Below are 288,358 nucleotides of genomic sequence, written 5' to 3' on the forward strand. Positions count from 1 at the left end.
CTGCTCTGAAATAAAATTGTGGACCAGGGAAATGTGCCAGTGAGAATGGGTAGATGAGAATGATTCCATTAAATGGCTGGAATTTATCTAGAGATCTGATTCTCCCCCCCCCCCTCCCCCCCCCGCCCCGGAAAAGAAGGCCAGAGTCTAATTTCTTGGGCTGGTAGAATCCTGTTTATGGTGCTATTTCTTGGTAATTTCTCTTTCTGTGATTAAAGAGGTTGTAAGTTATCAAACAAACCAACCAAACAAAAACACTCAACAAACTAAAAGGACCACTGAAAGTCATAAAGTAGAGAAGGCTTTACTCTTTCATTTTGCATTAATGGAATCAGAATCCTTTTAGTTATTGTTGTCATTATTGTCATCGGAAGAAGGCAAAGAAATCATTCTATTATACTTTTTAGAAAAATTACAACAGTAAGCACTTCATTGCTTGATATATGATTTGACTCTTAAAATTATTGTTTATACAGATTCAAGGCATCCAGAGTGGGAGAACCACATAGACACTGTAGAACAAAACTAAAACTGAGTCCCTAATGTTGGGCACAAAATGGAAATGATCAACACAGGTGCCTAAAAGAACCTTAACCTGAGATTATAGGAGTTACAGCTCTTTTCAGAAATCAGCAGAAGATAGCAGCTAAAACCACAAGACCAAGTCTGTTCATAACATCTCTGGACATCTTTATTCCCTGACTCACAATGGAGTTTAGCCACTTCCAAATAGGCCATTTTGGCTTATTTATTATTTTGGATTAAAGTTACTTAAAAAATAGCTGGTGCAAGAAGGACAGTCTGACCCACCTTTGTCTCTCTAAAAGCAGGAAATAAATCCTCCTGTGAAGGATGCCATTCTTGCACTGGGAGGATGGAAGATGTTCTTACTGCCAGAGGTAGGGAATGCAGGGCTGAGAGGGCTGTATAAACAAGCTTTGTTACTTCTTCATTAATTTTCTACCCCAAGCCCCAACCCTTTGGTCAGTTTTCCACAAATAGTTGTTTTATTGTTTGAAAAGTGTAAAAGCTGACTGTGTTGGTCACTTCTTTGAGTCTTGAACTCCTGTACATATGAAGTTAAATTTGTTTTTTTCCTCTTAATCTGTCGGTATCAGTTTAATTATTAGGCCAGCCAAAGAACCTAAAAGGGAAAATTTTCCTTCCCCTACACTCGGCTACTTCAAATAAGAAAGAAGACCACTAGGCAGCCAATTAGCTGAAAAAGCCAAATAACTCTTATATTTCCCATAAAAATTCCTTAATGTGTGAGCAACTCAGGAAGTATTACCTCCCTTCTCCCTATGCATAGCCTAGAGTTTCCCAGCTTGCAGGTCAAAGGCCTTGCAATAAACTCATCTTTCTACTTTGTTTTATTCAGTATGCAGAGCTTGGTTCTTGACCACCAAATAGCCCCATTTCACAAAGTTACATTTTAATAGAAGATTGTCACTTTGTTCAGGTAGAGCTTATCATTTAAAAAATAATTATTTCTTCCCTATTGCTTATAATAACTACTTTAAAGCTCAAAAGTGAAATCTATTTCCTCACCTCAATTTTCTCTCTTCCATCAGGCTTGCACACACTGTGGGACTGCTGATGCCTGCTGGGCTGCTGGCATTGATCTTTCCTTCCCCTGAGGGGGAAAAAAGGAGCCTTGAAATTTTTCCTTTGGGGAAAAATATCACATCACACCTTTTATAAGATAACCAGGTTTTCTCTTCTTCTGATTTGGGTTATTTGTGTTATTAAGTAATCTTGTGCTGGCTTAAAAGTCATTTATATCTCCATCCATACATTTATACACTTAAATATTTATCTATTCGTTCATGGAATATTTTGAGACCTCCTATGTTCCAGGCATTGTGCAAGGTATTTGAGACTATACAATGACTGCAGTAGATGCACTTACCTTCATGGATTTTAGCTTTATCAGGTTCCATTAAATTGAGGAGAAAATCATATTTACTACTTATTGTGTGGTTGGTTGTTCTCATTTCCACATAAAGTGATAAGAATATTTTCACCAAGGAAGATAGTGTGATGAGGAACTTACCTTCAGATTCACTAATTTTGACAATAATCTACTAATTCTTTTTTTTTTTTTTCAGTTCTCCCACTATGTAATAGGTTTTTAGAGATATTAGAAAAGTTTGGAAAGATAAAAAAAAGTCAGTCATGGTATACTCAGATTTTCAAAAATTATGTGGAAAACTAGGAATTAACGTAGTATATTAATATAGTATGCTCGTTTCTCAGTCAAATCTTGTTATTATGTCTGTTCTCTTAGCCCTGGATAGGATATTGATGATTTTTAAACATTGGCAAAAAGTTAAGTTTTGTTAACTTAAATATATACCTCAAACACTTTTGAATTTTGTGTACCAGGTCAGAGCTAAGTGGGGTCCTCTGGTCTTGGTGACAGCCTCAGCTTGCCATATGTAAGATTTGTTGAGCAGCATGTGACTTGGGGTATGTTTTTACCGAATCCAGGTTTTCTCTGGGATTCTGAACAATGGGCCAGAGGGAGGTTTCACTGCCAAGAGAGAAAAGGGCAAAAGGAGACCAATACTTTTTTGACTTGTCATGTTAGACTGCTCACCCCTGTTTTATTGCTTTTTCAACACTGCATCAAAGCAGGAAACTTTAAAGTCTCAGTGAAGCAAGAGGATTCTTCTTTTTCAGGGACCAGGGAGCTTTAATTAAATTTGAGTTTTATTTTGGTAGGCTTTGCTTTGCATTTTAACCAAAAAGAAATGAAGAAGTCAGAAATGTAGAGAAGTTGATCATCTCTCTAGTGGCAAAAAAAAAATCAAAAAAAAATCAATTAATTTAGAATGAAAAACAAAACATTACAGATTTACAAAATGTTCATTACCTATGGACTTTGGATATGTACCATCAACAGCCTAATATCTAAGGCAGAGATCTGACACTTCAACCCTGAATTCAAGGACCACTTGATAAATTGAAAATCATTTTAAAATTTAATATTAAAATTGATAATTGCTCTGTGGGAAATAGATTTTTCTGAACTTATACCCTTTTCCTGTAGTGCTGAGCAAATGTGAAGCGATAAACTGTCCATTTGTCACAATGATAGATAGACAGATCCTACTTTTACTCTTGTTCCACAGAACTCATACATTTCAATTAAGGAGAGTAAGTGCTACCATTTGTGACATGTATTCATATTGTCTTGTATAGTTCTTTAGGGTTTAAAGAACTCTTGTTAGGAATAGAAAAAAAGTCTTTCATGCAACTTTTTGGGTTTATTGCCCATCTCTTCAAGGAGCATAGCAAGGGGCTAGAGAAGGTTAGTTATCATTAGTCTCTTAGAAACATGGCATTAAGAGTAGTGTTTAGGAATAACCGCTAATCTTCTAAATTGAAGGAACAACTAACTCATGTTAGTACTAAGGAATACTCCTCTGCCTGGCTAAAGTTGGTTTATACTTGAAGTTTTAATATAATTATCACTTGAGATACATTGGATAATTCTTCTCTCTCCCCCCCCCCCCTCATTTATTTCTGCTGCCATGTGACTTTGCAGAAGATTAAAGAAAAATCATTCATGACCCTTGTAAGGAATGGAAAGTCAGACTTTGTTCAGAGGAACTATTGTGGTAAGTATAGGGACCACCACAGGAGGTTTTGCCGTAGGGGAGAGAGATTGGGCTTGACTCCAACTATTTATAATAAGAAGTGGAAATAAGGAGCAGAGTGGGGGTGAGCGGATAGAAAATTACCAGGAGGAAATCTCAGTGGTAAGGGAAGATTCTGGCTAAATCAACCTAACAGAATTCTTGATGAAGGCAGGTCCAGGTAATCAAACATCACTGAAGGATAGTAGAGGATGAGGGACCCAATTCAATACTAAGGTTCAGATATTGAAAATAAGGAACTCTTAACTAAGCTGATATACTGTAGTATCATTATTATTAAACTTGGACAATGCAGAGATGACTTCAGGAGTACCAAAGTCAAGACCTTTTTGAGAACAGAATTCAGAGGAGTTTGGCATAAGTTTGGTCAAGGAGAGAATCATTATCATGAGAACTAGGGTAGATGGAGTATAGTTACCATCCCATTGATGCTAGGCTTGGTCATGTGACTTGCTGTAAGCTATTGAAATATTAGGGGATATGACACTAGCAAACACCTTAAGCATGCATGCTTATGGGATTGGGCTTGCTCACTTGGGCTCCTCTGCACATCCTGAGGAGAGCAAGTCCTAGAAGTTGTTGCTTTCTCTCTCTGAGCTCCAGAATTAGACACACAGAACAGAGATGCATCTGGCAGGAAGCTTGTAGCCAACCCTAGCAACCCAGAGTCAGAAGCAGATTGACCTAGGTAACTTTCAGACTTGTGAGTGAGTATAGAAAGTTTGTTATTGTTAGCCAGGTTTGGGGTGTAATTTATTAAGCAGCATTAATTGCAGTCATAGTTGCCTACATCATTCCCTGAGGAAAGCATTCCATAAACTCATGACATTTATCACAACTTTAAATGAATCTATATTTTGTTTTCCATTCTTCTTTAGTGCATGGTATATAGCATGTTCTTAATAAGTATTTATTGAGGAGTAAATGAAAGTCTCCAGGTCAAGTTCTTTTTTCTATTTCATATCATACCCAACTTCCTTCTCATAAATAACATTATCAGTAAGCCATCTTGAAAATATGTGACTTTGTTTCTAGCTGTGTTTGTCATCAAGTGATTACAGTTTTGAACAGGAGCTAACACAGATGAATAAGTACTGTGAGAAAGAAGCATTTGGAGAGTATAAACTTTGACCTCAGACTGACAATGAAGTCATTAGTGAATGTAGAATATAGACTGTCCCAGTACACTTTCTGGGGAAGAAATGATTGCCCACTTTTAGAGATGTTCAAGCTAAAGTTTAAATAATAGTAATAGTCAGGCATTTGTATTAGGTGCTTTACCTGTATTATCTCACTAGAGACAGGTATTCTGATCGTCCCTATTTTGTAAATGCAAAAAGTAAAGTCTCAGAGACATCATAACTTTTTTGATTTCATAGACCTGGTAAGTGGATGAGGTGGGGTTTATATTCTGGGCTGCTTGACTACATTATTGACTTGTAAGATAAACCAAAAAATGCCATCAATATAACCAATGAGTCTCAGGCCCCTGATATTTCCCTAGATCCACTATTTTAATTTTCTTTTCTTTTCTAGTTGACAATTTCCTTATCTTCTTTCTTCCCTTTCCCTGAAACAAATTCATTCATAATGTTAGTTGTGGGTTGGGAGAGAGGTGATCTTGCTCTGTGCTAGAGAGATAAGATACTATGCAAGGAGGGGGCCACTAATTAGCTGGCTCCAGTCCTTCACTCGACTAGCATGGTTTCTTTATGTTTAAGGCTTCAAGGCAGGGGCAAGGCTGGGCAAAGAACAATGAGTAAGTCTTGGAGTTGATCCTTTTAATGACACATTCGCTAATGAAATGGCACTCCATGGGTTCACTTATTAGTAACTTAGCTCAAACAGCCATGTCCCACTGTCAGCTTGCCATTGACGACCCAAGGTGACCTCAGAATTGTCAGCTCTACCAGAAAAAGAGCAAATGCAGCAGAAAATACAGAAGCAGCAGCATAATTTGGAGTGGAAAGATGAACAACAACAGGGAAATCTCCTGAATCTTGTAGTTCTACTTTGCTGTGAAATTATGCCAGAAGTGCAACTATTTGAAGAACAGGCTAACCTTGCAGCATTTGGGTTTGCGTCTGATTTGTAAACAATAGGATGACTTGATTGAATGTTTTCAGAGGCTGGATGACAGTGTTTGTACTGGAGGAGTGACTAGCACAACTCTATTCTCAGCTAATTATATAGTGTGGATCTTCCTTGTGTTTTCCAGGGCACTGGGGTTTTTAACTTCATGTTCAGAAAATGATTTATGAAGAAAATACTTCTTGTACAGACCTTGCTGGACAATGGGGGGGGGGGCATGAATGATATATGGATGTGAAAGTTTATGATACTTCCCATTTATATAATCTCATTTTCTCAAATAACTCAATGTTCTTTATGTTAATTATTGAATTAAACCTTTTAATATTCTTACGTCAAATGGGAAGTGTGTATTTACTCTTCATTTTATAGTTGGGCAGAGAGGGCCTTGATGATTTGAATTGTCTTTCTTGGGGGAAGAGCCAGATCTTACATTCATGCTCCACATCCCTGGTTAAAGGTTACTCTCTAAATGGGACACTCATAAATGAAATGTCCCCTTTTTATGCCTCTGTACACTTTCATTAACAATTCATGCCTAAGCATTTGGTAGTTTCTTTGTGCAAAGCTAAACAAACACAGGTTTTGTTTTTTGTGTTGTTGTTTTTTTGTTTGTTTCTGAGCTCTGATTGTAAAACTGGATTTTCCAAGGTGAAACAAATTCTTAGGAATCTTATAGCATGGAATATAATGACTTTCATTCTCACTGGTGAATAAGTCATGTTTGTTAGTGAGGAAATTATGGAAAGGGCAATGCATCTGAATCTTAACCAGCAGCTCAAACCAGAAAAGCATTCCAGATGTTGGAAGACGTATGGTTGACACATGTTGGAGTTGATGCCTTTCTCGTGTTGGTCTCAGAGTCCCTCTTTACAACTTTTAGGGTCCCTTTGTCCTTCCACTTCACACCACCAGTTTTTCACTGTTTCCCATGACTTCAGAGAGATCAGCTCATTTCTCTCAGACTCTGAAACAGCTCCATTCACCACTAGCTTCTGCACCCTTCCTGCCCTTGGCTATCCAGTCACGAAGCCAAGCAGTAATGAAAATGGGTTTCATTAAACAGGAATCCTACTAATTTTCTCAAATCACTATGCTAATAATCTCCCTTCTCAATATAAAGGCTTAAACATATACCAATATAACTAGTTTTTATTTTCAGCTATATTTTTAAAGAGGATTATTTCCTGGGGATAAAAATATCCCTCTTCAAAATCCAGGACTTTGTTTTCAGAAATGAAGATCTAATGTATATAGGACTTTTTTTACTTCCAGAAGCGAATGGGGCCCAAAACTTCCACTTTTTAGTCATTTAGTGTTGAAAATGACCACAAAAGAAATATGAAAGCTAAAACATTTCCTCACTAAAGCATGAATTTTGCAGGCCCTTATGAATAAATCAAGATGAGTATTAGAATACAGATAGAGTTTATGGTCACATGAATATGGATAATAGAAATATAGCTTGTTTTTTCCTGGAACAACATGTACCGGTACATATGTAATACAAAACTACATGAATAGCAAGTCCACAGAAACTCAGTGAGCATTGCGTCTGTCTTAGAAAAAGCCTTCCACATAGTAGATGTCACACTTTTTCTTGTCAGGCTGCTGCTGCAGACCCCATTTTGATTGGGGTTGAAGTTCTCCAACCTCTGCACCTTCTATCAAATGCCTGTATTTTTTTGTTGAGTAGCTAACTTCCTATTTATCCAGAGTCCTGTTTCGCAGTCATCTTCCTTGGTAGTTATCCTGACATTCTGCATCACAGCCTCAATCTCCCTTTTTTCCCTCCCCTCCTTTTTCCCTGTCACGAAGTCTGTGATCATCAGCAAGAAGTCAATTTTGACTCTTTTCTCTCTCTCTGGAGCTTTTAGAGCTCTTTGCAAGTACAAGGAGCACGACCCTGGAAATTTCTTTTCTCCCAGAAAAGGAAAAAGCTCCACTTGTCAATCAGTTATCCTGAGCATAAGTTCTCACAAAGGAACCCAGAGCAGCCTCTGTCTAAATCCATCAAGGGGGAGAGAGAGGGGGAGGAGAGCTGGGGGAAGGGGGCTCACATTGCTAAATAACTGTGATCAGCTTTAAAGTCTAGCTCCAGGGTTATTACTTATGTTGCCTCTCATACTACTCAAACACAGCACAGATGCACACAAAAATGAAAGAACACCGAACCCTTTGTTCCTGGACAAGCTTGAGGAGCAAAGCATTCTGAGTAAGGGACTTTCTGGTTAATTGAATGTTAACCTATTTACCTAGGGCAGGGGTTTGGCTGAAGGGCTCAGAAAAGTGAATGCCTCTTTTCAGATGTGCACAATTTAAAGATTCACCTCATACTACTTTGTGTAATTCTTCTGGTTCTTCTACTTGTTTTATTTTATAGTGAGTTGTCCATATGTTTCCCTTACCTAGAGGTTATAAGCAATTTTGGAGCAGAAGTGCTTTTTGCTTCTTTGTAAAAGCTGTAAAATATTTCACAATATAAGAAGTTCATTAATTATTTGCTCAGTTGAATTGATTTTGCCTCCCTAATATGTTTTTAGATATATTGTTTTACCAATAATAAATGCTCACTATGTATGTCAATGCCTTAAGTAAAAACAAAACAAAACAAAAAACCCTGAAAAACATGAAGCTAGAGGATATTTTGATGACTTTTCTAAAACTTAAGAAGAAAACTTTTCCTTAAACTTAACATGTTCATATATACTAGAGGCCCGGTGCACGAATTCGTACACCCGTGGGGTCTCTTGGCCTGGCCTGTTGGACTGGGCTGAAAGTGGCTCTCCAATATCCCCCTGGACTGCAAGAGGGTGTGGGCCAGGCTGAGAGACAACACTGGTACACAATCAGGGCAAGGGAGGGACATGGGAGTTGGTCAGCTGAGGAGGGCTCCAGGGCATGCCCAGGCCCTCCTGCTCATTCCCAATCAGCCAGACCCCAGCAGCAAGCTAATCTACTGGTAGGAGCATCTGCTTCCTGGTGGTCAGTGCACATTATAGCAAGCGGTTGAGAAGCCTTATCATATCATTAGCATATTACACTTTGTTTGGTTGAATGGTTGACTGGTCAACCAGACACTTAGCATATTAGGCTTTCATTATATAATAATAACACACACAATATTTGCTTAAAATATATTCTACCAGAAATGTGAAAAGATAGAAGTGGATCATAGAACAATGAAGCACCTTGAAAATATTAGATATATGATTTAAAAGACTAAAAGTGATTTAATAATAAACTTTTACTCGATACCTCCTAGATGTACAGTGCTGTATTAGGTTCTCTGAGGGTACAGAAATTAGAAAGGCAAATATTGAGCCGCTACTTTATTTTACACACTGTTCTATCCTATGTCCATAGGATACAACAAAATATGTCCCTGCTCCTTGGTCACACAGAGCTAGAACGGAAAGCCCACCAATTAGCAATTAACATAATAAGTAAATTATATGGTAGCCACAGGGGATAACATAATAGCACCTACCATTTATTGAGGATCTACTACATTCCATGCTGTGTGTTAAATCCACTGCATGTCTCAGCAACGGCAAGGACCAGCAGAGAGAATCCCCGGCATTAAACATAAAGAAACAAAGCTCAGGAAGTGTCTAGTCATTTTGCTTTGTTGAAAATCTGATGCAGAATATGCATTGGGGAAATAAAGTTGGAAAGATAGGTTAAGGCTGCTGACACCTTCCATTCATACACCATATACGTATTTTGGATATTATTCAAGTTTTGAAGCTTATTTGTTTATTCACCAGGGAAGTGGTAGGTTTAAAACTGGGTTTGGGAAGATTAACATAACTCTTAGATTACCTTTGGGTCATTTGGCTAGAAAGGAAAACCAAATGAGCCATTGTTTCTCAGGTCAGAATTACAGTTTTATCATTTGGAAGCACTGATGTGAAAAAGAGGAAAATGACGCACCCTGATATTTGTATCAGCCTGTGCAGTTTACAGAGCCCTCTCCTGTGTATTATTCTGCTTGATGATCACAGCAACCCTGCTAGGTGGCATTGTTACCACATTTTACCAATTGAGATGATTTATGCAAAAGCACAGTCTGGCCTGGAGTGGATACTCAAGGAATGTTAGCTGAAGTGGAAAAATAAGGAGGCACAGGCCTAAGAAAGCCTAAGCATGTTGCCCAAGGTCATATAGCTGAAAATACATGACAGAGACCCAACTTAAAGCCAGTTTGAGTCTATTTCTCTTTGTTCATACTCTACCTTCTTTCCTGTCATCCACCAGAAATCTTCAGAAGTTTATGGAAAATGATAGTTGAAGAAATCAAGCACAGTACCTAGATAGCTAACTTAATGCAAACTCAAACATGAAACATATTCTTTAGTATTTAGTATAAACTTTTATTTTATTTTAAGGGTTTATGACATATACACATATATATTTATTTTGTATATATGCTTTTATAGGTTATCATATACAGGGTATTCCCCAAAATGTATGTACAGTTTAACAGCTGAAAGCTCAATTAATATTTCTTCCCCTTCTCCCTCCTGAACTTTATTGATGGTACACAACAAGGTAGGGCTCCCTACATCCCTCCCCTTCTTCAGGGGTTCTGGAATAGAAGCTGTGGAGGTCAAGAGATTCTCAGTGTGTTGGGGGATTAAAAGGTCATTAATCCCAAATCCTTTGCCAGTTCTCACCTGTGTGGCCATGAGGTCATCATTTAACTTTAGTTTCTTCCTCTGTAAATTAAAGTCATCAGGGCTTTCTTGGCAGGTTAGGGTGTAGAGAAAAATAATCTTCTAGTAAAATAAACCACTAGTATGTGCATGGTGCAGCACAGAGCCTGCCTCTTCTTAGGAGCTCCTTAAAATGTTGGCACCCTTTTCCCTCACTGTCCGGAGGGAGTTCACGGGGCCATGCTCTCTCAGACAGAGGCAGACATGCATACAGATAATTCCACTAGAATTATCTAGCACCATGCGAGTTCTGTGTCATCATACACAACAAAGACTGTGTTTGCTTGAATGTTTTTGGTATGAACTTTACCAGGATATTTCTGTAATAAATAGGCACCCAAATCACAATTCTATAGAAAATCATTAGCTCAGTTAAAATTTAAAAAAAAAAAACATTAAAAAATGGTATGTTATGTCCAAAATATCAATGTAAAGAAAAACTGAGGAATGACAAGCCTAGATATTTTATCTCACTGCAGTAAGCAACCTCTACCCTCAATGATCCCTGCCTCCTGGTGTTCACGCTCTTATTTAATCTCTGCCCTCTTGAACGTGGGCTCACTTAGTGATTCCTTCCCAACAAACAGAATATGGCAAAATTGGTGGATGACACTTCTGAGACTGAGTTACAAACAGACTGTGGCTTTTGTCTCCAGCGCTCTCTGGAATATCCCTCATAGCCTCCCCTTCCCCACTCCTCTCTCTCTTTCTCTGTTTCTTCATCTCTTTCTCATTACCAGATGCTGTGTCCAAAGAAAACCCAGGCAGTCTGTGGAGAAGCCCACTTGATGAGAAACCTTGTGAGCGAATTGATGTGGAAGCAGATCATCCAAGAGCTGCCACAGCCACATGGGCAGGCTTGGAAGAGATTCTCCAGCCCCAGCTGAATCTTGACATGATTGCAGCCCAGCCAACATCTTGACTAAAACCTGAGCCAGAGGCACTCAGTTAAGCTGCACCTAGATTCCTGACCCACAAAAAAATCTGAGATCATACATGTTTGTTGTTTTAAACTGCTAAGCTTTGGGGTAATTTGTCACACAGCAATACATCAGTAGTATGCCCATCTTGGGACAAATGTGTGTTTTCTAAGCATAGGAATATTTGCACTTCATTAAACTTGAGTATTTTAATAATATCATGGAAATGTATGCTTTATTTATTTATTAAGGTCTTTGCACTCATGTATTACATATATACCATTAAAAAAGAAGAGAAAATATAATCAGAAGATAACTTTAATTTAAAAATATATTGTCGTTTTTTTTATTGATTAAGGGGAGGAAGGGAGGAGATAGAAATATCAATGATGAGAATCATTGATTGGCTGCCTCCTGCATGCCCCCTACTGGGGATTGAGCCCACAACCTATGCATACCCTCTGAGTGGGAATCAAACCATGAACTCCTGTTTCATAAGCTGATGCTCAATCACTGAGCCACATCAGCTTGGCAAATATATATATTTCTTAGTAGAATTATTGGGTGAAATGCTCTTAGACTTAATAAAATAAAAAATAAGTAGGGGTATCTTATTTTTACCCACTAGGAAAACAGTCAGGCATGGCATGGAGTGACATTGCAGAAAAACATTGAGTGCCACAGTAATAAATCACAACACAATGTAGGATAAAACTGAGGCCCAACACAGCACAATGTAGGATCCAGGCTCACAAATGAGGTCTGTGCACAGAACACTGGCTGCTCAGAGGGGGGTTAGAAGAAAGCATAATGAAAGGATCTCAAGAAAAAAAGGATCTGTTTAACTGAAAACAGACATTTAACTTTTTATGCTGCTAGGTACAACTGCAAATGGATTCATCATTTGCAGTTTTTAAAGATAGGGCACAAATATATATAATGGCATTAATACACTGAATATATATGGTGCTTTCATTTCTGCTTTTTCACAGCTATTCCATGCTGCTTCATAGTTGTGAAATAGTAGAGATTACATTTTTTTTTGCCCCATTTTACAGATGTTCTACCATCTTGGGAATGCAAATAAACTAAACCATATCTCATTGCAATAATTGGATAATGTTAGTTTATATCTTATAATATAAACCCCTTTTTCCCCCACCCCCCCTTCCCTCTCCTCTCCCAGCTCATATACCTTTCCATCCACCAGGTTTCTGCACTTATCTAAAGGTCAGCTATCTGATCATTTCAACTCTCTAACTCTCTCTAAGGCAGTCATGGCCCAGGAGTTAAGGCAAAAGATTCTCAGTGGTGGTTATAATAGCTGCCAAAGACACTAAAACATAGACTCTGAAGTGGAAATGCTGAATTCTTTAAGGGGATTTCAGACTTTCTATACAGAACCTATGGACCCTTATTTTAAACACAATGCTAACAAGTTTGGTTTGGTTCATTTTTTTCTTTTCTTTAATTTATAACAGCAGAGTGGACAGAGGAGAGACTGAACAATAGTGGTGAGAAGCTGACACACAGGGAACTGACAGCAAGAAGGGATGACAAAGAATTCGAAAGGCAACCATAGAACCAGAGAAAACAGTTTTTGGACACTTTTAAGATGGTAATAAACATTATAACCTGTTTCATAGTACTCTGCAATAAATAATGCTCATAATTATTACCACCAAATCATTAAAATGTCAAAATAAGTTCAGTACAGTTAAGGAGCAGGCATATCACGAGTACTTTTTAGCAAGAACTGTTCTGGGTACTTTATCTCTAATCCTGAGGTTTTGGAGAGAGAAAAATGAGACTTCCAGAGTTTAAGCCACTATCTTAAGGTCATAGTGATGTTAATTAATGAATATAAGCTAGGATCCAAACTTGGATTTCTCTGATTGAAAACCACTCTGTCCACTATTTTATACTACCTGAAAGATACAATGGATGCTAAGTCTGATAAACAACAACAACAAACACCCAAAAAACAAACTATACTTTAGTGCTTAAGGGTATAATTTGCTAATGCGGAAACCCAATCAATCCTTTGTTACCTCTTATAACCGTTAATCTCTCTGGACTTTTTGGTGAGGAAAGGAGTATATTTTCTGCTTGACATGAGCGGAATTTTTAAAAAGTGAAAATTATACAGCAGCAGAACAGACTGTTTTGTTAGAAAGTGAGGTTCCTATCTTAATAGTTAAACTAGTGGCTCAGTGCATGAAATTCATGCTTGGAGTAGGGCAGGCGTCTTCAAACTATGGCCCGAGGACCACATGCGGCCCGCAGAAGAGTCTGATCCGGCCTGCCAGGTTTTTTGGGCAGTGAGCACAGCCAAGGTGTTACAGTAGGAATTAGTAGTTCATATAGTCCGGCCCTCCAGCTCTCTGAGGGACCGTGATCTGGCCCCCACTTTAAAAAGTTTGAGGACGCCTGGAGTAGGGGTTGCCTAAGTCCAGCCTGCACCCTCTCCAATCAGACATCCCTCTTGCCATCTGGGACCACTGGCTCCTAACTGCTCACCTGCCTGCCTTCCTGATCACCCCTAATTTCAGTTTACTCCTAACTGCCCTCCCCTACTGGCCTGATCTCAGCCCCAACTGCTTCTGCCTGCCTGATCACCCCGTCAACCTGATCTCACCCACAACTACCTTCCTTTGCTCGCAAATTTGGTTCTGATTGGTTAGTTTCTATACCAATCAGCATCAAAAGCTCTGCCTCGTAGGCAGCCATTGGCTCCTCACAGTTCACTCAGATTTGGTTCTGATTGGTCAGTTTCTATGCCAGTCAGCATCTCTGGGCCTATCTCCAGCCCTAATCAGAGAGTAAAGGCTGCACCCTCTCCAATCAGACATCCCTCTTGCCTGGAGGGATGTCTGATTGGAGAGGGTGCAGCCTTTTTCTCTCCAGAGGGCCTGGAGAGAAAAAGAGGTGCAGCTGCTAGCAAAGCCTGGGCGGAAAGAGAGAGGCAACAGATGATCCATAGCTGCCACAGAGGCTGCAGATCAGATCCTGTCTCTCTCTTCAGGCCTCTCTACGGACCTGATCCGCAGCCCCCTTGGCAGTCAGTGCTGGGTTGCCGTGCCTGCACCAGCGGCAGCCCAGCACTGACTTCAGGTCTGACTTCCAGTGTTTGGTTGAGCTTTCAGTCGATTGTTAGGGACCCTGGGTTTTTATATATATTAGGATAGTAACAGCTACAATACTGCTGGAGACCTTATTTCTTCTATACAGGCAAGGAAATGGGTTGCTAAGGATCTGCCTCATTTCTAAGAATCTGTATCTCAAAATTCCTTTTCTTCCTAATATGCAGTGTTTCTAACAACTCTTAAGTGGTGGAGAAAGACTTGCTATTAGATGAATTATCACTCTTTAGAGCACAAAAATAGTGAATTCATCCCTCTTGGCAGTTGCATTTAGCTGAGCAATTTTTTGTGTCTTTAATTCTTTGGTGTCAAATGGATCATTTCATGTTTAATGCTTAATTACCAAATCTTTATCATCCTCAAATACTTTGTGTTTAACATTTATTAAAAGCCTTATTTTCAGTGAGACAAACCTCATTTGCCATCTGAAATCTAATTTTTGTAACATTTTGTAGATAGTAGTTATGAAACTAATAATATACACTGCTGTTTGAAATCATCATTCCTTATGATATACTTTGAAATTAATTTTTCCTTTTGATTTTTAATGCCTTTCTCTTGTTCTATTCAAAGAACGGTAGGGTGCCCTCATAGTGGTAATTTTGACCAGTCATTTTAAATTGCTATTCAAAATGAACTGAGCAGTGCTTCATATGAACATTTCTATTAAATTTCCCATGATGTTACTTATGATTAATAAGTAACTACAGTGGTAAAAAAAAAAAAAAGCTGAAGGAATATATAATCAAATATTTTATATCTTACTTAAAACAGATGAAATAAAACTAAAGCATCTATGTGAGTAAAGATAAATACTTGTAAGAGGAGTTTCATTGATTAATACATTTAGCTATTCATTCCAAGGCTGATTTATCTACTAGGCTCAATAGGCACAATGTGAGGGATTCACAATGCTTTTAGGTACACATGAACATGTTTTATTTATTTTTTATTATTTTTTAAAATATATTTTAATGATTTTTTTTTACAAAGAGGAAGGGAGAGGGATAGAGAGCTAGAAACATAGATGAGAGAGAAACATCAATCATCTGCCTCCCACCACTCCCCCCACCACGCACGGGGGGGGGGGGGGGGGGACGTGCCTGCAACCAAGGTACATGCTGTTGACGGGAAGCGAACCTGGGACCCTTGAGTCCTCAGGCCAATGCTCTATCCACTGAGCCAAATCAGTTTCGGTGAACATGTTTTATTTTAAAATCAGAAAAGAAAAAAAAAACACTTTAGGTCAAAGTTCATTATATGTTTTTAACATATAGTATTATATATTTTATCATATAATATTATATATTCTTTATATCAATACATTTATAAAATATAATTTAAAAATTAATGAAGAAAATTGCCTACAAAAGCAAGAGTGCCCAGGTCCCATGCACTCATTCTAACAAGATTTACTGAGCTCCCTACTATTTGTCAGGGACTGTACTAGAGCTGGTACATGTGTGGGGTAGAGGGGAAAGTGGAGTAAAGTGGTAGACTGGATAAAATAAAAAGGACCCAACTTTTGTCCTCAAGGAACTCATGAATTCATAATGAGTGGAAAAAAGATGTGAATCGATTGTTACAATGCAATGTAGTAAGTGGTATTCTAGATACAGACAAGATGCATAGGAAGTACCGAGGAGGCAGTGACCAGCTCTGCTGGTGGCTCTGCTGGAAGGAAGGATTCATATAGCACATAATAGTTACATGGGGTCTTGAGAAATTAGATTGATTAATAAGGAACTAATGAGGGAGGCTATGTTCTTGGCAAATAGATGGTATTTGCAAAGGCCTTAGCATGTGATAGGTCTTGGTATTTTCCAGAAACTACAGATAGTTTACTGTGATTTTGTAGAGTATATGCAGGTACCCGGAGCGTTATAGAAAAGGTAGGTAGGATCCAGAACAAGAAAGGACTTGAGTTCCATCACTGCCATACCAATGAGGTTGCAGTTCATTCTATAAGATAAAGGTTACATTTCTTAGCTTTGCCCTCAAGCACTTTTACCATCTGACTCCCACCTATCATACCATGTCCCAAGATGCTCTACCAATATGATCCACTGCCAACCATCCTCATGGATTTACTTTCCCACTTCTGCTCTCATGCACATGGTCTTCGTTTATCTGAATTTCATGCCATCCTTCTTGCAAAACAGCCATCTCAACAGGGACTTCCTCCCTGAAGTTACCTCAGCCCCAGGCAGCACACTCACACGTTCAAGGCAATTCAGAGCTGAGAAAAACCTTTGGGATTATCTAGTCTTTAACCTTTATTTTACTGATAAAACCTAGGCCCAGATGGATCAAGTTACAGTGCCCATTTCCATAGTCAGTGAGAAGTTGGAGTAAAATGAAACCCAATTTTTCTGACTTTTGGTGGGAACAGTTCTGTAGCAATTGTCTTCACAATACATTTAGTGATTAACCATGTACTGTCTTGACATAGCTGATGTCATCTTCAGCTATTTAAATTTTACTGTTTGATTTGTTTATACCAAGATGTATTTTCTCATCCAAATACTACTGCTCTGTGGGCTGGAACTGCCTCTTACAGTGATTTTCTACCGGACCCAAAGCAATGATTTGGCATATCAAGAAGCTCTTGCATAGTTAATAATCTGATTTACTTTTTTCATCATCACAAAACAATTTACCTACATTATAGAGATTATTAAACCTTTGGCAAGATAGAAAACAGCACTCGTCTCATTTTGAGTTTCCAAGAAGCAGGGACTGTGACATAGATCCTGTGCTCTTGACTTGAGTGTGCTCTCAAAAAAATCCTGGGAGAAAGTGAAGGTAAGAGAAAGGGGAAAGCAAGTCTGGTCTTGGCCACCTGATCTTATGGGATTCTGGAGCACAAATCACTGCAGAGCTGTTCAGCCTTGAGCAAGGAGACCAGTTTCTCCACCCCATAAACCTGTCCTTATCTGTGTGCTGTTCCATGGTGATGGTGGTGGAGGTGGTGATGGGAGTATAATCTCCTTATCCGCTAAAGTGACTTCTCTAAAAGGGGGATAGCTGTGAATCATGGGTAGGCAACCAGCACAGCAACTTGGGATAGATGTACGAACTCAGTAAAAGAAATCTGGGCAGCACACCCAAATCATCTATTACCACTTTCATCTGGGAGGCCACCCCCCCCCAAATCCCCCCACCCCCCCCAAAAAAAAACCAAAAAAAAAACAAGCCAGGAATACAAAACAAAACAAAACAAAACAAAAAACAGATGACAGAACCAAAGATTGATTTTTTTCCATCTACATGTCGGCCTCTCCTATTAGATCATACATTTTCTGAAGTTATTCTCATAGAGCCTTAACCTAACCTAATGTCCATATTGGCCCTTACTCTAATAAAAAGAAATTTAATGTATCAATACAAAGAAATATTCAGTTCTTCTAATGGCATGGTTTGCTATCTCAGAGGAATGTGGTCACTGCTGAGAAAAGGAAAAATACCCTAGATCTCAGAGATGAGGTCATTTCCAAGATTCTGAAGAACAAATACTGCAATTTGCTATTATGCATCTAAATAACAACAACTGAGAAAAACAGCAAGCCCCCAAATTGATCCCCATTCCCAGCCCTCCGTAAATACCAAAAATAAAATAAACTAAAAATAATAACCTACAGATAATACTAAAATAAATTAAATATACCAGGGCCCCTATCAATGGAGATTTGTTTTAAAGAAATGTCTGTTGGGTGCACAGGCACAGCTCTGGGATTAAACCACAATCTGCCAACAGTGTGGGGTCTGGCTGTGTATGACAGGTCCTCAAGACACCTTCCCTTTGGACCTCAAAAGTAATCCTGCCAGTTCTGATCTTAGTCTGAGCTCAGCTATTAGGAGTCCACCAGGTCTCTGCTAATTCAAATGATCTCACTCCGATCATTCTCACAAAAGCAAGTTCACATGTTACTCAAGCCTTGGAAACCTCACTTTACTCCAGCAACTCTGCATTGCCTCCCACGGGGGGCATGTATCTGCATCGGAATTTGGGCTGAGCAACCAAAAGAGGCTTTGCCCTTCCAAAAGCTTTCCCCAGTGACTCCTGGCAGAGACGAGTGATTTCTTTTCTGCTGTCCTCTTTACCTGCCATGCCTGGGTTGACTTTTATCTTCTTTATTGTGAGTATCTCTCCTAGTGTGAGGTTTAAAATTCAGCCTTCCATTGGAAAGCCATAGCAGGAGGCTCTGGCAGATGCACTTGAGCACCTTGAAGGTTGGCTGGCATGCTGGCCCTGTGCTGTATGTATCCTTTAGTAGCCCCCAGACCAGATGCCAGGCAGTGCCTCTGGTTTGGCACAGAATGCTAGGAATATAAACTTAGAGAAACTAATTAGTGATAACATTTATAAGAAATGGGGTCAAAATTTTCATATTGTCTACTGTTCTCTTGAATCTACACCTGCCTACATTATATTTAAAATAAAGCCAACTCAATGCATTTAGCACAGAAAGGAAAACCAATTAACAAATGGGCACTCAAACATGCATCTCTGAGAAAGCATTTTATTATGAAATCTCTGTAATTACAATTCTTGAACCCTCAAATTGCATTGGAACTCATGAGAAATTAAATAAGCTGTCAAAATAACCTTCCTTTCACTCCACTTTGCACATTTTTAATATTAAGATTAATTAAGGAATCATTTAGAGTGAGTTGATTCTCTTCCCTCCACCCCCATAACCGAGTACTAAATAAATGACTTTTAACTAGAAGGTAATGGATGAGAGGAAGGCCTTAGGTGATTTCAAATTTTCTAGAATGGGAGGTTGGAAGAAAAAGAGTGATTTAAATGGGAGTTTGGGAAAGTGAACTATTTTTGGTGGAAAGAAAATATTGATTTTGTATGTGGTATAATTGAAATGACACGGGACATCCAAATGGAAATTCCATTTGGAACTCTGAGGAGGTGATGAGAAATAAGACATGAAGAAAACTTTGGGAGTCATTACTCCTGTGGATCTCTCCTAAATGTCCTCATCCATTTATATTTAATAGAAAAAAAAAATGCTTGGCAGAGTAAGGATTACATAAGAGGCTCTTTAAAAAGGAGATCATCCTGTTTGAGGACCTCACAGGACAATTTCCTCAGCATGTCTGTGAGGGCAAGGGGACAGCAGCTGAGTGACTCCTCCAAGCCCCACTCTATATGCTCTTGCTTTTCATGGGTTTGTCCTGATGAGAATTCAGGGAATAGAAATTGTCCAATTTTCATTCCCATGAAACCGATAAGGGTTGGTCACTGAGACACTTGAAGCCCCAAGAGATTATGGGCTTTTACTTTGCTGACTATGTGACTAAAGAGGGAAAAGTTTTTGATAATTTATTATTTTAGAAGGTAGAGAGAGGGAATGAGGAAACTGTTAGTTTGGACCTAATTCTGAACCTCAAGAGGAAATTGACTGCTGAAGTGGAAGTGATTGTATTTAGGGGTACAAGTATCCAGGCCTATTCACCTCAAACTGATAAGCACGAGTGAGGTGGTTGGGCCCCGACAGATCGGTTCCCTGCACATCAGGAGAACTGGTCTTTTGAAAGGAAAGGAGAACAGAGAAGCATAATTACACAGCAACATTTTGAAAGGAAAGAAAGTTTAAGAGAGCTGAAAAAAAAATTCAATAATGGGATTTTAGTTAGTGAGATTCTCCATCCCTTCTCTTTATTGAGGTTGAATGGACAAAAAAAAATAATATATTTAAGATATATAACATGATAATTTGATATCATATACATTAGGAAATGATTCCCTCTACCCAGTTCATTAACACATCCATCACATCATATATTTATCTTTATTTTTAATCAGAACATTTAAGTCCTACTGTCTAAGCAAATTTCAATTACACAGTACAGTGTTATCAAATATAGACACTGTGTTATACATTAGATCCTCAGACCTTATTTATGTTAATAATGTGAATATTTGTACCCTTTTACCAGCCTCTCCCTATTTTTTTTCTCCTTAGCCCCTTGTAACCTTGTAACTACATTCATATATGAGTTTAACTTTTATATATTCAGGTATTTATTTTAGATTTTACATATAAGAGATACCATATGATATTTGTCTTTATCTGGCTTATTTCACTGAGCATAATGCCTTCAAGGTTGACAGCATTTTCTTCTTGGTTATGGCTGAATAATATCTAATATATTATATATATTTATATATTATATATTTTTTTATTTATTCATTTGTGCATTGATGGATACCCAGGCTGTTTCCATAAGTTAGCTATTATGAATAAAACTATGCAGTTTCAATTGATCTTAGAGAATAAAGAGACTTTATTAATGAAACTAAGAATAAAGCAGAGAATAGAATATTTCTGACATGCCCAAATTTTCATGTATAACTTTTTAATAAAAGAGGCATAATTTATCTCAGTGAATAAATAAATTCAGTTCTCAGAATTGTTTAGTGGAATGGAGACTTCCAAACAGTGCACTCAACTTTTGTTATATCACATAGTGAAGGCTGAGACTAAGAGTTGCTAATGAACAGGTTAAGGTCAGTTTCTTAGTGATAGAACAATGGCTATAACCAAGTTTTTCTAAATCTTAGTTTACTCCTCTCTCTGCAACATTGGGGCTTCTAAACATTAATCCAAGGATTCTGAGGAACCCAAAAGCTTTTCTGGAGGAAAAGGGGACCCTGAGTGAACTCATTCTTATCATACCCCATTTCCTCACTACCTTGAGCCCCACTTTCAACTGAGAAATTTGCTTTCTGCTTTATAATTTGGTAAAATAGGAGAATATAATTTTTAAAGATAGTTGTGCTAAAATGTATGAAAATCTACACCATCCCATGGCATTTCTTTGGTTTAGATAAGAATATTGAAACATATATGTTAGTATATGAACATGATTAGAATGGAGGTTCAGATAAATAAACAAACAAATAAATAAATAAATACAATCTACACTAATAAAAGAGAAATATGCAAATTGACCATCCCTCTGCTATGCCACCATCCAATCAGGAGTGAGTATGCAAATTAACCCAACAAAGATGGCAGCGGCCACGGAACTGGAGCAAGCAGGATGCGTGGGTTGCCCACAGCAACAGAGGAAGCCAAACTTCCTGCCTGCCCTGGCCTCTGCTCAAGGAGTGGCTGGGGGCCTGGGTCACGAGGGAGTGTGGCTAGCCTGAAAATGGTCCTCAGCTTCTTATCTAGGTAGCCATAATGCCATAGGGTGAAGGTTCCCACTGGGGGCTAGACCAGCCTGCAAACAGCCATCAACCCCTCACCCAAGCTGGCCAGGCACCTCAGTGGGGACTCCCACCCTGAAAGGGGTATGGCCAGCCTGAAATTAGCCCTCAGCCTCTCAACCAGGCTGGCCATGTCCCCATGGGATGAGGGTCCCTACAGGGGGGCTTGGCCAGCCTGCAAACAGCCATCAGCCCCTCACCCAGGCTGGCCAGGCACCTCAGTGGGACCCCCTACTCTGAAGGGGCTGTGGCCAGCCTGAAAATGGCCCTTAGCCCCTCGCCCAGGCTGGCCAGCCACCTAAGCGAGTACCCCCACACTGAAGGAGGTGTGGCTACCTTAAAAACATCCCTCAGCCCCTTACCCAGGCTGTCCACACCCCCCAGTGGGGTACCCTCACCCCATGGGGCTGTGGGCAGCCTGAAAACCACCACAGACCCCTCACCTAGGCTGCCTCACACCTCCCGGGAACCCCCATCCTGATGCGGGACACTCTTCAGGGCAAACCAGCTGGCCCCCACCCATACATTCTATCTATACTAATAAAAGGGTAATATGCTAAGTAGACAGGGACACCTTCCAGGAGACCTTCTGGACATTCTTCTGAACAAAGCCATGGTTGTGGGGCTGAGATAGAGGCAGTTAGAGGCCAAGAGAGGAGGGCAGCTGTGGGTTATCAGGCTGGTGGGGAGGGCTGCTTGGGATGATCAGGCTGGGAGGGAGGACAGTTGGGGGTGAGCTGAACAGCAGGGGGGGAAGTTGAGGGCAAGCAGGCTGTCAGTGGGGGTCAGTTGGAGGTGATCAGGACAGCAGGGGGGTGCAATTTGGAGTGAGGAGGCCAACAGGGGAGGCAGTTGGGGGCAAGCAGGCCAGCTGGCAGAATGGTTAGGGGAAATCAGGTAGGCAGGTAGGTGATTGGTTAGGAGTCAGTAGTCCCAAATTGCAAGAGTGATGTTCAACTGCAGGTTTAGGCCTGATCCCTGTAAACCAGCAGTAGGACATCCTTTGAGGGGTCCTAGATTGGAGAGGGTGCAGGCTGGGCTGAGGGAAACCCCCTCCCCTATACACGAATTTTGTGTACTGGGCCACTAGTATATATTACATATTATATAATATATATTATATATTATACATTAAACATTATATATTATATATTATACATTAAACATTATATATTATATATTATACATTAAACATTATATATTATATATTATATTATACATTAATATATTATACATTAAACATCATATATTATATATTATATACTATATTTTATATTTTATATATCACATATGACATATGACATATCACATATCACATATTATATATCAAACATTAAACATTAAACATTATATATCATACATCATACATCATACATCATACATCATATATCATATATCATATATCAAATATTATATATAAAATTAAATACAAGTGGAAACAGTGAACCTAAATATATAAGAACCCCCAAAAGTGTGGAGCTGAGAATAAATTAGAGTTTCTAAAATTGGAGTTCCTGAAAATGTGGTTTTTAGAAATTATATTTGGAGAAGGAGCACAGCTTTGCTAAGTGTTGTTTCATTTTGTTTTGATTCAGTTCTGATAACTAGACTTAATTTTCTCTGGATCTCTACCATATATACAATTATCTAATTATGACCTTAAATTTTAAATATTTTAAGCATATTTACCCTAAACTCAATGAATTCTAATCTAGTAGTCATTTAGCTAAATGCTTTTGAAAAATAAGATTCAACTTCCCTGATCAACCATTTGGCTAGAAAATTTAGGAAGTTTGGCACATTCTTTCAGGTGTTCCAGTTTCTTTCCTTTGCCTTTTTCAACTTTGTTCTCAGTTAACAGAGCTAATGATGGTCCCTCAGATCATGGGCTGCTGCACCATGTTAACAGTGAGCCGAAACCCATCTGATTTTCCTTTGGTTCCTTCTGCAGAGAATTTTTCCAGGGTTCTCTCTCTGTGACCAGCCAGCTTCCTGCTGAATCTGCTGGTGCAGAAGTTGGATCATGTCAAGGCCTCACATTACCGGGAACCTCCAAAAACTTAATGCTCAGCACCTCTTGACTTTGCTCATGTTTATTTAGAAAACTATTTAGGTGCAACCAAAGAAGAATATTTTCTGTGATAATATGCAAGAGGATGATTCTGGGATTCCCATCTGGGAAGAAAGCTGCTTGGACTCGGATAACCCAGGGCATTAGAGCCAGGGTATTCCATTTTGTTCTTTTGAAGATCGTCATGCCCTTTGTTCTGAATTGGTGCCTAATCTACTCAGAGGCTCCTCTTGTGTGAAATGCAGGCTGCAGTGTCAGTGGATGTACCCTGTGCTTTCCCCACTTTTGTATATTTCACTGTTCTGGCTCAGACTATGCCCATGGTTTCACTCATTTGACTTCAAGGCAGGCTCCCCCCCCCTCCCCCCACGCACCCTTTCATAACATCTGATAACTAGGTGGAGGAATAAAAACCCCCAGCCCTTTACCCCAGCTCTGAATGCCAGAGTTTCTCTTATAGTTGGCTGAGTCCTTTAGACCTAATATACTTGGTTGACTGCCTAGATTTTCCCTCTGCCCTAACCTGCTTCCTCTCTCCCTCCACCAATGATATCCCAACAAATTCCTTAATAAACATCTTGGTCACTAATCTCTGTCTCAGAGTCAGCTTCCTGGAGTAACTAATAGGCAATGGAGTTCGAGGGAGTCTTCTTCCTTGCATGGATTCTGAGCATTTCCAAAAACAAGACAAAAGATATTGGGAACCTAAATATCAGCAATTCCTGGAAAGGCTGATATTGAAAAAAATGTGACATATAACCATGGGCTCTGTTGCCTCCTCATGAATAATAGATTTGAACTCATTTATCTCCATAACAGCACTAAGCTAGACAAGACTGACCCCACTGATACAAAACCTGCTCTTATAAATGCATAGTAAGAAGGAGTAGGGAGGGCAGGGCTACTCTTGCCCAGGTCTTGCACCTTGCACTTTGCTTGTAAGCACCTTTTATGGGGAGGAGTGAGGCATGCAGAGAGTGCAGAGGAGAGACCTGTGCAGAGAGAGACCAGGGCGCTTACCATAGTGGTCTTCCCTCCCCATGAGGGGAATACCAGGCAGCAGCTCCCCACTCTTTTCTGCTCACAGCACAACCATTGAATCCAGCTTCTGGTTTCAGGAGCTTGGGAGGCCAGAGTTCTGGCGTGGCTGAGAGACTCTCACTCCCGGGTAGCTGATGCGCTTTGGCATTCACCTCTGTCATAGAGATACTCAAAAGAGATAGTGGAACAACCTACTGCACTCTTTGGTATGGAAAGCATGAAAGCAAAAAGAATTTTCAGTGCCCAAGTTCAAAACTCCAGGATGAATTCCTTTGCTACTCCTCCTGAGCTGGACTGCTCCTGTGTCCATTTCGAAGGGAACACTTTTCAACAAAGGAGAACCTCTATCCCTATACACATATTCACTAAAGTAAAGAAAAATGTATATTTATGTATATATTGATAATAGTAGAAAAATATGGGGAAAAGAAATAAATAAGAAAAAGACTGATTTCTACTTTTTCTCCTAGATTTATTATAAAAGCAATAATATTAAGATAAAATAATTGTATTTTACCAAAATTTTATCACTTCAGCATGTTTTGCATATTCATTATGTTTTGTCCATAAATCTTTGTATTTTGCAAACACAATTTGGAACACTTTTCTGTTTTGTTACTTGGTCTTTTTAATGATCACTTTTAGTGTTATATTAGCAATATTCCATCTCATTAACTTACTGTAATTTATTTAATTATTCAGTTCCTACTGGATATTTAAAGTGTTTCTAAATTTTGCACTGCTAGATACATCTGCTTTTAAAATTAACAGACATTAATATGATGCAACAAGTAATTTAAAAGTTACTCACTTATGCCGAAACCGGTTTGGCTCAGTGGTAGAGCGTCAGTCTGTGGACTGAAAGGTCCCAGGTTCGATTCCGGTCAGGGGCATGTACTTCGGTTGTGGGCACATCCCTGATAGGGGGTGTGTAAGAGGCAGCTGGTCGATGTTTCTCTCTCATCGATGTTTCTAGCTCTCTATCTCTCTCCCTTCCTCTCTGTGGAAAATCAATAAAATATATTAAAAAAAATAAAAAAATAAAAAAATAAGTTACTCACTTATATTATTTTTACAAAGGTACAAGCCATAAATCCATCTAAATTCCTAGAATAATGGAATTTTGAGTTGTACACTGAATGATGGGAGAAGCCTGGTGACACTTGCTTATCACCACACTTACATCTCTCTGTACTGTGCTTGGTGGTGAGAATGTGAACTTCTTCATGGCGGTTGCCATATTGTGTAACTTTATCTGGAAGGCTTGGTGGAGTGTCAATTGCATAGAAAGCACTCAAGAAATGTTGGTGCAACAACACAACTTAATAAAAAATAATGGGCTTGGATGGACAAATCTGGATGGCCCTGGACACATTTTCTTCCTTCTTTGGGCATCTTAGCAGAGAGCTGGCTCAGCTTGCTGAGAGAAAAGGCCTTTGGTTGATGCCAATGGTCCTGCAGAGCAAAGCTCTTTGTTCACAGGGACCTTGGAATGAAGATTGTGATCTTTGGTCCATAGACTCCTTAGCAATATTTCTGAGACTAGAGTTCCTTTACTACCTTTTTTAGAGGAACTAGGTGCTGTCTAGCTAACCTGTAAACATGTGCCACAGTACAGGGCAGGGAAGCGTGTTCTCTTTTGCTGTGCTGCTAGGCACAAGTCCAGCTTGCTCACTGAGGCTGTCCTTTCTTTGCTGAAACTATGGCCATAGTATTTTACAATACCTATACCCAGCCTATGTTATGAGATAATACAATTCAGGGAGCAGTGTGCATTCTGCTACTTATCTGTTTCTGAGCTTTTCTTAAATCAACCCCATGTTATATCTGTACTCTATAGTATGAGGGACCCCCTTAGATGGCAATAAGAGAGTAATAAAGCCATCTATACTAATAAAATAGTAATATGCTAATTTGACTGGGTGACCTGCCATCTTCTGGATGTCTGACTTCCTTCTAGGCAAAGCCATGGTGGTGGGAGCCAAGGCAAAGGTGGTTAGGGGAAATCAGGCTGGCAGGGGAGGGCAGATGGGGGCCATTAGGCCAGCAGGGGAGTGTTTAGGTGGTGATCAGGCTGGCAGAGGCAGTTAGGGGTTATCAGGCAGGCAGGCGAGTGGTTAGAAGCCAGTGATCTCTGATTGTGAGAGGGATGTCAGACTGCCGCAAGGATCAGGCTTTAACCAGCAGTTGGACATCCCCTGAAGGATCCCAAATTGGAGAGGGTGCAGGCCAGGCTGAGGGACACTAACCCCCATGCACAAATTTTGTGCACTGGGCCTCTAGTAGAAGATAGTTAAACCTTAGAAATAGATTTAAGCAAGACTCAGATCCAGAGACAAAAAGAGAAACTAACCGAAGGACAAAAAACAGGAGAAAGATAATCATAAATAGATTTTAAATTAGTGGAGCTCAAGTTATACTAACAACAGCAATGCTTAGAATGTGATGTTCATGCAAAGGTGGACAAATAGATCTATGATATTGAGTCAAGAATCCTAAAACACTTACAAACATATAGTGTTATAGATATCTATCACAAAGATATCACTACAATTCAGTAGAGGAAGGGTAGTCTTTTCAGTAAAGGTATAATGGGATATATAAATGGACACACACAAATTTTTTCATGTGTGAGATGGATAAACCTAAATGTAACAGGTAAAGTAATAAAGTTTCCAGAAGAAAACACAGTAGAATCTCACAACCTTGGGATAGGTAATTATTTCTTAAAGCAGACACAAAAATATACTCATTATAAAAATAAAAGATTGATAAATTGGACTTCAATAATCTTGTAAACTTCTTTAATAAAACACACACCATTAAGCCCAACCAGCATGTCTCAATGGTTGAATGTATCTTGTATCTCTGATACAAGTAAAATCTTACATATTCAATTTTTTTTAATGGTACAGATGACCTAAAGAAGGGCTGTGTGAAAACACAAAATAAGCATTTCACAAATGAGAACAACAAAAAGGAAATAGGGCTATAGAAAGTTGGGCAATATCATCTGCACAGTACAAATCAAAACCACAATGAAATGCCACTGCATACCACAATTGCTACAGTTAAAAAAAAACTGACAATAACAAATGATAATGATATGGGGCAACTGGAACATTCATTTTTGTAAATATGTGTGTTTTTTTATTGACTTCAGAAAAGTAGGGAGAGGGAAAGAGTGATAGGAAGATCAATAATGAGAGAGAATCATTGATTGACTGCCTTTGCATGCCCTCAACTGGGGATGGATCCCTCAACATGGACATATGCCTTGAACAAAATTGAACCATGATCTACCAGTTCATAGGTGGACACTCAACCACTGAATCACACAGGCTGGGCTATATTTTAATGGAACTTTAAATTGGTCATTTACAATGTGAGAAAAAAGTTTGACAATATATATTGAAGCTAACTATATACCCATCTATGACTCAATAATTCTATTTTTAAATGCCCCCAAATTAAACTGTATTATAGAGCTGCTATGAACAGCATATATGTAATATACTATATATGCTGTTCATAGCAGCTCTATAAGTCATCATCATCAAAATAAGAAACCACCCCAAAAATCTATTGACAATTGAATGAGTAAAGAAATTATAGTGTCTATAATAATAAAAGAGTAACATGCAAACCGACCAAATGACTGAACAGCAGAACAACCATCTGGATGACCCTTGGCACGGTCTTTTAGATGAACACGCTATGATACCCATTGGTGCTAGACCAGCCAAGGTGTGTGTGATGCCATTGGTCAGGGGCCTGACCATTGCCCCATGATTATCTTGCAGAGGAAGGCCCAGGCCACCAGCCAGTTGGGAGATCAATCACTTGGGGTGGTGCTCCACTATCGCCCTAAAGAGGGAGGCCTATGCTACCAGGCCAGTGGTGCTGCGGCTGGTAGCCTGAGCCTCCCTCTGTGGGGGCAATCCATTAAGGAGACCCAGTCGGGTGGGTGGGGCTTGCTTCTTTGGGGCAATGGATTGTAGGGTTCCCAGACTGTGAGAGGGAACAGGCTGGGCTGAGGAAACCATCCCCTGTGCACCAATTTTGTGCACTGGCCATCTAATCTATACTAATAAAAGAAAATATTCAAATTGACTATACCTCTGCGATGACCACCATCTGATCAGGAGTGAGTATGCAAATTAACCCAACAAAGATTGTGGGTTAATTTGCATACTCAGGAATGGAGCAGCCAGCCGGGGCAGGACACCTGCTATGAGGAGGGCAAGGGGTAGAGGGAGCTACAGGAGTGGCGCTCTGGCTGGAATGGATAAGACTGAAGGTTCTGGCCAGAGTGAAGATGGAAGGTGGCATCCAGAGCAAAGGTCTGGGTCCCGGGTGCCAGAGCAAAACTGGTGCTTGCAGCCAGGGGAAGGAAGGCCTATTGCATGAATCTTTGTGCCATGGGCCTCTAATATTGATATAATAGAACACTACATAGCAATGAAAATATGTACTATTGCTACCTTAAACAATGTGAATAAGTAAAACAAATATAATGTTGAGTAAAAGAAGTTATATACAAAAAAATACATACTGGGTATGATTTATGTGAAGTTTAAGAATGAGTAAGACTTCCTTATGGTGACAAAAATCAGAATAGTAGTTGTCTCTAGGAGTGGTACATTGATTGAGAAAGGGCATGAGGGAGGTTTTGATTGGTGCTGGAAATGTTCTTATGTTTTCATTTTGGTGTTGATTACATGAGATATAAGTAAAAATTTATTGACCCATAACTTATAAAACATATTCAACAACAATAACAAAAGTTGGATTTTTCTTAATCTCATATTACAAACTTTCACTAATACACACTAGCAAAGATCAAAATTATCTGTCTTATTCTATTCGTTATTTTAAGATATCACTCTAGTGTAGGGGTGTCGAACTCAATCAGAGAAGGGGCCAAAATCTAAAATCCAGCCTAAATCGCGGGCCGAATGGTTTACTGAACAGTCATAAATTGTCATTGTGATGGAAACGCAGCGGAGTGCAGTGATGACAGCGCGGTGCGGGCCACATTGCAAGGCCTGGCGGGACGGATTTGGCCCGCGGGCCTTGTGTTTGACACATGTGCTCTAGTGTAATGCAGCTACAGGGGTGTTCAGGTGCAGTAGCTTGTGATTAAGGAAAGCCAACTTGTGGCTTAGTAAAAAACTTGACTGTATCTATAGTGACATAATAATGCAGACCAGATTACTTACTTTGGCCAGATTCCCCTTAAGTGCAGATGATGGAGTGTTACTATGTACATTGTTTTACTTAATGTCTGATTCTTACACAGGCATTCTCAGCCTCTTCTCCCTTCATCAATAGAACTGTGGGATCAGCTCACTTCTGATAGATTACTGCTATACCCAACTCCAGCCCCAAGTTCACCAATTTAACCTATAGTTCTACTGGTGAATTATGCAATGGATTTCACACACTGTCTTTCTTTCATTCTCCGTCTATAGTATTAATGTTGTATTCTCTTTTCTTAACATTGTTTAACCATCTGTTAACCCAGCCTTCTGCCCAAGGGAGTTAGTGAGGAGAAATGATTTGAAGGTTCTGCTGAAGTGCTTTACAGTTGGGGACAGTCCATTAATTGTTGATTTTGTTTGTATTCAGCATTCTGTTTCTATCTGTGGTTTTAATTGATGTGAGCATGCCCAGGGGCTTGAGCTGGACCCAGCTGTATAAATCAAACAAATAAATAAATAAACAAGCAAATAAATGAAATAAATCTGCCCTGGAATAAATAGATAACAGCTTTCTCAATCTTTTGTTTGTTTGTTTGTTTGTTTCCAACAGTGCTTGTAAATGTATCCTGAGGCTTTTATGTGAAGAAAGTATCTAAAGTTTAAAGAAAGAAATAATAAGCTTCCATGGCTAAAGGTGCAATCACATAACGTCTACACCCTTTCATCACAGCATGGAAGCTATGGGAAGATTTGGAGTATTTCCATTGACCTCATTCCACTCACCCCTTTATTTTGGATTGATCTGGGGTTGCCAGTGCCTCTGATAGTTTCTTTCAAAGGTAAAGCAAAAGCAAAACAAAATGAACAAGCAAAATGTAGGCTAGTGAGCAGGCACAGAACCTGCTGGAGCAGAGAGCAGAATGTGAGCAAGAAGAAGATGTTCACATCTGGACAAAAGCTTCACACGTGCTTGTGAACTTCTGCCCTTGTGTGTGAATAACATACCCCACTCGTGGCTGCTGCCTAACCTGTGTCCCAGAGTGAACAGCAAAGTGAGGCTGACTGGACTCTGACTTGACACCCAGCACAAATGCTCATGAGTTAAAAGGAAAGTGTGCTGTTGTGAGGCACTAAGATTTGAAATTGTATTTTATTATGGGAAAAACCATCTACTACAGGGACCATGCTTCCTCCAGTTTCCAGAAATGGAACTGTAAAAACTTAGAATTAAGAAAGAGTCTTGCTGATGGCATTTGATTTCTTGTATCTCCCCATTCCACCCTGGAGTTGGCCACATTCTGTCTACAATATTAGGAGAGAAGCTAAATATCAGAGGAAGATTCTGAATGCTAGAACCTTGTGTTGATTGCCATATGTTGGGGAGGCAGTTTAACATCTTTAGACAGACATGACTTTGATCAGTGGTTCTGTCACTTACCATTTGTGTGGCCTTGAGCTTTGGACCCCAATTTCTTTATCTGATTGAATAGAAATACACTTCATAGGATTAAATAAACTGGCATATATGCCTGACACATAGTAAGGACTCAAGAATGGTTACTACTCTTTTCCTTTGGACTTCATAATCTAATACACCTTCTATAGAGTATAAAGTTAAAATATTTTGACACTATTCAGCCAGTGTTTTTATACAATTACTTCTCTTTGCTTTAGTTTAATTAATTTTATCCAGATTGTATCTGTTCTGGCTAGACATGTCTTACTGGGCCAGCCAGTGGCTAGCTTTGCAGATCCTAATTCTGCCGCCTAATGCATTCACTATAATTCTCAGCTTTGCATCAAGCACAAATTTGATCAGTATGTTGTCCATTTCCTCATCCTGATTGTTAATAAATATACTGCAGGTGTTTCATTAGCTAGGCTCTTGGAGTCCTTTGGAGTTGTAAGTGCACGTGTATTCGCACAACACTCAGATGTTCAAAAGAAATGTAGGTTATTTCTAATAGCTGATCTAATCTTCCTTACGAGCCTCGCACCCTAGTGTGTGGCAGGTAAAAATAGCTTTATTTAAAGTTTCCAGTCCAACAGATCTCAAAGTTTATGGATTTAAATAGTTTTGTTTTGAACTCAGTCTAGAGGGGGTAAACTTTTTGAATCTGATTTCCTCCCTGGTTTTTCTTCCAGGTGGCACCTGTGTAGCTTATGTGACCTTGTGGACATGGGCTGCCAGTGGGTGGGGGGTTGGCTGGGCATGTGGATCCTGCAACCTTATGCTAGTCCTTGGGCTGGTCTCCACTGTGGTGGTGGTGGCAGGTGCCCGATTCATTAAGTGTGCCCTGGTGCTGTCGGTTGTGGTGTAGTAGTTCTAGTCCCACCCTCTGCTGTTGTCCATGCTGATGTTTATGGCTGATGCACCTCAATGTCCATTCTCCTTCAGAGTTGAGTCTTCCTGAGAGCTCAGCTACTTCCTTTGTCAACTTGGACCCACTTTGTTCCATCCTGGTTCTGTGGACCATGTAAGATTTAGCTCTGACTCCCATTGGGTCTCAGTTTTAGAGGTCCCCTCTATACCCTTTGACCACAGGGCCACTGTATACCACTGAGATTTTCTGCTAATTTTAGATTCCCTTTTGGGGAAACTGAAGAAACTTCTGATTAAGAGCATAGATTCTGGATCTGATGTCCAACATGACCACGTACCAAACCATATGACCTCAGATAAGCTACTTCATTTGCTCATCTATAAAATGGGGTTTAAAATAATGCCTATCTTCTAGGTGGGGTCCTGCGAGGGTTGTGTGAGATGGTATATGTAAAGTGCTTATAATTGTGCTTGGTAAGCACAGGGTGCATGGTTGGTAAATTATTGGCTAGTAGAAAAACTAGAAAATAGGATGTGGCAAGTTATTTAACCACTCTCTGCTTAAGTATTCCCATATGTGAAACAGAGTGGAATAACTCCATCATAGGTTTCTTGTAAAAATGGAATGATTTAATATGTAAAGGAATGAGAATACAGTTTAGCAAAAAATAAGTCCTTATCAGAGTCATTATTTGTTTTGTTGTTCCCAGGCCACAGGACAGTTCAGGCAGCCAGGAGTGTCCACTCAGATTCACTCCCTGTCTACCACGTGGCGATTGTCCTAGTGGGTGGCTGGGGCAGTTTTTGAGAATGGGACAAATGTCCCTCCTCTGCCTGAATTTAGCTTCCCCCACAATCTAGTGTAATGCCACTCCCATCTCAAATGTCAGCCTGCACTCAGGCGTTTCCCAGGGCTAGCTTCTACTTCCTGTCTCCTATTCCCTTCAACCCTGACTGAAGGGGATGAGCTCCCCTCTTCACTCTCTTTCTGGAAGGTACTTCCCTTGAAGCAAATTGCTTATGTCTGACTGTTTGTTAATGAAAACTTAACACAATCAGGATTCTTTTTTCTCTCCATATAAATCTGATTCTCAAGTCTACTTCCAGCCTATTGACTCAAAACATAAAACAGTTTTGAAATGACATTCAAATGGGTAAGTATTAATTTAATAAGGGAATTCACAAAATAATGGGATATATGGGAGATGAAAATATTATATGAAAGTAGTTTTTAAATATCTTGGTACAATTAACAATGATGTCATTTAAGAATTCCTCTGACACCTTTTAGCTTCTAGATCACCACTGGGTAAATGTGCCCTAGAGTGGCTGACCAAGGAGAATGATGAGTTTTATAATCACAAAACAACTGGGTTCAGGATTTATTTCCTGTGTCTGCAATAAAGAACTGGGAAATAATATTAAGTGAGCACCTCATCAATGTCATGCACTACACTTGACATTTACATATATTCAATCAGTCAGCATCACTCATTGAGCCTCTTATAGATATCATGTGGTACCACGGATATAATGGTGAAGAAACCATTCTCATATAACTCACAATAGCTCTATGTGGTGGTATTATTGTTATCTTTATTTATAGAAGGAAAGAATGAGGTGTTGGAAGATTTAAGCAACTTAATTTCATGGAGTCAATAAGCTGTAGATATGGGACTCTAACTTCAAGGTCCATGCTCTTTCCACCTAGTGTAGTTGTAGCTTAACTATCGCAGCAGGTAAACAGGGATTCCAGTGATGTGTGTTCTGGAATCTATGGGAGGAAGAGTGAAAAGAACACTCTGCAATTTAATGCAAAATGATGCTTGTGTGTGGATATGTGCATTTTTTTTCCTGGAGAGGATCTATAGCTTTCATCAGATCCTCATAAAAGTCCTGTCAGTGAAGAGCTGTTTTTTCCCTTGAGTGTTTGCAGATAACTTCATCTTGCAGATAACTTACCATTGCTCCAAATATGTATTTCCCAGGTCCACTGAAGGGCACAATTCTAAGCAAATGAGGTTGCTGAGCCGTAATGGAGAAACACAAAAGATGGGGAGAAAGTGGCTGTAAAACTTGATGCTCAAATAACTAGAGTCATTTGTATAGACCAACTCTAACCACCCAAAGGGTAGGATCACCATCTGTCTCCCATATGCCACCTGCTTGAATGCCACCCTCGATGCTCATTGTGGCCTGGTCTTCCGACATAAAAAAGTGTGGATGTGTGTCTTAATTTGCAATGATGGTGAAAAGAACAACAGTATGATTCATGTCCTGTTCAGGCTGCCTTGGGCCTACATCCTAGCAATTTAATGATATGCATGAATGAGACTCATTGGAAAAAGAAAAAGGGTATGCCTGGGCCAAAAGACCAGGCACTACTGGTCCTCCTTATGTTGCCAATAGCTGCATAGTCAGCATCTGAAAGTGATTGACCACACTGAGTGTTCTGTCTGTAGACTGGGCATCAGGGGCTAATCAGAGACATGAAGGGAGTGATAATTTCAACTTGGAAGTGCAGAGGCCATATCTGTAAACTTCCAAATGAAAAGAGAAAACCAGAACTGATTGTTTATCCCGAGGTCTCCTGAAGGGTACCTCGACGTGACTTGTTTATTATTATTGATATCCTTTATATCTGCCTATTCTTTCCTTCCCCAGCATAGGGCTAAATACTTATGGATAATTCTCACATATCACCAATTCATTTGTGACATTATCTATCACATCCTTTAACCAAAAATATATCACTTGAGGGTTGAATATTATTAGTTTGGATGGGTAACTTTTAAAAACAATATTATTATAATATTCTCTAAGCACTTCTAAATATAGAGAATAGCAACAACAAAACCTTGAGTTCTTTTATTCTTGGAAATATGATTTAACCAAGCCAGTGTTTATTGTAGCATAAGATCTAGAAACAATTAGAGATGTCACATGTATTTGCATTTTTGATGACATTTGCAATGTAAATGACAGGATAATGGAAGACTGTGGGAGAGGCATTTGTTCCCCTCTATGCCTCATGCACTTCTTCCCACTGAGGACACTGATTTAAGAAAAGCAGCTCCAAAAGCATAATAGATGGTAGAGGTGGGAATGTTATTTTTCGCACTTTTCTTTTATTGGATGAGGTAATACATGGCACCAAATTATAGGTTTTGAGTTGTTTGTGCATCTGTCTAAACATGTCAGTAGTGGAAGAGTGTGTCCTTGGAGGTGTGTTCGTGTCTTGGGGTATCTGTTGCTGTTTTGAATGTGTCTTTGGATGCATGTCTGTGTCTGTCCAGTAATAGGAGGCTGGCTGTGGGTGAGGTCCAGAATAATTATTTTCTAGAATATCAGTGTGTATCTGTGGTGGTGGCAGTTTATGTATTTGTTTTCCATGGGTCTATGAGTGGGTGTTAATCAGGAACAAAGACTTAATATCATAATCTGTTATAACTAGAGAGGGCTTTACAGGTCACTGAATGTAATATCCTAAAATAGAAATCTCTTGTTTGTTGGGAGAGTGAAAGACTAAGCTGGAATAAATAACCAAAAAGTGAGCACGAGCCAGTGAGTGGATATTTAGTAAGTACCAACAATTTGTCAGACACAATTCTTTGCAAGGAGCATATGTGATAAAGAATGAAGCAGTCCCCGTCCTCAGGGAGGTTTATAGTATAGGGAAGAACATGGTCATTCAACAGCAACATAAAAGAAGTTTTTTAAATTATGTGTATAAAGTACTATGGAGAAATATTATACAACAGTATTCTAAGGAAGCATATAACAAGAGACACAACTTGAACAGTGGGGTTAGGAAATGCTAACAACAACAACAACAAAAGGTGGCATTTAAGTTCTGGCTGAGTAGCTCAGTTGATTAGAGTGTTATTCTGATAAGTCAAGGCTGCAGATTTGATCCCTAGTCAGGGCACATGTAAGAATCAACAATTGAAGGCATAAATAAGTGGAACAACAAATCAATGTTTCTCCTCTTTCTCTCTCTCTCTCTCTGCCTTCTTCTCTTTCTCTATAATAGCCCAATAAAAAAGTGACATTTAAACTGAGAAAGCTCTAGTTATCCTCCATAAGAGTGGTGATCTATGCCACACTACTCCCAATAGATGATAGTGGGAATTAATGAATTAATGTCACCAACCCCAGCCTCCCATCTGCATTATGGTAAAAGTGTTCCTTGCAAAGTTCTTAGAAATCTACCCTACAAGCACTCATAGCCTATTTATTTTTCTAATTCCAGTGAAGAGGTTATGTGTCTTAGGGCAAGCCAACTGCCAAAGCAAACAGCAAGTTAAAATTTCACAATAGAAAGTGAGTTCTCATTTATGTAAGCACAACCCCTGGACACAGACATTAGTATAGTGAAAGCCTGAGGAGGGGGCAGGAGGAGGGTGTAGGGGTCAACAGAGGAAAAAGGGGGACATACGTAATACTTTCATCAATAAAAAAAAATTAAGTAAATAAATAAAAATTTAAAGAAAATAGGTGCTCTTGGTTTGGTGCTCTCCTGAACTTTAGTTTTTTCAGTGACTGGGGCCCAGGCTCCTTCCATATTGAGCCTCTGCTTTAATCTAGGCAGAAGACAAGGAAATGAAATGGAGCATGCCCTGTGGGAGGTTTTATGGCAGTGGTTCTCAACCTTTCTAATGCTTCGACCCTTTAATACAGCTCCTCATGTTGTGGTGACCCCAACCATAAAGTTATTTTCGTTGTTACTTCATAACTGTAGTTTTGCTACTGTTATGAATCATAATGTAAATATCTGTGTTTTCCAATGGTCTTAGGCGACCCTGCTAGCAGTTTTCAACCTGTGGGTCACAACATTAGAAAGGGTATTAAAGGGTCGCAGCATTAGAAAGGTTGAGAACCACTGTTTTATGGGCTGGGCCTTGCAGGCAGCACATCGGGTTGCTCACATCTCTTTGGTTAGGATTTAGTCACATGCCCTAAGGAACTTCAGGGAAGGCTGAGAGTATCTTCTCTCTTTCTGACCAGGAGCAAGCATTTTTTTAGTGACTGCTTGGCAGTCTTCACCAAACTATGGCTGTCTCTTAACAATGCCCCAGGGGAGATTGTAGCAGGGACTGCAGTCTGAAATGGAGAACCGAGTGCACACCTTGTAGCTGGGGAAGTGAGTGACACAAGAAATCACAGAGGGATAAAATGACTTTGACTAACTAAGACATGAACTAACTGTTATAATGGTATAGATGTTATCTCAAAAGTCCTTCCAGAGGACTTTAATCTGTCTTGCATCTTGTAGACAATAAAATTTTAATTTGTATTTAAAAAATGTGAGATATTTCTGAATCTACAGGGGGGAAATCACCATGCATAAAGGTCTTACACAAATATTCTACTAGTTATGTTGTAAATCCTATTGCCAATCCACATTCTACACATATTATTTGTGTAGTATTTGTCAGTATTATTGGCATACAGACTAACTGTTCCTGTATGCTTCTTATTTAAAAGCATTTCAAAGGGATATTGAAATGCTGATAGATAGCCATGATCCTCAGAAGAAAGGTGCCTTGTTATAATAAGAAACTGAATTTCCATGCATTCAACTATTAGTTGGCATAGTATTTTTAACCTATTTTTTTTAATGATAATAATACTATTACTAAGAGGGGGAAAAAGTTTTTCCAGTCTAGCATTCATTCTGCAAGAATTCACTCATTGTCTCTTTGTCAGACCTCTGTCTCATGTGAGCCAAGCTGAGCATTCTCTCCTTGTGACCACATTGTTCCTTCCCAGGACACATCTATCTAATAAAAGTCTAATTATGACGGAATGACCAGAATAACCATTGGCTATGATGCATTCTGACCACCAGGGGGCAGACACTCAATGCAGGAACTGCCTCCTGGTGGTCAGCGTACTCCCACAGGGGGAGTGCTACTTAGCCAGAAGCAGAGCTCAGGGCTGGCAAGCACAGAGGCAGTGATGGGAGCCTCTCTTGCCTCTGAGCTAAGGAGCGGCGAACAGGTGGGCGGTAAGGAGCGAGGGGTCCTGAACATCCCCCAAGGGATCCCAGATTGTGAGAGGGTGCAGGCTGGGCTGAGGGACCACCCGCCCCCCCCCCCCCCCACACACACAGTATAAGAATTCATGCACCAGGCTTCTAGTTGAATAAAAATTATTTTTGTGTCCATTTTCTGCAATAAGCATGTGAGCTCTCTAATAATGACCTTATTTTCCCTTTACTATATCAAACTCATCTTTGGAGAAATGTTCCCCTTTCAAATGTCTGGTGTAGTAGGGGTTTGGGAAATATTTAATGAATGAGTGAGTGGGCTGATGAATAAAATAGAATAGTTTATAGCCAGCTTTAACTGGAGAAAATAAACATGCCTCAAATGTGCAGGCTTGTGTCTGCCATTTCTTGATTCCCTCCTTCCTGAGATAAGAGAATCCACAGTTTCCTGAGCAGCAGCCAGGAATGCATCCCTGGCCTGCCTCACCTGTGCAAACACACACACTTACAGTGGCTCCACATGCGTTTACACTGCCCCATCTGGCAAAGTGAGTTCAAGAGGTTTGATTTCACAAAGTAGGATGCAACAGATAAAAAAATTAAAAAAATAAATAAATAAAACAAAATTAAAATGCATGGCCTCTGTTCTGGAGATTTTTCTTTTAAGATGGTGGGAGGTCTTGCCAGATTTGAATGACCTCCACCATAAAAATAGTAACCCCAACATACAGTTGTTACCAGAATTAATACATATATAATAAAAGGCTTAGCATAAAACTTGGCCTTCAATCAATGCTGGCCATGCTTCTTCGGAGGCTCTCACCACTGCTTGTTTTATTATTTTAACACAGGCCTATACCAGGGCCCTTTCTAATCAGCATACTCTGATCCTGGAGAATGGGGGGAATGAAGTCAGGACCCTCTGTTGTGTTAAATCAAATTCTGTGATCTTTAATGGTTAATCACAATGATGTTTATTATCTACTGCAGTGACATTCTCTCAATCACAGGCTGGAAAATCTCAACTTTCTGAGATCCACTGGTTGGTTGTCCCAATTTAACATTCTGAAACAAGAAGTTGGACATTCAAAATTCCACCAAACAGTTTTCCCTGGGTAATCTGCCATTGTGTTGAAATATAGAAATTTTAGCTAGTCCCAAAGTTAATAAAATTGTGTGACCCATAAAGCTCGATGATGAATGGCAACCAATAGTCCGATACTGTTTTATTCTCTCTAATATACTGTTTCTCTGCAAAGGCCAAGAAATTAAAGAAAAGTTTTATTCTTCCCTTCCAGCCTGTGCAGGGTAATTATGTATTATTAATAATGCAGCAGCACAAATGATATTAAATGAACTACATTTGTTAATGCAGATCTTATCTAACTGCTTTTTCCATCAGTGGACTGTTTCTCATCAGGGGGTACTAATTAGCTGTAATATGTAGAAAGATGGGACAGAAATCCAATCAGATAAATGGGATCTATTTGGAGAGATCCAGGAAGGAGGAAGAAAGGCGTTCATGATTCTGCGAAAATGACTACAAGTAAAAAAGAGGAAAATTTCTGCTGCTTCAACTTCATTTCCATTTTGTGGCCACAGAAGTGAAAATGCAGTACCACTGGAGTGCCTGGGCTGGGAAGGCCTGCAAATAATTCTGTTTATCATGACCGTAGCAGTGTTGTCTTTTGCAGTAATAAAAGTGCATATGGCTCAATAAAAACATTGAATGGTTTATATGGCCTTAGCAAGCATTAAACATAATGCATGAGTAAAAACGGGTGTTCTCCAGCTTTCCCCAACTTATGTGGACTTGCAGGAAACATTTGGGCTCTAAACTTTATTTTTAGAGAAGAAATCACCTGAAGCCCTCAGATGTTATAATCTTGATAAAACCCAGGTTACCTATAAACATAACTGCCAGATTCTCACCCTTCATAAATCTCCTGAGAAAGTCCCCATGATGAAGAATTGATCAGGTAGACTATTTGTTTACTTATTGTTAATCCTTACCCAAGGATATTTTCCCATTGCTTTTTAGACAGAGTGAAAGGGAAAGGGAGAGAGAGAGAGAGAGAGAGAGAGAGAGAGAGAGAGAGAGAGAGAGAGAGAGAGAGAGAGAAACGTTGATGTGAGAGAGAAACATTGATTGGTTGCCTTCTGCATGCAGCAATCGAACAGGGCCGCCTTGGATTGAGCCTGCAACCAAGGTGCATGCCCTTGACTGGAATTGAACTCAGGGCCCTTCAGTCCTTGCGCTGATGCTCTAGTCACTGTACCAAACTGGCTAGGGTTAGATCCTTTTTAAATTTCCCATCAACTAAGTTAGGTGGATATGTGGCTCAACTCCAAATAGTAGAGCCATACTGTCCACCCTGCCTGCTTACCTAAGCAAGGCCACACTCACCAATATCAGGGACCCAATGATGATCCACTCACAAATGAGATGCCTTACTAACCCAACAGGCAACATTGTTACCATGGCTTTTGTGGGATTGTGGTCTCTTTAGGCCACCCCGAGTGAGGCTGAGTGATCCAGGGATCCCAAGGGGAAGGGCTAAGATTCTCATGGTGAAAACAGATATGAAAATCAATGATTACATGCTGGCTAGCTCAATGCCTCATATTAGAGGAGGGCTTGTTATTCATTACTCAAAATCTTGCTAAGAGCGAGGCTGATCACTGAAGTTAATTTTAGATTAAACCCCCCCCCCCCTTTTTTTTGGCCCTGCCTCTTTAGATCCCCCTTTGACGCCATTTATTCTTTTCTGAATCTTAACCTAATAGGCGCCCAAACATCTGACTTTCATCTACATGTTAGAAAAACATATTTCTGGGAACTACTATCTCATCATGGGAGCATGCTGATCAAAGCCATAGCATGCATGATCAATGCTTAAGATTCCCAGACAGCAGTGTTATTTCAAACCTTAGAGTATTTGTATTTGCTTTATGAATCCTAATGATTATCAATTGAAAACATTTATTTTTTTTTTCTGTTCTCCATGGCTCTGCAAAATGGCACTCCAACTTACTACTGGCAAAGTCAGTCTCATATTTTAACTGCATTTAAAAGGTGACATCATCATTAATTGGAACAAATTTTGGAGGGACACAAAGGATTTTACTAGCCGAGAACCCACAGAACATTGGAAACGAATGAAATGTGACCTGGTCAGATAGAATGAGACCTGATGCCTCAGCAATCTGCAAATATTCAACACCTTTTCAGCAAAGTAATCATACAAATTCAAGAGACATCATTATAATGTAAAATCATCCAGGCATCCAGGGAAATATATTTGTATACCTCATGGAAAAAGTTGAGTGGAAACTCAGGAGTACTATTTACATTTATATATACTTATATCATGTAATTAAAGCCAACAGATAAACACATCAATATGTTAAAACAGATGTAAAAATATATAGACAGTCATATTGCACTGAAACCTTGATATTGCATCCAAATGAAATCCTGTATTCCAAATATGCCCCGTAGGAGTTTTGCTCAAGGCTATGCTTAGGTATACTCAAAAATTCCCGATAGCAAGTCACCGGGGAAAACATGTTCTCTTACAGATAATTGCTACTGGCAGCCAGAGACCTAGAGAATTTGATGTGCAGTAATGTGACCTGACTATGTATTAAACTTTTTTGAAGGACATGTGTAAAGTAATTTTTATGTCTCTCACATACCGTGGATTCCCCCCCCCCCACTTGCTAGCCCGTTTTAAAACAACTTTCCTATGTTAATATATCTGTTATGTTTTTTTAAAAAATTTTACCATAAAAGATATTAGTATTGTTTTCTTTAAAAAGAAAGAAAGAAATCTGCAGACAAAGAAAAATTCCTTTTCAGTTGTAAGGAATATATAAATAAAGCAAAGTTATATTGTTGGAAATGAACTTCAGGAAAAATGTGAGAAATAGTAGTTGCTTGTTCATAGACAAGAGAAATCAGAGATTAACTGAATTCTCCAAGGTTGGGAGGCATCTCTGCTGCTATTTGAGGCAATAATCACAAGCTTTTTATTAAACCTAAGGACGGTTAGGAGATGGTTCCTGAGGTATTTTAAAGATACTACTTCAGAAGCTATAATTAATAACTTGAAAAAATTATAAATTGGCAAGGATACATATGTGCAATGATACAATTCAGTGAACAAGTATCATCATTGCTAATTACCTTGGTTCTATCTTTTAAGTGTGTTATTATGCCATCCTCACTGTATTGTTCAATGTTAACATGTAAACCTTAATTAAGCATAATGTCTGAAGGTTCTAGGAATACTATTAAAGCTTTCGAAAGGTAGTTCAGAGACTTGTTTGGAAAGAATCCCTGAATCAACTAGGGAGTTTAATCTATAAATAATGTGCTTTTGTGTTGAGAGTTACATGAATCATTACGAACTGACATTGGAAATTGGCTTTTAAGAACAAAAAACCAGAGGGGAAAATTGAACTCCAAACAGCGTGTAGTACAAAAATCAGGTGTGGGAACAGCCTGCAAAACCCAGGAATGTCACATCAGTTTCTTGAACGACAGGCAGTAGTTCATAGATTTACATGCTCATATTCTGGTGCCAGAAAGATGAAAATCCAAAATGACAACTTATCAGGAAAATGATATATTTCTAGTTTCCATTAAGATCATTAAAAGCCACATTCTCATTTCATATATGCTAACGGCTTTTCTATAGAAACCACGAACGAGCCTAAGATTTGGCCTGTGTTCACTGAAGAACTGCTAGGAAAGTACCAATGGAAAAATTGTAGATGCTTGATGAACCATCCAGGCCACATCTTTGTACTAATACAAAGGAAAACAGGGTGAAACAAAGGTGAATAATTTTGTTACGCAGTAATTTTTGGTAAGAGATGTAATGGGATAAAACAAAGGGAAGAAAGCAACATTTGGAGAGATAGTTCCTCAAATTTCAGGTGGACTTCAAAGGTGAGCAGACAAAACCAGGATGGAGCTGTTATTGCGAATTGTCTGTTTCATGGCAATGACAGTGCGGTACAGGGTTAAAAACTAGCCTTTGCAGCCAGGATGCTTGATGAGGGCTCTTTACACAGTCATAAGCTGTGTGACCTTGGGCAATTTAGTCAACCTCTCTATGCCTCAATTTCCCCATCTGTAACATAAGCATAAATGCTATTCCTGCATCCTATGATTTATTTGGGTATTATATGAACTCTCATATTCAAAGCATTTAGTAGTACAAAGTAAGTACTATATAAATACTCACTATTGGTCTTTTTCAAATCCTGGGAAATATCTTTTGGAGCTTCACACATCTGTGATTTGTGTCAGTGGGGTGTAATCCTTAGCAGGGAAGCCAAAGTATTCCTTTTGGTTAAGTTTTGTTATGAAAATCACTCCCCCAAATATACACAAAACATGGTAAAAATATAATCTATACCACACTCCTTTCTTCTTTCTAATATGTAAAAGTTGGCCTATTAAAATTCTATAAACGGAGGAAGTTTGACTTTGCCAGTTTGTGTTCATTAGAGGTATGTTCTCCTTGAGGGCAGAGAGTATATTATTTTATATGTTCTTATACAAACTAGGAGCACTTCATAAATGTTAAACTATCTCAAAATAGATTGAGCTTGTTGGATGGAAAGGCAGTGTATAAAGGTAAGAAACCAGACTTTATAAAGAAAAAAAAATCAGACTATGAAAATGGAAAGCAACCTTTAAAAAAAATGATGAACTGAGTTCATTAAAAATAGCATGTCTAAATTTTATATAAACTGCTTCTAGTGGTCGAAAGTGGCATCAAATATGTTGAAAAGAAACTAAATAATAATATATTCCTCAATTTCAGTGTATCAGGGTGGTAGAAAAGCAAAAATATCATGTCATTCTTTAATCAAGTTCTAGAACAGCTATGTTCAATAGAATTGTAGTAGGAGACATGTAATTTTAAATTCTCTGTTATCCATGCTCTAAAAAGTAAAAAGAAAGTGGTGAAATTAATTTTAGGTAACATATTCTATTTAACTCAATATATCCAAAATGTTTTCATTTCACATATAATCAACGTACAAAATGATCAATTAGATAGTTCACACTCATTTTTTCCAGAGCAAGTCTACAAAATCTGGGCTGTTTTTTCACAATTAGGGCACATCTAAATTTGGACTGTCCACATTTCATTTATAACCTCACGTAGGGCTACCAGATTACAGGACACATGTTAAAACAAGCTGTGCTTTTAGAAGGCGGCGACATGGCATCTGCTGGCCTCAATAAGAGACGGGCTTCAAGTCTCTACTTAAAAAGAGATGCTACTACAGCTTTTGGCACTCGGTGTCATTGGTGTTGGACACATCACCATTTCTGTTTGTTAATTTTTCTTTTATGCGGATAGAGAGTGCTCATGTGCCTGTCGGCCGTCTTGTAATGGGGTCTGTTCTCTTAGAACAAATGGAAACCGACTTTGGCATTCATGTGCCTGAAGAAAGCACGACTCAACAAGCTGCTGGGGCAGATTTGAGCTCACACACGAGGTGAAAGAGGGCCATCTGGAACTTTTATCAATGCTAGGGCTGGAATGCCTTCTGACTGTGCCAGAGGTGACAGACAGGTGGCACTTGGAAGGAACAAATAACGGATGAAGTGAAGATCAGCGGGTTAAAGCCTCAGGCAGAGCACATACAAGCTTCAGCTGCTGCAGGTTCAAGCCTGAGGCAGGATAACAGAGCTGACTGTGGCAGAGAGAAAATCAGACCCTGTCAACGGTGCGGTGCACCCACGAGTGTGTGCGGGGCAGGATACTGCAGAAAGGAACGGGGCCTTCACCTCACGTGCAGCCTCAGCACCCAGGAAAGCCACACCACCTCAGGAAGAAGCTTGGCCCCCTCCATTATCATTCGGCTGAGTCCTTTGAACATGACCTTGTGATAGGGAACCCGGAAGCTTCCTATTGTTTAAATATTTCCTGTCTAACTTTGCATACCAAAGGGATACGGACAGGCAGCCGGCCTCCAAAGTGAGCAAATAAATTATAACTGGGAAAAATATGAAGAGAAGTAAAAAATGTTTCTAAAAATATTTTTCTGTGAGGGGCCCTACATATAAATGAGGAAAAACCAATAACCTCCCTCTTCCACACACATAAATCATCACAGAGCCAACCCCAACGCCTTCTGAAATGAAGCCTGACACTAAAAATTACAAGTCCCTAAGACACAGAAAATGTGTGCAGAGCCTCTCATAGATCAGGGAGGAGAACAGGCTTTTCTTTTTCTTCCGGAACTTACTTCCTCAGCATCCACAAACACTCAGGGCTCTGGGAACGTAATCTGCAGATACAGATACTGTGGTGCTTTCCATGGGCCAGAAAGCCCTGCTGGAAGGCCTGTGAGAGCTTCAGGCCTTGCCCCCCTTCCCCTCCCCCCCTGCCCCGTGAGATCCAACAATGTGCAGTTACACCGATGCTTGATGCTTGTGAATTGCCCTCACCAAATCTCATGGCAAAGCACTTCTTCAAAAGGCCCAAAGATGAAAGTATGCTTGGAATAAAACTTAGAGAAATCACCTGGTTTCAAAGCAAAGAAAGGGTAGTACTGAGTTTTGGAATGAATCCAAAAGGCCTGCATGGAATTAGTTATGTTCTCATCGCTATTTCTTTTAAACAAAAATGGAGAGAGAGAGAGAGAGAGAGAGAGAGAAAGAGAGAGAGAGAGAGAGGCTAACTAACTGACCCCCCCCTACACTCTATTCTGTCTTCTTTTCTCTGAGTTATTCCCTTGTAAGAAGGGTCTGTGAAGAGGTCCTTTAATTTCACTCATGTGCCCCATCGAATAGGATTTCACTCTTAGAAGTCTTCTCATAGCCACAGGAAACTGCAAACAACCCTGCAGGAGGAGGGTTCTCTTTATCTACCTACACTGCAGGAGTGGGTGAGTGGAGGTCGAGCCACTCAGAGCAGGATGGAGAAAACTGGAGCACAAAGCTCTCAGTCTGTACCTAGGCTGAGGGAGCCTCGCAGGGGAGGGGGGGGGGCAATTCATTGCTGCCTTCCATCTGCCAAAGTCAATGTGCAGCAATCGCCAGCTGGCTTCCCTCGCTAAGTCTCCTCCTTTAGGGTAATTACGGTGCCTCTCACACTCTCTTCCTAGAATCCTCATAGTTAGAGCAAGTCTGGTGCTTCAGAATAAAGATTTCCATTTTAGAGGTAAGAAAACTGAGGCCTGAGGGATGTGCATGGCCTGGAGTAAAGTCCCCATAAGGCTAGTTTCACAACCAGGAACCAGATTACGGGACTTCAGTGTTCCCAATGCCCCTTCAAAGCACATAAAGAGGCTTCCGAGTTCCTGAGCCCAGCACTCAGCTGTGGGTAAAGGGGGGGGGTGGTGTGTGTGTGTGAGGTATGTTAACTATGAAAGAAGAAAGATTAGGTGGAGGCTAAAAAGACTCTAGGTGGACAGAAGAACAGCCTGCAAAGATGTGTACACTCTAATCCTAGGAACATATGAGTACGTTGTCTTACTTGGCAAAGGGTTTTGCAGATGTGATTACGGTTAAGTACCCCTGAGCTGAGATTACCTTGGATTACAGAGGGGGGGTTCCATGGGATCCTGTAAATCTTTACAGAGAACCTTTTTGGGCTGCAGGGAACCAGAGAAATGGCAGCATGATGAAGGGGGTCCCACTTCACTGGCTTTGAAAATGGAAGGAAGGAAGGAAGCAGCTTCTAGAAGATGGAATGAGCAAGGAAATAATCCTCCCCTAAATGCCCCAGAGGAACACAGGCTGTCTGGTTCTTGATTTTAGCCCAGGGAGTCCTAGGCCCAAGTCCTAAGTTCCAAGACCCAGAAACATCACAAGAATACGAGACAAGAGGACATCTCTTTCCAAGAGAGTTACTGGCGTTCTCAGATGAGTGATTCATTCCTCTGAGAGGCCGGATGTGATACTGGAAGGCAGGTTGGGGCTGAATGCAAGTCCATTTGGGGAAACGGCACTATCGTGTTATTGTCTTGAAAATGGGATGAGCAAAATGCTTTGAGAAAAGTAATTAAAACAACATGAAAGAACCAACTTCTCTTTCTTAATTTATTCCAAGCAAAGAGAAAAATCTTGAGGCTAAATTTAGTGCTGGAACATTTTAAGTCGGTTTGCCTTTCCTGAACTGGAGCTAATTTGTAGTTTGGATTGTCCTGAAAGTTCTCTTTGTCATCAGTGACTTAAAAATACTGCTACTGGGCAAAAGAAATCAATGATCTCTACATTACAGGCTGAGTAATTACATAATAATGATCTGCATTAATGAAAAGACAAGTTGGTCTGGATCCAGATGTGACAGTGACCACAGTTCCCTGCGACGTCTGAGCGGAATGCTGAGGCCAGGGAAATGCCAGCTTCCGTGGTGAGACCAACCGACTGGCGAGAAAGTCTTTCCTAATCAACATCACTTAATGGCTCTTTAATGACTGACTCATCGTTTTTCTCCAAGTAAAAGTACCTTGAAATTTCAAAATAAAGCAAATTTTACTTATATCCATGGTGCAGAAGCAGATGTTTCCCTGACATGTGCACACAAGCTGTTGACTGTGACCTTGCAGGATGAAGCAGTTTTGAAAATGAGCTTTTGTCTCCCAATCTGGGGAAAACAATGCTGCAGTGAAGATTTAATAAAAAGTCATAGCGCCTCACAGAAGCTTATTTCAGCAGAGTAAACTATTAATTAAAATAACAAATGTCAGCTGTTTCCGAGGCTGACAGTTAACACAGCGCAGCATTTGCTTACCTTGACGTGCAGGATGCACGGGACACGGGATGGATCCATAATTCATTCTGGGGATTGGCTCTCTCCTGCTCTAATACAGTGATAACAGAGTGATAAATTAGCTCCCGTTCAGCAGTTTTGTTAGCACAAGTACGCGGGGACTTGGGGAGAAGCCACCTAGAGAGGGCCGTTTGGCAGACGGAAGGAATACACACTTGAACAGCTTGAGTGGAAGTTTCATGGAATTCTTGGAAAACTTGAGTACCAAGAGAAACAGGTGGCGAAAATGTAAAACTAGGTGAGAGAGAGGAGAGAGACAGCCTGCCAGTGCGCCACAATCTGCTTTTCGCCACGGAGGGGGGCATTATTAAACAGGGGAAGGACCATATCACTCCCCAGAGAGCAGGAAACAGTGAGGTTAGGGGAACGAGAAAGGATCGGATGTCAGAGACTGATCTGGAGTTAGGCAGCAGAAAAATCACAAACATCTTCCATGGTCTCTGAAGTCAGCGATTTAAAGGGGGTTCGGGGCCCATCCGGGAGTACATCACTAGGGAGATGGGTTGTGAGCAGTTTCCTAATGACACGTAGGTGAGAAAAATACTTGTAAAAAGTGACACCAGCTCCATGAGGCATGCTGGTGGGGACCTCCATTTTAGAGCTTTTCTATTCAGACAGAGCTCAGTCAAACATGTATTTGATAACTAAGAGGGGGCGGGGAAGCCCTTTGAGTCAGGGCTCACTGTAAAATTGTGAATGGAAAGCCTGATGAGGTGGGAGGTGGAGATGGGAAGGCGACCTGGAGGAAATGCCTGGGCAGAGCAGATGGGGAGGCGGAGGGGGTGGTTGAGGACCTGCTGGGTGCTGTCTAGGGACAAGCAGTTTACTGTGGAGATGGGGTCTGCTACTCCCATCAGTGCTACAGAAGGCAGAACCAAAGCATGCGTTCCACACAGTTCAGGTATTCCGTGTTGCTCTTTAGAAGAAAAAAAGAGAGGAAGCTTTGCAAAAAGAGAGGAGCTGGATGCATGAGGTACCAGCTATTCATTTTCTCTTTTATAAAACTCAGGATGGGCCAATGAGGCTTTTTTGTTTGCTTGCTTTTTTTTTTTCTTTTCTTTTCTCATTTCTAGGACTGTTTTAATATGTTGTTACGGCGGAGGCATCTACATTTATTAACTCACTTATTACCATTTCTACGGGAGTCAAACTTAGTGCATCACTGAGCCTGATCCAGTTCACTAGTCCAAAATGAACCAATAACAATTAGAGTCCCAAGCAACCCCCGTGCTTTGTTCCTGTTCCTCGTTATTCTCTCTTTCCTCATTGGCTGGGAGACTTCAGCGAAGGCATAGTTGTAGATGAAAGTATTTGGCGTTCATAAAAATGAACATCAGAGGCACATAAAAAAGTCTTTTGGTCATGGACATGGGCTTCAATCAAGCTAAAAGCCTACTCCAAATTAATGACAAAAATCAACGTGCAAGGCAGAAAGGAAGGCGAGCCCGTTTGGTTGAAATTCTTTTTGACCGTTTATTAAAAATACAAAACAAGCAGAATCTTTTTAAATGATCAGAGAGAGTTAGCAACCTTCAACCCAGAAATTTATTGGGAGCCAGAATGCTTACGAGTCGGTCCTGGGTCTTTGTACGTATGGGAGAGCAGGGTGCTGAGTGGAAGGAATAGAGACTTGTCCCCTCGGTGGAGACCTACTCCAGGTACCAATTGCCTGCAGGGCCACCTGCTAGGCTTGAGTCCCTCTCACAGGGAGATACACTATTGGATGCAGTGTGAATCTGGCCTGGGCCTCACGCACATCTTCATATCCCATGTAAGCACCTCCTTCCCTACACAGTCCTCAATTTCTCACTTGCATACTGCTGAGGCACCATGGCTGTTTTCAGGCAAGTTGGGTCCACACCATAGATTTAAGTAAAACTATAAGCTCTCCGAGTATCAGAGAGAATCCTCATTCTCATAGGAATCCACCTAAATCAAGGTGTTCAATGATTTCTGCTTCTCTCTCTCTCTCCTCACCTCCCACCTGTCAAATTCTTCTGGGACACTAAGTTCTGGGACACTAAGTTGTCCCGTTTGATGGGCCATTTGCTTGTGTGCTGTGCTTCCATTAGCACTTGTCTCCAATGGGCTTCTTCTCCCTCAAGGGGCTTTTCCACCAGAGTTCAAATCTATGGCAAAGGGCTGGCTGAAACTCTGTGTTTAATGCTCCTGTAAGATATGCAAAATAAATAAATATATAAATAAAAATAAAAAAAATACAAAAGGTGAAATGCCATTGAGAAAGTAGGACATGGCTATCTTTGCATGGAATTTATTTAGGGAGGAAAACTGAATTCTGTCACTGTGGCAGTTTGTGGATGCTTTACTTCTGTGTAATCGCCTAGGAATTTGTGTGATTTAATAGTCACAACAATAAATATAGCCTTGACAGGGTGATTATCCTATAAGACTAAAATCATGATATAGCATAAATCAATACCGGCTCTAAGTATGTCTCTGAAAGGTGTGGTATATATTTCTACTTTCACTGCTAGATGTTGAACTAATTTTGGAATTAGAAGCTGAATGAAATGCAAAAGCTATTTTTCTAAGTGAAAAATTACAGAATATGTATGATGATCACTCAGAATATATATTGCTCATAAAATGAGTAGAAGGAGTGAGAGTAGTCAAACTTTTGAAGCTAGTTCAAGTCTCTCTGCTCCTGGGAGCATGCTTCTTCCCACTCCAAACCAGTCCAGCCCAGCCAAGCACCCCTGATGGTCCTGCTTCTGCCACAGATGGGTCTCTCCTTTTAGAGACCATTCTTATAGGGATGAGCCCTCTCGGCTCCTCGCATAACGTAAGCCAATTGATTCCCCTGCTTGAGAGAGCTCTGCCTAGTGCAAAGCCCTTGTGGAGTCTCTGTGGCTGGAGTTGAGTCATACAGAAAAGGGGAGGTATCGATCTGGAGCAATCCAGTCTGGGTCTGTGGAGGTTTCCCTATGGACACAGGGCTTTCTTCATTGTGAAGGTCAATATTAGTGACTCTCCTGGCTGTTCTCTAAGGTAATCCCATTCGAGCTGTATTTTTCTGGAAGCCTGTTTCTGTGCATTTCAACCACCTCCATTTTTCAGGGAAGCAGGTGGGAGCTTATTTGGAAGCAAACTGCTTCTCAGTCCTAACGGTCAGTCCTGTTCGTCAGACGCTTGAGACTGTCTGACTGCCACTGCTCTGCCTCTGCCTGAATAACACTGGTGGATACCAGACCCCTTCCCAACCCCAGAGCCGCTCTTGCTCACCGAAGAGGGCCCTGAAAAACTATTTAAAGTCTTGATATATGAAGTGCTTTCTCTCAGAGCTGAGTTCCCCACTGCCAGATAAGTGCCTCCTTAACTACATTTTTGTGAAGTAGCTGCAGAGGCACTTAATAGCTGATTATGCTAATCCTTCAGGAATATGCAAGAAAATATCAGCAGTTTCTTCCCATAGGAGAGGAATCAGGATCTAATTCAGGTATCCACCACCCGACAGGTCTTCTCCCTTACACGTTCTCAGTGTGTCACACATCGTATTTTTGCTTTTCAATATTGTACATCTTCCCTTTCTGCTTCCCCCTTTCTCGCTGCCACAGATTCCCTGTGTCACAAAGGATTAAATACTTCACCTAGGAAGGATCCTTTTAAAATATCTTTGCCTGTCTTGAAAATTGCTTCCCCTCCATTTTTTTTTAATTTTTATTTTAACGGAACAAAGAAGTGTGTTAATCTTTTCATAGTAGACTCTGTTTTTTACTGGAGTTTTTCTTGTAATTATTTAGTGCATCTCCAGTCAATTTCAAACAGTATCAGTTTTCAGCATCCATCTCCAACCAGAGACACATTGTCCAAGCAGAGGGGCCAGGGAGGGCTGGTTTGGCTGAGACAAAACCCGAAGGCAATCATGAATGCAATCCAAGGGTACTGTTTGAAAATGAAATTGACATTACTTATTTAGACAGAGAGACAAATGTACTTGCAAATTCATTTACCACACAGAGCTCTCACAGAGAGTCTGCAAAGGGACAGAGAACTTCCTCCTCTGACGGGCATGTCAGCAGGGATTTCATTTGTGTCTTCCTGTAAATGCGGGAGCGCTCCGCTATTGATGGCTTTAATTCCACGGGCACCAGTGGTTTGTATTTAGCCTGAGAAATAACATTAAGCAAGCTTATGTGATGGGCCCAGAAAGGGTTAGCGTGCTTTCGGATGGATGGGGGTGCAACGAGGCTACATGGTCTTTTTGGAATCTCTCCCACTGCTCCCCCACGCACACACACCTCTGCTTTTTTTTTTTTTCCTTTCCACAAATGCAGAGAATTTAAGAACACGCTACTTCCTTCATTACTCATGCTAATGCTATGGATTTGATCAGTGCCGTGGAGGTTGTGAAAATCTGTATTAACACGTGGGTTAAATGGGAAAATACTTATCGAATGCTTTTGTTAACTCACTTCCTGCTCCTGACCCTGGGAAACACACAGGAGCAGAAGGGGGGCCCCAGCCAGGCTCTGTCTGGCTCCTTCTCCCGTTAATCACATTTCACACATCCCCACTTCTGTCAGCTGCAGCACCTGACCTCCCCTTTGTCCCTTCCGGATGAAAGTGTGAGGCGCCGCGATTTCCCTCAGGCACAAGGACAGTTTGCTTTACTGCTGGAGGTGAAACTGACACTGAGACATCACAGCTGGGCTTTTATCTGCCCCTCAGCCTGTAGGAAGGCCGCGCTGATCTCTTTCGCTTTGCAGGAACACAAGGCTGAGGTTCCAGCAGCTTCATTGGGCTGTTTGCAGAGTCCGGGGCGGGGGTGGGGGTGGAAAGAACCTGGGGGCTTGATCCCGATATAGGAGTCAAGCTGGGAGTACCCAGGCTCCTAGGGAAGGAGGTGGCAGGTGCTCCCACAGGGGCCATGCTGTGCTGCGCAGCAAGGGCAGCAAATGAAAGGTGCTTTGTGGGAGCGAAAGTGTTGGCACAGCTGGGAGAGCTTCACAAAGGGCCTGAAGGGTAAGAGGTGGAAGGGACAGGTCTGTGACAGGAGCACACACGGTCAGGAGCTCAAGTCCAAGAGCACCGCACGCCTGGATCCCGGGGGGGAGCATTTCTCTCCCTCCTTCTTCTGACTTTTGAAAAAAGACTCCCTAGCTGGCCCGCCCGCCCTTGCTCTCCGTGGCTTGTACTGCTGTGAAGTCAGTAGCCTGTTCTCCGTGGGACCGAAGTCAGCAGATCCATTAGGCTGACAAATGGGGATGAAGGATCTGTGGCCTTTGGGTGAAGGTGACTTTTATGTTTGGACACCCTGTGATTCTGGGCGGGACTCTTCGTTGTTTGGCAAATGTTCTGGGAGCAGGAGCTGCGAAGTGCCTCCCCGGGAGGGGTGGGAGGGGTGAGGGGTCAACCAGGGCAGGGAAGGAGCCCAGTGGCAGCTCTGCATGAGAGGGAGGCAGTGCGGAGTGGCAGCCGCTGGCAGGCTCCTGGCAGTGGAGAGCCATGTCCTAAGGTATTCTGCAGACATCCACCAGAGCAGCTGGCGCCTGGTGGAAGGCAGATGGTGCTGGATCCCCCAAGTGTTGCTGTCTAGCAAGATGCCATGTCCACTGATTAAAAATAATTAAACATTCCTTCCTCCGGTGGAGAGAATGGCACGCGCGCCAGGCAGGGAGGTTGACAATGGTATTACTCAGCAAGACATGGCAGCAGCAGTGAGCGCCCAGGGTAGCAGGTGTGCCTGGCTGGGGAAGGTGGAGTGGGAGTGGGGCACTTGGTTCAGCAGAAACAGCAGGAAGAGTTTAGCGGGGATGCATATGTATGAGGGATGCATGAATGGAATCGTAGTGGATGACTTTCTGTTGCTCCGTGTAGTTTATAGAGAACATTCTCTGGTTTCTGAATAGAAATAACAAATTTTATGTTCAGGAAGTAATCATTATGCACTGATCACCTGGTATGTATATGTCTCTAGAGTAGGGGCTATGGGCAGAGTATATTAATAGATGATAGACTCAATTTGCTCATTGTCCTTACCTCAGTTGAATTCACCCACTTTTACTTCCCTATATGCATGTTGCTTCCTTTGCACTAAGAGAGGCCTGGAAAGTTTGACAAAGGGTTGAACATACTGATATTTCTCAGTTGTATTGTCATGTTTAATGATTCAGTTGTGTTGTCCTAAATGAGACTGCTTTCCAAACCTACCCAGGCTCTCGTATTCCTATCCTCCGCCTGCCCCACATCTCATTCTCATCTCCATAAAAAGCCCTATCCCTTTCACAAAAGAGTTCCTAAGTGTTCTCATGAACCTACTGAAAAGGCAGGCCAATTTACTGTATATTTGTAGAGTGTTTCAGTTTGTAAATAGCTAAACTGTTACCCCAAATTTCTAAAACATAGTAAAGATTTCCATTTGGACTGAATAAACTCCGAAAGGCACTTTCTTCCTCTTCCTTGCATTTGAAATCATTATTATTTATTTGATAAATATCTATTGTATGAGAACTACACATCATTTCATTGTGAGAGTGAGGCTACAAGAACAATGTAACATGCATATGAAAAAAAGAACAAATTCTTGTAAATCCAATATCACTTACTAAGGGGGAAGATTGAGGGATTTTGGATTAAAGGAATGATCGCAATATAATATTACTTGAAATCTGGGGTTGCACACATATTTGTGGTAAAGATAGTCATTTTCCAAGAATGGAAGAAATATTTCAGCAAAGGCATGAAGAAAGAAGTGATTGAACCAGAAGTTTAACTTGGCTAATGAAGAGAACCCACATTTGTTAGAAGGAGACCAGAAAAAGAGTACTTTTCTGAATGTTACCCAAATAAGGACAACCTTTTACCTAATAAGGCATATCACAGTGCTTTCTAAAGAATGAATGAGAGATCCTGGAATGTTGAAATCTCAGAACTCCTTTGTGGGGTGGACTCTGCATTGGCTCTTTGAGTGCCCATTTGAAATTGTTTCCTAATTTGATTCTTAAATCACAGAGACTTGGAAAACTAAAAGTTACATGTCCCCAAATCCTTGGTAGCTAAGGTTTTACTAACTTACTGCTAAATAAAGTTCAACTCCACTTCTTGTAAGACTTGGAAGTGGAGTTGAGCTCCATGAAGTAGCAGATGCCAGAGTTGAGACCCAATCACCAGGAAAGATCAATGACAGAAGCATCTGGTCTTTTAGGGAAGCCAGGGTAGAATTTCTAGTTATTATCAAGTGGTACCAAGCAGCAGATTTGGCAACAGTGGTGATTTTCCAGAATAGTTCTCAGTGATTGGATTTTTTCATTGAATATTTTTCCATGCTGTTCTGATCCTGAAGATAAATCATCTATCTGAGCATAGTTTTTTGTTCTACCCTAGAATTTTTAAAAATAGTTTATTGATTTATTTTTAGAGATAGAGGGGAAGGGAGAAAAGAGAAACATTGAGTGAGAGCATAACATCAAATGGCTGTCTCTTGCATGCCCCCTGGTGGGATCCAATCTGCATCCTGGGCATGTGCCCTGACTGAGAATCAAGCCAGCAACCTTTCTATGCACTTGGTGATGTCCAATCAACTGAACCACACTGGCCACAGCTCTACTAAAACATTTTTTAAAACCTTAATTAGATAGATCCTGTTACCTATGAATAATAACTATTATTTTAGTTCCTTTATGAGTATTCCTTCCAGGATTCCAGTCAAAGGAAAACATCTTAAGGTATAAACATGTAATGATGTAACATCTCACCCCACGTTGGGCACAACTGATTGCACCAGCAAAGGGCACCTGATCCAAAGGGAAAATTGATTGGAATGGCCGTAAAAGAGACATTTATGAAATAGGGCCAGTAATTGCAAATTAGGCCAAAAATATCCTCTTTGTCAAGAGTTTGATATGGAAAAAGTTGGGTGAGAGAGAGGAAAGATTGAAGAAAGACTTTCAGAAAAGTAAACAGACAATAAGACCAGCAAGACAGTAGTAGCCATGTGCAACAAGAATCTGAAGACATATACAGGATACAATGATCTTTGGTCAATAGTAGCAGCATTAGCCAAAACATGTTAATGGATTTAAGGGGATTCAACATGTGCCTTCTATACCCAACTTCCCCTTCTAGATGACTCTATCTCATCCATTAGTAGAATCATGCTTCAGAAAGCAGGATTGGTCCATTCTTTGTTCAGAGAAAGTCACAGAATTGGACCAAGGACTCCATCTGCAGGGCAGCAGGTAATTCATGGATTATGGTATGAAGATCTCACCACAATAACCAATAATAACATTCACCAAACCAATCAGGCCAGTTTATTTTAGGTTGTGTTGGCAGGTTAGCAATGAGAGAATAGAACAGACATGAAGAAAAAGCAGAGATTCATGAGAAAGTGAACAAGCAAAGCTGAGTCCTGAGCAGCCTGACTCTGGCATGGCTTTTCCATCTAGTTCATATGCATCTCTTGGCTAGACAGTCCCTTCTGTGCCCATTTGCTTAAAGTGGTATGAGGGAGCCTGCTTTTCCAGCCTGAGGAATTTTCTTAGCACCTGAACATCACCAGGAGGAGGTCTGAAGAGATGACCGATCTGTAGAGTGGCACTGGATCCCGAGGAACCATCCAATCTCCAGACTTGCCTGGCTCAGCAAGAACAGCACCATATACTTTCTCTTCTGGCAACCTGCTTGTTCAACTTTCTTTGAGATATATATATATTTTTTTTTTTTCGAGACCTGACTACCCACTGAGACGCTTACCCTATTATCATGAAAACACCTATGGTTTCATTCCCACCTCACCAACAGCACTTAAGATACCTTGAGCTTTTGCTACTAGCATCCTAATGAGTCCAGGTGGAACAGTACATACAACTTATAAAAGAAATTGACCATCAATCCTCTGCCTTGCTCTCCTGGAAATTTCAGAAGTACCAAGAAGAAAAAGGGCAAACATCCTTGATTTGAATTTAGAAAAATCTGAAATGGTTTGACTTTAGTTCTTTAGTATTTAAATTCAGGCAAATGGTCCTTGTAAACAAAATGTTGCTGATATGAGAATCACTATTAAAATACCCCTTTAAATGTAGTATTTGATTACCACACCTACTGAATAAGATCTCATAACTTATATTGTTATCAATAGAAACCACATAGCAGATCTTGACACAAGAGTGGTAATGTACCCTTAAATTAAGCTATTTTGGCCTTTTTAAAAGTCAACCATTATTAGTAAGTGCTTTCTGAAGCCTCATTTTTATTTTGACGTACTAATTTATACATACATAATGCATTCTGACTTACTGTACTCTGAAATTTATATTTCAAATGATTGTACCCACCTGGAGAGAAGCATAGCTGCTATTTTGCAGAACTCAGCAATGCCTTGAGCCTGGCAATGAACAGAGAAAATGGCTGTACATGTCACTCACAAGAGAGAGGTGGAACATTCTTTCAAAAGGGAGTTTTACTTTACAGGTGGGCCCAGCTAGTTGGGAGAATTGTACTTCTTTGTCCCCACCTGTCATTCATCCTGACCTAGTTGGATGCAGAAAGACACCCATCAGTGATTTTCAGCTTTGGCTGAACATTAGAATCTCCTGGGGGAACTTTCAAAAACACCAGGTCTCACCCTGACCAATGGACAATATCTCTGCAGGTGATGCCTGGGCAGAAGTGTTTCAATGGACCACTGATTTTGAGAACCACTTACTTCCAACACTGACTTTCAAATTTGGGTTTCCATCATAATCACTGAAGAAAATTCTAGCCTTACCTACTGGGTCAGGTGGTTCTGATGTATTATAAAACAATATTTGCAAACACCAGATTTACACTGAAAGAACTTGGTTATTTCTGTTTCTCCCCTTCTCCTCCAATATCCTCCTCCTGTCTTGGCAATAGCTATCATTATATATTCTAATTAAAATGCAATGATGTTAATTGGAGTAATAACATATCAAAGTAATCAGCCATTATGTAAGTATCTCAACTGAGAGCAGAGCCCTGAAGGAATGAACATAGACTGGGTAACTTTTGTAGATAATAAGAGAATCCTAATGCTCTCTGTCTTCATTAGATCCATAACATGTTCAGCAATCACTGTCTGCCACAAACATTGTATCATGGCTCTTATTCTCCTGGCAAAATTAGAAAAGTATTTGTTATTCCTTAAGGACCTACTCCAACACTGGAACAGTACTGGTATTAACTCATTCTACTCTTCTTATAACCTCATGAACCATATGTAATTATTTTTTGTATCCAGATGAGGGTCTATAACAGGTGATCTTATTGAAGATCAGACCTCAAGCCCCTAGACTAAGGCTGTTCTCTTGACTTCCATATTATGGAACAGTCTATAAACAAAAGGACATCTTGGTTTAAATCTTTAAAGGGCTACTATGCAGAGGAAGAAGACCTAGTCTATGTTTCTACAGAGAGTAGAATATGGCTCAGTAGATAGAAGCCCAAGAGAGGCATATTTTACTTCAAAATTAATGATAATTAAAATACTGATGGTAGCTATTTCTTAAACACTTTGTGTTCAGCACTGAACTTTGAGTGTTTAAATTAGTACATCTCATCTGCTTATCACAACAACCTCCTGGTGACTGAGTTACTCTTATTAACTCTGTTTTGTAGGTCAAGAAACTGCATCTCAGAGAAATTAAAAAACTTGTCAATGTTCATGGTACCTATGCTGATGACTATAGCAGTGGAACCAGATGAAGTGTGAAAGAGAAAAAGTGTTCAATCTAAGCTCCTCAGATCATTCAAGATAGGAGTTCAGAATTGCTTCTAAAGCTCTCGTTCCTGACCACTAAGCTGGAAATTTCTGACAAGAGGATTGTCGAATAGTGGGTTGAACTACTTTGTGAAATCATGAGCTCCCTGTCAGTCGCTGAACATACCTGAGAGAAGATGAATGGCTATTAGGCATTCGGCTTTACTTCCTTGCTGACTTCTTCAGGCTATTAACCTTGTAGGTAACTGGACTGAGAGTGGGTTTCTTCTCTAGGAATTCAGAATTCATATTGAGAGTGAGTTAATCTCTGTGAAACATGTGAATTTAGTTGCTGTATTTTCTTCAATTCCCAGCTAAGTTGAGTATTCCTGTAGTAGATTCTCTTTTTAGATCTAACTAGCTGAAAGGGATTTCTGTTTGACCTATCCATAGGAGTATGGATATCATGAAATACAGAACTTAAGACTAAATGTAAAAATATGCTTATATTGGAATGGTTGCTAGCTCATAATAGTGTCACTGTCATCTAACACTGATAGGCCCCACTTCCCTAAACATTGAGATCAGTCATAGTAATTTAACCCTCCTGACCTTGAGGATCAGTCCAAAGTTGGATATTTTGTCTAAGTTGAGCAATCTTTGATCTAGTAATTTTAAACAGCATTCTTAGCTAAAGTTATGACACTGAAAGATTATAGTTCCTGGATTATTTCCCAGCATATTCTCTACCTCATGGAGAGAAGTTGTGGACAGTAAGCTGAACATATAGGGAAGCAGAAGTGAGAGATGGTTGGAAATGGATCAAAGGTCAGAAAGGACCACAGAGAGCGATAAGAAGCTGAGAACTACCCAGATCGGGAGGAAGGCCCTAGCAGGACTGCCCCCTATAATCTGGTGGCTCCTGGTTCTCCTGGGTGCCCTCCCTACTTTCCAACATGACACCCAGGGGCCTTCTTCCTAGGATGCTAAATCCTTTTTACACTAAACTGTTAGGTCTTAATTTTCTTGACACTTGTACAAATAAAAATTTTCTTTATGATTCAGGTTCTCCACATACTGGCCAAAAGAAATTCTGTTGCTTCTATAGTAACTTGTGGACTGATGGAGTCATTTCATTCATAGAGGGTCCAGCAGCATTTGGGAAATTCAGCAAGTGGAGGGTTACCTTCATTCATGCTCACATTGGGATGGACAGCACAATTTTGTGAACTGAGGAGCAAGCATAACAGGAAAGCTAATGGTGGTATCTAAGAGGCATAAAATGTTTAGCCACCCTCTTTTTTTGTCTTATAATTTGTTTCTGCCATTTTGGCAGAGATACTTCTAATCTGTTCACTCAGGGCTTTCCAAACTTTCCCATGAGAGTATATCTAAAAGCACAAGAGAAAGTGCTTACCTTCAGTAGTTGCTTCAGAGTTTCCCCCCAAAACCAGTGATGTATTTTAAAAAGTATGAATTTACATATGAATATGTATATGTATATGTACACTGAGTGGCCAGATTATTATGATCTCTGGCCACTCAATATATATATATTAGAGGCCCGGTGCATAAATTCATGCATGGGTGGGGTCCAGCCAGTCTGGCCAGGGGGAGAGGACATGGGCGGTTGGCTGGCCTTCTTGCTGGTTGAACTCCTGTTCAAGGGGACAATTTGCATATTAGCCTTTTATTATATAGGATATATTGTATATATATTTCACTATGAAAAGAATGTTTTATGCTATTTTTTTAGTAAATGTATCTGTCAGTATCTGTGTTTACTTTGTGATGAGTGTACCTCTCACAGGCCAAGCTTAACTTGGAGACAGCAAGGCTACTGTTTAAGATCCCGTGTCTTATTGAATATCCTATTAAAATGTCATGCTTCTGGGAGAGATGCTGTAGTAACCCTTGACAGCTTAGCCTAAACCCTAAACCTGCTTCTGGTTTCTAAAGTACTTTGTGTATTTATTGAAATAAATCATATATATATATATATATATATATATATATATATATATATATATAGTCATTAAAAATATCAAATACTAAGAAAATTCCCAGCCCCTCTATGCTATGTGTTCACAATCCTGTTAGGATTCTACTCAATAATGAGTTCTTGAAAATATTTCCCTCTAACGAGGAGACCTGATTTATATCTTATCCCCTGAGCAGACCTGATTTATATCTTATCCCCTGTATAAAATATTATTATTTCACTCCAAAGTATCTTGATTTAAATGTCAAATTACATGATCCCTGTACCAACCTAGGAGCTGAAACTTCTGTGTTTGTTTTCCGACAATCATTTCTATGTGTTTAAATTTATGGTTATGCCCATGTTTCTGATACTAGACATTTCCATTGTCTTCCTGCTCACATCTATCCCCATTTATTTTCCTCACTTTCTGTGAATAAATATATTGCTCTTTAGTTCTGCTGATTACTTTTTCAGCTCGATTTCTTGCTCCATTAATTATAATTTATCAACTTTCTAGTTTTTAAAGGAAAGATATTAGTGTCCCCACACTTTCCTTTACCTATATTCTACCTTTCACCCAAATCTTGCTTTTTTACTTTTACATTGTAAAAGTTGATAACATGTATGTTCTGTCCTATAACCAAAAAATAATCTTCCATTTATAGAATAACTCTGTGTATTGAAGACCAATTGGTAGCAAGTGCTATCATAGTCATGCATCACAAAACCACATGTACAATGGTTCCATAAGATTATAATGAGCTGAACAATTCCTATTGCCTAGTGATGTAGCCATCATAATGTTTTAGCATAATGCATTCCTCACATGTTTGTGGTGATGCTGATGTAACAGACTTACTGTACTGCTAGTCCTATAGCACACACAATTACAGTAGGCTATACCATCTAGGTTTGTGGAAGTACACATCATAGAGTTTGCACAGTGACCAAGTTGCCTAATAACACATTTCTCAGAATATATCCTTGTCAGTAAGTGGAGCATGACTGTAAGTCCATGTGTTTATTTACTGCTAAATAATGCAACAGAGATCATATTTCAGTCTTTCTTAATAGATTTTTTTGTCCCCTTCAGAATATCCCCTCTTGCATTCTCTGCCTTTATCATACTTCTAAGGTCTTCCAATGTCTCTGAGGTATTACATCATCCATTTCCTCAGTGTCCTCCCTTCTAGAACCATCCCTTCCTGAGCTCCAGTCTGGGCATCATGCTTGACAAGTCTGTCTCCATGATCATTTCAGAACACCAGGTGTGGAGAGACTTTATCTTACTCAAAGAGGTCTGGCCTTTGCCTTCAGCTATGGAGGTTGATCTCTAGGCTGCTGAAATGCTCTGCCTGACAGGAGTGTCTTTGTTGGTCCAGGGCCTTTGGCCACCAGGTAGTCTAACAGTGTGATTTGTTATTTATGATGAGGGCTTTGGATCATGTGGCATTAGTTTCAACCTATGAAGGAATGGGACATCTACCTGACCCCTGGTAGGCAGAATTCTAACAGTAAAGCAACCCATGAGATAGGAATGGAGATCTAAAATAGAGATATAAAACGCATTGGTATATGTTCTTCAAACAGCACGGAGCATATATTTACTTAACTTGCATTTTTTATTAGGAGACATTAGGACTTCTGCTTTCTCTCAGCTTGATCTCCAGGTCTGTTTGAGGTCATCCTGTGCTCATTTATCATTCTGCATATGTCTAGGACAATGGGTTTCATTTCTAGTTGCAGTGACTTAAATGAGATCAGACTGTATTGACTCTAGGGCGATGTTGCTGCCATTTTCAACCTTATATGTGATGTGGATTATATCACAAGGGGGAATTGTGATGAGATTGTTGAAGAAGCTATATGTGTCATTTGTGGCAGCATCGAGTTCCACTGCCATAAACCACACTAAACACAATTTCTATGTGATTGACCTTTAATCTGAGTATGGAGATGAAGCCATGTTGACACTATGCTTTGTCAGCCTTCCTCCCAAAGGACATTCTGGCCTATTGATACAATTTTCTTTGATGCAACACATAATCTGTCATTGTTTTCTCAAGGAAGTGGGAGCAGTAACAATTTCAATTCTCTATTCCTAACAGTGATATTGGGTTTCCTTTGTTTTTAAATGGTACATGATGTTAGTTTCTTAAATAATTAGGCCCCAGTTCTTCACAGGGTTTTCAAGCTGGTTTAGAATTTACCAGTTTGGCTATAGCACTTATGGCTTCAGAACATTGCAGAGCAGTGTAATAAACTAAGTTCATCTACATTTGGATTCCTTTATTCACCAAACATTGATCAGGAATCATCTCTGTCAGGTAAAATATGCACTTCTGATCTTCTGAGATTTAACTTTAGATGTGATGTTCTTGTGCTATGAAGCTGAAAAAATATTACAGCATGTGACTAATTATAACATTAGCTTTTTGGTAGTTTGGTGTATAATAATACTAATATATTGTATGTAAGTATATATCCATTTGTAAGTGTGTACACACATATATGTATGTATGTACTGTTAATACCAGTATCTCAAGAAAATATATGGTATTTTTTATTAGTAAAGTACTTTAGCATATTTTAAAAACTAAACTTCAATAAATGGTGTTGGGAAAATTGGACAGACACATGCAAAAGAATGAAACTAGATCACCAACTTACACCATACACAAAAATAAACTCAAAATGGATACAGGACTTAAACATCAGACGGGAAACCATAAAAATACTAGAAGCATCCACAGGCAGCAAAATCTCAGACGTATGCCAAAAGAACTTCTTCACTGATACTGCCCCGAGGGCAATGGAAGCTAAAGAGAAAATAAACAAATGGGACTACATCAAAATAAAAAGCTTTTTTACAGCAAAAGAAACCATCAACAAAACAAGAAGAAAGCCCATGGTGTGGGAGAACATATTTGCAAATAATACCACTGATAAAGGTTTAATCTCCAACATCTACAGACAGCTGATACAACTAAATAAAAGGAAGATGAATGATCCAATTAAGAAATGGGCAATGGACTTAAATAGAATATTTTCAAAAGAAGACAGAAGGAAGGCCAAAAGGCACATGAAAACATGCTCAAAGTCACTAATTATCCGAGAAATGCAAATCAAAACAACAATGCGGTATCATCTCACACCTGTCAGAATGGCCAACATCAACAAATCAACAAACGACAAGTGTTGGCGAGGTTGTGGAGAAAAAGGAACCCTCGTGCACTGCTGGTGGGAATGCAGACTAGTGCAACCACTGTGGAGAACAGTGTGGAGTTTCCTCAAAAAACTGAAAATGGAACTCCCATTTGACCCAGTAATCCCACTCCTAGGAATATATCCCAAGAAACTAGAAACACCAATCAGAAAGGATATATGCACCCCTATGTTCATAGCAGCACAATCTATGATAGCCAGAATTTGGAAACAGCCTAGGTGCCTGTTAGCAAATGATTGGATCAAAAAACTGTGGTACATCTACACAATGGAATACTATGCTGCCATAAAAAAGAAGGAATTCTCATCATTTGCAGCAACCTGGATGGAATTGGAGAGTATCATGCTGAGTGAAATAAGCCAATCAATGAAAGAGAAACACCACATGACCTCACTCATTTATGGATAATAAAGAACATTATAAAATGATGAACCAAAAGATAGATATAGAGATAGTAAAGCAACAAGCAGATTGTCAAATTACAGTGGGGAGGGGAGGGAGATCTGGGGGAGATAATAGATCAACCGAAGGACTTGCATACATGCATATAAGTATAACCAATGGACACAAAACTCTGGGGAGGGAGGGTATGTATGGGAGGGAAGGAGGGGGGCAAAAAAAAATCAATAAAATATATTAAAACAAACAAACAAACAAACAAAAAACTAAACTGATCATCAGTAACTCAGGGATGTTGAGATATGCATGATATTGAAATATGAAACCTAAAATAGGTTTCAGAGCAGGTAAGTAAATTGCCTAAGGGTACAACACTGTAAGTGACAGAAATGGGCTAGGTTGGTTCTTAACATGGTCTTCTTTTCAGTTGAGGCCTTTACCTTCAGAGTTTATGACTTAGATGTTATTTAAGATCTGCATGCATACACTAATCTCTTCCACATTGTTTCACAATGTGCAATTATATGCCTGTTGTAAAATGAATGTGACATTTTCAAAAATAAGATAAAATAGCATTGGCTGGAATGTTGGAAGAGCTTCATGGAAAAGTGGTAGATCTTGAAGAAGAGATATATTCTGGGATAAGGAGATAAAATTGGATAAATCTGGTGAGAAGAGAAAGTACACAGTCTTGAAAATCAGACTGAGAACTATGAAACTTTATTTTGTAATCAGCAGTGATAGGTTAAAGATAACTAGCTTGTCACAGGAGACAGTTTTTCTGTGGCAATTATAGGAAGGATTAGGGTAAGAAAACTCTAGAGATTTTAAGTTTTATTGTATTGGAGAGGAGTGACAATATTTTGCTGGCTGATTCCTAACCTTTTCTGTCTTATCTTTAACCCCAATTGCGGCCATTTGGGTCCTGCACAGTCTGCTGAGCCCTGCCTGGCTCCAGTGAAAGGCTGTGTTTTGAGTCTCCACCCTTTGAGTGTATCCATTCCCAGACAGTGAACCTGTCTCTACTTGAAGTATGACTGTGGCTTGGACTTTGTCTATAAATGCCAAGACAGCATCAAATCTCAGGGTCTTGATGAGCTGCTCCGAGCTTCCAGGCTAATTTACTAGCTAATAGATTCTAAACTTATCAGTACTGACAAATAGGACAAATGCACAAGCTTGAACACATTTTTGATAAATCTTGATTAAAATGAATCTTAAAAATGAATCTTAGCAGGATCTTTTTAAAATTTAACTCTATGGGATTTTCTCCCATATTACTTCCGTCTCAGCTTAATTTTCTTTGTTCTTCTTAAGGATAACAATCTAATATTGTCAAACACTGGTGGCATTTGTGCTGTACTCATTGGCTAAAGAACAATCTTTGTACATATTTAAGTCAACCCACTCACTTTTTCTTGTAAGGCTCAGTTGGCAGAGATTATTCAAACCACATGGACATGTGCCAAGGAGAGAGGCACTCAAGTAAACAATATTACAATCTCAGGTGATGAGTGTTGAACTTGATTCATGTGGGGCCTGTTTAGGGGCTTCAGAAAATGGAATGATGTTTAATGTGCCTGTGGAGGTGATAGAGGACCACTGGTGGGTACTTTATGAACAATGGTGCTAACAGATTGGGTTTTAGAAATCACTCTGGATTGTATGGATAATAGAATAGATAGAAGAAGTGGGGAAGGAGGCCTGAAGGTAGAACAGTTAGCAGCTATATTACTCAGGGTTCTGCAGAGAAACAGGGTTATGATGACACGTGTGTGTGTGTGTGTGTGTGTGTGCGTGTGTGTGTGTGTGTTTGTGTGTGTGTGTGTGTGTGAAAGGTAGGCTGGCAAACTGGAGACCCAAGTAAGAATGGATGTTGTAGCTAAAGTCCAAATGCAGTCTGGAGGCAGAATTCTATTTTCCTTGGGAGACCTCAGTCTTTTTTTCTCTTGAGGCCTTCAACTGATCAGATGAGGTCTATTCACATTACTGAGATTAATCTGCTTTACTCAAAGTCTAATATTTTAAATTCAAATTTCATTTAAAAAATATCTTCACAATACTTGGATTGGTATTTAAACAAATGACTGGGTATGACAGCCTTGCCATGGTGGCACAAAAATGTTAAGTATCACAGAATCCAATGAAATTGTATCATCTAGGTAGAAGAAGAAGAAGGAGGAGGAGGAGGAGGAGGAGGAGGAGGAGGAGGAGGAGGAGGAGGAGGAGGAGGAGGAGGAGGAGGAGGAGAAGGAGAAGGAGAAGAAGGAAGAAGGAAGAAGGAAGAAGGAAGAAGGAAGAAGAAGAAGAAGAAGAAGAAGAAGAAGAAGAAGAAGAAGAAGAAGAAGAATTATACCAGAATTTAATTGTGTGGACCTGTCGAGAAGTTGGATGAAAGTTGTGAGAGGATACAATATCAACATCTGGACATGGATCCTTAAAACAGACATTTTCCTGTCAATTTACCCATAGAGATAATATAGCATCCTCTCCTCCTTCCTCCTTAGTTCAATTATTCTCTCCATCTATTGAGTCAAAACTTTTTGATGCTCTCCTAGAAAAAGAAGATGCAGAAGGTGCAAGAACAAATGGTTTACCTTTTAGGGTCCCACAGTCTATTCATAGCGCTGCATTACAGCTTCACAAATGAGTCTAATGGTCACTTCATACATCTAATCTCTTCACTATGTTACTCAGGACTTTCCTAGAAGTGAGGGAGGGTAAGTTTTCATGGCAAAAACAAAACAAACAAAAACAAGCAACTTTAAGGAAAGCTCCTCGACCTTGCTTACAATACTTCTAGTACCTGTCCGTATTTCTGGTGAGGTGGGGCCAGTTTTGCTCTGCTCTAGCACTGTGCTTGCAAGATGCTCACAAACTCATTCATCCTGCACAGAAGCCTAGGGTGATGTCTGTCCCACCATTGCCTCTCCACTTCCGAGGAACAAATAGGCTTGCTCACTTAAACAAGAGTCTCAGTGCTGGATTCTACACATTTCTGTAAAAATAGAATCTCCATGAACTCTTTTGTCCTGGTCTCTAAGAGGTTCACATAATTTGCAATGAGAATGACAGGAATAGGAGCTGGGGAAGAAAGCTTCTTTGGGGAAAAATATACTTTCAAACATTTAGTATAATGTTATATGGGAATCCACATCTGGTTTTTCTGCATTTATCATGCCAATAAAACATGCACCTGTTAGTTTTTCATCACAAGCCATATTTCTCATCTGTCTAGTTTGCCCTTGTCACAAGACATTTCTCTTTTGGCACTCACTTGTATTTTTGTAACTGAGTGGAAGTTGGAAGTGATTGCAAAGGAAGGTGATTCCTTTTGACATTTTATGTATGACCCACCTATCTCCTTATGGACTATAAGGAAAAAATTGGAGGGAGCCCTAGACAATGAAAAATTTTCTAGAAGTGCATAGGACTCCAGTTTTATCTTAGGTTTTTCTTGGGATTTTAACCAAATAACTTGGTATAGTTATGTGTGTATTTGGATCTGGAGATTTGGTTTGCCTTTGGGAGGGACAGAATGAGATGTAAGTCATTTTCTAGATTCCCAAGTACTGGCTTTTATCCTTATTATGGAAATTTTCAAAATATTGGAAAGTAGAGAAAACAGTATAATAGACCCACATGTACCCATCACCCAGCTTCAACAATCACCAACAAAGGGACAAACTGGTTTCATCTATATCGTTATTACTCCCAAACTCTATTGGATTTAGAAGGAAATCCTGGATATCGTTTCATCTGAAAATTCATGTATATGTATAGCCCTAAAAGATAAGTGCTCTTTTTATAATTTAGCTAACCACCATTATTACACCTAAGCACAATTTCTTAATACCATTAATAGCCAAACAATACTCAGATTTCCTTGATCATATCATTTGATCAAATCAGAATCCTAAAAAGGTCCAAACATTAATATATCTGATATTTCTTAAGTTTTCTTAACCCCTTGCTTTTTTGACCTTGCAATTTATATGTTAAAGGAACTACATAATTTCTCATGCAGAGCTTCTCATGTTCTTGATGTTCTGATTGAATCCTATAATATAACATAACTAGGGGCCCAGTGTGCAAATTTGTGCACCTTGAAAGGAACTGTGGGCTGTGAGGCTGCAGTGGGCACAGGAGTAGGTCTTGGCCTGTCCTCCATGCCCCCAGTTCCCTGTCTGCCTGCAGCTAAGCTCCCACTGCTGCCACTCCCACACTCTAACAGTATAAGCCACTCTCGCACCTGCTGACAGTGTGGAGTGATTGAGGCTGGCACCAGCAGTGGCTGCAAGTGGGGCTGGCACTATCAGTGGTTGTGAGTGGTGGCTGCTGCCCTGATTGCCCCTTAGGAGCAAGGGAAGGGGGAGAAGCCCTCATGGGTGATTGGACTGGCAGCCGCTGCTCACACCCACAAATGGCACATACCAAGCGATTGTGGCCTGCAATGGGCACCAGTAGTGGGTGCAAGCAGCAGCTCCTGTGCTGGCATTGGGTGTGGGTGGGGATGGTGCTGGCAGCAAGTGTGAGCACCTGGTGGGATCATGGCATGTGGGAGCAAAGAATTTTCAGTAACCACCAGGGGCTTGCTCTGATGACAGCAACTCGTGGCCCACCTTGGTCTGGTGCCCCACCTTGTTCTGGCATCCCCGCAGCCAATGCCCTCCGTGTTCTGCGCTCTGCTGCCATGCCTGCCATGTTCCAGGCACGCCCCCTGGTGGTCAGTGCACTTCATAGTGACTGGTTGTTCTGTTGTTCCGCCGTTCAGTCTATTTGCATATTAGGGTTTTATAGATATGTATCTCTGCCTTCCCTATTTATAACCTATAGTTCCTGTAAACTATTGATCTAGAAGCTTCATCAGATTCAGGTTTGATTTTTTTTTGGCAGAAATATTTCATAGGAGCTGTAGAAAATCATATTTATTATATTACATCAGGAGGCACATACTGTCTCCTGCCTCTCTTTGGGTGATGGTAAATTTGATGAATGGGTTTACTTGTTGTCAAGCTAATCCATTATTATTATTAAATTCCCTATTTAACTCCCATTGATGACTATGATCTTGTTGTATTATTATTGTTTTATTATTACTAGAGATTCCAAATCTAAATCTAAAATCTCTATGTCTATCATTCCTTCTTTGGTCAGTAGGAGACTCTGGGTTAATTCAAAGTTTTATTGACATAGCTAGAGTTTTTAACTTAAAAACAAAGAATTAAATTTTTGTAAAAGATGTGGGCATTTAAAAAATATATATTTTTATTGAGTTCAGAGAGGAAGGGAGAGAGAAATAGAGAAATCAGTAATGAGAGAGAGTCACTGATTGGCTGCCTCCTGCACGCCCCACACTGGGGACAGTGTCCACAACCCAGGCAAGTGCCCTCACCTGGAATCGAACTGTGACCTTCTGGTTCATAGGTCACCACTCAACCATTGAGCCACACTGGCCTGGCAAAGATGTGGGCATTTTTAATCTTGCCACACTGAAAGAAAAATCCAAAAGCATTGATAGTTTCTTAAAGCAATGGTTTGACTTGCCAGGACTTGAGGGGAAATTCTAATAGATGAATGTTTAACTCCACAAATAACACAAAGAACAAAAGAAAGGGCAGGGGGAATTACATGGACATTGATAGGAGTAACACCTGAACAGTAATACTACAGCAAGATGCCAAGGAAAGTGCCACTGATTAAAGAAGAAAAAAAAAATAAATAAAAAAGATAACTCTGAATGTCTAATTCTGATAACTTGATTTCAAGGTGTGAAGCAAAATTAGAAAGATGAACATAAAACTGTTTTAGCTGGTTTTCTTTTGACTCACTAGAATTTATGAGTGGATTAAAGGCCTAGTTCATGGAATTTGTGCATGGGGGAGGGGAGATCCCTCAGTCTGGCTGTGCCATCTCGCATTCTCAGACCCCTTGGGTGATGTTTGGCCTAAACCAGCAGTTGGACATCCCTCTCAAAATCCAGGACACTGAATTCACCAGTGACCATGCTTTTCATACAGGTGAAAGGCATCTTGCTGTTGTATGGGCAGCTACATTTTTTTTTTTTTTTTTTTTTTTGCCCTGATTCTAAAAAGTAGTACATAACACGATCCTTCTGAGGCAGTAGTACCATTTTCCCCATCTTATGGGTGGAAAAACTGAAGTAGAGATATGTTAAGTAATTGGGTTTGCCACACAATTATAAGTGTCAGAATCAGGGCTGACCACAAAATGTGCAAGCCTGAGTCCATGCATGTCATTGCTGCATCATCCTGATTTTTCAGTGTTAGAGTAGCATAGCCAGGTTTTAATTCTTAAATCTAAGAGACTCTTCCCAATATATAGGGCAGGGTCCTTAGGCCTGGCCAGTGATCAGGGCCATCTGTGGGATGACCAATGGGCAGGGAGATAAGGGGCCCCTGCTGGTTGACTCTGCCTCCTGATTGTCACCACCAATTGCCTCCCTTGTGGGGGGCAGAAGCTCTCAATGCAGGTTGGGAGCAGCTCCTGCATTGAGCATCTGCCCCCTGGTTGTTAGTGCATGTCATAGCGACCAGTCATTCTGCTGGTCCTTCCACCATTTGGTCGATCTGCAAATTAGGGTTTTATTGTATAAGTCTAAAGGCCTGATGTACAAAGATTCATGCTAGAATGGGGCTTCCTTCCCCTGGCTACTAGCACCGCCTTTGCTCCAGCCAGAGCTGCTTTTCTACCTTCGCACACTACCCAGAGGCCCGGAGCCACTGGGGTGGTGCAGAATGCCTGCATCATCAACATGGCAATGACTCTAGCATCCCATCCTGCCCCCAGCCTCTCAATGCCTATGTATGCAAATTAACCCACCATCTTTGTTGGGTTAATTTGCATACTCACTCCTGATTGGCTGGTTGGCATCTTGAAGATTTGGTCAATTTGCATCTTTATCTTTTATTAGTGTAGATAATTTAAACAAAGACAAAATTTATCCTAGTTTAAAAAAATTTGAGGGCTGGTATGTATATATTGAAGTGGTGAAATGTACAATACATATAGTTAACTTTTTGTCTTTCTGAGTAATTTTAATAATTGAATATCATAAACATTTAATACTTTAGAGTGATTTCCTACAGTTTATTTTCCTGATCTTATAAACATTTTTTTTTTTTACTATGGCAGTTATTTATAAGTTCTGTCTATGTCAACTTCTGCTAACGTTGAGCCAAACCTTACATGAATACTCTTTTTATCACCTGCAATTTATCAGATATGGGGCAGCATTTTAAATTTCTGTTCAATATATTGGGCACTGGTGGTTCCCTATAGTGTTAAGGAACTTGACTTGCTCACTCAAATACTGCATAAGTTATGAAAAATGTGTTCGGAGGTGGGGAAGAAAGTGAAGGGCAGAAAAATCATTCAGCATCTTTAAGATCCATGTATGTGGCACATTTTAATTCATTTAATTTTCCTATATTTGAGTTGTTGGGGGGACACACATGGGTAGCTTTTTATAAATACCATCAGGTTCCCCCTCTTGCTAGATACTTTTATCTAGGCTAGGTTTTTAAGATTATCCATGGGAAATATTTTTATAGTTATTTTGGAGTCAAGGAAATAAACTCAGAGCATAAACTGTAAATTCAAGTAGCTAACAAGGAACAGTGACAGAATTTGAACCCATACCTCTATCCAACTAACAAGCTGGCTTCTCCCCCTACCTTCTCCTGCCTGCTAGCCATGTCAAACAAGCTCATCTTTCAGAAAATGTGGTCCATCGTTCATTTAACATACATTTTACAATGACTGGATGTCAACATATGCTATTTTTCTTCTTGATCAATTCACTGTTTAGGAGACAGGGTATTGCAAGAAGGTGCACATCGCTTGGGTTGTCCCTTCATTGGAAATATTATGGAATGTATAATTGTATAATGTAGGGTAACCTGGTATGGTGCTAAGTGAAATGGAATTCTATAAGCCCTGGCCCAAGCAGAAAGTCAATACATTAAGAACCAGAAATCACTAAGGAGCAATGTGCTTGGAAACTCAATACAGCAATAAGTAATCCAGTACTGTGTCCATGAAAGGTCCCTTATTGTCCACAAAAAATATTAATGCACTCCCCCTGGTGTCAGTTAGTCCTGCATTTTAAAATAAACACATAAAAGAAATCAATGAGAGGATTTTTTCCTTCCTTGAAGTTTGCTACACGGTCTCAATGATATTATCAAGGCAAAACTCTATGGGACTATTTAACAACCCTGGACGCTTTTGTTATAAAATTAAAATTAAATTGAGTACATTCAGAAAATGCATTTTTGTGTGAGGCTTATAATCACATACATATAATTAAAAATTACATTGAAAAAAAAACCACTGCTCTTTCTATACAGAATACTTTGTCTCTGTTACCAAGCATATGTGGCAATTATGAACACAGCCAATAATAGATGATCTGCATTTCATAACTTTGTATAGACAGGCACCAGCCTAACTTAATTAAGACTGTAGATAACAGCTTGTGTTTATGGAGTGCCTACTATGTGCTAAGCTTTTGCTAGGCTGTGAAGAACCAATGAAGAATAAGACAAATTGCTTCCTTGCCTTATATCACACATTATAGGTGAAGACAGACCAATGGACAATGAATGATAATACTGTGTAATAAGTGTTTTGACACTTTCAGAAACATATAACAAACCCATCCAATATAACCTGTGGCTTGTGTGAGATAAGGGTGTAGGAGAAAGTGACATTAAGCTGAGAGAAGGATAGCTTGGAGTTAGTCAGACCATGGGTTGCAAATTGGAAGGAGTAGGGTGAGGGGAGGAGGCATGCATGTTCCAGACGAAGTGAATAGCATCTGGAAAGACCTAGAGACTAGAGAGAGCTTGGGATGTGTGACAAACTCAAGGATGAGAATTGTGGCAAATATGAAAAGACCCTAGAATGGTAAGTGATGGATAGGGAAATAGAAAAATCATAAAGAGCTTGTAGACTACATTCAGATGACTGGACTCTTAGGATTATTGAAGGGAAATAAAGAGGAAAGTGACATGGTCCAATTTCTCTTTTAGAAGGACCTACTGGCTGCTGAGGAGAATGGGTGGGATCAAATAGAACCAGCTGGCAGGCTTTGCAGCAATCAAGGTGAAAGATGATAGTGGCCTCACCTGGAGGACAAGTAAAGGCAAAGAGGATAGACAGCAATGGCCAAGTCTGATAGTTGACAAGGCATGGTGATATTTTGGATGAGGGTAGTGAAAGGGAGAGTAGAATACAGGATGATGTCTGATTCTGGCTTGGGCAGCTAACTGAGTCAGTTGCTGATAAAGACTATAGAAGGAGGATCTGGTTTGGGGTGAGGGAGGGCACAGGGAATGATGAGTTCATTTCTGGACATGTTGGATTTGAAGTACTAGGAATAAACTTTCTTCATTTATTAGTGTTTTCCAAAGTGCATTGTCCCTGTGAAATAACTAACAGACAAACTCGCCTAAGTGTCTACCTGGATACAATGGGATTAAAAAGTCATAGAAATCTGACTTTCTGATGGTACTTTTTTTATACGAATAACAGACGTGCATGTGGACTCTCGGCATTTATGAGGGATACATTCAGATGGTTCCCGTGAGAATATATATGGCTAAGAATAATAAAAATAGACAAGCTGGGATGGCAGTGACAGGTAAAGGCATCATTCCCCAAACCTCTTATATCCCTTTCTCTCTCATATATATCAACCCTCATCAGATAATTATTTTTATTAAAGGGGTTAGAGGGGAGAGAAACATAAATCAGTTGCACCCAGACCTGGAATCAAACCCTTGACTTCTCAGTGTATGGGATGAAGCTCCAACCAACTGAGCCACACTGACTGGCCCCCCTTTCTTTTCTTTCCCGGGAAGATCAGGACTTCCTTGGGAAAGACCTGGAGCCACACTCAGAGGGTTGTGACCCACTCTGTAGTATAGGGGAGGCTGTGGGAGCTCCCTGAAGGCAGTGACTGTTGGTTTTATCTTTTAAAGGTAGCTTTATTAAGATTTAATTTGTATTCCATTCAACTCATACATTTAAAGTATACAATTCAACGGTGTTTACTTTATACAAAGACTTGTGCAATAATCACTGCAGTTAGTTTTAGAATGTTTTCATTACCTTAAGAAGAAACCCCTTATTATTTAGCTATCACCTCTGTGTCCCCACCCCCCTCCAACTCTAAGCAACCACTCATTTATCTTCTGTCTCTATAGATTCCCTTTTCTGAAATTCATATGAATGGAATCTGTGCAGTCTTTTGTAGCTGGCTTCTTTCACTGAGCATAATGTTTTCAAGGTTTATACGAATTGAAGTACATATCAATACTTTGGTCCTTTTTTATGATTAAATAATACTTCCTTGTGTGAATATGCCACATTTGTTTATCCATTTGTTTGTTGATAGACATTTCAATTGTTTTCACCCTTTGGCTATTATAAATCATGCTGCTATAAATACCTGTGTATACAGTAATGGCTTTTTATTAATCTGTGTGCCCCCAAGGCTAGCACAAGTTAGGATTAACTCTTCTGCAACTGCTACCAACTCAGAGCTCCATGGCTCCCAGGCATCCGCTAGGGCCCTAGGCATAATTGTGAAGCAGGGACATTTATTCTTGTTTTTCCATTCCTTCATGCAGGTACCCCTTTCTTGTTTCCTCCTTGTTTCAGTATCTGAAAAATCAGAGGGAGTCTTATCCCTTTCATGGAATGCTCTGCAGGCTGCAGTGTGGGTGTCTGATCCCTTTCTGTCTTACTCTTACAAGGATACATGTGATTGCATTCAGGGCCTACCTGGATAATCTGGGATAAACTCTGTCAAGATACTTTCCTTAACCACATCTGCTGAGACCCTTTCTCCAAATGAGGTATTTACTGGTTCCATGAATCAGGAGCTGATCTCTTGGGGACCATTACCAGCTGACCGCAATGTTTAGTAAATCTTTGGGATGGTGAGAACAGACATGTATCATCAGCCAACAGCCAAGGAAGATAAAGTTTTGAGAAGTTAAGTGACCTGTACAAGGTGCTGAGCCATCCAGTGTCAGAGAAGGGCCTAGAAATACTGTGCAATTCCCTTGAAGCTGCACGGGGACAGAGGACAGGCGGCACCTGGACCATCTCCTTGCCTTCCTGTGCACCACTGGAGAGTATGCTTCAAAAGTATAGCATAAAAAAAAAAAAAAATTGCTCCTGGGACTGACATGCTGGTGGGAATCTTAGCCTTTGTAGGAATTCTTGGTACCATTAGGAACCAGGGAAATCCTGATGTAGAAATATGGATCCAGCTGTGCTGTTAATGGGTTATGTGAGGTTAGGTAATTTTCTATGACTTTCTGCTCCTCAGATTTCTCTTGTTTATGATGAGGGTCTTGGGCCAGAAAATAATATGATGAAATTCACATACCATTTGTGGAATACCCACAGTGTGCTAAGAATCTCTATACTAGACTAAGTACTTGAATCACGTTATTTTATGCACTCCCAAAAAGAGAGCTATAGTTATTATACCTATTTTACTGACAATACTTTTTAGAGAGATTGAACAATTTGATCAAAACTGCACTGTAGCCGAAACCGGTTTGGCTCAGTGGATAGAGCATCGGCCTGTGGACTGAAAGGTTCCAGGCTTGATTCCGGTCAAGGACCTGTACCTTGGTTGCGGGCACATTCTCAGTAGGAGGTGTGCAAGAGGCAGCTGATTGATGTTTCTAGCTTTCTATCCCTCTCTCTTCCTCTCTGTAAAAACTCAATAAAATGTATTTTAAAAAAATAAAACTGCACTGTAAGTAAGTAGTGGACCCAAATATAATTCATCTGTTTGACCTCAAAGTCCTTCTCTGACCTTTAACCCCATATTCTCTTTATACTCTCAATCCCTACAGCTGTGATGCCATGATTGGGTCATGGTCTAGGGACATGAGTCATATAATGGTCACATACCTACCAAGCAAAATTTCACATGACATGGCCCACTTGTTCGACTATTTTCAAAGGAGTTAGCTGATGTAAGATAGTTTTTGATTCAGGATATTGTGTGAGAAAGATGTGGTCTTAAGAGCAGCTGGGAAACGCTAGGGAATATTCTCTCATGGGAATGTCACAGTAAGTAGAACTGTGTGAAATATAAACTAAAGTTGTTTGCCTTTATTTCTTTCTTTCTTTTTTTTTTTTATAAAACAGCTTTACTCAGTAAGCATTTATTTTTGCTTTGGTCTAAAACCCTAAGTTCTTTGTCTCTGTGGCTTTTGAGGCAGCGTTGTGGAATCATTGCCTATTGGGGCTGAGAGAAGCCTAGAGACAGGGTAGTCTCACTTCTACATTTTGTATTTGAAGAAATGGAGGCATAATTAGTGAATTTTATTTATCCAGCAAACATATCATAAGAGCCTATGTTTAAGATATAGTGCTAAGCACCAGGATACAGAAATGAAACAACATGATCACTGTTCTAGGATCTCTGTGCTTAGTGGGCAAGGCAAGCTCATAAACATATAATTTCAATAAATATGGTAAACATAGTGATTGTGCTTAGAATTCTATGGGAGCCTAAGGGAATCCACAGAAGCTGGTGTTGAACTGAGGAAGAAAGAGAAAAGACAAACCAGGGAGAGGAAACAGGATCTTGGATGGGTCAAGTATGTTCAGAGAAGAGCAGTTTGTGGTGGCTGGAACCTGAGATGGTGTGAGCGGAGATCACTGAGACTGGTGTGAGACTTACCCAAAACGAAATAACTTCTGGCTTGTTGAAATTCAAGTGTTTCAATCTGTACCCTCAGGTAGGTTTGAATGCCATTTGTCTTCACTGGTCCTGTTTTGTAAACTTGGTTTTACTGTGCTAGACTTGGCATCCTTCACCCAGGGCAAGGGATCACTTTCACATGCTGCAGAATATCTTAGGACAGCCAGCATGTCTGCTGACGGCCTGGAATAATTTTGTGATGTGTGTGAACCAACTCAGGCTCTTGTACATTATTTCATTTCTGTTTCTAGGCTGCAGCAAAGTCACAGCCTCACCCAGCATGGAGGCCTCAGGTTACATTGTGATTCTGAGTATACCTGGTCCATCACTAGTGTGTGCACATTACTGGAAATTCCTTCTGAGTAAAGTCATTGTTTTTCAATCACCAGAGAAGAATAAGTAGAAATGCAGAGATTTGGGGATATTTTGTCTTCTATGAAAAAGAGAAGAAGAAAGATGTGTTGCTTCCTTTCTTGATTTTAAAATTAATCTACTGGTCTTTTATGCAGGTTCCAGGTTTTCCTCCAGAATTCTTTAACCACAAGTGGTGTCCTCATCCCCATATATTTGATGTATTTTTACTGGCTGGCTGAATAGTATGATGGAAACAAAGGTGAAGATTCATGCTACTAGTGGTCCCATGACATTCCTATGTCCCTTAAAATTGGCAGATCCTGCCAAATTCCTTTCCATTAATTATAATAATAATAACAAAAAACTTCTTAGGGGTGTTCTCTCTACCTTTATAATACAGTGTTTTTTTTTCTCTTTTTTATTCCCCCTGGGATATTTTCTACTTAATGAGATGCAGGGATACATATCTTTCCTTGCTGTTTTTCTTGGGATGAGTGTGCTTTTTGTGTCTACAAAAGGTTTTGGTTCTGAGTGCCAAAAAAGAATCCTAAAAGAAGAAGGAAAGTCAGTTCTGAGGTTGAAATTGGGAACTTGAAAAATCTTATTTTCTTCTGTTAGCACTTTTTGATGACTTACTGTGTGCTATGCTATATTTTGAGGGTATAGAGATAAATTAATTCTATGTGCACAAGGAAATGAGATGAGTGCAGAGGACTAATGAATAAACCAAGCACACAGAGACAGAAAGGATGGGCATCTCTAAAGGGCTGAGGGAATGCAGAAGGGCCATTTAGCCTGTTTGGAGGGTGGGGGAACAAATGGGATATACTTCTAGAGATGTACTGAATTGATTCTTTTTTTAAAAAATATATATATTTTATTGATTTTATACAGAGAGGAAGGGAGAGAGATAGAGAGTTAGAAACATCGATGAGAGAGAGTCATCGATCAGCTGCCTCTTGCACACCCCCTACTGGGGATGTGCCCGCAACCAAGGTACATGCCCTTGACCGGAATCGAACCCGGGACCCTTCAGTCCCCAAGCTGACGCTCTATCCACTGAGCCAAACCGGTCCCGGCGTGAGTTGATTCTTAAAGATAAAATTAAATAAGTATTGGGTGAAATTTTTGAATGAAAGGGAGGAGAAAAAATGGAGGAGTAAGAGATGACACAAAGGATAGTGGGCTTGTTGCCAATGGAAATGGGGTCCTTTCTCTGAGTCGAGAGAAAAGCAATCCTGGGGACCCATGCGTGGGAGGATAAGGTGTAATGGTAAGATTTATTGGGGTTAAAGGAAATGGCTGCCCCCAGGTTTCTGGTGTCTCGTTTCTGTGGGCACCGCTGTGGAAAGAGTCCAGCTTGTCTTCATCAAACACATAAGGCAGACCAGTATCCACAAATTCTGTGCCAAAGCTTAGTCTAATTAAGCCCCTGTCCCTGTCTGGCTAGAGTAATCTGTGTTCCAGGCTCATGCTGCATTGTCCTATCCAGGCTCATGGTTGGAGCCTGCATTTGGGTCCATGCAGCTGCCAACCCCCAGGCAGTTGCTAGGTCCTCATGGCTGCTATGGAGAGAGAACTTGTGAGTGCACCAACAAATATGTGATGGAGTGTGTGTTACCCAGTGAGAGGCCTTTGTTAGGCTTGGATTACATTATCTCAGACTTAGGAAGGACCAGTAGCTCTTTCAAACTAACCAATCAATTTCTCAGTCTTTTGTGGGCTGGTGTTGGACCCTCTCCCTAACCAATCTATGTCCAAGATATTCTGGGATTCTGTGTCCTTTATCCAAACTGATTTTCCCCCCAGGCTAAGTACTTCCCCTTTATGGTCACCTTCTTAGTTCCTACTGCATATACCTCATAAAAGGACCTCCCCATGCACCATCTTGGCTTCTACTGGGCATGAGCCCAGCAGATAAATTTCCCCTTTATTATTTACTATAGGCCAAGTGCACAAAATTCATGCACATGGGGGCGGGGGGGGGGGGGGGGGGGGGGGGGGCGGAGGTTGTCCCTCAACCCAGCCTGCGCCCTAGTCAGACATCACTGTCACAATCCAGGACTGCTGGCTCCCAACTGCTCACCTGCCTGCCTTCCTGATTGCCCCTAACCACTTCTGCCTGCCAGCTTGATCACCTTCTAACCACTCCCATGCCAGCCTGATTGATGTCTAACTGCTCCCCTGCTAGCCTGTGTGCCCCCAACTTTTCTCCTCTGCTGGCCTGGTCACCCCTAACTGTCCTCTTCTTCAGGGTTGATTGCCCCCAACTGCCCTCCCTTGCAGGCCTGGTGCCTCACAACTTCTCTCCCCTGCTGGCTTGATCACCCCCAACTGCCCTCCCTTGCAGGCCTGGTGCCTTCCAACTGTCCTCCTCTGCTGGCCATCTTGTGGTAGCCATCTTGTTTCCACATGGAGGCAGGATCTTTGACCACATAGGGGCAGCCATCTTGTATGTTGGAGTGATAGTCAATCTGCATATTACTTTTATTAAATAGGACAGAGGCCTGGTGCATGGGTGGGTGCCAGCTGGTTTGCCCTGGATGGTGTTCCAGATCAGGGTGGGAGTTCCCTTGGGGAGTGGGGTAGTCTGGGTGAGGGGCCTGTGGTGATTTTTAGACCAGCCACGCCCCCCTGGCGACCCAAGAAGAGACACTGGTATCTGGAATTTATTTATCTTTTACATTGAAACTTTGTAACCTGGAGTGAAGGCCTGAGCTGGCCAGTGCTGCAGAAGCTTGGCTTCCTACATTGCCTGGGGAAACTCTAGCTCCTGCTCTTCCAGCTCAATGGCTACTGCCATTTCTGTTGGAATTTATTTACCTTCTATAATTGAAACTTTGTACCCTTGAGTGGAGGTCTGGGCCCATCAGGGTGTGTGGAAAACTTGGCTTCTTCCATTGCTAGGGAAACCCAAGCCTCCCTCCTATTCTTTGTGGCTGCAACCATCTGGGTTGGGGTTAATTTGCATACTTGCTCTGATTGGCTGATGGGCGTACCTGGTGGGTGTGGCTTTTGGGTGTAGCAGAGTGATGGTTAATTTGCATATCACTCTTTTATTATATAGGATTCCTTCATCCCGTAGTCTGGGCAAGTAAATTGGTTGTACTTTGGGAAATTGGAAAGCCAGTCTTTTCTCCCTACACAGGGGAGAAAAGGGTGTTAATCCTCTTGGCAGGGCAATGCTGTTATTCCTTGGGAAACTATAGATGTTGTAACTTCCTTGTGAAGCAAGCTTAGTGTCTAATTCAGCTCCCTACTTTATTAGGCTTGATATCTGATTCCCTTTTCTCTCTTCTTTTATTAATACTAACTAGCTACCTACACTAACAGACTAGATTGAACATTATTTACAAAGAAATGAGGTCAGATATTGGCATAGAAGAGCACATGCAAAATAATGTGATAAAGAGAGGATAAAAGTTTTAACTAATATCCTTTGTATACCATTATCTCACAAATGTTGTTTGATAAATGACTATTATTACTGTGTCTAGATGGCTAGCAATTTTCAACTTTTTTTTTTATCTCATGGTACATATAAACTAATTATTAAAATTCTGTGGCACACCAAAAATATATATTTTTGGTTGATCTGACAAAAAAAAGAGGTGTAATTTCAATTCGTTCATACCAGATGACTTTTGTTGTGTTGACCGTTGTCATTTTTTTTTTTTTAAATTTGACAATCCAAAGGAAAAGAGGTCAGTACCCCTGATTAAATAGTCAGGTATTACATGTTTCAAAAATTCTTGTGGCACATTGGTTGAAAATAGCTGCTCTAGGCCAAGGACATTAAGTCATTTTTCTAAGTCCTTGCAGCCGCCTAACAAGCGATAGAGCTGGGATTTGATCCCACAGGTTTGTACAGTTCACAGCTGACTTAGATGTTAGGCATCCTTTCTCAAAAGGAAGGTCCAGTAGCATTACATGAATTAGCAGCCACATTCTCCAGGACTTTTGAAAACAACAACAACAACAACAACAAAAAAACAACCTTATAATGTGTGTCAGTATAAGTAAAAAGTCAAGGAAAAAGAAAAAAGAAAAAAAAAAGCAGTTCTTTAAAGAGGGCACTGTATAAGCTCAAAAGAGAAACCCAGGATGACGGTTAAGCAACGATGAAGAAAAGGAGAAAAGTAATTAGAGTTCAGTGAACTAAAGGTAGAATTTAAAGACTTTTCAGGATCCACTGTGGGACTAGAAGAGATTCGATTGCAAGGTTTCTAAGGGCTGATGAAAGCTGTAGAGTAAATCAAATGACTGTTGCCAATTCAATAGAATTTTATATTGTGCTAGGAAATCGAGTAACAGTCCATTAGCTATAAAGTTCAGGATCAAGAAGAAAGCTAAAAGACAGGGCAAGTTCTGGAAGCCTGCTAGAAGTGTCTCAGAGATCATCTCCCGTGACCTCCTCACTTGGCAGCCGAGAAAGCTGAGGCCAGAGATATGGTGTTAATTCCACATGTGATTGAGCCTATTGCTAAGCAGAAGCTTGACACTAAGCTTCCAACCTACAATTCAGTGCTCATTGAAAAATGTGAATTTCATATCAGGGTATGGACTTCCAAAAGTTGTTAGAATATCATTCTCTACCCATAGGCCAACCAGAGAACATGGGTTATGAAATCAGGAATATGAATTGCAAAGAACAATGGGAAGAGAAAGAATAGTATGACTCAAAAAGCAAGCACTAGGAGGAACTATAAAAATATAAGATTGGGACATGAAAAAAGATCAAGTGGTGGTTAGGAAGAGGATGGAGAAACAGAGGCAGGAAGAAGGTCTTGAATATTTCAATCAATATGTTAGAAAAACTTAGTTTTATGGAGAGTATATCCTCACTTGTATTTCTGTTAAAATATTTTTTAAATATTAAAGTGGGGACAGGCAGCTTAGTATAGCTAGGAGGGTGTGAGCTTTGACCTCTGTGCATCCTGACTAAATCTTGTCTCTGACTGTGTCAGAGTTCAGTCAAGAAAACTTGAACCACTAAGTTATTTTGATAGAGATAATTTACTTTATGAAAGCTGTTAAATATTTTAAAAAATATATATTTTATTGATTTTTGTACAGAGAGGAAGGGAGAGAGATAGAGTTAGAAACATCAATGAGAGTCATCGATCAGCTGCCTCTTGCACACTCCCTACTGGGGATATGCCCGCAACCAAGGTACATGCCCTTGACCGGAATCAAACCCGGGGCCCTTCAGTCCCCAAGCCGACGCTCTATCCATTGAGCCAAACCGGTCCTGGCGGAAAGCTGTTAAATATTATTGAAATGTAGAAAAGCCCAACATGGAACACTGAGGCTCCAGGGAACAGCCATAGCCCCCTGGGGTAGGGGAACAAAGGCAATAGACTAGGGTTTTAGAACTTAGAAGCTTGAAGGAAAAGGCCCTCACAGAGAATTCCCAAGAGGTTCCTGGTCAGGTGGTGCCCATCCTGGTGCCCAACAGAGCCAGGACTCAGATCACAGAAGAGGGAGTGCCACATGCATGGTCCTGATATTGATGAGGGGTGCAATGATGCTGATTTTAGGAGTGAAAGGAAAACATACACATTCAAACCAATTACTGCTATTGGCAGCCATTAGTGCCATAATAAGGAAGCATTGATGGGGAGGAGCTGATGGAAAGAGTAGGAAATAGAAAGGAGTATGAACCCGTTCTTCTCCTCCACTCTTCCAGACTCATTCTAGAGACCCCTAAAGGCAGAATTGAACACAAAGAGCTGTCAGAAATGGAAAATTATGGTCTGCAGAGTCTCAGTCCCCAAATTTTAAAATGCAGAGAATAGAAGCGTGGGTTGGGGACTAAAAGGCAAAGCTTAAAACCCACAAAGACTCTCCTTAGCTCTGTAAAACCCCTCTACATCGATCTCTGATCTTAGAAACAAATCAACCTTTGCTCGGGATGCTATAAACCCTCCCAGGTTCTGATCTGTTTACCCTGTTCCACTTTATGGCAAAACTCCTAATATGATTGTCTGGCTTCAGTGTCCCTACTTTCTCATCTCATGTTTCCTTTTGAACATTTCTCAGCCAGGTTCTAACCCCCAACACTCGCAGGAACCAACCTGTTTTCCATCCAAGAAAGCCGTTCTCTGGTTGTGCTCTAAGTTTTACAGGTGGGTGGTTTTAGCGGGACATTCTTCTAAAAGCTCTTCACTCTCTAAAGGAAAGCTGTTGCGGTCAGAAGTTTGACCTGACCAGAATACCTTATGGAGGAACAATGGAAAGATAAGCACACTCTCTTCTTATTTCATATCATGTGTTTAGGTTGGCAAAAAGTAATTGTATTGTATAGATAGAAAGTCTTCAGTTATTCAGAATATTATTTTGAGGAGAATGTTAGTGCTAACTCTGCCTTTTCAAATGACTCATTTTAGGAACTCAGAGAAGTGGATAAAAAATCTGACTTGTTTTTTGTAGGGAAAGTCTTGATGATGAAACCGCTTCTTTATTCTCTTCACAGCATGTGAAAACACTCAGCATCTATCCTAGCTCTCCAAGTAATCAATGCAACTGAGGAGCCATTCTGACCTCATGAATAACTGCTGTTAGGGACAAATCCTATAGTTTCAGTCTCTGGTCCAGAAAATCCTTTTGATCTGAGCAGCTTTGAAGCTACTTTTAACGCACAAATTATGCTAATCTGAGCTTTGTCTTCACGGGAAAAATACTCAGGCACCTTAGAATTGTATATTCTGTGAAACAGTTTGAATATGAGCATTGAGGAGATGGAAATTTTTTCTTTTGAAAGAAGCCTTACAAACATCTTGTCTACTAGAACAAACCTCACTCACTTGCATCATCTTAAATCTTTTTTTTTAAATATCTCTTTAATATTCTGTTCCTATGCTCTGGATTTACTACTATAGCTCAGATATTTGTCACAGATCTTAGGTATCTTGATCATCACCATCTGTAAAATGGGATAACAAATGAGATTTAATATGACATAATCATATTGTGAACATGGAAGTTTCCTAAGTGTCTATCAATGGATGAATGGATAAAGAAAATAATGGTATATGAAAAATGGAATACTATTCTCTCATAAAAGAAGGAAATCTTGCCATTTGCAAAAACATGGATGGACCTTGAGGGCATTATGCTATTAGTAAAATAAACCAGGCAGAGAAAGACAAATACCATCTGTGGAATGTAAAAATAAACCAACCTTCCCCCCTAAAAAAACAAAAACTCTACCCAGTAAATATTTAATTCATAGGTACAGAAAACAGATTAGTGATTGCCAGGATTGGGGGTTATGTATGGGCAAAATAGGTGAAAGCAGTCAAAGGCTAAAAACTTTTAATTATAAAATAAATTAGTCATGGAATGTAATATATAGCATGGTAACTATAGATAATAATACAGTATTGCATATATGAAAGTTTGAGAGAGTAGATCTTAAAAGTTGTCACCATAAAACTAATTGTAATTATGTGTGGGGATGATGCTAACTAGACTTACTGTGAAAATCATTTCTCAATACATATATATTGAATAATTATGTTGTACACCTGAAACTAATATAATCTTATATTTGCCAATTAAATCTCAATATAATTTTGTGGAAAAAAAAACACCTGGCTTATTGGAAACACTTAGTAAATATTTGCTTATCTTAGCTATGAAGACACCAAAAATGCATCCCAGAAGTCTGTGCATTTCTTTGCTCTCCAATAATCTTTAAGAAGGTTATTGGGCTTGCAAGATGGCCTCATATAACTGTCTGAGGGCAGCCTGGCTTGTTCTGCATATCTAGGAAGTTCTAGCCTCTTTAGGAAAATATGCTATTAAACGAGGGCATTACCCAGTCCTTTCTATTTCTATTCAAGACATTAAGTAACGTACCCAAAGGCTCTTCAGACTTCTAAACAAACAGGCCCACAATTGATTAGGAAAATGGGGACATTTGCCGAAGTTCTGATGTCCTCTTGGAGATAGTTGTGGTAAGATGAGACAATGGTGCAGAAAAAGAGAACTCATTTATTTCTTGATATGACTATGGATCATAGACTTTTAAAATAAAGCTAAATTCTGGCTTGTGAACAATACATAGAGCAATGCCAATCAGTTAGTATTAAGAAATACTAGTATGTAATGGCCAGTGACTTTAAAGTACTCCAGTTTAAAGTACTCCAGTTCAAAAATCACCCTAGCCGAAACTGGTTTGGCTCAGTGGATAGAGCGTTGGCTTGGGGACTGAAGGGTCCCCGGTTCGATTCCAATCAAGGGCATGTACCTTGGTTGCAGGCACGTCCCCAGTGGGAGGTGTGCAAGAGGCAGCTGATCAATGACTTTTTCTCATCGATGTTTCTGACTTGCTATCTCTCTCCCTTCCTCTCTGTACAAAATCAATAAAATATATTAAAAAAATAAAAATCACCCTAAACCGTAGAGTCATCAATTCCATCTCTCAATAATTTTGTGTCTCAAACACTTCTATTGTACTGTGCAGGCAAAGAATAGGAGAAACAATTTAATTGATATTTTAATTATCACTCTCATTTGAGTAGATGAAAATGTAACTTTTACAAGTCTTTTGAAGTAAAAGTCTAAGATTAACTATAGTTATTCTGAAAGCCCTCTTGGGTAATTTCTTCGATTGCATCCCACAGATATTTTAATCTTGTCATCCTTGTTCAAGGCCCAGTAGTGTCTCCCAATTGGTCCTTAAATTCAGTAATAGTGTCTTCACCTTCTGCTAACTGCTCAGCCCATCTTTTCAATATAATTTTTATTATAACTTAATATTAACACTCTGGATTGTCAAATTAATTTGCTTCTTACTTCTGAAAGACAATTACAGAGTGTTTTTGAAAAGATCATCTAATTCACTTCCTTTGTTAAAGATAATTAGAGGCTGAGATGGGCTGAAAGATGACTAGTTACTCACAGAACTGGACTTAGGCCCAGGTCAACTTATTCTCAACTTAGTTATCTTTCTCCATGAATGTGTGCTTCCTAACTTTCATTTTCATCTTTGCGAACAATCAAAAATGTTGCTGCTTCAAAACTCAGCTCCTCTAGAACCTTTGCCCTTTAACTCCAGGTGACTCTCACCTGCCTTCATCTCATGACAAAATCTCTCCTCAGACCCCAGCAACCCTTCCTCCTGTTTGCACACATGAACTAATTCAAGTCAAATTAACATCACTTTGGGTTTATTTCACTTCCTAATAATATTATGTGCATTTTAGTTCTCTAATCATGAACTCCTTGAGTTTTTCTCATCATTACCCCTCCCACCCCAACACCTTCTATCCTTATGCTAAACATAGATGATTTTCACCCAGCGAGTAGTTCACTATCTATTGACAGAACAGAAGAAGGGGAGGGAGCAGACTGCCTGAACATGTTTATATCCTACTAGAGGCCCAGTGCACAGATTTGTGCACCTGTTGGGTCCCTCTGCCTGTCTGTGGAGATGAGGCCATAACAGTTGGACTGTTGCTTAAGATATATATATCTTAAAACACACAGAATTCTCTCTGTTGTTGTTGTGCCTTTAAAACTACTTGTGGATTCTCAGCTGGCCTGCCCTAGACCCCCTGAGCGTCAGCCCTAGTCCCCAGCACAGCCCCGTTTCCTCTCCAACAAGATGAAAGAAACTATTGTGAACCAAGAGAAACTCGCCAAACTGCAGGCACAAGTATGCATTGGTGGGAAAGGAACTGCTCGTAGAAAGAAGAAGGTTCACAGAACAGCTACAGCACATGATAAAAAACTTCAGTTCTCCTTAAAAAAGTTGGGGGTAAACAATATCTCTGGTATTGAAGAAGTAAATATGTTTACAAACCAAGGAACAGTGATCCACTTTAACAACCCTAAAGTTCAGGCATCTCTGGCAGCGAACACTTTCACCATTACCGGCCATGCTGAGACAAAGCAGCTGACAGAAATGCTACCCAGCATCTTAAACCAGCTTGGTGCAGACAGTCTGACTAGTTTAAGGAGACTGGCTGAAGCTCTGCCCAAACAATCTGTGGATGGAAAAGCACCACTTGCTACTGGAGAGGATGATGATGATGATGAAGTTCCAGATCTTGTGGAGAATTTTGATGAGGCTTCCAAGAATGAAGCAAACTGAATTAAGTCAACTTCTGAAGAAGATAAACTTGAAGAAGTTTCTGGGAGCTGCTATTTTATATTATGACTGCTTTTTCAAATTTTGTTTATGAATCTGATAAAATCTAGATCTCTAATATTTTTTAGCCCAATGCCCCTGGACATTGCAGCTCTTTTCAGTTTTTGCTTATACATAAATAATTTTTTTGCAGCTAATTAAGCTGAAGAAGCTTGGGAATAAAGTTTAAAACAGGTTAAGAAAGAAAAAAATAAAGTAAAATAAAACTACCTGTGGTAGGCCAAATATATTCTATGTCAACTTTTCTTGACCATGGAGAGGTGACCTGGTTGAAAAGTATATTGCAAGTAAATTGTTACTAAGGTAGTAGTAATTATAGTATTGCCTTTTGGAAAAAATTTACATTTTTTTAAAGTGGAGAAAGTTCAAAGTTATTCCTGTAATACCACTCTTACCACTTATGTTCTTGTACTATTGGAAAGGGTAGAGTTACAGCTTGAGAATAGCCACTGTCTTTTAAGTAACCTTGCATAACTCTGCTCTGCTATATCGTACATTAATTTCTAGTCCATCTCACTTCCCATATTTCTTCCTTCTCAGGGAGATGTAGTATGTCAAGAACAGTTCAGATCCTGAGATTCTACCATGTTTGCAAGCTACCAACTTAGCCTGCCTCAATTTCATAGAGGCTAGTAGAAAACACAAGACCCTTGGGTCAGAGACAAAGAACAGTTTATTGCTTATACCAATAGCAGTAGCCAAAGTATTAGCATGTATCTCACTTCCCAAAGTCCAGTTTCCACAGTGTGACGCAACAAGAGCTAACTGACACCTGTAGGTTATATTTGTTGCTAGCATAGCCCAAGAAACCTACCCTGCCCAAACTTTGCCTCAAGGAAGACATTATCAGACAAAAACATCCTTGCAAAAATAGTCCAAACAAAAGACCATTAATACCTCTACTCATAAGACACTAGACATGAAGAAGCAGGACAGAGCCATCGAGCATCATCTGTTAACAGAGCTCATTGTGACATTTGTACCAAATACATGGCTCCTATTCAGGTCAGTGCCATGAAAATGGCTCTGATAATCTACAAAGGCCACAAGGAAGGTGGTATGGCCATATAAAGAACAGGACTCTGGGTAAGTCTTTGCAAATATAGAAAAGGAGGCAAGTGGTATCTTGTTCAGCTAAAAGGCAAAAGAAAGATATTGGTATGTATAGAGTCTTTTTTTTTTTACCATTCAGATTAACATCATTCATCTGATGATGAACAGAACTGTGTTCCATAGGGAATAAGTGTTAGTACTGAGAACAAATGATGTACTAACTAGATAGAAATCAAAAGAACTGTGAAGAGAAATGAGGAAACGTGGAAAGTGAAGGAGTGAAGAGGCAAAATAGGTGATAGTAAAGGATAAAATGTTGATAGTTGACAGTGGGAAAGCAAAATCCATTAGTTCTTATTTTGCTTCTATCTCTCTCAATGAGAACAATATTTATAGTGGAATTGAATATATAAGAGGTCAGTCAACTGAGGTCTGTTTTCCAAATCTTTTCTGTTGTCTATTATATTATTATAAACAAAGTTTTATTGGAACACAGCCAATACCCCTGCCCCTTTTACATATTGTATCTGGCTGCTTTTATATTATAAGGGCAGAACTGAGTTGTTGCTACAGAGACAGTATGACCTCAAAGCCTAAAATATTTACTATCTATCTTATTACATTACATTTGATGACTTTTGGTCAGTTATAATATTGGTGATTGAATCAAAGTTGGGGTGAACAGTAAATGGTAAAATTTACAACTATCTTTGTGGTTTTATAATAAATAAAATTTAATAGATGAATGTAAAGTTCTGTACATGAATTTCAAGGGCCAATGTTATTAAGTAGCAAGACAGATTTAAAATTAACAAAGGAAAGAATTTTCTAGTAATCAAAGCCATTATCCAGAAATGAAACTGAGTATTCTGGAAGATAATGTGTTGTCCTCACTGAAGCTTTCAAGGCAAGGATGAGAACTCCATGGATGCAGGCTAGAAGAGGGGACCTGCCAGCCCAGGTGGTCCATGACTCAAGGGTGATGGACGAGGACGATGAGAGTGGCATGGACATGCTCAGGCCAAGGGTAAGAGAAGAGCTGGATTCCCAATAAGCAGAAGAGCAGGCTCTGAGTACCAGCAAGGTAGAGCAATCTCATGACAGGAGAAAATATTTCTGGAGGCATTTGATAGAAGATAGTTCCCCAAAGAAATTCCTGATTAATCCTCATGGGAAAAATTAAAACATCACAGCACCTCATTAGTCTTGGCTTACTGATTTATTTTGAATGACATATGTGGCTGTCACTACAATCATTTTAGAGTTTATTAGACTCTATGATGACCTTAATCTGGCCCTGATTAGGACATATAGATTCTGATCCAGGTTTTGTCCTTGATTCACTATGTGCTTTAGGCTGCAGTTTCTTTTTCTAAAAAATTCTGAGCTTGAATAGATAACCACTCAGATGCTGTGATGGCCTAAGTTGTTTCCTTTCTCCATCACCCAGCTGAAGAGCAGGCATGTCCTCCCAAGCCCTTCATCCCCACTGAGTGCCAGCAGCTTTTAGGCCTGGGCCAGATGCCTCCAGCCTGTGGTAAGAAGGAGCAGGCTTGCCTGGTTCTGCCAAACCTTTAGGCCACATTAAACATTTTAGTTTAGATTAAAAAATAAATCTGGAGCTGTTTAACATTCCCAAGCTAGTTGTGTGTGCTTGCATGTGTGCATGTGTTTATGTGTGTGTGCAAACATGCAAAACTTAAAAAGCAGAGAGTTTCAGCTGGCCCAGAACCTGCCATTTGCATCCAGCTGTTGGCCTTCTGCCTCACAACAGACTAACAGCCCATACTAATAGCTCCCATGAAATATGTCCTATTCTTTTACCCGGGCAACAGGATTCCCTGCAGCTGTGGGGGATGTCTTTGGACCCAGCAACAGACAAATAAGAATCTTCATCTGGTAGAGAGTGGGGCCAGAGTGTGTGAAACAGCACTGAGCTCTTCTCAGAAAATCCATGTCACTTGGTTAAGTACCAGGAAAAAAAAAAATAAGATTCTGCCACGATTCTATGGGAAATACAAAACTTATCTTGTATGTTTCATCCCTCAGCCATGACATTCCTTTCTTGTGAAAGTCACAGATTTATTCAAATCACGACTGAAAGGAAAGGACGGCTGGGTGATAACACAGCGCTTCTCAGTTTCCAGGGTGTCATCTTAGGGAAACAAGCAATATTTTAGGCAGGGCTGCTGCTACCGAGCTTTCAGTCCAAGATGATTAATAAGAGGACAAGGGAGGCAGGAGAGAGAGGTGTAGTTTTTGTCTCTGCGATTGTTCTGCCGTTGTCTCCACGATGTCAGGAAAGACACTTAATCAGTCGGGCCCTTGTTTATCTGCTCGCCCAAGACAGACCCTGGGATTTATTTTGTCGGTGAGCCTTGTTCTCTTTCAGCAGCCTCCTTTCCAAAGAGGGACATTTGCTGCTTGGCTCTTTGAACAAAGTCCGATAACTAAATAGCAGTTTGTAGCTTTGTATCCATATCCACATTTTCTATCTCGCCCACCTATTTGAAGATTGAGCTGAGTGAAATGTTTGCACTTGCTGAAGCTCTGAACTCAAACAAGGCATCAGGATTTTCTGACTGGGACCAGAGACTGTCAAGCTAATTTGATCCGGTGCTATTTGAAAAATCGAAATACATCTGTACAGGTATTTTTAGATCTTCATAAAAGACCTCTCTCCTCTCTCATCAAGGATCTTCATTCAATTAAAAAACAAAACAAAACAAGACTCCACCTGGCTCCTCCTCTGTCAAAACCAGACTTATTGTTCTTCTAAAATGTTATAGAACTAACCAGTTGTTCTTTGGTTTTCAAGCTGTTCAGCATCTGAGCATAAAAATCCATTCATTGTTCTGACCCAAATAACCCCTTTATATTTTGAAGACTCAAAGGCAACCTAATTAGCTTATATACTTTTACTCTTAACTTAATTGTATATCAATTTTTCTCACTTTCAAAACAATGTCACAGTGAATCTGAAATGATATTATCAGAAGTTTTTATTTGGATTGCCATGCTATAATTCAGTAATTATGCAAATTAGTGAAGTAAGACAATCTTATTTAGAAGCAATTCACATGATAAATGGAAAATAAAACAAGAACATAGTTAAACTCAATTATCATTTTTATAAATGGTGTCTTATATTACTGGACTGAAACACAGTTGGACTTTCAGTGTGAAATGCTGTATTTGTAACAAGTAAGATCATTATTAAAGTTAAACATTAAAGGGCATATTATTTGCTCTTTCTTTATGCAGCTTGAGAGTATAATGTGTTCCTGAAATTGCTACCATATTGTTTTGAAATGCTTATCAATGTGAAGTGTCATTCAATTTCATGGGGTCCTCTGTTCCCATTCCCTCAATTGTAAACCAAACAAGAAAACAGATGTGTGATTGCAGCTCTTTGGAATATTAACATTCAAGATGTGCATTTTCCTCAAATTCCAACTATATTTTTTAAGTTACCCTCTTTGTTTTTAGCTACTTTCGATGACTAAGAGAGGCAGTAGGCAAAATGGTGCCACAAAAATTTATCTTTAGCAGTACCAGTCTTCCTTGGCCTTTTGGAGACTTGGCTCCATCATTCTGTCTCCTGCGCTCTGCCACCCGGGAAAGCCCAGGCCTAGGAAAGAAGCTGGCATCACCCATTCCCTAGTGCAATTCACACCCATGATTCCAGGGGCATTTGCATTTACTGTGTAGGAATTAGAAACTCTACCTTGGAAGGAATCCTAGCAGCCTGATTATGCCATTTTGTTTTTGTAACTTCAAAGATAGGCAATCCACTCTTTCCCCACTATGGTTGATCTGGTCTATATATATATATAGTCTTTCTTTAGTTGAGCTAAAATCTACTTTTTAATTATTGCCCTTAATTTCCTCTGGGGTGACATTGAACAAATCTAACTACTTTCTATTTGACAGCTATTTAAATATCTAAAGAGAATAACCAGGTCTTTCTTTCATCTTCTTTTAGTCAAGTTAATCATTCCCAGTTCTTTCATTTGTTCCTCATTTGCCATGGTTTTCAGATTTGCCAATCATTTTCTATCTCAACTGCCCATCTTGCTCGCCAGCAGTGACTAATTCTAATTCCAAAATGCTCTAAATATGCTAAAACTGAGCATGACACTCCAGGTTCTCTGATAGAGGAACAGACCATGACCTATAGTTCGGTATATACACTTCCCCTAATAAAGTCTCCTGGCCATCCCAACTTTCTTTCACTTAACGTTGTTTAGATCTACTATGCACGAGGCATGGCACTGGAAAGACAATAATGACCCAGACCAGTCCTTGCCCTTGAAGAACCTAGAATAGAGATCCAGTTTGTAAACAAACAAGTGAAATATGGAGTGAACACTCAGGTCGATGTTTAAGGTACGGGGGTGAGAGGTAAGAGTGATGGACTATGGAGTTGCAGATGAAGTAGTACCAAGCAGAAATTTGATTGCTGCCAACCCAGGTATTTCCTACTGGTAGTACATTTTCAAACATGCAATTTCTCTGTCAGCTGTCAAAAGACAGGCTTTGCTCATTGTCAAAGGAATTTCAGGGCTTCCTCTTCAGTGAATTCTGAGATTTCAACTCCACCCTCTCTGTGGCGAGATCAGCACAGCCAGTGTGCTTGGAATTCTCCAGGCAACAGACATGATCTCATAGTAGGTATTATTTGTTACTTAAAATATTCATACTTACACTTGAAATTATCTTACAGTTGAAATTATCTTTTTGGCCAATCCCAGTAGTCTTATTTCTCCACAAGGTGATAGCCAGTATTTAAATCCACAAATTCAATCATGTTCTTAAGAGAGATACACATTCAGGTGACACTTTGGGAAACAAATTCACACATGGGTTTATTGTTAAGACTTTGCCACCAAATGTTGGCCTGGTTTCTTATCCTATGAATTAGGTGGCTGTTAACAACTCTCTGCTTTCTTATCTAATGCTAAGAGTAGAGATCAACAGATAATCCTAACCTTCCTTTATTATGGATCCTTCTTGGAAAATTGGCATCAGTTCCTTAAGTATCTTATCACTTCTTTATTTTTTCCCATTACATTTCCAGCCCCTTACAACTGATTCATTTTGTTCTCGGCCTGTATCATAGTGTGGGTGCAGAGAGAGGGTTGATGAGAGATACAGTGAAAACGGAGTGGGTGGTGGAAACATGGGGAGGTGTTGAGAGGACTTAAAATATTCTTGAGGGTAAATATTGCATCTAAAAATACTTTTGAGAGATTGCAGCTCAGCTGATTTGCCAGGGAACAGGAAAAAAAAAAACTTCCTATTCTGCTTGGCAAGATCTAGCCTATGTGAGGTACCATGGGAGAAAACACTGATTGCCTGGCTGGCTCTCCCATGTATGGTTTTCTTTCCCTTTTGTGTTTACTACTGTTGATAAAGTGCAGATGACCATATGGATCAAACAGGGGGATAAACAAAAACACCCAGGAAAATGTTTTATTTATGTTGCCATTATCTCTGTAATTATGGGCATAGATCTTTTCTTGCATAGGTTGAAATACAACTTTATCTTCTGTTGTTAATCTCTGAGAGACTGAAATTTTATGACTCTGAGCTTTAAATCTTTAGTTTCAGAGGTGACCTCAAGAGGGCCAACTTCTTTTTGAGATAATGCCTTAAATTTGTGCAATACTTAACAGTTCAATAAAATCTCAATGCACATTATGCTACTTTGAGTTAAATAGAAAGTTATCATTTCTATTTTATGGGAGAGGAAACTGAGACTCAAAAAGGATCCGAGTTGTCTGAAGGTTCATAAGTAGATTATGAAGTTGGTGGAATATGCAAGTCTTTTGATCTGGCTTCAGAATTTTCTTCTTTGAGCAGCACTGCCTCCAATTGTGTTGGAGGTTAGAGTTTAGCAGGTCTTAGTGCAGGTCTTATTGCAAGTGATCTTCACGATGGCCTCTGGGGGAGGTTAGGGAGGCATTATAAGTAACGCATATTGTTTTCTTGGCTCAGCCAATTAATAGGCTAAAGTCCAGTGGTCAGCAAACTCATCAGTCAACAGAGCCAAATATCAACAGTACAACAAATGAAATTTCTTTTGAGAGCCAAATTAAAAAAATATATTTTTGTAAATATATTTTATTGATTTTTTTTTACAGAGAGGGAGAAGGGTCAGAGAGTTAGAAACATCGATGAGAGAGAATCATCGATTAGCTGCCTCTTGCACACACCCTATTGGGGATGTGCCCACAACCAAGGCATATGCCCTTGACCAGAATCGAACCTGGGACCTTTCAGTCCGCAGACCTATGCACTATCCACTGAGCCAAACTCGTTTCGGTGAGAGCAAAATTTTTTAAACTTAAACTTTTTCTAATGCCACTTCTTCAAAATAGACTCGCCTAGGCTGTGGTATTTTATGGAAGAGCCACACTCAAGGGGACAAAAAGCTGCATGTAGCTCACGAGCCACAGTTTGCTGACCACTGAGCTAAACTATAAGAGACTCATGCTTCATTGAAAGCCAAATAAACCTTTGCTATCCACATTTTCTGTTGCTTTTGAATTTCTAAGGCCCTCTCACACCATCTTTCATACTGCATGCCTACTAATATTTAAGAAAGTTCTTGTTGCTAAATGTAGGTCAGCAACTGTGGCTATTAAAAAGAAAGAGATGCTACTAAATTAGAATTGACATTCTGTGGTCTCTGGGTCTGACTCCTGGCTGAATGTTGCTGGCAAAGTGTAAAGTCACATTGTTAATCTTCTTTCTTTTCTTCATCCTTCATGTCTATACTCTTTTATCTCTAATAACATTTAGACTCAGTCACCACTGGCAGCTTGTGACTTGTCTACACTTTGAGACAGTCACTCATCAGAAGAGCACACTGGCTACCCCTGCATTTTTCCATTGTGACAGCCAGTGGCCCCGACCAGATAAAGCTTTCCACAGATAGGCTTCACGAGTGTCATATGTGTAGTCGTACAGGACAAAGTCCTTAGAAGGAGCTCATGTTTAGTTGAATGCTCTGCTGTCACCAACTTGAAGTTTTTATTAATTTTTGAACCACGAGCCCTGCATTTGCATTTTGTCTTCCTTGCCACAAATTATGTAGGTGGTCTTGGCCCTCCAACTGAACACACTGCAACACCCAGAGGCTCACATTCTTGTTCCTTTCACTTATCTCAGAGGGGTAGACCCCTACCCAAGAGACCAGAGCTAGTCTCTGACTACCCTTTATTTAAAGCTGAAAACATTTTCTAAACTACAGAAACTTCTGGTATATTTTATTTTTTTAAATTCGTGCATAGGGTGGGGAGAGGGAGGATGTCCCTCAGCCCAGCCTGCACCCTCTTCAGTCTGGGACCCCTCAAGGGAAGGGGTCCTAAACAGGCCAATCCAGTGTGATCGGGCCTAAACGGGCAGTCGGACATCCCTCTCACAATGCAGGACTGCTGGGTCCCAATGCTTGCCTGCCTGCTTTCCTGATTGCCCCTAACCACTTCTTCCTGACAGCCTGATCACCCCCTAACCACTGCCATGCCAGCCTGATTGATGTCTAAATGATCCATTGCCAGCCTGTTTGCCCCCAACTTCCCTCCTTTGTTGGCCTGGTCACCCCTAACTGCCTCCCCTACAGGGTTGATTGCCTCCAACTGTCCTTCCTTGCAGGCTTGGTCCCTCTCAACTGCCCTCCCTTGTAGGTCTGGTGCCTCCCAACTGTCCTTCCCTGCTGGCCATCTTGTGGTGGCCATCTTGTGTCCACATGGGGGCAGCCATCTTTGACTACATGGGGGCAGCTATTGTGTGTTGGAGTGATGGTCAATCTGCATATTACTCTTTTATTAAATAGGATAGAGGCCTGGTGCATGGGTGGGGGCCAGCTGGTTTGCCCTGAAGGATGTCCCGGATCAGGGTGGGGGTTCCCTTGAAGTGTGGGACAGCATGAGTGAGAGGCCTGTGTCGGTTTGCAGGCTGGCCACGCCTCTGGTGAACCAAGTGGAAGCTCTGGTATCTGGAATTTATTTACCTTCTACAATTGAAACTTTATAGCCTGGAGCGGGCACAAGCCTCCTGCTCGCTCCATGATGGCAGCTGTTCCTGTTTGGATTTGTTTACCTTCTATAATTAAAACTTTGTAGCCTTGAGTGGAGGCCTAGGCTGGCAAGGGCAGGCAGAAAGCTTGGCTTCAGCCATTTCCTGGGAAACCCAAGTCTCCCTCCTGCTCTCTGTGGCTATAGCTATCTCATTTGGGGTTATTAGCATACTCACTCTGATTGGCTGGTGGGCATGGCTTGCGGGTGTAGCAGAGTGACGGTTAATTTACATATCACTCTTTTATTAGGTAGGATGGAGTTATGTAGCTATTTTTAAAAAAGTTCTCACAATACAACTAGAGTTCCTGTTTTATAAGAAAATATATTAAATAGATGTCCTCATGACAGAACATGAAAGAAAAATGTAGAAGGAGAGAGAAATAGAGGGGTATAGTGAGAGAGGGAGAGAGAGAGATAATGGAGTTAAGGGCTAAAGAGCTCAGAAACCTGAAAAAAAAAAATAGGGTCTATTCTTATATGATGAGAAGGAAATGTTCATCTAGTAGTTGAAATTGTGTGTATTTCTAAATTTCAAATACTTTTAGAGGGTTTCTTAGAATGGGGGTTATTATGAGGTTAGAAAATGTGGAGTTTTCTCTCATTGCTCCCTCCCCTTGTTTTGGTACTGCTTTTCAGTAATTCCTATGCATTGCATTTTCTCTTTCTATTTTCCATTACTTTCTCAATTATCCTTTTTCTTCTTTCCTAGCTTTTTTTCTCTCTCTTCTTTTCTTTACCATTATGCATATTATTTTACTGACTATAAAAGCATATCTTTGGTTCTTAATTTAAAAAGCAACTGAAATTTTTATACATTCCCATACTGTTTGCTTTTATAAAAGCGTTGGCTGGAGAATAAAATAAAATAAAAAAACACCCTAAACTTAAATTAACATTGAAAAGAAACACTTAAAACTTTGATTAGTGGAAAAATCCATGATTTTCTTTGTTTCCTCTCTAGATAATTATTAAAAAGCTGAAATCATTAGTAGAATATATTTTTGGTACAATTCTTAACTTTTTTCTTGCTTGTCATTTGCCCTTGATAAGTTATCAAGTTCTTCAACCCAAATTTATTTAATGATTGCATGAGTATATTTTTATTACATTAGACCATCTTGACATTAAAGGAATTTGATTATAGAATTATTTTTTTTAATTTCTTTATTGATCAAGGTATCACATATTTGTCCTCAACCCCCCATTCTAATCCATATAGAATTAGTTTTAAAGCCTTAACCTGAGGTCATTGTTGTTGAGGTTCTCTATCCACCTTTTGCTCTGGAAGTTAATTGTTTCCTATCTTTGTAAGTGTACAAAGAGAGGCATTGGAGTAAGAAGATTAAAAGGCATGATCTCTCTCTCAAGAGGTTCATAGGGTTGTGCCAACTCTTCCAGTACATATGACACCTGATAGCTCGGAAGTGGAGCCATGGTGCAAGTTTTCAAAGCATGAGAGTCGCTGAAGGCCTGAGTGAGATCAGAGAAGGCTCTCAACCAGCATGACTTGTACACACAGGGAAGGGGATTGGCATGGCTCTCATCATTTTCGAAGTTATGAAAAATAAAAAAGAAACACCCATGCATTTGAATTCTGATAACAATGCACTGTTCCTTTTGCTAGGAGTTTAAGAGATTGGATAAGTACCAGTTACAAGACACTGTTGGGAAAGAGAAGGAAAGTCTCATGGCTGACTAGCTTTCTCTTTGAGTCAGTGACAAATGTTAGTAACTGAAGTGACTTAGGGTAAGATACCTAACTTCTCTATGCTGTTATTTTCCTACCTACAAAAGGATATCAGAAGAATGTCTATCTTATGCAGTGTTATGGTGAGGATTGATAAAACTTACATCTTTAGCAGAGTAAAAGAGTAGCAAATAATAACATTGTCATTGTCTTGAAGGTTTCAAATAAATGTCCGTATTTAAAGGGATTTCTTTCATAAGCAGTCAAGCCAGATACAGATTTTTCACCAGTGCATCTTTGAAAGCTGAGTGTCAGATAGGCGAATTAGAGGACAGTTTCTTAATCAGTGGCATTGATTTTCACTTTCTTAACATGTCACTGCTCATTTGTATCGGGGCATAACAGCGAATGCTAAACAAACAAACAAATAAATAAAAAATAAAAGTCAACCACTAGCCATGGTTACAGAGAGAGCCATGGAAAGAGGGCCAATAATCGAAGAGATGCTGGGGATCACTGGTATGGTGACTTGGGCCATGAAAAGAGTATTTCCTATGGTTGGCACATGACTGAGTAGGAGCACTCCACTGCTGTCTAGCTGTGTGGACTCCACTGCTGTCTAGCTCTCTAGCTGTGTGGCAAGTCCTTAAGTACAATAGTTCTGAGCCTCTATGACTGCTCTGTAAATGGGAAATACAATTAAAAATTACAAGAAAGGAAAGAAAGAAAAACCTATTCTGTTTTCTTCACAGGGTTATTTTGAGTTTTCAGTGGAAAGATGTACATAAAAGCAGTGTATAATTTGGCATTCAAATTGTAGCTTTTCTTTCTTTCTTCCATCGTGACTGAGCCTGTGTTTGAATAGTGAAATTATGTTTACCATTTTAATGTTAAGTGTTTGATTCTTCCTGCTTATTTCTTAGTAATGAATAATTTAGGTCAGTGTTCTGTCCCCTGTAGCACATTAGAATCGCCTCAGGAGCTTTTCAAAAATATAGATGTGTGGGCACTACCCCCAGGCATCCTGATTTACCTGTTCTGAGTTCAGTTTAATCATTGGCAATTACAGTACAGGACAAGGAATGAAACATATATTTGCAAACCATTTATGAGAGAGTCAGAGTTAGAAAATGGCTGTAAGATTTGACTACACAAAAATTAACAGTCCTGTTCTGCTTTAACTTTCTAAAGCACCTTTATGGAAGCATGATGTATAGATTAAATTGGTTGGTGTGGACAGTTACACAATTATAGTATTGCCTGGGTTTCCCTAGTTTTGCCTTTACAGCTGTACTGAGCAAGAGATTTGTTTTTTCCTATGTACTTAGTTTCCAAAGATGAATTGAAGGAATCTTATATTATCTGTTTGTTTTGCATGAAGTCTTTTTTATTTCTTATTACCTATTATTTGTTTTGACTTAAAATCTCTCCATCCCCTCCTTTACTACAGAAACTTTTGCCTTTCCTGGATGCCTTGATGAGCTTTTGTTAACCTGCCTGAGGCAAAACCCTTAGGTATGCTCCACATTCTCTCTTTATTGCATTTTGCCCTCTTCTTCCTTCCCACTATTCAGAGAGTGCAGACAATGACATTTCTTCAGGGCCTAGGGTTTGGCCAAGGTCAAGTATAAGAGAGAACAAATGAGAATTTTTACAGTCTCAATTCTGGCATCAGATGCCATCTGCCATTACAAGTATTTAGGGGCCATTTTCCTGTGCGGGTCAGGGTTTCCTCAGGGTGTAGACAGACCCTCAGAAAGTGAGTAGTCAGAGATATATTTCTGGACTTGAATGCCTAGGAAATCTGAGATTTGTCATCTAGAGTTAGGGTACTTTTTATGGCCCTTGGTTCACTATGCTGAGAGGATGGCTAAAACTTTAAGGAAGAGTTAGTTTGTGGCCAAAAGCAGGTTATTTTTGAGTTAGGAGAAAGAGGGACTGAGGCGAGAAAACAAACTACATTTGGAAAGGGGATAAGATGCTTATAGTTATAAAAGTGGTCAATGTTAATTTAAAAAATTTTGGGAAATAAAGGATAATATATAGAAATAATTCTCTGACTATCCACCAGCAAAAAAAAAAAAAAAAAAAAAAAAAAAATTTGTCAGCACTTTGCTGCATTTAATAACCTGTCTTTTCTATGCATGTTGAATATTTTACAAAAGTAGGAAAATACTAAATATGCAGTTCTATATCCTATTTTCAACCTAACATTATCTTATTAGCATTTTCCACATAAATAAGTATGGACTCAAAATTTCTGTTAATGGCTGTATAATGTTTCACTGCATACATATTCCATAATCTATTCAATTAAACTTTACTTTTTGAATATTTTAGGATGTTTTTGATTCAGTATAAATGAAGTCTAAAACACATCTGTATACACAAACTTTCTATGATTTTTCTAATTTAATGACACTCCTGCAAAGAAGGATTCAAGCTTTATGAACTCATCGTACATATTCCCAGATTCCATTGAAGTAAGATTGACCAGTGGCACACCAGAGCACATGTTTTTACTTACTTTTGCTGAGGAAGCAAACTTCACTAAACCCTGTTTTTGGCTCCTTCACCTATAACAAGTTACCGAAAACTGTACAAAAACTACTATAGTTTTGAAAATTGAAGACTTTATTAATTTTAAGATGCACTGTTATGTACACCAAGAAAAAAAATACTGCCAATTAAAATAGAATGCATCATCAATTGTAAGACACGTCCCAATTTCAGTGTGAAAAATTTTTTGCAACTTTGAATAAAAGACAGATGTATTTCACTTGATTCTCTTTCAGAGTACTTCCTTGGCCCTTTTATAAACAGGTCAAGATGGACATAACACCAAATACAGGGAGATATCTGGCTTTCATCTGATGCACTGACAGCCCCTCCACCTTCTGTCTATCTCTCCTCACTGTTGGTCCCTCTCCAGCATTCCCCTACTATGTCCATCATTACAGCTCCTCTGATGGCACACCTAACTTTTTTGTGTCCCCATTATGCTTCAGAAGCATCTTGCTGTATTTAGTAGAGTCATCTAGTTGTGGTGGTGGGAGAGGTATAAAATTTACATATTGAATTCTCTTAAAATGTAACTGATCCATCTCTTACAACAGGCTTTTACTAACCAATTATTTTAGATGACCATCCATGTTAATTAGGCCTTCCATTTTCAGCTTTAACCTATTTTTCTAAAAACATACTCCCCAATTTTGTAACCATCCTTCCCTATTTACTTTGAGCGAGAAATGCATATACACACATAATTTAGGATACCCTCCCTCCTTTTTCTATGAGTATAGTGTATGTATCTACCGTATTTTTTGGACCATAAGACGCACTTTTTCCCCCCCAGAAGTGGGGGGAAAAAGTCCCTGCGTCTTATGGTCCAAATATAGCCTACACATATACTTTAAAAAAAAAGTTTTTTTACTGGCCCGGCTCTGTGTGGTCTCTGTGTGCTTGCTCGGCTCTAAAATGGTTCTAAATGCTGCCGTTTACTTTACAGGGTTGATTACATGTGTTTATGACTGTGATGTTGGGTTTTAATGCACATAAAATATTTTAGGACACTATTTGTTTCAGAATCTTTTTTCTTCATTTTCCTTCTCTAAAAACTGGTGTGTCTTATGGTCCGGAGCGTCTTATGGTCCGAAAAATATGGTAATTTATCTCTATCTCTATCTCTATCTCTATCTCTATATATCTATTTATAACACACTTTATACTTCTTGGGAAAATGGGGAACTCATAATATGTCCACATTGAAAAACATATGCCCATATTTATTAATATATACATTTCATTAAAAAACATAATATAGATATTTATTTATATCTAGTGCTATGGAGGAAATACATTCTTTTTTGTTTTGTTTTATAAGTGAGTCAATATATAATACCCTTCTTTTTCCTACTAGAGTTCTGAACCAGTTGAGATCAATAAAACATAGGCAGACGGATATAAAAATATTTATTTCTGATAAAAGGTGGGTTGGAGAATGCTGTATAGGAGGAAAGCATAATAAGTCTGCCAACACTGAGCCCAGGATTAGACTGACTCAGCCTTCAGCCACAGGCAGCACTGAACCACTACAACCCTTCCTCTCCCCAGAGAGGGGCATGTATTTAATCACAAAGGTTACTACTGCATGGCCCAGAGCAGACAAGAACATGTACTTTCTGCAAGCCTGCCAATTCCAAAACATAGTGAAGAGAAGGGGCTGAGCTATTCACGTCTAGTTTCTCTGCCTATCTCATCAATCACCCAAGTCATGCCATCACCTCGAGGGGTGGTGCAGGATATCAAGAGCATTTGGGGAAGAAAAAAAATCCTCATGGAAACCCACTGAGTGAAAACTCCACATCACTGGCATTTATTTTACAAAAAACCTGAGACCAAGAAAGTTTTGCTCACTTTGCCAGAAACACACAGCTAGTTAATGCAGAATTAGTCTTATACTTTCCTTCTTCTGACTCTTACTGTGACTTTTTTGTTTGTTTGTTTTTGTAGAGGAAAGAGCACCAATGGGCAAATTCAAACTAAAAAGTCTATGGATTCATTTATTTATTCATTCAACAAATATTTATTAAACGCTCACCATGTGTCAGCCACTATCTGGTCTCTGAAAATAGTGTGGAAAATTATTTAAAAAAAAGAGGATGTGCCTTACTGAAATTTACCTCTTAGATGGGGAGACAGATAACAGCTAACTGGTTAGGAAGACAAAGACAAGTACAACAGAGTAAGGGGACAGAGGCAACCCTTTCAAGGTTGTACCCAGAGAATGAATGAGCGAGACTGGGAGACAGAAGGAGCCAACCCTGAGATTTTTGGAGGAAAAGCACTTCAGGCTAAGAGACTGGCCAGTATGAAAGCCCACCGAGTCCCAGAGTGTTCGGTTTTGAATATGTACTCTTGCTAATTCAAAGACAGGAGCTAGGTCAGGGAGGCTAATAAGCAAAGGAGTAGATATTTGGGACTCCACACCAATGATGACTCCTTTCCTTTTTTCCTAAGGCTACACTTGCCGGTTATCAGCGATTAAAATCTTGGGCAAAACAGTCCTTGAAGACCTTGCCAACTCTCTGTGTTAATTCTCAGCTGAGCAGTGCTATTCTGGGTTACTCATCTGGAAGAATGCCTTAGAATGATCTTTATTCTCCTTTGGTCTGCCATGCTAGCATGCAGCACCCTCTCCAAGCAGGGAATGCCATACACATTAGAGGTGAAAAATGTCTAAAAGTCCTGGAGCCTGTTTTATCGCTTGTTCACTGTCATCCCTTATTAGTGAAGGTGTCACAGACCTGACTTCTATCCTGTTGGGCATTTGTACTGTTTCTCGTGACTGCTTGTATTACATTGATTTTTGAATCACCAATGATATTAAGGGAGTAAACAGCTTTAGAAGAAATCCTCTGAGCTTTTGGATATTAAGATATTTTTAACTTCTACTCTGTTTTTGTTACAGCAGAGTCTCTGGTAAGTTCCACAGGATTGTGTAGCCTGGCTTATCCTTAGATTCAGGATCCATAAAACTTGTGTTTCTAGCTAGTTACTACCATCAATACAGTGTGCCAAGATAGGGACTGTACTGGAGGGTATGAGATTTCAGAGAAACTGCATATCAAGAGATAATTCATTAAATTCACCTGGAAGAAAAGTATTCGGGCAAAAAGTGGGAGAATAGCAATGCCCAGGAACATTAACTTGCTCAGCATGGTGCTGAGCTAGTAGTGTCTGCCAGGGGAGCTCCATAATTAAGGTTCACAGACTTTCCTAAGTTGGGGAGGGGAGGAGAAGAAAGGGAGGCTAGAGTAGATATGGAATAAATCTAGCTTTGTGTGTGCATCTATGTCTTTAAAAGGCACAGGTGAGGGAAATGCCTCTCAAAAGTAAGGAAAGGGAATTGAGGTGACTAATCACATTTCTCTCTACTTTCTATGTCTCTTGGAAAACCCAGGGGTAGAAAAAATTGTGGTAGTCAAGGGAATAAAAGTATTCTGTGAACTAAATGGGTACAGGATGTATGTGTTATGTCCCCATTGAATTCTCTCCTTCTCCCCACCCAACCATCCCTAAGAGTGCCCAACACATAATAGGGGTTTCATTATCATTTGTTAAAAAGCCAACCTATCAAGTAAAATGTGACTTTGAATGGAGGTTACTTGAATAATCTCTTTCTTACAGTTCTCTTATAAATAAATGCCAATTCATCACGTTGGTTCTGAAAAAAAGCACTGGGCTTTTTGACTCAAGGTACCCCACCCAAAACTCATTCATTTATTTGATCACTTATTAACTTTTTTTCAACAAATGATAAACATTACAAAGACATAGTAACTTGTCCAAGTAGTTTATAGTCATTTTAGTGACTAGCTACATTTTGAGCTGACACATCACCCTGTTGACAATCCTATTGTTGATACACTGGTCTATTTTTACCACTATGAAATAACAACCTCTTAATTGTACAGATGAGAAATCTATACATAAAAGAGGGAGTGTGATTTATCCAAGTTCTCCCAACTCTTGGTGAGTAGAAACTAAGTCATTGATGTTCTCTCACAAACCATGGTTCTTTCTAATACACATGTGAATTCTCTTTCTTCTTGTCCTCTCAGGTGGTTTATCTGGGATAAAGCTGTAGTGGGTGTCAATTTCCTGAACAGAATGGAGAGTCTGTGGATAGTCTAAGTCCTGGACCTACCTATTATTCAGGAAGGCCCTGTAAGTCTTGAGAACCTAGTGACTGAAGAGTCTTCATGGAGCTAAAAGGAGATCAGTGTTATTCTGTTAATTTCTCAAAGAATATTTATGATATGCCATTAGAGGCCTTCAAGCCTCCACAAAACACTACGTTTACAGATGACACCCACTTCAGTAAGAGCCTAAGGGGGGACTCATTAGCAGACAGTTATTCAACTTGTTAAAAATTAATTCCTTTTATGCCTCTGGTCTGCTTAGTGCAAGCATAAGAAGGGGGAAATAGAGCAAACTAGGGTTTGAGCAAGTTACCCCATCTTGCCAGCAGTTCAACTTTTCCAGTATATGTCTAAATATTCCTTTGTTATATTTTTTACTACCCTGGTGGCTCATGGAGGAGGAAAGCTACTAAAGAGTGGGACCAGTATTTTCTCTAATTTTTAAAAAAGTTATGAATGGATGTTCTTTTGCATGCAAGTAACATGGCAGTCTCGTGCTCCCACCACAGAAGGTAAGGCTCAGCTGACTTGGATACTAAAGTTGCCATGGCAGTAGACTTTGTCACATGAGGCTGTGAGTGCCCACTGCCATGATGATCACACTATGGGAAAAGAGGACCCTCTCTTGAGGAGTTGTTAAAAGAAGCATGGGACAGAGAAAGGGAACAAACAGTGAGCATAGATTCTACAATAAATTTCCAGAATCTTGGAATCTTTGGGCAGAAGGAAAGTGAGAAACGTAGGGAAGAAGAGAGAGGCAGAAAACTGGAATGGAAAGCCGTGGAACCACATCTTGGCCTCTCAGTGAGCAACAACACAGCTCCTCTGAAGTATGGTTCAAGGTTGAGCTGACATAAATCAGGTAAAGTATTAGAGCTTGGGTTACAGGGGACAGGTTTAGGGCAAGACTTCATAATCAGCAGTTCCATGACATCCAGAACATGGCTAAAGAGAAAGTCAGGAAGGAGGTAGGTAAAGAAAGACCACAACTTGTAGGACCTGTGCAAGTCCACATTCATCAATGGGCCCATAACAGAGTAAAGATGTACTGGTCAGAAATGGTGTGTGTGCTGGGTGGTAAGGACAATGAAAACCAGGGGATCTTGTCACCTTATCCCATAATCATATGAAAGAAGCCAATTGTTTTGGGACTGAAAGATATTGACAAATAAAGAGAAGCAGAGCTAAGAATTGAGGAAAGGGAGACAGACTTCAAGGTATCATTCAGATCATCCACCTGAAGTCTGCTGTACCCCTAGATTTCCTAATAAATGAATCAATGCATTATTTCTCATTCTGATTAAGTGACTTTGGTTGATGTAGTATTTGCATCAGCAAGTGTCATGTACTAACTAGTCTGGTTGTAGGTTAGGGCTCACCTTAATCTAAATTTCAAGAAATAATTGCTGTCATTCTCTAGACACCTCCCACCCGTGAGTCCAGGTCATACTCACAACTCATGGTAGAGATCCATGTTTTCATCTTAAAAATGGGAATACCTAGACCCAAGAGGTGGAGGCTTTGTCAAAAGCTACAAACCTGGGAAAGCTGAAAACCTGATTTGACTGACTCTGAAGTTCAGATATTTCCTCTCTGCCATGTTGCCTCTAATTGGTGAGGTTTGCCCTCACATTCTCCTTGACCTTTCTTTAAGATAGTTTTTGTTGTCCTCTTCACCCCTAGACTTCCTTTCCACCTGTACCTTGCAACTCTACAAGCTTTCTTCCTTCCCCTTTCTCTATACCCATCAACATGTATGGGTCCCAGAATAGGCCCAGAACCTTGCTCATGGCTGGAGATGGCTAACTAATAATTTGTTTATAGCATGCTAATGAGCAAAGACACACATATGTAGAAGCTGCTGCTCACGAGTGTTCATCACAAGAGGGGAACAGATTTTCTCTGCAGACATTTACTTAATCCAAAGAAGCAATGCAATGCAGGCCAGGCCAATAAAGTTTGAAGAAGAGCCCTCCCCCTGCCCCCCACCCCAGCCTCTTCTTAGGTAGTTTTGCTGTGCTCTGCATGCCTGTCCACCAGCCTGCCAGGTGATCTTCCCTGTTAGTGCCAGCCTGCTGCTTTATGTGGCACTGTGTGGCTGATTTGATGACCTGTGACCTGACTGTCCATCTGGCCACTCAAGAGTTCACCCGGTTGTTTATCTTATTTTTGCTGTGACCGAATTTCTACTGCTTATCTCAGCATCTGACTTGCAAACCATTCTGCTCTGTCTGTTAAATGTATGAAAAGAGAGAGAGACCTCCTGCTGCCAGTTCCACCCTGTGCCCTTCTTCAATCAGAATGCACCTGTGCCTCAGAGGCTCTGCTTTCTCCTGAACTTGCTGTTGCTGCCACGGTTGCCACCCAGCCTGCCATGTGTGCAGTGCTCTGTATTTCATTTTGTACTTGGCAGGCGCTGAGCTCAACTGGACAGTGAGACCCAGGAAATATGACACCATCTGTTTCCTGCCATGTTCTAGCTTCTGAGCTTGGTGCCAGGGCATCAGCTGTTACCTGAGTGTGCTGGGTCCTTGAAGTGAGCCATTCAGGAACCACCTTAGCTAACACTTTCCTCATAGCACAATTGATACTAGTCAGACTGTAGTGATATGCATACTTTTTCCCCCTTCTTCTTGACTTCCAAAGTAAAAATGCCTTTCTTTCTGCTTTCTAAGTATTCCAAAAGGATATATATATATATATCCTTTTGTCCCTTCTTTTCTGTATGTGGACTTTTTCCTGTCAAAAAGTTAGCCTTGAGCTGTATCAAGAGCTCTATGCTTTGTTTGCTGCCATATTTCAGGTGGGAGCAAGGTCCTTAACTAGTGGTTAATTGATGATTATTCATTCCTCCAAAGGGAGGATTAAGAAACAACAGTCATAGAAACTAGGAAATACCAGTTGGGCTGCATGCTGAGAGTGCCTAATCCAGCAGGCAGCAGTTCTGGCCATAGGAGGAAACAGGAGTGATTTCCCTCTTGCCCTGGCCCCTGAAATCTCAAATATCCCTCACACTCTGACCTGCTGCTCTCTGGTCCTGGAAGCTGCCAGGCAGATGGCGTGGAGGATACATTGAAGGCTGAGTCCTTTTCTGACTCTGAAGTTATAATCCCTTTGTGGACAGACAAATCAAGCCACCTGTGTCGAGTATTAAAAAGAATGAAACAGAACTCAAAAACAACTCCACCAATCTATTAATGGATTTTCAGACTCAAAGCATGCCATCTGGACCAGAAATAATGGCTTCTGCAATCTGTGTTGCTTCTTTCCTCATTCTTATGATTTTGACATGGTTAGTCATTCCTATTTTTGATGCTTAAAGAGTGATATTAAACAAAACCCAAATCTTAATGGAAAATGTATGCTTTTCTCATTGAAATTTGTTGGCTCTTTGAAGAATGATGGCATTGTAGGGTTTTGCTGATGTGGGTCCTAAGAAAACTCCTTTAGTCACCAGATTGTTTCCTAAATTAGTTGAAGCCTGTAAGTCCTGGCTCATAAAGAAAGTGAAACAATTTGTCACAGTGTCGGAGTATGACGTTAGAGCAAAGGCTATGTTTGAATTGTAAGAGTGGCTTTGGTTTTGATGAAAGATTGAGATAATGGGTGGGCTGCTCATGAATGCATGCTCCTGGCATTATGGCCCAAACCATCACCATGACTTTAATAAGAGCCATGGCTCTACTCAGCCAGCCCTACAATAGACGCAGTACACTGGTCTTTGGTCTGGAAAGACTAGTGAAATGCACATGTGAATACATGTACACAGGTATACACACACACACAACACACACACACACACACACACCCCACTATGGTCCATGCTATTGTTGTTACACCAGCTAGCACCTATGGACAGAATTGCTGTCCTCCCTCTGAGGTCAACTCAGATCCTCTTCTCCCTTGCTCTTGCTGCCAGGCTAAGCTCTCCCCTGTGGGGAGTGGTGAACACTATAACCTAGACTGTGGACCTAAAAACTTGCTTATGTTTTAAACTCAGTGCTTATGCCACCAGAAGCAAAGGTTTTATAGACAGGACCCTGTGCAGCTGTGGCCATTTTGTTGGCATTGAATGGTAACATCACCTTAGGGGATGCCTTTTTCTTTTCAAAGGGCCTACCACACACAGAGAGTCAAGGACCAGAAGTCCCATAATGGAAAGCCACTAAAAGTTGTAGTGCTAGTGATAAGTAGTGTTTTATGACATCACCAGCAGGCTATTCAAGTGAATAATTATTTCCGGGGTTTGTTCTCTCTCTTCATAGGTAAAGGATTTGGATGGATTTATGACATTGGCTGAAACAAATCAGCGGATGAGTGATTATAGGATTTGAGTGTGGTTAAGCCAAGATTAATGCCACTAACTCCTGAGAATAAGGGCCATGACTGTCACCCAAGTAAGTGAACTTACTGTTCAAGATGTGTAGACATCTAGCCAGCAGTTAAAATTCCCTGGGCACACATGCATGCATACACTACCCCAACCCAGCATTCTCATGTCACTCTGGAGGATGGTAAGCAAACAATAATGCTAGGGGGCTTGAGATATGGTGCATAAAATACTCCATGTGAGTAAGCTGCTGCTTGCTAACATCCTCAGGTCATCAGGGTACCGTTTAGGCTGAGCCCTTAACGAGGTCATTTACCTCTACCTACACCGGAACCATTACCTTAATTGCTACTCAGCCTTCATGAAAGAGTTTATGGGTAAACAGTTTCACCAAGGGAGTTATTAGCTACCCCCTGGATTACCATAGGATCAAGGATCATAAAAATAGTAACAATTGTAATCATAATAACCTATGTTGTGTAAGTTTCTGTTATAAATGTCTTAACGCCCTCCCCTCCCACCACCACCATCCAGAACAGCTTTAGGGTGAAGCACAACATAAGAATCAGAGCACTGGTGATTGAAATTCATGAATAGGTAAGAGAGTCCTTCTCATTCATTAAGTCTGGAAAGCATAAAATAGCATACCTTAATCCGGCGTTTTTCAACCGCTGGTCCGGCGCGAGATGTTGCCCGGTGTGCCGTAGGTGCAGACAAGACAAGAATTTTATAATTTTTCACTATTTTGTTTACTTAATATTTCATAATAAAGTAATTATAAAATACTTTCTTTGTGTTTATTTGATTCCTATTCAAGAGAATTACTTTATATATAGTCAATATAGGCACAGAGTTAAATTTTTTTAACATTTTCTAATGGTGGTGTGCCTCGTGATTTTTTTCATGAAACAAGTGTGCCTTTGCCCAAAAAAGGTTGAAAAACACTGCCTTAATCCACCTATCATTGATTTGGTTTTGCACTTGCATTGGGAAACTAGTGGTAGATATGTGAATTGCTCCCACCTTCATAGAGGGAGAAAATATGCTAAGTGAATACATTTTGCACGCATGATAGAGCCAAAGTTTTAGAAATACTGTCAGTTCCACTCTCATTGATGTATTCTATGGCTACATGCTGTCAAAATAACAGGTCAAAAGCAGATAAATACAAGCCCAAGAAATTTAACAAAACAAATAGATTTAGGGGCTATTTAGCCACCTCATTTTGTGGACTGCTTCTTCAGTCCATACCCATGTATCCATCCACCTAACAGATTAGTTGCAGACCGAGAGTCTTGGTTGAGTGACCTAGAAATGACCCCCACATCAGTGGTTGGGTGTCCTAAGTTGATATTTTCTACCCATAAGGTCTAATAAAGTCCTTTCTGCTTCTGGACTATCGTGACATACCTTTTGTTTGTCCTTAGTTCTTTGCATTACCTATAAAATAAAATTCAATCTGAGAGAGTTGTATTTTAGGAACTCTGCCTTCAGACCCTTAACTGACTGTCTAGCTTTCTCTTATAACTTCTCTGCACATGTTGCACTCTGGGTCAGTTATGTTCCATTCTTTATGTCTGCCCTGCAGGCCCTGACAGCAGAAAGCAAGATAGCGTAGGTGCAGTATTTCTTGAATTGAACAATGAAGATATGATCTTTATTTTAAAAAAATATATATATTTTATTGATTTTGTACAGAGAGGAAGAGAGAGAGATAGAGAGTTAGAAACATCAATGAGAGAGAGTCATCGATCAGCTGCCTCTTGCACACCCCTTACTGGGGATATGCCTGCAACCAAGGTACATGCTCTTGACCGGAATCGAACCCGGGACCCTTCAGTTCCCAAGCCGGCGCTCTATCCATTGAGCCAAACCGATCTCGGCAAGATATGATCTTTAAATGAAACAAATTATTATGGATTTCCATACTGACTTGTTAGTTAAAGAAGTACAAATAGGAAACTAGGTATACTCTTTTACAAAGATCCTATTAGACAGTCTAATTCTCTTTCTAGGTCAGGAGAGAACAAAATGGTTCTTCTTCTATAGGGGAGCCTTTGAAATATTTGAGAAAAGTAATCCTAGATTCTTCAAATCTTTTCTTCGTCAGGGTAATATTTCATGTTTCTTCAGCTGTTACTTACAGGAAATGGTTTTAAAGTCTCTTGTATTCAGCTGACTTCTCTGATGAGATCCAGTTGGTTCATGTCTTTCTTAAAGTATAAACAGTGCAACACGGAGACACATCAGTCCCTTGATCTGGATCCTACACTTCCAGAGTTGTCCCCTCAAATTGTCAAAAAAAAAACAAAACAAAAAAACCCCTCCTTTGCAGCTACATCTTATACGATTGATTCATGTTGATCTTGCTGTCAAGTAAAAATCCTACATCTTTTTAAACACATGCATAATTATTATGAAACCAGCCCTCCTTCATTCTGTGTTTATGCAGCTGGTCTAGTGAGTATAAGTGAAGAACTTCATGTTTATCCCCGTTAAAAACCATCTTGTTAATAAGCCCAACAATCCAGCTTCTCAAAGTCTTAATGATCCTGTTTCAGTATTTCTACATACTAACTAGTCCTCTCAGATGATTTGAACTACATACTCTTTTTGAAAATTTATTTCAGAGAGAAAGGGAGAGGGAGAGAGAAATAGAAACATCAATGATGAGAAAGAATCATTGATCAGCTGCCTCCTGCATGCCTCACACTGGAGATCGAACACACAGTCCAGGCATTTGCCCTGATCAGGGAATTGAACCTTGACCTCCTGATTCATAGGTAGACACTCAATCACTGAGCACACTGGCCAGGCTACATGCCTTTTTTGTACTGGCTAAAATGCTCTGTCAACATCCTTAAACTCTAACCAAAAGAGACCTCCCTCAGTCTAGGTTAGAGGAAGTGGTGGGGCCTCTGGTCAACTGGAGTGTGTCAACCTGTTCTAGTTTACATTAACTAAGAATATAAATAACTATAACAGCATGCTGACCCATAACACCAGTGCACCTTGGTAAGTGGTGGGTAGAGGCAGCTGTGTTTCCTGGTGTTACACTTGGTGGTGTTTAAAGTGTGTGTAAGCTAAGACTAAATAGCCTCTGCTGCTTTTGACAACTCAAGCTGTAACAATGTACAGTCTATTTTTTGTCTTAAGATAGTGCTCAATATACAAACTAATCAAAATAGGACACAACAAAACCATCCAAAAAATCTCTCCCACAGGACACATTTCTGGTTCCTGCCCTCATGAAAGTCTACCTGCAACAACCAGGAGATGACAAAGGAGACCTCCCACCCACCCCTTGCAGCCACAGCCAAAACTTCCTAGACTGCTGGATGTAAGTGCAGCCCAGATAAGGGGCAGAGCAATTTACTTATGCATCACCAACTTTGTCCAGACACATGAACAAAAGAATGATTTCTCCGGAAAACAATAGATGACCCACACTTTTTAAGACACTTCTCTCAACACACACACACACACACACACACACACACACACACACACACATCTTTTGCAAATATGGAAACTAAATTTTTGAATGAATGGATGTGGAAAGAGCCCATCCAAAGTAATCTGGGGTAGCTCACTGCTCTTTTCCCAGGTAGTGAGGACAGATTTCTTGGTCCAGAACAGATGCTATGAGATCATGTCTCCAAGAGATGTACCGAGAATGAATTCACTTAAATTATGGTGCTCACAGAGAGGTTTTCAGTTTGAACATTTGTTCAGATGATTTATGGCACCCTCCATCCGGTGGAGTCAATGCAAAAAAATGAAACTTAATTACAGCATACAGTTTGCTTAAAAGAGAGCTAAAAGTTTCTGGAGATAAAAGCAAAAAGAAAGACAAGAAACTTACCTTAAAAGAAAAAAAAAAGCTTTATAAAATATTTGCAACTCCTTAGAAGCAGTATGAGTTTAACCCTTAGTGTGAGGGAGCGGAGGGGCTGGTGGTGAGCCCACTTGTTCTCAAGCTACTTACCCCCAATCTCAGGTCCCTGCCGGACTCCTACCTCCTTCAATGCTAGTGTCACCAGGATTCCCTTTTATCTCAGCCTTGCCTCTCCCTTTAGGGAAGAGAGTAGCATTATTGTCCTTTCTTCTTGGGAACTCCAGCCTGGAATTTGAAATTTATAGTCTAAGAACCATTCTGGTGTTTATAAGGCTCAGAGGGTGTTATTATCAAATCCAATTAAAAACATTCCTTCTGCTAATAAAAAAGTCAGCACCTTCCCATTAAACTAGGACCCACCCTTAAGTTAATTAATGGCTATTAACACCTTCTTTACTTTCAAGGGTCTCCAGGGCACTGGGCTTCTGAGACAAAGCAGAGACTAGTTGGTAGGTCAGCGGCTTTGTTTGATGCACATCCTTGACCCTCCACATATTCTACATCTGCAGCTGAGTCTCTTAATCTCCTTATGCCTTAAGCTCTCCTCTGGAGATCTCATCCAGAGGGGCCTGGTTAATGGTACTTATTTGGCAAATGTTTTTAGGATCTGCAGATGAACCTGGCTGATGAATAATACTAATGCTTAGGACACTTATTGAATGATAATTGGGCCTCTTTGGACCGTTTAGGATTCAAATGCCTCCACCCAAATCATTAAGTGAAAGGCAACCCACCTCTGAGGGTTAGATTTAGCTTTCCCCCTTAACTTTGCAAATCGGAACTACTTCCATCAAGAAAGGAAATGTAACAATAAAATGATACACTCTAACACTTGGATAGGATTATGTATTTTCAGCATGCTTTCAGATAATACATTATGAAACGCACAAGCAACAAGCATTTTATCTTTATCAGGCATGCGGAAACAGCAGGATTCCCGAATTCTCAAAAACTCATCATGAGCACCTGTGAGACCGACTGTAGGGTCTATTTTCGATAGATTTTGCAGTTAAAAGGGTGATCGATGATCCTGTTTCCTCTCCAAGAGTCAAGTGAATTTATCAGCTTCTGATTCCTGCATTCACTTAAAATAAGGTGCTAGTCTGGGCACTCAAGCTCAGATTCAGGAGGTGCCCACCCAATTCATCCTCCTTTTTCCTTATTTCTCACCTACCAGGCCGTTTCCACCTCTGCTATTGCCTTAGCTTTAATGGTGGGCATCAGCACTGAACAACAGCTCAGCAAATTAAACTGTCTTCTGCTTTCAGAGGAGAGAGGAACCTCTGTCAATGCAGCCATTTATCTAACAGATTCCACGTCCTGCTTGCCATTTGCCAGTATTTATCTTGTGTGTGGGCTTCCATGGAGAGTTACCATAAAGGATTGTTCTGAAAGAACGTAGAGTCCTATTCGTCCATCTAAATAATGAAGAGGCTTCAGTTCCTATTCTCTTTTGTTTCCTACTGCCTGGAGTAAATGCATGTACTCAGAATGCTTCCTTAATATGAAGGTTGACACCTGTGTTGTTGTTTTTTTTTTGCCTAGAAAGAGATCATCTCCATATTTTCTTTGCTTAAAAATGCAGTCTGTTAAATTTGACTTTCTTTCCTCCCTCCCTCCCTCTCTTTCTCTCTCTCTTCCTCCCTCTCTTGTTTTCTCATCCTCCCCCCTCTTCTTTCTTAAATATAAATTGCCAGCTTTTTTTTTTCTACGTCAAATTGTCTTACTTTAGACATTAAAAAATATAATAATAAAATGTCATTCATATAATCACTGGACAGGTAAACTGTACTTTGTCTGGCCATGTTTTAAAATAACAGCAACCTAAATAGCATAGAGGACTCTTTCTCAGGAAAGTTTCTTTTCTTTCTTTCTTTCTTTCTTTCTTTCTTTCTTTCTTTCTTTCTTTCTTTCTTTCTTTCTTTCTTTCTTTCTTTCTTTCTTTCTTTCTTTCTTTCTTTCTTTCTTTCTCCTCCAATTGCAAGCCATTCATTTTTACATTTCCATGTTAAAGATACCACACTAAAAGTGCATTACCTTAATAATCAATAACTCAGCGGGAGGTCCTAATGGGGAGAATTCACTGGAAGCTACATTCCAGTTGAAGTAGCAAAGGACCTCCACGGGCCTGGGGCTATAATTAGACAACCATAAAACTAGGAGGTAAAGGGTGGCAGACTACATTAGCAGTAAAATGCTAACTTGCAAGTAATAAGTCTCAAATCTTTCATGTCTACTGGAGTGTCACTTATACTTGAACAAGGAAAATGTTATGTTAAAGAACAAATTTACATTTAGGGTCCCTAAAGCTTAAGGACCAGTGAAGGTTAGTGTGGCAATGAGCAAACAAATGAATACAAATCTGCATACTACACAATTTTCTCTTGGCAGCGTTCCCCTTCCCTCTCTCTCCATTTCTGTCCCACCCCATCCCTTTTTAGCCCCCTCCAGAGTTTGAGAAACATCACAGAATTTAAACACAGGAAACCAATACAAAAACCCTCTCATGCAAAGACACTGGGAGGCTGACTACATTGTTTCTATTCATGGCTCGCCAGTTTTACATTTTCTGATCAGTGACTGCCACTGAGACCAGGAAAGCGGTTTCTCTAGGAGCATCCGTGAACTGTCTGAAGGCCTTGCATTATTGATTTTTTGCTCGTAGATTCTAGTTGCTGTCAAGTCATGGGCCAGAAGTACAAGATGGCAGTCAGTAAGCAAAAGGACTAGGATCCCTTGAAGACAACAACATGATTCAGGAGATCGGACCAAAACAGAAAATGCCCAAATCCCCAAGAGAAAGAAACAAGATAAATCTCTAAGGAAAGTCCATAGTGCTCCCTAAAGACACATTATCTTTGCAAACCAGTGTATTCTTGCCAAGTGAGTCTGCAATTTGTTCACCCAATTAATCCATTTGTGAAAATTTGTAATAAGTGTCTGTTAGGCAACATTGATGACACAATGAAGATCAGTAGTCTGCTCCTATTGCATGGACATGTAGCAGGGAAACATGCACCCAGCAAGAAAATGTGCCTCGTTCAGTAGCAGAGGTGACCACAAATGGCTTTCTGAGTCCTGATTGGAGGAGAAAGATATAGCAGCTGGGGAGTCTGTGAGGATTCCAGGAGTGACAATTGGTTGTATCTTGAGGAATGCTTACGAGCTCCAGAAACAAAGGGGAGCAGGACACTCCTGGCCAGGGACCTAGCATATGGCAGTCACCCTACATATACTTGCTTACTCTTATTCATACAAATGTAACGGACTTATACTTTATCGAAGCAGGCATTCTTTAAATTAGACATAGTAACTGAACACTCTGTTATGTTGTTTTTCAACGGTTTAATGATACCCCCCCATCCTCTATCAGATGTAATCTCACAGTGTCTAACTCATACCTTGTGCAAAGAAGCTGCTTAATAAATATTCGATTGTGGATTGATTAAAGAGAGGAAGGCTGAGCATGTATTGAAGGAAGTAGTAAAACATCTTTAAGGCCCCTTCATATGATCTACAAAATATTAAAGTTATTAAATAGTAAACAACAACCATGAATTCGGTAGTAAAATATTCATTACAAATTTAATGTTTGGATAATGGGGTTTTCTGGGTGATATGGTTTTCTGATTAAAGGAAAGCAATCCTAAATATTTTAAAGACTTTCACCAATCTTTTACTGATGTTCAAGTTACTACCATAGCTACTAGACAGAGTGCTGAAGATTTCCATTACTCCCTGAATAATATGACTCCACTGGCCAGTCTCCTCTCTATTCCTCTCTCTGTACTCATTGTGCTTCCTTTACAGTGTTTCTTCCCAAAATGGCCAAGTGTCTTCCTGCTTTGGGATTCTTTCTTTCTGAAATACATTTCCTCCTCTACCAAAGTCTTAGGAGTTTATATGCCATTGGGAGGACTGAGCCTCAGTCTCACCAAGCTTAGGCTTTGGCACTAATCTCTGGGAAGCTGCCATTAATCCTTGCATCTGCCTATAGCACTAAACCAAATGATTTATAGGGACTCACCCCAAATCCACTTCAAACTTCCTCTCTATAGTCTGGCCTGGAATCTTTGCTATTGCCTCATCTCCGCTTCTTTTCTGCCTTTCTAAGTGGTCTCAGACTTAACTAGAACTGCCTAGGGAGGTAGGTTCTAGGAAATGTAGTTCCAAGTTCTTCTAATATACTAGGGAGATTGCCATAGAAGAGGGGGAGGTAGTGATTAGGTTGACTATAGATAATCCAGCACTTTGGCCAGCTTCTACACTTTTATTGCTGGGGTTCTTGTTCTGGCATTAAGAAGGGTTCAGCAATCTGGAGAAAGCCTATATGTAACTTAAGTAAGAGTCCAGAGATGAAAGATAATTTTGAAAGGCATTGGGGGTCAGAGGAGCCTAGCTAAAGAAACTAAGTTCTCCTTGTCTCAGGACCCCTTGCTTTTTATTAACACAATTTGTCCTAAGGCAAAGTGGAGATTTACACTTCAGAGTGTAGGGTTTTATACAGAAGCATTGTGAGAATGGGGAATTGCATTCCGCTACTCAGGAGTTTGGCCAACAGGAGGCAATACCCTGTAGATTAAGATGCCCTGAGCTGTCTGGCAGCAAGCAATCAATTTAACATATCCTTTTCAAGTTTGGGGAAATGCTTTTAGCCATTCCCAACAGGTGATAACATATGTGACTCAGCCCTTGTTGAATCTCCAAGTTCCATCAACCTTTTGATGAAACTCTTGCAATTATGACATGCTGGAATTGGCTTCTGGCATTTCCTTTTCACTGACTGTTTTCTGACCCTTAGACAAGATTTTACTCCTTTGTTGTAGTATTTTTCTTACTAATGCTTAACATTTGTAATATTATAGTTATATATGTAATTATGGAGAATTATTTTTCTTACTTACTTGAAGCATTACTTCTTTGTTTTATTGAAATATCTCATCTTCTACAACCTATTAGATTCTCAATAAATATTTGCTGAAGAAATGAAGTCTCAACATTTTTTTCAATTACTTATGCTCTTGCAATGCCTGAAAGTCATCCTTTTTGAATGATATTTTGATACAGATGTAAAAAGTGGAGATTGAATCGAATCAATGATTTCATGTTTAACTTGGAAATTGTTTTAAAAGTTAATACCAGGGAGGACAATTTGGTATTTTCTATCAAAAGTTTTAAAAATATGTCTATCCTTTGATCAACAAATTATAAGGCTATAGTCTAATGTCATTTTGAGCTGTGAAAGAGATTGATAGATAAGGATCATTCATTGCAAATTCTGGAAAGTGTTGTCCTTACACTGTGTTTATATCAATATTTCTACCCATTCCACTTTCTACTTTAACTGTTATTATGTGGCTTCAGTTCCCATAAACCCACTGAAACTCTGCCTGAGGCCATTAATAATCCTCTTGTCATCAATAAACCCAATAAATATTTGTAGTTTGCATCTTACTTGACCTTTCATAGCATTTAGCCAGTGGATAGATTTCTCTCTTTTTAAATAACCTGCTCCACCTGACTTCTAGTACCTATTCTCTAGCCCGAAATTCTCAGTTCCTCTTGTGAGTCTCCTTTGTAAGTCCTTCTTCCTCCACTTTGTGGTTCTGCTCTCGGTTCTCTTCCCTTTCTGCTCTTTTTGGACACATTTATCATTTCCACCATTTTAATTACTCTTATATACAGAAAAATCTCAAGTCTATTTATAGACTGGAAGGAATGCCAGATATGCAACTGGCTTACTGGACTTCTCAACTCAGCATATTAAACTCAACTTACCTAAAACTTGAACATGCCATTATTCTCAGCAAATGTGCTTTATTCAATTACTTATTCAGCCCAAAGTGTGAAGGTATATGCGTCTCTGCATATGTTACAGAAATGAGATGAGGATCTTTTAATTTACTTTCAGGCAAGCTAACCAGCACCCAAACACAAGCAGTCAATGATAAACCCTTAAATCTAGTTATAGTTTCTTCTCAGTTAGTAAATTTATTCCAGATTTTGGTAATAGAGTCACCATCAACTTCTAATATATAGTGTTCTGAGTTTTAGACTCCCCCTATTTTTTTCTGAATCTCTCTAATTTAGATAAGACCAATAGAACTGAGTATGATTGCAAACCAGAAACCATAAGCATCATATTATTAAATTATTACATAATCATATTATATAAAAATAGTAGAGTTTGTTTTTAATGTTTCTCCTATTGCTACTTAATATATGTTGAATTCAGAAGCATTCTAGTGCATTGAGCATCCAGGTTAGTTAAGATGCAGTGAGCAAAGGTGTGGAGTTTGTGAAAATGTGTGGAGTTTGATTTGAAAAAGAAATTCCTAGCAAGAATATATTTACCCTTATTTCTACAATATACAATATGTTCCTTTAAAAAGATTTGCTTCCACATTCTGGAAAATTCTGTCAGAAATAAAATAGAACATCGTCTTTCAGAGATTGGGGGATTATTGTATGCTCTATGAAGGAGGGCTCCATGCTTTACATTTTGAAGGGAGTGTTTTGCTCTGCCTTGGTTAGCGATTACAGAAGAACAGCTTTCAAAATGCTTCTGCCTTATTGACCTTTCATAAGTCAGGTCAAATAAGAATAAATCTCTGCAAATTTGAGGAGAAAAGGAAGATGGAAACTTATTTTCCAGAAGAATATGACTTCAATTTGATTCATTGAATGGTAAGTGATGGTTTTTAGAGTGCAAAGGGTTGTACATCCTATTCATGGTTTGCCATATAGACTGCGAAAACACCAAAATAGCCACATAAAGTTTAGTGGACAGTTAGGTCTACTTACCCCACCCCACCCCAGCCAACTCTTCCTAATTCTCTTACATCTTTCCCCTTAGCAACCTTTTTCTGGTTGCTATACTGCCTTAATCAAGTAGTACATACATAATAATAGTTTATTCCCTCACCCAGGCTAGGCATTTGCTATAAGGTACACAGACATACAAAATATGGGACACCTTTTTTTAAAATATATTTTTTATTGATTTCAGAAAGGAAAAGAGATGGAGAGAGACATAGAATCCTCAATGATGGGAGATCATTAATTGGCTGTTTCCTGCACACCCCAAACTGGGGACCGAGCCCTAACCCAAGCATGTGCCCTGACAGGGGATTGAAATGTGACCTTCTGGAACATAGGGCAACACTCAATCACTGAGCCATGTCAGCCAGGATGTGGGACATCTTTAAAGAAAAAATAATGTTATTGAAAAGAAATAGTGTAAATAAATAGAATATAACTTAAATAAATTGGAAATATTGAGCCTGGAAGAAGAAAGAACTAAGTGATGTGAAGATGGGAGGGTGTGGCAAAGTAATGATGGCCGTGTGAAAAGATTGATACAAGCTGTTCTGTTGAACACCAGAGGGTGGGACTGGAAAAGGGATAGAATCTAGTGCAAGAAGTTTTGAAATTTTATCATAATTGACCTGAGAGTAAAATGGCCTGTGCTAAAAGTGAGTGATGTTTCCTGTTTCTGAGAGTTAAGTATTGATAGCAGGAAAAAAAGTAAATAACAGAAGTTGTGAGACTTAGGAGTGTCAGGAGGTAGGGTGGAGTTGTGGAGACCCGGTGACACTATAATTTTTTTGCATTGGCTCAAAACTGGAATTATCTCCCTCAGAGCAGCTCCCTTACCCTCACCATAGATACACCACTGGGATGCCAGTGCTCTCTAAAGAAACAGAATAAAAAAGATATGTATATGTGTATCCATATATACATATATGTGTATGTATCTCTATGTAAGTAAAATAAATTTCTTAATATTAAGGGATTCATGTGAAGGAATTGGCTCACATTATTTTGTGGGTTGTTAGGTTGAAAATGTATAGGTAAAGTTGGCAGGTAAGAAACCCTGATGGAGGTGACACTGCTGTCGTCAAGCAGTTACTTCTCTTCTGGGAAACCTCAGGTTTTTTGTTTTATATATATGCTAGGGGCCCAGTGCACAAATTTGTGCACCTTGAAAGGAACTGTGGCCACAAGGCAGTGGTGGGCATAGGAGTGGGTCTTGGCCTATCCTTCTCACCACTGCCTGGCCCCTCCAACCATGACCCCTGGTCCCTTGTCTGCCTGCAGCCCCACTCCTAACACTGCTGCTCACACCTGCTGATGGCGCCATCACTTGCACCCACTGACAGTGCCGAGCAATTGGGACTGGCACTAGGCCCAGCAGCAGGTATCAGTGGGGCCGGCACCAGCAGCAGGTGTGAGTGCCCAGTGGGATTATGGCACCTGGGAGCAAAGAATTTAATCACCAGAGGCTTGCCTCGATGACAGTGACTGGAGCTCCTCATTGGTCTGGCATCCCAGCTCACCTGTTCCGCCATCCTGCTGTGGCTGATGCCTACATGCTCTGCGACCTGCTGCTGATGCCAGCCATGTTCTGCAAGCACCCCCCCTGGTGGTCAGTGCACATCATAGCAACCAGTTGTTCAGTTGTTTGGTTGTTTAGTTGTTCCACCTTGTAGGTTTCACACACACACACACACACACACACACACACACACACACACACTCTAGAGGTGTGGTGCACAAAATTCTTGCATGGATAGTGTCCTTATGCTGACTGGCAATCAGGGCTGATCAGGTTCCCTGCCTCCCTGCCTCCCCATTTCTCTGCCTCCCTGCTTTCCTGCCTCCTCCTTCCTTCACCACCAGTGCTCCACCACTGCTCAGTCCCCATGACCACCTCCCCGCCTCCCCACCTCCTCCTTCTCTCACTTCCTCAGTGCCCCATGTCCATGCTGGTTGCCTGCCACATTCCTTACCACCCCCTGGTGGTCAACGCACATCATAGCTAGCGATTGAACTCCAGTTCTCTGGTTGAACTCCTGAGGGGACACTTATGTTGTAGGGTTAGATAACTTATTACTACTTTTTCTTGTTCTTTTTGAGGTAGGCCTATAGAATTATGAACTTCCCTCTCAGGACTGCTTTCACTGTGTCCCGTAGATTTTTGGTTGTGTTTTCATTGTCATTTGTTACCAGGATGCTTTTATTTCTTCTTTGATCTCTTTGCTAACTCAATCATTGTTTAATAGCATGCTATTTAGCCTCCAAATGTTGGATTCCCCCCCCCTCCATTTTTATTGTAGTTGAGTTTTAATTTTAAACCATTGTTATCTAAGAAGATTCTTGACCTGATTTCTATCTTGTTGAATTTGAAGAGACTTTGCCTGTATCCCAACATGTGGTCTATCTTTGAAAATTGAAATTGGGATGCAAAAGAACTGTTGGCCCAGAAAGGAACTTACTACAGACTGATTCATTTGCCTCTCAGCATAACCATTATGGCTTGTTGCAGTTTAGGTTCTTACAAGGGTATTTCTTGGATCACATGATCTCACACATCTAGAGGAAATAATGAACAACACAAACAGACCCAGAGAAAGAGAACCAGCGATCAGACTCTCAAACCTCAGAGGGAAAATAAGGGGGGATGGGGGTAAGGGGAAGAGATCAACCAAAGGACTTGTATGCATACATATGGGCCTAGCCAGTGGCCATGGACAATGGGAGAGGGGGAAGGGGAGGAGGAGGGCATATCTAGGGAGGGGTTTGGGATGGGAATGGGGGAATAAGGACAATTATGTGAGACCACAATCAATAAAAAAATGTTGCAAATATTGAAAATAAAAAACAAAAATAAAAAAATTAAAAAAAGAAAAAAAGAAAATGTCATGTGTGCACTTGAGAAGAATGTATATTCTGTAGCTTTGGGGTGAAATGTTCTGAATATATTAATTCCATCTGATCTAGTGAGTCATTTAGGATTGCTACTTCTTTGCTAAGTTTTTGTTTAGAGGATTTATCCAATGATGCCAATGAGGTATTAAAGTCCCCTACTATGATTGTATTGCTGTCGATCTCTCCCTGGATATCTTCCAGACGTTTATTTACTTGGGTGTTGCTGTATTGGTTGCATATAGGTTTACCAGAGTTATATCCTGTTATTGAAATTGCTCCTTTTAGTATTATGAAGAGGCCTTCTTTATCTCTTGTAATGGCCTTCATTTTGAGGTCTATTTTGTCAAGTATAAGTATTGCTGCCCCAACTTTTTTTTTTTTCTCTTTCCATTTCTATTCACCTGAAACATTTCCCCCCATCCCTTCACTATCAGTCCGTGTGAGTTCTTTGTTTTGAGGTAGGTCTCTTGTAGACAGCAGATATATGGGTCATTTTTTTTTCTTCTTTTTTTAAAAATATATTTTATTGATTTTTTACAAAGAGGAGGAGAGAGGAGAGAGAGTTAAAAACATCAATGAGAGAGAATCATTGATCAGATGCCTCTTGCACATCCCCTACTAGGGATGTGCCCACAACCAAGGTGTATGCCCTTGACTGGAATCAAACCTGGGACATTTCAGTCTGCAGGCTGACGCTCTATCCACTGAGCCAAACCAGTTTCAGCTGGGTCATGTTTTCTTATCCATTCAGCTATTCTATGTCTTTTAATTGAAGCATTTAATCCATTCATGTTTAGGGTTATTATTGATAGGTACTTATTTGTCATCATTTTTATTCTTTATGCCTGTGTTTCTTTTCCTCTTCCTATTTCTTTTTTACAGCAGTCCCTTTAGCATTCTTGCATTGCTGACTTGGTGGCAATAAACTTCCTTAGCCCTTTTTGAAAACTCAGCTTTTGTTTTCAAGTCTTTAACTGACTGAGGCTCATGTATAGTAGTAAAATTTAAAGTCAACTGATTGTAGATGTTGAACACATTTACAAAATACTGTCACAGCGACACTTAGATGAGTGTTTGGTTAAACACCTGGGTACTGTTTTCTAGCTAAGTTGACACATAAAATTAACCACCACAACCACTATGCTAATACCTTACAGGCCAGAAAAATTAAAGGTATCATTCTATTTCTCATGAAATCTCATTTGGCTTTCATACTAGAGAGAAACATAGGAAAGTCAGTGTGTAATGGAGGTAGAATGAAGGTGAATCAAGAAAACATACAAAAAAAAAAAAAAAAAAGAAAACATACAGAGCCTCCTTCACAATTGTGTCTAAGGTCAGCTTTGGTAAATGAAGTTGGTCATTGCTAAATTGTTTGCACCATTTTCAGGTAGTAACAATGGATTTGGTCTTATTTGCCCTATTTTGTTTTTTGTGAGATGCCTGGCTTTAGATCACACATCAAATTTTGGATGAGTTATGTAATTTGTCTAGGAGAATGGAAGATATTAGCAAAAACCTAGTAATTTTGTGGCTTTAATTTATCACATCAAAATCACAATTTTACCTGCAGCATACCAAAAATATTGCAAAGTCGTGTATTTTCACTTGTGTGTCTGATCTTGTTGCATTTGGCTATAGATCCTGGGTTCACTTCCTATCTGCTCTACTGTAGTGGACTCAGTAAAATATGTCCATTTCTCATTGACAACAGAAGAGCAGTGGAGGAAAGTGCAAATATGGGATGCCTCTGAAAGCCTGGGCTTAGAACAGACATACTTTCACCACTTTCTACATTTTATTGGCAAACATTTGCATCATTGGTGTGGGGAAGTACATTTTGCCTCTAGTTGGAAAAGCTACAAAGTTAAAAGGCAAAAGGTGATGGGTACAGAACAAAGTTAGGCCAATAATTTGATCTATTAATTTTATGGTAATATATCCATTTTGTATGGTTGCTTTAACAAATTCCTACAAATATGTTGGCTTAAAACAACAAAAGTGAATTCTCTAATAGTTCTTGAGGCCAGAGTCTGAAATTAATATTACTGGGCCACCATCAAGATGCCACAGGGTTGTTCTCCTTTGGAGGCTCCAGGGGAGGGTCCATTGCTCTCCTCTCCCAGGTTTTGGTGGTTGCCAGCATTCTTTAAATTGTGACTGCTCCACTTCAGTCTCTGCTTCATAGTAACATTGGCTTGTCATCCTCTAGCTTCCCTTCTTCTATGTATGTGAAATCTGTGTGCCTCTCTTTTTAAAAGACACATGTGATTGTATTTTGGGTCTAACTGGATAATCTAAGAGATTCTATTCACCTCAAGATCCTGAACTTAATCAAATCATTTACATAAAAGATAATATTCAAATTTCTAGGAATTAAGGCCTAATATCTTTAGGGCATTTTTTTTTTTTTCAGCCTACCACAGATAGCACCAGCATTCACAGAAAACTTACCCTATGTTAGACACTAATTTAAGCCTTTATATACACTTCGTGGCCAGATTATTATGATCTTTGAATGCATAATAATCTGGCCACTCAAGTGTATATCCTATATAATAAAAGGCTAATGTGCAAATTGTTCCCTCAAACAGGAGTTCAACCAGCAGGCAGGCCAGGGCCAACCTCCCATGTCCCCTCCCACTGACTCCTGGCCAGGCAGTCCAGACCCCACCATGCACAAATTCATGCACCAGGCCTCATATATAAAAGCACGCACAGTGAGTGGCCAGATTATTATGCATTCAGGGATCATAATAATCTGGCCACTCAGTGTATATTCACTCATAAATTAATTCTCAAAACAACCCTTGATACTTTTTTCAGTTATTGTCCCCTCTTTTTATTTAAGGAAACTAAGGGAAAGAGAAATTAAATAACAACTTGCCAAGGTAGGAGAGGCAGAACTTGAGCCCTCTAGCTTCAGAGTCTCGATTACTACACTCTACTGCTTCTCAGCTTTACTTGCAAACCAACAGAAACACAGATGGGAACCATAGTCTCTAACACTGAGACTTTAAATGATGGGTGTTTAGTATCATTAAGCAGATTGGCTTCTTATATTGGAAAATATGGTCTGAGTAGTTCAAGGAGTAGGAAAAAAAAAAGAATATCTTGGATGCTGTCAACCGTTGTTCTAAAACTATTGGACTGGGATAAAGGACCAGATTCCTGGGAAATATTCCAGTGGCTGAGTTATAAGCAGAGTGTCTCAGTTTAAAACATTTCTGTTTTGCAAATTCTGTTGCTTCTTCTCTCCAAAATTACTAAAAAGTTATGATTGGTGCTTGACAGAGTTTGTGTTCTGATGTCCAGCAGAAAGCAGCAGTCAAGGAGTCTTACTTAATATGTACAATTTAATGGAAAAACAACCTGGGTGATGACGATGGTTAGGTTATTTTGAACCAGTTATTCAACAGCGTGATGTGATACTTTAAACACACAAGCATTTTTTTATGATTCAGATGCTAAGCTTTCTTTCTTAGCTTCTGATCTACCCTTCAAAAAGGAAACACAGCTATGTGCATCCTTGGGTTTGAAATTTTGGTTTAAAGTTTACTAAACACTGACAAAATCTTATTTATTAGGTAATGGCAAACTCTAACATTGTACAAGAGGGGATGCATCCAGCCACATATGGTGAGAACTAAATGTCCCCAGAGATGTTCTACTTTTTAATGCTTTCCTCCCATACTTTTTAATGCTTTGCCAGGGCTTTCCTCCCATACTTTTTAGTTCACATTTTTTCTTGAAGGTTACTCATTGTCACATACCTTATATATAGGTAAGATATTTATTTCCCAATGGCTTTGTTACTCTTTAGGTGTGCTAAAGATTTTCCTATTACATGGTAAAAGACACTATTATTATTTTCTCCAAGAATAAAAACATTTAAATCCATGAACTTTAAAATAGATTCCTAACATATCAAAAGTACATCTTTTAAGTCTGCCAAAATGACTGAACAGTAAAAAAACAAACATTCTCACTTAGGCTTCTGAAAGTTGGGACAAAAAATCAGTTTCCAAAGTACAAAAGGTAACTCAAAGCAAGACATTTTCCTTCAATTTTTTGCTCTCTATCACTTTATAGAGAACTATCATTTGGATTAATTCTAAATTAAATTAAGAATGAATTTATTTTATGATTAATAGTCACATTTCTGCCATAGACAGAATTGCAAAAAATTAAACATGGTATACGAATCAGGGAATTTTCTGTCTATATCTTCTCTGAATATTATTGCAGACACTAAAAGAAAAAAAACACTGAAATATTGGGAGGTGTAGGATGTTTGTGCATAGTGAAAGATAATAAGGGAGTTTCAGGAGAAACACAAATCCTCAAGAAGATAATAACGTATCAACACTAAGCTTATTCCCATGTCAGATGTTAGTACTCATTTTCTGTTCCTGGTTTGGAATGATCTTATGCCAGATAGTCATATGGCTTGCCTGTACCTAAATCCCATCTCTGGTCAAACCCTTTCTCCTCCAGTTCTTTCCTGACCATTCTATCAAAAGTAGAATCCCCTGCTACTCTATCCTTCTCTCTGTTAATATTTTTCTTATTGATATTTATCACTAAGATTATATGATGTGTACATTTGTTATTTGTTAGGAAGGTTTTGTTTCTGTTCCCTTCCTTTCCTCCAGACCACACTCACCTAGAATAGTGCCTGATACAAAGTATGTGCCCAATACATATTCACTATTCCTTTTCAACCTTCCCTTATCCCAAACTTTAATTACAAACACACTGTTTGTTTTCAATTAAATGCTTATGCATAAAACTTTAGAATAAAGAAAAATTCATTTGAAATATTTCCCAAACTTTAAGAACAAAAAACCAGGGAGCACAGGATGTGAAGAGGACATTTTATAAGATAAAGAAAATGACCAGTAAGCAAACCTGACTCCATTCCAGAAGAATCACTATTCCCATCATTCAATGTTGTACAATATGCTCAAAAAGATAAAGGTAGGTCATGCTACTGCTCACAAAACATGAAGAAATGTTAGAGATCCATGGAGAATTATCTCCCAACATTGGCCAGTTAATAAAAAAAAACAATTGGGAACAATACCCTAACTCTTCATTTAATTATTACTTTATTAAATTACATAAAACTTATCCAGCTCTTGGGACGCTGTCTGGCACATAGTAAATAGTCAAGAGAAATTAATTCTTTACTCTCATTCCATATATTGCCTTTCACTTTTGGGTTACATATAAGGTTTCTGCTTTATTTCTAATTATTTAGGTCATAGATATTGAATAGGCTTGACTTGGTGAAGAGATGTACTAGGGGAAAAATAAAATCAATGCTGAACTCTATTCTGAGCACATCAATAGAGGAAGCCCATTACAACAAATCATTAAGTAAATATAGATACCTCATGGGTGTTTCAGACCTTGTAAAACATAATAAATCCACAGAATCTTAGAGTAGGAACCTAAGGATTATCTCACCCAACTTGCCCTCCTTCCTTACATTTGCCAACTTCCTAGTGAGAAACAAGCTTACGGATTGAGTATTTTGTCCACAAGTCATATTGACTTAATAGTAGAGTGGAGGATGTGGCAGTCTTAATGTAATGGTATGCCTGTAATAATAACTTATGTCTTATCTTCTCACACTGCTTTCTAAAGGACTTCCAAGGTATGAGTGGTTTGAATTAATTGCCTCTTTTAGTACTTATCCAGGAGAGTGAGGGACTACCCAGACCTGAAGGTGATGACTTGGAATGTATCTTGCAAGTGGCTGCACAAAGGTAAAAGTACAGATTAAATGCTGTGAAGAATCTTAACAGCATCAACTAACTGGTACTTATCCATCGAGTGAGAGATGATACATCACAACAGGTAAAAATTCTGAATTCAGATATGAGAGTAAATTTCTATCTTATTTAACTTTTTAAAGTTATTTAACATTACTTTGCCTCTGAGATACTACATACATAGGCTGAAGATAATAATTGTATCTTTCTTATATAATTAAACAATCAAATGCATGTATACATTTAGTACTATCTATCTATAGGAAGGACTCCATAGTATTAGGATTGCTTATACTATAATATACCCTAGATTTTACAAATCATTTGGGCTAGATATTATCTGTTACCCTAGATTTTCTTCAGCCTTCTTTACTTTGCTCTGTGCACTTGTAGAATGAGTCATATGTGCCACCTCAATGGACAACTTTGGGTTAAGCCATTCAGGAGTCCTAACAGGAAATTGGAAGAAGGGAGAAGAGAATCCCCTGTGAGCTCCCCCAAGAACCATCACTCTGATAGGCTACCTTTTCCACGCTGCCCTGTAACTTCAGCGTCTGACAACTGCCTCATCTCCTTGGCCATATCCCACTAGTACTAGACATGGGGTACTTCTGCATTATCTCTTATGGGCTGTGAATACATTGCTCCCACTTTTAGTAAGGGCCCCTTTATTCCATTCTTATCAAATTATTCTAATCTAAATGTGCTCTCTCCTTCTTGCCAATTCATTATATTCCCGTTTGATCTTTATAGCAACTCCATGAATTAAGTATTACTTTCATCGAATGTTTAAAGCAACTGAGGTTTAGGCAAGTTAAACTAATTTCTTAAAGTCAATTGACTAGTAAATGATGATGTCAAGGCCAGAATCCAGTTGTTCTGGCTTTCAAACCCATTGTGATTCTAATATGCCATGTTGATGTGTTTCACTGTGTTACCTAGATCATATCCCTCAAGGGCAGGACCAGGGTTTATTAATCTTAGTGTCTAGCCCTATTTTATTGAGTGGAAGGCATATACTCAATACATGTTTTTAAAATTTCTATCAAATGTAATTTAAATTTGAAACTTATTTTAGGGAGGCAAATACCACTTAATCCATGCGTTTCATATTATAATTTGAACATATTGTCTCATGATAGAATAATAATCTTACTCCTCATTAACTGCCAAAAATAGCACGCAGCTGATGAGGGAATGCTGTTGGTGGGTGGTAAGGGAAAGCAGAGGATGACTTCATGAACAAGCCTAGGGAGTTGTTCTGGTTGAATTCTTCAGTTTTCTTCTGGGCCTCTCTCTGAAATATAGAGCTCTGGGACTCTGGCTACAGATGAAAGAGGCTTGTTTTTGTTTTGAGACAAGCTGAGGGATGTGGGTATGTTTTGCTGTGTTTTGAATTTAGTTCTTTTCCTGCATGAAAGAATCTGGTTTCCTACAGAAAAGTTTAGCATCTGTTTTGTGATTTGATGAATGGCTTTGAGCTGTTAATTTAATTGCTTCCTAGTAAGACACTAATGACCTTTTTTGTTCCACTAAATACTAGTGTGCTTGGTTATAAATTAACTATAACTAAACACTTGGAGCTGCAATACTTGCAATTCATATTGCTTAGGTCAGGTTGTAGCAACCAGAGTTAGTGTTACAGATGACCTGTGGATTTTGCTTTCAAAACCTTTAGTAGGTGGGAGGGCCATTGACTTTCTCACAACAGCAAATTCAGAGAAAAAGCCTACTGCAATATGACAGACAAAGGACAGGAAATGAGAAAACTGCCTCAAAACATTTCTGAGTCTGATAAATCCCATTTGATATGTTTAGCCTAGGAGCTAGAGTCTGGTGTTTGGATCTCTCCAGTCCCAATTATTGGAGAATTATTTGTTTTTTTGGTGGCCACAAACATGGGATTAGGGTAGGAGAGTTAAGCTATAAATCTGGACTCCCATATTTGTCTATTGACCACCAGGTTTCAAATGCTCCTTTAAGAGTGAGAACATTTTTATGTATTTTATAGGAAATAAATATTAATTCACCATTTCTCCAGCCCTCTGGAGTGGCCACTGAGTGTTGATTTGTTTGGTAATTGAAATTATTAGGGCATTGCATCCCCCCACTGGATTTACCGGCTTCCTCTTGGAATACTGCCAAGTAAAATCTTTTCCTGAAGGGCCCTAACTAAACAGGGAGGCCACGGAAAGTCCAGGCCTGCCTTTGGCAACTGGAGTAATGCAATGGCTTGGGGCGTCTGTATCTTCAGGAGATTTATTCCCTGCCTTCTTTGAAATGGCACTTTCTCACCAAGTAGGAATTCTCCCAAAGCTCCAAGATAAATATTTTTTGAAACCTAATTATATTTGACTTTCTCAAAACTTAGACAAAGATAAGGTGCATGTTCAGGAAGGAAGAAGGCAGAAATCTCACTCCCCACTTCTAGCGGAGGCGTATTTGGTTTCCAAACTGCCTACAAATGGAACAGTGGAAAGAAATTTCGAGTGAACTGAAGCTATAGTGAAAAAAGTGGTCTTGCTCCTGTATATCCAGGACCCAGGAGGACTGTTGCTACAGTGGCTTCCCACACATGGCCTTGATTTTATGTCAAGGCCAGTATGAGGAGCAGAGAGACACTTCCACCAGAAACATTAAGAATTATTTAAAATTGAAAATTTGTATGGTTATGTTAAAGTGAATGAAGGAATAAGTGTGCAGTATATAAGCCAAATCTTGATTTTATATATATATATATATATATATATATATATATATATATATATATATATACACACACACACACACACACACACACATATATGTGTGTGTGTGTGTGTGTGTGTGTGTGTGTGTGTATTATTAATAACCCCTAAATTCAAACTAAAAATATTTTTATTCAGCATTTTAATGACCACATTATGCTTTAGGTGAAGTGACACCTTATTATTAAGATTACATTTGAACCCTTTCAAAGGAAGCTCTTAGAAATTGATGTTGTTAAACCTCAGGCTCCCTATCTCTTTAGCTATTAGAAAAGAATATATAACCATATTTTAAAGAGTTCCTTACATTTTTTATTTGTCTGGAAAAAATGTGTTTCTAAGGTTATAATTTACTCATAGCTCTTCATGTTAAGCACAGCCATGAAGCTCATATTAAGAATGGACTTTAGAGTCTCTCAAGGTGAAACTATGTTGAACATGCAAATCACCAGCATCACATCTATCAGTAAATTGATAGTTCAACCTTCAGAATAAATCCAGAATTAGACCATTTCTCCCCACCCCACTGCTGCCATTTGGGTCTGAGCCACCATAACCTCTTACAACTATTGCCTGATTTCTCTGATTCTATTGTAACTCTGATTCTCTTACGTTTTTTCTCAATCCAGACCTGAATTATCAAACAAGTTTACTTTTTTGTTCAAAACTTTCTTCTTCAGTCTTCACCGAGAATACTTTTCCAATGATCTTTTAGAGAGAGGGAAAGAGAGAGGGAAAGACAAGAGAGAAACATTAATGTGAGAGAAGCACATCAATTGGTTGCCTCTTGCATGTGCCCCGACCAGGACCTGGGCTGGGGAGGAGCCTACAACCAAGGTATGTACCCTTGACTAGAATTGAACCTGGGATTCTTTGGTCCACAGGCCTACACTCTATCCACTAAGCCAAATTGGCTAGGGCTTGCTCAAAATTTTCCAAGGGCTTCCCATACTACTCAGAATAAAAGTCAAAGTCCTACAATAGCTTCCAAAGTCCTATATGATCTGCTTTCTATCCTACCCTGTTCTCTTCCATCTCTTACCACTCACTTTCTGTCCACCGAGTCTGACCTCCTTGCTATTCATCCAATGTCTTTGCATGTATCACTAGTTTTTGTTTTGTGTGTAGTATTTCATTGTATGGATATACGAAAATGTGTCTGTCTCTTTACTATTGATGAACATTTGAATTGTTTCCTGATTTTGTCAATAACAGAAAAGTTTCTATAAATTTCTAAGAGGTTAATAGGTAAATGTATGTTTAAACTTCTAAGCAACTGTCAAACTTTTTGAAAGTGTCTGTGCAAAGACATGGATGAATCTCAAACTAATTGTGTTGACGGAAAGAAATCAGAAGAAATTACATATTGTATGATTGAATTTATATGAAACTCGTGAAAATGCAATCTTCAGTAGTGACTTTCTGCAAACTTTCTGCAGTGACAGAAAACAGATCAGTGATTTTCTGATAAAAGTGGTATGAGAAAGTGGTGAGAGTGAGGAAGGAGGGATTACAAATTGTAGACAATAGATAGGTTCACTATTTTGACTGTGATAATGGTTTCACATCTATACACACACACACACACACACACACATATATATATATCTATATCTACATATATATCTATATATATATATGTCAAAACATGCAATTGTACAATTTAAATTTGTTCAGATTATTATATATCACATCTTAATAAAGAAAAATGAAAAAACAAAAACAAAACCTTTGGCTTATTAGAGGAAGGGAGTTGGCATCTACTGGGATGGGGATATCTATGAGTAGAGCCGTATGGGGTGAACATGGAGTTCAGTTTTGGACATGTTATATTTGAAAGATTTGTTAGATATCCAAGTGAAATATTGAGTGGGTACCATAAAATAAAGTCTGGAGTTCAAGAGAGGGGTCTGGTGGGGGAACAAATGTAGGAAACAAACATACAAATAAATAGTACTTAAAGCCTTAGTAGGCACTCAATGGGTATTTGTGATTGCCTTGGGAACCACATTCCAGAATTATTTAATATTTACTGACCATCAACTATACTTTACTAGATACATTTGAGAAGACAGTGATATGTTTGGCTATATTATGAAAAAAAAATACATCATGCATTTGTGCATGGTACTTCATTTTTCAGTGAGTTATTATTTTGTTAATGTAGCTTTGTCTGTGTTGAATATCTACCACTGCTCCCTAGGATTGTACTTGGTAAAGGAGCTGAGGGTCTGTCAAAGACCTTGAAAACTAGTGCTTAAAAGTCCATGCTAATGATCTGGTAATTGTTTTAATGGTTTTTCAATGAAGTGTGAAGTTCTCTGCTGACTTCTCAACAAAGTGTAAAGTATGGTAAAGTATGTGAGAGTTATTCTTTTTTTCTGTGAATTTGTCTCTATGTGTTTAAGGTCAAGAAACATTGCCAAGTAAAGCTTTGGTTGCTTTGTGAATACAAGTCTGCTTTGGGTATGTAAGCAGCCTTTCTTAGTTTTGTGTAGCTGGTGGGATGGGGTGAAGCAGGCTACCTTGAGAAGTACCTTCAGCCCTTTTGAACAAAGGAAAAGACTTGAGCACCTGATAGATGAGTTCAAGGGTTTTGAAGAAACCAGCTTGGATCCCAGACACTATCTTGTTCAACTCTTTCTCTTTCCTCTCACCTGAAAGGGAATTGATACCTCTCTGGGTGATTATATTTACATTTCTAGTATATTTTTTTTCAAAAGTTTCAAATGTGGCTTCCTGATTCCTGTGGAAAAACGTTTTTTGTGGAATTGACTTTAGTGCCTTCATTTAGGATTACTGCATGTTAAGTTATTTTTGCATGTGTGTGTAGAAGAGAATGCATAGTTTAGTGTGTTTTGAAATGCCTTTGGCTGGTGGCATCTAATAGATTTGGAGGTGTGGGGATTCTTGTCCCACTTTAGGAAGGGTTCAGCATTCTGGAGAAAGGGGCTGATGCATAGATTCAAGAAGGAGTCCAAAGACAAAAGATAATTTTGAAAGACTTTGCAGGTCAGAGAATCTTCAGCTAAAGCTGTGGTCTGCAAACTTGTCACTCATGAGCCACATGTGGCTCTTTGGCCCCTTGAGTGTGGCTCTTCCAGAAAATACCACTGCCTGGGGAATCTATTTTGAAGAAGTGGCATTAGAAGAAGTTTAAGTTTAAAAAATTTGCCTCTCAAAATAAATTTCAATCATTGTACTGTTGATATTTCACTAGGTTGACTAATGAGTTTGCTGACCACTGAGCTAAAGGAACTGAAGACTTCTTCTTGTCTAAGGACCCTGTGCTATTTATTTAACATAATTTGTCCTAAGGCAAGATACACTTCAAAGGGTAGGGTATCAAAAGTTATACAGAAGCATTGTCAGTTTGGGAATAGCCTACAGCTAGCTGTTCAGGTGTTTGGCCAACAGGAGGCAATAAAATGCCCTGAGCTGTCTGGCAGTTAACAATCCTATTCAGGTTTGGGAGAAGAGCCATTCAGCCTTTTCCAACAGGTATACTACATATGTGGCTCACCCTTGTTGAGCCATCCAAGCTTCACCAACTTTTTGGTGAAACTTGTAATTATTACATGCTGGAATTGGTTCCTTGCAGGAGGGAAGGGAATGATCAAATGTTTCTTGTTTGAGTCTCTAAGGCTTAGAGTCTGTGCCTTCTATGTTAGTTCTTTAGTAAAAATACTAGTAAGAGTACACAGAGGCCACTGATAATTTTACTTGAGGGTGAAATTCAGCCCAGGGCAAAACAGTTGTGTCTTAGGCCCTCATCAATACATTTTAAGGTAATATTTGAATGAATCATTCTTATACCTGAACTCCATTGAGGTTCTTAGTATTGTAGTGAATTAAGAGTGAGACTGCCTTAGATTGGGTTCTTTGGAAATAGACCTTGAGATGGAAATTTGTATACATGAGGCTTATTGAGAAGCGTTCTGTAGAACAGTGCCAATTGGAAAGTTGCGGGAATAAGATTAGATGGAGTGAGAAGTTGAACTGAGGTGCAATTGCAGCAGAGACTTTAGCACATCCCATGAGAAGTCCTGGGTCTGAATTGGTCCTGCAGACCTGCTCCAAGCTGAAACATGACAGCTCCAAGTTGAAACATACAAAAACAGGGATTTGTATCTTTACACAAACCAGTCATTGAATGCATACTGCTCTTGGGGAGAGCGTATAACCTTGACAAAGGGCAATTCTTTGGTAGGGAATGCAGAAGTCAACCATCAATAGCCAATGCACCTAGCAGTTTGGGAAAGAAGAACTTCAATCCTATAGGGGAAATTTGAGTTAAGTAGCACATTTTTACACAGTTAAAAATGTAGGGCAACATTAGACTGCAGCTATATTAGTGACAACTAATAGAGAGTTTCATTTTGCTTTGAAATTATGTCAGCAATTGATACCAATATCAACAAAAATAAACTTATTGAGAACTTATTCTGTACTGTCTGTTTTCATCTACTGCAGTTTCTTTTTTCTTTTCTTTTAATAGTCAGAGCCACTCTGTAAAATAGATATTATATTACCATTTTTCTTGGAAAGTATTTTTCAGGGAGATGAATTGCCCAATGTCACACAGTTAATATCCGTTTCACATCACATGCTGTTTTCTTCAGGTTATACCCTTTCTCTGTCCAGCCATATTGAACTTTTCTATTTACCAAATTAATCTTGCTTTTCCTTGCTTCTTTGAATTTGAATGATGTTGATCACTCTACCTGAGATGTCTTGCCTTGCTTGTCTGCACATCAAACATCCATTCATCCTTCAAGGCTCATCCTAAAGATCAATTTTCCTGTGAGGTTTTCCTGGATCCCCTCATAGTAGTTCCTCTCCTGGTTTATGATCCCAGAACACTGTACATTATACCCGATAAGTGATTAAGACATGGTCCTGAAATGAAGACATAGGTTTATATTTTTCAGCCATGTTGTGTTACTTTGGGATTTACTTCATGCATTTCTTCCAAGAAGATGCTCAGTCTTGGAACCTCTCTGTTTCTGTTTTCCTGCAGTTCCAAGTGAAGCCTGGAACATTCACTCAGAGCATTTCTCTTGGCTGATCAAGCTGAGCATCCTCATAGCACACAGTGGAAACTGCAATCAGATTTTCCACTTTAAGATGTTTCTGTTGTTGAATTTGTCTGAAACTCTAAATGATACATCCATATTTTATTCACAGATAATTATTTGTCCACACTTATAGTAGGCTGAGTCAGTTTGTATCCAGAAAGTCTAAAGGCTACTTGGTTCCTTTTCGTACTTTCCATTTTTCTTTTTGAGGAGCTTCTTACACAATGACAGGATTTCCTTATGGAGGATAACACTATAATGGCAGTTCTCAGCTCTACCTAAGCTAAAGAACAGTCTAAAGTTGTAAGTGAAGATGCTGACTTTTAAAGGCTCTTAGTGGTCTACACATTTGCTCTAAGTTCTAGAGCCTTGAGGGTGGACCCATGCCTCAGACTTCTTTCCGTGAATTCTTTTGTGTTCATTCTTACATAGAATTAGCCTGGATGCTAAAGCTCCATGGTGACTGCAGAATATGTAATATTGTTCCCAAATTACTAAATTAAAAAGAAATCTTTTGGATTAAAAGAAGGGATACATACAAGCTCATAAGTTATCTGTAGAACTTAGAACAAGAGTAGAAATAATGGACTCCCTTATTAAATAGAACTCCTTGCATTGCCTTACCTCATTTTGTTGACAATTTTATCATGGACAAAAGCCAGTTCTGTTATCATGGAGCAAAATTTGACCTTTAATGAATGCTTCGGGACTGACAAACTGGTCAGTATCTGGAAGATTTCTTTCATCAGATAAAGGATGAATTTGAAGCAAAGATATATATTGAAAGGTGGACTTTTGTTCCAATTGGCCTGCTTTTGGCCTGTGCTTTGCTGGGATTGTTACAGGTTTCTTACCACTGATTTTACAGAATGAACAGAACTAAGTCGTTGTTAATGTTGAACCTCAAAATTTTCCTCTACTCATCTCTCTCTTTTCAACTCTCTTAAGTACACTGTACTTAAATATTAACCCAGCTTTGTTATTTAATCAAAAAGCTTCTCTGTTCTTTTCTTACTTTACATTAGCCTTTTGTGAAGCATAATATCAAAAGCACCAGAAGACTACATAATTTATATCTGTAGCTCATTTTTTCTTTCTCTTCAAGCCCCCATTTTCATGGCCAAGTGATACTTTTGTGACTCCTTAGAGACTCTTTGTCATGAAATCATTCCCCCAGGTCAGTTTTCCCTTTACTAATCAATAATACAATAAATAGACATTCTGGGGCAGCTGTCTTTCAGAAACCCAAAGTTTTTTTTTTTTTTTTTTTTTTTAGAATTCAAATTTTCTTTATTTTCCTGTTTGTATTAGCCATTAACATTATCTTACCTGAACCCCAGCATTTGTTTATGTTTTTTGTCTTTTTTTATTTATTGCCTGCCAATGTTTGGCAAATGTACTCATATTTATTTATTCATTCAAGAAATATTGCCAAAACCGGTTTGGCTCAGTGGATAGAGCATCGGCCTGCAGACTGAAATGTCCCAGGTTTGATTCTGGTCAAGGACATGTACCTCGGTTGTGGGCACATACTTGGTAGGGGGTGTGCAAGAGGCAGCTGATCGATAACTCTCTCTCATCGAAGTTCCTAGCTCTCTCTCTCTCTCTCTCTCTCTCTCTCTCTCTCTCTCTCTCTCTCTCTCTCTCTCTCTCTCTCTCTCCCCCTTACTCTCTGTACAAAGTCAATAAAATATATTAAAAAAAGAAATATTTATTCAGGGGCTACTAGCATGCCTACTACCTTATAATGATGTGATTTTTAGAGGATTTTATTTAGGGCTGCTTACAGTCATGAGGATCTGCTCTACCTTAAGCAAGTCAGGGACTGATGCAAAATGTGGCATAAGAACTACCTGTGAACAGGTGAAAACAAGCATGGAAACAGGGGAGTGTTCAGGCAGAGCTGGTACAGGGTAGTAAAGAGGCACAGAGAAACGGGTGACTAACCAAGCCCAATGAACATCAATGGACTTTTTCATAAGAATCTGATATCTAAGCTTAATCAAAGAAGAAACAAAAGGAGTTCTCCAAGCAAAGCAGGACTGGAAAAGTGTAGCAGGCAGTATGGTGGTTGCAAAATTTGAGGTGTGGTTGGAATTACAAATAATTCAATTCTGCTAGAGTGTAAAGGAGAAGGCAGCATTTGGGTGGGGAGTGGGAGGAGAGAGATGGGCAGAAGCCAGTTCATAGAAAACTTTTTATGCCATAAGTAGCTTTTTTCCTTCTGGCAACAGGGAACTGTTGAAAGGCTTTTAGCGGAGGGAAAAATAAATTTGAGTTACAGGTCACTTTCTGGGGTGTGAGGAGAACACATTTGAGGGGAGTGAGTCCCAGGGCAGGGAAACCAGTTCGGAAGTGGCTGCTGCTGTCCAAACGAGGTGTGAGGACAGCTGAGGCTCCAGGAGAGGTAATAGAGTTGGAAAAAGGGAGACCAGTTTCAACAATCTTTAGGAAACACTCTTGTTTGTGCAAGTGAGTGGACTGGCCATCCTGCCATCCGTCCATGAGTGAGTGTGAGTGTAGGCACAGCCTCTGTGGAGGTTCTTAGAATGAGAAAGGAATCTTCCTTTCTTGAAATGATGCCTAACACCTTTGTACACTGACACTACATTAGGCATCTGATTCTGCAGGAGTAAAGCTCATGAGGCACCAAATTTCCTGCAGTGGGTCCAATGCGTTCCTCAGAAGTTTCTTCTTTTGCCTCTTAAATATCTGAAGCTTAATCCCAGTGAGGAGAGCTGTCATTTTCTTTCCAGACAGGAAGCTGAACTGTCATTTTGAATACCCTGGGGCTTTCTGAACTCACAAACCTTTCATTATAAGTACTTGTCTAACTTACAGGGAAGTTCCACAGAGCTCTCACCATGCGCTATGTCTAAGTTGCTGCTCATGTGTCTATAGTTCCTGCCCTCAGTGCATGGGCCCCTCAAAGTAAGCTGCTTCAGCAGAGGTCAAAGGAATGGCTCTTTGATTTAGGAGATGGGTCTCTGTAAGAGGGTGGGGCTGTTATTTATGCCCCAATATTGCTGATAGATATGCATTGTATCTCCAATCTATAGAAATCTACAGAGCTTTCAGAAGCAAACAAAACAAAATAAAAATTGCCAAAGATTTAAAAAATGAATTAATGTGTTATTCAAAATATTTATTGCAAATTTACTCAATGGCCTGGTTCTATATGAGGTACAGCCTGATTTTCTCTGGGATTCCATAGTTGGCAGATCAAAGCAGGGAGATGGGTCCTGTGAGGCTGGAAGGCACATGGGGATAACTACCCAGTGCAGCCTTAAGCCCAGGTAACAAGTGAAGGCATCTTCACTGGAGTCCTGGGGCAGAAGCCAGAAGTCAGGAAGGAGCTAGAGGGCCCGCACATAAGTAGGAACTCCCAGGGGGGAGAAAAACATGGAGAGGCAAGAGAGAGCTAGCAGATGGCACCAGACGGGGTTGGCTTTAAGTGGCAGCAGGTTAAGAATGAGAGCAGAGGGCCCAGAGATATTGCTGTAAAGACAGATGAGAGTGAGAGCCTCACTCTATGGGATGCTGAGTGTTATGTGTGGGTGCTTCCCACTGGCTTCAAAAGCACTGGTTTGTGGCAGACATGATTTTAGAAGTGCAAGGGGAGGGTTCTCACAAAAATTACTGTCTGCTTGCAGGAGATAAGACTAAAACAAGTGGGGAAAAAGCAGCGGCAGAAGGAAGACAGCACCTAATCAAGTATACTATTGTGTGATGCGAGGGCCTAGAGGAAGAGTTTGATGTACGGTAGACCAAATTTCTAGGACTTTGGTGAGTGAAGTAGAGGTTAGGTTGACATTGTCCTGCTCAAAATCCTTAATTATTTTTAAGCCTTATTTCTAAACTTTAACTTTATTTTTAAAAACTCACTACTTCTTTCCAACTCCCTATTATCCACACTCTGTCAACCTTTTCCTGTGACATCATGCTTCGAATTCCTGCTCAGGAGCCACCTCTTTCATGAATGCCCACCTGGATGCCACCAAGTTGGCATCAGTTGTCTTCTTTAGAGCTTTATCCACCTCTTTCTGGCCGGTAAGTTACTCGAGCAATTGCCTCTGCTAGGTCCTGGGGTCCATAACATATAACATATTCATTATTTACTATTGATCTCCCTGCACATCCAATCCATCAAACAACAGAGAACACTTCACTTGGGCATTTACAGATCTCCATTAATTATCCTTTCACCATCCTCCTTCCTATTCCTACAATTAAAAACTTGTCATCGTTCATTATTGCTGAATCTTCCCTGCACCAGGTAAGTCTGTCCATCTCCCATCTCCAGCTCACCTTTTATTACTTCCAAACTCCCTTTGCTCTATTTTTCATCTGTACTTCCCTGTCTTCTTTCCTCCTGTCAATGCCTTCTTCATTTTTATTATTATTTTTTATTTTTTTCTTCCGGAGCTACCTTCAAGATCTTGCCTTCATGACTCTTGACATATATTTGTCATGCGTATTATTATTTTTTCTAGTAAATACATTTATTTGTACTATTCTCATACCATTCATTCATGAATACATTCATTTATCTATTTTTCTCATCACATAGTTTACTATATGTGCCAGAAATGGACACACACTAGAGACACAAAGGTAACATGACATAATCTTTGTACTCTGAATGTTCACAGCCCGGCACATTTGCGTTATCTCTCTACTTGGGTTTAAAAATATTAGATATAGACATTCATGTCTATTTCACAGTTTACAATGCACTTTCAAATTTTACTTTTTGTATAGTTTGATCTTGTCACACATTTCAAATGTAATTGCTAATTTATTTGCAAATGTAATTGTTCTTGTGGAGTTCAGCATTGGTGAAGATGAACATTAGAGTTCAATACGGCCCAGATGTACAAGATTTTCCTCAAACAAGTTATATTTCAACAATGACATGGCCATATATACCTGCTTCGTGTTCCAACCTATATCATTCAATCCAATTTAATTCAATTCAATGAAGCTAACATTTACCGATCATTGGCAACAGGTACACACTCAGGGTTCCAGCAAGAATAATGTTCAGACTCTGACCTCCAGCAAACTCAAGTCTTTTTTCTTACTATAATATTTTTGGGGTCTTATTTCTCTATGCTACCTAAGGGATATGGGGAAGACATCAATTATTATATCTCTTCTTTTTATAAAGAGAAGCTGGTTGACATGTTTTTCTCCTTTGTCAACAGAATCCTTTCAGTCTTAAACATATCCTTTCTCTGCACCTGGTGTATTTGATCACCTTGTAGCTGTCCCAGTTCCCCACAGAGAACCAGAAAGGACCACACAAGCCATTTCATTTGTTTCAACTCAGCTGAGTTCTCATAGCTTACCTTCCAGTTGGACAAGCATTATAACACACTGAAAAGAAAACAACAACAACCACCTTTTGTACAGCTTCTCAGAATAGCACACTCTGCCTGATTTGCTCTACCTCTTGATTCTCTGCTTGATGGAAACAAGTGCCTAATTGATACAGCATTAACATTATTTCTCTTAAAGTGCACAGATAGCCACTTCCACAGCCTCTGTCATTCTTCTGAATCCTGGCTCCACCTCAGGGGTGAACTCACACAGGGATGTTTGCTCCACAGGAAGACTTCTAATCGGATGTCAAAGAATTGGCAGCAAGCGCAGAGGTGTGCCCACGTGTGTGGCATGGATCTGTGGATGCCACAGCAAGGGGAATAGAGAATCAGTAGCTCTCTCAGCTTCTAATAGTAAGGAAAACTATGTTTGGTGCTAGAAACGAGAACAAGGGGAAAAACAGCTTAAGGAAATAAAGTCATGAGGAAACAAGCTGTTTCCATCTAATGTCTCGGAAAACTCCCATATTTTACATGTATTCTGGCAACAGTACAGATATTTTTAACCCTCCAGATAGTTCAACTATAATGATGTGTTTCAAGATCTTTCCCAGCCATGAAATGACGAACTGGGGGGGAGAGGGGCCCGGAGCAAGACGCAGGACTATGGAGAGCCTAAGACGTTTTTATTAAATGACTCATAAATACCAGGGAGAAAATTATAGTCGTTCTTATAATATCTATTATATAGCTCATTTTAATTAAAGTGAAAGTTGTATTTTTTCCTGATGTGGGACTGTATTCTGAATCCATCACGACAGGGTCTGGATAAATTGAAACACTTAAGAACCAAGCCCTGGTAGGAGCAAATGTGCTTTGGGATGTTACAAATGGGGCCACTGATGGTTTGGATTAATTTTCCCGCTGAACCATGGAAGTGCTGTGACTTCCGGTGAGCTTTTAAACTTCTCAAAGCATTATTTTTTCCATCTGCAAAATGAAAATGGATGTTGCACGTGCCTTGTGGGCAACGCTTAAACAGCAAAAGTTAGAGGAGAGGGCTTTAGGACTAACAATGTAAGTCTATGCACTCTTCCACCCCCTTTTCCACTCTGACACCAGACTTCTGTCTTCTCGAACTCTCTTGAGCTGACTCTGGGGATCCTGCTCTCCTTTTCACAATTGTTAAGCATTGTGGAACCTGTTTGGTGGAAGAGACCTGAGACAAATAAGGCCACATCAGAGATTCTTGAATGAACACACTGAGGATGTGTATCTATTATTCACATCCTGTGGTTAAGTAGAATACACCAACTCCCTCCCCCATATCCACATCCTAATTACTGGAACCCGTGAATAGTCTTACCTTATATGGCCAAAGAGACTTTGTAGATATAATTAGGTTGAAGTTCTTGAGATTATCCTGGGTTTTCTGGGTGGGCCCAGCCTACCCACAGGGTCCTTACAAATGACACAGGAAGGTAGGAGAGTGGGTGTCAGAATCAGAGAGAGTTCAAGATACTATGCTGTTGGCTTTGAACATGGAAGAAGGAGCTACGATGCCGAGGGATGCAGATGGCCAATAGAAACTGGGCAAGGCCAGGATGGATTCTCTCCCAGAGCTCGCAGACCTGCAAACACCTTAATTTTAGCCCAGTGAAACCCATCCCACACTTCTGACCTCACAAACTATAAGACAATAACACATTTGCGTGGACTTAAGTCACTTACTTTGAGGTACTTTGTTACGATATGATGGAAAACCAATACACATCCCAAACCTATCATTCCATCATTTGATAGACACTGGACTTAAAACAAAAATCCTATTCTATCAGCTTTCTTCTTTAGACGCAGTCTACCAACTGCGGGAGGAATAAAGCTGGTGAAAAAGGACTTAACTTTGTATCCTTATTCAAATATCTTCTTTATGGATAGCATTTTCTTTATTTTTTATTCCTCATGATATTTTACCCCTTCTAGTCATCACTTCACACCTTCCAGAATAATCTTCTGAAACCAGAAATGTGATCACGTCATTTTCCTGCTAAAAATTTCAATACTTTTATATTGCCTTCAAGAAAAGGGGTAAATTCCTTAGCACACTCTATGAGACCCTCTGTGACTTGTCCCTGAGGGAGCTGCTGGCAATATCACCAACCACATCTTATCCTGCGCACTCCTCTTAATCCCTAAGCTCCATAGCAAGGTACTGACAGGCTTTCACATGCTGTGGTTCTTCGTTTTCACTAGAATGTCTTTCTATTTTAGTTGATATTTGTTGAGCACTTATTATTGCACTTGTCACTTATAAATGCTTCATTAAACTCCATATAGTAGGTACTAATATTATCCCCATTTTACAGATGAGAAAAACTGAAATATAGAGAATGTAAGGAACTTGATAAAAGCCACAGGCCTAAAAAGTAGAAGAACAAAGATACTGATGTGAAAACAGGAGTTAGGTTCAGGGAAGAGCAAAACAGGGAGGGGGAAAAGCCCATGTAAGGGCATGTGATTAATTGGTTACATCTTTGGACACCTGGACCTGATCCTGCTAGATCCTTCTGAGTTGAAGATAGACTGTCTAGAAGTTGTCCACCTGAGAATTGATAGGTAAAGCATGTATTATTGTTTTTCATTCCCCATTGGTTGAAGCTTACCTGATAGGGATGTTAAGTGCCCTCTACTATCTGGAAGCATATAGGCTACACCAGACACCTGGGCTATCCCACTGTTCTATGCAGCAACATGGAAAATTCCTGGAACTGGAAAACCCAGAGCAGAAAGCTGAAGGCCCTCATCATGCATGTGATGTAACACATTGCCACAGAAGCCCTCACAAAACTCTACCACAACTAAAGTGGGAATTGGAAGTAAGGCAGAAAGACATGAAGCACATTTTGATGGGTTTCAAATACTCTGCTCCGATGTTCCTGATAAGGTTATTATTTCAGGGATTTAGATGATGTGGAATAAAGCTCCTACTATAAATATGCATAGACCCTCAAATCTAAACTAGGCACTTGTGATTCTTGTCTATATGAGTCACATAGGTGATGTGGGTCTCATATCTCACATGTGTTTTATAAATAGGTACCCACTGAAAAGAATCCACAAAATCTGAGATTGGTATGAACCACACTAGAAGTTTTGCTTAATGTCTTCCTTGAGACCTAAGCTTGTTAAAAGGATCCATTGAAGGAAAGTGAGGATTGGAGGTCAAAGACTAATAGTATTTTTTAATTTGGTTAATCTAATAGAATCAGGTGGTTCACCCTTCAGTCATTCCCTGAATGTAGAAAGAGATGAATTTGGATCAGGCAAAGGAAAGTACCTTCTTAAACACCTACCTACCAGGTTAGAGTCAGAAGTGGCAAATTTGATCAGAATTGTCTCAGGCCTGGAAAATTCCAGGACTGTTGCTAAAAACTGCAGGTGACAGAGGAAAGTGGCCTGGTGAGGGGGTCTCTGGAGATGAGTTTCTCACTTTGCTGCAGAGTCTGGCTTTGTTGACTGAGCAAATCCTGTGTTTGAGGCCAAGGGTATGAAGTATAGATGGACAACAGGGCACTGAGGTCTCCACAAAAAAAGAAGAAGAAAAGAAAAATTATTTAGAGGTCTGACTCTGCCAGCATTCTGTGGTTCCATAGCCTCTTAAAAAAAGATTATTTTCAGGATCTATTTGTTTCACTGCTGGAGATCAGAGGAGCAAAATGTAAGAACTGTTTGTCAACTCGCAGGCACAAAAATCACTAATTCATTTCTTTTGGGGGTCAGGGAACCTGGTCTCCTTTTATCAAAAGGAAATTACTTCACAGAGAAAGTGCTGTCATTATAAGGAAGAAAGAAATTAAATTGCATCAAATTTGCAAACCATTCATTTGTTTCTGTTCTTTAATTGATTTTTGCACTAGAGCTCACTTGCTAACTTTCTGCCTAGAAGTTTCGAACTAGCTTCCCATTTGATCACAGGAAGTCATTTTGCTACATTTTGTTTGTAATGAAAACACACACTCATAGAGACATACACACACTCATACAGACATACACATGCTCACACACTCACCTCTATTCTCTCTGGCCACCTTTGCCTTGAAGACTGAACCTAAACTTAATCCAGCAAATATGTGTTGAATATATACTATGTGTTGAATATACACTATGTGCCAGTGATGGATGTTAGGGCAAAAGAAAGTCATGGTTCATACCTTCAATGAGTCAACAATCTCTACCTAAGACAAGAACTTGGAATAAGGAATCATTTCTTCATTTAAGCATTCACTCAACAAAAATGTACTGAAGGCCTTTTAAGGGCTGACTTGTTTTCCCCAAATCCATATGTTGAAACCCTAACCTCTAATGTGATGATATTAGGAGACAGAGTCTTTAGGAAGGTAATTCAAATTAAATTATGTCATAAGAGTAGGGACCCTAATTCAATAGAACTAGGAAAGGAAGAGAGAGCAGAGGAAAGGCTATGCGAGGACACAGTGAGAAGCAAGGAAGAGATGTCTTACCAGAAACCAACTCTGACAGCACCTTGATCTTGGACTTCTAGCCTCCAGAACGATGAGTAATAAATGTCTGTTGTTTAAGTCAACCAGCTAGTGGTATTTCTTCCTTCCTTCCTTCCTTCCTTCCTTCCTTCCTTCCTTCCTTCCTTCCTTCCTTCCTTCCTTCCTTCCTTTCTTTTTTTCTTTCTTGCTTTCTTTCTTTTTAAAATATTTTTTAATTGATTTTTTTACAGAGAGGAAGGGAGAGGGATACAGAGCTAGAAACATTGATGAGAGAGAAACATCGACCTGCCGCCTCTTGCACACCCCCCCACCAGGGATGTGCCCGCAACCAATGTACATGCCCTTGACCGGAATCAAACCTGGGACCTTTCAGTCCGTAGACCAACGCTCTACCACTGAGCCAAACCGGTTATGGCAGCTAGTGGTATTTCTTTATGGCCAACTGAACAGACCAATACAGGACCTATTATGTACCAGGCACTGGGTTAGGTGCTAAGGGTACAGAATTGAACATTACATGCTCAGTTCCTGTCCTCAAAGGATTTCTTTCTAGTAGAAGAAGGTTAAGTGGCATGCATGTTTTGGGAACAGAAAATAGTTATCTGTGGAGAATTTATAGAAGGAATATGGCTTACTTTAGAAGTCAGAAAAAGTCAGCACTAATTTTTTTTATTTTTATATATCATGTGTAGGTTTAAAGTTGCTAGAAATTGGAATTAAGGAAGGTCAGTCAAGGAAGTGGCAATAGTCTATGTGAGGGCCTGATGACAGGAGAGGCCATGACTAGTTTGATATCTTCGAATGAGGCCAGCAGGCAGAACCCAGCCTGCAATGGAGAGAGTTAAGCACTGACTTGTGAGGCCACATTTAGAAATGTCTGCTTGATTCTTAAAGCTTGGGAAGGATTCTAAACAAGAGGAAGGAATGAAATTGGAGTATTATGGGGGAACTCTAGGGATAGGTGAACAAATCAGGAAGAATAAGGGCCTCAGATCCTAATGATTATGACAGCCTGTAGTATTTTTTCCTAAGATTGAATGGAATGTATGGAAAAGGTGATTTTTGTGGAGAAATAGTCATTTTTATATGCCTAGAAGGATCTATTCCTTAGGCATGATTTGCAACTGTACTTTCTGCAGCCAGCTAGGAAGAAAGTGTCTAAATAATTTCAAAGAAAGGTACTTCAGGTGTTTGTGGTTTTAGGGCCGTCAAATGTCACATCAAGTCTACCAAAACTGACTACATATTCAAAATATAAAGTGTTGAAAGACATATATAACTGAATCATTCACTTAGAAATGTCTTTCTTTACTTGTCGGCTGCAGAAAAGGTTGGAACTGACGAATGGTGTGCTAGAGATTGTGGTTTGTTGGGGTACATCCATCCAGTAGGTGTTAGCAATTACACTCCTCTGACAGGGCTCAGGCCCACACCTCTGAGCAAGCTTCACTACAACTTCAAGTGTTGATGGGAAGACAATCAGTTATGGTGAAGCCTGGGTGTTATTGCCAAGTAGTCACACACTCAGCATGAATGTCATTCTGCACTCCAGAGCAGAGCTCAAAGGAGATTATAAAAGGCTTGGGCTTGAAATAGTGGCTATAAAAAGGGGTGAGTGTGGGAAGAACAGAGGAAAAAACACATCAGGCTGCCAGACACTTGGTAGAGTTTATACAATTATTTCCTCATTCCCCCATGTAGCTAAGCCAACCCAAGCTAAGCACTCAAAACATTCCTCTTAATGCCCTATGAGTTGCACAAGAGTGACTTTCTGGAACCAAATCAGATGTTTCTATGATTTCCTTGATTTGGTTTTCTTTTGCTGGTGGACCCTGTTCCTTTAGTTGCTAGTTGGCCTTGCTTCATCCTCCACATTGCAGATCGGAGAGTATTGTATACAATTCCTGTTAGATTTGAAAAACCCCAAACTTGCAGAGCCATAGCATTTCTACCAATTGTTGATATTATGTTTGTTGATTTCTTCTGCCCTCTTTGGAATGCCCAGCTGGGCTTGAACTGAATTCTCCTCTCTGATTGGAAGCATAGAGTCTTCTGTACATGCATTTCACCGAAGGCTCTTCCTGGTGATCAGTGGGAACTCTGCCCAGAGAATAAGTACAGAGCAAGTTCCTGAGGGCTACTGTAAATATAGGAGAGTAAAGGCAGGAGACAAGCTTGGCCTTTGACTCTAGAGAACAGTAAATTACCTTGGACCATTTTAATCCCGTTTGTAATATTTGGCACGCTAACACAGAGAATGGCTAGAAAACCTAGTATCTAGGAAACTGAACATTCTTTACATACAAAAACCGAGGACATTGCTAAATAAAGAGAGAGATGGTAGATTAATTGTTTCAAGGTGGATTTGTCATTCATCAGTGTAATATTTGGACAACCTCTCTGTCTCTCATTCCTTTCTCTCATTGACCTAGTTTTAATTATGCCATGTGAAAAATGTACTTGGTCTTTACAGCCATTAATTAAGTTGCTTCTTGTAACTGCTTCTAAATTTGGGGGGTAAAAGGCTTGGGCTGGTCTTTGATCATGCAGTGCAGAAATGTCAAAAGACCACAAGAAAAATAGACGAGGTGAAAGCCTGTCAAACAAAGGTTCAATTTAGAGAGTTTCATTTTTCATGCGTTCGTGGCTTCTTCAGTTACAACTTGATTAAGTATTTAAAATTATATTAAGATGAACACAGAACTCTTCTGACTCTCTTATTAGCTTGCAAGGCTTCCTTTTGGTTTTCTACATTTATGGTTATAGCACTATATTATTGAGCTTATTCAGGCTAAATTCCTGAGGCTGAAAGTTCAGAACTCTGGGTCATTGGTACTTTGATTCTGGAAAAAGCATTGTTTTATTTGTAAAATATGAATGAAAGTGTTTGCTCTTTCCTTAATGATGTATGTAATTTTCTTTGTTCCTTATACTTTTAGGAGACTCCTGTCTCCCACCCTAAACTCCAACATTCCTAAAATTTCTTTGTTTCAAATATGCATGGGACATTTTCTTTGAAGCAAAGCTCATAGGTAGCCAGACTGGTGTATTACAAGAGTATTAAGGCTGGGCTTAAAATAAAACAAAACACCAAGAAATAGAAATTATAACTAATTAACTTTCTTTCCCAAGTCAAAAAGCTAGTAAGGCTAGAGTCATACTCCTAAGTGCTTCATATTGACATCCTACAATAGCTTTGTATACATTCAATTATTTGTCCTCACAATAATTCTAGGAGGTGATAGGTAGGAACTGTTTATGCATATTTTATAATTAAGGAAACTAAGCATTAGCGATGTTAAAAAAACAAACACACACAACAACACACAGGCACACACCAACAAAAACAAAACAAAAAGAAAACTTGCACAAGGAAGTTTTAGTGAGATTAGAGTTGAGATACAAATCCATGCTTGCTTTCTTTGCTCTTCTCACCCTACCTCCCTGCCACCCACATCACTGTAAGAGACCTCTCCTTGAGTCTGTGTTGGCTGCAGTAGGAGAGAAGAAGAGTTGTGTTTGAGACCAGAGGAGGCAAATTTGTGAATTTTTATGAATTTCAAGGTTAGGTTGATATTAGAAGAATCATCTAACCTCTTCTGTGCCTGCAGTTTATTTTATATTTGTTTGTTTTGTTTTGCTTTATTGGTAAGATGGGGATAATGATAGTATCCACTCATATTGTTGGGATTGAATTATTCATGTAAGCTATTTAGCAACTGGCACAAAGAAAATGTTTTTAGCAATTCTTATTTTCTTTCTCAGCTTCCCTCCCTTCCTTCTTTCCAACATCAATTCACTTAATATTTTGTAATTGTCTGTTCTGAACTGTTTCAGATATGGAGTTAGTAAGATGTGAATGCAAGGGAATCCTTGAAATGAAAAAATCTTAAACTCTTAAGCTTGGTGGGGACAATAAATTATATAACAACAAGGATACACAATATTATAAAAATATCAGAGAGAAACAGTTGTTGAACAGAGTTTTCCCAGATAGAGAATTAGATGAGGAGGATATTTGGAGTAGAAGGTACAGTGTATACAAAAATATGTGGCAAGTGGCATGATGTGGGGAAGAGTGCAGTCAGCAGTGATGGGAGGTGAGGCAGGAAACAGAAAAGCAGACAATGAAGGGCCTCAGTGCCTTCTGGGGAGGTTATTTCACTTATATAGCAAAAGGTATGTAATCCTCACTATAAATCACTGTTCTATTCAGTTCACTAGTATTACCTCACTTGATCCTCACAATAACCCTATGATGTAAATACTGCCATTACTCTATTTTACAAATGGAGAAACTGGGGTGTAGCTCAAGTCACCCAGTTAGTATTGGCACAGTTGTGATTTGACAGTTTAGTTCTGGAGTTCTTGCTTAACCACCTTGCTCAGCTGGTTTGCAAACATAGACCTAATCTTGAGAAAATGAGAATCAACTCATGGAATGTGATATTTTTGACCTTTAGAAATATTGTTTTGGGGTCATGGCAAGGTGATCTGGATGGGGAGTGGGGAGAGACTAAAGGCAGAAAGAATCATGAGCAGGATTTAATTACTCAAGAGGAAAATGATAAGGGCCAAGCCTGAGCCTGTCAAGGTGGGTAGAAAACTTGAGGGTGGTTTTGGAGCTAAATGGTAGGGTGACAAGGAGGGAGAGGTGGAAAGAGAAGGTAAAGGTCACTTTGATTTCCAACTTAAGTATCTGAATAGATGGTAAAACCATTAAAGTTCAAGAATCAGTCATGTGGAAAGAGGGGGATTAGGCAAGATAAAGCAAAATCTTCTAAATCCAGGAAATATAAAATGCATCATTAGATAAGAATAATTATATGGTTTCTCATATGCCTATTTGAATTTCCAACTCAAACATCCACAGAGTTGATAGGAATGAATGAAAGAGAATGTATATTTAACACTAAAATAAAAAACAAAGGTCAACAGAAAGAGAGAAACTTGTTTGGAGATATTTATCTTACCATGAAAATGAAACCATTGGTAGCATTTCAATGTAGCAAGGGGGCCAGGGTGGCCCGACAAAATGGGCAAAGGGTGGGAGGGTTGGCAAGGTTAACGTGGGGCTGAGAGACTATAAAGCCATTGCCTTCTTGCAGGATAGCCCTCCTTACCTACAGCTACCAGCCTGTAGGACCAGCAAGGAGTAGAAAATGCACCCAAAGAAACTACACACAGAAAAAGCTGCTTTTATTGGTCTCCTTAATACAATCTCTCCCTGTCTTCCTGAATCTCATATGTATCTTTCACTCTCCAATCATGCAAACATATTTTCTTCAATTAAAATGAATCAAAATGTTGGGGCTGATCCCTTAATTGTTACATTAGTGGGGTGGTAAGACCTTATAAGGATGCATCTGGAACTTGGGGGAAAGAGGAATTAGGGCTATCAGAGAATGGGGGCATCATGACTCAAGAAGGGCTCTTGTCACAGGAGCCCCAAAGCTCACTGCTTTTTGCCTTCCTACTCAGCATGCTCAACAAGCTGTCTTAGACAATCATTAATAAGCTTTGAAACTTTGCAGACCATTTGGACTACAGATTGGAATATAGTTGCAAAGAAGTAGATTTACTGTGTCTGAATGCAAAACTAATCAACTCAGAATGACAATTTCATATGGTTAAACCCATTACAACTTTGCTTGACTTCTTTCATCTCTGGTGAGTATGTGGGATGTCATTAATATTACCAGCTGCATGGTTTTCTCTGAATACCAACAGCAGAGTGGGGAGAAAAAAAAAGCCACCCTCAACGCCATTGGCTCTCCTGTTTTCCACTCAGACAGCTATTGTACTGCCAAGGCAAATGCGAAACAGGCTCCCACAATAACAGCAATTTCCCAAATGCCCTGTTAATTTCCAGTAAACCAAAATAAAATGTGTTATTATTTATTAAGAATATTCACTACACACGGTTTCCAGATGATAAGTATTTCAGTAAAGCACCACATGGAGAACAATTTGAGTTGGCCTGCAAGCTGTATGTAACCTTAGAGTAATGGGTATAGCCCAGGGTCAGAATTGTCACTTTTATTGGGTTAATTCAATGTTCATGGTTTATAGACTATGATATGGGGCTAGAGAAAAGTTTTTCCTATCCCCAGTATCAGCTACATTATACATATAATTTTATGTAAAAGAGGAGCGTCTCATATGTCATTATTTATTCATAATGAGATTCATGAAACAACTGTATGGCACCGTATGATAGTGTAGTCTGGGGTACAGGATATGGAGCACAGATTCCAAACAACTGGGTCTCAGACAACTCCTTCAATTATGTTAACTTTCGAAACACAATGTAGGGAAATATAATGTCACACTTGTGGGAAAGAATGCCATTCTTTCACAAAGAGAAAACACACATTTGGAGGATCCCAGGTTTAGGGAATGATTTGAGCTCCCTTAAAGGTAGTTGAATATATTAGGAACCTTTTTTATAACACTGGCCCATGGGTCTCCACCTGGGCTAGGGGGAGCCTTGATCAACCTCTGGTTTGTGGAACCTTCCAGTTCTGAGGAGAGGATGACTGTATCGGAAAAGGACTCTGTGGTCACAGGACATGGTCTAAACCTGACCCATGCCAGACTTCCTGTGGGGGCTGCCTGCTTGGGCTTCCTTTTGTCTCTCTGTGCTTCCAGGTCCTCACAGCTGGGTCTGTGATTTGCTGACCTGATGCTGCCTGAGCTGGGAGGCCTGAGCCTCAGATTCTGCTCTCCCTGCTGGCCTTGCTGTGAGGTGTGCTCCCAGGCCACACGGAGGCCTGGCTCCCTGGGAAGGGTCTGCACTGTGTCACTGCCTTCTGTCCCAGGGTCAAGCCCTCCTTGTTCTCACGGCTGTAGGTCTCTAAATTAGAATTCCGGTTTGGTTCTGGCTATTTGCCTTAAAGAAAAGGATCTCACACTGCTTTTAAAGAATTAAACATCTCATACATATTCATTTACGAAAATAAGGAAGTCCCCTCCAAATTATGCAAACTCTACTGCCTTGTGATATAACCACCTCTAACATTTTGAGATTTTACAACCCTTTTTTTTCTCTGCACATATATACAAAAACATACTTTCTTACAAAATGAAATTATATATATATATGTATATATACACATATATATGTAGTTTTACAATCTAAATATGTGGTTTTTTTTCTTTTCTTGTATGAAAGTAGGTTATATATAAAAATATAGTCCTCAATGTTATTTTTAATGCTGCTTACTATTCTAATTTACTTTTAGCTTTTAAAATCCAAGAAGAATGTATTGTTACACATTCCTTACCTTTAGTACCTCATCCTTTTTTACAGTTCCTCTGTCTAAAGCCTTATGATGGGCCTCTGTGACCCCAACATAGTAAAGTGGGCCTCTGGATTTTTGAAAATACCTGAAATGATTTTCTTTCAGCATTCTTCTTACACCACACTGTCAGCAACACTGCCTAAGTGGGAGGAGTCAGATTCCCTGGAGCCTCTGGGTCTCTGCACCTTGTAGCCTCTGCCCCAAAGACCCCTCCCCGCACAGGAGCCTGGAGAGCCCCCTCTCAGTCACTCACAGCTCAATTCTTGATTCCTCATTACTAGTGAGCTTCTCCTGGGTTGATAAGGCCATTATAACCTCCTTCTTTGTGCATGTTTGACACTCATAAGTACCTCTGGTTCTGCACCTGCCATTGCCCAATTAGTCTGTTCTTCCTGGGGGACATAGCCTCATCTCTCCTGTGTATGTGCCCAAGATTGACTGGCATCTGCCATGAAAGAGCTGCTCCATGGATGCCTATTGCATCAAAGGAGGGAAAGAAGGAAGGAAGGAATGTAAAAGGACTGTCTTACCAGGTATAGTGAAACAAGAGTATATGCTTCCTATCATGGATTCCATTTGAGCTAAGCCTTAAATATAGGTGCTGTTTGATGAGTGGTGGCTTCTTTTGTTATAGCAGCTCTTCAAAACATCCCAATAGCCCCTTAAAGCAATGCATTATACAATTTTCAGTTTCTCCTAAATTCGATAGATTATTTTGTTTAAGGCCATGGAGCTTAAAAAAGCAAAGCATGTGAACCAACATTGTCTGCTGGCCAGACTTCAGAGATAGAAAGAAAAAAAAGTACAACGTAGATGTGTGGTGTGCAAGGAGAAACATGGAGTGAGGATGGCTTGTATCACATGGGAATGACATCACAGAGTAGCTCAGTTTAACTCCAATGGTGGTGGATATAGAGAATAGTAGGATTGAGGGCTGGAAAGGTAGTTCTGAGCTGAAGTATTGAGTTTATTTATTTCACCAGACTTTAGGGAGTTGTTACATTATTTTTAATAAGAGAGTGTTTGCTCAAAACTGGAGGCAGTGTGCATGTGAGTTTGGAAGGGAAAGAGATAGGTGTGGGGAGACCAGTCAAGAGCTTATTGCCAAAGCCGGATGAGAGGTTTAAGTAGCTAATGTAGGGATAGCAGGGTAAGGACACTGAGGCATATTTTAGATCTAGAACCCAAAGCCCATATTGACCTACTGAATACAAAGGAGGTTGAAAGCTAATTCCAGGTTTTTGGTCTGTGAGATGTGCTGTGCCTCTAACAGAAATAGGCTAAAGGATTGCAGAGGGAAGAGGAGTTCCAAGTGGGAGGGGGCAAGGTGAACAGCTTAATATTGAACACAGTAAATTTGATATGTCAGAGGGATTGTTGCAGACAGAGATATAGAGCAGGTAGTGGGGGACAGTGGATCAGAGAAATTAAGTCAAACTGGACAAGTGTTCTGAGAAAAAGGTTGACATGCCGGTGAAGTGGCAGAAAATGCCAGCTTCCCCTGACCTTGGACACAGGAAGGTAGATTGGGAACTAGGGTCACCGGGGAACAACACAAATCCTGTAAGACCAGCAATGAAGCAGGAAAAGGCAAAAGATGAACAGGGGTGATTTAAAGGAATCTTGCTCTTGGGTGTGACGGTAAAAGAAATAAGAGCTATTTCATAAATATGAGATTCATAGATGTTTTTCCACATTATAAGAAATGTTTGCCTTTTAATAAGGCTAGGGCCTCTTGTGTACCCTAAATTATCTATGCAAGGAATCATTTTTCAAAGGTAGAATTTCAGGTACATAACGAGTTGGCGGGAAAGTTTATTTGGAGTCCAGGGGCCTTATTAGCACATATAATGCTAGTTAACATTTATTGAGCTCCTGTTAAATGAATTATTCCATTAATCTGATAAAATGACTCTATGAGGTAAATATTATCAGTTGTTCCATTTTAGAGTTGAGGAAACAGAGGCAAAGAGAGTTTAAGTGACTTGCCTAAAGTCACACAGCTAGTAAGTGCTCGCTAGTCTAAACTGCCTGGCCCCACCGCCCATGTGCTTCCCTCCTGCTCTAGGCCTCTTCTCATCCTAATAGCATGGAGTCCTTCCTGCCTCAGGGTTGGTGTCACTCAGACATGGTTTCCCACAGACAGATATTCTCTTGTCCACCAAGGGAGGTGAGCAGGCAAATGCTCCCTGGCCCCTCCTCTAGGACAGTGTTTCCCAAAGTGTGGTATGCGTACCCCCAGGGGTACAGGAAGAGTTTGGTGAGGATATGCACTGCACCGTGCTTAGCTGCACCTAATTCTATGTTCTCATGAGTAGGAGGGGTACTCAGCGTTACGAAAATTATAGAAGGGGTACACATATGTCAAAAGTTTGGGAAACACTGCTCTAGGATATCACTGGGAGTCAGGCTACACCCATGCCTTCCCTTCCTCTCTTTATCTACCATTCCTCTGGGGTGGTGAAGGGGTAGGGCAGTGAGAATTCTAATCTCACGTAAGTGGGGTGTGTGTGTGTGTGTGTGTGTGTGTGTGTGTGTGTGTATGAGTATTGGCTTTGCCTCCGAGTGGTATGAAAATACAGAAAGTATGGAAACGGTATTCACCAAAATATTTTTTACTTCAAGTGTTCCCTTCAGAAGTGATGCTTATTTTACACAAGCACTGATAACGTCTTATCTGCATGCAGAATGCATATACTTAAAGAACTCTTGAACTGTGTCTCAGTGAAAGGAAGGAAGCAACAGCCTCAGTGTGTAGTTGAAACTTCTGAATCCATGTACAACTGGAGGCCAACTTACAATTTTCTGACATCCTCTATTACAAGTAAACAGCACTCTGACATGTGACTATCCCATTTCAGAGTGGCAAGAATCTGTGGATACCCCAACAGGTAACTGACAGGTCACAGATGAAAAAGGCACCGGAAACCTCCTCAGTGGCAGGAGGAGGTGGTGGGGGTGCTTTCATCTCTCCTTGTCACACGCCTACTTTGTTGGAATGCTGAGCATGCTCTCACCTGCCTGCCCCAGCACATAGTCACTTTCCAGAGGCCCACTTTAATGCAGCTAGGTGGCTGCTCTCTTCTTTAGCATGTCCTTGGTGCTCTTCTTGAAATTAAACGGTGACCTTTCTCTTATCTTCAGGTCTAACGCTGGGGCTGGCTGTGATCCTGCCCCAAAGCTTGTCTCTTGATTCATCTAACCAGCAATTGGGGGCTCATCAATAGTGGGAAGGAGGCCTTTGCTCTTCTGTACTTGTCATCAAAGCCAAAGGAGCTTACTTTCCTCGGGGCAACATCTGGCTAGAATTCATATGGCGGGCATGGAAATATTATTTTCTAGGTATTATGATTTCTTTGCTTTGGCATTGCAGAAAAATGGCATGCCGCCACCACCAGAAACTAATTAGGTCATTTTCCTCATGTCAAAAATCTTCTTGCCAATAACGATTTCCTGTCATTCCTTCCCTGTTTCTGAAGGGGTGGCTGCTCTATTGGCAGCTTACTTCAGGAAAGAAATCGAATCAATTGGGCAGCTCTTGAGATAGAGAGCTCCTATGCCAGAGGAAATGACTTCTTTAGGATTCATTGCTACACTGACGGTTATGGTCTGTATTTGCTCCATCTCATAGCTCACCAACAGCTCCTTCCGTAATCCTCTACAACCACTCTGCTCCCCAGTCACTACTAAAAGCCACTTGGGGTCAGTTGCTATTTTCATTGTCTTTCTCCTCTTTCCCTTATTATTAATGGCTTCCTCCTTCCCAGTGTTCTCTCCTCTTTTGATTTCTAGGTCAATGAACTTCTTTGAACCCTTTGCCTTTTCTCTTTAATTTGTCCAGTAATTTCTCTGTTTCCCCTTGTTCCATTGGCCTCCTATGATGGGCTGTAGACCTTCTAGCATTCTGTCCTTGGGACCTTCCATGTCTACTCACACTGAGAAGTGACCTGTATTCATGGGTTTAAATATCAACTCAGGGATACTTACCCCTGTATCAGTAGTTTTGAAAAAACATCAAAGTTATATAAACTCATGGTTTTAAAGAGTAAAATATTTCCACAAAGCTTGATAAAATTAGTTCCTTGACAGAATCTCCTGCACGCTACTTTTTTCTACTTATGGCAACAATATTCAATTCTTGTAAACTGGTTTTTTTTTTTGGGGGGGGTACTTATCTCTAAATTTTTAAAAATGATGCTCATATTGCTATTTCTTGCTTTTTATTCTTTTAAAGGAAGGTCTTATTTATTGATTGGTAGCTTCCTTTCACACATGCTACATTAAACCCACACTCTTTTCTTCCTAGCCTTCCAAAGACACCATTTTATAATTGGGGGGTATATGAAAAACCAGTTGATCCATTAAAATGTTACACAATGGCGATATGTAATAGCCTACGTTTATTTTGAGAAGCAGCAGGGAGTGAGACCACCTAAAGTCCAGCTGCCTGGATTCAAATCCCAGGCAAGGTCTTAGTTCATAGTGCGCATGAGTAACCTTAATATCTGCACTTCAATTTCTTCAACTCTAGAATGAGGTTATGATAGTACCTATACATTGTTTTGTGATTAATAGTTAATAACTTAATAAATAGAAAAAGAGTCACGGTAATGCATCTCATATAATAAGTATTAAAGAAATGCTAGGAATTTTTGTCTTATTATTATCTTTGTGTAAATTTAAATTTTTCCTGGGATTAATAACAACAATAACAACAACCATACATAACTTCTATTTTTATTTGAATAGTTTTCCATGTACTTATGGCTAATTTATCTCTAATCCCTCTCCAGTAAATTTATTCTCAATCATATTCAAAGGCATTTGGTGATATAATCACCCATCCCATGTTTATGAAGTCTTCTTCCAGAGTCTTTGCATCTGTTTTCACTTGTGCTGGGAAACCTTCTGGCTGCAGCAGAGTTGTCATCTCTCTCTTTCTCTTTCCCATCATCTGAGAAATCCTTTTACTTAGGTTTTGTGTTTGATCACTTGTCTCCTAGATCTTCTATAGCCCTCCCCTCCCACTCCCCGGCCCCACCTCTTACTTGGTTTATCTCCTCATTTTAGCAGAATATATCTTATTGAGAAAAGATGAAAGTAATATTCTTTTGGAGATCTGCATGCCTGAAAAGATCCCTATTCTATCTTCACTCTTCTGGTTAGCTGAAGAGTTCTAGAATTCTCAGAATTCTGAAGACATTACTTCACTGTCTTTAGCTTCTATGTTGCTGCTGAAAAGTTCTATTGAATAGTTGTGATTTCGATTCTTTGTATGCATACAATAGAAGCATTTAGAATCTTCCTACCATTCTCAGTGTTCTGGAATTCCATTTTAATGTGGTTTCACGAAGACCAGTGTCCATCTATTAAGTGGAGTACTTGATGGGAAATTATCTAGAATTATTTATCTGATGGTTTCTTCCCCATTATCTGGGTGGTGTTTACGGGAATTTCATTATTTGGAACGGGAAAGGGGGAGATAAGGGAAGACATGGGAGAGGGGCTGGACGGGGGCGGTTATGGAGTGTGGTCGGGGGGTAGTCGGCCTGTGTCGTGCGGGGCTTGTGGGATGTGAGGAGTGGTAGGCGGCGGGGTCTTGGTTGATGTCTGTTCGCGGCTAGTTTAGTCGGATGCTCGTTTGCTCTTCCCGCGGCCTTTGAACTTCCCTCTTCCTCCTCTACTCCTCCCTCCTCCTCCTCCCCCCTATCTTCTTTCTTTCTCTTGTTTCTCCTTCTCCTCCTCCTCCTCCTCCTTCTTCTTCTTCTTCTTCTTCTTCTTCTTCTTCTTCTTCTTCTTCTTCTTCTTCTTCTTCTCTTTTTAGGTCCTTTTGCTCAACTCTCTGTAAGCATCAGTGAAATTGTATCCGAATCATTCTACGGAGGTTCTTATTTCTGATTTACAAGTTTTTAAAAATAGATTTCCAAATGTCCTTTTCCCTCCAGTAAAGTGTCTTGTTTTCTTTTTATTAACACAATGTCTTTTTCTTTGAGGATCTAAACAATAATTACATTAAAATTTTTCTTGTCTCTTCAAGTTTTAAAAATTTATATCATGTGTGACATCTATCTTTTATTTTGGAGGACTTCTCCAAAGGCTTACTGACCCATAGATATTGACTTTTGTTTAAGAGGGAAACAGTGAGGATTCAATAGGAGAATCTATGTCTGTGGGTGGCACTTTGCCAAGGAGTGATTTAAGCTGGGCCATTAAGTTAGACAAGTCCTAAGGTCACCCTTTGTAGGTCTTTTGTCTGGTCTGTTCAAATTCCCCAGAGAAGGATTGCATTTTCTACTTGTGGATGATAGTCCCTCCTTCTGAGATGGAGAAAGGAGTCTATGCAAACATTTAATTTTAAAACTTGCATTCATTCACCCGCTATAAGTCCTGCCCCTGCCCCTCAACTATTCCTGGTGTCTTCTAGGCCAGAGAATTTTTGCTTTACCCTAATCAGAGGAATTTCATCCCTCTGTTGGGTGATGGAGGATCAGCCACCCAGTTGGGGTGAGGGTAGGGATGGTTTCTGAATAGCTAATTTTTTCTTAAATAGATATGGTTTTAACTCTATCTCCTACATTCACAAAATCAGACACTAAAAGTTCTTGAGTCTTTTAGAACTTCATGGTATAAAATATGCTGCTTCTCAGCCTTTCCTTGGGTTAGAAGTCAGTTTTCTTGGGTCTGCTAGGTAAATTGCTACTCATACATCTGCTTTGTAACTTCCAATGTTTTGTTGCATTTTCTTTAATTTGTATTTATGTCTTAAAAATTCATTACTATCATTCTAGTGGGACATTAGCAGGGCACAGAGAGTAATATGTGGGTAATATTAAAGAAGATAGACCTTTAACACATATCAATATATCAGCACAAATTATAGAAAAAACTATATAGGAAAATAATAAAGTAATTTAAGAGAACAGTAAAGGGACCTAAGTCAGATTGGTACTTTATGACATGGCTCTGTGAGAAGGTAATATTTCAGTTGAGTCCCAAAGACAAGTGGAAGCTAGTGAGGCAAAGGATATAGGGAAAAAAACAACAACCAAAAACAAACAAACAAAACAAAATAAAACATTCCATGCTCATGAGCAGCCTGTGGTAATAGAAGAGTTAAAACTCTGGCTGAATGTGACAGAGCCTAAGTTTAAGCTGAAAATAGGAGTTGAATAGTATGTATAACTGGGAAGTCTAAGATATGGAGCTAGTAAGGTTTGGCTGCATCCAGGGATTGACATGAGGTCTCAGGTTCCTGCCTCTCCATCTGTAGTTCTGCTTTTCTCTATTTGGCCTCATTCTCAGAGACTTCCTTCATTTGGTGGAAAGATGGTTACTAGCAATTACAAGGCTACCTCATCCTCACAGCCCCTGTCCCAGAGAGAGGCTTTCCTATATCTATTTTAAGTATCATCCATATAGGATATCCCACATCACTTGGGATAATGGAGTTCTATGTTTGGACAGACATGAATGCAATTCTACAGGCAGAAAACAATATTCATGAACAATATTGAAAGATATTTACTAATAGAACAATTGCGAGTGGTAAAAATATAAAGATTTAAAGCAGAATCTTGTGGGCAATGCTAAGCATTTGGAATTTATATTAACTGCAATGAGGAACTATTTTAATCAAGGGGTAACATAAATGCTGTTAATTATTGTCAGCTCAATCCACACTTCCACACTAAATTCCCTTTCCAGTTCCTTTACCTGTGTCAGAAGCACTACAATTTTCCTCCTGCTTTAGCTTTACTTTTTGAGTCATCTTTGAGGTCTCGCTCAAATTTATCACCAGAAAATTAGTCACTAAACCCAATGGGTCCCTGAAGTCTCTTGGATTTATCCTTGCCATTGTGACATGCCATTGTGGGCTCTTATCAACTTGGACCTGGTTTTTGTGATAATATCCTAGCAGACTTCTCTTCTATTTCTCTCTGCTTCTAAGTCAATGCACATGGCACTGTCAGGTTGTTCTATTGAAATTACCGCTATCTTTATGTCACTTCTCTACACAGGAGTCCATGATGTCTCTCTATCATTTAATGAATCAAGCCCAAATGCCTCAGCCCAACATTCAGAGCCTTCCATCATCTGACCCTGCTCCACCAATTGAGCCTTGTCTTCCAGTTACTCCTCCACCATAATAAGACTACGTGGGACCTGACTCCACTTCTCCCCTCCAGGACTAGAGGGAAGATGGATCACTATCGAATCACTGTGGAGACTGAAGGGGACAGAAGCCAGGGTAGGAGAAAAGAGGATGTGAGACAGACTACTGAGTAACAGCTCCATTAGGCAAGGAAGGGCTGTGGATATACTGTGTGGCAACCCTGAACTTCGTGGCGTGGTAGAGCTAGCCTTTCTGAGCAGCATGTGCAGATGGCAGGGCCAAGAAGAACTCTCAGTGTGCACTTTCAAGGTGAGGCATTGGCTGGAAGGAGGATATTTGCTCAGGCAATCCTTTCCAGGTTGTAATACCCACTCCCTCTGACAAAATGTGTGGGCCTGGCTCACAGGTTTCTGGGCACTTGCCCAGACTTTTCAGGGTCAATTGGTGCCTCAGAGAAATGATGGATTATCCAGAGAGGTGTGAATAGTGTCAGGAAACATGACCAACCCTGGTGGGATCTCATTACTAATGTTTGCTCAAGTAGCTTTTTGCTGGGGGTTTGGGGTCGGGTTTGGAAGCTGCAGAAATAAGTGCTACTTATTACAATGGGACGGGATCTGGCAACTTTTAAAAACCGACTAAAGTTTTCAGGAAAATTGGGTACACGTTTTGTATCTAAAGCCTAAGAGAAAACAAAAGAAACGTTTAAAAAGTCAGCACAGAGACACTATTACCTCTACTGGAGGCAAAAGGAATGTTTGAGATGTGACTGAGGCTACTGACCTTGAGATGGAGAAATTAGCCTACACTACCCAGGTAGGCCCAAACTAATCCCATGAGTCTTTAAAATTAGAAAATGTTGCTCGGCCAGAGTTGCTCAGTGGTTAAGCATCAACCTATGAACCAGGAAGTCAGGATTTGATTCCTAAACAAGGCACATGCCTAGATTGTGGGTTTGATCCCCAGTACGGGGTGTGCAAGAGGCAGCTGATCAATGATTCTCTCTCTTCAATAATGTTTCTGTCTCCCCGTCTCCATTCCTCTCTGAAATAAATAAAAATACATTTTAAAAAAGCAAACAAAAATCTTGGGTTTCAGCTGGGGTTGGTCAGCAGGAAGTGTGAGCATGGAAAAGGAGTTAGGGAGATGCAGTGTTGACTGGCTGTGAAGATGGATGAGGGGGGGTGGTGATTAACTAAGAGGGATTGGAGGCCTCTGCAATGTGAAAAAAACAGGGAACCTCCAGAAACACAGCCTCGATGACATCTTAGTTTTAGCCCAGTGAGACCATTATTGGACTTCAGACCTACAAACCATAAGAAGAAATTTGTGCTCTTTGAAACTATTAAGCCTGTGGTAATTTGCTGTGGCAACCATCGAAGAGTAGTGCAAATTGTTTCATAAATATGTTTAGAAAGAATGAAGCTAGTCTAAGAATGTATATTAAAACTTGAGGCCTGGTGCCTGAAAATTCAAGCACTGGTGGGGGGTAGGGGGAAGGAGGGACACATACCTCAGCCAGGCCTGCTGCCTCCACGGCAGTGCTAAGGATGTCCAACTAAGGGCTTAGGCCTGCCCCCTGTGGCCTAAGCCCTTAGCTGGACATTCCCCGAGGGCTCCTGGGCTGCCAGAGGGACATCTGACTGCCAGCTTAGGCCTGGGGGATCAGGCTCCCACCACTGCAGCTATGCTGGCAAGACATGAGCTGGCTTCTGGCTGAGTGGTGCTCCCCCTGTGGAAGTGCCCTGACCACCAGGGGGCAGCTCCTGCATTGATTGTCTGCCCACCTGGTGGTCAGGGTCATTGCAATTGGTTGTTCCTGGTCATTCTGCCCTTAGGGTCATTTTGCATATTAACCTTTTATTATGTAGGATCATGTAAACAGGCTCCTTTTGCCTGGAAGGGGACATGCATATGCCTTTCAGAAGTGATTCACTTGTAAATGAACTTTTATTGAGCACTTACTAAATACTGGGCACTTTTCTTTGTTCTTGTGTTAAATCTTCATAATAATTGCGATCATGTCTAAGAGTTGCAGATGTTATATTTCCAGAGTAAATGAAGAAGATGTTTTGACCCTGAGAAGCTGTAGGACTGTTTAATCATGACAATTGTGATTCCCACATTTAGCTGAACATTAAAATTATTTGTGGAGTGTTTACCAGTCCCAATGTCCAGATCACATCTCTTGTCAATTGAACTTGAATGTTCTAGTTTAAAGCCACACTGAAATATTTTTAAGGATCTACTGTGATTCCAATGTGCAGGAAAAGTTTGGGAACCACTGCATTTGGTGTAGTCTCTCAAACTATGTGATAAATGTGGTTATTTATTCCATCTAATAGGAATAATTGAAAGTCAGTTTGTTTAAAAGTACAATCTAGATTACTTCCAACACTACATTGGTAGTTTGTCATCATTGGTATAGCAATTGTTATTTGTATACAAGAACAGTTGTTAGTTAATCCAAAGACTACAGTAAAACTGATTTTTCATGAAGACACAGTTTGAATTGTCAGTCAAAATAAGGAGGGCCAGCAGTAGAGAAACCTTTCCCAAAATCAGACAAAGAGGAGGGAAAAACACAGCTCTTTATCAGGTCTCTGAAGCCAGAAGGGAATGGAGAGCTGCCAGGTGAGATCGGTGATCAAAAATGCCTTCCTGGTCATTTTATCACCGCTTTTGTTAGAAGTCTGTGCCTTTATGTGTCTTCAGCACTAGTCAGAAACAGCCTGAAGCTTGCTCCCCCTTCTCCCCGCTCCCCCCCTCCATTAGATGGGCACTGTTTCTGAGAGCCTGTGTGCCCTCTGTTTCACGGAACCTTGGCTTTGTGCAGTCCTGGACAGCGTCTCCAGGGGGGCCCATCTCATCAGTGCGGTTTCATTCCCCTTCTGGGCTGGGAACTGACCAAAAGTTTGGGCACTGATGGAATTTTGGCTGCAATCTTCTGGCTGCCACGGAGGCAAATGACTATTTTTTTTCTTTTAAACGGCATTTTCATAAGCACAGTACCCAACCTTCCCCCAGGCAGGACAGGCGCTCTGTTTCTTAATCTGCTGCAGAACTTCTTAACTTTTTCAATTAGTTTTGCAAAGAGAAATTGGTTCAGCGGGTTTCAACTGGAAACAGGTGCTGATGGTCGTGTCCAAATCTTCGACTGAGGTTCTTCTCTCCCCTTTGCCAGCCTTTCCGAGGGAGTAATGAGCAGGCCTGTGTTGGACGTAGCAGATGCACATCTCCACATGGGCCGGAGCTCTCGGTTCAAATTACACAGATGAAAGTCATGAATTAAAATGCACGTTTGTCTTACTGGCAATAATCACAGATCCCGGAACATCATCTTTTTGTATATGCTAAGCCATAAACTTGCTTTAGCCAGGATTATCTCAGGATTCCTAGCTGAACACAAGACAGTCCTTTTGGCCAGAGTTCTCCCAACTGGCTACACACTCTCTGCACCATTTGCCAACATTCTAACCCTAACTTGTGCTGTGTAGCCGTGGAAGTAAATTTGCTAAAGCAGAAAAATGAAGGAAGTCACTTTACAAATTCTGCATGATGAGCATTACTGGTTTCCTCTGGATTTACTCATTATTATTACCAGTTATAATTTCATTTTGCTTTTATTCATCCTTATTTACTTTCTGAGTTTTTAAATTGATCAAGACAGAAATTTGGATGTAAGAGAGATTACTCCTAATGAGATTACAGCCTAAATTTAGTGGAGACCGTCTGGTTAATCTAATGGGTTCATATAGCATAAACAGGTAGAAATACCCTCCAAAAAGTTATGTTGAGGTAATTGCATAAACTCTCTTTTCTCATCACATCCATTTTCCTAGAATAAAGACTCCAGGCTTTTTGAGGTTTAAAGATGGCTGCAAAATTCTTTAAAAATCACTGAGAATCAAAATCCTTCCCAAGTAGTAACCTCTGTAATCCTCCACAAAGTTAAACTAGTGAAAACCAGCACTGTTTCCTAAGAATTCCCTTTCTTTACATTTTCCTTGTGGTTAATATAAAATTTCCCTTTTCTCAAAACTAATTTATATTTTATGTAGTTGCTAGGTGCTATTCTAAGCTTTGGATTTTTCAAGAAGTTATATGATTTCCCTCTTCCTTAGAGATAATTTTGATACAGTTTACAGACACACACAAATTTATCAGTTAATATCAGTAAATGACCAACACCCTGAAAAAAAATGATTGAAAATTAAATTTGGTTATATATATTGGTATCTGCAATGTGTTGGCTAATTATCCATGTTTATAAATAGGACAGAAGAGCTTAGTTTTGTGTCCTATTTATATCACATAATTAAGGGGGAATTTTGAGAAAGTTCTGTAATTTAATGGTTTAACTGTCTTTTATTGCTATATGTAAATTGACTTACAGCAGTAAAGGTTAAAAACAATCTAACCCAATGCAATTTCTTTGGAACACAATTTGAATTTCAAATTATGTTTAATGCTGCTGTACGTATTACAGGTCTCTTTTTTAAAGCTTATCACATGTATTTGATTTATTTGAGGAAACTAGAATTTGGGGAAAACAGAAAAGAAGTAGAGTGGGACCTTTGGAAATCTGACCAAATTTGTTTTTTTAAAAGTGCGTCATTTACTTTGAAATGCTCTTTTCCTTCCATTATTTTGAGCTTTATCAGTATCTTCCTGTGTTATACATTTAGATGATCTCTCAATCAGATAATTTTTTTCCAGCTGCATTGTATTATAATACTTGGCCTCAAACATTTCCTCTGTCTTTTGTATGATTAGGCCTCCAGGTACTAAGACACAATGTGCATGTTTTGAAGCCACTTCTTCCCGTCAAAATGATTCACTCACTGACGTCCTTTGATTCTGCCCTTGGTCCTGTCTTCAGGGCCATCATATCCTTCCACCTGAAATAATGTTCAGTGAAGGAAAGAAAATTCTGTTTTCTTGGATCCTATCTGATTTTAAAATGTTAACAATTAAGATATAAACATGAAGGCCAGATAAGGAAAATGGAAAAAAAGTTCTTTTGAGAGGCAGAATTAGAAGGCTCTGATGAGGTTTCAAGTAGGGATGTTAGAAATAAGCCAGGGCATGTAATCTGCATTCTCCTAGACTGCAGTCAGCAATTGGGGAGGGGGGCATGTTACTTGAAAGCAAACTCATTCATGAAATTTATAAATCTTACAAGGAGAGCACTCAAAGTATATTGTGCATACAACAAGGCACTTTGATCTTATGGATTTTATTTTTCAAAAAGTTCAATTTTGTAAGCACAGGAGGACTTCAAAGAGAATTGAGAAGATGTGGAAACAAAGTTGTTTTTAGGTTAAAAAGAAATCTATATATCTACCATAATAAAATTATTACAAAATTTACCAGCACATAATTATTAATAATCCACTGGGCAAATTCTTGTTTATCCTTAAACGCTTGCCTTCTTAGGGTGAATCCTTTTCTGACCTCCCCAAAACTTCTCCAACTCTCAGGTAGTTTGGTTAAAGAAATAGGTGTCACTCATTTATTTCTGAATTTATCCTTACTGTGTGCCAGACCTAAAGATGTGAAGGTGGACCACACAGCAATGAAACTGAAAGGCTAATGAAGAGGACACATGGTAAACAAATAATTATAATATTGCCATGCATTTCCAGATGGAGGCTAGGAGGCTGGAATAAGAACGGGCTTGCTCATTTTTGTTGGTTCCTGTTCCTGTTCAGATAAACCCAGCTTCTTGAGGGTAGATACAATGCTGCAGTTTTCCTATGTAATGGAACAAAGTCAACTCAAGTGTGAGGTGTTAAAGCTAATTGCAAGACATGCAGTGTTGGACAAATATAGTCAGGTTTTCTTTCTGACTGACTATATTGTTAATTTCCCATCTTCTGTTTCTTGATTATAGTTTTTCAGAAGGTAGTATAATTTTCTACACCATCTCTCTTGTTTATTTGCACCTTCTAGTCACTGCCAGGGTTGATCTTGGTGATACACAGGGCTGTGTTTTACAGATAATAGAATTATAGATTTGTTCATTGGTTGATTTATGGTGCAGGTTTTGTATGTTCCTCCTATCCTCTACTAATAATTGGATCTGGGTGTGATTTCTAGAAAAAAGTTGACAAACCTATCCACATCAAGGGATAAAGGGAAATGTCAACATTAACATAAGGGTTTGGACTTCACCAGCCTTTCCTGGATGGACAATTGTTCAACCTGTTCTTATGTTTCCTGACTGCTACGTCATCTGAAAGTTATTACACTATTCAGGCTGCTATGTAGCCATGCTATCTCGGTTGCAATTTGGCAAGATGACAAAAACCCACAAAGCAGCCACGTGTTTTTGTCTGTTTGTGATTGGGGATAGTGATTAAAGACATGTAGTTCCAAGTGTTGTATAGTGTCAGAAAACTGACCTTTCTCCTAGGAAAGAGATCTCCACAGAGTTTGCTTGTCCTTTGTGAGGAAGAGTTAAATATCTCCTGTCTTGGAAGAGATGTGATCCCATTGCAGGTATATTTGCTATGTCAATGTTCAACAGGACACTGAGGGTGGGGGCAGTGAGTGTGAGTTGCCCTAACTACAGAGAACTTTAAATCCATCATAAAACTCACTAAAAGCAGTTGGTTTTCATTATAACCAGGTGCTGGCATTGCTAGACAATGTCAGTAACACAAGATGTCTTTCTAAAACAAAAAAAAATGTTTGTTGGTCTGCTTTCTAAATAATCATAATGGTGAATCTTAATAATATGTATGTAGTTCAAATTAGCACTTTTTTATTGTTTGTCCTTTCATAAACATTGTTTTCTATTTGGATGTTAACTTGGCGAACTTCTAGCTCTGCCGTTTGTTCCCCAACACATAAGGACTCAGCTGAAGTGCTTGTTTTAGAAGTTTGTTGAGGATTTAAAATGTTTCAGCACCATTTGAGTTTTCAACTCTTGTGGCACTGTGTGTTCCTGTGTTTTAACCAATAGAGTTGAAATAAACCATAATAAAGTATAAAAATAGCCGAAACTGGTTTGGCTCAGTGGATAGAGCATCAGTCTGCAGACTGAAAGGTCCTGGGTTCGATTCCGGTCAAGGGCATGTACCTTGGTTGCGGGCATATCCCAGTAGGGGGCGTGCAAGAGGCAGCTGATCGATGATTCTCTCATCGATGTTTCTAACTCTCTATCCCTCTCTCTTCCTCTCTGTAAAAAATCAATAAAATATATATTTAAAAAATAAAGTATAAAAATAAAGAAATAAAACTTGAGTACCTTCAATCCTATGATCATATGTGACCACTCAGAGTTTTAAATCTGTATTTAAAATGTAAAATGCAAAGTACAAAGTATTCATTGGAAGTGTATATTATAGTTCAGAAGTAAAAATATTTTCTGCATTTGAATAGTATGCTTAAAAATTAATTTAATTTATTTTAAATTGTTGTTTTAAATCTAAAGACCAAATAAAAAAAATACAGTACTACATCAAAAGTACAATTTAGTGCTTAACCTAAATTGTACTTTTTGCACATAATTCAGTTTTATTAAATTATACTTATTAGTTATTGGACAATTAACTCTATATGACTTTTGAACTAGATTTTCAATACAAGAAAACCTTTGTCTACAAATATTTTCTTTCTGTTATTATTTTTTGTGCATCTCTTGGTTATTTCTGTAAATAATTCTGTCACAGAGCAGAAGAGGTGTTAACAATGATCCCCTGTGGGTGGAGGTTTGTCACCAGTGGAGCATTTCCATTAATAAAATGGAAACGCATGTTTTTGTCATTAAGGAGTGTGCTCCCATGGAAAACTTAGAATCACTTCACATTTTCAGTGAAGAGAGGATCTTGAAGAGCAAAACACTTGTATTTGGGAAGCTAGATGGTGGAGATTCAATGGCAGCACAGATTTTTAGTTCGTTGGCAGCATATAGCTGTGAGTTTTATGTCTTCAACTTGCACTCAGAGGCTGAAGGCTGTGATAGAGATAAGCTTCAGAATAATAGAGATTTTTGTTTGATTTTAAGCCCTATTTCTTCCAAGCTGTGTAGTTTTTTGTTTTTAAGAAAACCTGTCAAGGCACATTTTTTTAAAGTTACAATAATATGTGTGCGTCAAAAATACACATATAGTTCCATAGTGTGTATATACTACATGTACATATCCTATGCATTTGAACATACTGTTATATAGTCCATATAATAATAATTCCAGCCATTTAAATGTTATACAGAGTAACATATTTTTTAAAAAAATGAACTTATTCTGATTTTGGATTGCCTTTTTAAATGCCACAGCTTTAGCAGTGACAGTCAGAATACCCAAGTTGAGTAGTCTTGATTCACTTAATTTTTTAAGTCTCAGTATCCTCACCTGTCAACATGGTAAAAACAAAACAAAAAAACCAACTACCTATATTTCATGAGAATTGTACTTCCATTGCCATATAAATGGAAGTAGTTAGCTGATACCCAACCCAATTCATAGGATGGGCCCAGTGAATGTGAGTTTCTTTCCCTCTACTTCTTTTAAATGCTCAATTCAGTTGTTACTTCTTTCTTTGCATAGTTTTAATTAGATGGACCTTTTTCATGTATTCTGTGCTGATTTTCAAGAACTGAGAAGATCCAATGATCATTTGCTAGTAAGTTGTGGTATGTGACATTGGTTTCTTGATGTTTTTGTTAAAATTTCCACAAATTATATATTGATTGATTCAAAGATAAGATATTGAGAAGCATCAATTTTTACCTTGTTAAATATGTATCATTCAATCATAAAAGGGATCTTTTAGCCCCTCGAATGGAGGCCCGGGGAAGGTGTGGAGAGTGTGCAGAGTAAGGATGGAGAGTGTGAAGTGTAAAGGTGGACAGTGAATGAGGATTACACAAAAGTTGATCCACTGTAACACTTTTATAGCATTCTCTTCCCAAGGAAGATTTGTATTGGTGGCCCCAAAGCAGAGAGCTCTGTATCCCATTACTATCCAATGAGTCATTCAGTCTCCCACAGATCCAAATAAAGTTTTACAGAATACCCTATGGCAGGCCTTTCAAAATATATGAATGCCATAAAATATAACATTTATTTTACCATATGAACTGACTCTGTCCCTTTTTCACCATTTGGGATAGCAATCTCACCATGTGTTTTTGGCTGTTAGGTTATCATCAAATATATTGGAGTTCTCTGAGCTTTTCCATTCTTAGTCCCCATGGTATTTTCAGGAGTTTTATAACTTGGTTGTAAAAATTCACTCTAAACTGAAAGTTGGCAAACAATATATTAATCTGGGAAGTTAATTTCTTTTATAAAGTCCAGAATCTGTTTAGCCCCTCTTTTGAATTTTCAGAGACCTTAGAAAAATAAGGTGAGCAATTAAAGTTTTTGTGTTTTAAAAGAATGTAATTGCATTTTTCCCCCAAATCCCCTCAACCCTATTTTTACAGGTGAATAGCTTATATTTTGGTATGAGTTCTGATATATTTTGAAAGAGATTTTAAAAATGTTTTGGCACAGTGAAATAGAGTAATTAAAAAAAGGAACTAGACTGAGCTTACCCGTTACATCACTGGAATAATAAAGTATGTTTAGAGAGTGAAGCCTATCTGAATGTACAGAAAGGACCAAGATGTTAATGTGACTGGATGTTTGCAAACCTACAAATAAATCAGTCAGAAGTATCACTTAAAATATACGATTAACTCTCAATCTTACAAGAATTACTAACTGCAGTTAAAACTTGTATTTGGAGTTGAATAATTGGATTTTTGGAATGACTTGGCCATCAGGCAGTGACAGAAAATATGAATTAGACTTGCACGTCCTTTCAGTGCCAGAAATGCACTACCTTTTCTAACTGGGACAAAGCTTCAGGGTAAACTGCCCCTGCAAGTTGATTGACTAGATGGAACCTATAGCAACTACTATTTCACCATAGGAATAGGCCCAGGGACAAAGGAAGTTTAACACTTACTGAGGACAAAACACTGACATTGAAATGAGGCTTTTCCAACTTTAAAATACTTTTATTTATATTTTTCAGAAGGAATTCAGAGAATAAAACCGTGGTTTCTGGAGTTGGACAGACCTGATGGTTATTTGCTGTGTGGCCCTGGGGGAAGCTAATTAATCTGTGCAAGTTTCACATTCTTTATTCCTTAAAGTAGAGATAATAATAGTACATACTTGTGTGGGTCATGGTAAGGCTTACTATAAGAAAATGTATGTAATGCAATTAGCAGAATGATTAATAAGTATAATTAATCAATTTACTATTGTTCACTTTTCTGGTTAGCTTTATGAAATAGATTTCATTATTATTGTCATGATCATTTTATAGATGAGAGAACTGTTTAGGTTCAAAATGGGCTTTAACCTGTGCAAGATTACACAGCTAGTAAGTATGCTTAGCTTGGTTTGAAATCTAGGTTTTCTAACAATAAACCTGGTACATTTTTTCTTGATAACTGGATATTTGAGTACATATTAGATAATGCAAAATTGGATAAGTAGTTGTTCATTGAAAACACAAACATAAAAGTTAATATTTAAAAAAATCTAAAAGTTAATTTATAATAGTTTGATTAAACATATTTGATGCACAGGAACAACTTGTTTAATGGATAGCATTTCAGAGCCCTGTATATGGCCATACCACCTTGAATGCACCCAGTCTCGTCAGTCAACTGAAGTTCTTTTTTTTTTTATTCAAGTATATTACCCATGTACTAAAATTATATGTAATGCATCTAATGTATCAGTTACAGTGTATTATATCAAGAGCACCTGTAGGCATCAGTGGACTAGAATAGTTTAGAATGAAGTGGTAATATTAGTTTAATAGCTTATTGATTTCCATATCTATGGAATTTGGTTGGTATATTGTAGGTGTTGTTCCTGTACACAATAACCTTGAGGGCTCTAATATACAGCTGGTTACATGTACACATTTGTGTGGGGCAAAAACTTGAGGAGGAAGAATTAGAGAAGGTTTTAATTTTATATAAAGCTAATCTGGATTTATGTAAAACAAAGGAGGAATGGGGATGGGTTCCTTAGATTAGTAATAGATATGCTGGATATAGTTTTGCACCTACATCTTCCTTCAAGACCTTGCACTGATTTCCCAGGATACCATTACCTCTCTCAGGCAACTGAGAACTTTTCCCCCCTCCAATGGCTCTGGGCTGAAAAGAGCCCAAGTGGCTTCTCCCCTTCCTGAAGTGACCTCTGTCTATGACTGGTTAATATGGGTCTTAAAAGGCCTGACTCTTTTGCCCCAATTTGAGATAACGTTGAAATCCATCTGGCTTCAGAGCTCCTGTAGGATTGGCTGAGGCCCCTGGTACAAAAGCATCACAATTCAGCTTCTCCCTCTGCTCAGTCAATCCTGCTTTCTTCACTTCCTTACAAGTGCTGAATCAATAGAGTGCTTCCAATAAACTTCCTGCATGCAGATTTCCCTCTGAGAGCCTGTTTCCTGGGAATTTCAACCTAAAATTGGAGCTATGCACAAAAGAGCTAAGAAGGCTTATCAGAGCCCCAAGGAGAAGATATAGCTTTACAATTACACAGGATGGGGGAAGCAGAGATAGAGAAAAAGCAATGAGAATGGATGAATTTGAATAGGGGCTACAGAGTGTCATATCAGGTGGCATAAATAATCCTTAATAACTTATTTACACAATGAGAATAATAGTACATGCCTCTTAGAGTTGTTGTGAAGGCTATACAGTTTTGTAAAGTATTTATAAAACAGACTGGTTGAGATGAATCAGAGAGGATGAACCTATATTACTATAGTGTATTTATTATATGACTGTCATAGCTGGGTGGGATACTGTGGGTTAAGTCTTTAAGAGTTAGTTAAAACATTTCCTGTGTGGCATCTTGGTGAACATAGAATTGTAGGACAGAGAGTATAGGGATGGACCTAAGGGGTGGTCTCACTAGTGGCTCAGCAGTGATGCTCAGATGGTCAGTGGGACTACTGTGTGACATGTTCAAGTGAATGACTCTCATTTAAAGCAGCAAGGACCACACAACACCCCCCTGTTGTGATGGACAGCTATATCAGGCACAGGGCAGAATCAAGGAACAATTAGTAAGGTATAAAAAACACACACATTCCAAGACAAGAAAAGGTATATCCTAGTCTTAGACTAAGTGTGGTAAAGAACTAAAAGAGGAATAAGACACTAAATACAAGCAGGGACCCAGATGCAAGAATTGGAGCATAATAAGGTCTAGTGTCTGGTGAATTTGTCAAGATTGATTGGATTCTGGGTCTGAGAGAGTGGTACTAGAGTGATTTTATTTACAATTTAAAAAAATTACTTACATGCTGATAATTTCAAAGTCTCTATGTTCACCTCAAGCAACATGTTTCATCTCTAGACCCATGTTCCCACTGATCATCTTCATGTGAATGCTTAAACTGAAGTTGATATCATTATGTGTGAAATTAATTTTTGTCTTCAAATTTCATCATCTAACTCCCACTCTTGCATTCTAACTTTCTAGTTATGCTATTTGTCCTTGTTAGGAGGGGAACATAGTTACCTTCATGAAAAAGAGACTGGGTGAGCAGCTCTTAAATTCTGGTGTAGAGGGACTTAGGGGCTGAGGAAGATATAGGTGTTCCTAGTTTGTCTCCAGTCTATTTTCAAATTTTGTTGCTCTGGTTCCTGGTCCCACAGTCATGACCCACTGTCAATATAGTCTCCAAATCAATTCAAACTGTATATCTGTGCCTCCTGGTATCTGGACTTGACCCTCAAAACCTTGGGACTGTGGTGGGTGAGAGCCTTGATCCAGCCAGCTGGTCTGTGTCTTCCGCTTTCTGTTTAATAAGTTCCACATTCATTTTATTTTGGCATATTTGATCATAAAAACTAAGGACAAATTGCTGGAGGAAAATTCTGTTTCACTTTATTGAACCTCAAACTACTAAAAAATAGTTTGATAATCTCTTTGAACAGCACAATGTTCAACTTAGTGGAATCAAAGATGATGCAAGCAGTGGATCACCTGGCAATTACTTCTTTAGCTTTCATACCGGATGAGAATCACCATTCATCAGTGTTTCCCAATTCATTAAGTTGAAGGGCAATGCTGATGGCAGGGAGACTCCTTAGCTTGCCACTCTGCCAGAAATAAATGTTGATCATAAGAAAAAGCAGAGTTCCAAGTGGGCTAAACTTGAGGAGTGGCTCAAGGTTATATTTTATTTATTCATTTATTCACTAACTACATATCAAACGCTCTGTCTTTGGTGACTTTAGTCTCCCTATTTTTCATCTTTTCTCTTACATCTTTATTTTCTAAAGTATTCACTGTTCTTGTGTTTCTTTTTCTCCAACTCATCAAGACTCTAAGGTTTTTTTTTTATCATACTAACTTTTTAAGCAATTAAGATGCTAGCTTTCTTTGGCAACCTTGCAATTAACCTTCTAATACAAAATATCAAGTTAAAGGATGAAGCACACATCGATCATTGTGATTTTAGGATATCTGTGCCTTCCCTGTCGCTCAGAAATCACATTACCTAATTGGTCTATTACAGTAGGTAAGGCAAAGCAGAAGTAAATTACTAAAAATGGAATGTTTGAGAGGAGACTAGTAAGGAAATCTCACTGAACAGGTGATAGTGTAAAGTAACAAGGCAGCGGCTTTGCTGTTTGATATAATAGACTTTGAGACTCAGTTGTGAAACCAGTCGGGAAGGTCAACTATGACCTTCATCAAGTTGTAATCCTTAATAACTTATTTATACAATGAGAATAGTAGTACGTACCTTTTTTAATTTTTGTGAAGGCTATATAACTATACAAAATATATAACAGCGCTGATTTGCCATAATTTTTTAATAAATATCTGTGGTGATGATGATGATAAGAAAGAGAGAAGAAGGAGAGGAAAGACTTAAATTTGATTGGTCTGTGAGAGAGTTATATTAATGTTACTAAAATGAAGCATGATTGGTAGCCATGTGCATTGTCCTGTTTTGGCTGCTTAACATTGCTAATACTAATGCTTATCTCCAGGTTAGACAGGAACATTTGGTATGGCAGCCATGACCATATTCTGGCTCCAAGGTTCCATTCTTGTCCCTCGCTTTACCTTGAAGCAACATATGCTTGTAATTTAGTCAATTCTTTGTTTCCTGTGTTTTTATTTTGTTCAGCTTTGGTGGAGGTTTAGTTAGCAATACCTTAAATAAAGACGAGCTTCCATAACTTCTTGAACATAAGGTTTCTGCTATTATTTCATATAACAAATATTTATTTAAATTTATTATGTCAGGCACTTAGTGCTGAGGATTCAATGGTTAATTCTCTGCTAATAGAGCTTAAAATTCAATGGAAGTTCACTTGAAAAAAAACAAAATATCATTAGTCATTAGGGAAATGCAAATTAAATGACAATGACTTATTATTACACAACTACTAGAATGACTAAAATACTTTTTTTAAAAAGCATGCTAAAGGTACATAATATTGGAGCAATGGGAACTCATATATCATGGGTGAGAATGCAGAATAATATAACCACTTTGGAAAATAGTATAGCCATTTGTTTTAAAGTTAAATATACATTTGATATATGACCTATCAAACCCAATTTTAGATATTTGTCCAATGAAATTAAAGTTAAAATTCACACAACAACCTATATTAAAATGTATAATATATTTATTAATAATTGCCCAAATGTGTACACTAAAATATATTTAAACTAATAAATGAATAAGCAAGTTGTGGTATATCCATATATTGAAATATTGCTAATCAATAGAAAAGAACACATTATAATAAATATGTGCTATGGATGAATCTTTAAGGCATTATATTGCATGAAAAAAAGACAGAACTAAAAGGATTACATACTGTATGAATTCATTTATGTGACATGTCAGAACAGAAAATGGATCAATGATTTCCAGGTACTGGAAATCCCTGGGGTTGAGAGGAAGGTATGGCTACAAAGGGATAATATGAGGTAACTTTTTAGGTAATGGAACTTTAAGAGTTAAGTAAAGCCTATGTGAAAGGTATGGACATTAAAGTATTATTAATACATAACTAAAATTTATTTATAAAAGCAAACTTAATTTGATTGTTAGTAACTCAAGTTTGATTTTTGAAAACAGAAAGTTGAATCCAGCCCTGGCCAAGAATCAATCTATAACCAAAGTACTTTAACTCAACTTATCAAAGGTGATTCTTCTTTATTTTTAGAGCTCCAACCCTGGAAAGAAGTTAAAATAATTATAGTGGTTACATACAAAGGTATAAAAATAAAATAAAATAAATAATGAGGAATTAGATCCATGATGTTAACATTTAAAATAATTAATTAGCTTTGTAACTGTTTTATTTGTTATTTCAAGTGTTTGTAATATTCAAAACCATCAACCATGACACATATAAAATAGCAGTTAAAATCAAGATAATTTAATACATTTGTAATTGTTTAAATGCCAAAAAAAGGATGACTTTCAAAATTTTGTTCTTTAGATAAATGAGTTTGTTAAATTGAGCATGAAATAAACATGCATAAAATCCATTGGGGGACAAATATGGTTGAGAGAGATCAGTGGGTGGGTTGAAGCAATGGCATTGACGTTGGCAAAGTAGACTTTGGATATCTGGGATATAAATTTAAAATAAACTTATTTTCCTGAGGAGTAAAGAAGAGCCAGTAGTTTCAAGATAGGAACACAGTTTCTTGAGTATAAAAAGTCTCTGAAATGTTGGAGAACCAAAAATTGTCCTTGTGATTTTGCCTAAGGCTCTGGTGGTAACAAACTACTCTTTAGAGACAGAAAATAATCGCTCTGCCTTTTTTGTTACATTGCTTTTTGTTTGTTTTTAAAACAGATCTTAAAGTGTCCTGAAAGTGTGAGAATGGGGTGGTGGGTGGGCACTATCTGAAGAATGCCCATGTAATTCAGTGTTGTATGAACATAATTGTCATCGACTTCATATCAGACTGTCCGATATGGAGTTTGTTATTTCTTTCTTATAGGTAACAAATGAACTCATTCTCCTATCTTAAAGTTGTAGTTCTTGTTTTCAGACCTTTAGGCCCCCATCTCTTTTACACACACACACACACACACACACACACACACACACACACGTTACTTCATTGACATCCATCGTATTTAGATATACCATCCTTTTCCCAGGCTCATTGCTTTCATCTACTGATCTGTTCACTTCATTTATCAAATAACTTAAACATTTTTTTTCTCTTCTCTAGATCCTGTGATTATTCTTAGCAAGTTGAATACCCATATAGAAAAATTGCTTAATATCCTCTATTCCTTGATCTGTTCCCATGTTGTTTCACCTCAGTTTCCCAGGGCCATACCTGAAAATATTCCACTTTTGAAAGATTTTTTTGAAATACCCCACTTATTCATAAGCTTTTAAAATTTTTCCTACCATCTATTTAACTCCGCCCAATGCCAGTATTCTTTGGAAGCATTAAAATATAGAATCTGCTGACTCCCATCAGTTTCTTTTTATCCATCCTCCTCCTAATTGCCCTACTTCTCTTTTGGTCTTCTCAGTTTCCAAATCTCATCACTATGATTGCTCATGAAAAATACCCTCAAGACACCCACAGTATTTTCCTCTGCCATTCTCCTGACCACATTCTATCACTGGATGAACTCTTCCATAATACCAATATATGAAAAGGTTAACTTTGTTGGAAAACTTTCACCACTGAGTGGAATAATTTTAGATTAAATTTATAACTTACTTTTTTCAATAATTATTTATTTAGCCACTGTTTTATTTATGCCAGGTAATATTTTAGACCTTGGAGAACCAAAAGAAGTACTAAGTATTAGATTCCAGCCATCATGAAGCTGAAATGTTTGTGTCAATCTTCTCTTTCCTTCATATCCAATTTACTCATTGCCTCAGTGCAGTTGGATTTACTGCTCCATCAGAATTGCTCTTATCAGTGATTCCCATGTTGCAAAATCCAAGGGACAATTCTTCGGCTTCATCCTTGTCATGCACAGGACAACATTTTTCCAGCAAGCCATCTCCTTTGTTTGTTTCTTTTGGTTTCTGTTGTCACATCTTCCACTTTTTTATCTACTCTACAGGCCACTCCATCTCAGCCTCCTTTGTGATTTCTACCTCCTCTGGTACCGGTCTCTCTATCTATGCATTTTCTCAAAAGGTGACCTCATCAATTTCTCTGCATTTAAATGCTATTGTTACAGTGATTATTTCTAAATATATGTATTTAATCTAAACTATTTCCCTGATCTCCAGATTTTCACAACCTACTTAACATTTCTAGTTGGGTTGTTCACATACACCTCAAACTTGATACGTCCTTTTCCCAAAATATCTCCTTTCCCCCTTAAGTCTATGCTTTATCTATTTCACAGCCATTTCTATCTTAGAAAAATCATACCATAGTTCACTTATGCAAGCCAGAAAAACATATTAATGATATTTTAATTATGGCTCTGTCTTATCCCCTCTCCATCACTCTCCCCTTTCTCTTTATAATCCAACCATCCATGCTACTTCCACTTCCTCAAACTCACAAAGTCTTTACTGACTCAGGGACTTTGCTTGCACTATTTCCTCTATTTGGAGCATTATTTCCCCCCCACTCAAAATGCCTGTAGAATAGCCATGACGATGATCGATTTCAGGCTTATAATGCTCCACAAGAACTACATAATTCCTTTCTACCTCAAGTATTATGAGTGTACGTATTTGCATTTATTGATTTTGATACCATATGTGGGTGGTTTTGATAGTGGCTGCTGTCTCCTTCTAACACCTGGTTACGGTTACATGTGAATTGAATACAGCCATTTGGACCCTTATTGGGCAAACAACTAGCTAGATCTCTTTAACTGAGTGGTGATAAGTTAGGGTTTTAGCAGTGTTTATAGGATACCCTCACTTAGCACAGGCATACAATGGAGATCCAAAAATGATAGAGTTTAGTTTTTATATCATGAATTAATCTTAAACACAGCTGATGAATAAAAAGGATGACCTCTTTTTATTGATTATTTACATTGATTATTTACAACAGTTAAGCTCTTTAAAATGCCCTGGCTGAGGACTCCATGTCCCATATTGTGTTCTTTCTTCAGGGAACACCACTGGTTTTTGACAATGCTGCTCTGTAGTAACGCTTAGTACAAAAATAAATTTCTTCCAGTGTGTGACTAAAAGCTGCCTGAAAGGCTTTGTAGTCATTCGTCCCATCAGTCTTCATAAACTTCCGCATTGCAATTCCATTTGTTTCTTGGTTATTTTTGCAGTTTCCCTTTAGTGGATGTCTGTCAATTTCTTCACATCTGGATGCAATTAGAGACCACTCTTTGTATGAATCTAATTATCTGTCTCTACATGTGCTCAGCAGAGTCATGATTATTAATAAGAGTTTGAATGTAGCTTTCCATTTTTAAATTGCTTTGTCCTTTTATGCAATCCTCAATAACTTGAATTCCATCCTTAATCCCAACTCTGGCTTTTAGAGAGACATAGAGAAAACCGGGACACCAGAAATGTGCTCTTATAAGTGGATCAAATCAGGAGCAATCAGACAAGACTAACTGCTATGTGGTATAATTTAAGGGGTGCAAGGGAGGACCTTTGTTCAAATATGTTCTTTGCTTGATGGTTTAATGAGTCCTTGCTGCTTTGCCACCACTGTCAAAAGGAGAGGTGGATTTAAGCTTATAAGGTTTGGGTTTTTGTTAAATCTTGACAGCCATGTTTCTACCCTCCCTCCTTTTGTTAAAAAAAACCAACAACCCACAAACCTTTCATTTCTTTTTAGAGCAAATTTTAACCCTTAATTTGTATGTATTCAGAAGTGGGCGAAGGGGGTCCATACTCATATCCTGGGTGACACATGTGATGCAAATCTGGCCATTTACCATTTCATGTCTCCTTCATCCTAGGGGTTGGTTTAGAAATGAGGATGTGTTGTGAGCTATTCTAGTAAAAGCAATTCTTAAGACTTGGGAACAGATACCAGGCAGCAACACTGAACTTGAAAAGACATATGCTAAGGTATTGGAGCCACTTTTCTTTTACATATGAGTCATTTCAGAGAAGGCTGCCAAGCCAGAGAAAGCAAAGCTGTGAGAAGGAAAGAGAGAAACCAGGTTCTGTTGCTTTTATTTGAATTCCTGGATTGATCCAAATCTAATGTTCCACTATTATTTATATGTTTAAATTATATGAATAAAAAACGTGCCTTGTGCTTAAGATATTTTAGTCCAGATTGCTGTTGGTTGCAACTGAAATGATTCTTAATCAAAACATTGATTATTTACATTTTTATTTTTAGCTTCTTTCCTGCAAGTAAGACTTGATACTGAGAACTGAAGGGAAAACGTGATAGGAATGGATGTTGAGCAAACATAGAAGTAATTCCAGTGAAGAGGAAAGTGGAAAAAATGGAACCCTAGAAGTTCAGATTTGAAATTCAAAGTCAAAGGCTTTTGATTTTGTGCTGGCATCCATTAAATCTAATTTCTCTACTAGTGACTTTTTACAAGTGCAACTATGTGGAAATGTGGCAGAAGACACAATAGTGTATGTTATGGGCTGAATGTTGTCCTCATAATTCATATATTGAAGCCCTTATATTTAGTACCTCAGAACGTGACAGTATTTGGAGGTAGGACCTTTGGAAGGCTAATTAAATTAAACTGTGGCCATTAGGGTAGTCTTAATTCAATCTGACTAGTGTCCTTATAAGAAGAGAAAATGTGAACATACAGAGACTCCAGACATGGGAGGTACAGAGAAAAGACCATGTGAAAATACAGCAAAGATGTGGCCATTTGCATGCCAAGGAGAGAGACCTCAGAAGACACCAAACCTGCCAACACATGGGTTTTAGAATTCTAACTTCCAGACTGTGAGAAAATAAATATCTGTTGTTTAAACCATCCAATCTGTGCTATTTGTTATGGCAGCCCTAACAAATTAATACAATATACAGTTCACTTTTATTATTTTTCTCAGAAGTGGACTTCAATTTTCAGAGTAAATAATATATATTTAGATTTGTCAATTACTTAAAAATGTGTGTCTATTATGTGAAAGACTGTGGTATATTTGTGGGAGACTGGACATACCACAATATAAGACAAAATTCTGGAATACATAATATTTATAGTCAATGTAGGTAGTAGGCCATTTGCATGTAAAACAGACAAATCAAGAAATGATAAGTAAGTAATACAAACTTGAGTATTCTGAGGATGCTCAGAAAAGGGCATTAAATTGGAATGGTTGGAATTTTTTTTTCCAGAGAGATGCCATATGAGTTGGGTCTCAAAATTAGAAGAGATTTTAGTTAAGAGCAAAGGGAAGGCACTCTGGGTGAGGCAAATTTTGCCACTAAAATGAGAAAGTAAAAAAGACATTAGGGGAATAAGAATAAACCATTTAGGAAGTTGTAATAAAATAAGACCAGTAAAATAGTGTGGAGGCAGATTATGGAGAATTTGACTGTCAGATACATTAACCTGGATTTTTTTCTTAAAGGCAAAAAAAAAAAAAAAAAAAAAAAAAAAAAAGAAAAGGGAAACAATGAATGGTTTTTCAGCAAGGAAGTGATGTGAAAAAGTGCTCTTTGGCACCCCAGAGGAGTGTGTTGGAAGGATTTGAAGGTGAGACACTGGAGTCAGGATAGGCAGGGTTGCCCACTGTCTACCAAGGTAGAGACTGGGGTTGATAAAAGTTCCCCTCATCTCTCACCTGGAAATATGTGCCTAAGTGTAACTTTTAGTTTGACTTGCCTCAAGCAATGTTAACATTATATTAACTCTTTCTAAACATGTTCTAAATTCTCTTTTAAATGTTAAGTAAGTCCTTGTTCAGCTTACTTGTACATGAGAATTGGCAAATCCTAATAATAATATACATTCTTGAAATAAGATCTTTATATTCTTCAGTTACTAATTCCCCCTGGTGCTGTTGCATAAAATGCATGAAATCTCCTCATTATTGCTTAAATGCCCTTGCTGTTATGAAACTATTTGTTTCATTGTGAGAATTTTCCTTCAAACACCTGTTCCTTTTTTTTTTTTTAATTTGCAAACTCTCTCTAGTTCAAGGTTACCTCTCTCTTTCCCTGTGTGTGTGGTAACAAGTATTCAGCCCACTGAATCAGTTTTCTTATAGAGTCCACTGAGGAATGTACTGATCTGCTTTATCTTTCCAGATGTGGTTTAATTGTTTAACATAAAGACATATGCTGAGATTTAGGAAGAACTCCCTCCAGAACTCAGTATTATCATTATGTGCCAATTTAAAACCATCAATGATCAACCAGAGATCTTTTCTGCCCTTCAATTAAAACATACTAGACGGGCAGGATATGGTAAACCAGATGCAATAATTAAGAGAATGGTTTAACTGTTCATACTGCACATTGCTGTTTGCTACAGCATGACCATTAAACAAAACGTAAAGCCAAGAAGGGTTGTATGGCCTCATAAAAATTCCATTTGGCTTGGAAATACAGTAGCATTTTACATTAATGTTAAACACGCCAAGAGATAATTACACAGTCATGAGTCAACTGTATCGAATAATTAAATATAGGCAATAGATCAATAAAAAAAAGTCCCTCTCCTTAACTTTGACCCTTTCCAAACAGATTCAAGAAAAAAAATTTCACAACCTGCATAAAAGGATTTTCTTTGGAAGCCTAAGCCCTTGGGAACTGCAGGTGGCAGTCAGGAAGAGATTTTAATATTATGTTCCATATACACCAGAAAGCATTCCCCCGGCAGGTCCAAGATTTTGCATCAAGAGCATTTATCTAGGAAGAGTAACAGATTTGGCAAATCTGTTAAATTATTTCAAAGGGTTGCATAGGATAAGTTTCATGGTGACATAAGCTATGAGTGATTACGGGAAGGTATTCCATGAAAATCTAATAGAAAGATTTAGATTATACAATATGTAACAGTATAAATTATTCAGTTAATTACTTCTGCTGAAGATAATCATATTGGAAAATATTTTATCTCAAGCATTTATAAGGTAAACATTTATTATTCTATTTTGAACCTTCTCTCCTTTTTTTCTTTTCTCCATCTCTTTCTCCCTCTGCAAAATAAAGACATCTTTCTGCTATCTTGTTTGTTAATGACAAACTACTCTTTTGGAATGGTTGGGCAGAAGTTTAAACACTTTTGTGATGTTTTTCTTATGAGGGACAGAGGTGTCTAACTTCTCTTTGATAGCAGATAGTAAGCCCATTAAAGTCTCCTTTTCTTCTGGGTTTTTAAAGATCCCTGAAATGAGAGTAGCTCTGAATTCCCTTGTCTCCAATTAAGTTGTTGAGAGAAAAGGTAACCAGGGTTCTCCTAAGAGCCTGGCGTTTAGGGCAACAACTAGTGGTTAACTTAATGAACCACTCAAAGGAATTTATAAAAAGGTGACAGGCATGGGGGTTCCAGAGAAGCAACTTAAAAGGAAATTATTCAGTTACATGAAAATCAAGAAAGTGAATTAAAGCAAATCTACTGAACTTCTAAGAAGTGATCATTTCATTTTAATTGAACCTGACCTTAGTTTTGAAGAATTTTATATGTAATAAAGAATTATGCACTCAGCTCCTGCTGGCTTTAAACCAGGGAATTAAATCCCTAACCTTAAGGGTTAGAAAAGTCCTTTTTATCTCAATTGTGTGCAATTCATACTTTAATACTTGTGTTGTAAACTTATATTGTTATCTTTTATAGAAGAAACAGTTTAATCTAGATCAGTAACTCAACCATGTTAATGAACCAACGGGAGGAGAGTCCAGAATTATGCAAGATGAAGGGACACTCTTTTTTTTCTTAAATATATTTTATTGATTTTTTACAGAGAGGAAGAGAGAGGGATAGAGAGTTAGAAACATCGATGAGAGAGAATCATCGATCAGCTGCCTCCCGCACACCCCCTACTGGGAATGTGCCCAAAACTAGGGTACATACCCTTGACCGGAATCAAACCTGTGACCTTTCAGCCCGCAGGCTGACACTCTATCCACTGAGCCAAACTGGTTTCAGCTGAAGGGACACTCTTATTAGGACTTTCCAAGTTAAGGTAATGGGTAGTACAATCCAGTGATGAGTTACTCTTAAACTACAGTCACATTTTTATAATATAAATACATAGTAGCCAACTGCATTATGTTCACAGAATGTGGATTTTTCCAATGTTTTGTGATAACTTCTGGCAGAGATTATAAATTTATAGCATGACACCATAGCTGGGCTTAGATGTTAATAGGTATTATCATGAAAAGACCTTCTTGTTGGAGAATGAAATAGAAAATGACCGTGATTTACTTCCTTTCTTTTGTTCAGTTTATCATCCTCTGTAGTGGGCATATGGTTCTCCAGTCATCCTTCCATAATGTTCTGCAACATTATGGCCAAAATGGTACTGGCACCCTCCATGCCTGTGTCTCCAGGGGTGGGCATGTCACCCAAGTTAGGACAATCAGGATCTTCCTATTCTCTGAGCTCTTGGTAGAACAATGCTCACTGTTTTTTAGAACTTAAGCTGTAAGAGTGCTCTGCTTGTTTTGCTGCTAAGAGAGTCATTTGGGGAAGGGGTTCACACATTATGAAACAAACAAAAGAGGAATAAAATATAGGACCCTGATGACAGGAAACTCTTGGAATCATGCTTGAATCTAGTTACATCTTTTGAACTTTCTAGTGTTTTGAGCCTATTATTATTATTATTATTATTATTATTATTATTATTTGGGTTAGGTTTTTGTCATATACATTCTAAAGGAGCATAATGCAATTTTTAACTAAGAAACATGTGAGACAGGTTTATCTATTTCTAGCTTTCAAGAATAAATATTGCTTCATAAAATTTCTAAGGCTCCCAGTGAGTACTAGATGCTTATAGGTAGACAGATTGGGATTGTGGGTCATTCCAAAATATGTATTGCTAATAGCTTCATGGGCATCTTCCTAAAGGTTTTGGTTAAGTATAACTAGAGTAGAACCAGCTCAGGAAGTTATATTCATAATGATCTCCTTACTCTACACAATGGTATTGGTAGTCTGAAAAAAATAATTGTGTCACACTATTATATTTATTATAAAAAAGGGAGTGACCAATTCAAAGTATCTTCAAAATATAGATAGAATGATGGTGATTAATGCCATGGTAGAGGGTTTTCTTGAATTACTGACCCATTATTTAATTAGAATGATAGTATGTAGAGTTTATGAGTTCAGGATCTTTTGGTCCTAACTTCTATGAGATGCTTTGATTTATCTGATCATATCCCTGTTAAGATGTCATTTAGTTTTCGTCTGAATATCTACTTCTATCAATGTTGATTGTCTTCAAATATATCTCATTTCATTTTGGGGAGATTTTAATAGAAATTTTTCTTTCATTCTGAAAATATTTTTATTGTTGCTTAACTTTAACCTAGTATACTAACTTAAAGATTTATAGGGTAAGTAAGTCATCACTCTCTTTTACATGGTAGATGTTTATGTATTTGAGGACATCTATTAATAGCAGAATTTGACAGCCTTCTCTCCTTTATGTACTGTTTAATTCTTTCAACCATACCACTTATGCCATAGCTTCACAAAATGTTTCCAGCATGGTTTCTGTTTTCTGAATTGCTTCAATTTATTAATCCTTCTCAAGAAGCATGCTTCCAATCATACACTACAATTGAGATGCCATCTGAAAGCACAGAAAGAAATACCATTATTTTCATTGGCTCTAGTTATTAGACTTCAATTTATATAACTTAAGGCAACTTGTTTGGACAGCCTTATAACAGAGTAAATTTGTACTTGACAATACCCAATTGCAAGTGATTCTTCTCTCTGATTGTCCCTTTAAGAAGTTTTTTTGAGCCCTAGCTGGTTTGGCTTTGGGGATAGAGCATTGGCCAGTGGAATAAAGGGTCCCAGGTTTGATTCCAACCAAGGGCACATGCCTATGTTGCTGGCTCAATCCCCAGTGGGGGACATGTAGTATGGTTCCCTTAACTGTGGAATGATTGGAACTAATAGTTATATAAGCTTCAGTCTAAATAAGAATAAATTCATCTCATCAGCTTGAAAACATTTGTTAACCATTGAGTCACTTGACTGTGGTTCATTAATTTAGTAGAACCATTTTATTATTATTTTTTTCTATTTTGACCTTTTACTATGTGCTTTTAAAGGATACCTTCTTTGACCCAGAATTTCAGGTCGACTTTGGAGAAATAGATGTGCCAAGCAAGCTTCCCTGGTTTCAGATGCCCGTCTTCCCCTGCTCAGTTATTTCATGGGTTAGGTTTCCTATCCTGTGAAATGTACAGTCAGTTGAGGTCACTAGACAAACATTTAAGTAGCAACCATCAGCTGAATGCTGTATGTTTGAGCTCCACCCATAGTCTCCAAGGATTTAAAGAATTCCACATCCCTCTAAAATTCCCTTTGGGTGTAACAAGGAAGAGCGGGCAGGCTGGGAGCCAACTTGTCCTCACCTAAACTTAGTGCTCATGGTCCACTTGGGAACAGGCAGTTTTAAAACAAAACAAACAAAAAATGCAATCCAACCGTTTCTTCAAATAAACTTTGTGAAGTACCAGGGTGTTTTTTTTTTTTTTTTTTTTTTTTAATCTTTTGTACTTATTTTGTTTTTTTTTACTCTTCTTTTCTGGATATTGCATAGGGGCTGTTTCCTGACTTCTAGTCAGAGCCAGACTCCAGGCTTGCATAAAATTGTGGAGGTTAAAAAGAGACAGGCTTTTGGGTGGAGCTGGGGTTTGGGAGGGGAAGTAGAGAATAGAGACGGCTTTGAAGTCTGAGATTTCTGTCTTCCCCATTCTGCTTGGTATTTTGCAGCAGTGCCTTACTAATTGTAAATATCTTCTGAAAACTTGTTTATGAGAAGTAAGCTAGGTTTGCAGGGTCATTTTTAAATTAAAATTTATAAAAACATTACATAAAAATGTAATTTATTCCACACTGTGAAAAGAAATATACGGTTTCTGTTTCTCTTCTTTGGTTCTCAAAAGTATCAAGGAAAGAACATGATCTCCATAATCTTCTCAAATCCAATTTCTGAAACTATGGAGATGCATATTACAAAAGACGTACACTTGAACACTAATGCTTTTAGTTTAAAGACCATCAACTTCCTATTGAAAAAACTAAGTAACAGGAAGATGATTTCAAATTATTTACTTGTTGTTTGATTTATTTTAAGTGCACCAAATACTTAAGGGCTTCTAAGCTCATGTACCAAGTATAAATGGCACAGTAAACCTCACACCAGAAGACTGTCCACCCTGCGTGGAGCAGAGCCCAAGAGATTTAATCTTATCTACATTTCCCAAAAAGTGAACACACTGGAACTAAATCTGGGTTTTCGGGAAGTCACCAAAATAAATAAATAAATAAATAAATAAATAAAAAGGAGATGCAAAGATCATAGCAACACATTCAGCATGCTAACATTGTGTCTCTGGCTCAATCCCAGGTCACGTTTTCCTGGATACCAAGTTGGCAGAAGGGATCCTACTGTATATGCTACATCACTCACATATGCCTCTTTTGATACAATCAAGGCCAAATTGCTCTCACCCCCTTCAAAGAGAGTGATACCATTATTCCATCATAAGCAAAGCTATCTGTAAGACATGCATTTTCTTAAAACTGAACGTATTTTTTTTTTCTGATTCTAAACATTGACCGTCTTTGATGATCAGGAAATAGGCAAGAAATGTTCCATGTCTCAGCGAAGGAAGCTACTGTCTCAATTGCCTCAAGTTTAAAACATTAATGGAATGAGGTAAGCAGAGACTTATTATGATCATCATTGCCACTCCCTGTAATCCACCCCTCCACAGCTCTATAAATAAGTATAGGGAATCTGTATAACCTTGAAAAATGCCTGGATGCTATTGGATCCATTCTATGATTTCTGTCATGATTCAACTAGATTTTAAGCAATCCACATCCCATGGATAGTCATTAATACACGTTCCCAAGTAGAACACTTGAGCCCTCTGAGTGATGAGTATAGACTTAGTGAAGTTTAAAATACATTTTAGTTTCTTGATTTTGGCACTTTCTTCATTTTTTTTCATTACCATCCTCTAATCTTAAAGTGATATAGTCAATTGGTATACAAAAATTCTTATTCCAGAATATGTAAAACTAGATAATTACAAAAAAAATAAAAATAAATATACATTTTCATTCTATTTGCTTAAATAAATTTTAGGGTGTTCATCTGCTCATTTGTTCTATTAATTCCAAGGAAAAGAGTGTGGGATTTAGTGTACAAGTATTTGCAAATAAAAAATAAGGAAAGCAATTTCATCTGTTGTTTGGAGTTATTGTGATTATCAGCTAGATTAGTGGATATGAAAGTATTCTATAAACAATAAGCATTACATTGTTAACATTTATTATTTCTTTCATTCATCAAACTATTATTTATTTAATATTATAATACTAGAGGCCCAGTGCATGAATTTGTGTACCTTTTGGGTCCCTCTGTGTGGCCTGCAGGGATCAGGCCAAAACACACAGTCCAACATCACCTGCAGCTCCTGTGGTTTCCACTCATCCCAGACTCACTGTGCCTGTGTGGGCTCACACCCAATCAGTTGCTACAGAAGCACTTGCTAGCCATGAGTCCTGAGTCTGCCACCCTCCCAAGTGGTGTGGCCTGCAGGATCAGGCTGAAACCACCTCTCCAACATTCCCCAAGGGGGCCTGGATTGTGAGAGGGAGCAGGCCAGGCTGAGAGGCCCCACTAGTGCATGATTGTTCCAGGAAGGGAGTACAGGAGGGATCCAGGGCATGTCTGGTCCATCTTGCTAAGTCCTGATAGGCCTTACCCCAGCAACAAGATAACCTACCTGTCAGAGCATCTACTCCCTGGCTGTCAGTTCAGGTCAGAACAAGTGGTTGAACACCCTTAGCATATCATTAGCATATTGCATTTTGATTGGTTTTTTGGTTGTTCTGCTGTTCAGTCTATTTGCATATTACCCTTTTGTTATATAGGATACCTCAGGTATAGTGTTCAATGCTGTGTATAAAAATATGAGCCAGGCACAGTTTTGCTATGAAGAAGCTTACTTCCTGGTGAAGGAAATGTGTTCTAGCATCATGTCTATCATCCCGTTATTTATTGCATATCCACTATGAATCAGGCTCTTGTTCTTGGCCCAAGGAAAAAGTGATGAGGACACCAAAGTCTCTGTCCTCCTTGGACTTAGAAAGACAGTGGTAAGTAAGGAAATACTTTAAAGATAGTAAAGAAAATAAAGCAGGCTAAGGGTATATCAGGTAATAGGTGAATATTTTTGATAGGGTGGTTAGAGAAAAATTCTCCAAAGAGGTGATGCATGAGTTAGGATGTGAGTGATTTCGAAGAAACGATGCAAAGATTTAGGATCAGTTAAATGACCTCTCAGGCAGTAGCAAAACCATGTGGTCAATTGGAAAGCAAGTGAAGAAAGGAGAGGTCAACTCTTTTTTTTTTTTTTTTTTATTAAGTGGTACTGACAGGCTGATTAAAACTAGGATTGAGAATTGAACTGTATGTGGGTAAAATGAAGGTCATTGGTGGCCTTGTAAGAGTGGTTTTGATAATTTTTTTTGAGAAAAGACATTTGATTGAAGTAAGATAAAGAAAACCAGAGGTGGAGCCACAGAATATAGAAAAATATTTAAAAATTTTGTTTGAAAAATGAGAAGTAGGAAACAGTGTAGTACTTATTAAGAAACATAGAACTGATCCAGAGTTTTTAAAAATTGGAAGTCAGTGGTTCTTAAACATTTTTTGTTTTAGAATGTCTTTATAAATAGTTATTGATATATACTGTATTAGAAATTTAAATGTAGAAATAGTTAACATACACATTGATTAAAATAACATGAATAGTTATTGCATGTTAATTTAAATAACATATTTTAAATGTGAATAACTATATTTTCCAAAGCAAAAAAAGAATTCTGAGTCAAGTTTTTACATAATTTTACAAATTCCTTTAATGTTTGGCTTAATAGAAAAAATGTGGATTCTCATATATGCTTCTGCATTCAATCGATATGTTGTTTTAGTTAAGTATATGAAAAAGATCAGGCCTCACAGAGATATGCATTTTAATAAGCTTTTCTGATCATTGTGAGTATATCATCCTTAGATACTGAGAGTGAAGTATTCCAATAATTTTCTTGTGTCTTTATAAAAATAATTTTGACCTTATGGACAACCTGAAAGTGTTTTGGGTCCCTGAGTGGTTGATAGACCTCACTTAGAGAACCACTGACCCTATTTTTTATACCCATCAACATCTGAGTTTAGTTTTGCATGAAATATTAGGGTAACAAAAAGTGAAATAACCATAGCATCAGAGAGCTTATGGAAAGCTGAAATTCCTTTTCTTCCAAAAGAGCAATAGCTACATTATTTTTAAAAGTCTTATAAAGTATACTAGCTATGAGGGTTTGCTGTTTGGCAATACCTCCAACTTGACAAACAACTTGGTGTTTTGATATACTTATACATTGCAAAACAATCACCACACACTGGTTAAGATATTTATTACCTCACATCATTATCTTTTTTTTCTTTTTCTTTTTGTGGTAAGAGCACTTCAGTTCCATCCTCTTAGGAAATTTCAAGTATACAATACAGTATTGTTAATTACAGTCACTGCAGGTGGTGACTGTTCTGAAAAGAGAATTTCCGATGACTAGTGCTTTCCTATGATTAGTAATGGATTTTAGAAATTGTTATTTGTCCTTTTCTTTTAGCTATGAATTATTTTGGGGGTGATAGATGGGTATGTGCTGAACTGCATTAATTTTAATGTGTTTCTTTATTTTTCATGTCATAAAATTAGAGATGGAAGAGACCTCATGAGTTGTGCAGTCTATCACTGTGGCATAATATCATGGTTCTTTCCAGAAAGGCTTTGTCTGGCTCAGTTTTAAATGAGAAAGGCAATTATACTCCCATTAGTTCCCATGGGAGACCATTCTACTTACTGATAGATCTCCATTTTGAAATGTTGCCCAACATCAAGCCCATGTTGGCTGAATGCTATTAATCCTTGACTGGATAAGCCCCATGTGGTAACCTCTACAGGAGATCTTTACCCATATTACTCCTATAGTAAATGTTCTACTAGCATGCAAGCAATCTATGGTCTATGTACTATGCAACCCAATGGGTTATGAGTGCATTCTGCACACTGGCTTGTAAATTCTCTCCTGTTGAATCATCTGATAAAGAATTTATTACATAATTTAAGATTTCTGCAAGGACATTCACTAAAAGGCATTAAGAATGATCATTTGTAGAAGATAGGTGAAAAGGTGATCTTGTTTGGTAAGAAAAAAATTATGCACCAAAAAAGAATGAAGTGTTACTGAGATATTCAACATGCTAGTCCAACAATAGTGCAAGTGCTCTTTTTAGAATCACCCTAGGAAAATGACTGCCTCTGAATAGGTAACTAAGTATCTCGGGTATTTGTAGTAATAATGATGGCATTGTTTTATACATTTTTAGAAGATAGAGCACACACTTTTTATTTTTAAATCATAAAGTCAATATATAAATTTCTAGGGGCATGCTTCTAAAATGGATAAATTTTTATGCTTTGAGGATATTCACATGACTTATTTTAACTTTTTTTCCTAGAAGCATTATTTTGAATTACCAGTCTCTTCATGCTTAGCCAATTGGGTGATGTCTGGGAGACATACTTCCGCCTTTCTGTTCATTTAAGCATTTATTTCTATTTACTCATAAATCTAGATTACTTTGCCTCCACTTTGAAAGCAATTTCAACAAATCTCTTGATGTAGTCCAGTAAACAATCTCATGTAAAATGATCTCTAAGTTATTTCTTAAGAGGCAGGTTTTCCCCTATACTGACATAATTTCATGATTTGTTCAAGTTAAGAATAGGAAAAAGAAACAAACAAGAAATGAAAGTATGTTTGTTTTATTCTTCTAGTGCTAAGAACTGGGACAGAATGTGGTTTTTTTTTTTTATTAATATAGAAGTCTCTCATGGCTTTAGTTGTTTTTGTTGTTGTTTGTCTCTAAAGGAGACTGTTTGGGTGAGTCAGTGCAGCAATAATGAAAAACAAGAGGTTGGAAGTTCCCTCTGTCCTCTCCCAGACATCATGAGCCAAAGCAAGTGCTCCATATGGTGTTTTGAAAAGAAATATAACTTTAAAAGTGTATGTGCATACACACACACACACACACACACACACACCACATACCACACACACACACACACACACACACACACACACACATGCTAAGGCTCATTGTCTATTAAAGAGAATCTTTTGCCCTGTCCAGTTTGGCTCAGTGAATAGAGCATCAGCCTGCGGAGTACTGGGTTCGATTCCAGTCAACGACATGTATGTTGGTTGCGGGCACATCCTCAGTAGGAGTTGTACAGGAGGCAGGTGATTGATGTTTCTGACTCTCTATCCTCCTCTTTTCCTCTCTGTAAAAAATCGAAATCAATAAAATATGTTTTAAGAAAAGAAAATCTTTTTTTAGTCAATCTGGAAAGGCAAATCGTCCATTATTCTTTTAGAAACAGTGTTTTCTCAACTTTAGAATTTGTACCACAAAATATATGGCAAAGCCAATGTCAATACTCAATCACTCTTATATATCCACAAACTTTTATGTTATTCATCTGAAATTAATTAAAAAACAAAACAAAACAGATTTGCTAAAACCTCCATGTAGGTTAACTCTCTGGTGAATCTCACCTCCCTTTACCTGACCTATTGGCAGCATAAGCATCATCAGCAGTGTTTTCCCTCCTTTTAGCTTCCATTTCCTCACAAATTTTGTTTGATTTTTTTTCCTATTTCTCTAATTTTTCCTCCTCAATCTCCTTACCAATTCCTCCTTACCTTCCCAACATTTAAAATCTGGAATGCTGGAGGATCCAGTCCCCAGAATGCTTCTCTAGTTGAACTCATTTAAGTGCAAACTCATCTGGTCTCATGGCTTTAAGTATTGCTTATATCTTCAATGTTTTCAAGTTCATGTTCTGGTCCTGGACTTCTCTCTTAAATCTTAGACTTATTTCTCTAGCTGCCAACTAAATTTTTCCATTTGCTTATCTAATAACAATCTCATGCCCTGGACCAAACTCCTGCACTTCCTTGCAAAAATGGATCTCCCACTGTGTTTCTACTTAGTTCATTGCAAATCCCCATGTTTGGGTTCTTAGGCCAAAAACTTTACATTTATCCTTGAACCTATTTTGCTCATACTGCCATCTAATCCATCAAATTCTATTGTCTTTACCTTTAAAAATATATCAGAATAAGCCATGTATTATCACTTCTACCACTAACACCCTGGTCCAAGCCACTATCCCTGCTCTGGATTAGTGCAGTTCCTCGTAGCTGCTCTAAGATGACACAGCTGCCTTCTGTGATTCTCTGCCAGCAGTGATGTTGATCTTTACTCACTGGTACCTCACCTTCCTTTAAGTAAAAACCAATGTCCTTCAAGTACCTAGTCCAGACTCAAAATATTGATGGCACATAACAGAGAGCAAAACAGAAGGTCCTATTACACAACAGTTCCTCCTCTTCTGTTCTTATGCCATGTCACTTTACTTAACCACAAAAGAGATGTTTTATGGCTGTAACAGACTTCTATGCTGCATCTCAACCTTCGGCACTGGTAGTGGGATGAGCATGAAAGGAAATGGTAAATAGTTGAGACTGGAATAACTTTAGGCAATGGGAAAATGTAAGGAACGGTTAATGAGCAAACAGCCTGTGCTTTTGCTCTCAGGGCGTAGCCTAAGATATGCTCACTGCTGCCTAAAGTCCAGTTAGGTTAACCTTTTTTCAGGCTCTCTTGCATAGCCTTGACAGTTAACACACTAGCCCTTAAAAAGATAATTTGGTAAACATAATTATTTTTTAAGCATAATCAAATAGTATTAAGTTTACACCAACAAATTTGATTTATAAGTACCTTTTCAAACAGGAATTTCTGAGCCTTTTTTTTTTTTTTTTTTCCTAATGGAAGAAAGACAGGAGGCAGATGGCTGAGAACACACAAACCAATGTAGGGCTTTTCAGGGCGCACAAACTCGAAACAGAAACAGACTATTTGCTAACATCCCATAAGAGTGCTGGGAAATGATTGTGATTGTTTTCTGTAAATACAGAAGACCCTTTCTCCCATTTATCTCCCTAAAATAATTTCATAAAAACCATTTTCTTCTTCAATCTGGCATACACTAAGCTTACTCTGGGAGTAATTCAACAAAGATTTAAAAAAATGGTTGCTGGGTTACTGTGCCTGAAAATTTGTGTAATGTCAGTGATGACAACAACTTTTGTAGAAGGATTTCAGATGACAGAAGGGACAGTAAAAACTGTCTTTATGGGGCATGTATGCTGTGCCAAGCTTGAGACTAGAAGATTTGAAAATATTATCTAATTCTGTCCCTGTTTGGTAGATGTTCATACCTGCTAGCAATACTAAGTTTCTTCTGGTCATCTCTTCCATTCTCAGTAGTGACTTCAGATCTTTTCTGCATTGCTCAGAATTCTGACCTTGTCATTTTCCCCCCTACTCTTAAGAAATGACTGTGCCTTTTATACCATAAAAAAGCAGAAATAATAAAAGGAAATTGTCTCAGTTCCCTTACACCAAACTAACTTGGACACCCCAACTCTCCTTTTCTTAATTCTATTTTTATTGACAGGAATGCTCTCCTATCTTTACTGATTCTAAAAACAGTATTAAAACAAGCTTGTAGGACCTTCCACTTTATTTTATTTTTAAAATATATTTTATTGTTGTTTTTTTTTTTACAGAGAGGAAGGAAGAGGGATAGAGAGTTAGAAATATCAATGAGAGAGAAACATCCATGAGCTGCCTCCTGCATACCTCCTACTGGGGATGTGCCCGCAACCAAGGTACATGCCCTTGACTAGAATCGAATGTGGGACCCTTCGGTCGGCAGGCTGATGCTCTATCCACTGAGGCAAACCGGTTAGGGCAGTGGACTTTCCACTTTAAAACAACAAATGGGTAAATAAATAATCAAACCCTCTTATTTCTCATGTGTCTCTTTTATTTCCCTGGAGAGCCAAACTTTTCTACTCATCATCTCTAATTCTCCACCTCTCTTCTGTGGTCATAATGCTGCTTTCCCCAAGGTCTCACTCCTTTGACCACTCAATTGCTAACTCCTGAGGGTTCTTTCTTGTCCTTATCGCCCTGTCCTCTTAGTACTATTTGGTCCTTGTACTTCTTTTTTAAAAATATCTATATTTAAATAATATTTAAATAATAATGTTTCTTAGATTCCACACATAAGTGAGTTCATGTGTGGAATTGTATTTCTCTGATGAACTTATTTTATATAGCATTATATATATTAATGTTGACAGTATTACAGATTTCCCCCATTCCTTCTCACTTTGTCCACCCCCTCCCTTGCTGCCCCTACTCCTCACACCAGTCCTTTACCACACTACTGTCTGTGTCCATGGGCTATGCATATAAATATATGTCTTTGGTTTATCTCTTCCTGTTCCCCACCTCACCTATGAGATATATCCGTCTGTCTCCTGCCTCCATGCCTCTGGACTTACTGTGTTGGTCAATTTATCTTGTGTATTAGATTCCACATGTAAGTGAGATCATATGATATTTGTCTTTCTCTGACTGGCCTAATTCACTAAGCATGGAGAGTTCTCTTATGTTGACTTCTATAACTATATGTTCTCCTGATTTTCCTATGGTTAGCCCTTCTTATTTATTCTCTTAGTGGAACTCTTTTTCTCTGCCCAATTTGATGCTGTATTAATATTTCTTTGGGTTCTGGCCTACAGCTTCTCTTTTCACTGTATGTATTCCCTGGTAGTCTCACTTCAGCAATTGAATTTATAATATTGTTTTTAACCTTTTGCCTTTGTTACGCTACAAATTTATATTCAGGGAGCTTGACTCTCCTATACATTTTGCAAATGTTTTTGGATGCCTTTTTTTTTTGTAATATGTAGGATTAACATTCCTTTCTGATTATGAGAACAAAAGTAGCATTTTTTTAAAGATGAGTTCTGGTTTGGAAGACTCTCCTCAATTTAAATCATCTTTCTTTAGCCTAATTTCAGCTTCAGGATTCACATCTCTTTCCTTGGGGCAGGTTCAGCAACAATGATTTAGCACTTTATCTCTCTCTTACACTCTGTGTTGAATACTACAGCAACAAGTAGGTCTCTAGCCACAGATCTACCATGTAGCATAGCAGACAACTTGTACTGATGAATTTTTAGAAGCATGAAATCAATTTCTCTTTGAGGAAGATGTACTTACATGTTCAACACAATAGACACGAAGATCTTGTTTGGTCAGAGGAGATGGGATGGGGACTATTGAGAGCTGGTCTATAGTTTGAAAAGAGTTATAACTTAATCTATAGACACAAATGCATTAACAGGTGAAAATCTTAAAAGATGAGTGAACTTTCTGATGCAATCTCACTGTGGACAATAGCTTTGTAATGCAAATACTAAATTAGCAAAATTTATTAGTGGATCTCAATATGTCTACCTATGTCTGAAAACTTTCAATAGGTTCCACTCAGTATAGAACTCACCCAAGAATGAGTTTCCTTTTTGCAAAACCTTGTCACAAGGGGCACCTTGATATGGATTTAAAAGCTATTGAGATAGAAATAAATGACCTTTTGAGCACCTCATAAACAGGTGGGTCAGGTCTTCCATATATAGGCTTGCATTTTCACACATTACCATATGTTTTTCACACATCATACACCTCTTATTTAGAATCTTGGCCACCACTCAGTTCCTTTCACACCTGCCTTAAGCTACGCAAATATATGTTTTATGTTTTTTGGGTACAGTGTATATGTTAAGCAAGCCAACAGTCCCCTTTTTCAAAAGATTTCTTCACATGGGGGAGATCTACCTTGCATTCACCTTGCATGTATAACTCAAATGCAAGCTAAGGTAGGCTATGTTTTCCTGTCTTGGGAGGAATAAACTTCTTAAATGCTTTACAAGGCTTTTATTCTGGCACTGGGACAGGACCACCTTGTGTGTTCCAAGTCTCTAAAATATGAAGTCGTTGATTCATTTTGCTTTCTGAGAGCAATTTTTTTTAAACAGCAGACAGAGGTAATCTCAGAATTCTGATAAACTACATGCCATAGTGTACTCCATGTAATGAGCATATTGGAAACAGAGGCCACTAGCAATAAGGAGACTCTTAAATTGGAGAAAAATATGTCTAGTTTAGAGCCAAAAGCTGTCTACTTGTTAGGAACCAACACCATCTATTGTTTCAAAAAATATGTTCACAATGGTAATCTGCGATGGAAGTAGCTGATTTTTGTAAAAGATGAGGTTTAAAGTGCCTCTCCTGTGCAGCAAGTGAACCTTAGATGAAAAGGCCCACTGGGCTGGAGAGAAAAGTACCTTTTCCACATGGCTGTACATATTTTTAACAAATAAACTAAGATCATTTATTCTTCCTGTGTCCCAGTAGTCACCTCTCTGTCACCTCACAGTTCAATTTACAGAGGCTCTGCATCATGTTATTTTTATCTCTGTAGTGCAAACATATAGGAGCAAGAGGCAGCAACAGAAATGCAAAATCACAGCTGTTCTAATCCAGATACCTGAAGTGAAATCGTGTCTGGGGCTTGCTATTGCCAGAGCCACACTGTATTTTCTGGCCAGCAAGCAGAAGGCATTACTGCGTCAGAGCCAGGAGAGACTGGGAGTCTGACTGAGGAGTCCCTTTCATCTGAGCCAGATAGTTTCTCCCCTCCCCTCCTCTCCCTCCGGCAGGCATCATATTTGTCTGCACAGAGAGAGTCGTATGAGACTCACATTAGAGGTACATTAACTCCCCCTCTTAAAACACCTGCACTGAGACTAAACAGGCTCCAGGTTCTTTGTTAGTTTGAAATGGATATAAACTGGGTTTATAACATCAGTATAACCTTTAAACTTGGTAGATCAGATCGATAGAGTAGAAGAATAAAAAGCAAAACAGACAGATAAAAAAAGGGGGGGGGGTGAGTTTACCATCAATTCTTTATTTTCAACAACCAGAAGAATCAAATCTCAGCATCCGGTAATCTATGTAAACAAGTCCACTGCCCCTTCAGTATTGACCTGGAATCTGCCACTCTCAGAAGAAAGGGCTTATGTGACATTCTTATACGTTAGCATGATCCAACTCTATGTCACTCAGAGATAGCCCTGTGTGGGCTGCATCATTCATGTCATCCTGCACAGATATCAAATAGCATTTTTCAGTGCACAAATTTCACTACAAACCCAATTAAATTAATCTTGTAAATGACACCATCTATGGCTATGAAACCTGCTTCTTACAGACTGCAGGAAGTGGGTGCCCAGGGAAAATGAGGAGAAATTAGTTTATTTACTTACTGCAAAAGACTGGAAAATACTTTTTTTGTTTTTCTATGATCTAAGTGTGTGTGTGTGTCATGATTCCTGGCTACATGAACATTACATTCCTTTATTATTATGCTTTCTATGTAATCACATTAGGGCATAGCTCAAAATATTTGGATTCATACATCATGTACAAAGAAGAACTTTCCATGTTTTAAAAGAATATTCTAATTACATATGTCTCAGATAGGGGTCATGAATAGTGGCAGAAAGAAGCTATTGCTTGCTTTCTCAAGATTTATTATACCCATTGGTCTATTTTGTCATGAAACTTCATTGTGCCCAAATCATTAGGGTATAGAAAAATGTCACATATTTCAGAGCGTGTATACCAGCTAGTAGAAGGACATCCTCCACCAGATAAATCTTAGATCAAAACCATCCTGCAGTCCCTGTGAAGGCTGGACTCCTAGAACTGTGCTTTTCATTTGGGATGAAGGGTTTCTATGCCTCTAAAATAACTTCTGATCCAAATGCGAGGACCAATGAGGATGGATTCAGACTGCCAGGTTCTCATCTAGCACTTGGTTGTATCATTTTGTCTTCCTTTGGTTGACTTTGACCTCATGCTCAGCAGAGTCCTGTGGATTCAGACTTGCTCCTGCAAGGATTGGAAGGCACATTTTGCTACTCATGTCTTCCTTTGGCCACGCTCTGAAATACTTTCTTTTATTGTTGCAGAAACTTGCCATTATAATTTCTGATTTTTTTGTCTGATATTTTGATTACATAACAAATATTTACTAAGTACCTATTATAAGCCAGGCATTAACTACTGAGAGTGTAATTATGGACAAGATACATTCTCTACCTTTCTCTCTCTTAATAAAAAATGATTGTTCTACTGAGAATATGAATATGTAAATATATATTTTTTCTGTACATCTACTAATTTTTACTTAATACATTTTGTGGATAATTTATCAATCAACTATAATTTATGGTTATAATACCTTTCTAGTGAATTTAAGCTTTCAATGCATGTTGTCATCTTTTTCCCCCATAAAATGCTATTGTCTAAAATCTATTTGTCTGACATTACTATAGCTATCCCAGCTTTCTTTTGTTCTTCATATACCTGGTATATTTATATTTTTCTAATTTTTAACTATGTCTCTTTGTGTCCTTACATATTAGTATGTCTCTTGTTTATAGTTAATGGGTCAATTATTTTTTTAACTAGAAATTCAAACTAATAATCTCTGTCCTTTAATTGTTATTTATTTTGAATTATTTATACCAATTTAGTTCACACTTTTAATCTTCCCTTTTTGTGTATTTTTTATTTTCTTGTTTTTTTTCTTTATAGATAATATTTTTGTTTTTATTCTGTTTTCTATCTACTGATTTTGAAGTTGTCAATTCTATTTCTATTACTTGATAGCTAAACTTTGAAGTTTTAACATGCATACTTAAAACATGACAAGATCTAAAGTTATTTGAACATACAGAATTTATAATACTTTCATTTCAATCAACTCTCTCCTCATTTATATACTAAAATTTCTCAATATTGTAAACATCTAATTTTTCAATCCTGCACACTAGACATTATTATAATGATGTATAGATATGGATTTTTTAAAAAAGATTTCTTACATGTTTACCAATTTTTTTGCTTACATCCTTCCTTATCTTTCTGGAGTCATATTATTTTCACTTGAAGTATTATTAAAGCTTAAAGTTTCTCTTAATGATTTTACTTTTTATAAACTCAATTTCTGTTAATCAAAAATGTCATTTTCATCATTATTCTTGAAAGATAATTTTGTTGCACACAATTCTAAGTTGACAGTTATTTCTCTGCACCTTGGAAATGTTATTATGCTGACTTTTGCTTTCTATTATGAATTTTGAGATATTAGTTTCCCAATCACATTTTTCCTTTTGTATAAGTTTGTCTTTTTCACTTTGCAAGCTTTTAGGATCTTTTGGTTTTTAGGAGTGGTTTCACTAAGCTATGTTTAGCAGTATGTGTTTCTTTTTATGCATCTGGCTGCATCAGTAGGGAAATACAGATCTGGGTCTATTTCATCTTCCCTTACTAGTAATTGTCTGGGCTCAATGGAAGAGTTTCAGGTACACTTTCCATTTTGAGGTGGTTGGCATCGTGTTAAGAATAATCCCAGGTTTCTCATTATTAATCACAGGCTGATTTCAGTTCTCTGTTCTTGAGGTTTTGGAAAAGATCCTTAATTTATTAAGTTTGTTTTAGAAATGTCCCTTTCAGAATTCTAGCAATGCATTAAGAAGCATGTTTGTTTTCATAGATCCATGATATATTTTCCTGTATCAGGCAAGTCTTCAAAGCACAGAGGTCACTGTGATTTGAAGGAAAGGTCCTTATTAATTTTCTTTACAGATTCTCTTTTTAGTTTTTTTTTCAGAATCATTCAATCCTTTTTTCTGAATCCACATACTGACTATAAAGTAATCATAATTCTCTCACTCTGTCATGTCAATGTTTCCTTCCTTTATGTCTAGCCATTTCCATGGTTTTCATAGTTTCAGCTTATAAAGAAATAAAATATATCTATATCTGTGTGTGTGAGTATATGCTGTCACAAGATTCTGTGCCATGGTTATAATCAACTTTATCTAAGAGGAAGATAACCTAACATTCTATGCCCCTAATAAGATGAAATATGTAGCAAAGTATTCTGCCTACCATCGCACTTCCCCAAATATTCTGAATTTAATAAATCCTTTAATATAATTTTGATAGAAATTCAAGGAACACAGAAAAAACTTTATATCACCATAAAAAATCAGCCTTATGGAAAATTTGTGATATTCTGCAGGTGAATTAATTTTTTTAAATAAGATAATGGAATAGGGAAATAAAAACAGAACTGAGAAAGTGGGTGGTTTTGGATTAAAAGAAAGTTTAAAAAATTAAGGGGCATAACAATCAAGTATATTAAATAGAGACTTGGCTAATGTGGCTCAGTTGGTTGGAGCATCATCCTATGCACCAGAAAGTCATAAGTTTGATACCTATCAGGGTTGCAAGTTCTATCCCTGGTTGGGTGTTTATGGGAGGCAACTGATGGATGTGTCTCTCTCACATCTTTTTTTTCATTCTTTTTCTCTCTATTTCTCTCTCTGAATCAATAAAAATGAATAATAAGTAATATATATAATATATAAAATAGAATTGTTTGTATCCTTATTTAAATGAACTAAAGTAAAAAGATATTTTGAGATAATGGGGGAAAATTGTATATGGGTTGGACATTATATATTAAGAAATATTAAATATTAAGAAACGATTGCTAATTGGTTAGGTATAATAATGACATTGGGGTTATAAGAGAAACTACCCTTTGTTTAAAAATAATTTTACTGAAGTATATCATGGCAAAATGATATTATGTCTGAGATTTATTACAAAATATTTTCAAAATAAAAAAAGATTGGTAAATGGGACAAGTATGGCAAAATGACACTGGGTTTTGATGCTGAAGTACATAGTGTGTTATTGTGTACTTACTTGCAAGTTTTCACTGAAAGTTATAATTAAAGATGTTAATTCCACTGGAAAACATATATTTCAAGTTATTTTGTGACAACAGTTAGGCATAAATAATGCCCTACAATATGCTGTGTTTAATAGCCTACTTTGAGTCACCATTAGGAAATGCAAGATTAAAAGGAGTTTTTATGCAGCTACAGCTTTGAGAGTCCAGGGCTTTAACTGGTCATATTGTAGGTTGTCTGCCCCTATTTTTTGTTGTTGTAGTTAGAAAGATATAAAAAATATTGTGCTTGTCTGGTACAAGCTCTGACACTGGTTACTGGTTCTTGGTTGCTTTAGTCACTGATTTTTTACTTTGACTTTTCTTTTGAATTGCTTGTCCCTCTATATTTGGGAATGCCTTTGCTTTAGATTTTTGCCACTAGTGAGTCACCCCTTTATCAGAGGTAGACTAATAATAGTCAAGAGCTCCAGCTTCTAGTACTTCTATTGCTCAGCATTATGGTCTTAGATCTAGATATGATTTTTTTGTTTGTTTTGTTTTTATTACAGTTGTGTAATAAAACTTAGCAGCCCAAAACAACAAACTTAGCAGCCCAAAACAACACCAAGTACCACTTTATAGTAGGGTAAGTCGGAAGTCTGCCATGGGTCTGACTGAACTAATATCGAGGTATGAACAGAGACACATTTGTTTCAGGAGGCTCTAGTGGAGGACCCAACTCCGTGATCACTGGGCTGTTGGAAGAATTCAGTTTCTTCTGGTTGTAGAACTAAGAGTCCTTGCTGCTGGCTGTTAGCTATGGGCTGCCTCACCTTCTAGAGGTCATGTGCATTCCTTGGCCCCCGGCCCTCTTTCCTCCATCTTCAGTACCAACAGCAATGGGTCCAGTCCTTCCCATGTTTCCAATTTCCCCTCTTTTTTTCTTCTGTTTTAGCTCTCAAAAACCCTCCTTATCTAAAAGAATCACTCTCCACGTTTAAGGGTTCACATGATTAAATTGGGCCCACTTGGAAAATCCAGACTAAATTGTCTATTCTTACAGTCTGTAACCTTGATCACATCTGCATAATCCCTTTTACCATGTAAAGTTTTGGGGCTTAAAGACTGGACGTAATAAGGGTCATTATTCTGCCATTCACACACATTTCTACATCTCTGTCTCAGTTTCTTCATCCGTGCGGTAGGACTAATAGCTCTCAGTTATATTGTTGAGAAGATCCACTCACTGACTTGTAGTGAGGATCAAATGACAAGGTATATGTACTTTGTGTACTTGAAAATAATATACAAATATGAGATATAAATAAAATTATTAATAAGTAATATGCTTGCTAGACTCTCTTAACTTTGAGTCTCCAGTGATTAGCAAAGGACTTAACACTCAATACATGTTTATATAGTGACAGAATGAATAGCTTACTATTAGTATCTTTTAACTAGAGGACCAGGGCACAAAATCCATGCACAGGAGGGCGTCCCCTCAGCCCAGCCTGCATCCACTCCAATCTGGGACCCCTTGGGGGATGTCAGACTGTCTGATTCCCTGGATCGGACCTAAACCAGCAGTTGGACATCTCTCTCACAATCCTGGACTGCTGGCTCCTAATCACTCACCTACCTGCTGGACTAGTCACCCTCACTGCCCCCCCTCCTGCCAACCTGGTTGCCCCCAACTGCCCCCTGCCAGCCTGGTTGCCCTCAACTACCCCCCCCCCCGCCAGCCTGGTCACCCCACACAGCCTGCTGTTCAGTCATTTGGTTGTCCCTCACTAACGCTTCTGCTGGCCTGGTTGACTCACGCAGCCTGCTTGCTCAGTTGTTTCATTGTCCTTCACTACCCTCCCCCTCCTGCCAGCCTGATCTCCCCAAACAGCCTGCTGTTCAATCATTTGGCCATCTCTCAGGCTCTGGGCAGGTGGGAAGCTGAGGGGGACTGGGTGCCACCATCTTGTGGCAGTAGGTGCTTCCATCTTTGAGGGCGTGTCTGTCAATTAACATATTCCCTTATTGGCTGTGGGCACTGTCATATTTGTGAGGGCATGATGGTCAATGATCATATTCCATCTTTATTAAATAGGATATGGGAGACCATATTTTTGTGAGGCTTTGTAATGTTATACAACATGTAGGATCCTCTCTAAGAAACAGATCTAAAATTATATCTGTACAATTAGGTACAGGGCTTAGAAGGAGGGGCTTTAATTTCAGTTTCATTAGTTATCTCAAAAATCTACCTCTGCCTCTATCTTTACTGTTTTTATCTTTTTCCATTCTTGCTCCACACTGTCCCCCTTGCCTTATAACTATACTTAATTCCTGTCCTTTTGTTTGTTTGTTTGGTGTTGCTTATCCTAGCTTGAAACCCCATTTCATTGAATTACTATTGTCTTTTGTTCCGCGTGATAGTACCTATGTACTAGAGGAATACAAAAACAATGTAATATATATGCCAGACATTGGGCACAGAGCTATGGACACTATGATGACATCATAGGTTACATTTCACAGGTTGCCTGCTCTGACTGAGCAAAAGATAAATTCTGAGGACAGAAGTTCCCATGCAGAGGATTTACTCAGCACAGCCTAAGGAAAACTAGCTGAAACAGAATTATCTCTGCAATATGAAGATATATCTCAAAAACCACTGGCAGATGAATAAACAAAAATAGGAAAGAGAAGTATATTCAACAACCAAGATAATTGGAAGCAAGAGAGGCCTTGTGCATGTGAGGAGAGGGAAGAGGAGCCCAAGTCAGAATTCCACTGCTGACTCCCCTGGGATCCAAGGTAAATCGAGGCCACCTAGCATATCGGGTGTGGTGCTTAAAAAGAACTTTACAGGGCAACACACTAGTTCTGAAGTTGCTCGTTATCAGTGCACCTTGAAATCCTAATTTGGCATCAAATTCTCTTCCCAGAGTTTTTCTTTTTTCATCAATCTTTTCTTTTCTCATGTCAAGACAAACTTAGGTTATTAATCTCTCATAGACATTGTGATGTTTGACACATATTGTATTACTGGGATAAATGGGATTATTAATAGAAATTCCAGGGAAACTGAAGACTCCTGGGAAACATTTAAAATAAAAGAGACAAGATATTTTATTTTATTTTTTAACAACCTTTAACAAAGTCACAGAGAGCACACACAATATAACCTTGGTTATGTCTAATAGTGCCTAGTTTGTGCTTAGTATATATTGGCACACAATATATACTGTCTAGTTAAATAATTACTTGTGGTATTTTGCATATTTGTGGCACTTATAGGACTCTCAGAGTTAGGGAAGGTGGCTGACCTTATTTTCTTGGAGTTTGTGCTTACCCATAAATGCCTTAGTCTCTAAACTCCTGATACTATATTGTTCCAGAAACTGTGCCCTGGATGCTGAGACAAGACATTATCTAGCTCAGTGTGGGAAAAGACCAAATAGAGCAGTGATTTTCAGCCTTCTTCATCTCATGGCACACATAAACTAATTACTAAAAAACTATATTTTTTTGCCAATATGACAAAAAATAGATATAATTGTGATTCATTCACACCAGTCAGCTTATTGTTGTGTCTGTTGTTATTTTTTTTTAAATTTTATAATCTAAGGAAAAAGAAGTAATCAGGGATTACATGTTTTTAAAACTCTTGCAGCACACAAGTTGAAAATCACTGAAATAGACAAATATTACATGATTGGTGAAACAGACCATTGAAAAGAAAAAAAGACATCCTGCTTAGAAAAATGAAGAAAAAAATTCCCAAAGGCTGATGTTTTTGATTTTTGTCCTAAAAGATGAGTGGTAATTTATTGAGCAGCTATAAATCAAGAAAGGAAATAGTTATTAAGATGAGGCAGAAATGGGTTTGGGGAATGTGAAAGGGCATAGAGATGAGGATTTTTAAGTTCGGGTGTTTGGAAGAACAAGAAAGAAGGGCCATTTAACAGGTGAGGTGAAAGGTTACAGAACCTGAGACCTTGATATTTTGTCAGACCTACTGACACTGGATTCAAGTCCTTTCTCTCCTGCCACTAGTCTGCTTCCCTCCTGGCTTCTTTTAGGCCTATGCACCTTGAGCCTCAGGGTCTAGCATATAATGGGCACTTACATATTACAGGGGAAGGACAAGGAAGTAAGTGGATGATTACCACACTGCATTTTAACTTACCTGTAGTTTCTTTTTTTTTTTTTTTTATACTTTTGGGCACTGTAGACAGATCCAATCTACTACTCTGTCTAATTTTCTTTTTTATTGTATTCTCTCTTTTCTACTCACTTTCATGCTCTCTCTTACACACACACACACACACACACACACACACACACACACACACACACACCACACATACACATGAGTTATCCAATAGTGTCCACTATTCTGATTGATAAATCATTTACACTTCTCAGATATAAGCACAGTCAGGAACTCAGAAACTGGGAAGTCAACACTCTTATTATGAGCTTTGGATATGTGGAAACATTTGGACAGAAAATTCCAGTTAAAACTTCTAACAATTTCAAGCCATACATAAAAAAAAAAATTGACTTCACTTCAACATTTCTTGTCTGATTCTTCTCAAAAGTAGAAATGGTGAGGAAGAAGCATCATACCTTCTCTTTGGATTTCACTTTTTAGAACTGTTTTTCACGTAACTAAAGAAAGAAAGAAATTCTATGAATTAGATATTATAATAGTCCCTTTGACTGCATTAACTTTGGTTAAAGGCAGAAAATTTTCTACTGTTTTTAAGAAAACATGAAATTACACTCTCTTTCTTTGTAATTTTTTTCTGGCTGCGACTCATTTAATGAAATTTTTAATTGGCCAACTGTTTTTTTCAGTAAGTTGTTTTAGCTGCCATGAAGAACAGCCAAGGATTCAAGTCTATGCATCCTTTATATAGAAAGAAGACACTCTACCCACCATTTGAGAAAATATTTTGAGTGTAGATTTGAATAAGTTGTAGGGCTCTTTTCACTTGTCACTCTATTTTTTCTACTCTACTTTTTGATCTGCCTTCACCAGATAGTGCCCCACACACACTTTTTTAGATTTTTCTCTGCCTTATTGCAGTCACACTTTATTGTATTATATTCAACTCCCTCATATTTTTGCTTTCAGTGAAGTGATGAAATTTGATCTGTAAACCAAATCATGTTATTGACTGGTAGCATGTGTGCGTGTTGGCTATCTTTCTGAAAACCCAGAGTCATGGCTTTCCCAGTGGGGATGTTATGTACTGCTTGGACAAAAAGGAGCACATTTTCTGTTTATCTGCAGAGGAAGTTCTTGATTCCACTAATGCAGGAATGAAAAGAGGAGAAGTTGAATATGGCTTCTGGTTTTAGGAACAGATGAGGATGCATGGACCACTTTCAGATTATGGAGCTCAAAATGAAATGTTCTTTTTACTCTACTGACTGCACATTTCTTTTCCTTTCTCTGGGAGATTCTTTAGATCTTAGAAACTACTCGTGACTCTGAGACATTGCCACATCTCTAATGATATTTTAGCTTATACAGACAATCTGCAAAGAATACTTAAGGATGATCTTTCCAGCTGCTTCATAAACATAGATAAATCACTTTATTAACAAAGGTATTTCCTTAACAGCTTGGATTGAGTGGGAAGGGTGGTGGCAATGAAAAAAAGAAACTTGATTGCTTCTGTTTGAAATAGATATCTGATTAAAACCACAGCAACAATAACAACACCAACAAAGAGGAAAATACCACCAAAACAAACAAACAAACAAAAAATTGTGACAATTTTCACTTTGGATAGGCAATTTCCTTTGAAATAAAAAGAGAAGAAATAAAGCAGTTACACCATGGGAGTCCCTAGCACAAGATGAATCCAACCTATAACTTCTGATTATTCAGAAATTCACTGAAAGTAAATCCAGATTAGATTAAGAAATCCCCCAGGGACTAACAAGTGGGAGAATATTCACCTGTTTGTACCAAATAATTGACTGAATAATGAATAACTATTAGCTTATATTGTAATAAACACAGTTATTTAATTGAGATCTAACAGTTTGCATTTTTTTCCTTTTTCTCCCGAGCAGCCTCTGAGCATCTTAACATCTTCAGAGTATCTCACAGAGGATAACTATGACCTCTATATAACTGAATAACAGCATTGTTTTTCAGCAATTTTCTGATTTTTCCTTTTGTTGTCCAAAGTGATGCTTATTAGACTATAAGAACAGATACTCACAGAAATATTTTCTTGTTTGAACAAGAGTAAAGGTTTGCTTTTTCTAGAAATATTTAAGTCTTTATAACAAGGTGATATTTTTAGAAGCAGAAGACTAGATTCTAACACAGAATTATGGTTCTCAATCACTGGTTATCTTTACCCTCCTCTCTAACCACGTCCTTTGGGAATGAATATATCAATATCAAGTTATAGCAATTGAACACATTTTAATTTTTTCTTAATTGATATATTTTGTGGATATTTCACATTTGTAACCAGAAAACCTTTTGGACATTTGAGGATCAGAAACCCTTTAAAAGGGGGACACAGTCTGGCTAGTGCTGATCATTGGTTCAGCATCAACCTATGAACCAGGAAGTCACAGTTTGATTCCTGGTCAGGGTATGTGCTTGGTTGTGGGCTCAATCCCCAGTGTGGGGTGTGCAGAGGGTAGCCAATCAATGATTCTCTCTCATCATTCACGTTTCTATTTCTTTCTCCTTCTTCCTTCCTCTCTGAAATTAATAAACATATATTTTTAAAGAGGGAGGATAGACAGAGCTTTCTAGTATCATTAAAATATTTTATATATATAGTACAAGATAGGAGTATGACAAGAGGAACTATTTCAAAGGTGAAAAAAATAGAATATGAAGGGGCTATTTGTGCATAAAGTCTTAGGTTATTAGCTTTATTTAGAATAAGGACAATCCTTGTAGTTCTAATGTGATGAAGAGGTTGTAATTGTATCTTTACTAGAGGCCCCGTGCATGAAATTTGTGCACAGGGGGTGGGAGGATTCTTCAGCCAAGCCTGCACCCTCTCCAATCTGGAACATTCCTCTCACAATCTAGGACTACTGGCTCCCAACTGCTCATCTGCCTGATTGTCTCTAACCACTTCTGCTTGCCAGCCTGATGACCTCCTAACCACTCCCTTGACAGTCTGATCAACATCTAACTGCTCCCTTGCCAGCTTGATTGCCCCTAACTGCCCTCCTATTCTGGGCTAGTCAGCCCCAAATGCCCTCCCCTGCAGGCCTGGTCACTCTTAACTGCCCTCCTATGCTGGCCTGGTCATCCCTAAATGCCCTCACTTGCCAGCCTAGTCAACCCCAAAATGCCCTCCCCTGTAGGCCTGCCCCTCAACTGCCCTCTCCTGTAGGACTGGTCCCCCCAACTGCCCTCCCCTACAGGCCTGAGTCCCCCCCAACTGCCCTCATCTGCAGACTAGGTCACCCCTAATTGCCTTGCAGGCCTAGTCCCTCCCAACTTTCCTCTCCTGCCTGCCGTCTTGTGCTGGCCATCTTGTGACCATCTTGTGAAATAGTTCCTCTTGTCATACTCCTATCTTGTACTATATATATAAAATATTTTAATGATACTAGAAAGCTCTGTCTATCCTCCCTCTTGTGTGTTGGATCGATGGTCAATTTGCATATTAACTCTGTATTATATAGGATGTCTCCAGATATATCTACAGTAATAATTTGCAATATTTATCTGTATTTATTCTCTCTCTAAATCATTTCTTCTATCCCTGAAATCCAAATCAGGGAAGAGGTGTGAAAAGACAGAAAGTAGAAATACCTTGTTAATCTTTGGGGCTTTTTATTTGTTAGATTATTTTTTTGTTATTTATAAAATCCCAGAGATAATTGGTTAGTTGGCTTGAAGTAGCAGGTAGAGCTGGACTCAATCTCTTACTATTAGAGAGATGTGTGTTAGCCTGGAAGGTGAAAACAAGATAGCATGTACAAGCCTCTGTGTGGTTTGGACTGAGGCCTGGGCCATCAATAGCAATAGTGAGCAGTGGAAAAACTCTGAGAAGAAATGACTGTGTGGGGTGTTGGATAAATGGGATCTATGGGTAAACTCAGAAAAGAGTTCTCTGTACCACATGTTTGTGAAAGCATGAGTGAGCCAGCAAGCTAGAATGGGTCATACAGATGGAAGCTGAGGGTGTCTCAGTTGCTCTCTGTATGGATGAATGCTTGAAAACCAGTGTTTCCACTACTGAATCCCAGATAACTCTCCAAGGCCCCACAAGGAGACAAATTATGAATGGGTTTGAGTTCAAGTCGCCTACTGCCTCTGTGGGAGAGGTGAATCTTAAAAACTGAGTTTAAAAAAAGTAAAGGACTGTATATTTCTTGCTGATTTAATTTGTAGTCTGAGTTTTACACCTGTTAATAGCATTAAAAAGAACAAGCACTCTAATATTAAACTGATGATACAGGAGGTAGTATTGAGAAGGGAAAACAGAAAAAAAGATCCTTATTCATCTTAGGTAGCCGGTGTCTGAATCATCCTGTCCTGGTGTTCTGGGGTCAGCAAACACCCTGAATTTACTGTTTGAAGACTGTAAGGATAGAGCACCAATTGCTTCAATTAATACTGGAAGCCCAAGAGTAGCCCTGAGGGCACAAGATCAGTGGAAATTCTTGAAAGTCAGCTGGTTAGCATTTAGACCAGTGAGATCATCACAGAAGGAGACTATCTTGACTAGTGAACTGGGTAGGGCCTCTTTCCGTTGTCTACTGTGCTGCTGCAGGATACAATGAAGGCAATTATTTGAGACACTGAGTCTCTGCAGGCGTGAGTGTGGAAGTTTGTAATCCTCATTTTCGTTTGTGTAAGCCACCATGAAAAATGAAGAGCACCTGGAAGAAGAAACTTGACTTCTTCTTCTTCTTCTTCTTCTTCTTCTTCTTCTTCTTCTTCTTCTTCTTCTTCTTCTTCTTCTTCTTCTTCTTCTTCTTCTCTTTTTTATAAGGGAGATAATCTTTGAGCTATTGTTTGAAAATATAGATGTGCTCATACCTGGACTCAGATTTTGTGCAGCAATTCATATAGGAGTAATCCATATAAAGTGTGTTTCCCCTTCCTCCCTGCCCCCCACCCCCCCAATGAACCTGTTCCATACTGCACTACTGATTCTCTCAATGCCAGATGATTTATGTCAGCCAGTTGGTGTTCAATTATTCAATATAGCGGGTACAAATTCAGTTTATGTGAAGACTTTCTAAGCCAGGTAGAAAATTCTGGATTAAGGGTACCAGCTTGGAGTCTGGGCTCTAACTTTAGGAGTCAGACTGTCTTGTGCATGCCTTGTCTGCTTCCTCATTACTGAAATAGAGATGACAGCACTGTATGGTTATGCAGAGAACAGGCTGAATTTCTGCTCTCCAATGAAGTATAATGGAAGTACAAGGAAGAAATCATTAATTATTCCTCAGGGATGGAATCAGAGTAAGTGACAATTAACCTCGAGATTAAAGGTCCAGTAGAATTTCCCTACACAAGTAACAGTTTAAGCACAGCTATAGAGGTAAAAGTGAGAATGTGTGCCATGCGCACTACATTGTTGCACACCCATTATGTCTTTGGCATTCACCATTCTGATAACTTGCATTCTACTGGATGCACCTGTAACTTCTGCTGGAGACTTTCTATTGTCCATGCATAGGGCAGGCTAGAAGTTGGAGGAGTGAATGCTCTCAGAGCAATTCTTATCCCAGGGGCAAATAGATTGGAGAATAAATATCCCTTGGAGGCAAGTGGGATTGGGTTTGGATAACAGAGGGGGGACTTACTTGCTGTTCCCCAGGATTTTCCAGTGATAATGAACCTAAATTTCTCTAGTTCTAAAACCTGCTTAATGATAAGCACTTCATTGGTCTCTTTTCTTCTCTGTCTCCCTTTCCCAAATGTTTAAGGTACTTTTGGGGGACATCTCCCAAATTATAAAACAATTATATTGAAAGCCTTGCCACTGCATCTGCTTCTGGGGAAACTAACTCGATATAGAGACATAAAATATAGGGACTCTGAAGAGGGTAGGCAGGTGTTGATGGGGGAACTGTTGTTTGGAGGCAGGTAGTGAAACCTAATAGGACATGCTTAGTATTTGGATAATATAGGAAATAGGAAGACATTAAGTCTAAACAGAGGGAAAGCAGGGAAGGAAGCAGAAGCAGAGCTACTTTTTTTAAAAGATGATTTTTCAAGAGCTGTTTTAATTTACAAAAACATTAATAGGAATGTATAGAGATTCCTAATATATACTTTGTGACCTCCCAGGCAAAGCCTCCCCATTATCAATATCACTCAGCAGAATGGTTCATTTATTATATAATACTAAGGATGAAACTACATTGACATATCATAATCATGCAAAGTACATAGATTACATAGAGTTCATTCTTGGTCTGTATACTGTATACATTTGGACAAATGTGAAATAACATATATTAATCATTACAATATCATACAGAATACTAAGCATGTCCTAAAGTTCTCTGTGCTCTGCATATTCATCCCTCCTCTCAACTCTTAGCCACCACTGATCTTTTTATTGTCTCCATATTTTTGCATTTTCTAGAACATTCTATAGTTAGAATCATGTAGCATGTAGCCTTTTCAGATTGACATCATTCATTTAACAATATACATTTACATTTATATTTATCCTGTGTCTGTTCCATTTATGTTGAAGTCACCAATTATAATAGTGCAGTCATACATATCTCCATGAAGTTCTATCAGTTTTTGTGTTATGCAGTTTGATACTCTGTTATTAGATGCTCTTGTATTAAGGGTTATATTATGTTCTTGAAGAATAGACCCATTAATCATTGTGCAATGCCCTTCATCCTTGAAAACTTCCCTTACATAATGTCTGCTCAATCTAAAATTAATATAGCTACTAATTTCTTTTGATTATTGTTAGGGTGGTATACTTTCTCCATCTATTTACTTTTAAATAATATGTGTCTTTAGAATAAAGTAATTTCAAATAGGTAATAATTTTGGCTCTTTTTTTCTTTTTGGTCCATTCTGACAATTTCTGTATTTTAATTGGTACATTTCAACCATTGATGTTCAAAGTGATTATTGATTATAATTTGATTAATGTCTAAGATATTTATAGTTTCTGTTTTTTGACCTTCCTCTTTGTTCATATTTTTGTCTTCTTCTCTTTTTCTGCCTTTTGTGGTTTTAACTGAGTATTTTCTCTCCTTTCTTTGCATATCAAATATACTTATTTTTTAAAAAACAAATATTACCAACTTTATAACAAAATAGGTTGGAGAAAGCATTATAATAGGCAAAATAGATATTAATTTGATAAATAATGATACCAAAATTTGTGTGTTGTGCCAAAACTTGTTTGACTCAGTGGCATGTACCTTCGTTGTGGGCACATCCCCAGTGGGGGTGTGCAGGAGGCAGCTGATGGATGTTTCTCTCTCATTGATGTTTCTGACTCTCTATCTCTCTCTCTTCCTCTCTGTAAAGAATCAATAAAATATTTTTTTAAAAAAAATTGTGTGTTGTATAATAGAGAATTTGAAGAGAGTTTGTAGAACTTGGTAATTATTTGAGTATGAAGTTTAAAAGAGGAAAAAATGCATGGGCTAATTTCTTTGAGTAGACAATAAGGCTTTGTATCCAGTACACATGTGTTGGGATTGGCTCTAGAAAGACTGCAGGAAATTCATCTTTCAAAACAGCCAGGACTGCAGAATGAGTACAGATGCCAGTGGGTAGGTGAGAAGATGTAGCTGTTGGAATGTGAGCAAATCCTCTTCTAATTGTTTTACTTTCCCTGGTGAAGGAGGAAGAGAGAGATGATCATGAGCTGGGAGTGAAGATGGGCAAGCAGGCATTGGAGGTTTAAAGGAAAATTAGGTGTGGAACAGTGAGTAGGAGAATTGACTGGAAATGAACTATAACAGTGGTTCTCAAAGGGTAGTTCCCAGACCAACAGTATCAATATCACCTGGGAACTTGTTAGACATGTAAATTCATAGTCCTTACCTCAGAACTATTGAATGGAGAACTGGAGGGTAGGGTTGGGATAAACTCAGCAAGTTCTCCAGGGATTCTCATGCACAATGAAATTTGCAAGTCCCTGGATGCATAGTTACTGTATGATTTTGGGGTCACCTCAACTACCTTGGATGTCAAGAACATGTAAAATGAGACCAGGCAGTCAGTGGATTGTAGGTTTTTCTCTAACTGCAATCAGGGTTTTTTATTTATTTATTTATTTATTTATTTATTTATTTATTTATTTTATTTTTTGTGGGATAGACTAAGAGTCTGATTTACAGGTTATGGTCATCCTATATAATAAAAGCCTAATATGCTAAGTATCCAGTTATCCATCCAACCAATCAAACCATAATATGCTAATGATATGCTAAAGCCATTCAACTACTTGCTTTGATGTGCACTGACCACCAGGGGCAGCCAGTCAACTGGTCAAACAGTCATTATGGCATGCACTAAACACCAGGGGGCAGGCGGTACAACTGGTAGGTTAGCTTGCTACTGGGGTCCAGGTGATGAGGACTGAGCAAGATGGGCCAGACATGCCTTGGAGCCCTCCTGCAGTCCCTCCCTGGCTGGCCAGCCTCCTTATCCCTCCCCAGACCCGATTGTGTACTGGTGGGGTCTCTTGGCATTGCCTGTGCCTTCTCGCAATCCGGAACCCCTTGGGGGATGTTGGAGTGCTGATGCTGGCCTAATCCCACAAGACAGGCCTAGGGACTCCACTGGTGCACAAGTTCATGCACTGAGCTTCTAGTTTTATAAAATATTTAATGAATGGACTATAACAATTATAATAATGAAGACTTTTATTATTCTATTGTGCTCCCCCAACATTCACATGTTAAAAGTCCTAACTCTGATACCTCAGAAAGTGACTATATTTGGACATAGGGCCTTCAAAGAGGAAATTAGGACTCAGAGACACAAGACAGGAAGATATGTGAAAACACTGGGACTATGTGGACATCTGTAAGCAAAGGAGAGAGGCCTCAGAAGAAACCAACCCTGTCAACAACTTGATCTTAGACTTCCAACCTCCAAAACTTGGAAAAAAAAATTTGTTGTCTTTTAAGCCACCCAATTTATGGAACTGTGTCAAGGCCTGATAAACTAATACAAAGAGACTAGGAAACTTTTTATTTTTTATTTATTTTTAATTTTATTATTATTATTATTTAAATATATATTTTATTGATTTTTCACAGAGAGGAAGGGAGAGAGATAGAGAGCTAGAAACATCGATGAGAGAGAAACATTGACCAGCTGCCTCTTGCACACTCCCTACTGGGGATGTGCCCCCAACCCAGGTACATGCCCTTGACCGGAATCGAACCCAGAACCTTTCAGTCCGCAGACCGACGCTCTACCGCTGAGCCAAACCGGTTTCGGCGGAAACTTTTTTTTTTTTAATTTTATTTTCTAAGCATTTAAGATAAAAAGGGATTACTTCACTTACTAGGTCAATACTTGGGCTAACTGGCTTGTGTCATTATTCCTTTCTGCCTAAGAGAATTATAATAACATCTACCTCTTAGGGAGGTTGTGGAGATTAAATGAGATAATTTGTGTAAAGCTTTAGCTCAGTGCCTAACTCACCAAGTCCTTAAAAATGTCAGCGTGGGGAAAAGAAGGCTCACCTCAAAAGAGCGTGTATGCCTTACCAGGACAGTTCTTCTCGAACCCACAGTTAGAACTTAGAATCAGGCTCTGCAGCTGGTGATTTTGAGGTCTGTGCTCCCAAGCCTCTGGTCTTGCCCTTTTATTCTTCTGCTCTCTGAAGCAGCCCTAAAGGCCACAAGCAGGGTTGGGACTCTTGGATTGATTTTCCATTTGACACAACAGGCACCCTGTCTGGTTTATAAATTGATCCTCTACTCTTTTCAGGTCTCTTACAAAAAGGAGCCAGAAAATTCTTTCTTAGAGGATTGCTGGATTTTCTCTTGTGTCATTGAGTTTGTGTTTGTGGAAGCAGTGATAGGGGACAGGGAAGTGACTGAGAGAAACTTTTTTTCTCCTCCTAATTTTGTATGTACTTCTTTCAAAGTGTCATTACTCTGAGAAAATACTGTTTAATTGCAATGTGATAACTTCTTACCTAAGGCCCAGTCTAGGCTTGAGATGGTATTTTCTCTAATTATCATTTCCAAGTGAGATGAATGCTTGTATTTTTCTTCCATGAGCAGTTATTTGTTGGTAATGGATTTCTATAAGCCAAATTACATGCTTCCTTTAAGGACCTTTTTGACAGTGTATCTACAACACCCCTTTCAGAAAGGGCTAATTATTATTGACAGGAATGACAGAGAGACAGATTCTCAGAGCTCTGGGCAGTTAAATCACCTCTTGTCCCAATTTACTTTGCACAGATCTGTTGTTGAATGGGCATGCATGACTCGTGTTTAAACTACAATAAAAATAAATGTGGGCTGTCTCAATTTATGCAAAGACCAGCACTTCTATGATCTTAAAGCCCTTTTAAAATTCTGCAAGTAGATGTTTGTGGATTCCAGACTACTCTTAGGGTCACTGAGTATAAAGTAATCATTTTGCAAGTGCCTTATTTTTCCATTAAAGCAGAGAAACAAACTGGTGGCTTAGAGCTGAATCATTCGTACATAGCTAAGATCTTTGTTCACTTACCAAAGTCAGAGTGTTTTTCTTTTGGTTTCATGTGACCTTGATTTAATAGGGATCTCAATCCAATGACATATATATTTGTTAGAAAAATTTCCATTGTAGTATTAGACTTTAATTTTTCTTATGGTGTTTTCTATGGTGAATAGTATTATGCTTTTATGTTCACAAACCTATTTATATTTTCTCTTTTGATATAAAGTAAAAATGTTCATTATTTTTACCCCTTTCTCCTAACTCAGTAATTGTCCCCACACTTTTCTATTCTTCCCTGATTTGAAGTGCCTCTTTTATAACACCTTCTCATTTATATCAAGTTATCTATTGTATATAAGATATCCACCTAGATCCATGATTTATAAGTCTAGTATCCTTAGAGTATATTTTCATGTATGTTAAAGATGGCCATCTATTACTCCTCTTAAAAATCAAAGCATTTTATTTATTCTGAATTATTTGTCAATTCAAATATTCTTTTAACATTGTAATTACATACATAAAAATATCAAGTGTGGAAGGGTATCTGGTAAAATACAAAAACAACTCTTTGATTTTTCAATCTCACCCTAGAATTAAACACTTAATTTCATGAATATACTTCTGGAACTCTTTCTATACATTTATGTATTATGTGTTTTCAAAGTACTGTACTTTCAAACTTTGTTTTTGCTTGAATTATAATAATATTCATATATATATATATATATATATATATATATATATATTGAACATTCACAGATATGCACTGGTATACATGTGACTAAGACAAGCAGAAATTAGGGGGTTTGCAGAGCTTACAGCTTAGTGGAGAAATGCAGACAATTCACAATAAACATAAGTAAATCATTTAGCATCATAGACTATGGTAAATTCTATGAGAAAGCAAAGCAGAATATGGGAGTGAGAAGTTCCCACGTGTGTAGTGGAAACTGTTGCACTTTTAAGTAGGGTGGTCAAGCATCCCCTCTGCAAAGGTAACATTTTAGACTTGTAGGAGATGTCCCAAAAGTTGGTTTTAATACTTAACCTATCTTCAAGTTCTTTGTGTGTGTGTGCATATAAAGATCCCTTTTTTCTTCCAATTGCTCTTTAGTATTCTATAGCATGTTTATTCTTCTTTCTTGGAAACCAGCTAGTTAACTAAGAGTTTAAAAGATTGAAGGAACATAGTAAATAACATTTTCTAAACATAGAGGTATGTAATCTAAGTTAAGGATATACATTATTTTCTAACATTATTAAAATACATATAAAAAACTCACCATGCGTTACAATAATTACTATCTCCATAAATTAAAACCAAAAGTAAACAAAAATTAAAAAGAGATATTATTTAGGTTATACTTTTAAATCACAATGCTATAAATTAAGAAACAATGAAATAATATCCATTCTACAATATATAAGTCTATTCACACAGAAATTTAAAAAATAGATAACTTGCAATTTATTGATACATAAATGTTACAAGTCTTTATTGGCCTCTAAACCAATTTTGAGAATCAAAATTTTTATTAGAAACTATTAATATCACTGTAAATACTATTAATCATTCAGATGAAATACATTAAAAGCAATATTCAGAGTTACTATTTATTTGAAAATCACATAGTTTTGCCAAAACCAGTTTGGCTCAGTGGATAGAGCATCAGTCTGTGGAAGGGTCCCGGGTTCTATTCTGGTCAAGGGCATATACCTTGGTTGTGGGCACATCCCCAGTGGGGGGTGTGCAGGAGGCGGCTGATTGATGTTTCTCTCTCTTCTATTTCTCTAACTCTCTATCCTTCTCTCTTCCTCTCTGTAAAAAATCAATAAAATATGTTAAAAAAGAAAATCACATAGTTTAAAATAAAATATTATACTCAAAATCTAGCCCCATAGTAACATAAAATACTGAGTTGGTTGAAGCAATGACAGTAACCTCTAAAGTAAAAGGAATGTGATTCCAAAAGTTTTCACCCAGAAAATATCTCATTCAAATATAAAAGGCAATTAAAACTACAACCATATACCATTTTTGTATATCAGATTAGCAAATAACAAGAAGCTAAATAATACACTATATATCAATATTTGCAAGAATTGGGAACACAAGTGTTCTTTTACCCAGCAGGTAGGATGATCAATACTATAACTACAATGGCCATTCCACTTCTAGTTTTTTTTTTTTTTTCCTTCATAAATAATTGCACAAAAGTATCAGGATAGAACACAAGATGTTCATGTAATATATTGGTTATAGAAAATTATTGGAAGCGATCTACATAACCATCAACAGGGGAGTGTTAAAATACATTCTTATATAACAAAAAGAATAAACAAGGTAAGTAACTTTCTATTGTAAAAGGCTAGATGGCAACACTTTTGGTCAAGAAAGGAGCCTTTCTGTCTGCTTACTCTATAGTCAAATTTCTGTAAAGACTTTCTTAATAATTAGAAATATAGCTACCATAAGCATTCTCTTTACCTTATCTAAATACTTTCAATAATCTGTGGATACCTTTCTCTAAGTGCCCTCACATTTCTCTACCTTTTGATTCATCAAGACTCTATCTTAAGAAAACTATGATACATTCATTCACTCTTTTTTTTTATCAGATGAGAGAGAGAGAGAGAGAGAGAGAGAGAGAGAGAGAGAGAGAGAGAGAGAGAGAGAGAGAGAGAGAGAAAGTTGGTAAGTTGGTTGCCTCACACACACATCCTGACTGGCTGACTGGAGATCCAACCCTAAACTTGAGTATGTGCCCTGACGGAATAGAATGCCACCTTCTGGTGAATGGGACAATGCTCCAATCAACTGAGCCACACCACCAGCCAGGCAACATCCATTCTCTTTAAAGCAAAAATATCTCAGAAGATATATATTTCCTAATTTTTTTTGGGGGGGGGGGGAGTTACTTGATGTTTAAGAGAGTGCAACACTATTTAGCCAAAAGAATAAATACATTATTGTAGAGTCTCTGTGCCAACTTGCCTGGTGATGAGCTGGTGATGGTAGAACTGTAACCATTTCCATTGTTACTCAAATTGTATACCCGGCCTAGTTATAATCTAGGCCTTGTCCAGAAAAAAAAAGTTTGCATATATTGGAGAAAACATTTTATTTTTTATTTTTGATATCTTATGGGCCTTTGATCATCTCCCTTGGGCACTTGTGTAAAGGGTTTGTTTATTTGTTTGTTTTGTGTCCCTCTGCCACATTCACATGTCACACTGCATTCAACAAATGGCTGGGGAATGCGATATAAGATCTTTTCAAATTCAATATTTTATGTACAAATAATGTATAAACATTCTCCTGAGAATTATGAGCAATATTGGAGTTTTTACCTGAGCTCTTTCCTCAGTTTAAGATTCACTGGAACCCTCCTCTCCATATTCTCTCAAAATTTCTCTTTCACTTTTTAGATGTCTATTTTTTAATAGACCAGCTAAGTGTTGCCTTCTCCACAAAGCCTTAATTACCTCTCCAAACCCAGAAATCTCTTTTCTGAACTCATGGCCCAGACTGAATAGATCTATAATGTGATACTTTACCAGAAAATAGCATTTCTGTTCTCTCTCTCTCTCTCTCTCTCTCTCTCTCTCTCTCTCTCTCTCTCTCTCTCTTTCTCTCTCGCCTTTCTGGTGTGAAGTTTCAGGGTTAACAGATTCATGGACATGTTTCTTTGGTTACAATGTGTATACTCAAAAATATTTATTTCATTGAATTAAGTGATGTCTCTTTTGGTTACAAATTTTTTAAGCCCTCTTGGCACAAAAATACATTAACATTCTTAATTAATTCATTTAGAAAATAGATAATTAACAACCCACTCTCTACTTGCTAATAAGAAACTACACTGCCTCATCACGTCGATGTTGGGAAATTTACTGGCTGTGGGGGAGTTTATTAAGTTGTCAATAAATTTAAGATGGACCAAGATGGGGACATTTCACTTGTGCTTTCTTGCCAGGGAAGCACCCGTGATGGATTCCCAGATCAGAGTTGGTACCATTTCTTTCAGAGTTCGATGGTAGCTTCCTGTCTTCCTGGCTGTTGCCTTCAGCAGTAGATTGGCCGCATTCCTTCACTCTCAAAATCAGGAATTCATGTTAAAAAAAAACTCCCAGTTTATAAGAGATGGAATAGACTATATATTTTGCTTTTACTGACTCCTTCTACAGTGCCATTCCCTGGTTATGTATTCAAGATTTACTTTTTTTTTTTTTTTTTTTTTTTTTTTTTTTTTTTTTTTTTGTGGTGGCTCTCTAACCAGATCCTAAGCATTTCCATGCAGCTAACACATCTTTATATCCTTGCCTCCTCCCCCACCCTCCCACCCCCAAACCTGCTGAACCTACAACAGAGATGTTGCTAGACCATTAGTATGTATTACTGAGGGAATGAGACACAGCCCATGCTTTCAGGAAAGGGTAGGCAGGATGGCTCTTATTCTGCTACAGATAACAGACAAGTTCCTCTTCTCTTCTGATTTTCCACTGTCCCACTATTGGGTTGTTAAAGTGATGTTGTCAAATGTCATAGCTAGTGGCTGGTCAGTTCATGGTGAACTTATCTCTCCTGCTATAACATAAGCATTTCTGAGGAGAAAATATACTTGTAGGCAGTCAGATTCTTCTCTCATCTGCTCAGGTCCCTTTCAGGAGGGAACAGAGTTCTTGTTCTGCAAAAGAAGAATGTGACACTAAATCTGTTTTTACAATGCCTAGAACACTCACTGATCCAGGACCCTTACCACTTTTATAAATCAAACTTGCTTGTAAGTCATTCTCTTCTGGTATATCAACTAGGATAATTTCCAAAATTCATACTAGGCATGTTTTATCAGATGGGGTCTATGTCATGAAACAGTTAAATAGATCTATATTTGGTAAAACAAATATGTAGAAATAGTATTTTTGACTATACATTTTAAAATCATGGTTTCATCCTTATAGATCAATAGTTATGTATGTTAAATCAATAGTTACTTTGTAATAGCACTCAAGTATTTGTACTAAAATTTAAACAAAATTATATTTGGCCATCATCCAGGTTGCCCAAGATGTAGTGTTTTTAATATTTTTCTGAAGTAAGGCTTTTTATTTTCTTGCTGTTGGATGATTTGATATAAAACTTTTATATATATACACATATACACACACATATATATACATACACACACACACACACACACACACACACACACATATATATATATATATATATATATATATATATATATATATATATATAAAGCTTTCTAATATCTAGGGAAAGTGGAAATCTCATTGGATTTGAAATTTATGGATGAGCATTTTTTTTCAGCTTATAGACAATTTGGTAAAATCAGATGAAAATAGGATACACAGGAGTGAATTCTGAGCACAGTCTTGGAGCTTGTTTAATACGACATATATACAGTTCTTATTCTCAGAGGATAGCTTACATGTAAGGAAGTGAGACCTTCAAACCTCCTTTTAAAAAGTTACTACACATGCCTTAGAATTGAATCCTCCTGGAGAAAGATTATGTATGGAAATAATTGTAGAAGTAGACTTTTTCCCCCCAAGAAAATTAGAAATTTTTTCTTCGTGTTTTATTCATAGTAGAGGCAGTTAGAGAAAAAGGTCTCCATTGACCTAGATTCACTGTTTTCCTATATGCCAATAATTCAAAGAACACAGATTTATGCATCTGACACTATCTCATCATAAGTAACAACATTCCTGCATATATAGGTAGAACATTGCACTTTAAGAAGTGCAAATCATTTTGCACAGATTTTCTCATTGAATCTTCAATGCTATTATTTCCAAATTTCAGGGATATGGAAATTAAGATTCAGAGAAGTGGTTACTTTTCAAAAAATTGTACTATACTAAGAGTCTAGGAATGAATTACCAGAGTTCTGTTCTTTCCCATAGGATCTTTGGAATGTGTTCCTGCAAAAAGTACCACATACTTTGAAATAAATAGGTATATATATTTAGGCCAATTAAATACCTCTCTAATTTATTTACAGTGGATACAATGTTTCAATTGGGAGATCAATATCTCATCAATACTAAGCCATGAAACATAAATTATTTTGCTTAAGAGAAAGTTGCCCCCCCTTATCAATTTATGGAACTTGGCTATTAGCATCATGACCCTGCTATATTTTCCATTGGCATAAGCTTTGATAATTTATTTTGCAAAGGGAAAGATTTATATACATGAACCATTTTTATTCCAATAATGAATTCATTAGCGTTCCTCAAATGTACAGTGAAAACTTACTCTGCAGTCATTACTCTGGCTCAGTATATGGGGCTAAGGATGAGGAAATAGTCCTGTCAAGACTTCTTTTCAAACTATCTTAAAGCCATCATTCTTCTACAGCTGTGCATCATGTATGTGCAAATCATTCTGAAGAGAAGTATCATTCAATCTTTAATTCATGTTCACTTTACCCTCCTCTTTGGAGTGATTATAAAGTGATAAAGTATACTTTCCAGACTCCTTTGCCGCTAGGTCTATCACTTAGGTGCACTTGACTGAGATCCAGAAACCTGAAGTGAAACAAGGGCCTTTTAATTGCTATTGTAGCAGTTGACAGTTACTCTCTAAGAGTTGTGAGGGAGCATAGTGGTTCAACATGTCATAGTTGTGGAATAGTCATCAGTGCCAGTGCCATTGTGTGAGGAGACTGTGTTCGTGAAGTGACAGAAGTCAGTAGCAGTAGCTGTTGCTTGTCCTCAGGGTTTCATGTATACTGGTATGACCTTAAAACTGAAAGTTCAAGAGCAGACCACTGACATCCATCCCTCCAGCCCTTCCAAAGATTTGGTAAACACAACTTCCCTGAGTAAAATAACTTTTTGCTTGTTATGTTTTCCGTGGTTTTGTAACCTACTGAAGCTACAGCATCTCTCCCACTTGTAAGTGCTGAGGAATAGATAACTGAGGGTTGTGTCATCACAGAGTAGAAGGTTAACATGTTTGGGTACAAATCCTGGTTTTGACAATTAATAATTCTGAAACTTTGGTTCTATCTTTTTATCTTAAAAATGAGTCTAAAAGTACCAACCTTACTGGAGTTTATAATGTGCATGAAGTGCTAAATCAATTAGATTGACTTGACTTTAGTAGTAATATTTTTTAAAAAAACTTTTTTTTTTTTACAAAAACTGGTTTAAATAATAAGAAAATTTATTATTTCAAATAATTTCTAGGTACAATGCATAATAAGCTCCAAGAATTATATAACCTGTGGCTCAATGATATCAAAATGGTTCAATGATATTAACTGGCCAATGCCTGTTTTTGAATATAAAATTTTATTTAACTGAGTTATATCGTTTGAGTGACTTTTGCATTACCATGGTTGAGTTAAATAGTTACCACAGGAACCACAGACCATCATGTTAGCAAAGCAAAAGTATTTACTATCTGGTTCTTTGTAGTAAATTTGTTGATCATAAACAATGGCACTACTGTCCTCAGCAATCTTATCCTAAGGATGGATCTCTCCATGCCCACAAAATACTGCCAGCAGTAATCAGAGAGAGGGAGGGAGGGAGAGAGAGAGGGAGGGAAGGAGAGAGGGAAGGAGGAAGGGAGAGAGAGGCAGAGAGGGAGGGAGGATGAGAATAAGAACTATTTCCTCCAGTCATGGCACATTTTGTTTCCTTCAGCTTTATTGGACCAAATTCTATCACACAGTCACTGCTGGACAAATAACTATTGTTAGGAGACATGCTAAGCATACATTGGTTTAGAATTCTACTTTGGAGCTTATGATGGGCCACTTACGTGAAAAAATTGGGATTTTATACGGATGAAAACATATTCAACAAAAAACATTATTTACCATAAGCACCTAACTGAGTGCTCAGAGCCTGATAGGTACTCAGTAACATTTCATTCCTTTTCCCAGCAACGATGGTCTCTACTTGGGTAGAGTAAAATGAGTAACGTGCTAGGAGCTGAGAGACCTGGCATTTGATATTGACTTAAGCTAAGGTTAGCTGTGACCTTAGAAAAAATCATTTAATTTTAATTTTTGTATTGAAATATAAAGGGTTATGGATTAGACAATATCTAGAGACCATTCTGGCTATCAAATAAAAGTATTCTTTAAAGGACCTATATTTGTGTAGTGCATTACATTGTCAAACTGATTTTCATATACTTTACTAGGAAGCTTTTTGGCAATAGTCAGGAGAAAATGTCTCCAAGGTGTAAGATCACAGTGTATGTTTACTTCTTGATAGATGCAAATCCTCACTGGGGCTGAGTGTCAAGCAGAGGTGGGACATGACCAATGAGGCAGAACATATTCATTCATTCATTTATTCTTTCAACACATATGATTCAGTGTCTGCTACCTGCCAGGTACTGAGCTAAATAGAAGAGGGACCATGACCTCATAAAGTCTACATTCAAAGGGAAATAGAAGAATAGTCAGGGACCCCATAAAAAATAATACAATTGTATATAGTGACAATGTTTTATGAAGATAAGCAACGACTGGGGGTTACAACATGTGACAGGTCAGGGTAGACTGTGGTGACAGGAGCTTTCATCTATGAAATGTGTAAATCTGGAGGAAGAACATCCCTTTCCTTTTAATATATTTTGCCTGAGTTTTAGGTTCCATTGATATCGCTATAATTTTCCATTCCTCTCCTAACACTTTTCTCTGTTGAAAAGTTCTTACAAGTCTTCCCTTGGGAAGAAGATATGTGTTAGTAAAAGGAAGAAGGTTGGGGAAGGGGAAATGTTTAAATAGTTTTGAGTTATTTCAGAATGATAGAGCTTCAGCCATTATAAAAGTTAAGCTCATGTTTTCTAATTTTGGAAGTATATTTTAGGCAATATAAATTAAAGTACCCAGAGACCTATAACAAGATCTATATGTCAATCAAATCACACGAAGAGGCACAGAAACAGCACCATGGATTCGCCCACTCCTGAGGAACATGATTCCTTAAGCTTCAGAGAAAAGGAAAAAACATACTTCAAGAGGCAGCAGTAGTATCTTCCTGCTTAGACTGAAAATGGATTCCTTATGTGTACAGGGGTACAGTACTTACTGTATTATAGCACCCTCTCCACACAACAGTAATTGATGATGTTACTGCTAAGTTAATCCTTTTGCTATTGCAATAAGTGAGTGATGTTACATTGCAATAAGTGAGTGATGTTACATTTAGTGAATCCTCATTCATGCTTCCTACTCTTGAATCTCTAAAACCTTGTTTCTACTTTTGAATGCATTTTACAAAGCAGCTTATAAGCATTTATACATTTGAATAGATTGTTAATGTGACACTTGCAGAAAAAAAAATTGTGTTAATCTGGGAAATACAAAAGCAGCGTGGGAAAGCATAAGCCTGCCTCCAGGCAAAATGGACCCATGTTTGCAATGATTGGTTTGCAGGGATTTTATAAAAATTAGTTTGTGTTATATGAGGCTGAGTCTACATAGTGCAGAAACAAAAGATGAATTCAATTACTTTGGTAACTCTCTTCTCAGCCTCATTAAAAAAAAATCAACCTATTTTGTATCATTGTCCCCATAGCAAAATTCTGAAAATATCACTTCATTCCTAGTATATGATTAATTTTTTTGAGATGACAGGCAAACTATTTTGAAGATAAAAATATAAACAATGTAATTGTTTAGAATATCATATAAATATATACATATATAAAGAATATAAGTAACAATGATAATATTAAGATAGTTCACATGCTTACAATACATCAGACTCCACCTGTTGCTGCAAAGCATCATTCAGGTAGATAGATTCTTTGGAAATTCTAAACCCAGACCCTAAATATCATCTTGCCTTAGTGGCTACAGTAGTGTACAATTTGGCCTTGGTGAAGGAAAAGAGATAAAGAGATATTGGGTATATATATATATATATATATATATATATATATATATATAGAGATGTAGAGAACAAGTAGGTCATGGTTTGATACCCAGTCAGGGCACATACCTTGGTTTTGGGCTCAATCCTCAGTATGGGGCATGTAGGAAGCAGCCAATTAATGAATCCTTCTCTTCATTGATGTTTCCATTTCTCTCTCCTTCTCCCTTCCACTCTGAAATAAATAATAGGTATAATGGCCTTTTATTAACTACTTTTCCAAGAAGTTCTGAGTTCATTCACTTCTCCAGTTTCTTCATATGAATTCCCCTGCTGAATCCAGCATTCTAGTATATATAAATATATCCTAGAGGCCTGGTGCACAAAATTTGTGCATGGGGGGAGGGGGGTTGTGTGTCCCTCAGCCCAGCCTGCAACCTCTCCAATCTGGGACCCCTCTAGGATCGGGCCTAAACAGGCAGTAGGACATCCCTCACACAATTTAGCACTACTGGCTTCAACTGCTCATCTGCCCGCATGCCTGATTGCCCCTAACTACTTCTGTCTGCCAGCCTGATCATCCACTAACCATTCCCCTGCCAGTCTGTCCAATGCCTAATTGCTCCCCTGCTTGCCCCTAACTTTCCTTCTCTGCAGGCCTAGTCACCCCCAACTGCCCTCCCTTGATGGCATGGTCACCACTGACTTCCCTCCCTTGCTGGCCAGATCACCCCTAACTGCCCTCTGCTGCTGGGCTGCTCACCCCCAACTGCCCTCCCTTATAGGCCTGGTCTCCCCCCCCCCCAACTGCCTCCCATGCAGTCCTGGTTCCTCCCTCCCTCCAACTACCATCTCCTGCAGGCCTGATCACCCCCCAAATGCCCTCCCCTGCAAGCCTGATTACTCCCAACTTCCTTCCCGTTCAGGCCTAGTCCCTCCCAACTTCCCTTCTCTGCTGGCTTGATATCCCACAACTTCCTTCACATGAAGACCTGATTCTTCACCCAAATGTCTCCCCCCCTCCTATTTGTTGTGGCCATCTTGTGTCCACCTAGGGGTGGCCATCTTTGACCACATGGGAGCAGCCATCTTGTATGTTGGAGTGACAGTCAATGTGCATATTACCTCTTTATTATATAGGATTGTATTTTCTTCTCAAATTAGAAACATTTCTGGAATCTATAGAAAGAAAAGGAAATAGAACAGAAAATGTAGTCAGGTAAGGGGGGAATAATTGAAAGATAGAAGAAAATATAAAAGATGGTTAAATATATTTGTGAGTTTGCCTCAGGTAAAAGCAACTAAGTTTTAAATGATGAGGTAAGAGAAAAAAGCAGAACATCTATGGGGTCTACCTTTAATTGAGTGGAGAGAGGATACTGAGAGAAAAATACAGTCATGGTTGATAATGTTGGCTTAAGATAAGTTCCTATATGTCTCCAGTGAACAACAAAGATGTTATAGATGCCACAGCCACTTTGGAAGAAAGTTTGGCATCTTCTTATAAAACTGAACATACTTTTGGCACATCATGCAGCAGTCATATTACTTGCTATTTACCCAAAGGAGTTTAAAACTTATGTCCACACAAAAACAAGTACACAAGTATTTATAGTAGCTTTATTTATAATTGGCATAACTTGGAAGCAACCAAGTATCTTTCAGGAGATGAATGGATAAATAGACTCTTGCATATTAAGAAAATGGAGTATTACTGAGAGAAAGAAAAAAGCCATCAAGCCACAAAAAGACACAGAGTGACCTTAAATACAATTTTATAAGGGAAAGAAGCCAATCTGAAAAGGCTACATATTGTATGATTCCAACTCTATCTATAATATCTATCTATCTATCTATCTATCTATCTATCTATCTATCTATCTATCTATTATAAAAGATAAATAAATCCCAACAAAAATGACAGCAGCCACTCTACTGGAGAGAGCAGGAGGCTTGGGTTTTCCCAGCAATGGAGGAAGCCAAGCTTTCCACAAACCCTGACCAGCCCAGGTTTCCACTCCAGGATACAAAGTTTCAATTATAGAAGATAAACAAATCCAAACAAAAATGGCTGTGGCCATGGAGCAAGCAGGAGGCTTGGCTCCTCTCCAAGCTTCAAAGTTTCAATTATAGAAGATAAATAAATTCCAGATACCAGGGACTCTGCTTGGATCACCGGGGGTATGGCCACTCTGCAAACCACCACAGGCCCCTCTCCCAGGCCACCCCACACACCAAGGGAACCCCCACTCTGATCTGGGACACCAGGGCAAACCAGCTGATCCCCACCCATGCACCAGGCCTCTAGCCTATCTAATAAAAGAGTAATATGCAAATTGACTGTTACTCCAACACACAGATGGGTTCCCCTATGTGGTCAATGATGCTGCCCCATGTGGACACAAAATGGCCACCACAAGATGGTCAGCAGGAAGGGCAGTTGGGAGGGACCAGGCCTGCAAGTGAGGGCAGCTGTGGGCGATCATACCTACAGTGGAGGGCAGTTAGGGTTGACCAGAATTCCACAGGATGGAAGTTGGGGATAACTGAGGACCCAGGCCTTTAGGGGAGAGCAATTGGGAAGGACCAGGTCTGCAGGGGAGGGCAGGTAGGGGTGACCAGGCCTGTAGGGGAGGGAAGTTAGGGGTGATCAGGCCTGCAAGGGAGGGCAGTTAGGGGCAAACAGGCAGGCAGGGGAGCAGTTAGGCATCAATCAGGCTGGCAGGGGAGTGATTAGGGGGTGATCAGGCTGGCAGGCAGAAGCTGTTAGGGGCAATCAGGAAGGCAGGCAGGCAAGCAGTTAGGGGCCAGAGGTCCTGGATTGCGAGAAGGATGTCTGACTGCTGGCAATTGGACATCCCCAAGAGGTCCTGGATTTCAAGGGGGCGTAGGCTGGATTTTGGGTACCAGACCTTCAGTTTCTATGTGCATACAGGGGAATATAGGAAATCTCTGTACATTTCCCTCAGTTTTGCCATGATACTTAAACTACTTGAATTTTTATTTAAATGTGTTACAAAGGCTAAGGGAAATGATTCATTTGTTAGTTCTTCAGAGCTAAGGGATATCTAGTGGTTAAGTTTTCATAACCCACTAACTATATTTGTTAAAAAAATGCACATACACATAATTAATAGATTGGTTAAGTATGTGTGTAAGAGTTGGGGAATAGATCGTTTTACCCCTTTTAGAGCCTTACAACAGGAAGTTTACTGGCATATAGAGAAATTTAATAAGTACAAAACCTGTTTCCAGGTTAGGATGATATACTGCAATGTCCTCTGTATTGGTGTTTTCTTATAAATATGTTACTCAACCACAATTTCCTTGGTAGTGAGCACTGCCTCTCCACGGTTTTCATCTTGTCCTACAGATTGAAAATCTGGATTTTGTTAATAAATTTGTAATCCTTGGTCCAACACAAACATACTGAGATGATCCCAAGTTGTCCCTATGTTTCTTAGGAGAACCACAGTGGCTGCATCTTTCATGTGTGTTTAACAGGAACATCTCTCCTGAAATATCAGAGGTTATTATACATCCCCACTCTGAGATCTGTCTCCATAGATTTTACTGCCTTCACTGAGCTCCTGTGAATAATCTGATCACTTAGGTGCACATATTATTAAATTGCTCTTGATAACATTCATTTTGCTTTGTTTACTCTGTTTCTGAGAGAAATATGTAGAGAGAACTAGGAGTTAAGTGCAAGAGATTCTAAAGAAGATAGTAACTTATTTCTGAATTAATTTTAAAAAGAATTTATACCTGCTATTTGGGTACTTATGTTCCTTCTTCTAATATCTACTTCCTTTTTAGAGAAAGAAAAGTAACTAAAGTGATTTTATTCAAGAATAATTATTTTGAGCCTATTTTCTGGCTGTGATGGCTCCATAGTGAAATACTTTTGACATGAAGAACATAGCTCCCATATTATAATTTATTTAAAGAATTTCAGAATAGTAAAAAACACCAAGATCTCGAGATAGATTATTTCTTCCCCATTTTCTGAGAAGATGCTTCCTTTAAAAAATGACAGACACAGCTGAAACAAAAGAAACTTAGGGGAACTATGCCTTCTTATATCAACTAAAAATTGCTAATTTAGGGATGTGATTATATTTGCAGTATATAAACAAATGTTCTAACATAGTGTGGTAAGAGGAAATTTTCCTAGACATAGCTGGAAGGCATAGGAATTATTTCTCAGTTGTTAATGAAATAAATATTATTGGATTCTAGTAGAGTTTGTATGTGCAAACAAAACTATGGATTGACCTAATTATCAAGCAGCAATGTCCCCATCCTAATGAGATGCTGCTACTTCCAGATTTTCTGTGGATGGGCAAGAGAATGTGTGGGCTGTTTGTGCCTGATGCTTACAACATAGCAAATGGTAGACTTCTCTTTGGATAACATTTGCATGGGAAAGGATTCTAGAAGAGAGATGACAGGGCATTGGGCATAGCAGCCAGAGCTCAATCCTGAAGTGTGTACAGGAGCAGGATAAGGCCACCAGTGAGGTGAAGATTAACATGCCTACTAATTTCTCTGGCTGACACATTGTGTGAGCTACAAAACAGAAGGGGGCTAGACAATGCCTCACGGATGCTTAGCATTTGCTTGAAAACCTTTGAGATTTCTTTCTTTTTTTTAGCTGAAAGTGGAGAAAAATTGAACATACCTTTCAAAAACAGTTGGCAAAATTTGGTGTCACAGTCTCAAGGATACTGTCTAGTAAACAAGATAGAGGGTCTATTGTCTTCATAGTCTATATTTACTTAGAAACCCCAAGAACCATCTTGCTATCACTGGGAATAATCATTTTGAAGCCTCATGTCCCAAACCTTATGTAGATGGAGTGTCCTAGACAACAGCATAATGTCTTGGAGCTGCAGACTCCCTCTGTGGCAATGTGAACTCCAGTGAGTGGGCAGGAATGCAAGCCGCCAGAATATGTAGCAAAATGAATCGTGTGATTTAAAAGATGCTGGAATGGTTTATTTAAAATTTTCTCCTATATCCTTTTTTAACCAGGTACCATTTAAAATTCTATAAAAAATAAATGTTTTTAGTTTAAAAAAAACCCCTTTGTTTCATATTTAAATTTCCTCTTCTTGATTTTGTGGATAAATATTTTTTTATTATATCTTTAATCCTCACCCTAGGAGGATATGTTTTTGTTAAGAGAAAGAGAGAGAGAGAGTGAAACATCAATTGGTTGCCTCCCATACACGCCCGACCTGAGGATTAAACCAGCAAGCGAGCGTATGTACCCTGACCGGAAACTGAACCCACAACTTTTTGGTGGGTGGGAGGAAGCTCCAACAAACCAAGCCACCAGCCAGAGAGAAAAAATAATTATTTTTTAAAATAAATTCTATATAATTATTATTGATAAAAGTAGTAATAATTTAAAAAAAAACATTAAAATTACCTATTAAGTGCTTGTTATGTGTCAGTCGCTGCAAGAATGTTGCTAAAGGGAAATCAGGCACTTAACTTTTTATATAACAATAAAGAATGCACCCACAGAGGAACTGCTCTTGTCCTTATTGCATAGCTGGTGATTTTATAGAACAGAGTTAATCCCTTTCGTCCAGATCACACTGTTAGTGATTGAAGGCAGAACATTCACTCTCAGAACATGTTCTCTTTATCACCATAAACTTTGTTTATTACCTTGTGTTCTCCTTTTTACGTTGCTATAGATAATGTCATGTGACAGTATAAAAAGCTAAGAATATAAGAATGTTTCTACATTGGCCTATGCAGTTCCCTCCACCTGTGCTTTCTTTCACTTGAAATCCTTTATAATCTTCCTTCCAAATCATGTCAAATGCTAGTGGGTCCAGGAAGTTTGCTTCAGTACCTCCCAATCATTTTCATCCCATATGCTGGAACTATTCCTTTCTTTCTACCCTAAAAGCATGTTTTATGTGCCTAAATTATAGTAAATCACATTGGGATTATTTGATTTTCTCTGTCCCATCCTGAGATTGAAAATTTGCTCAGGTGCATGAACTGTGTTTGTCATATTTCAGTCCCCAGTCCCTAGCTCTCTTACCCATTACAGGCATACAATAAACAACTTTTGCAGATTTGAATTTATTCAACAATACTGGGGGTATGAAATGCAGTGTTTCTTTACTTTCTCTGAGTCATACTTACTGATAAGTAGAAAATTAGTTCGGAGTGCATGGGAGAAAGAAACTCAGAAAAGGAAGCTGGCAACAAGCACACTCTATTCTGAATACTTTACAGTTTTTTCTAAGAGACAAACCAGATAAAAATACCTGTTAGTCTTGTTCTGGAAACAAACAGCATATCAAAAAGACTAAATAACCAGACTTGGAATGACTTTAGCCAGAAGGCAGGATCTCTTTAAATATAAATTCTCTTATTTGTTTTACTAGTTAGAATAACAAATACCTGATATTTAATAAGATATTTTAGCTGAAATAGTCATTGGTATACTTTTATTGCATAAATGACTATAGACAAGGTTCTTAGTTTGAACTTCATCTGGAAGATCCTAATACTTAATATTTGGGAACAATGGATATAACTGAAACAATATTTATTTGATGAGGGATTTTTGCTTCCTTTTTATGTTGTTCAATTGAATGTTCCTCATAGACCATTCTGAGCAGAGTCAAAACAAATATCTTAGTCAAACTTTGCCATTTCTATTAGAAATATTTTGCCTCTACTAGATTGACAGCCCAACATTTGAATTCTTACTTTGTTAATATTTTCTCTGATTTTCAGTTTGTTTTTGTTTCTAAATGACAGCTAAACTAATTGTATTCAAGACAAAAGAATTGTGTCTGTAACACTCTGTTTCTATTGCCAAGGAATACATAAACCAATAAAACTTGACTGGGTTACACATTAAAATATGGGCCTTTCAGCCATAACATGCTTCCCTCCCAAGCAGTCACAATGTCTAGCCTTTCCAGAAAAATTTAATTTCTCTTTAGCAACATTCTTCCAACCACTAAATAATAAGGTCCACAGATAATTCATGGATGGGAGACCCAATCCAATGTGATCATTTTCTTTAACAAATAATGGCAAAAACAAAAAAGAGACTATATGTGTTCATCAGGTTCAAGCAAGATTATTTGCCAATTTGAGAACTTCTTTTTGGTGGTCCCTTTATTTGTGGAATTTAAGTAAAACACAAAACAAAGAAGATTGGTTTTTGGCATAGAATAAAGATTATGAACCAGGTGGACATAGATTTGCTCTCTAAGTCTTAGGGTATTTGAAAGTTCATATAAGCATATGGATTCCTAGCATGTTTGTAATGGGAACAGATGAAGATATTAGGTACATACCTGACTCTTTGAAGTTAGCATGAAGATGAAGTCTGTCCTCCCACAAAACATTCCAGAATATCTCTGCCAAAGTAAAAAAATATACAGAGGGGTCCATCTGTGTCTGAAAAGAAATGCACAGTCCTAACCAGTTAGGCTCAGTGAATAGAGCATCAGCCTGTGGATTGAAGGGTCCCGGGTTCAATTCCGGTCAAGGCATGTACCTTGGTTGTAGGCACATTCCCAGAAGGGGGTGTGGAGGAGGCAGCTAATCAATGTTTCTCTCTCATTAATGTTTCTAGCTCTCTATACCCCTCCCTTTCTCTCTGTAAAAAAATCAATAAAATATATTAAGACAAAAAAGAAATGCACACCTGTTTTTCTTAATAGAAATAAAATACTTTAAAAAATGAATGACAATTACAATGATTTATTTTCAAATTTATCTTTTATGTGCATAATTTTTAATTTTTAAGCAGGGATATTCAAAATTTGAATCATAGATGACTTTTAATGGAGGCTTATTGAATGAATGGATGGATGAATTGAAGGGAAACCAAGGTGATCTTGTGGATAATCATGTAATATTCGTACTCATAAATTTTAACCAGTGACTGCAGCTCCAATTCTAACATTTATACCTTCCATGTTAGTGCAAACTAGTATAAAAGTGTGAGTAATGTAATTTGGATGGAAAGTTGGTACTTTATGGACTTTTGCTCTCATTACTTTAATTTATTTTACTTACAATTGCATTTATTTATTTCATTTACTTTATTGACAATTGTCTTTACGTATGTTTTCTTTATTTGCCTTCTGACTGTGTCTATTGACTTCAGGTGAATCCTACTATGGTCTGACCAACCCATCAGCTATTATGGCTGGTCTTGGTGCTGTGAGTAGGCTGCTGGCTGCAGTTGTCAGTGGAATGGGCCATTATCTAGGTCAAAGGCTATTTTGTATTTCAAATGGACACTGTCTATATTTCACTGTCTTATTATATAACTAAAATATTAAAACACCATAAAACTTAAGATTTTATGTTAAAATGTAAAAAAAAAAAAAAAAGCTGTAGGATACATGACCTTAGATTTAGTGGTTACATATCATGCCCCGAAACATCTGCTTAATTATGAAGTAATTCCAAAGAACCAGTTGTGCCATTTCCCCTAAAAAAAAATCTATCTATCAATATATAAAAGCCTAATATGCTAAGTGTCTCTCCAATAGTTTTACCTTTTGACCATTTGCTGTGACACACAATGACCACCAGAGGGAAGGTGCTCCAACTGGTAGGTTAGCTTGCTGTTGGAGTCCAGCAGATGAGGACTGGGTGAGAGGGGCAGGACATGCCCTGGAGCCCTCCTGTGTCCTTCCCCAACCTGATCGTGCACTGGTGGGGTCCCTCAGCCTGGCCTGTACCCCCTTGCAATCCAAGACCCCTTGGGGGATGTTGGAGAGCTGGTTTAAAACTGATCCTCACAAGCTAGGCCTAGGGACCCCACTAGTACATGAATCCGTGGCCTCTAGTTAGAAATAAATGTCAAAAGTCACCAATTATTGAATATAAATCCCATGTGTTATTCTTTTTAATGAATAACATTAAGAAAATAAATTCATCTTACATGCAAAGGGTTTAAAGCTCTGCATTTGCTTTGTGTCTTTGGGGTTTATTCACAAGTTTTCTTTGCTATATGCTTCTTTCAGGATTATTATCAATCCAATCCAGTCTGGGACCTGAGGTCTATGTTTACAAAACATTAATGCTTTAATTTGGACTCCCAATATTTCTTTCTGACCTTCATGCCTGCTATTTCAGAAAGATCCCAGCACTTTAAACAATAGAATCTGAAACAAACATCTGTCTCCTCTCAGAAGCATTTCTTCACAGACTAGATAGCCAAGAAGACATTAAATACCAGAAGCAGGGTTTCAGGGCAGAAAATGAAGCCAGAATAACAAATATACAGTCTGTTCACATTCTCAAACAAATAGGATTACCTTTTTAGGAGAGGCTAGTGACCCCTTTTTCTGTTAAAAAGTAATTGCAACTATGAATAAAAAAACAGACTATACAACAAGTAAATATAGATCTTTTTCATAGGCTCTAGGCAATTGTTATTATAATAGACATTAAAAGACAAATACATCTATCAGCCTATTAAAATAAATGCTATGCCCTGACCAGATTGGCTCAATGTATAGAGTGTCGCCCTGTGGAATGGGGGGGGTCCCAGGTTTGATTCTTGTCAAGGGCATGTACCTTGGTTGTGGGCCCATCCCCAGCGTGGTGTGTGCAGGAAGCAGCTGATCAATGTTTCTCTCTCATTGATGTTTCTAGCTCTTTACCATCTCCCTTTCTCTCTGTAAAAAAATCAATAAAATATATTAAGCATAAAATACATTTTATTATCCAAATGTATTTACAAACATTAAATATATCTTCCCATAAAATATAAATAATCCACCCTTGTTTTGACCTTTTTGGAAATCTGTGTGAAGAAGAAGAATTGGCTCATCCAAATCTGAGCCAAGAGAAGTTGGCTTCTTTATAAACAAAAGTTCCAAAGACTTACCTTTGCAGGATCGCACATTTCTACCATGAATCATTTTGTATTGTCTGATATATTTTCTAAATTTAGGATGCAATTTATTGTCTAAATCCTTGCATGTTTCAAGACTTTCGCCCTTTTTTCTTCAATGTGTAAAAATAAAATAAAAACTCTCTAATTACACAGCACAATTAACACGATAAAAAGCTCTTTGTTTTAGAAAATTACATGTCAGTACTGTGTAATCTGTGGCACCAATTAACCAACAACAATAATTATAAGTTTTTAAAAGCCAGCAAATTTGTTGTGATATTTTAGAGATGATGTTGACTTTAAAAAAAAAAAAAAATTCTGCACCTCGTTTTATAAGGCCCCACTTCTTGAAGGCACAAAGCTATTTATAACAATAGATGTAGGAATTGGAAAACTGTGAAACCCTAGCTGGAATGGCAGAATAGCTCCTCAAGGAGAGAATGGACTTTATACTTCGGGAGTCTCAAATATATAAAAATAAAGGGCTTGCCAGTTGACAGTGGGAAGTGAACATAATTATGACTTCACAGCTGCTTCTCCTAAAGAAAAAGACAAGAGAGAAAGAGAGAGGGGGGAAAAGGAAGAGTTATACTTTTTCTTGTACTGCATCTAAAAAGAATATGCACAAAGGGAATATATGTATGCAAGATATAAGAAACCATAATCAAAGTAATACTGTAGGACCAAACTCATGCCAAGAAATTCAGTAATCTTGACTTGGCAGGCTACAAATCAGAGATATGCATTTACAGTATTCTAGTAATTAGAGTAAACTATGGAAAATTGAGATCCTCAAATATGTTCCCACTAGCTTGTTTCCCCTGACACTCATAGAATGGTATTTCAGCAAAATTGTCATCATTTGCATTACTGGCTTGAAATATGCAAAGTGATCTTGCATAGAGAAGAATCAAAATTTGTGTCTGATTCCAAAGTATGTGGTCATAAGGAAGGACATTTGGCGAGTTTTTCTTGGGACCTTGGAAATTAAATTTTATGAGTTCTATGAGATAGTCAAGCTTACTATGCCTGCCTGCCAGGACTGATACATTGTTTAATCTAGAAGAGTTATTGCCAAATTTTTAGGTAAATGATTAGATTGTAAATACTTAGATGGCCTGTTTCACTCAGTCCTGATCTTCCAGACCCCAGCAGCAAGCTAACCTACCAGTCAGAGCATCTGCCCCCTGGTGGTCAGTGTATGTCATAAGGAGTGGTTGAGTGACCTTGGCATATCATTAACATATTACACTTTGATTGGTTGAACTGAACTTCCTCTCCTTATGACTACTGTAGGCCATAGTCTCCTTTCTAACTATTCAATTCTGAAAGCAGCTACAGATAATATGCAAATGAATGTGCAAGGAGGATGTATTCTAATAAATCTTTATTTACACAGACAGAAATTGGATTTGATCTTAGGGCCACAGTTTGCAGTCTAACACTGGAATTGCAATAGACAGATAACTATGTAAATCTTTATTAACAGTGATGTTTACTTATTGCCATTAGGGTTTTTTATGAATAATTTTAAGATAGTGGTCATTTCCTTAATATATTTTTGTCAGTTAGTCGTGGAGAGATGTGTACCAGGAAAAAGGATTCCTTTATCAAAAACACTGAAAAATACTTTGGTTATTTGCTTCCTTACAAAATCATTGTATCCAGAAATTGAATATAGAAACTTATATTGAACCCTAAAATTCAATATTTTTATCTTTATATTCATGGCATCTGTAACAAGTAGGAAGAAAAAAATAAGCAGTCAATCTGATTTTAATATAGATATTTCAGGGCAGGGAGAAGGGAGATATTGGCTGAATCAGAGTTAATTGTGAATCCTCTTGAGAAAGCCTCGTGAAAAAATATCTTTTCAATCTGCATTCTACTCCACATTCTGAAGAAATGTCAAAATTCTGAGTGATAACTGCAGGTGAGTTCAGGGTGATGTCTTTCCCTGGTTCTTCCAGTAATCTGCCATTGACCTCTAAATGCCACTTAACTTCTATTTGATCTACTTCCCAATTTATAAAATAAAGTTGAATAAAAAGATGTCTGTAAAGTGGTTTGAAAGGCCCTGTGAAACAGGATAGCTAAGCTTCAAAGAGCCAGGAGGACACTTTAACTATTGAGAATACATTTTAAATCATGTCAGTGGACACAGTGGTAATTGTGAGAATGTCATATTACTCAGCAGTATTCCAGAGGGTCAAATAGGGAGACTGCATAAAAGTTTAATATATTCATGATATTTAACCTTTTAATTAAAATAGATATGAGGCAATATATAAAGGAATGAGTTTAAATTGAAAGTTGTGATGTCAACATAGACATAAATTCACCTAGAGATTTCCAAAGGCATATATATACAAATATAAATATAAATATATATAAATATAAATATAAATATATATAAACATATATATACACAATATATAAATACACTATATATATATATATATATACAATATATATATATATATATATATATATATATATATATATATATATACACACACACACACACTAGAGGCCCAGTGAACAAAATTCATGCACTTGATGAGTGTCCCTTAGTCCAGATTGCAAGTGGGCACAGGCCAGACTGAGGAACCCTACAGGTACACTGTCAGGGCTGGTGAGGATGCAGAAGGGCTCCAGAGCATGTCTGGCTTGTCTCACTCAGTCCTGATCTGCCAGACCCAGCAGGAAGCTAACCTACCAGTCAGAGCGTCTGTCTCCTGGTGGTCAGTGTAAGTCATAAGGAGTGGTTGAGTTGCCTTGGCATATCATTAACATATTACATTTTGATTGGTTGATGGAACTACTGGATGTCCAGACACTTAGCATATTAGGCTTTTATTATATAGGATTCAGAATACTGATTAAGTGAGATACTCAGACTTGGTAATTTCTTTAATAGGATAAAAAGAAGAAATGAATCATTTTACTTTTCTCAACAACAACAAAAAATGTTGGCATAGGGCATAACATTTTTATTGTATTAATATTCTCATTGTAGAACATTTAACATCCCTTGTCCCCATCCAAACATGCCAGTAGCACTCTTATGGTCATGGTGAAGGTAATGTACTTTCTAGAGGGCCAATACCAAATCTGGATGTTAATTTAAAACATCTGTGTTTTCAAAAGGCATCGGATTACTTTGGCATTAAAGAGAGTTGTAGGTACATTTGTGAATATACTAGCATATCTGAACTCCTCTCCTTAATGATCAGGCATCTGCTTAGAAGTAGGGCAGAGGTGAGAATGGTGAATTTTACAAATTAAAATATTAAAAAATAAATGTGATGATGAAAAGGATGTGGCCTTGAGTGCACACACGCGCATGCATACAAACACACACACACACACACACACACACACACACACACACAGAGGTTCAGTGAGGGAGGCTCAAAGGTAGAATGGCTCAAAGGTAGCATGGCCAAGGGCAGTTTGGAACAGTCAGGGCTGCTGAGAGGCCATCAGAGTTGGGGGCTTTAGATAAGTTTCTACACATGTGAGTTATGCATAGGAGATTATGGGGCAGAATCAAAAGGAAGTTCCTTTGCTCCATGCTTTAAGTGTGTTGTTTATGAAATAATGAGAGAGAGGAAGAGAGAAGCATACTTTAAAGAGCATTTAAAGGTATGATACTACTTTTGGAAAAGTATAAAATTTTTGTTCTAATTAAATATATGGAATAATAGAATAGTGTGAAAAGGTGGTTTTAGTGCTCATCACTGATTCAGTGTGGACATAAAAGAAAGTTTAAAGAGTTTATGAATACTCCCCTCCTCCTAATTATTTTGGTTCTAGTATGAATAAGATCAGAATTGCTTCTGAGACTTTATTCTGGCTGCCTTCAAACAGAAATGCAGAGTTGATAGTCTCAGGAAAATAATCCAGTATTAATAGCACCCATTCATTGGTGTCTTAGTGTGTGCAGTTATTGACCAAATAAGTTTATATACTTAGTTCTTCTACTTTTCACCATATATCCATAAGGTTGGCACTAATAAAATTTTCCATTTTCAAATAAAAAACAGAAAACTTAGAAAGTCAAATCCCTTATTTGAAAGCACATAGTCAGTAAGAGAAAGAACCTGGAATCAACGCCAAGAGTGCCTGTCTCAGGGCTCACACTGCCTGATGGGAATGCTAAGGCAGGAGTGAGGGATGGCAAATCTGGGAAAAGCAGAGGGAAGTGATTACAATATGGAAGTACTGGTACCCACAGTACTTGTTGGGATGCTGGATGCATGGTTCTTTGAATGGGTAGATCCCAGACCCAGCAGAGATCTATTTAGTTTAATTAAAGCCCTCTAGTGCCCCTAAAGAGAATGTGAGTCCTTTCTACCCACAAATCAGACCATGAGAGGATGATCTGCATGGCCCACCAAGGCACTGCTCCACCTCCACTCTGTCATGTTCTGTCTGCAAGAAGAGACTTTCAAAGGAAGAATTCAAAACATTCAGTGTGGGCATGACTTTCCCCTGACTCACAGAAAGGTAAAATATCTGACTCCTAGTCATCAGGAAACAGGAAGTCTCCTCATTGGTTTTTTGACTTTTTTTGTTGCTCTGAGGAGGCCCACATATCATTGGCTTTGCCACTTCAGGCCATTAAACCTATTTGCTCCTTTATATATCTGCTAAACACAGACACTGAAATGAAGAAATACAGCCTAAATAAAGACACCAATAGCAGCTTGCAGGAAGTATTAAAAACAATTCTGCATGAGGTTAGGAGCCACGTCTTTCCCACTGTGAGCTTTAAAGGTGCTCTCTGTGATCGGCCACAAGGTCATGCCACAACTGGTATAAAATCAGAAATACTGAGGATTATTGAACACTAAATTTTAACAATGGATCAACAAGAGGTTGTCAAGCACAGGAAATGCCGAAGCCACAATATACTGAGAAGGCAGAGGAAACTCATGAGTACTCCTGCCTCCATGACCTGGCAGCCCACTTCTTTTCGTGTCTTCTCTGTCTCTTAATTCTGTGCTGTACCTGAGTTCTGAAAGGAGGGGCCTGCAGAATAGTTGTGAACTTGGCGGTTGACTGAGCCAAGTTTGCTAGAACCACAGATGCAGGAAATTCTTTTCCTAAGGCAGAATAGACCTGACATTATCAAATTACTCATCAAAGTTTTAGGGAGTCAGTATTCATAGTAGTTAAGCTCAAGAGTTTTGGAGATAAATCGAGCTGGATTTAAATGCTGATTTGGCATGGGTGAATTATGTGGCTATTGGAGAACCACTTCATCTCTGTACAAGGCACAGTCCTAGTTTGTAAATTGTAATTCGTATTAGTACTTTCTACATAGAATTACTATAAAGATCACATGTATTTTTTAATTGATTTCAGAGCGAAGAAGGGAGAGTGAAAGAGGGATATAAACATAAATGATGAGAGAGAACCATTGATTGGCTGCCTCCTGCATGCCCCATACCAGGGATAGATCCTACAATCCAGGCATGTGCCCTTACCAGGAACCACTGAGCAACGCCAGGTGAACAAGATAGCATATTTAATGCAATGTCTGGGCCATAGCAAGTGCCTCATTCAGAGAGGTAATAGTTACTGAGCAGCTCATTAACTTTTCAGAGCACTGGGTTAAATGGAAAAGTAAAAAGCACATAGTTTGTTCTCTGAATACAAATCTAGCTTGATTGACAGAAAAAGTGCATATGCATAAAAATTAAATACTATAGAGTAGAATGTAACAAAATTTTAATTTTTCAGCACTGATGGTAAGTTTTTTATTCATTTATTCACTCTTTCATAAAACACACACTAAATACCTCCTATTTTGATGCACTCTGCTAAGCACAAAGAAGGGTAATGGGGTTTAATTTTCATAGTGTTCATTACACAGAAAGTACTAATGTTTATCTCTGTGTTTTTTTTTCTTATGAAGAAACTGAGACTTAGAGACAAAAGGAAACATACCCAAGTTCTCACAGTTGCAAGGAAAGGAATGGGGATGACCAAAATGGGTGAAGGTCACCTAAAGGTACAAACTTCCAGTTATTAAATAGTTAGGTCATGGGAATATAATGTACAGCATAGTGACTATCCTATATAATAAAGAGGTAATATACAAATTAACCATCACACCCTCACAAGATGGCTGCCTTAGACCAGGCTGGCAGAGGGGCTTAGTAAGGGACAACCAAATGACTGAACAACCAGGCTACGTGAGGTGACCAGGTCAGCGGGTGGGAGGGGGTAGTGAGGGACAACCAAACGACTAAACAGAAGGCTGTGTGGGGTGACCAGGATTGGGCCTAAATGGGCAGTCGGACATCTGCCGTGGAGTCCTAGATTGGAGAGGGTGCAGGCTGGGCTGAGGAGACCTTCCTAAGTGCACAAATTTTGTGCACTGGGTCTCTAGTTATTAATATTGTATTATATATTTGGAAGTTCTCAGGAGAGCATATCTTAAAAGTTATCATCATGAGAAAAAAAAACAACATTTTGACTATAGGTGGTGAGGGATGTTAGCTAGATTTATTGTGGCGATCATTTCACAATATATACTGTATATTGAATCATTATGTTGTATACCTGAAACTAATATTATATTATATGCCAGTCTTATTTCAATTAAACATTTGTTTTGAGCCCAGGCTATGTGACCCCAAAGTTCATGATCTTATAGAGCTATTATTAAAAGTATGGATACAAGGTGTTTAGCATATACGTGTAATAATTATTTATGTTAGATATGTCATGGTAAAAAACACATGCTTGTTAAATTTAAAAAAAAATCACTATTATTTTTTTCCCCACCTGGCTTTAAAATGTATATGTTTAGACCAGATATTCAGATAATAGACAAAATTTGATAATTCAATGAGAATGTGTATTTTTGTTTATTGTTAGAATGTTGTCAGAGTCCTCAGTGTCATAAGATGTGCATTTGGGTGGTCTAAAGACTTTCTTCATCTTATTCTGGGTTTTTCACTCTCCCACTGATCCTTGTTACTGACCACCCCTTACTCGATCAGTAGAGAATGAAAGAGGGTGATGGAAGGCTTGAGGTCAGTGAGATAAAATGCACAAAGACCCAGGTTTCCCCATATTGAGTACAGAGAATGCTTTGGGGAAACTTTTAAAGAAGGTTGAAGTTATTTTCCCTTTGAAAATCACAAAGCAGCCAGTGATTTATAATCCAGAGGAATAATAGACAGGAAAGTTTCTTTACCTACTCGTGAGAGCAATGGCTGTCTTGTAAGGTTTTCTAATGTAGTCAGAGGTTAACAGCCTTTTCTCCTTAACGACCTGCTATGCTTTCTTCTAAAGGCACTTCTGCTCTTCTCTGATTCTTTTTGGCTTAAACAATTATTTTTCCCCCAACGTTTTTATTTCTCCTCTCTAATACTCTCTTTCTTTTTCTCTCTTGTGGTCTGGCTTTGTTGCTGACCCTGATGGACCCTCTCAAGGGCACTTAGCAGAGCTGTTGTCTCAGGCTCCGGTTTTCTCCCTGTCCTCTGACCAGTAATAGAACAAAGGACAAAAGGCCATCTCTCTAAGTAACAATATCTCTTTATTGAAGCTTCATTCTGCTGCTTTGAGTCTTTTACTCTTTGATTCACTGGCCTTGCACTTGAGCAACTTTCTCATTTCTCTTCTTTTTCTTACCTCAAAACTTACTTGGAATGAGTAGGCTAGATGTATTGTTTCCAGTTTCTGACTTTCAATAAATCCTTGTACATAATCTACTAAATATGGAGGAGAGGGGATATGGAAAGATGGAAAAATCAAACCAACATCAATCTTTATATCTACGTCCCCTGCTTGGTGACCAAAGTTGAGGGTCCTGCACTTTCCCTCTTAAACCCCAACATAGACCAGACCTCTGAGCTTTTAGTGCTTGTGGGAAAACTGGAACTCCCAGAGGGCCTTTCTTCCTAAGAGTCCATTACTAATGAGACCTAGCCACAGTTTGGGGGGGCTACAGAAATTCAAGGGCACTCTATTACCATTTGTGGTTTCTTTGTGGCTCCACCATTTTGTTTCCACTTACTGCTCTGTTAGTCCGACAGCAAGCCTAACCCTGTTGAAATGTTCAGGCCCTTGTATTTGTTTGTACTTTTGCTCATCCAAGCACTATTTTCTCCTAAAAATGAATGAATCCATCCAATTTTTTTCAGAACACTTTGTTTATGCTTCTAGTATAGAAGTTGTCACATTGTGCCATTGTCTTATCCAGCCCCAAATTCCCAGTACCTGGTACATATTACCTGTAAATAAATATTGATGAAAACATTATTATACAATATTTGGTAATTGATTTTGCGTATCTTTTTTTTTTTCTTTCTTGTGCTCCTTATGAGTTGTGGAAACTTGGTAGAAATGAGTTAATATAACTATTTCATTCAGATATTTTTACCATAGTTGTTAAGGAGGTAAGTTTTGGAACCAACCTGCTTCGAATAGAAGTTATATGATGTTGATTCATTTATTTAAATCTACTGTGTTCCAACGTCTTTATCTATAAAGAATATGAGTTTCTAACTTATAGAACTATTGTGAAAATAAATATTTTAAAAATTCTTAGAGCAGTGTCTGATACAAATTATATGGTTAATATTTATTGGCTCTTAGCTTTTTACCTATTCTTATTATTATTCTTATTAGTCACATATTTTATTAGAATTATATAATGTGTGGTTCTGAGGTTTAGTAAATAAACTTTTTTTTTCTTACCAGTGAGTAAAACCAAAAACTAATATAATGATATGACAGGCAAAATTAAACTGTTATTTATGATAAAATTGTCAGAGAACTGGATTAGGTATTGGGCAAAAAAGGCTTCCCAATGCTTCAGCCTAAAATGAAGTTTTTAAATATATTTTATTGATTTTTAACAGAGAGGAAGGGGGAGGGATAGAGAGTTAGAAACATCGTTGATAAACATTAATCAGCTGCTTCCTGCACACACACACACACACACACACACACACACACACACACACTGGGTATGCGCCAAGGTACATGCCCTTGACCAGAATTGACCTGGGACTTTTCAGTCTACAGGCTGATGTTCTATCCACTGAGCAAAAACAATTTTGGCTAAAACTAAACTTTTCTACCCAGTCCCTGACACAGCTGAGAACATGGCTTTTCTGCAGACATCTAGTTCTAAGGTAGAAAGCTATGTATGCCAAATTCTTTCCTAGACCTTCAGTCAGATACTTCACTTTTCCCTTCTGTTCTGTGCTCCCCCCTGCATTGTTTAAAAGTATGAATTAGAGTGAAGAGAGAGGCCCAAGGAGCTAGTCTATTTGGGGGTAATAGGAAAAGAGGAGGGTAAGCTTCCCTCAATGTGTAACTGACCTCCTCATTCCGTATGTTTTAAATATATTATCTCTAATCCTCAAAACAAATCTGTGAGATAGGTGTAATTATCATCCTTGTTTTTAAAATGAAGAATCCATGGCCCTAAAAGTTAATTAGTACCTAAAATAACCTCAAGGTGAGTAGAAGAGGCATAAATAGAATCCAAAGTCCTCTATAATAACAGTATGTTACCTCTTCTCCCTCCAAAAACTAACAATATTAAATTATATCCTTATATCTCCATATGAAAGGATTTTATTTCTTTTACTTTTTAACTTTGGTTTTTTATAATGGCAACAAAAAGTATTGCTTAAAAATGATTGTCCCTCTTATCCCACACAGTATATTAGTAGATACATGCAAATGCATACAAAGATATGCAATAGACCACAGGTAATATCCAATGTAATTTTAAAAAATTCCATTTTCTTTTTAGAGAGAGAAGAAGGGAGAAGGAGGGAGAGAAACATCAATGTGAGAATGAGCCCACAGCTCAGGCATGTGCCCTGACCAGGAATGGGACCAGCAACTTTTTGGTGCATGGGATGATGTCCAACCAACTGAGCCACACCGGCCAGGCCCAGTGTGAATTTTTTAGCTTGCGTGTCATCATAGCAAGTTCGAAAACTGCGGGTCTTTGTGGCTAAGGAAAATGTTCTCCTGAATCCTCTTTTATTATTCTTCTTGTTACAATTTGATCGTCACGCGAATTTCAAAATATTCTCTATGCCATGGCAGTTCCTACTGGATCATTTCCTTACAGAACATTTTCCTTTCAGTTTTCATTTAAGAAGAAAGTAACCATTTCTATGTTCATAGTCCTAGTTTTTCCTTTTTCAGATTCTAACTGTTATTGAGTCGATTAGCTACTGCTGCCTCAAGGTTGGACCCCCTACCCTATGCCTTTGCACCTTAGTCCCCCAGTGTGTGTGTGTGTGTGTGTGTGTGTGTGTGTGCTTATGTGTGTGTTTTGATCAACTTTAAGTGAAATAGACGGGACTCTAATCTGTCTTGTTTACTGTTATAACTCTTGTGCCTAATCCAAGTGGCTCACCTAAATTGTTTATCAATAAAGATGTACTGAATGAGGAGGAAATAATGTTGACAGTAATGAAATTATTTTTTTGCTTTTGTTAAGATAAGACTAACTTCCAGTCTGGAGAAAATCTTGTTGAAGCTATTAACATAGCTGTCATTTCTTGTCACATGGTCAAATTTTTCTGAGCTGTAATAGCCAAAATTTTGCTCTTTAACTATTTTCCTACTTAATTATATATGGGTTAGAGATACATTGTATATCGTTATGCTCAACTACTGTTGGGGATGTAACATGTCATTGTCTCTCTCCAAACACCCCAACATTGAAGTGTTAACTTTATTTTACAATTCAGGTGAGTCCCATGAGACAGAATCGAGATCATGGTAGCCTTTAAGTGAGGTGTTGGGTTTTGGTATAACAGCTGAAACTTTCTCCTTTTAACAGGACTGTTTGGTAATTGCTCTATAGTGATAGAAAATTAATAATAGCTTCCCATATTATATTGCCTCACATCACTCTGAAAGACACTATACATATTCTAATAGAACACAATATTTTTTAAAAAATTAAGATATAATTTGTATTAGTTTCAGAGAGGAAAGAAAAGAGAGAGAGAGAGATAGAAACATAAATGAGGAGAGAGAATCATTGGGCAGTTGCATTTGCATGACCCACACTGGGGATGGAACCTGCAACCCGGGCATGTGCCCTGACAGGGAATTGAACTTTGACCTCCTGGTTTATAGGTTGACGTTCAATTACTGAGCCACATCAGATGGGCTAGAACATGTATTCTTGACATGTGTTCTTATGTGATAGTGCTGCAAATGTTTATGGTTCCATTTGAGAGCCTGGCATAGCGTGGATTACCAGGAAATGGTAAATCTATATAGTAATACAAATTACAAAGAGAACTTTATAACAGCAATAGCAATGATGAACCTCTTTCTGAATAGGTACATGTGCCTTCTGAGGCTCTGAGTACAATTTCTAAATATTACTGGAGAAACCTTTGGAAAAATTTTGCTTAACCATGTGTGAAATTCTAAAGATTAGATTTTCAAGAAAAAAAAGTTGCATTCACATCGAAAGTAAGATGCAGAGTTTCATTTCATCAGCACTTAACATGTGCTCATTTAGGCTCTCCCTAAGAAGAGGTGGCCACTGAAAATTTGTTCTTACGGTTTCTTTCTCTCTCATTCTCCTTTGATGTCCATTAGTTCCCATGGAAACTACACTGAAATGGCTTGAGAGTGACATCTACAAATGTAGTATAAGGCCATTTTTATCTAAGGCTTTGAAATTTAACCATGATTTGTGATATATAGTGAACTATGCTTAACATATTCTGAAGGACTGTGAAAAGACAATATTCTGAATGCAAAACGAGACACGTGACTGCTTTATGCCAGTTCTACATTGTTCTGTTCATAGAAATTCAAAAGGAGCCTCATTTCTCCCGTTTGCCTTTAGGAGATCCTGACAATGCACCTGCCCTCCTTCAAATGGGGTGGGGAGAAGCCCCTCCTTCTGCCTCCTTCCTTATTATTGCTGGGAGCTGGCATGGCCACAGGTAAGGGACACGTGTTCAAACCTCTAATGATGCACTAAGTAACTGCATGTGGGCTTGATAAAGCTGTAGGTGTTTCTGTTTGTGGCAGTTTCCACCATGACCTTTTTAGGACACTGATGTGACTTCCTTTATTAATTTGCCAGTGCTTCTCCTATAAATTCCAGATGTATTTGAAGAGAGATACGTTTCTAAAGAGAAAAATAGAGCCCTTAGATAAAAAAGACTTGAGATTTAGTGGAATATGATCATTTTAAGCTTTTAAAGCACTTTTCAGAGAAGAAAAGGAGAAATGCTTAGTTAGGAGGTCTGGGTTTAAATCCTGCCCAATTCATGTCCTTCCTCTCTATGCCTTGAGCAAATCAAAGTTTTTCTGATCTTTGGTATCATGATCTGAAAAACATGGTGACATGTTAAGTGGGATAAACCTGAAAACCAGGTAATGGAGAAGAAAATGTTTAGTAGTTAGTTATGTGTAAGGAACTCAGTAAATTTGCATTGCAGAAATGAAGTAGTTATTCCATTAAGCTATGTTTCTACCTGTCTTAGGGGATGGGAGGGGGACCAGGCCTATATTACTCCACCTCTTTTATTTGTCTTTGTTCTCCTTACAGTCCTTTATGTAGAAAGTTGTAAAAGTGTCCATCTCTTGTCTGATATCACAGTGAAATGTGGGTCAAAGGGCTATTTCCATGTTACAATCACCATCTGGGGTCACTTTGGCAGAGAAAGAGAGGGCTGGAAGAGGCACAAGGGCGCACAAACAGACAGGCATCCCCTTCAGCAGGCTACATTGGTCCCACCTAACTGTGGGGGTAGCCAGGGAGGTGTCAGCAAGCATATCCATAACCGGTACACACTATCTTCCACATTTAAAAAACAAACAAACAAACAAAAAACACAAATAAACCTCATGGTTCAAAACTGTCAATTGTCATAAAAAAATCATAAAACAAGCACATTTCCAAGAAATGGCAAATACCATGTTTCTGAGGATATTCTAGTTTGATCTGCTGTTCTAACACTGCTAATTTTATCTATAAGGAGAAAAAGAACAATGCATTCTTCATTGATACAGTCAGTCACATTGCTTTATGTCTCCTGCCCACAGACTTAAACTTTAGGAGGCGTATAAATAAGCAACTTGGCATATGTGACCTCCTGACCGTGAAGTGTTAAATTCCAGGAACTATATTACTCCACCACTTTTATTTGTCTGTGAGAAATCACTTGATTTATGCCTGATCCCAGATACAATAAAACAGTACAGGTATGACAACTAGCACAATTGGAGCCTATCAAATAAAAATTTTAGTTGCCCTTAAAATCTACAAATAAAAGTAACCTTTGATTAAGGATAATGCAGTCTACTTCATACTTTTATCAGTATTCAGACACAAAACATATCCAAACAATTTAATTTTAATACAGTACAATGCATCACAGCCTTCAGAAAGAAAGATCCTCTGCATGATGAAAAAGAGAGTTTCTTATTTGTAGAGGAATTATAACAGAAAAGAAGTTCTAGCCAGAAGGAGCTAAACCAGTATAGACAAGGTAGATTAACAGAAACATTGTGTGGAGCGAGGTCTGAAGTTTCTCAAGTTTGGCTTATTTACACTGACCATTCATTTGGCTTTAGAACTTCAGATGGGGTCCAGCTAGGATTATAAACCAAAGTGCCAAAATAACCCACAAGATTCTTGGAAAGGAATTCCCAGCTAAGCTTTTAGACTCTAGAGGTTGGGATCATTCCAAAATGATTCTCAGCTCTTAGACATTTCAGACAGGTCCACTCTAAGGCAGAGCGAGACTCAAAGGCAGCCTGGAGAATTTCCATCTCATCAGCACTTCATTTATAGTGTACCTATGTCAAACCTCAGCCTTGGAGTTCTGGAATTAGCTTAGACATGAGGGAATTAAAATTGTAGTCAGGAGGAAGCTAGTACAGATTCTGTAGTGCATAGTTGTAGTTAAAGCACACTCACATCACCTTTGAACTCAGACCACTCTGAGTGTGCAGAGGATGAAATATTTCATTACAAATTTTATGCATGTATTATTTCTTTGTCATTAAAATTATATATTTGTATCTTGCTTCATTTTTCAAATTGTCTTTTTTAGATATAATTGACATGTAATGTTTTAGTTTCAGTGTACAAAATAAAGATGAAATATTTGTATACATCCTATCTAATAAAAGAGTTATATGCAAATTGACTGTCATACAAAGACATGATGGCCACCCCCATATGGTCAAAAATGGCTGCCCTCATGTGGACAAAAGTTGGCCGCTACAATATGGCCAGAAAATAGCCTGCAGGGGAAGACAGTTATGGGAAGTTGGGAGTGACCTGGCCAGCAGAGGAGGGCAATTGTGGGGGACCCAGGCCTGAAGGGAACAGAGTTGGGGGGACCCAGGCCTGCAGGCGAGGGCAGTTGTGGGCAAACAGGCAAGCAGAGAGGGCAGTTAGGGGTGACAGGAACAAGAGGAGGGCAATTGGGTTAGATCAGGTCAGCAGGGGAGGGCAGTTGGGGGGACCAGGCCTGTAGGGAAGAACAGTTGGGGGGGATCAGGCCTACAGGGGAGGGCAGTTGTGGGGGACAAGGCCTGCATGGGAGGGCAGTTGATGAGAACCCAGGTTTGCAGGGGAGGGCAGTTATGGGCAATCATGCCAGCAGGAAGGGCAGTTAGGGGTGACTGGGCCAGCAGAGGAGGGCAGTTGGAGGGGACCAGGCCAGCAGGGGAGGGCAGTTGTGAGGGACCAGGCCTGCAGGCAAGGGCAGTTGAGGGGCATAGGCCTGCAGGGGAGGACAGTTGAGGGGGACCCAGGCCTGCAGGAGAGGGCAGTTGAGTGGGGGGACCAGGCCTGCAGGGGACTGCAGTTGGGAGCCACCAGTGCTGGATTGTAAGAGAGATGTCCAACCATCTGTTTAGGCCCCAATCCCAAATGGGCAGTTGGACATCCTTCAAGAGTTCCCAGATTGGAGAGGGTGCAGGCTGGGCTGAGGGACACCCTCCTTCCATGTATGAATTTCATGCACAGGGCCTCTAGTTGATAAATTTCACTCACTCTTAACCCCTTTAGCAACTACCTATCCATTCTCTGTATATTTGAGTTCAGTATTCAATGTTTTATTTTTGGGGAGGTATAGATTCCACATATAAGGGAGATCATATGATATTTGTTTTTCTCTGTCAGACTTATTTCACTTAGCATAATGCCCTCAAGATCCATCCATGTTGTAGCAAATGTCAAGGTCTCATTCTTTTTCATGGCTGAATAATATTTTATTGTGTATGTGTGCATGTGTGCCTCATTCACACTTAGGCTGTTTCCATATTTGACTGTTGAAAATAATGCTGAAATAAATATGGTGGTGCTGATATTATTTTAAGATAGTGACCTCATTTCCTCTGGATATATAGCCCGACATTTAATTTCTGGATCATATAGTAGTTCAACTTTTAATTTTTTGAAAAACATTCACACTATTTTCCATACTTATTGCATCAATTTTTATTCCACCAACAGTGCACAGGAATCCTCTTTTCTCCACATATTTTCCAACAGTTATTTCTTGTCTTTTTTATAATAGCCATTTTAACAAGTATAAGGTGATATCTCACTGTCATTTTGATTTGCATTCCCTATTATTACTTTTCATATACTTGTTGGCCATATGTATTTATTCTTTTTAGATGCTTATTGATTTTAGAGACAGGAAAAAGGGAGGGAGGGAGAGAGAGAGGAGATAGAGAGAGAAAAAATGAAGAGAGAGAGAGAGAGAGAGAGAGAGAGAGAGAGAGAGAGAGAGAGAGAAAGAGAGAGAGAGAGAGAGAAGCATTAATGTGAGAGAGAAACATTGATCAGTTGCCTCCCATGCATGCTCCAGCCAGATATCAACCTTCAATCTAAGTATGAGTCATAATATTTTGGGATATGGGATGACACTACAACCAACTGAGCCTTTGAACTGGCCAGGTCCCCTCCTCTCATTTTTTAATTGAATGTTATCTATTTTGACTATTGAGTTGTATGAGTTCTTTATATATTTTGGATATTAACCACTTATCAAATATAAGATTTGAAAATATTTTTTCCTCATTTAGTTTGTTACATTTTTATTTTGTTGATGTTTTTCTTTGCTGTGCAGAGCTTTTTAGTTTGATGTGCAAGCTGAATTTTTTTTTTATATACACACAAGTACTTTTTATTAAAATCCTCTTTGAGAGCAATCATGAGTTTTAGATTACTAAACTGAAAATTAGTAAACATAAACTGGCTGGTTGTGGTGATAGACTGCAGAAGAGAGAGAGGAGAGAGATTGGAGAGGAACCCAAGTGAGTTGATGGAAGAGGGACTGAATACAAACAAGAAAAGTATGGCAAGTTAGCTATATTACATAAAGAACAGTAGAAAGAGAGCCCAGGGAGACAACATGAATGCAAATATAACTTGATCTGCCTACCTACCTCACCAGATTATTGTGAAGTCAAATGAAATTATCGGTACAAAAGCCCTTTCTAAAGAATAGGATGATATATAAAACTAGAGGCCTGGTGCATGGATTCGTGCACCGTTGGGGGTTCCTTGGCCTGGCTTGCATCCTCTTGCAATCTAGAACCCCTCGGAGAATGTTGGAGAGCTAGTTTCAGCCTGATCCCCACAGGCCAGGCCAAGGGGCCTCTAGTATGCATATAAGATCTTTGGTTAATCTCTTCCCACCCTTTCCCCCTCCCCACTTTCCTCTGAGATTCATCAGTCTGTTCTATGTTTCCATGCTTCTGTGTTGAGTGTCTTCCCCCAGGTGGTCATCACATGTCATAGCTACTGGACAGTCAGTCCTCCGTGGTTGCTTAGGCTTTCATATATATAGATATTCAGGATAACCTTCTAAAGCAAACTGGGGGATTCAATCTATTCTAGAGCTGAAAAGAAACTTTGGGGCAAAATCAAGACTGAAGGAAGACTCAGAAATTGGCACTTGTGACTCACGTACTTAGTCTCAGAATAAGATCTGGAATCCTGTTCTATGTCTCCTCCTCAAGTGATCATTTCAGTATTCCATGCAAACTGGACTTTTGGTGGTCAAAATTATTAAATCAAATCACTTGGGTTTTAGATCATTATTCATTTTTTGGAACATATACAACCCCACTCTGAAAGTACCCTATACAATTAGAGCTCAAAAGAGTGCCACTGTGCAAAACTTGGCAGCAGTTAGAGAGAGCCTGTGCTTTATTCACCTCTGTACCTCCAGTGCTTAATGCAGTGCCTATCTAGTGCTGATGCTCAATGTTTGAGGGTGAGAAAATGAATGAATGAATGAATGAATGAATGAATGAATTAGAATTAAATTGCATCCATAGTTTATTCCAGACAGATTTCATCCAACACACCCCTGTGAATCACAAGAAGACCTCAATCAGGCCACAGACCACATAAGACAGCACAACTACATTATCACTGGGAGAGTGTCTGGCTGCAGGGAACCAGGACTCAGCCAGGGTCCCTATACACAATATATCAGAAAGTGTTTTTAGCTAATTAATTGCCAGGTCGGAATTCTTGTCACTTCAGGACTGCATAGTTTGATGATAAGTGTCTGATAACTTTCAGTCATCTGTGATTCCAGAAGTGGTCAGGCAATACAAAGTTTCCGGTTCTTGGGAAATCATTTGTATTAGGTTTGACATGTTATGCATCAGATTCAACTGTGACTCTCACAGGCCAAGACTAACATCAGTTATTCTCACTTTTATAACACACTCTGACTAAAGCTTGCTTGGTTTAAAAATCATGGGTGAGAGATTCAAATATCAAATTATTTTCATGCATAAAACACATATGAGCATACATTCATATACTCATAATAGAAACACTCATATAATTCCATATTATATAATATACCAGAGTTCTGGTGCACGAAATTCATGCACGATGTGTGCGTGTGTTCCTCAGCCCAGTCTTAATCCTCCAATCTGGGACATCCCTCTCACAATCAAGGACTGCTGGCTCCCAACTGCTCACCTGCTTGCCTGCCTGATTGCCCCTATCCACTTCTGCCTGCCAGCCTGATCAGCCCTAATAACTCCCCTGCCAGTCTGATTGATGACTAACTGCTCCCCTGTTAGCCAATTGCCCTTAACTGCCCACCCCAGACAGCCTGGTCATCCCTAACTGCCCTCCCTGGCCAGCCTGGTTGCCAACAACTGCCCTCCCCTGCTGGCCTGATCACCCCTAACTTCCCTCCCTGCCAGCCTGGTCATCCCTAACTGCCCTCCCTCGCCAGCCTGGTACCCCCAACTGCCCTCCCCTGGGGGGGCCTGATCACCCACTATTGTCCTCCCCTGCTGGCCATTTTGTGGTGGCCATCTTGTGTCCACATGGGGGCAGCCATTTTTAACCACATGGGGGTTGCAATCTTATGTGTTGGAGTGATGGTCAATTTGCATATTACTTATTTATTATATAGGGTATTCTATAATATACACATATATACACCATTCTATTATTCACCAAAATATTATTGAACATTTATTGTATCTAGGCACTTTGCTAGACATTTAAAATATAAGATATGAATCTTTCCCTGCCTTCATGAAAATCACAATTTACTAAGGAAAAGCGACCCACAAACCCATAAATGCAGTTTAATGGGAAATATGGGTAAATCCTTAAGTGCTTAAGAAAAATATGTTTCAAGCATTCACCGATGTCTTTTACTTGCCACATGCAGCTCCTTTCTCTTTTATCTAATCCTATCAATCTTCAAAGTAATGAGTTTTCAGATAATTTTTACCTTAAGAAAACCTGAAAATGGTTGCAAGTGTCGATGGGAAGTTTTTTAAGTATGCCTCTAAAAGCTATAACACCTTTTGCTTTTACCAGCAGCACATGAAATTTTGTTGCTTACATTTTGGATAGTATTCTTCCCTTTTGAATTTCTTCCCATTTATCATATTATAATTTGTGAAATAGAATGATTTATTAATTTTTTATTTGTTTGTTTTTAAACTTACCACATTTATAAATATCTTTACAATATCCAGAGGGTGTATGAGTTCTACATACATTGAAAATAAATACACACACAAACATTTTCATGTTCAGATGACATAATTATAGCATAGCTGTCAGTATCATGATCTATGAGTGCACATATGATTGTAGAATCTGAAATATTCTGAATATTCTGTCTCAGGGTTTTCATCTGTTACATAGGATTATCATGACTGTCAAATAAGATAATATGAGTAAAATAGACTATACATATAATACAGAAATGCCAAGATGTGAGGACCATTTGGTCACATGTCAGACTTTCAAAGGTTTTTTTTTTTTTTAACTTATTTATTGATTAAGGTGTTACAAATGTCTCCTTATTCCCCCACTATCCCCCCATTCGTGCTCTTACCCTCCTGTTGTCTGTGCCCATCGGTTAGGCTTATATGCATTCATACAAGTTCTTTGGTTTTCACAGGTTTTTAAGTTACAAGAATAGCACCTATAGCTGACCATAAGAGAGCACAGGTATATATTTCATAGTCATCATTCTGTACCAAATTAGTTTTCCACCTCTTTCAAAAGCCTAATGTTGTTCCCTTTCTCAAATTGTTATCTCTGTTTTAGTTTCTATCAATGCTTCTGCACTTGAATCTGATATCTTTTTGGTAACAATATTGGTTCCTCCAAAGCAACTAGTAGAGAGGCAAATCCAATTGGGTTACTTATGCTAGCAAACCACTCCTAAGTGGCTCTCAGTCACTTCCCCCAATTTGATGCAGAATCCTTCTGCCCTGAAGCCAACGCCTCCTTTCAAGTCCAAGCTCTTGTGGTCACATACTGTTTTTAGGGGGCTTGCCCCAGAGTTTCTAAAAGGTACCGGATCTTACACATTTTGGAATGACCCAACACTATTTAATAAAGGCAGACATGCTGAACACTTACTTTACAAAATGGCTCAGGCCTCTGAAGAAGGGTAGGGATTTCTTAGGCTAAGCATACTCAGTATATATATATATATATATATATATATATATATATATTTATATTTATATTTATATTTATATTTATATTTATATTTATATTTATATTTATATTTATATTTATATTTATATTTATATTTATATTTATATTTATATTTATATTTATATTTATATTTATATTTATATTTATATTTATATTTATATTTATATTATTTATATTTATATTTATATTTATATTTATATTTATAGTGTTATATATAAACACTTTAGACTCATGTAGGATAGAAGCCTTGATGACTCTTCAGATAATTATGTAGCATTATTTACTGTTCTCCATTACAATAAAAAAAGAAAATATTTGGGTCTGAATGAAATCATATAGACAGCTAAAATATGGTCTTTTGGTGAAATTATCCTACAGCGTATATTTTAGTATAATATAATAGACTTTTATTTCAGAAAAACTTGAGTTTGGGGTTTGGCCATGATATTTAATAGATCTATGATATTGGGCAAGTTACTTGGCTCCCCAAGGCTCAGTTTTCTCATATAAAATGGGTCTGGTTGGCTACATTTTTGCTTAGAATGTAGAAAGATGCAAGAGCATGTCACTACACCATAACAATAAGAATTTTTTAAAAAAATCTATGAAAGCATTGCTTTTCTTAAAAGCATTAGAGCAATAAGACTTCTACTCACATGAACTAGTTTCCAAAGCCTGGGAAACCCACTCCAAAGAGAAATGAAGCAAATAAACGGTTTCACCCTTGGAAGAACATGGAAGAAAGAGTGGCTGCCAATAACAGCAGGTAAGGAGAAAATAGCCAAAATTTTAACACATTTTTAAAGGCCAAGTACAAGTTAGTATGACAGTAAAATCCCCAGGAGTTCCAGATACAAGTGGAGTCTGTACTTTCTCAAAAGTATTTTCCCAGGCTCCCACTGGTACTCACACACACAAAAAAATATTCAGGGAAGGTAGAAGAACTAAGTGAACTCTCCTCCATGGAGCATCTTTACGTTTCTCTAAAACAAAGTAAAAGTCATAAACTCCCTGGAAAAGCACAGTTTACACCTCTGATCCCCCTTCCTTCAAAACCACAAAATACTTAGGGATGAACCTAACAATATAACTGGAAAATGTGTAGGCTAAAAATGACAAAATGTTGCTGAGAAAAATTAAAGACCCAAATAAATAAGGATACATGATATGTTCATGGTTCAGAAGTCTTCATATTTGTAAAACATTAATTTTCTTCAAATTCAATGATAAAATCAATGCAACCCAATCAAAGTCCCAGAAGGCTTTTTATGAGAACATGTCAGGCTAATTTAAATGTTTATATGGAAAAGCCAAGGTCCAAGACTAGCCAAACAATTTTGAAAAAGAAGTACAAAGTTGGACTTGTATAACTTGATTGAAAGGTTTTATTTACTAAAAGGGCAAATAAATTATACTTTAATAAATCTGACTTTAAAAAATAAACATAATAAAGTTGTTACTTCAAAGACTTGTTTCACGTATTGAATGAAGTGGCAGTACCCACACAGGGAAGCGCTCAATAAACAGTAAATGTTCACATCGGCATTTGTTATTTGTTAGAGAGTCATAAAGAATAATTCCTATTTCCCTCCTGCCTCCCCTCCCATGCCATGTTTTGGGATCAAAATGAGTCTTTTTATATGGCACATTAAGAGACCTTTATTGGCCTGGGTACAAATTCAAATCATTACTCAGTCTTGGACATGTATTCTGATGTATCATCCTCAAAACCGGGCATCCTTGATTGTGCCCAGTAAGTCATACACCTGCAGTGTATACAATTATATTATGATTTTATAATATTTTAAAGGGAACTATGTAAAACAGAATTTATCAGAATTATTTTAGGCATAAACCTGGGGCAGTATTAAAAAGACTGGGTTCACCAGATGAGTGATTTCCACTATATCTGATCATATTGAATGGCATACCTTACCTTAACAAAGCCTCACAGTCCCTGAAAAAACAATGTGCAAAATTGCTACACACACGGTGGTGCAGCCTTAAAACACAGGTGTCCCAGTGACAAAGCATCTACACACATTAACCAATAATCCCATGTAGGCAGTATATAAGAGCAATTTGATTACATAGTTATCTAGCTCAATGCTTTATAGAAGACATTTCAAAATACATTTGAATTTCTCGTATGTATATCACAATGCCAATTTATTTACAGATTTTCAAAATTATTGGTCATATTACTAAGCAATATAAAGATTAAAGATAATGTATGTACACTGTACAGGCTGATCTGGGCACATAATGCTTCATTGAAGCACCTAGTAATTATTATTTCAGTGCTATAAGTTTGGTGAAATATTGGGTCATTAATATATAACAACTGCTTATTCTAGTGCTGTCTAGTTGATTACTAAAGATGCCTTTGGGGAGTTCCAGTGCGAGATGGAACAAACTGATAAGGGCCTTTGATCAGTAGACATTTGTTTCAATGGAAAACTTCTGACTTGTCTTGCTCCAAGTTTAGTTCACAAACTATCCCTTCTGTCTTATTGTGGCAGGCCAGGTCAATCTACTTGCTCTTACCAAATCCTAAGAGAATTTCTAATTTCTTAGACATCTGCAAGAATGTTGTTTATTACTTATTTGAAAAATAAAAGTAATGCCAGGTGCCAGTCATTAGTGAAAAGAAACACAAGATACTAAGTCAGCGAATGAGTAATACTTAATTGTGCAGGTGTAGAAGTCTAGATATTCAGGCATAGCAACATAATATAATTGTGGAATTAAATAGCTACTGTATGTGTTATAATAAATGAAGATATTTCATATTCAATAACTGGAATTTTCTTTACAGCTTGACTTTGAAATATCTGAACTTAGCACTTCCTACCCTCTACATGTCCTTTACTATAAATAAATACTTGCTTAAAACACATCAGTTGAATAGATGGTGATAAAGATATTAAAGTGCAATTTATTTTATATCTGTTTTGTGGCACTTCACATAGAGTGATTCTGAATTTGGCTCTATGCAGCCGTATAGAAAAATGTGTGAAATATGTGTGGGGGGATTATTTTCATCAACAAGAGATCATCAGAAGGATGTGCAAGGCTCATATAGTAATGGCAATAGTGACTCAGGCTCCTATAAGCTTTCCACTTAACTATCCTAAACATGTGGCTTTATTCTAATAGTTGCCTCAGATTCAAAAGAAGGCTGCTTCACTCTCAGCATCCTACTGTAAGGGGAAATACAGAGTATAGCTTTCTAGCTGCAAGAGAGGCTGAAAGTGGACTTCTATGTTTGTAGGTAGGTATGTACGCATGCATGTATGCTTATATTTTTAGGGAGAACACATCACTGCCAGAAACTGATTATAATTGAAGGAAAGGGAGACTAGCTCTTGAACAGGAAAAAGGTAAGAGCAGTTTCACAAAAGTCTAAGGGATGGGTGTTATTTCTATGAAGAAAATTTTTTAAAAAGTTAAATAACCTTTCATAAGTTTCAAGAATTAATTTTGCATCTAAAAAGTCTCATTTGGTGAGTAATTATTGCAAATAATGTGTCCTTAATATGCTTAAAAGAAATATGGGTGAATCATAAGGGTCTTCCACGGGCTTAAAACCATCTGTTCTTCACAATTTTCTACAATATATGAATGTTTTTTCACTTTCATCCTACTAGTCTCCTCTGAGTTGCTCTAACACTCCTTGGGGCTCTGTTCTTACTGTCTCCTCTTTTGAAACCTTTTCATCTGGTGACTAGACTGTCCATATTCTTCGTTTCCTTCTTGTTTCAGCTGAAATGCCATCTGCTCAGAAAGGCCTTCCATGGAGCTCTCCATCTGGTGTTGCCTGTCCCCAAGTCACATTCTATGACATTATCCTGGGGTTTCTTTCTCAACTTATTCCTGTCCAAAGTCATCTTACTCATTTACTTATTTATCTTCTCATTGGTCCCCACCAGAAATGTCAGCTCATGGAAAGCATGGATTTTTGTCTTTCTTCTTATATATCAACCTTGTCTGGTAGCATCGCCAGGGCCTGATAAATGGTAGACGCTAAAGATTTGTTTAATTTCTGAGTGTAACTCTAATGGGAAGGGGGTTTGTGGTAAGGTAAGGGAAAGAGATTGGGGTGGCAAGCATATTTCTTCTAGGCTCTGGTCAGTATGTGTGCTCCTGTGGGAGTATGTGTGGGAGCAAGTGACTGAATTTGGCCCCAGATAGATGGTTCTACTGAGCACAATAAAGGCTGAGCATGAGTGCAAACAATTAGCCGACTAAAGTCAAGCCATCGGAGCCTTTGGCATAAAAGAGGTCTGGTTATTAATGGTGTTTACATGGAATGGTGGGAAGAGAAAGCACAGAATGTGCTGTGTCTCTTTGAACTTTCCAAGTGCTTATTGCAAAGACATCCGGCTTGTCTGGGGGAAAATGCACAGCTGAGCAGAAGGCACCAGTTCATAAGACATGTGGGTGACATGAAGCGTAATTCTGGGTAGGACCTAATTCAACCCAGAAAGCTCAGGAATGAACTCTTCAGAAATATTTAATTCCACGGATATGAAGCATTTATTTGAGTTGAATAATAACTAAAGGGTTTTCTCCTTGCATAAGAAAGGGAACACCCTTTATGTTCTTAGCAGCTTTTTCTTGCCTTGCTATGAATTGTGACCCAGCACCTGACATTTGCCTGTCGATGTTATTAGGAACATCAGAAACCAGTGAAGCTCCTGAACCAATTTAAAAAGTTAACATTTTGAGTTAAGAATCAAGTTGGCAAAATGTGCTTTTGTCACTGAACTGATAAATATTTTATTTTTCACAAGATTTTTTTTTTTTACAAAGTACTATTAAAAATCTGTCTCTTTGTTCTTAAATGATAGGAGATTATTTCAATGACATTATGGAATATTTTATTGTCTAGAGTGAGGATTTTAGAAGGCAAAACCACCTGCTATATTTTGTTGAATACTTTTTCCTCTGGCTGCGCTGACAGTAATCTCAAGGTAATTCTTTGAAATAAAAACCTATAAAAAAAAAAATGCCGTGACAGGACAAAGAGATAACATGTGTGGTAGAGAAAATAAAACTAAAGTGTTTATTTTTCTGATAAAATAGAAGTGCCTCTTCTCTCCCAGTTGTAACACAGTGACGCAGCTCAGTGAACTACATAATCTTCTCTGAAGCTTAATTAGAAACCTTGTAACTGAGTGCAAGAGGCCAGAACACATGTTGGATGAACACAAAAAAGGTTTTTGACAAAAACAGGAACTCCCCCTGAATCATCTTACAATTGTGTCTAATGACTTTGTAATTAAATCACCCGATTTGGGTTCATAAAAGGGGTTCTTCTGTGCCTACAGGGTGATGTGAAATGTGGACTTCACAAGCTTATAACCAAAGCATTTTTCCATTGCTCCCAAATTTCAGAGGTATAAAATACATTGACCTCAATTCTCCTGGTTGCCGACTTGTAGGCTGTGAACTAAAGCATTGCAGTGATTTCCTAAATGGTACCTTAACGAGCTAGAAGGATTAATGCCGGTTCTCCCAGGGTATAGAGAGACCCCGGTTCAATTAAAACAACAAGAAAGACAAATAAAGGGATATCAGGAAGGAATTTCAACTCACTCTTTCTTTGAGTAATTGCAGGCTGTATCTCCTCTAGTGGGGGAGGGGGGGCATTACAAAGTAGGGGACTCTCTTCAAAGGGGTCAGTTGATCTCCCATTTCTTGAAAAGATAGAATCCATTATTCTGCACTTAGATGATGGACTGTGGGCCCCTTCTAAACATCTTTTTCCATTTCCTTTTCTTTGCCCTTACATTTTGCTTTTCCCCTGTTTGCTGCCTCCTAATGTGAACTTTTATGACTTTCACTGTTAGTTTATAAGTTTCCATTTCAAGGTTATTAAGATTTAATGAAGGTTGGTCTCCATTTTGAAATTCAGTTTGATTATTTGAAAAACCTATTTTTGGTGAGTCAACTTATATTGAGCAAAACAGCCATGTTCTTTGCCCTGGAATTTATAGGCTAGTGTACCTAATGGAATTATGGAAGGGTTGGGATGTCGGTTTTATAATTTTAGGGGTTCTAAAAACCAATAATGTGAAATTATTCTCTAAAGTGCATTTTGTGAGTCTTTGTTTTTTTTATCAGTTACATCCAAATGTTTATGTTCAACTTATATTATATGAATAATAGTAAGTATATTGATGCATGTTTTTAAAATGGCACTTTGTCATCATAAAAACATATAAGACTGATAATTAATTAATAAAATTCCTTCAGTAAACTCGCCTGTTCAACTCAGCACAGTTCTCATTTTCTGAAATATGCTGGAAGATACATTCATTAAAATAAATGCATTTGGTAGTTATTTTTCTACTTTTGAACTTTTTACAAAATCATATGATGATATCAGATAATTCTGTATGTTTTTCAGTGCTAGTATGGTGTTTTGGGTTGTATTTTAAGGTATTTAATTACTAGCATTTTTTTCTCTAGTACCTTCTTGTAAAGGAACTATACAAGAGATGAACACATAATCCCTACTCTTAATAAACAATAATTGAGGCAAAGTGAAAGGTGAGATGTGGTCTGATGTGCAGGACCTTATGTGATAGGGGAGAAATTTTGACTTAATTTAATCGATAATAGGAAGTCATTGAGGGTTTCAAAACAAAGTGAATCATACTATGACTTGTGCTTTAGAGAAATGTCTTAAAAACTGCGTGAAGAGCTAACAGAAAAAAAGGCCAAAAGGGTGATGTAGGTTAGTTGTTTGGAAATACTAATAAATATAATCTTTGCCATTTCTTTTTTTTTTAATCTTTATGGTTGAAAGTATTATGGTACATATGTCCTTCCCCTCCCCACTTTGACCATTCTAGCCTGCTCACAGCCCCCAGCCCCAGGCCTTCACTACCCTATTGTCTGCACTCATGTGTTATGCATATATTCACACAAGTTCTTTGGTTGATCTGTTCCCACCTACACCTTCCTACTGAGAGTCTACCATCTGATCAATGCTTCTATGTCTCTGGATATATATCTCTCTCTATCTCTCTCTCTCCCCTCTCTATCTTTTTCTTTTTTAACATTTCATTTAATGACTACTTTGGGTCTGAATTTTTACATATGTAATGTCTAATTCTCTTAACCATCTTAGAAGATAGGTTTATCCATTTATAATGATTAAGAATTTGATGCTCATTGATTTATTCATAGCCTAGCTAAGTAGTATGTATATATCTTGACTTAAATAAGGCATAGCATAATTAGGGTATGTAATGTTTAATACCACATTTCTCTGACCTCAGAATTTACATAAAGTAGGATCACACTGTTCTTAATGAAATGTGTGACTTTGAATAGGTCCCTCAAGTTTCCCAGGACTCAGTTTCTCCATATGAGGAGGCAAATAAACTTTTAAATTTTACAATCTTTCTATACTCACACATCCAATTCTCATATGACCAATGCTATGCATTTTTATCCCACACGACAAGGGAATCAAATAGAATCCAATATGATATTTTATTTGCTAGCTAACTCTTCAGGCTGAACTATAATGAATTTGAGTAATTCTTAATAATAGAATATTTACAACTTAAATGTTATTATGGGGAATTTATACTTACAAGTCTTGCAAATTCTGTTGGAGTAAGATAATTTTAACCATGATTTTAAAAGATTTACTGAATAATATTTCACTCACAGATATTCTGAGTTTAAAGAGACAAATTCTGAGGTACCTTATTACTTCAGGTCAGTAGGAATCAAGAGCAGGGTTCGTCAAAAAAATAATTGAAGACACCCTGGGATGAGGGGATGGAGGTTTTGCAGTTTATCATAAATCATTCAATGCCTTTGGCAAAGCCTTGGTGGAAATTACAAAGCTGAATATTGTAATGTCATTTAAGTGCTCAGTAAGGACTTAATTTTGATTCTGATGGAAATTTTACTCAAGAAAGAACTGCAGAACTGAATTCCAAGAGACAGATTCTGTTGATCATGGTAATGTTTTGCCTTTAGCAAGAAGGTAAAGCACTTTTAGAAGCACTGCCTCTATTTCTTTTATACTGAACAGGAGGAAACCAAGGAGAGGACATGAAATCTATTCCTCTTCTCGAAAAAGAATAAATGAGAGTACCTTTATTTGTATGGGACTGAACTTAGAAATTGTCTCTGAAATCTGTATCAAGTGTGTCTAAATCGTATAGGCGTGTGCATCAGTGATGGCTCAGTAGATCTGAACCTGTCTGAAAATCAAAGCAATTGGAAAGTGTTTGTGCTCGCTCACGTGCTGACAAAGGAAACAATAACTAACACAGTAGGAAGCTACAGCTTCTCTGACACATTATGTTTTCAGCCCCAAATGTCACCTGCAACCGATGAATGGAGATGAATGAAACACAGCACGGGCCCTAAAAAACACAGGAGAAAAAGACCCAGCTATAAAAAAGGCCGAGATTCTTCAAAGCCCAATAAGCTGTTGACTTAGACCTTTGCAGAGTCAAGAGCTTGTGTTCTCTGGTGAGGGGAAGGGTCTTATCATTGGCCAAGCAGGGAGACGTACAACCCCTTATTTGAGGTATTACTACAATAGGAGAATTCTTTGCAAAAAGCCCTTAGAGAGAAGAGCTACAGTAAAACTTAGAATGATTTTCCACTTCTCTATCATTCAAAATGTAAAGAAAGAACACTCCAAGCATATAATGTTTAAAGAAAAAGAGACCCAGACTTTTCCAGAATTCAATTTTACCAGAGCTGATTTTATACATTTTTGCATAAAGTATCTTATGAGAGTAACAAAAGAAGCCTTTCTAACTGGTGGATGAAATAGAATCAGAGGCATGAAAATGGAGTAGATTGAAAATTCTCAGTGGAAAGGGGAGTAGTTGGGGGAAATATTAAACAAAGATCTTATATGCTTATATGCATTACCTATGGTCATAGACTATAGGATGGTCAAGGCCTGGAGTGGCTGCAGGAACAGGTGGAAGAGGACAATAGGGGGGGAAAGAGGGACATTTGTCATACTTTCAACAATAAAGATTATTTAAAAAATCCATTCTAACTTGTGAGAGTTGAAGATAGCTGATCACTGAAGATGTTATTAACTTAATAGTAGCATTCTCTCAGAGCATTCCCAGCTCACTATTTTTTGGAGTCAATATAAACTTGTTAAAGCACAAACATTTCTTAATTAGGTAAAGTTAGAAATGCATGCTCATTTGGAACAGAAGGGGATCATAAGAAAATGGGAGTTATCCTTCAAAAGTTTAAAAATTTATTTAGTTCTTTGAGTCAACAGCACATTTTGGGATGGTACTGAATGAAGTTACTTTGATTAGGCTAAGAAATAGAATTGAGTTTCATGTATGTGCTGGATCTCAGCATATCTCCATTCTTTCTAGTTTTTCTGTCTTCATTGGTTATGTGCTTTGCAATAGTCTGGATTGGAAACTTGGCTATCTTTTGAATAGGTGAACACAATAACACTAGTGTCATGCAAGAGCCAAGATAAATTAATCTTTTTCTAAAATATATATTTTATTGATTTTTTACAGAAAGGAAGGAAGGGGGACAGAGAGTTAGAAACATCAATGAGAGAGAAACATCGATCAGCTGCTTCCTGCACACCCCTACTGGGGAGGTGCCCACAACTAAGGTACATGCCCTTGACCGGAATTGGACCTGGGACCCTTAAGTCCGCAGGCCAATGCTCAATCCACTGAGCCAAACCGGTTTTGGTGAAAAATTAATCTTAACATTTTTTTATGAAATTAGTATGACCCTGAGTTAATCTAAAGCACAAAGTTTTGTAACTGTTTTCCTGTTTCAGAAAAGGAGTGTTTGTGCCTTAAATGATTATTTCAGTAGTTATTACTATTTTAAAAAATTATCTTTTAAATAATATTAATAGAATCATAGTCAAACTCAAGTCACATTTTGAAAATCGTGCAGATAACTTCATTAACTGGGATGACAGCAGTCTAGTAAGATAACTGGTTTCAAATGAGAGAAACTGGCAGGAGAGAAGGGAGGGCTTCACATTACCTAATTGGAGTCCCCATGCTGCTCATTTGAAAGAAAGTAGAAAAAATGAAAACAAGTTTTAGGAATTTCTTATATTTGGGATAGGTATATTTTAGGAGAGGCTACTTTTATATTTGTGTATAAAACTTAGATCTTTCTCTTCCAAGGATCTAAGATTTCATAAAAAATTTTTTTCAACCCCATAGTATTTGGATGCTGGTGAAATAGCACAAAGATTAATATATGTCCACACTTAAGCTAATATTAAGCTTTAAAACTAGGGTAGGTAAATATGTTCTATTTTTATCACCAATTTATAATTCATAAATATATAAAAATGCTTCTTGGATTTTTCAACACTTAGCTCAATAGCTGACCCATCCTATGTATACAAATTGAGCATCACTCCAACACACAAGATGGCCATCCCCATGTGGGAACAAGATGGCTACCACAAGATGGCTGGAAGGAGAGGGCAGTTGGGAGGGACCAGGTTTAAAAGGGAGGGCAGTTGGGGGTGACCAGGCTGGCAGAGGAGGACAGTTAGGGGGGACCAGGCCTGCAGGGGAGGGCAGTTGGTAGGACCAGGCCTTCAGGGGAGGGAACAGGCCTGAAGGAGAGGGACCAGGCCAGCAGGGGAGGACAATTAGGGGTGACAAGGCCAGGAGGAGAGGGCAATTAGGGGTGAGAAGGCTGGCAGAGGTTAGTTAGGGGCAATCGGGCTGGCAGGGGAGCAGTTAGGCATTCATCAGGCTAGCAGAGGAGTGGGTAGGGGGTGATCAGGTTGGCAGGCAGAAGAGGTTAGGGGTAATTAGGCAGGCAGGCAGGTGAACAGTTAGGAGCCAGCATTTCTGGATTGTGAGAAGGATATCTGACTGCCCATTTAGGCCCGATCTTACCAGGATTGGGCCTAAATGAGCAGATGGACACTTCTTGAGGATTCCCAGATTGCAGAGGGTGCAGGCTGGGCTGAGGTACACATACTGCCCCTCTGTGCATGAATTTTGTGCACTGGGCCTCTAGTCTATATATGTATAAAAGCCTAAGCCACCATTACGACCAAACAATTGAAACAACCAGAATGACTGGTTAACCAGTCTCTATGATGTGCACTGACAACCAGGTGATCAATGCAGGAGCTGCCCCCTGGTGGCCAGTGCACTCCCACAGCCAATCTCTCATGGTTGGCCAACTTTCCATAGCCCCTCCCCGCCGTCAGTCAATCTCCCATGGCCCTTTTCCCTTACAGGCCAGCCAATATCCTGGGGTCCCTCCCATGGCTGGCTGGCTCCCCAGTAGCCCTTGATCACCAGCCAGACCTAGGGACCCTGCCCATTCACAAATTTGTGCACTGGGCCTCTAGTAATCCTATATAATAAAACCCTAATATGCAAATCAACTAAATGGCAGAATGACCAGTAGCTATGATGTGCACTGACCACCAGGGGCAGATGCTGAATGCAGGAGCTGCCCCCTGGTGGCCAGAGTGCTCCCACAGGGAGAGTGCCACTCAGCTAGAAACCAGGCTCACAGCTGGCAAGTGCATTGGCAGTGATGGGAGACTCTCCAGCCTCTGTGGCAGTGCTGAGGAGGACATGGGGAGCAGGACTAAACTGGCTGTGGGACATTCCCTGAGGGGTCTCTGACTGCAAGAAGGTGCAGGATGGGCTGAGGGACCCTACTACCCAGTGCAGGAATGTCATGCACCAGGCTTCTAGTTAATAATAAAGAGATTTCCTCAAAAAATGAGATTATACTTGAAATTTCTCTAGCATGAAACTTAATAAAACATATCATGTGCTAAACTAAAATTAGTATAAAACATTGTACATTTTCAGCTTTTCCTTTAATTCTACAAAACTCGATTTTACCAGTAGCTGTGTAGATATTATTATTTGATGTTTTAGCAGTATAGGCAAAATACAGGGATGAGCGAAAGTAGTTTTATAGTTGTGAGTATGCGAATTAGAGTTTATTTTTATATTTTTTAAGTTAATTATTGTATTAATTATTTGTATTACAATTGTAAACCTACTTTTGCCCACCCATGTATATTATTGGATAAATATGTTACAAAAGTACACAGAGCAAGGTTTGGGGCTATTAAATTATGTTAACAGCTTTCTCTAGCTTTACTTAAAAAATTGATACAATAAATGTAATTTTAAATATTTTATTATACATTTAATCTGGTAGAGTAAGGCTCTGGCAATTTATTCTTTAACATAATGCTTCTTAATGAGGGTTTCATAAATGAAATTTATTATTATTGAGGAAAAACAAAATGAGTGAATCTGTACTTCTATATTATGTTTATGATTTGTTGATATATAAATTAAATAAATATGGCATTTATACTAATAGATTAATTGTGCATATATTATAAAAGGGTGGCATTTAATTTTTCAAATTTTATTTTTAATAGCATTTGTACTAAATTTATATATATTATATATTATATATTATGTCCTACAAAATTAAAGCCCAGGGACCAAACAGCAGAATGACCAGAATGACCAGTCGCTGTGATGCACACTGACTACCATGGGGCAGATGCTCAATGCAGATGCTATCCCCTGGTAGTCAGTGCACTACCTCAGTGGGAGCGTCACTTGGCTGACATGGATGAGCAGCTGCTCCAGCTGCAAACCCCAGGCTGACGGGCAGGAAACGGGGCTGTGATTGTCGCCTCCTTGCCCCAGACTCCTCCTCCTTGCCTCCTGTCACCTCTTTCAGATGCTGAAAGGTTGCAAACCAATGCTGCAGGGCTGGCACAGCTGACCCCAGAAGCTGAGAGGTGGGTTTGTGGCCACCGTGAGACTGAGGCCTACTCTGCTGCCTGTCAGTGCTATTGTTTGTAGGTCCAGATTCAATCAGGTCCCCTGGAGAGGTGAATGCTCTGGCTCCACGGAAGATGCCAGACCAGGGAGAAGCCAGAAGGAGGGTTCACTTGGCTGACTGGGATGAGCAGTGCTCCTATAGTGGGCTGATCCTCACAGGCTATGCCACCCCCACACACCAGTACACAAATCCCATGCACCAGGCCACTAGTATTCTATATAATAAAAGGGAAACATACAAATTGATCGTACCTCTGCTACACCCACCAGCCAATCAGGAGTGAATATGCAAATTAACCCAACAAAGATGGTGACAGTCACAGAGCTGGAGTGAGCAGGAGGCTTTGGTTGCCCTTGGCAATGGAGGAAGCCAAGCTTCCCACTTGCCCTGGCGGGCCCTGGCCTCCAGTCAAGACTACAGATTATAGAAGATAAATAAATCCCAGATATCTGCTTCCAGCCAGCCCTGGCCTCTGCTCAAGGAGGTGCTGAAAAACAAAAAAGCAAAAAAGGAGGAGCTGAGAGCTTGGATCACTGGGGGCCATGGCCAGCTGCGAACAGCCATCAGCCCCTCACCAAAGCTGACCAGGCACCCCAGCAGGACCCGCTGCCTGAAGGGGCTGTGGCCAGCCTCCAAACAACTATCAGCCCCTCACTCATGCTGGCCAGGCACCCCAGTGGGGACCCCCACCCTGATCCAGGACACCTTCAGGGCAAACCAGTCAGCCCCCACCACACACTGGCACGGAGGGTAGTTGGGGGTGATAAGGCTGGCAGGGTTGGGGCAGTTGAGGGCGAGTAGGCAGACAGGCAGAGTGGTTAGGGGCAATCAGGCAGGCAGGTGAACTGTTAAGAGCCAGCAGTCCTGGATTGCGAGAGGGATGTCTGACTGTTGGTTTAGGCCCAATCCCTGTAAACCTGAATTAGGACATCCTTCTAGGGGTCCCAGATTGGATAGGGTGCAGACTGAACTGAGGAATACCCCCCAATCTTGCACTAATTTCATGCATTCACCAGGCCATTAGTACTATATAATAAAAGCTTAATATGCTAAGCATCTGATCAACCCATTCAGCTGTTCAACCAATCAAAGTGTAATATGCTAATGATATGCTAAGGCCACTCAACTGCTCGCTGTGACGTGCACTGACCACCAGAGAGCAGACTTTTTAACAGGTAGGTTAGCTCAGTGTTTTTCAACCTTTTTTGGGCAAAGGCACACTTGTTTCATGAAAAAAATCACGAGGCACACCACCATTAGAAAATGTTAAAAAATTTAACTCTGTGCCTATATTGACTATATATAAAGTAATTCTCTTGAATAGGAATCAAATAAACACAAAGAAAGTATTTTATAATTACTTTATTATGAAATATTAAGGAAACAAAATAGTGAAAAATTATAAAATTCTTGTCTTGTCTGCACCTACGGCACACCAGGCAACATCTGTGCCGCGGAACAGCAGTTGGAAAACGCTGGGTTAGCTTGCTCCTGGGTTTGGGTCAATCAGGACTGTGCGAGATAGGCTAGACACACCCTGGATGCCTCCCATGGCCCCTCTCCCACTGGCAAACCTCCCAAGTCCTTCTGCTGCCCCAATTGTGCACTGGTGGGGTCTCTCAGCCTGGCCTGTGCCCTCTCACAATCTGGGACCCCTCAAGGGATGTCAGAGAGTTGGTTTTCATCCTGTTCCCACAGGCCAGGCTGAGGAACCCCACTGGTGCATGAATTTGTGCACTAGGCCTCTAGTGTATGTCTGTCTATCCATCATCTATCTATCTATCTATCTATCTATCTATCTATCTATCTATCTACTGAGTGGCCAGATTATTATGATCTCTCTGAATGCTTATGATTATTTCAACTTATTGTTTTATGATTTTGAATGTTCCCAGAGATTGATTGATTGATTGATTCTGAGGTATATATATATATATATATATATATATATATATATATATATATATTACATGCCTGATATGAGCCAGTTACTAATTTATGTTCTGGAAGTTCAATGGTGAAAAGGCACAGATTTTACCCTTCAGTAGTCTGGCTGCCTCAGAGAATGATAGCATATTGAAAGCTTAGCTAATGCCTAAATTCAGGGACAACATCCTAGAGGATTGGAATGTAGTCTTACTGGATGTGTATATAAACCAAATTAATGATCATTGTAGGGGACTATGACCCCAAAATCCAGAATACATGGGTCCAGGAACCCAGAAGCAGAATGCCCTTTGCTATCCTGCACTCAGAGTGACTCATGTGTAGAGTTTGTGCTTCCCATGTTGCACAATATGCTATTCAGAAACCTGGTTACCACAGGAGCAGAAAGGCACTTCATACAACCCTGAAACTATGACTACTGCTTGGTCATCTTGAGCTTTTTATGTAAGTGGCCCCAGCGGCAGGGAAGAAATTTACTATGTTGGTGGGGATAATTGAACCTGATAACCATGAGCAGCTCTGATTGCTGCTGCATAATGTTGCCATGGGAGATCATATTTAGAACCTAGGCACATCATTGGAGCCTTCCTAGTAAACACAGAAAGTGGACCATTGTAAAGATGATGCACTGATCAGGGTATAGTAATTAAATACCGATTAGGCTGAAAATCTGGGTCATCTCACCAGCCAAATGAATTTAAACCAACTGGAGTGGTAAGAATGGGGTAAACATTGAATGAGGATGAGTGAAGGGAAAAGATGGTCAAGTCAGTTATTGCCCAGAGACCAGTTGCAACAACAGGAACTCTACCTAGCTTTTCCCACTAACTTTTCTGTATTGAGTCTATTGTAGAATTTGCTCCTGGCCACTGTCTTGAAGTGTCTGTGAAAGGTTGGAGTGATGCAAGAGATGGGTTCTGTCAGAAACCTCTATGTCCCTCGCATTTTCTCATTCAAACTTTTTAATATCGATACATTGGTTGGTGCAGCAAATAGCTGATTGAAGGTGAATCTAGCACCTAGTCCCAACTTTTGCCCTAAGGCTCTTTTGTGTGGACCACTTAGGGGACTAATTAATCATACTCAAATAAGAGTCTGTATGTCACTCAGGTAGACAATTCTGACTATAGTTACAAGGCTCTCCAGAGGATTTCCAATGACATTAAGCCTTAATTACCCACTCTAGTCACCAACTCAATAAAACACTTGTATATATTAGCTTTCCTTTCTTTCCCATGCCACACTTCTTATTTTCCCACTTCTGATTCTTGCTTAACTTTACAAAATAAATTACCTGAATGCAAGTTCCAATCTTGGGCTATTTTTTTTTCTGGGGGAGAGAGGTAATATTGAAAATGATGTCTAAAAGACTTTTAAAGGAAAGTGTAACAGGGAATGGGGTATAGGAGTATCAAAAAGAGAGGAATTGGTGACACTTGAGGAGAGACATAAGAAAAAGAAATAGCCATGTGGATATTCAATGGAAGAACATTAAAGGCAGTGGAACTATAAGTGCAAAGACCCTGTGGAAGTTTGCCTGATATATTTGAGGAGCAGCATGGTGGTCAGTGTAGTTGGAGCAGAATGATTGAAGAAGCACATAATAGGAAGTAATTTTATAGACGCAATTGGACCAGATGGAATAGAGGCTTTTAGTGTATAATGTAAGTATATTTAGAATCTTGAGCTCTCATTTATAAATGGAGATAATATGCTGACATCCCATGATCTTAAGAAGAATTCAAGATAACATAATGTCTGGAAGAAATTAGCCTGCTTATCTATTTATCATCTATCTTTCTATCTATATACTTATCTATCTATCATCTATCATCAACTGTTACCTATATATCTATCGATAATTGATCTACATTTCACTTCTTAATTCTCTCATTCTCTTCCAGCTTCCCCTCTAGCTAGCACAGAACCCATAGATACAGCCTACTATGAACATGGAGAGCAATGGAAAGGCACTGAGCTGAGAGCCTTCAGGGAATGGCATTATCCTATCTACGTATATGTCACATTACACCATTTTTTGCCCCTTTCTCTTATTGTGTCTCCCGTGAGCCTCAGTAGCTTGGTCATCTGTTAGGCTAAATATTTTTTACTGCAAGGAAAACTTACATCCTGAACACTTAGAGGGCCAAAACTTTAATGATGCACTTTTTAAAAAAAAGAGCCTATAAAACTTGTGGGGACCTTGACTCAATTATGTATTATTAGTATCAGGAAGGTTCTTACTTTGTTGAATCTGATTTCTTATTATTCTTTTCATTCTGGCTATGAATAAGATGTGCGCCACCATTATTGATAAAATAAGGTAAAGGTGAGTAAGTTGACTCTTATCAGAACATGTGTAAATTATTTGACACTTTCTAGAGCAAGTGACTTTATAATCTCTCATGAAGCTACTTCCTGTTCCACACTTTGCCATTCAAATATCTGTTCATTTCCCATCTCGTGATGTCACTTCTGCTGAGTACTGTGAAATCTACTGCTTATAGACTATAGGAGATTCATTCACTAATTTATTTGCCAGGAAATATTTAATTTTATAGGGTTGTAAAAATTGTTATGATTGTGATTTGGGAAGTATTTATACCTTGTCACTCTTATCCACAAAATTTTACCTGATGCTTTTCACGGAAGTAGCTTGGGCTTTTCACTCTTTCCTTTACTAAGTATTTGAGTGTGCCTGGTGTGGTAGCAGGCACTGAGGGTATAATAGCATATAAGACTTGAGCTTTCATGGAGCTTAGAATCTTGGGTGAGGCTATTAAAAGTAGTTGAGGAAAAGGAGAAGTATGAAGGTTAGAGGATCTACTAATAGAAGGACTGACTGGGATAGAGATTCTGTGAGTCTCTGTTGTACTATATTCATCTTTTCCACTTATCTTGCCACTTCAAATCTGCTACCAATAATTGGAATAAGACAGTGATTCAAGCTGGAGGAAGACATGCCCTTAAGGAACCAGGAGGGGAAGCTCAACAGAGGACTTCTGTAATGGGAGAAGCACCTTAAAGAAAGGCTGCTCAGAGGCTCAGCTTGGGTTCTGAGTTATGCAGTTGATTTTAATCTGGAATTAAACTAATAGGAAAGCTGCCAAATTATTTCCTCCTATTTTATCTTCATACTCATATCAATGTCCTCAGTAAAACCAAAATCAGATTAAATATAAATGTTCTCTTTGATAAAATTGGCTCCAATTTGGTGGTACTTTGAGTTATAATGGTACTGACACTACCCCAAAATTGATGCATAAAATTATAGGCAGTAAATAAAGCCAAGGCTACACAGTGTTTCTTGTGGCCTAAATATTACAAAACCCAGGTTCCCATAAACCATATCAGGAGTAGGAATTCCGAAGATGAGACCTTCAGTATGAGGGAAACTAAACCATAAACAAATAAAAATCAAATAATTGACAGGAATAATAAAGATGAAAGGAATTTGAAAATAAAGTTCTGGAATCTCAACAGAATTGGGACAAACTTTTGAATGCTCATGACACTATTCCAAAAAAGATATTTCACTATAATTTTTGAATGTTTTAATGAATGATTATACAAATGTTTTATTGATATTTTCCAAAGTGTATTTTTTGTTTAAATACATTTAACTATATTCACTGATATGTTAAAATGCCACATGTAGAGGGATAAATGAATTATTTTTTAAAAAAGAAATAAATACAAACCTTTAATCATTTCCTCCTCCACTTCTCCTCCTCCTCCTCCTCCTCCTCCTCCTCCTCCTCCTCCTCCTCCTCCTCCTCCTCCTTCTTCTTCTTCTTCTTCTTCTTCTTCTTCTTCTTCTTCTTCTTCTTCTTCTTTTTCTTCTTCCAGACACTTCATTCTCCTGGATTATTTTCTTTCTTACTGACCACTTCTCAGTCCCATTTATTGGATTCTCCTTAAACTCTAACTGGCTAGTGCCTAAGAACTCAGTCTTTGGACTACTCTGTCTACATTCATGACCTCAGAGTTGCAAGGCTTAAGATATCTCTAGTGAGTACCTGCCTGACCACAGACTCCTATAAACAATTGCTTGCTTAACCCCCTACTTCTAGATGCCTAATGTCCAAACTCTTGCCCCATCTACCCCCATCAAAACCTACTTCTCCCATTTTTTTTCTCCATTTAGTGAATGACAACTCTATCATTGCATTTGTTCTAGTTAAAAGGTTGGAATCATCTTTGACTTTCTCTCACATTATTTTAAATCCAGTTTATCAACAAATGCTCAAACTTCTAAATCTACTCAAAATCAACTTCATTATACTTCTAGGAATGACATACCCTGGATTATCACTTACCTTGATTATTTCTAAAGATTTTTAACTAGTGTCTTTACTCCCATTCTTACTCCTAATGGTCTAATCTCAAGTAGCTTGGGTAAAACTTTCTGAGTCTTTATGCAGATCATGTCACTTTCCTACTTAAAATCATTTGGCAGCTCCCCATATAAATCAGGGTAAAAGTCATTCAATGGGACCCCTCCCCACCTCTTTTACCCTACATACACACACACACACACACACACACACACACACACACACACACTATTATCACCATCTATCTAACCTCATTAACTGCAGCCCTCCCTTCCTTTCTAATTCTGCCTCAGCCACATTGACTTCTCCACTGTTCTTCAAACAGTCCAAGGTGGCTTCTATCTAGATCTTTTGCATTTGTTTTTCTCTCTGCCTAGAACATTCTCTTCCAACACCTAGCTGCATAGCTTGCTTTTTTACTCCTTCAGCTTCCTCACAGCTCACTGGCCACTCCCTCTTTTCTACTTTATTTTTCTTCATAACACTTGTCATCAACCAACATACTATTTGTATTGTCTGGCCCTGCTACAATGTCAACTCCCTGGGGACAGGTATTTGGTCAGTTTTGGTCACTGCTGTTTCTCCATAGTGAAATTATGGTCTTATAGAAAAATAATGAATATGCACACACTATGGAGTTATGCATTCCAATATTACACATTCAAGAGCTAACTGGGCCTGTGGCATAGGGAGGGCTTTATGTAGATTTGGCTCTGAAGCAAATTGTGTAAAGTTAAGATTCCAAAAGTGACTTCAAGAATAAGACTTCTACTTAGATAACATTTTTAAAGAGCTTAAAGCATAATGTTTAAGCAATCGTGAGAAAAGCCACAAAAGTTATTCTGAAAATATCATTTACGTTTCATGTTTGCTATTTATGTTAACATGTGATTACCCACAGAATTAAATGTGTTAATAAATCATCAAAAATAACCAAGAACTTCCAGAGCCAAATCAGGTCTATGATAATCAGATAGCTGACTATCACAGAACACAAATCTATAATCCACAGGAGGAGACAATTTTTCAGAACCCTTAGAAATCTCTACAGGTCCCAAGGGACTCCAAATTGAAGCAAGCCAGACATCATGGCATCCATGCAAAATTAGGTGTGACAATTCATTAAAAGTATCTTTGAGGGGAACGGATGGTTCTCTTAAATTTGTGGCTGCAGAAAAAAAAAAAAAGAGAGAGATGATATCCTAATATCATATTTAACTGACTGACATCTTTTCTTTTTTAATAATAAAAGGATTTTCAGTGTCACAGTGCCATATTCATTGCCAAACAAAAGAAGGGTGTGTGTGTGTGTGTGAATAGGAAATAAATGGAGACGAGCCCGGTGTGCATCATCGTCCATGTGGGTCTCCTGAAGTTGTGCATATTTATAAGTCCTCTTGGACCCGCACTTTGCATTTTTTGGTATTAACAATCTCTGGAATTTGTGGACTGTTTGTTTACAATTTAGGAGTGTAGTGTTTCATTTTTCCTGATACTAATAGGACTTGTTCGTAATGGCATCATCTTATTGTGAATACAAACATCTCTCAATAAATTCACAGCTTGATGCTTTGGCAAAAAGGAAATGCCATTTAAAGGACAGAGCTTGCAAACTGAAATACGATGCAGAGAAACAGCCGTGAGGAAATTATTGAAAATGAAACTCATCTCCCCACTAGTTTAACAGCTTTATTGAACCAATCACGATTGCAATTTGGGGGCTAATTTTACCTGCTAACTGATAAGTCATTCACAACTGCTCGTGTTTTGAATTCAGCTTTTGTATGTTTTACAGACTTAATGCAGAGATTCGACTGCTTTTCCCTGTCCTAATCTGCGTCCTTCACTTTGTGAGGAAGGCTGGCTACAGCCTTAATTACTTTAGTTCTCTCTTCCAAGATACAGGCCAAGTTGCCGTGGGGTGAGAGTTGCTCAGAAATGGAAGGACAGGCAGCTCTGTCCATAGCGTTTCCCATCACACAAACATTTCAAAAAGAGCACTGCCACTTAGCGAAGCACAAAGATTGTGTCTGTGGACATCGGAGGAGTTCAACTCCAACAAAAGGGACTAGGACCTGCTTAACAGTAGTCCTATCCACACACACAGTGCAGCCTGAAGTTAGTCCCCGGCGTAATCACTGACCATCCCTGCCAAGTCAGTGCGAAGCGCCCCTGAAAGCAGGAACGCGCGTGGCTCACAAGGCTGCGCATTTGGATGATTTGTGGCACAGGATCAGAAATCACTTCCGCTTGTTTGAAAGAAAAGAGCAACATATTAAAACCAAACAAAACACAAAATCCCGTGTGATTTTGTTTCTTGGAAACACCCATTTTCTTTGTAAGCGTACAGCAGAGAGGAGTGAATCTTGTATTATTTATTCCTGGCCCGGGAGTGTATGCCCGAGTGGAAGGGCTTTTTCTGTGCTGGCATACATGGTTGGAGTGAGACAAGCAGAGCCACACAAATATTTCATTGTTTGCCTCTGTAGATGGTGGGGTTGGAGACAAAGGCGCTAGAATGCTGGGGAAGCACTTTTGTGGAAATGCTGATGCGAACCCCCAAATGCTATCTTACCCTTCTGCCCAGCATGCTTTCATTTTTCTGGAACTGAAACGAGATAAAAACGCAACAAGAAATAATGATAATAATAATAACAACAATAATAATAATAACAACAACAATAATGAAAAGGTGATGCGCCAAGTCGCAGTTAGGAATGAGCAGAGAGCATTCTAATAACATTTATAAAAAATGAAAACCTACTCGGAGCCCCCCCTCATCACCATGCATACACCCTCAATTAAAACAATGCCCCTGATAGCAGCCAGTATAATCTGCATTTTATTTCACTCAGGAGCAAAATAACAAGTTACTCAGGCCTGCGGCACTCATGAGTGATATGGGGCGTGTAATATCCTTTCCATTGAGTTTCCTATTATTAAGCTTGAAATAAAGAGTTCAGAATTAACTGTGACAATGATTTTATCTAGTGCTGGCATCACCATTAGCTTTTGCAGTTTACTGCTAATAAAACTTTAAATTTGCTATTACTTCTAATAACCTTCTTGCCACCTTCGTTGTAGAAATTAGACAAAGAACCCTGCTGACACGTGGCTAGTGACATTTTCTGGGAGCATAGAAAACTCCGATGACAACAGTGACTGTTATTTACCAAAGTACAATAAAGCCAGGTCCTGCTGGCCTTCGGCAGCCTAATTCGAAGCACCTGTTCCTGGGGCTTGATGAGGCCTGTAAAAGAACAAAGCATAAAATGCTGGTTTCTGTTATCATTGTTTCAAGCATCAGATTTTTCTCTCCTAGAAATCCAGTAGATTCTACAGTAGGAAAAATAACTGGTGACTAGGCCTACATGAGTGGAATGAAATATTAAAACAAGTCATTATCCGCTTAATTCAGAAACCGAAATGTATTCACCCAAAACATTAAAAACTGATGCAGTAATAGACACATCTGTGGGTTTGATGACTTTTTATCAAATCTCTAATCTCATTTAGCTCTTCCTCTTTGTTTTTGGACATTACCCTTATTCAATAATTAGGGTTATGAATGTCCTGATGTTTTCATACTGTCAGTAGAATAAACATCTATTTGGATGTTATGACTTAACCCTCTCCCAATGAAAGCCCTCTAAGTAAACAAATAAAATATAAATGAGGCAAGGGGACTTAAGCCTAGAGAGAAAAAAAATGATTATGATTGTTATAAAATATTTTAAGGTATCTGCTTTTAATCACAGAGAAAAGAATTAATCATTCACCAGACCTGTATTACATCCAGTCTGGGTAAGCCTGGCATGGAATTTCCTTCTCTCACACATTTCCATCTCAGAGCATGCTGTGATATTGGAAAGTTTGCTGTTTACCTCATCTGGCGGTGTGGCTGTTTTATGAGAAAATCTGCACTCCAGAAAATTGGGGAATCAAAGTGAAGCTTGTCGGTCAGTTAAAAACATGTTTTTGGGATGATTCTTTTTCATTAGGCCTTCTTTGTCAACTGTTTTCTCATTTTTAAATCATTGGATTTTATCAAGAAAGGACAGGCAAAGAAGGCAAGTAGTTTTTCTCTTAAGAAACCCCATTGAGGATGTTCTTTTAGCCAGTAGTGAGAAGTCAGCAGGTCAGCGATGTTCTGAGCAAGACCAGCTGTAAGTGGCAATAGAGCAGCTAGCAAGCGCTTGAAATTTCCTACGCTGGGAAGGAGTTGTTTATAATTGGAGAAACAAGCTCAGGCCATTCTCAGCTTGTTACAAAATTGATGATGGCTGCAGCATGTGGTGGCACTTTCTTCCTCAAGTAACTTCAGGGTTAATCTCCTCCCCCTTGAGGATTGTAACCAAGTCCTGAGACTGTTAAGTGTGCACCCATTTTATGTTCCTTCTAATCCTTAATCTCTCTCAGTCCAACACCCCTAGAAGAAGTAGAGGTTCCAATCTGCTTTTTCTGTGCCAGTCTTTGTGGGGCCAACAGGAGGTCTAACTAAGTCTCTAAACAGATGATGTGGGAAATGACTAAGTGGAGGGCTTAAAACTGGGAAGGATATTAAATTGTATTCTCTTGTTATGACATTCACGATGACCCAGGAAATTTCCTATGGCTTTTCTTAAAATTCTCAATCCTCTCTCAAGTCTAGAAAATGCTATCTTGGCATTCTGAGTCAGGAAGGAACTATCTTTCTCTTAATAACCCAGGACTTCATTCTCTGTGAATGTGAACTATTCTTTTCACATCTGGGATTCATCTGTTCAACCACAAAATGTCATTTCAGAAAGAAAGAATTTAATAGAGAAAGTGATATTCAAGGCCAACCTAGTCTGTCTGAGTTGGCTGGGAATTTGGTTATAAGAGATCGAAAATGACTGAGAATCAGGTGAAAACTACTGATAGCTTCAAAGTGAAAATGGAAGCACACAGCTCCTGACCCTCTTTGCTAACCCCTCAACTTCATTTGATTCCTTCTCATTTCAGAGCCCCACCCCAGGATCTTGTATTAGTCCAAACACTCTGCCCTTAGAAATTCCATTTTGTTCCTCTAAGTTATAGACCCAAGGCTCGGGGAAGAAGAGAAGAGGATGTTCTCAGAGATGATGGCAAACTCCCAAAGTATCCTTGTTTGAAAATTGTGTTCAGACTCTAGTCAGAGCTTTTAGAAATTAAATTGTCACTGTGTGTGACATTATTCATATGAAATAATGCATTTTGGGTTTTTAAAGTACTTCCTTTCAACAGAGCATTGAAAAAATACAAATTGATTCCTAAATTGCTTTTGTAAAAATCTGTTGGTTGTGCTAATTTCTCTAGATTGCTTTGGATTTTTATCACCTATTGACAGTTATGAGTAATACCTGTTTGTTGATTTCTTTTTCTTATTCTTCAATTGGTAAACAAATAAAATCTTATGATATTTTTATTTTTAAACTCATTATTTTTCTCATAAAACAGCACTGAACTTGTGCATTCTTTTCTCAAATCGGTTTTTCTTCTAAGTAGCTACTATATACTTGGACTCTTCATTTCAACAGCTAAATCCCCCAAATAGGTATCTATTGTTACATACAAACAGCTTGAAGCTGTTAATGAGGGCTAATTAGAGGGCAATCGAACTTGCCTCTCCCTGTGTCTTTCTGTCTTTAAATTGTAGGTTGATGGCATTTTGCAGACTAATAGAATGGGCAGCCTTCCTGAGCCTCATACTCTTTTTATTATCCTACTGCTACTATCCATTTTCTTGTCCATGTTGGGATTTAGAAACTCAAGGAATAAAATTGAGCTTACTCACATGCTAAGAGAGACTAATTTAACACGAGTAGGTAGAGTTTAGCTGGTCCTGAAGGAAATATTCAGTGTGTAGTGGGAGAAGGAGATTTGGGTAGGTAACCCTTAGAATTTGTATGTTATCTGTGTTAAAGATAGATTTCTCCCTAAAAGTACAGGTGGTAGACTTTTCGGTTACTATGTTCCATATTATGTACTGACATATTTTCCTCCTTTCTTTTATCAACCCTTTGGAGTATAGAGTTGTTTTGCCTCATTTCTTTGAGAAACAAGAGGCTTGGAAAATTTCCTGAAGAGGTAAATGGCATAAGAGGGAAATCATGGTCTTTGGAGTCAGATAACCTATCATTCAACTTCTGCTGCACTTTTCTATTTCTTACTTTGCTATGTTATGGGAAATACTGGAATTTTACTTTACCTCACTTATTTATGGAGTCATAGTAACCAAAGAGTTAAACTGAGTGAACTCAAGATCCATTCATTCACAGAACTCTAATTGAAATTCTAGAATGTGCTGCATGTTATTAAGATGTTGAACATACAAAGGTAAATAAGTTAGTACCCTTGTTTTCCAAGGGATTTTGATCCAATGGAGAAGACAGGCAAGGTAACAGAAAATCACAAGACAATGGAGTAAGCACTGTGGTATGTAGGGCGATGACAGGAGTTCAGGAAGAGATCCTGGAACAAGTGGAAATTAAGCTGTCTTGAAAGAAAGGCCATGTTAATTAAATCAAATGACAGGTGAGGTTAGAGCAAAAATATTTAGGAGGCAAATGAGTAATGATGGATGATCATAAAGGGAATTCAGGGAATTATAAACATATACATTATGGATGAGAGCACAGGATTTGGGCTAGAGAGAGAGTGGGTGGAGTAAGAGGTAGAAGAGGTTTAAGGGGCTGATTCAGTATTTGAATGTAGATTTTCTGATTTTAAATCTTTTTTTCATCACAATCCTCTCTAAGCTCAGCACATAGGTGTGTGTTTGTGTGTGTCTGTGTGTTTAGTCATATGTTGAAACGAGTCCTTCACATATATTTTTATCACTCTGGAGGTGGGCTTTTTTTTTTTTTACAGCTCACATGTGGGTACATATTATTATACTGCTCTAATGGAACCAAAATGTCAACATACTTTGAGAGAAGCCTTTAGCTATATTTTTACTTATCATTATCTTTACTTTTTTTTTTTTAAAAAAAGAACAATTCAAGCCATTAAAAGCTGTTTGTAAAATATCCAAGCTTTAAAAAGTTGTCTTTGATGAGATAGAGTACAAGCAAAGAATGAAAGCCAAGCAAACTTGGGCAGCATATACTTATCATTTGATCTGAAGTGAGAACCAGCCATCCTAATGGACTTAAAAACTATAAATATTTCTCCAGAGAAAGGCAATTTGTAGAGAGAATTCTGCAAATAGGCTACTTTTTGCACTTCAATTTTTATAAATTTAGATTCCTAGATAGGTGGATAATGGATAAATAGATAATTTATCTACATAGGGAAATAGCTATTACATTTGTCTTTTAAAACACAACCAATATGTGTAAACATAAGACCTGGATTCTGTGTAAAATGTAAATTTTCTGGCCCAGAATGTCACTCTTTTAATGAAAATAGATAACTTTGTGTATTTGAAGTGAGATACTGTTTTTCCAATCTTCTAACCCCAGCCATTTGATAGTAGAAGGCACAACGAAAACATCTAAGAAGAAAAAGATACACAAAACAAAAATAACCTAGCCCATAAGTAATAGCTAACAGATTCAAATATTTATAATAAATGGTCTCCTTATAAGAGTGTGATTTAGAAAAAATAGCCTACAGTTCATATACATTTTAGCCTTGTTCTGGCAAACATATGACACTGATATTTCTCTTTTAATGGCTATAATACATTTTTATAAAATATGGTTTATGATTAAATGTTTTTAAAGCAAAATTCTGTTTTCTGTTGCTTGTCTTGTAAGCTAGGGGACTATTTCCATAGTCTGAATTAAAAGTCTTTTTAAAAATATATTTTATGGAGTTTTTTTTTTTTTTTTAATAGAAAGGAAGGGAAAGGGAGAAGTGCAGAGAGTTAGAAACCTTCATCAGCTGCCTCCTACACACCCCCCACTGGGGATGTGCCTGCAACCAACGTACATGCCCCTGACCGGAACTGAACCCGGGACCCTTCAGTCTGCACACCGACGCTCTACCACTGAGCCAAACTGGTTTCGGCTAGATATGTTTTTTAAAGTTTTAGTATTTAACTATGTTTAGTTTTTGCCATACGTTAATAACATGCAAATGGTACCAATTTGTACTGAAAAGTGCACTGGTTTTCTTATGTCCTAGATTAAGACAGTTTTCAGTTTTCTATTTTTAGTATGCTAATGTTTTCATGCCAAGAGATATACAAAATATGGAAGCCAACACCAGATGACTCCAAAGCCACAGTATTGATCATTTTAGAGGCTCTTCAATCTTGTCTTCAGAATACTCTGATTATGAGAAAACTCTGTCCTCCCATCAATGGGCCCGTACTTAAAAGGTAAGCTTCACTTACCACGAACTCCATTAATGCAATTTGGGGCGTTTGTTTTGTTTCATTTCGTGGCTCATTTCCTGCTCCATACTGCCTCGGTCTCCAGTGCTGCTTTCTACCATGAGTTAGAAATGAATTTTTAAAAATAAGCACTTGTACTTTGAACCATAAAACAAAATCTGAAGCTGAAATCAAAGAAGGAAGGTAAATTACTTTTAGGGCTCTGCAAAGAAACTTTCACTTGGCCATTTCCTGTTGTTTTGAAACTCTGAAAATCAATACGGAAACATATTATATTCTGAAGGCAGGTCATCTGTGCACAAGGTGTTTTTAACAGTTGACTTTGAAGGGGATACTTATGCCCCCTTGACATGAATCTACAGTTCTTTGCACTAAGTGTTCCAATGAAACTACATTTTTGCTCGGGCTATCCATCTCAATGGTTATTACTTTTTACTGTTCCAGGCTCCCATCTTCTATTATAGATTCACTGATAGATCAATATGACAGAGGCAAGATGATAAAAGTCAGTTAGCTGCACATGTCTATTATGAGCGTGAAAATTCACACACATTTCTCCTGACAGAAGCCAGGCGCGTAACTGAGTCGTTACATGTCTGGGTGGTTTTCTAGTCTTTTCTCTACACACTCACATTTCTGAACATCTTTCTAATTTTGAGGTGCTCATGCCTGTCAGAGACTTAGAAGCGAGTGGTTCCTTAGGGGACAGAGTGATTTTAAAATACAATCTTTATTTTTGAAAAGAGTGAAAAAAACATATTTGCTGCTAAGCCGATGCAGTAAAAAGGAGTGCTGACATGCTCGGTTTCTAAACCACAGGCAAGTGTACTGTAAAACTAAGTAATGGCTCAAAGTCAGGGGAAAACCTTTGCACTCCTCTAGTGGGTCATAGGAATGAGGAAACTGGCTTTGGGTTGGTTGGGAACCTCAAGTACTTTCTGGGGCTGATTACTTCAGCTATTAATTGTCAAACATTGTAAGAAAGAAGTAGAAATCATCCCAACATTTAAACCACTGTCCACAAGGTGGTCTATAATACAACTAGTATCAGTAGGCGTACAGTGACGAAGTAACACCATGAAGAATGAAGAAATGGGTAGCCAAAGAGGCTGAGAGCCAAATGGCTTTCTATTTTACAATTTTAACTCTTCTTGTGAGTTATCATTAGGCTACTGACAAGATATATGAAACTTGAAAAGTCCACCAAGGGTCATTAGAAATTCAGTTTAAATGTAAGCCTTTTACATCATCAATTTATTCAATAAACTAGAGGCCTGTTGCACAGAATTTGTGCACTGGTGGTGGTGGTGGGGAAATCCCTCAGACAAGCCTTCGCCCTCTCACAGACTGAGAAACCTCAGGAGATGTCCTACTGATGGAGAGCAGGCCTAAGCGCAGTTTGGCCTTCCTCTGTGGGAGGTGACTGGGCTGATCAGGGGAAGGCGCCAGTCCTATCACCCTGCTGCTGCTGCCACTGTCACAGCCACCAGGTGTTCTCATTAACACGAACTCCAGTCCCTTCACCATGAAAAAATGACAACTTTCTTTAGGCACTTTCAAGATGTGTCTTTCATAGGTTATGACATTTCTTTCTTTTTTATCCTCACCTGAGGATATATGTCCATTGATTTTTAGAGAGCTTGGAGGAGAGAGGGAAAGATAGAGAGAAACATCAATGTGAGAGGGACACTTCGATTGGTTGCCTCCTGCATGAGACCTGAGCTGGGCCCTGGCCAGGGAGGAACCTGCAACCCAGGTACATGCCCTTGATCAGAATCAAACTGAGACCCTGAGATTGCAGGATGAAGCTCTGCCCACTGAGCCAAATTGGCTAGGGCAGGATATGACATTTCTTAGCCCCTCCAGCAGCAGACCTTAGTTTTTCCTCCAGGAGTGTGGTGGAAAAACCCTAGATCATCTTGCATTTTTATTACTCAAGTTACCAAGAACACTGAGAGGCAGCTCACAGGAAGATTAGCCAATGAGCCTTTAGAAAAGGTGTTTCTGCCCTAACCAATTTGGCTCAGTGGATAGAGAATCGGCCTGCAGACTGAAGGGTCCCAGGCATGAATCCGGTCAAGGGCAAGTACCTTGGTTGTGGGCACATCCCCAGTAGGAGGTGTGCAGGAGGCAGCTGATCAATGTTTCTCTCTCATCAATGTTTCTAGCTCTCTATCTCTATCCCTTCCTCTCTGTGAAAACTCAATAAAATATATTTTTTAAAAAAGAAAAAGAAAAAGCCGAAACTGGTTTGGCTCAGTGGTAGAGCGTCGGTCTGCTGACTGAAAGATCCCAGGTTCGATTCCAGTCAGGGGCATGTACATTGGTTGCGGGCACATCCCCGGTGGGAGGTGTGCAGGAGGCAGCTGGTTGATGTTTCTCTCTCATCGATGTTTCTAGCTCTCCATCTCTCTCCCTTCCTCTCTGTAAAAATCAATAAAATATATTTTTTAAAAAAAGAAAGAAAAAGAAAAGAAAAGATGTTTCCTCTGCAGCTCATGCACAGAGGACCCTCTTTATTGTGTATGCAGGGTTTCTGTCCACTGGGCTTGGGGCATGGCCCAAGCCACATTGCTGGGGTGCTGCCTGAAGCATGCCCCCAACCCAGCAGCCCCTCTTTCTGTCAGCTGGGCTTCTATCTGCTGGGCCAGGGGCATGTCCCAAGCCAAGCAGCAGCTCTGAGCAGCCTCTGGCCCAGAATTGTCCATTTGGCATGTCCTAAGCCACTTGGCAGCAGCTCGGAGCTCACCCCCTCCTAGCGCCTGCTGGGCTTCAGTCTGCTGGGCTGGGGGCGTGTCCCAAGATGCACTGTGGCTGCTCAGAGCACACCCCTGGCCCAGCAGCCTAGGGTTCTCTCTGCAGCCCTTCCTCCCTCTGAGGCCTGGGAGTGGGACACTGGCGCTATGGTGCCACCATCTTTGTAGTGGAGTGATTGTTAATTTGCATATTACTCTTTTATTAAATAGGTTGGTTTGAATAAACACACCCTGGGTTGTTACTGTGTATCAGACAGTTTGCAAAGTGTCAGATTGGACTGTGGTTGTTTTCCAGCCATCAAGTAAGTTATGATTCAGTGACAGAGATTCATACAGACAGGTATGAAAAAGACACACAGACATGACCATATACTATTTTCATAAAGACTTCTAAAATCAAGAATCCATACACATTTATGGATCCAGAGAGCATAGTACAACAGGTATCTATGGGAGAAGAAAGTGACTGGAAAACATGGGACAAGGAAATGAATGAATGAATGAATGAATGACAGTTAAAAAAGACATTGTTCAGGCTAGTAATACTTTGCTATAGACTGAG

General features: G+C 38.7%; 1 protein-coding gene across 1 annotated transcript; it reads left to right on the top strand.

Annotated features, from left to right (window-relative positions):
• The first annotated feature begins 87,179 nt into the window (after positions 1–87,179).
• On the top strand, positions 87,180–87,953 carry LOC118724068 (transcription factor BTF3-like). Its single transcript, XM_036446966.2, has one exon. The coding sequence runs from the start codon at positions 87,229–87,231 to the stop codon at positions 87,715–87,717; it is 489 nt and encodes a 162-aa protein (XP_036302859.1). The 5' UTR covers positions 87,180–87,228; the 3' UTR covers positions 87,718–87,953.
• Positions 87,954–288,358: the final 200,405 nt, after the last annotated feature.

The sequence above is a fragment of the Pipistrellus kuhlii genome, unplaced genomic scaffold (genome assembly GCF_014108245.1).
Source record: "Pipistrellus kuhlii isolate mPipKuh1 unplaced genomic scaffold, mPipKuh1.p scaffold_m20_p_2, whole genome shotgun sequence".
NCBI classification, from domain to species: domain Eukaryota; kingdom Metazoa; phylum Chordata; class Mammalia; order Chiroptera; family Vespertilionidae; genus Pipistrellus; species Pipistrellus kuhlii.

Excerpts from the sequence above, each read along its gene's own strand:
- LOC118724068 (XM_036446966.2), top strand. The coding sequence starts at position 87,229 with ATGAAAGAAACTATTGTGAACCAAGAGAAACTCGCCAAACTGCAGGCA.